Source organism: Megalops cyprinoides, chromosome 10 (genome assembly GCF_013368585.1).
Source record: "Megalops cyprinoides isolate fMegCyp1 chromosome 10, fMegCyp1.pri, whole genome shotgun sequence".
Classification (NCBI taxonomy): Eukaryota; Metazoa; Chordata; class Actinopteri; order Elopiformes; family Megalopidae; genus Megalops; species Megalops cyprinoides.
Window position 1 is genome coordinate 5,787,935 of NC_050592.1, and position 288,358 is coordinate 6,076,292.

At 40.3% G+C, this 288,358-nt stretch overlaps 6 protein-coding genes and 3 long non-coding RNA genes across 9 annotated transcripts; 4 read left to right on the plus strand and 5 right to left on the minus strand.

Moving 5' to 3' along the window:
* The first annotated feature begins 2,176 nt into the window (after positions 1–2,176).
* On the plus strand, positions 2,177–85,462 carry ptpn3 (protein tyrosine phosphatase non-receptor type 3). The gene is made up of 26 exons (XM_036539072.1): positions 2,177–2,377; positions 20,039–20,193; positions 26,971–27,078; positions 28,892–28,934; positions 29,793–29,871; positions 30,594–30,638; positions 32,709–32,761; positions 33,110–33,230; positions 34,998–35,085; positions 35,902–35,990; positions 37,126–37,189; positions 38,815–38,987; positions 40,844–40,978; positions 41,940–42,116; positions 47,306–47,504; positions 58,992–59,069; positions 60,063–60,119; positions 61,479–61,635; positions 61,894–62,063; positions 62,790–62,880; positions 63,122–63,186; positions 65,319–65,465; positions 70,713–70,841; positions 82,141–82,286; positions 83,632–83,767; positions 84,850–85,462. Exons 2-26 carry the CDS (start codon positions 20,056–20,058, stop codon positions 84,928–84,930), a joined length of 2,769 nt encoding a protein of 922 aa, XP_036394965.1. The 5' UTR covers positions 2,177–2,377; positions 20,039–20,055; the 3' UTR covers positions 84,931–85,462.
* LOC118784693 lies at positions 40,391–51,607 on the minus strand. Its single transcript, XR_005005253.1, has 3 exons — positions 51,529–51,607; positions 51,399–51,450; positions 40,391–40,464 (listed from the first exon to the last, which is right to left on the minus strand). It is a non-coding gene; the product is annotated as an uncharacterized LOC118784693 (long non-coding RNA).
* A 3,262-nt stretch (positions 85,463–88,724) lies between the features above and the next one.
* epb41l4b (erythrocyte membrane protein band 4.1 like 4B) lies at positions 88,725–179,150 on the plus strand. The gene is made up of 23 exons (XM_036538449.1): positions 88,725–89,524; positions 105,993–106,097; positions 109,201–109,243; positions 113,171–113,249; positions 113,582–113,626; positions 114,029–114,081; positions 117,633–117,753; positions 125,989–126,076; positions 126,832–126,920; positions 127,435–127,504; positions 128,662–128,831; positions 129,410–129,519; positions 130,346–130,376; positions 133,087–133,120; positions 134,136–134,239; positions 151,825–151,988; positions 153,824–153,948; positions 155,075–155,188; positions 160,593–160,654; positions 165,439–165,540; positions 166,792–166,915; positions 176,582–176,709; positions 177,873–179,150. Exons 1-23 carry the CDS (start codon positions 89,264–89,266, stop codon positions 177,940–177,942), a joined length of 2,292 nt encoding a protein of 763 aa, XP_036394342.1. The 5' UTR covers positions 88,725–89,263; the 3' UTR covers positions 177,943–179,150.
* A 10,142-nt stretch (positions 179,151–189,292) lies between these two features.
* On the plus strand, positions 189,293–194,117 carry LOC118784358 (B-cell receptor CD22-like). The gene is made up of 6 exons (XM_036538570.1): positions 189,293–189,665; positions 189,767–190,009; positions 190,898–191,167; positions 191,676–191,945; positions 192,367–192,503; positions 194,100–194,117. The coding sequence occupies exons 1-6, from the start codon at positions 189,293–189,295 to the stop codon at positions 194,115–194,117; spliced, it is 1,311 nt and encodes a 436-aa protein (XP_036394463.1).
* Positions 194,118–238,534: 44,417 nt separating this feature from the next.
* On the minus strand, positions 238,535–239,177 carry LOC118783937. Its single transcript, XR_005005211.1, has 3 exons — positions 239,155–239,177; positions 238,932–239,012; positions 238,535–238,604 (listed from the first exon to the last, which is right to left on the minus strand). It is a non-coding gene; the product is annotated as an uncharacterized LOC118783937 (long non-coding RNA).
* A 10,880-nt stretch (positions 239,178–250,057) lies between these two features.
* On the minus strand, positions 250,058–250,692 carry LOC118783938. Its single transcript, XR_005005212.1, has 3 exons — positions 250,670–250,692; positions 250,451–250,531; positions 250,058–250,127 (listed from the first exon to the last, which is right to left on the minus strand). It is a non-coding gene; the product is annotated as an uncharacterized LOC118783938 (long non-coding RNA).
* A 1,016-nt stretch (positions 250,693–251,708) lies between these two features.
* LOC118784359 (B-cell receptor CD22-like) lies at positions 251,709–257,818 on the minus strand. Its single transcript, XM_036538571.1, has 9 exons — positions 257,590–257,818; positions 257,303–257,500; positions 256,749–257,015; positions 255,894–256,163; positions 255,103–255,228; positions 254,489–254,728; positions 252,953–253,222; positions 251,878–252,147; positions 251,709–251,719 (listed from the first exon to the last, which is right to left on the minus strand). The coding sequence occupies exons 1-9, from the start codon at positions 257,816–257,818 to the stop codon at positions 251,709–251,711; spliced, it is 1,881 nt and encodes a 626-aa protein (XP_036394464.1).
* Positions 257,819–262,238: 4,420 nt separating this feature from the next.
* Positions 262,239–270,293, minus strand: LOC118783936 (B-cell receptor CD22-like). Its single transcript, XM_036537870.1, has 8 exons — positions 270,198–270,293; positions 269,789–269,852; positions 269,207–269,560; positions 268,865–269,107; positions 265,361–265,630; positions 264,658–264,927; positions 263,551–263,587; positions 262,239–262,304 (listed from the first exon to the last, which is right to left on the minus strand). Exons 2-7 carry the CDS (start codon positions 269,838–269,840, stop codon positions 263,553–263,555), a joined length of 1,224 nt encoding a protein of 407 aa, XP_036393763.1. The 5' UTR covers positions 269,841–269,852; positions 270,198–270,293; the 3' UTR covers positions 262,239–262,304; positions 263,551–263,552.
* Positions 270,294–282,319: 12,026 nt separating this feature from the next.
* LOC118784360 (B-cell receptor CD22-like) lies at positions 282,320–287,979 on the plus strand. Its single transcript, XM_036538572.1, has 7 exons — positions 282,320–282,416; positions 282,981–283,130; positions 284,888–285,086; positions 285,343–285,503; positions 285,630–285,899; positions 286,423–286,692; positions 287,972–287,979. The coding sequence occupies exons 1-7, from the start codon at positions 282,320–282,322 to the stop codon at positions 287,977–287,979; spliced, it is 1,155 nt and encodes a 384-aa protein (XP_036394465.1).
* Positions 287,980–288,358: the final 379 nt, after the last annotated feature.

The window sequence follows — 288,358 nt, forward strand, 5'->3', positions numbered from 1 at the left end:
CACACAATGGCAGCACCTTCCCCAAACAACGCTATCAATCAACTGGAACACTGCTTCCTGTGTCGTAGTAGGAATCTCTAGAAGTTTTACCCACGTGCTGATTGAGGCAATACAAATAACACACATACACCTATACCGAATGGCGTAGGTGTATGTGTGTTATTTGTATTGCCTCAATCAGCAAGTGGGTAAAACTTTTATTAAACGTGTTCAAAAAAGATGTAAATTAGATGTAAATTAGTAAAAAAAGTTTCTAACACCTGAAACATGTATATGTGGGTATGGGATATGTACCTGTAAAATTATGTTCATACCCTTTGTTGGAAAATTGAAGGTGAGTCATCAATGATAACAGCAAAAGACAGTTTCGACACTGCCTCACTGCCCATTGTCTAAGACAAATGTTTTCCTTGATGTCACTGATGAGAGTTTATCTAAGGACAAGTAAAAACATACTTACCTATAGCTGTAATGCTTTATCATTCAACTTCAGTAAAACACTATTGTGACCATTGAGGTAATGTATTAGTATGCATTACTTTTCCTGAACAATTCCTAATTGTCAGACCTAGACCCGGTAAAATCTTGTGGATGTACCTATGTATTGTCTTGGATCTGTATCAGTTTTTTTTTTTTTTTTTTTTGACCAAACCCATTTTTGTGTACAGATGTTGTGGTGTAGGTGTTGCAGGGTATCGCATAGATTATGCTGTCACATCCTTCTCAGCTCATCATTGACAGTATTTCCTTCTGTGAATGTCAAGCTCCTCAGAGTTTGAGCTATTCAATACCAGCAGCCTCCAGGAACGGAAGATCCAGGTTGAGGCAGACTCCCTGTCCTGCCTTGTGGTTCTCAGCATCAGTCCATTCCACAGATGCAACAGCAACCTGTCCACCTGAAGTACAGCTAACCCAGAGCCTTCCCCCCCCGACCCTAAGACTGAACAATGCACCATCACCATCACTGATGACCCATGACTCATCAATGATTTAACAACTTCTTATTTGAAATATAACGATTTTGATTTTAGCAACAGCTTTTTTTTTTACGCAGACACAAACATTATTACAGTACGAACTACATTTGTCTCAAGTTATACCAATGTATATGTCAGTCATTTTGAATACCAAATTTTCTCACAACCCATATGTGGATCTCTCTCAGCTGAGGAATGCGGGGTGTTCACACAATGGTTTGGGATTTTGTCTTTAGACTGGGAAAATAAAACCAAACGTTTTAAAAAGTAACAAACAGTTAACTGAAACCCATCCTTCAGTATTACAGAAAACAAACAGGTGACTGGAATTGCATTTAAAAATACAGCTTAATCGTGAATTTAACAGATGCAGCATCTGACAATTAAGACACCAGTCCATGAGAGAGAGGAGGCGGCTGTCACAACTGAAGTCAAATTATATTATACATGTTATTATTAGTAGTAAGAATATTAACTAACTGAATGTTAATAAAAGCCCTCGGTAACACTTCTGCATAAGGAAGCTGAGAAGCTCTGAAAGACCAGCAGGTGTCAGGGTAGTTGGAGAAACAATCTCTTGCCACACCTTACTCGTTGTCATCCCACGACGAATTTGGAAGAATTTGACCTTGAAATAACAAAAGGGTGAGATCTATATTCTCCGTCTCTCTGCTGATGATTATGGCAATCAGCAATAATCGTTATTAGGATACTAACCATGAGATGTGCTGTAGCACCCTACTGTTTCTCTGATTCTTTACATGTATATAATATTACCTATACATAACCTATACATAACATACATAATCATTCAGATTTATAATGAATAGCTCGAAAGCTGTATTTCGTTGGTAGCAAGTCAACACAACATTAATAATACAGGAGGTGTGTAAGCGTTATGCTCATCGTTAGATATGAACGCGTCCTTAAAATCTTAGATAGCATATTAAGTCATATAAAGCTAGCTGCAGTATTACTGATACATATAATTCCCTAAAATATACATAGCTATTATCTGCATTTTCGCCAACAATCGCATGCTCACGTTGTCTTCTATGCAACCAACACAAAACTTCCAGAAGCTGGGAAGCAGTCGCCGCCTCTCTTTATTTTTACGCATGGGTTTGCATTTCCGACCGAGGCCGAAGAACGCCGATGAATTCTTGGTGCAAATCGGGAATACGGAGGAAAGGCGGGGGAGTACATCGCAGCTGCCTAAGCAAAGGGCGAACTGGGAGAGAGAACATTTTGCTTCCTGGAAATCTAACTAGCTGTTGACACCTGTTCTCGTTTTCCACGAAACCGTATGGATACATTGCATTCGACAAGGGGAACAGTTACAGTTTAAAAAGGACGAGAAAGAAAAAAAAACACCAAGGGGGAAATTATTGATGCCTCAGGTAATTGCACTCTGTTAAACATTGCCGTTTACTTCAAAACCTGGCAGCTATGTAGCTAATAACACCGGTTTGCTCGCTAGGTAACGAGCAAGTTACAGCGTGTTAGAGCTACTACTCCCCTGTAGTCATTGGCTAGCTAGCGAGCTACAGTAGGCATCTACCTACCTAGCTAAACAGGTTGTAAGTTGACAGCTGTTGATGTTTCCGATAATGTCCTGCGATCGCACTTTATTCATTTTAATTAGGTAAAAGTTGTTTAGGTCGCTGTTGGTACTAACGTTAGTTTGCTGGTTAATAACTCTCTCTGTTTTCAGTGACTTAGCTAGCTGTAATGTTTCAACTGCTGTATAAGTGCATACAATTCACCAACCTTCCGCGCATTAGAAAACAAAAGCAAGGTAACGTTAGCTAGCTCGCAACCAACGAAACCAAGTTAACCAACATTGTCTCAGTTTCCAATCATTTATAAGTCCAGGAAGTATCTTTGGTAACCGGCTAAGTTTTATGACTCTTATGTACGGCTATAATTCTCCTTGGTTCTCTGTGAAACAACGTTGCGTTTGTTGATTGAGTCAGCTTTCAAGCCCTACTACGGAAGAGATAGCTAGCTAAAGTTAGCTTGATCGGCGCACTGTCTGTAGGTAATAATGGGTTTACTTGAGTGGTCTTGAGATAGTTTTATGACTCTTTAGTAAGGCCTTATTGAGGCCATTATTTTATATTAATTTGGTAATAATTTTAGAATTAGTATTTTTAGATGGATTGTCCATTTTATGCGGCACGATTTGACGATGGGCATATTTGAAAGTAGCCTACTAGTTACATGTTTTAGTGAGACAAAGTGGTTTATAGTAGGGACAACTGAATTTAGCAAACTTATTTGAAAATAAAGTTCTTCATTCTATTTTGAATACTTTGACGCAAAATTTTGTATAAATATGTATGTATCTCTCACACTCACACACGCAGTATATATATATGTATATATATATATATATATATATATATATACATATATATATATATATATATATGTATATACACACACACACACAAACACATACGCGTGTGTTTCATAAGGTAGGCAAATTGACAGGCAAAAGGCAAACGTAAACAACACTAAAAACGATGGCTATAGGTTTGGTTGCTGTTATGCATAAAACTTTTCACTGTTTTCACGCAGTTTTGTCTGTTAGCGGTGTCATGTCTCTTACATTTTAATCTTGGCCCAAAGTATCGTTTTATGTATGAGAGTAGGGAGGCATTCAAAGTCGTTCTCGCGTAAGTGAGGTTTAGCCTTCTCTATTTCGAGCCCTTTTAGGTGTAAAGGCAACAGTGTGTTTAATGATTAAGCTCGGTGGAGTTCAAGGTATTTCCACTGTATGTAAATATGGTGTGGCCCAAGTCCAGCAAGGAGAACATTTAAGTGTGTTATTCTCCTCATCCACAGGTCTTTACGTGAGTCCAGACACCAGATAGGTTCAGCAGTACCTTTACAAAGTGGCGAAACAGGGAAAGCTTGTCGCAACAGACACCAAATGAATAATCTGATCATTTGAGTTTGTCAGACATGACAGCATGTGTTTTCTTTCCTGATGTCATTCCAGTAGAAATCAGCCTGCATTTTTCCAGGACCTAATCACAATCTGTAGAAAGTAGGGTCATACATTTCCAAATTAATTTTATTTAATCAACAGAATTATGTTTTTTGGGCTTGCTCGGACCGCTTTTTAGACTGTGTTACGTTTGATCTTCATATGATGCAGACTCCTGTGGTGTCATTACATTACATTGCATTACATTACATTCATTTAGCAGACACTCCGGAGCGACTTCCAGCACAAGAGAACAGAAGTGTATCCATTCAAGTTGAATGAGCAACAGTGTCAGACCAGGCTAACAACACTTCCAGACCAGTGAGTGTGAGCATAACACTATCTGAGCCTCACTACAAGGTAACTTCTACAACTTGACTAGACAAGGGAGGCCAAGTATACTACCATACGTACATACCATACATCAGTCACAAGATCATATTAAACATCTGATGACGATACCTGGAGGGTGCTGAGATGTCACGCCTGGTCAGTCGTAAACACAACATATGTGTTTTGAATAATGAGAAGGGATACCAAGAGGTGACAGGCTATAAGTTGACTTTTGGAGCCATACTTCTAATAATTTCCATTCAGAGCTCTGTGAATTTATCTGGTCACATTAAAGCTGTAAGTACACCGCACTGCATTATTTTTGTGGCCTTAAATGATTTTTTGCATTTACAAATCTTCTTTTTTCATGGTTTTTTTTCCACCTTAATTTTATTCCAAATTCCATTCATGGTGTTCATTAGGTTCTATTGTCTGAGCAATACAATTACCTGCATGCAAAAACTCCCAGCAATGACACAAAATTGTGTTAGGCAGTGGAAAGTGTAAGGAACCATTTTACAGAAAAACCATGTGAGAAAAGAAAAATTGGTATTTTGAAATTATGTTGGTTCTCATGCCAAATTTCCTCATTCTGAGTTCTCTAGAACTGAGACTCATTACAATGGAGAAAGACATTGGGATAATTGGAATTTGAGTCATCCCTTGGGGCATCTTTATCAAAAGTCTGCTAAAATAATCCTAACATGGTAATACCACAATAGGTCATGGATTAAAATAGATAGTATCACTTGGCAGTTCCCAAAGTCAAGTTATGACACAAGCAATGCAATTTAAAATTTTCCTTGCTGTAAGGGGGAGATGGTTGAAGTTCCATTCTATACATTTCAAGGAACTGGAACCACAATGAACAGACTATGTATTCCTCCACCCGAAGCCAGAAGATACATCCTTTACAACGTGCTTTAGCCCAATGGCTTGGTGGTTTGGTGAGAAAAAAGGGTAATGCCACAAAAACAGATTCAGATGAATAAAACATCAGGATTGGCTCAGGTGAATTTAATGGTGTGGAATCTGACTGGGCCGGTCAGCACAGTACACCCATAGCTGTAAGCATAGCCACAACTCTGTGTAGCCCCCTAACTTTGTGGGTGGGTTTTTTTTCCAGTGATCATAAAAATGACACTGAAATGCATGGCATGTCCTCCCTATATTAGAATGAGATAACAGGATTCTGCTGCTAATGAATTCATTGTATACCAATGTTCTGTCCGGTTATACTGACACCTTTCTTCATGAACTGTTTTTTTAAATGCAAGGATAAATGGCAGTGCTTGAGGAATTTCATGAAATTGCATTAGCATTGCATTATAATAATAGTAATAAAGTAATAAAGAAAACAATGACATGAATATTTCATCTGTTTGAGTTAACAGACTGCTGAAAAGTTGTCTGACTCAAGAGTGATGGGGGAAGAAAAGAGAAACTAGCCAAATGAGCAAAGAAGAAATTTTGCCTTTGATGCACAGAAAATACCCAAAATGGAAAATGTGAACATCACATAATTAACAATTTTAGTCTTTTGAAAATACATTTGACTTCGGAAGGTGTTCGTAAATGTTAAGATGACTAGATGACTTGGGAAATTAGTTCTCATATTCTGTAAAAATAGAAAATGCAAACATGGAAATCAAAATAGTTCAAATCATTTTGATTGTTCAGTCATTTAATATTAGAAAGGGTTTCAAAATTTCGTTCATGAAGTTGCATGATTTTATTGTGTGGCTTAACTTTGACTTACGGTTTAATAACACATGCTGTAAAATATCCTAAAAATTGGTGTTAATTAGATTCCAAAGTAAAGTTATTTCCATCCTGCTGCATGAAACTGCCTTGACTTGATCATGCTGGTTGACATACTGATTTGCATAGTGTTATTCTTTTATAGATATCGCATCACACACTTTCCATTGATGTTGACAGTGACCTTCACTTTGGTGTATTTTAAGCACATGCTGTCTGTTTTCCTGTCTTTCTCGTCTTATGCTTATTTGTCAAAGTTGTGATTGGGATACAGGATATTAATTCTACCCAGAGGAAGGCATATCAGTCAGATTCAAGACAGGGCCCTTCACTGTTACCACAAAGCACAGCATGGACAGTCAATTGTGAAATGACAACAGCGATACTGCCAAAAATAAAATAGGAGTTAGGTTTGAAATGAGGTTTTTCATCCAAAATTGATGCAGATTGAAGCAAGGTGGTTATAATAGGTACAGTTAAGTAGCAAACATTCTTATAAGATCCCGTGTCCCCAGTGAGCAAGCTAGAGATGACACTGGATGGCACATGTAAAGGAAGAAGAGCTGTTGGGAAACCAATTCCGTGTAGGCAGAAAATCCAGATCATGTCTGTTGAAGTGATACTGAACAGGAAGGTGTTCTTTATCAATTTCTATGTGAAGATACAGAGAAATAAGAAAAGGTTTAAGGTTGGATTAGCAAACTGATTACTTCTAATATGAATACTATGAAGGAGAACAACGTCTTTAGAGGAGAGAGTACTTCCTATGTCGTTTTAAGAAAATCTTGTCAAAGGTTTGCAATTGCTAATAATTACTTGAGTATTGGGAGAAAATGTCAAGGCATGTTTTCCCATGTAAGCCGGTCCTCCTTGCTGACATTAAATTACCATTCAAAGTTTGAGTGTCATTGACTTTGAAATTGAAACTGAAATGTTGAAATATATTGTAAATATTCACTCTCCATTTCATGTTGAGGTAGTAAAAGAGGATGTCAGCTTAAGTAGGGAAACTTATTTGTTATTTATTTGTTATTTGATAAACTGATGTTTAATATACTGATAAACTGTAGGGATCAACAAGGTGATGAAATTCAGGTTTATCAGTTAACATTGGAGTTGCTGTCATGATTCAAATGTGTCTGATCTCTTTTAGCTTGGGAATGAATACTATTGTTCCTGTCAGTTTTTTTTTTTTCTGAACTGTATTTTTTTGTGAAAAAAAAAAAGAAAAAAAGTCATTTTGCGTAACCCCACTGTTTAGGCATTTTGAACTTTTGAATATTTTTGAATATTGTGGGATGTTGGGCAACTGTAATATTTGCGGTATTGGGTGTTTTGACTGGTAGAATGTAGACAGGGTGCTGCAATCATGAAATGACTGCAGCTGTGCTTGCACCAGCAGAAGGCCACCTACAGCGCAACAGGAAGGACAAACAGTGCCGTAAATCTCAAAGACGACAATCAACGTCTTGCAGATTCACATTGAGGCAAAGGAATTTTGAATGTTGCTGTAGGCCTGTATGTTAGCATCTGATTCTGTCTGAAGAGGAGTTTTAGGGACCTAATGAAAATGATTTTTTTTGTGCATTTTCTGTAAGTTTGCACCTTGAGCTCTGTCTCGTGGTCTTGCCAGGTGAGTGAGTAATGTGCGGGACGAGAATTAAGGCTGATTCGACATTGCCAGTGACAGGGTCACATGACTTTGAGTGCATGTAAGTACATGCTCCGTCATGGATCATTCACAAAATATTCTTTGGTTTTCAAAATCATCAGGGCAAACACTGCTATGGGTTAATAGGTGGAGGTCACCATTATGTGGGTGTGCAGTTAACACCTTAATTATGCTGAGAAGGGCTTTGGGCGTAAGAGCCCGAGTATTAAAGGGATGAAATACTGGACTGCCATGCTGTTGCTGGATGTGTGAATCATATCGCAACAGAGTGTATATGAATGACATTTGGTGTTGCCACTGAAAGAGCCGTTTTTAATTGAGGGTGTCCATAGGGGTATCTTCTCAGTGACGCTCAGATCTTTGAAAGTGCCGTTAACTCTGCAATCGAATGGAGGGCACGCATAACCAAACGTCTTTAATCTGAAAAGAAGTCATTTAAATTATTTACTTTTTAGATTGACCAAAATAAATTAACACCAAAGAGCTTTGGAAGATAAAGACTGGAGAGCCAACAGCCTATTAAAATACTTCATACAGATACCCATTTGTTTCTAGAAGATACATGTAGCAAGACACGTGAAACAAGGTAAGATAACTAATAATTATTAGGTATTAGATAACTAATAAGATTCTGCTAATCTGATTTCGCTGTTTATCCTTAATTAGACAGCTGGGTGGATAGCAAGCTTTGATGATGAATGTTTGTGACTCATCAGATGTATTGTTTGGGTGTATTTGATTTCTTGCTATTTTCGTGGTATTGTACTTTGCTACCTTCCTCTTTGATGGTGGCGGGCGCTTATCCAAGCCATGCCACTGCTGTCAACCTCTTGAGAGGGTGAAAAACATTATTAAGTAGCGTAATAGCAGCGTAAGCTGCATGTGTATACATTTTTGAGCAACGCTATCCAGATAATCCACAGCGACAACTCGGGTAATCAGTAGCTGACAGAGTTATCTATAGGTTTTTTTTCTCTCCAAGTTGCAGTTCGCTAAAGGGCAAGCTGAGATCGCGTTTCCCTTTCAATGTGTGACAGAGTAATCTGGATCAGCAGTGCAAAGCCTAGTGTGGGCTGGTTTGTGTGTAAAGGAGAGAGAGCTGGCATAACACAGTCAACAACCTGCGGTTCGCATCAGAGCAAGATAGGCTCGGGCCTCTCGATGGGCGTGCGTTTGTTTGAAAATATTTGACATGCTTATCATTCTGCTGGGGAATGGAGGCTCGTCGTGGTGCACTGGAAGAAGGAGGAGAAGGAGAGAGAGGGAAAGAGAGGAGAGACAGACAGAAAAACAAAAACCAGGACATGTCCAGACCCAGACCTCTTATTAGAACATTTGCTTCACCAGGGAGAAAGGCGGGGGGGGGGGCGGGAACGATGGGGGGGAGTGTGCGCGTTTTGTTTGGGTTGCTTTCTGTGGGTGGCAGAAGATTACTGTTTCCATGGTGTGTCTACAGGCCCAAGGTGCTAACTGCAGGGAGGCCGATACGGCCCTGAAGGTGCCGACACAGTCCTGCTCATGGAAGATTTTTACACTCCCTCAAAGTGACAGGGTTCTGCCAAACCTACCTTTGTTATCAGTGCTATCATGTTTCTCAGTATTGTTAAGTGTACTGATCACATTGATTGTCACATGCTGTATGTCTCTACCCTAAGATCTGAATTAAAAACAATCATATTGTTGTTTTTTTTTTTTTTTTTTGCAAAAGAATCACATCTCAAAGAAATCCATAGTAATCAGATTGGGTGTTCAGGCCATTGAAATGAGTAATTTGGAAAGGAGTTTATATCCAAAAGAATACACCAGGTCAGTTTTATATCAGATATGAACTTCTGCACAGGCTGCTGTGCCAGCAATCCTGATATTATGTTACAGTTTGATTCTGCAGATAACCAACAATACAGTACTCTCATGGCAGCAAGAGCTCCTTTTACAAACTCATAGAACGAAACAAAACCAGAGCTGTTTTACACATGAAAACATTGGATACACAAACCTCAATAGCTGTTGACTTTGATTGTAGTGTGTGATGATGGAATTGACGGTTTTAATGAAGTACATTTAAAATCAGGCTGATGGTGGACTGTACACCTTTCATTCAGTGAGTAGTTTTAATAATAAAGTAGTCTAGGCTAAGGGACAGTGATGTTCGCTGATTATGTGTCTGTGCTTCCCATTTTTGTCTTGCATGGATTGTTACCATGCCTCCCTGCTTCTATTTACACAGGAAGGAATGTCCTTCTCTTAGTGAATTCCCTGAATTTCCTTTGCTTTGTGTCATCAGTTATGTCTGTTTTTTTTTTTTTTTTGTAAGATATCTCTGTGTGCGGTGATGACATCACAACGGTTTGTTGTGTCGCCGATAATCCCCGTAGAGCTCTTTTGAGACATTCCTGCTAGCTAGATTATCTTACTGCCTAGCCCTCGGCAATGCAAGGATAGCCCAAGGCTGAGCTTACCTCGCATCCGCTACAGAAACCTGCGCTTTTGAATTCCGGCTACAGCACACTACAAAGACGCTGGTGATGAAAGTGTGAAAATGTAAGCGGATTTGGGGACATATAAGCTCATATTTGATAAAATCACACTATTTCTCAGGCTGCCAAAATGCCTTTGCCGATACCATTTTTTTCTCACCGTGCTGGAACTGATGCTTTCCTCACAAAACCTGTCATTGGCAAGTGCTGGAGGGTGCAGAAGGAACTTGCATGGTGCTCTGTCCCACAGTGTGTCATTTTGGACTTAAATCCTGAGTGTTACAGGCAGGTGTTGTGGGAGAGCATTGAGTGTTTACTCACTGTCCACTTTGTGTCAGCGTCACTCGTGGTGGTGAGTGTCGGCGCCGAGCTTCAGAGGAAGCCAAGGAGTCTTTTAAAAGGGAAGTGAGTAGGGCAGCGGGCCCCACTGCAAGCCTATCAAATGACACATTGATTCACATTTTTTGCACTGCTGTTTACATAATCTCTCTGGATTTTTTTTTCTTTTTTTTTTTTCTGAAAAGCGCTGTTTCAGCCTGGCTGGCTCTGTACTGGCTCTATGGCAGAAAATCATAATCCTCTTTTAGATGCAGCTACAGGATTATGTGTTTTGCTAAAGAATGTTTGCTAGAGGGATGAGACTCTACAACATCAACATAATTGAAATGTTTTGGACACTTATGTACGGGAGAGTTAGGTGCAAAAATATTGGGTTAGCAAGCTATGTGTTGGTATAACTTTTAGGTGATAAGAGAGGCCTTTTAATTTATTCATACTCTCAATAAATCACAACAAAAAGATGACATACGTGAAGAAATGCAGATGTATAATCTGTAAATGATTCTGCGGTTTCTGTAACAGGCATGTAAAAGCATGCTCTGAATGTTTTTTCACAGTTTAGTAACTCATTAAGTGTTGATGTCAAATAGCTTTGATATTGTGTGATGTGTTTATTTTGTAAAGTCTGAAATGATGTGTGACATTAACAGAAATATGTGAAAAGCATTGTGGTGGAGTCTTGTTTTCCAGACATCCTCCTACTCCAAAACAGTGTTCTGTTTCTGTGGTCCAGTGCCATTATTATTGACATGCTGGTTTCCTGCCTCATTGCACCGTACACACCTCTGGCCATCTCAACAGTGGCTTGTCAACATATTCACAACAAATTCCAGTGGGCATTGTACACCCCCCTCACCCCCCAGGCCTTCTTTTCTGTTTCTTTGGTCAAAATGTTGGGGCTGAGTTTATTTGAAAGTGATGTGTTCTGGCCAATAAATTGGCACATTATAAACCAAAAAAGGTTTTAGAAATACGTCCGCCTCAAAACATTACCCTGTGAAACTATGACGTCAGAGTACCAAATATTCATAAGTATTCATTACTGAAGATGGGCGAAGGGACGTGTTCTGGTGCCGGTGGTCCTGTTTCCGCGGTTGTCATAGCAACGACTCCAGAGCTGGGAGCGGATGCAAGGGAGTGAGCCGGTGGCAGACAGGCAGACAGGAAACCGCTGAAACTCGAGTGCTGTCCTCACTGTGGGACTCTTTATTATTTTGGCTTGTTTTCTTTTGTGTAGAAAGCCTGTGATGAGGCATTGCTGAAGTTTTCATTTTGTACTGATTTTATCATTAAAGACTTGGCTGAAATACACAGAGGAGTGGCTCAGTGGGCAAGGCACTCTTCTTGAGTACAGGCCGAGGCCTGTGGCCCGGGTTCAAAACCGGATGTGTGATCAGCTGACAATAACCGAAAACCCACAGCGGCAGACCAGAGTAGCTTTTTTTTTTCAGCTGGGGACAGGGCTGGGCAGGTCAGTCAGGGTTTCCTCGTTTCACTGCTTCACTGCTCTCGGGGCATCATGTGGTTCGTCAGACGCCTGTGAGTTGCTCATGATGTCAGCATCACCGTGCTGTGTGACTTACAGTGTGAAAAATAGCTGTTGACTGTTTGTGGGTGTGTGGGAGGATTGCATTAGTCTCTCTTCCGTGCTCCTGAAGGAGCTCAGACTTTGTCTCAGTGAGGTAAGCCCAACGTGCATCGGGTGATTCCGAACAGCACAGCATAAAATGTAAAGCGGGTTTAAGCACTCCAGACAGGTTGGATGTCAAAAAGCATGACAATATAAATAGAGATCTGTCAACCATGATAACCGTTTTGTTTTCCAGTCTTATTGTGCCTGAACTAACAGATGTATGGCATGTGACAATTTTTTAGTTTAATCATTTGATGTTAATCTAATGTTAGTATAGTTACTGTTGCTTGACACAGACAATTCCTTTGTGAGGGGGTGAGGTCAACAAGTCTTTAAGCTTGAATACTTGTGCCAGTCATTGGCCTTCAACATATATAACAGACAAATGAAATGGAAACAAGTGAACTTGGTAAGCTGCAGTGAATCATTGAGTTGCTGTTGTAAATAAAGTCAGACAAAGATTGCTGATAAAGAAGCAGGTGCTGTATGACTGTGAGGGGAAATCTCAGAGTCGCAATATTAGACGTTAATCACATGCAGGGAGCTGCAGCAGAAAAGCTTGAAAAATGCTTGGCTCATTTTCGTACAGCCGAAGTAGGTGACCCTGAAGGGACGGGCTCTTCTCTCTTTCGGAAGAACATTACCACCCACCGATATTGTGAAGGTAGAGACTTTTAGAAAATCTTGTTTGAGCTACCCTTAGAGATTGGTTAGTTTAATTCTATTTTAGTACATTTTCCCAGAATAATGTAATATTATCTAAGTTGATATACCCAAGGTACACAGATAGCCTAGCAAATCAAAACATTCACTGGAGGTTGCTGTAAATATATAATATTTATATTTTATAATGTAAAATAATATAATAATATATAAAATAAATATAAAATATATATTATTATATATATAATAAATAAAATAAAATATTTTATAAAATATTTTAATGTTCACGAAGTGTTTTATTCTCTAAAGTCAGTCAAAAATGATATTTTGCAAGATTTTCTTTTTAAAAGTGTTAGTACGAGTAACTTCATTCAAGCTAATGAGCGTGCCAGCTAATTTTCCAGAGTTTCTTGGCAACACGTAGTTATTCCAGATATTCTGCTAGGAAGAAATGAGTTTGTGCAGAGATATTCAACAATTCTTTTGAATAGCCTAGCCTGTGTGTTGAATATACAATACAAGGCACATAGTAGATGAGAGAGAAGTAGCTGAAAAGCTTTTCCATGATCGAGTAGTTACTGCAGAAAGCCACAGGGCTCATAACTGAATGGTTGCTGATTCAGTTCCTCACTTGGGCACTGCTACTGTACCCTTGGGCAAGGTACCTAACCCAGAATTGCCTCAGTAAAAATCCATCTGTATACATGGATAACGTGAAAACTGTAATGTATGTAAGTCGCTCTGGATAAGAGCTGTCTGCTGAATGACAGTGATGTATTGTAATATAGGGATTGTTTCTGGGTGGGTGTACTGTGGCATTGGAAGTGGGCTATAGAGGAAGCTGTAGTGTTTCCTCAGTTCACACATTGCCGGAAGCTGGGACCTGGCAGGTCGCCGAGGGGCCTCCACACAGAACCGTTGGCTCGCCTCAGGCTCGTCTTTATTTGCTTGATTTGTCTTGACCTGTGGTGAATCGGATTGAACCTCGAAGCTGGCGAGTTTTGAGTCAGGCTTGGCGAATTTGCTTGGTCACATCTCCCCCTGCAAGTTCGAAGCTGGTGTCTCTCCTGCTGGGGCTTGAGTGGGCTGCAAGTGTCTTACCACGTGTGATTTCCCTTTTAGATTACAGTGTTTATCCTAGAATTTAGTCATGGTGTCCACTCTTCTTCAGAAGACAGGCTGTTATTTAGAAAAGGAAAAACTGGTGCTTTTTACACATTTGCACACAGGGTAGCAAGATGTTCAGTTCTAAGTCCAAAAGCAGCAGATTAGACAACTCGAAGGCAGTTGCCGTTTTCGTCACCTTGACTGAGAATTGCCAGGGTGTGAGAGGAATTGCTGAAATTCGTTAATATTTCTTATCACCTTGTCAGTAACAAGTGGAAAATTAACCAATTAAACTGCAATTAAACAGTAGTTAATGAAGCTCTAACGGCCCTCTCCTGGGCAAAGACTTTGCTGGGTTTTAGGAGGTGGAGGTGCCGTAGCTCACGGTTGCGGAGCCAAGTTTTCTCACAGTGTTCACCTGTCGGCCATCCAGCCAATGAAAGTCAAGCGCATTTTTGCTTGCATGTTTTTGTGTTGCAGCATGATAACTGCATTAGCGCTGAGGAGGGTACACAAGCACTAACAGAAGTATCTCATTTCTTTAGTATTACCTGCATGTTTTGGCTAAATGTCAGTTAATATGTACAAACACATTCTTATTTAATTGGTTAAAGCACTTCAACAATGCTCCCTGTTAAACCCATTACGCTAGCTACCATGCAGTAGTTTACTTTGCTGTGGAAACTATTTGATTCCATTTTGAAATACCTGGCTTTGATTTGAATGACCAATGCATGACATTAAGGTGAACATTTTGGTGAATAAAAATCTAGATTCCCCAAGAAGACAATATCTGAATATCCCATTAACTGCAATTTTTTTTGTCATGAACAACCTCAGTAGATGTGTCTCTTGTCTAATTCTGCCATGGACCTTTACCTTGTGGTGCTCAAAACATGCTGGAGATGACCATAGCAACACACACTGTGTCCACTTTCGCTTTCCGTGCACGCTGACAGACATTATGCAAAAACTGTGCTTTGTGACCGCCATATTGTGCGTGGGCACAGACCACGAGTTAGGAAATTCAGTTTGCCTGGATCTGGACGTAGTGTGAGGAACAGGAGAGAAGAAGAAATAAATAACTGGACAAAGAAGTCTTGGCTTGAAAGCCTAAACATTTCATGGGCAGCAAATTGTGTATGTCTACATCAGAAGACAGAAGGGACTCTTACATTTTGGACAGGCAGTTTGGGAATTGGGTCATGGTGCCCCTTTTTAATAGAGGAAGCTGTTCTTCGTTCCGTGACTTGATTTAATTGCAGTGTTTACTGAGCTAACAGGATTGCAATTAAATCAGATAGACATAAGCATACAGGGTGAAAACATCCACATGGGCAAAAACAGCATGTTTTGATTTACAAATGATCACTCTACACAGCCAGGTAGAGCGTTCAGACATAGGAGCCCCAAAAGATTTTGTCCTGACTGTATTATCCAAAGATGTACTGTACAGACAGTTGTCCAACAGATAGATCTAATGAGTTTGGCCCTTTGGAGATTATCATTATAGAATATTGGGACAACCTTCGTTTTGGATTGCCAAGTTTGGTTCAAGGTGCATAGAAATACACAAGCTGTTGTAGAGGTAAGGTAAAACATACAGTTCAGATTATGATGATATAATTTAATAGTTTACCCACAAGAAACCTCATGGGGTAAAACTGATTGGCAGTCTGCAGATGCAGTCTAATTTTGGAAGGGCAGCAATAGCTTAACTAAAAAAACTAACTAAATAACTGAAAAATAGTGCTTCTCATGAAGAAAATGCAGGAAATGATTTTAAAACATAATACAGTAAAGTCTTAAAAACTTTTCTCTGCAGGTCGAAAAAGCAGCGATTTAGCCAGTCTCCAGTGTGTTGTCTTACACATAATTGCTGCAAAAAAAGCTGGAACTTGTATTGTCAGATCTCACCTCCCTCCTCGCAGCACTGTAATGCTTTGTAACCTGCAGTGGCGTTGTCCGTGGAAGTCCTCAAATGAAGAGCTATTGGTCACAAAATCAATAAAACATCCCCAGTGAAATTTGATGATGGACACTGGGAGTTGATAATAAGAAGCAAATCCATTTCAGTGGATGGCTTTGGCCTTGATGAAAACTCTGCTACAGGAAAGTCCTTTGGGAAATGGCCATTTGGCAACACAAACATTTTAGCTATGAAAGATGAGGCATATAGAGTAACACATAGAACTACATTTGTTGGATTGTCCTTTTTTTAGCGCACGGACTGTGATGCCCTTGAAAACTGAGGAAGCCACTGTAACTGTCTTCCTTACTGTAAAGCTGGCCTCGGCCGTCCTCTTGGCTGAGTCCTTGTCATAGATTTAGGATCAGGAAGAAAATGATTTCCCAGAAACATAATTTTTTTTTCCATGTGAGAACTGTAAAAGTATTACTACATTAACTTGATCACATAGGCCTACATATATGTCATGTTGTATATGTAACATGATCAGTTTATCATAAGTTGAAAAACAAAGAAATAAATAGTGTAAACTGTGGAAGTCATTTGTTCCCTATGATGCCCCGTGATACAACTAGTTTCATTCAGTTGGTTTGAATGTGAATTGCTACAGTATGTGGACAAAGTTCTTTTTCAATAATACTTAATAGAACTGTCAGCCTTTGCTTGTGGCTTGTTATGTAGTTGGTGGTGTTAAACTAACTTTAATTTGAGTGTCAACGCAGTCATTAGGAAACATACACCTTTACAACAGGGATGATGACGTTGCAGTGGAGAGCCTTGGGTGGAACTCATGATTGTCCTGGTGGACCTCGTGACTGCAATGAAGTAAAAACAACCTTTATGGGAGGGTGGGTCGACTTTTATGTCTTTGATAAAGCCTTGTTTTTATGGATCCTGAAACAAGCTCAGAGAACATGCAAGAGTTTCTCCCCCCCCCCCCCCCCCACAGAATAAGGCGTGAGGCCAAATGTTTTGAAAGAACAGTCTGACACCACATTGGTTTTACAAATAGAAAGTGCTGCACTTTGGAAAGCCCTGAAATGGCTGGACGCTGGCATGTGCTAAGCTCAGTGAGGTGGCCAAGACCGTTATACTCTGACTGCTGTTTTGGGGGATCGAGTTAGAAATTTGGAAAACAGCGGGGTCATAAAGATTTCAGTATAGTTATCATGTTAAGACACTGAACATAAACACATAGAAGAAAAGAAGAGAGAAACTTAAGATGAAAGAGAAATTAAGTTTTCTCATTGAAGAGTAGGTTTTGTTTTGATGTATTTAGATGTATGTGCATCACTTTCATTCCTGTCTTTTGTCATCACTTGGAAAAAAGAGGAGAAATATTCTACTAATATTAGATTCTTCAAAATAGGCAAAAAATGTATTTAAAAAAATTTTTTTGGAAAGAAATTCATATATAGACATCAACTTCACTGTTTATACCTGTCTAAGAAACAAATTTCAAACATTTAAGCATATGTCTTTAGATAAGAATGTCATTGGATACATGTTTCCCATTGTCTTAATCAGGTGTGTCCAGAATTTTGACTGGTACTGTCAATGGCTAAATGTTAACTTTCTGTCTCCATCCCTGTTGGGTTGTTGGCTCTCCACCCCCATTTGCATTAACCAGTCAGCCTAGGGTTGTTGGGTGTAGGAGGAAACCATGGCATTTGGAGGAACCATGGGGAGTAGCTTTCAACAGCAGATCACATTTCGAAAACAAATATATTTTGGGGATGGCCAAGCAAGTCTTGATAAGGAAACAGCTCCACATTTACATTTTAACTAATGTTGTTTTCCCTTTATTCAAACCTCGTTGGAATTGATGGCCTCACACCGTGCCACTGCAGCCATACACGGGCACTTAGGCAAGAGGAGCACAGTATTTCTGATATTCTTGCACAGAGCCAAAGAGCCGTTTCTCTCACTACAAATCCCAAGATGTGCCACAGTGAAGTGGGTGCCAGTTGGAGGATTGGATTCTCTGAATTTTCCAGTGTATTTAACCAAAATGACTTTCAGCCATGTGGAGCAGTCATGATGAAGCTGATCATTTTTATTAGTCTTCATTTAAGTAAACATGTTAAAAATGTGTATTATTTATGCATCAGTATTTATTTTTTATTATTGCTGATTATTAGCGTGGAAAACTTTTCTGTAAGTCTCATATTACACATTGTCTATTTTTGTCATGAGTCAAAGGGGTTAACCATCCGTGAAGGATGAGCAGCTGCTGTTGCCAGTGTAAAAAGCAGAAATGATAAACTTTCCTCCTATTGTGTTTATAATTATGCCCACGATTCCTTACCTCCAGGGCTAGTGCTCTCGATTTTCAGCCAAAGCCATGACAAGACTGTTTTTTCTTTTTTTTTTGTGATATTCAATTTCAATCGCGTTTGCTAATTGCAGTTCCTGTGTGAATTTATATCAGCACGATTATTTGTGAAATGGAAGAAGTTTTTTTGCCAGAATGTGATGCAATTTTACAGTTTTGTATCAATTTGAATCGGTGTGATTATTTTTGAAATGGAAGATTTTTACAGATTGAAGCACAGCTTTATAGATCCATGCACACGGCAGGATCGATATAAGGTAGCAGTTCTTGAGAGGAAACGATAAGTGGAAAAGGACTGGATTGGGGGGGTAGTAGCTGTGTGCTGCACATCACACTGTCCTGTGGGGCACCCTGTTGCCAAACCGCGTGTCAGCTCTCCGCGCCGTGTGACTCCGCTGCTCCCAGGAAGGGATTGCCTTACTCACATAATACTTCTGCTTCCGTTTTCACACACACGGCTGGGGATCAGAATGCTCCAGCCCGATTATATTGATGCGTGTTTATGTAAAAGAGGAACAAAGGCAACCTCCCAGGCTCGCTGAAAGGAGAGCCGTCTCGGGCTGGAAGCAGGCCTGCGCCTGAAAGCAGGGCGGACGGGTCCAGTTCGCATTCCCTTTTCACGGGTCATTTAACGCCTTTGTCCTGCCTGTTTCTCTCCCCTGTTTGTTTTTTAACCTGGTTTGGTTTTAAATGGCTTGAATTTTAATTGCGATTACGTCTTGTGACCGCATTTTCAGCACAGTGCATGTTGCCTTGACGCAGTAAAACTTGCAGCACTTGCAGTATTTCGTGTTTGACTTGTTTTGGGTAAAGAGATGGGCTAAATGAACAGGCATGTGGTACACGTTTCTCAGAGAAGTCAGAAAAGCATTGGTTATCAACAAATGCCACAAAACGAATCTGATTGGATACCAGCGCCCTGCACCAGTGTCTCCACATTACATGGGATTTAGTTTGCAGATGTATCCATAGTTGTTTGTGAGTTGTGGTTAAGTTAGACAGAGGTTCCACTTTTTCCCTGCCTGAAAGGTATTGTTCCAGATGTTCAGACAGCTAAATACAACATAATCTGATTGAAACTGATAATTCAGTCCGGGTTCCAGTTCTTCCTAAGGCTGATGAGCAGGGTGGATGCAGTAACAGAGGTGATACGAAGCAACAGTACTGTTGGCCGTCTACCCTGCATCACAGATTCAGATGCCTACAGAGGCAAAAAATCTTTTAATAGCACCGGGGTGAGAGAGATATACATGCTATGCATTAATGGCCGTTCACCTTTTGTTGCATAGCTTCCCTTCTCCGGTCACTACAGTGGATGGCAAGAATGTCTCTAAGCATGTGGGCTGAAGAGGCAGAACTACAGACACTACACATAGCATATGTTTTCACTCTTTGTCTTTGTAGCCATGTGTTTCTATCTACCACATGGAAGCAGCATAGTGCTGTTGCTGTGATATCAACATTGAATAGATACGACTTGAGTGACGTTTTTTCCCCTGGAAGCATTTCACATGGCCTCGGAAAACTGGAGGTGATCACCTAGTTTTGGCATGCAAAACAACCAGTTTGCTTGAAATGCTAGATGTAAACCTTAGAAAAGCTATGAAATAAAAGTTTATGTGGAAGACAATTCTTGCTTAGCTCTCTGTTTATATACATATTAGTCATACTATAACCGTAATAATTCAGATTGCATTCAACTTGCTGGGCTGTAGAACGCCCTCTATTTTTGTGAATAATGAGTTGAATGTTTGTCTTCCTGCTTTGTCCTCTCCAGCCTCTTCCTCCGGCGTGATGAACTCCAGGTTTTGTGTTCTGGGAGGGAGGATCGGGAACATTGGGATGTCGGAGCTCCCCAAAGACAAGACGAGGCCTGAAATGGTGTGCCATGTTCGATTCCTTGATGGCACCTCCCAGAGCTTCAATATTAGCGTGAGTGAGCTCCCATTCCCTTTCTGTTCAGGGAGAGATTTTCACTGCCGGTCCTAAGCTCAATCACCAGTCTCACTTTCTCATTCACCTCCACCTGACCTTCTGACTATTTTATTATTTTCATGTTTTTCAGTGTTGAAACGGGTAAAATGTACATGTGTTTTTCATCGTATGTTGTTGACTTTAATGGGTGTGTTCTTTTGTTGACAAGACCATACAACCAAGTTCTGAGGAATAGCTGTGAATTGAAAACAGAGACAATGGAGAACAAATAAAAATATCATATCCATGAACCAACACGACAGGACGTTGTTAAGCAAAACATGAATATTCACTTGAAGAAACAGACTGCCAAGTACCCGACAGTAATATTATGTTTATAGAAGCACACAATTATTTGAAATATAAATGTCTTATAACAGTACTCTTATTTGCTTTGAAGCCTGTGTCAATGCCTTTGCTGGGGCACAGAACATTGAGTTGTCCCATAGTTTATCACAGCTACAGGGATCTGTGTTGACTGTATAACAGGGTGCCACGGACAGGAGGCAGTGTTGTTAGCTTGCTTTGGTAGCAATTGCAGCTAACGTTGTTATCACTGCTTACTAATCAATCTGTTGACAACATTAACATTGTTTTTGACCACAGCTTGTACAGATCTGTTCTTCTTTATGCCTGCCGCTTTTTCACTTCTGTAATTCAAGTGAATATTGTTTTGCTGAGTTTGCTAGTTGAGCGTGGTTATGTTTAACCTGATTTGTACTGAATAAAAATTGAGGTTCATCATTCAGACATCACTTTGCCAACCACTCTGACTTCCCATAGACTTAAACCCCGACCTTATGGGGGTTCATCCACCATGGACTCATTCAGTACTTCAGCAGATTGCAGAATGTGGACATGCTTCTTCTCCTGAGTGGGAATGCTGATCCCTAAACTTGCATTTGACATTAATAGTAACACATGCAAACGTAATAATACTATCTAGTCTTTCTATCTAATTTATTTGTGCCATCTATTTTTATGTTATTTAGTTTATATTCTAATGTTTATATCGCACCTCAGCTCTGACTTTTTTTGGACTTTTCTGACAGCAAAATGAAGCTTGCTATCTGGGTTATTTCATTGTAGAAAAATATTTTGGAGTTTGCAAACCTTATTGGACACAATTTGACAGTCATGCTTAGAAAATCAGTCAGGCTTGTCTCATGTTCCTGTACGGTTCGACAGTAAGCAGTTATTTAGTGAAGAAGTTAAACTGAATATTTTCTGAATAAACTGAATATGTCACTTAACAAAACAGGCAATGTTAAATGTTTGGTCGGTAAAAATATCAATATTTTGTAAATAACCATGGATGATACATATCAATAACACTAAGAGGGCTGCTTTTCCTAGCTTTACTGTCTTAGCTAACATTAATTCAATGCAGGTCTCAGTGCTCATTCATTCAACAGCAGTGGAACGAGTTGGTGTATTGTCACAGCGAGTATTAACACAGTGTGCATGGGTAGGTTACAGCAACAGGAAAATCTGAGTGAATATTATTTGTGAATAACAAATCCCATTTCAACACCCATGGTTTCAGAATGTTTATGCAATTTTGTTAAGACCTACTACAGGCGGTAATACCATGAAGAGTCTTAGACAGTCTTGAGATATAGCAGACACGTGAAGCTTTCACCGAAGGTAGGGGAAGGTAAATCAAGGATAGTGTTTGGATAAAGGCAGCAGTTCTGGCCACCAGACCAGATGGTTTTGACAGACCAGAAGACATACAGAAAGCACGAAGTAATGAACGCTATATATAAAGTAAAATGATTTAAACGAATATTGTGCTGATGTTCTGAACAGTGGTAGAACTCTGTACTTTGCATTTGGGGGTTGGGGGGGGATTAAGGGTTGGAGCATAACCTGTATTCACCTTTGTGATGCAGGGCAGCTGCTTTGTACCAGAATTGTCTTTGCACATCAGCTTAGATGCAATGGCAGGGATTTATTTTTAACTTAATTAAATTTGGAAGTGATCTAATGTGCAGATTTAGGGAGCCAAATTTGGGGATTTGGCCGGGCCATTGGGCAAACCCCTGGGGGTGGGGGTGGTCTTTAATGACCTCAGTGAGTCAGGACCTAACAACACATTCGACACATTCCTATCACTGTATAGTGGCATCGGTGTTCTCCTTGGTTCTGGCAATGGCATCTCCAGCAGCACTCTGGTTTTATCTGGAGGTCTCCCATCCAAGTGCTAGCCAAGCACAGCCTCAGTCTGCTTCAGTGTCAGGCAGGAGAAGCCTCCTGTATATAGTGGTAGGATGGCTGGTAATGCATGTTCATTTGTTTGCACCAAAAACATTAAACTACAAGATCAGCGAGGGAATGTCATGGGGACTGGAGTGTTCTGGAACATTTGTAGGGCATTTATTCTGAAAAGATTCAGTCACTACATTTCATTACTTTACATTATATTATTGTCATTTGGCAGGTGCTCTTATCCAGAGTGACTCTTAAACAGTGCGTCTAATAAAGTGGTATGAAAGGTTGCACAAACAGGACACCGCTAACCACACGTGAGCAAGCGTCAGTTGATAAGGTTCGGTTCATCTGTTGGGTGCACAGATGAAGCTACACTTGGGTGGCAGAATAGCATAGTGGTAGGGAGCAGAACTCATGAAAAAAGGTTGCTGTTTCGATTCCCTGCTGGGGCACTGCTGTTGTACCCTTTGGGCAAGGTACTTAACCCAGAATTGGCACAGTAAATATCCAACTGTGTCAATGGGTAACATAAAAAATTGTAACCTATGTAAGTTGCTGTGGATAAGAACCTCTGCTGAATGCCAGTAACATAATTAATGTAATGCAACACCTTATTTGTAGGCTGAAATAAGAGGGCAATCCAGGGATTTAAAAAAATCACAGACAGTGAAGACATCGGCCGTTAATGCAAGGGACTCTGTAGCCAGTGAGCTGTGGGGGGGGTGATTAGCTGACGAATTTTACCAGGACACCAGGGTTATCGCCCCTGCTCTTTTGATAAATGGCATAGGATGTTCAATGACACAGTGTTATTAGGCAGCTTATGTGTATAAGTAGGTGAGTGAGTCTGTGGGGGAGGAAAACTATGTCAGGACTGTAAGTAGATGGCCTCACAGTAATGATTGCCTTTATGTGCCTCTAGTTAAATTGCTCCTCGTAAGACGAAGCAAATGTTATGCAAGTTTGGCATTTTGGAAACAGAAGATCCTGTTTTTTGGCCACAAATTTTAAAATAAACAGTCTATTTATGTAATCCATGTGTTTGACATGGAAATTATTATTATGAAGTGTTGAGTTTACTTAACGTTTCCCATGTGCCTTTGATGGAATCACATCGGGCGGGAACCAGTGGTGATAAGGAAACGGGTAGGAGAGGATTCTCAATTGGTCCTGAGGGACGTGACATTTGAAGACATCACGCATACTCATGGGTAGAGTAGTAGTTACCGAGGAAATGGAGACATGGAGAGTGTTCAGCTACCATAAAAACAAAGGTGTAGAAACCAAAATGTTCTGTGATAAAAAGTGGTCATTCTTTTGGGTCTAGTATCGGAATGAAAGTGTTGTAATGTCCTGACCTGAAAATACAGTACCAGTCAGAAGTTTGGACACACCTGGAACATGCATTTAAAGACATTTTGATCTAAAGACTTGCTTAAATGCTTAAATGCTTAAAATGTGTTTCCTATACAAATATAAATGGTGAAGTTGATGCCTATGTGTGGATTTCTTTCTTAAAGATTTATTTTAAAAACTATTTTTTAGCCACTTTGAAGTATTGAAGTATTGAAGTATCTAAAATATGAGAGTTTTGATTTAACACTTTTTAACACTTTTTTTGGACACTACATAATTCCATTTGAGTTACTTCATAGTTCTGATGTCTTTACTATTATTCTAAAATAAAGAAAATTTACTTTGAAGCCTTTGAAGAATTACCCTTCTATGAGTAGGTGTGTCCAAACTGGTACTGTATCTTGGTCTGCATTTTAATTCCATGCTTCTGTTTTACCAGTCATGGTAGCGGTCATATTGACAGGAGCAGCCATGGTTAAAAATGAGCCTCGTTGAGGTCCAGAGTCTTCTGTTGCTCTCAGGTTTCCCCATTGATTTCAGCTTATGGGAGGTACGCGTGTGTCGTAACCTTGGCCCGAAGGACATCCTAACCATACGAAATTGTCAGCAGCGCTGTCAGAATGACAAGATCTAAAAGGAAACTGCATTTAGTGAATGAGTGAGCGAGTGCGGGGATGCTTTAAAGTTGGTCATTCAGTCTAACTACATTAATATAAAGGTTATGGCCTGAGCAGTATTTTTAGTCCTCAAATTATGGCTGTGTGCAAATTCAGTCCAGTGAGGGTTCTTGCCTGTAATGGGGCTGTTGCTATGACAGTGACGGCTTATGATTGGCGGTGGATGGGCGTGGCGGGCTGTGATGGGGCGTGGCCAGGTGTGGCAGGGCATCCTTAGGCCTTGCTCATACATGCTGTAATCTGACATGCGTGACTGTGAGCCTGTACCGCTTAGGGGGCCGGTGTACTTTCTCCATGACTCACCTGAAAATGCAGGAGCTGCTCCACAAGTATGCCTTAAAATAGGATAGTCTGTACCACAGTGGAATTTCTGAACTGTATCTTTCTTTTTGGAAAAAAAATTGTTGATATGCTCTAACCTACAGAATCCCCCTCCCCCCTCCCCATCCCAAAAAGGGCAGACCTAGCCTGTTCTCCTTCAAAATTATTTGGAAAGGCTTTTTTCTGTATGTATAAGAGTACTGTGTTTTTATGAGAACGGTGTCTTGTTCGTATAAAGACTGTACTGTACATTTTTCCACCTGGAATACAGTAGCTTGAATGGTGGGTGTGTCCTGAAAAATTGTCCACAGTTCACTCAGTGTGGTGGGGGAGGAGGCAGGATGGGGGAGGGGGGCTCCCATTTATTGAACGCATTGATTGAAGGAAATTGTCGAAGATTGAAGTTATGTGACCAAGGGGGGAAAACGTACCTCGCTTTACTGGCAGCCATAGTCAGACACTTGTGAGGCTTATGCCTCTACCTGCCTGGCCTTTGGGGTGAAATTATATGCTCTCTCTCTCTTAGTCATGAAATTGAGCAATTTCTCTTTGATATCCTACATATGACATAGATATGACTGGACGAAATCTTAATGTATTTGGCATTGTAAGGAATGTCTTGAACATCCCCACCCAGACACACTTTGCATTGCAATCATGGCCAAGAAGCAATGGCAGAATGGTCTGTTTTTAAGTATACAGGCTCTTTATTACTTTAGTTACTATTTTTAATTGCTTTTAACCTGGGAAAAAAATGTTGATGAGAAGTTCTTTTTGAAACCATATACTGAAGTGCAGTACAGGAATTCTCCGTAGTGTCCATGAATGGTTGATACAGCTAACTTTTCTGTTAAACTCCAAAAACCACACAAATTTTCATGGTATTTAACAGAATGATTCTGAATATGTTGTACCAATTTTACTTTCAGATGAAATCTTGAATTGTAGTATAATTCTTTTTATGAAGTAACAGTGAAAATATATGTAGATATATTAAGGAAATACAGTCTGCTTTGTGGGGGGTGAAGTGTGTGTCTTTAGATACTCTGTTGGTACCTTATTTTCAAAAGCCTATAGCGAGGTAGCCCCTGACATTTGGTAAGTTGATTTATGACATCTTACTGTTGTTGCCATATATTGTTGCTAATGTACCGGTAACTAGCGCAATTCATTGGATGAACATTTGTGAAACAAACTGCTGTATTTTAGCATAATTTGGTGGCATAATTTGTGTCTTTCCTCTTTGGACATTATTCAAATTTTGTCCATTTGAATGCCTTGTGAGCATTGGACTGACACCTTACCCCTAGTTTCAATGTGTGTTCTTAAACTTATTGTCATCTCTGCATAAATCTCATATTTTGTAAGAATATTGTCCATACCTAACCTGACTGTTTTTTATATTAGGTGATCTTTAGGTATGCTCTTCGCATTCCCATATCTATAGTAACCTTCTTATGAAATGCAGTCCCACTCAGGACCCTGTACAAAAGCAAAAACTGTTCCAGGTCAGCGCTATTAGGCTATCAATTCAGTGGTTTTCACAACAAAGTGCCCCAGAGGGGCTCAGAGATTTTTCTGAATAGCACAAGCACCGTTCATTTTGTGTGAATGAGATTAAATGTTGAAACAATACAGGCAAATGAGAACAGGGTAAGATCCAGATTTTTGGGGGCACTTTGGTGTGTGGTGGTGGGTAATACTTTATCAAACGGCAACATACTGCTCTTACTTTTTGTAGGTATGTCTTTGTCTATGCATCTGTCTGTCTGTCTAATCTGTTTTTTTTTCCTAATAAATGCGATGCCATGGGAGTTGTTTCCACATGCTTGTCTGCTTTTAGGAATTGCTACCCCATTCAACGATCAACTTACCCCGCCCTAATCCTTACGCCAGCTCATATTGGTAGAAGCTGATCTAGGTTCAGTGCCTGGAGACAGATTCTAAATGCATCTGTTTGCACAGTCTTGTTTTTAGCCCATTCTGGGCCCAGACAGGCATCTTAGCCCAATAGGGAACCAAATCTTTTGTGTCATTTAGTGACATAATGTGTCTATGAACATCTTCAGTAGATTCTCCAAGATCTTGGTTTTCTGTTGGTGTCAAAACAAAAAGAAAACAAAGCCAAACATGTTCTAAATGAGAGTTTCTGCTTATTTTCCAACAGAAGCAAGACACGGGTCAGTCTCTGCTGGACTTGGTGTATAACCACTTGGGCCTGCTGGAGAGGGAGTTTTTCAGCCTCCAGCACTGTGAGGAGGCCTCCGACTCTCCTGTAAGTGTTTCCTTGCACAGTGACTCTGGCTCAGAGAGGGTACAGTTTTTTCTCGTGTTATAGAGGAGGCCAAAGGTGCGTATTTAGAAGCGCGCCCAGCTTTTCGCTTGTATGTTCATGTTTCCAAAGGTGTTAGAAATTCCAGCAATGACAATTTATTTTTAAATTGTATGATTTTTATTTTCATACCATCGCATAATATTAAGAGTATAAATATATGTGTATATAATAACAAGAATATAAATATATAATAAAATTAATAAATAAATAAAATATTTGAATTATTGTGCAATCGTGTGAGACATTTGAATGGAGTTTAAAAATCTAGTAACCTCTAGGTAATGCTGCTTACGAGATGAAGATATGCTGGGATGTTAAAATTCCCCTTCTGTTGTTATATATGGGACACGGCATGCCGAAAAGATACTGCAGTTTGGACACTTGTTGCAGTTCAGTTTCCTTTAAGCTGTGGAATGGTCAGAAAAATCCGGATTTGAACAGCTTTTTCCTCATTTGTAACGCTCGTCATTTTGAATATTTTTTGGTAGTACTCAAACTCAGTTTAAGTTTGTACTTTGTCCTGGAAAAACATAAAAAAGAACCTACAACAACAAAAAAGAAGAGCTAATATCAACCAGCTGTGCAGTAGCCCACAACTTATTTACTCAATTTCTCACTGAACATGAATCGTGTGTAAAATTCATGATATCTTTAAACAAGGCATCTTAACGAGTAATGTTGGAGGGACAATACAGCACATTGTGGGAATAGCAATCTTAGAACAATATCTAAATTTCAATCAGAGACATATCAGTGAATGTAAGTAGGTAAAATAAAGTTATTCTGCTAGAGTATCTCGCCAAGAGTATCTTGGCTAAGGGAAACGCACAGAAAAGATTAATGCCCTAATCATGCTCCAAAAGTTGAAGTAGCAGATATGCAAAATGTTTACATTTTCAAATCCCTTTACACAAAGTGCTGTGTGAAGGCTTGATCACATGTTACAGTGTCATGTGACTCATTGATATTTGTGTAAGATTCATCTGTCAGCAAAGTTTGCCATAGTGGGTGGGGTGGGGGGTCAAAAGCAAACTGAATGTGAAAGAATACTTCAGAATGCTTAGCAAATAGGCAGTTATAATAGCTGACTTCGTGAAATAATTCACCATTGTGAAATAATTCACCATTTGCCAAAATGGATTAGCTAAAGTAGTCAACAGCAGTGAACCCATTGATTTTTTTTTTTGAGCAATGTTTTGAGTCCCATATTGACTCAAAACATTGCTAGTTATGAAAGTTTCATTCCAAAGTTTTTTTTTTTATGTTCTTACTCTTATTTTTAACTTGTTTAAAACTATTGTAGAACGGCAAGTTCATCACTTCTTCTGATTCCTAGTAGCTAATCCTTTATCCAGGTACAGTATTACTGTACAAAACATGTGCTGTTAAATGTCAACAATTTACAATATCTATCAGAAAAGACTGAGGCATTTGCCCTCTGTTTCTATTATTAGTGATTCATTTGCACATTTTTTTTACTGTTGACATAAAAGGCATAGTGCTTCTATTTGTCATTTGTCATTGTTGTCATTTCTGCTTAGTTGTTTGTATGATCACTTTTAAAGATACATAGTACTTAAGTCCTAATAATATGCTTAATATTAATATTTGGATAGTTTTCCCTTGGTTGCTTGTTGAAATTGTTGTTCTGCAGTTCTGACTGTCAAAGAGATCCATGATTGCTTAAAACATCTTCGTGATAAAGACAAGTTGATAAGTTTGTCAGAGAATGATAGTAAATGTTCTGTTTCAGAGGTGGATTGAACCCAACAAACCCATCAAGAAGCAACTAAAGGGTAAGCAAAAAAAAATGAGGACAACAGTTAGAGTTAAAATGTCGAACAGTGTTGCAGATTTGAACCCACCAAGCAAATAATCTGGGAATGATGTCAATAGCTCCAAGCAGTGACTGTTTTGTCCTGGCTAGTGATCCGAACCGGCCTTGCTGCTAGAAGTGATATTCTGCCGTCACCCGAAGTTACTTTGCACTTACACAATGGGTGTGTTCAGTGGCATGACAACTGCACACCGATTTGTACATTATCTGGATGGGCTCCTCTCATTCCCTGCGCCTGCTAACAGCCCGTCCGTATTGTATAAAAGTCAGAGGATCTGCATACCTGATCTGATCCTCATAAATGTATCCTAGAGCCAGTGACTAACTGCAGGTTTTTTTTTCCCGCCGCCTCTTGGCTGCTTAAGCTTTTGGCCCACTTCCCACATGATTCACAACTTCAGAGGAAATGTTTTTGTTACTTGAGCACCTTTTTCAGCTGTCCAACTTCCTGTTTGCCTTCGCAGGCTCAGTTCCCTGCCAGTAGAGACAACAGGACCCTGCTCGTTAAATTCCTCTAATTCTCAATCTCACTCTTCTTAAGATAATGGATACAAAGAGAATGATGGATGGTTTTAAACTGGGACTCAAGCCCTCAAGATCTATGGTCAAGCTTTTTTTTACAGTTGGCTTTTTAACTAGAGTGGCAGCTAAGGACTGAGTAACTCTTAGGTGGCTAACAGAACAACACCAGTGTCAGTGTATCAGTTAACAGTTGACGTATCCAAGTAAGAAACTCTATTAGAAAGGCTGTGGTCATGTATCAGGGTAGAAATGCTCCCTTCAGTGTCCAGGTAGTAACATGCACTGGCCTTTCTAGGTCCCTTTCCTTCTTTTCTGAATTTCCGTGTGAGGTTCTTCATTGCGGACCCCAACTCCCTGCTGCAGGAACAGACCAGGTAAGTGTTTCTTTGAACTGTGAAATTCCAAGCTGTGGAAGTCGGAGGATTTAGTGCATGAAAGGAACTGAGAAGTGTCAATACAATGAGAAATTGTCCTCTCAAGAGCTCTGTGACTGAAATTCTCAGTGTGGGCATGAGTGTGCATGCACTGGTTTTTGTTCAAGTTTAGTGTGTGCATGCACTCGTTTTTGTCAGGTTTAGTGTGTGAATGCACTGGTTTTGTTGAGGTTTAGTGTGTGCGTGTCCTGGTTTTCCTCAGGTTTAGTGTGTGCATGGATTGGTTTTCCTCAGGTTTAGTGTGTGCATCCTTTGGCTTTTCTCAGGTTTAGTGTGTGCATCCTTTGGCTTTTCTCAGGTTCAGTGTGTGCATGCACTGGTTTTTCTCAGGTTTAGTGTGTGCATGCACTGGTTTTTCTCAGGTTCAGTGTGTGCATGCTTTGGTTTTTCTCAGGTTCAGTGTGTGCGTGCACTGGTTTTTCTCAGGTTTAGTGTGTGCACGCACTGGATTTTCTCAGGTTTAGTGTATGCATGCACTGGTTTTTGCTCAGGTTTAGTGTGTGCGTGCACTAGTTTGGGTCATGTGAGGTCTGTGTAGTCCTCTAGATTTGATATGAACGTGACACATTCATAATCAGACTTGGTATCAGTCTTGATGTCAGATTTTGTAATTCCATTAGTTTTTTTAAAAACAAAATAATCAATGTTTTTCTCTTTTACAGGCACTTGTATTTTTTACAGATCAAGAAGGACATTCAGGAGGGAAGGTAGGAACCTGTGGGCTGCTGCCTTCTGAAGGCAGATCTGTCATTGAGCACCTGGAAACTGCTTCTGGGAGACTTGATTTACAGGAGTGACTTTTAAAATATGCTAAAATATAAATTTGGTAGGAGTGGCATGGAACTGTGAAAAACATTCCTTATTTCACTTCAGTTAATTTGTGCACACAAAATTATGAGGGAGAGATTTTTCTGGTAAATAAGCACTTGGTGCGAGATTATGATATATTTAGGATTTAGTAACCTGTTAACAGAAGGAGAAACATTGAGTAAAACAGACTCAGGGGAACTCTTGATCTGTGCAGGTAAAGCCTTGCAGGTAAGCAGTAAGAAGCATGAGCTTCAGTGATTGACTAGAATCTATTGGCGAGCAGCCTTCCCAAAGGAACCGTTTCATTTTAGGGTATGAAACGAGATGTTCCTTAGTAACTTACACCAGCTTTTTAAAAACATGCAGCATTGTACAATCTGAGGACAAAATGGTGGGGGTGGGGTAAAATGAGTTGAAGTGTGTATTGTGTATATGCATATACATAATAATACAGACATATGAATATGCACTTTTAATTTGTTCAACAATAACAACATTAATATGAGAAACAGCAATATCCTCACTGCACCTCTTTTTTTACATGTTACATTGACATTACAGAGCTGTTTACGCAATTAACCATGATTGCAAATAACTGATAAAAATCTCATTTTACATTGCGATTTCAGCAACCATATACATAAAGTTATTTACAAGCTATTGATGTAACGAATAATAAACTATGAATTAAAACGACTACCAAAACATTTCCGATTGGTCTCCTCATTGGTACTTTCCCATATACATAACTGGTTCATTTCCTTAATTGTTAGAACTGAAAGAGGATGTGAACATATCTACAATCACTGTCATAAATGGGAAGAAAATTTAGCAAATTATGAAGTGTCGTCTGCTTCTTTAAAATAAAACTCAAATCTAAAATGCAAGCAGTGAAAGAAGGGACTTTGATATGTCATCCGTGCCCATGACTGAAGATAACTGTCAAATCTATCCACAAAATCTTTTTCTTTTTTGTTGTTAATGCTACTTTGGAGCATGACTTCTGTTTGAACTAGAAACCTGCATCAAATATAGAGGTAAGCTCATTCCTCAGACTGTAAATTAATGCTGAGTGCAGGAAAATATAAGTTAACCATCGACAAATCATCAACAAACCCTGTGAACAACCCAGGCTCATTTTTTTTCTGTAAACATAGGTAAACACTGATTCTGCAAAACTCAGACAGATGGACAAAACTAATATAGCGCAACTTCCATTGCAAAAATGAAACTGCAGTATAGAGACCACTGTAAAATTGTGTGTAAAGAGAAAGAGAGAGAGAGGCCATTTTAAACCAATGCGAACAGGAGAAATGAGGACACCAGCTACATGCATTGACTCTGGGACCTTAAAAATCTGCACTGCCTGCTTCACTACCCACTCACTCTCTAACACTGATGAGTAATAAGCAACTAAAAATGTAGGGTTGAAAAATATATACTTTTAATTTGAACTGACTCCATAATATTCTGAGGCCATCTGGTTGCTTGTGAATGCCTGAAACAAATGTGTGAGTTGGTTTGTTCGATTTACTGTATAAATGACACTCAAGCAGTATCATAATTTAATATTTAATATGTTTTTGAGATATAACAATATAATTTTCTTGCAAATATAGCTCAAATAAGTTGGTGCCACTATATTATGAAAAATGTTGAATTAAAACCTCTAGTTTTTATTTACACAAACATCTTAAGTTCCATTCAGGTAGGACTTACAGCAGGTGAACTGTCACGAGCTGTGAAGTCCATATCCATATTCAGTCACAAGCTTGTTCAAACCGCATTAATTAGTGGCTGAATTTCAATAAAGTCTGTATACACGCTGTACCTACAGGACCATCGAATCTGCTCTACGGAAGCCTCGGAAAAGTATGACTGTTTAAATGACCATGTGAATTGTGTCTGTCTGTCTCTCTGTGTGTGTCTGTCTGTCTCTCTGTGTGTGTGTCTGTCTGTCTCTGCAGGTTAAGTTGTCCCCTCAGTTCTGCTGTTGTCCTTGCATCCTATGCAGTGCAGTGTAAGTGACGCTGTCCTCTTCTGCTACATTTTAGGCCAGAGGCAGGTGCCTTGTCATTGAAAATCTAGGCCATTTAATTAACATTAATTAAATAAAATAATAAGTTGTTAGGTTTAATTTATTGCTGATAATGTTTACAAATGGTAATGTGTGGTATGGAGGTTAGAGCGCTGGAGTCTGGACCAGAGGACCCCAGGAGTCTCTGTCTTCATTGCTCTCTGTCTCCATCGCTCTCAATAGGAGTCATTAGCGTTAGCCGCCCTTAGCGTTAGCTAGCATCACACGGTCAGTAATGAGCATGGTGGCCCCTATGAGAGATGTGACTAACACTCTGGATGTGTGTGGCAGCTGAACTCGGGGACCACTCCCCCTCTGAGCATCCGCCGGGGTACCTCTCTGCCTGCCGCTTCCTCCCCGAGCAGGACGAAGACTTCCTCATCAAAGTGGAGTCGCTGCACCCCCAACATAAGTACTGATCTCCGCTCTTCTGCCTTTGATAGGGGGGACTTCCAACGTTTTTCAGTCTTTGAGTTTGTAGAGTTATGGGAAGGCAATACACAGTGGTGACACTAACTGCAGATACGGAACCACCTTGTAACCAGCGTTCTGTGTATGAATGCACATACAGTATCTAGAGCGTGATGCCACAGAGTTATGTCATAGAAGCAAAGATGTAGGATGTGCATAAAATATTCAGATGAAAGTGGGTAAGAGGTGAAAAAACCCTCGCAATGTGCAAAACTGTAAAGCATTGGACGTTGTAGCAATGTGTTATACTGTGTACACTTATATATCTTTACAGTATCTACTAGATGACTAAGTGTACATGTTAAATATAAATGCAAATTGGTCTCCTTCCAGAACAGTATACTTTGCATACATATACAGTATATGTCATAAAGTTTTAATGCAGTGAAACTTCTTGAGAAAACCCTCTGAAGTGAACACAAAAGGCTGTTACCATAGTTGTGTAAAACAGCTTTCCCTGGCAGGAGTAAGCAGCTTTGTCCCTTTGGTTTGTTCACTTATACCTTGTTAAACAATTACCGTTGTTAAAACAAGAATGATCTTTTCACTAATCCGTGATCACCTGACTCATGCACACTTGACGCTTTGTCCTGGGAAAAAGGATTTCTGTCATTTATTTTCATTTATCCTCTTAGGAGACAGTGCTCTGTGGCGTTTGCAATGCTCTTAATGTGTATCAGTTTGTGTTGGAGTTACTAAAGTGAAGTAGAGTGGATACCTTAGCTACAATTGTGCAGAGCCTAGTACTCTAACCACTTTTCCACTGTGGCGTAAAAGGCGCATCTTAACAGTAAGCTCTAATTGTGTGCTTTAGTGTTGCCTTGCAAGTATCCTCCACACACAACACGCTTGAAGGAGACTATTGGATGTGTGGCAAGCCTTCATGTGACTAACACACATGAGATCACCCTGAAATGCTATGCGTAAGCTGGCAAGTCACTGAACCATTGTGGGAACGCTAACTCCCTTTCTTCCCCAAGCTACCCACACCCCAAGTGATGCAAAACTGTAAACTAGAAATGTTAGTGCACCGCGTCACACAGAGAATATCGTCAGCCATGTGGCGGTGTGTCAGCTGATAAAGGGGCGCAACAACCCCAAACGGCAAGCAGCCAAAAGAAAAGTACAGCATTAACTACTGTCTGCGGTGCCACTTGCTAAGCAAACAGCTGTTGTGGAAATGAAGTTCATCTCTGAAATGACAGCATGCATACCTTCCGTAATTCACATTTGGATGACGACATTTTGATGCGTTAGTCAACAGACAGGGTGGCCTCACCCCATCGTATCTGTCAACGACAAAGGCGCGTCAGTCTGGAAGTAAGCTGAGAGAATTGCAGCTTTTCTTGTAACAAAATGATGGCAGATTTCAGTAACTGTAAACTCCTCTGTAACCCTGTGTGGGGGAAAATAGCAATAAACAGCTAAGTACTGTATCATGAATTCTTAAGAATTCATGAATTGCCGCTTGAGAATCGCGTCAGGGAGAGAATTCTTGATTATTAAAGATTATAGCGCCCTCTGGTGTAGACACTGTTGTAGACACACTCAATAAAGGATCTGTTTTATGGAGGTGCCATGGCGAGACAGGCCTCAGTGTAATTCAGGTGGGCATGCGTTTTGCAGCGCTCGTTAAGATCGGTAGGGGAAGAATCACTGCATGTGAGCTGTAATAAGCTTTGAGTCAACGGTTTGATTTCTCTCCTAGGGGCCTGAAACAGTCGGAAGCAGAACTGTGCTTCTTGAATACAGCACGCACTCTGGAGTTCTACGGAGTGGAGGTGCACAGGGCCCGGGTAAGCTCGCCCAGAGACACATTTGCTCCGACTCATTAAACTTACACTGTTGTCAAAACGTCTCGAATGACTGCTTAATGATACATTTCCTCCGATGCTTTTTATTGGCCTCCTAGGTTTAATTTTTGAGGTGACTGCACTGCTGGAGTAGCCCCAATGTAGTTAATGATAATAACTATACAAAAAGCCCACATGCTTACAGCTCTGAGAGCTCAGGTTTCCGTATAGATTAATATTTCTCATGGCACATTCAGTATCATAGCAAATGGCACGCTAGTGTTACCCCCTGACTAAATGAAATTATATGCAATGTATATACTGTATGAAATTACATAGCTAAATACGACTGTAAATGTGATCAGTTGCTCACCACTTTTTTATTGTAGAGCTGTTAAATGCATTTGACACCATATTTCAGGGTGTAGCGTGCCCTGCACCTATGCTACATTTAAGGGGACATCCCAAGATATAGTACACATTGCTTGTACACTGAATTTAACTCCATATATCAGGATATAGTGAGCATGCCACCTAATAATTGGGTTACCATACAAGATAGTGCAACAGTTTTGAAGCTGCCTATCTTGTGTGAAGGGGCGGATCTGGGACTCTTATCAATTAAAAGGTGTAAATAATCTAAGTTTAATCCTCTGATTGCCAAGTTAGCGACCATCTGATTTGGTTATTATCACAACTCACAGAGATACAATGCTCTTACTTGATGCAACTACGTTGGTTCAGAAACTGATGGAATAGTTTGTGGGTGAAGGGAATTTCAGGTGACACTGGTGTTTTTTTTTCTTCTTCTGGTCTCAGGATCCCAGCAACACAGACCTGCTGGTGGGGATAGCTTCTGGGGGCGTGGCAGTCTTCCGCAATACGATCTGCAGCAACTTCTTTTCCTGGTGGGTTTGAGGTTTACCATGTGATCTTAAAACCTCTGCAGGCAGCGCATAGCAACCTGTGGGAATGCAGGTAGATGCTAGGTAGTGGTCAAGCCAATTCTTAGAGCTCCACAAAACATTGCGCTTTCAGATTCACTTCCACGTTTGGCCTGTAGATGCCAAGACCCCACGTCTGCAACACAGCTTAACAGGAAAGTTCATGGAAAGCGTATCGTACTCGTGCAATTCATTTCTCGGTAAAAAGATGCCAAAATTACGCTGTGAACCGAGGAGCTCTCCTTCGGCATTTCGGTCCTGCTGGGCCAGTTCCCAGCACGTCTGAACGGTCGATCCCAGCGATCGAACAGGGGAAAAACTCCTCCTGTGATGTTACTTCTCTTAGTCATCCAGTGACGGGGTGAAGTGATTGAAAAAACAATGAACTTTCAAAGCTGACTCATTTCTTGCAAATGCAGTTGAATAAGAACATTCCTGTATTCTTATCTTGATTTTTTTTCACTGTGTAATACTTCTGTAATGTACTGCTACTGCTCATACATACACATATATATTTAAGGGCCCTAAATAAGAATGCTTGTTAAATCTAAACTTCTAGGCAAACACTGTGGGTTTCATCTTGAAATCCTAATATTGAGATTTTGCTTAGCACTCAGAAGGAGTTCAAAGCTTGTATTAGAAATGTGTGTTGATGATGATAACAGGTCATTGGTTGATGGTCTTGGAGAGCACGACTCTGTGCATCTTTAAAGTTGAGCGTAGAGTGGCGCTCTGAAGCCCAGAGTGGCTGACTGCTCTCAGGCCTCTGCGGGGGCTTTATGCTGGAAATCAGGCAGGGACAGTGTCTCTGCTTGCTCTCCCCTCCACTCTCTCATAAGCTGGTTGATGACTTAATTACATACAAAAGATAAAAAAAAGAGAAATTGACTGTTGCATAACCATCTGCGCCCCATGGGTAAACAAACAGACTTGCGCCTCATGTGCGGCGTTTGCTGGGAAAAGGAAACTGGCAATTCACGTTCCTGCCTGATTGGTTTGATATTGTGTAACGTTACATGCGCGTACATGAGAATGTACCGTATGTCTGTGTGCCGTGTCGTAAGTTATGTAAAGCTTGACTCATCGTGTGCCCTTATAGGGTCAACATCATCAAGATTTCCTTCAAGAGGAAGCGGTTTTTCATACAGCTGAGGCAGAAGCATGTAAGTGAGTGTGTGGGAATGTGTGTAGCGTGTTTAACGTATGGCTAAGTGCAGGAGTTTATTACTCCTACTTTAACACGTGTCTTGTAGATATGGTGAAAGACAAACTCACTCACGCTGGTGATCGTAGTCCACTCAATAAAACCCTGCCAGCCACAGTTCATTTCAGCTATCTTAAGGCATATTCCCTGTGTTTTAAGAGTCTAGTGTCAAGCAGGGTGTTCACACTAAGTGAAGCAGCCTGAAGCTTTAATTCAGGCTTTGTGAACAATATTATATTATGTTTTTGTCATTTTGCAGACACTCTCTTCCAGCGGGACTTACATAGTTTAGCTGGATATTTACTGAGGCAACTGTGAGTTAGGTACCTTGCCCAAGGGGACGTCAGCAGTGCTCCAGCAGGGAATCGAACCAGCAACCTTTCTGTTATGAGCCCTGCGTCTTACCACTACGCCACACTGCTGCCACAATATCAGCATCTACCCAGACTGTATCTAGAGCATAACGCAGGTCACACTGTGGCAGCAATGTGACACAGGTGTTCATTTTTATGGTGGTATAATGGCAGTATAAAATTACAAGGACTGACAGAGACACACTGTGGAAAGCAGGATGCCTGGCTCCGGAGCAGGGGTGGGCCTCAGGCCTGAACGTCATGTTCTGGTGCAGCGTCTCCGGTTTCTTCCTTAGCACATCACACGTAGGGTACACCTGTTCTTCACATCACAGAGGATTTGGTTGCGGGTTTACTGAGAGTGAAAGAGTCGGGCAACCATTTTTATTTATTTATTTTTTAAAATGCAGCGCCCTGACTGCTATGGTGTGAAATGCAGGCATAAAAAGATCACAGCACTCAGCGCACACAAGCCCACCACCCACCAACCAGCAGTTCACATTTATCTGCTCTTCCCAAATGTTTCATTAGCTCAGGTGGATTCAAATGATTTCCACCATCGTCCTTTTCAATAAAGTCAGTGGAACAGATGCATAATTTACCTTAACTTTATGCAAGCCAATTTATTCAAGGGACATTTATCCCATCTTCCCCAGGGGCATTCATCTGATAGTCTCTTAGCACAGTGTGCTATGCTGAAGAAGCAGATGATGCGTTACTCAGTGATTGAGTTTACTCACTGCAAAGGCAGAATTACGCAGAGCAGGGACCAGCCCTGACTGAAGGACATGTGTTTGTGTTAGCTGAGTTTGTTAGTGGCAGTCTGCCTTTAAGAGGAGCACTTTACCTTTTTGAATATCTCAGAGATTTTTAAGGGGATTTTCTTACTATAAAAATGTAAAAAGGTAACCGGTATTTCTTATAAATACCAATGCTTCCTGTTTGCTTGTTAGCCTTATGCTCAATTTTTGGCACTGGAGCATCACTCAGTGGACAATAAAGGTACTACAACTAATTCCTTTTGAATTGGAAATGGATGAATTGAAGCCTGTGTAATTACATTGAATCATGTTTGAAGAAAATGATGATTTTGCCAGTGCACTGCTTATATTTGAAAGCTGTTATTGACACTAGCAGAATGTGTTACATGTTTGTTGTGTTGCATTACATTGAGATCGGCTTCATTTTACACAGCATTTATAGCAACTCTTACTCTTTGGTACTGTGGCAGGGGGAGACCAGGGACCACACGGTGCCCTTCATCTTGCCCAACTACAGAGCATGCAAGAACCTGTGGAAGTCCTGCGTGGAGCACCACACCTTCTTCCAGACCAAGAGGACCCTGCCTCAGGACAAGAAGCACTTCCCCAACTACTGGAGCCTGGGCTCCAAGAACCCAGCAAAGTGAGCATGAAACAGGAGGCGGAGACGTGACTCCCATCAGCCAATAGGAGCATAGTGAGGATGTATCTGTTGGACGTGATTCCTGTTAGCCAATAGGGCCCAGGGAGAAGGAGTGGCTATCAGGCTAGGAAAGAATGAGGCAAGGTTTGTCCAAGTTTAATCTTCTGTGTGCAGAAGTATTACATGTATTGGTCATCAGCTCCTTTTATATTAGCTCCTCACTTTTTTATATGAAACTGTCAAACAGATGGGGATATAGTTATAATATTTGATTGAGCTTTAAGACAGAAATATGAAATATTATGGAAATAAACTGGTACTCAAACTTGGGTTGTATGGTAAGCTACATGTGGATATGAGCAGTAGTGGGGGCCAGAACAAATAACCACCACCGAGGAGTAAGATCCATGTCAAACAAAGGCAATTTTCTATTTTAGAGTTATGTTTTTTTTTGCCAGAGTACAATCCAAAATGCCCTCCCCCACCCTGGTCTGCAGCTGTTATATCAAAGATATAACAGTGTTCAAAAATCCAATAAAGCCGTGACATGAAGTAGTAAAATGCTGGCTCTGTCATGAGGCCAAATCTACCATACCGCTTTAATTTAGCTTTTTACAGTCAATTTCTTTACATAAAGGGAAAGAAAATTCAACAAGGGACGAATCGAATTACACACAATACCAGAAAAAGTTTGGACACACCTACTCAGAGAAGGGCTTTTCTTCATTTTTACTGTTTTCCACATATTAAAATAATAGTAAAGACATCAAAACTTTGAAATAATACAAATGGGAAAGGGAATTATACAGTGACCAAAAAGTTAAGCAAATGAAAACTTTTAGATTTTAGATCCTTCAAAGTAGCCAAAATAGTTTGTAAAATTATAATTTTTTTGGAAAGAAATTCATACATAGGCATCAACTTCACTATTTGCATTTGTCTAAGAAACAAATTTCAAGCATTTAAGCATAAGTCTGTAGAATCACAATGTTTTTGAATGCATGATTCCCATCATCGTAATCAGGTGTGTCCAAACCTCAGACTGGTACTGTATTTACCTGATTGGGGGGGGGGGGGGGGGGGGGCAAGCGAACAACCCACCGGCCCTTAACATACAAACATACATTGCACTATCATCTACAATCTGGAGCAATCGTACCCAATCCCAGTAGCTCCATAAGAGAGCTCCTCCTTGAAAGCCTTACAGAGACTCAGGACGATCAAACCACCCGCCAAACTGAGGATGAATGCACAACCCCAGATCCCGACACAGCGAGATCGCTCCCCCCCCCCCCCCCCCCCCCCCCCCCCCCCGTCCTTTTAATGGCAGGCTGTTCTGCTGAGGTCATCTCTCCTTCACTCATTAAGTAATCTGCCTCCGTACTCGGCAGTGGCACGCGGAGCTTTCTCTGGATACCACTGTTCTCAGGGACTTCTTCTCCTCCATTCTCTGCGGTGCGTCAGACAGGAAATGCATCTGAAATGAGACGTTCAAGGATGTAGAATATTCAGTTCCTGTACCTAACAGAGACTGCATTAACTTTTATTACAGTGGCAGGCTTCACTTAGCAGTCTCATTTTTACATTTCTCAGTAAGAGCAACAGGTGGTGAATTTACCGTCTGTTAAATATGATTAAAAAAAAACACGGGAAGTGAAAAATTTCTGAAGTAAAAGCCTATGGATTAGCTTATATACAATCATTTTAATTCCTGTAACATGACAGCAGCGTTAAAGTAGATATAACAGAAATGCCAGTATTCCTACTGTGATTTCAGCAATCTGTAGCGAAGCGCCGCCCTCATTCTTTGGGGTATTGTATGTCACCGCTGGTCCTGATCCTATATTTTTCTGCAGGACAATCAACAGCCAGATCTACAGGAAGGTGATGGGTGGTATGGTGTGGAACCCGGTGCTGAGGAAATCCCTCTCTGCTGAGCACCTGGAGACAAAGAGTCTTCCGTCTCGCTCCCCTCCCATCACGCCCAACTGGTGAGAGGACCCCTCTGATTTCTGGGATACGCCCCACCTAAGCGGATTACCTTGGGCTCATTACATTACATTACGTTACGTTCGTTTAGCAGATGCGCTTACCCAGAGAAACTTCCAGCACAAAAGATCAGGAGTGTAAAATCCTCCTCTGGAATCCTCAGGACTGAGTCTAATTCATGATGTGCAGCCACTGAACAGTTCTGGTTTTACACTAACAGCCACTTAGAGTGACTTGTCCTTACCTCTGACTATATAAACAAGGGTAGAATGCTTTTGTTCAGCAGCTTTGTGACTTTTATTTTTCTGCCACATGTTTACAAGAAGTCTGCAATTTCTGCCTGAAGTTAAGCACAGAATGCTTAATGGTTTGATTGAAGTTGAGTCAAACAACAGTTCTCTTGTGCTGCTTGATGTGATAGCTATGTAGTTATTGTTGATACTTTAATGAAAAAAGAAAAAAAAACACTAGCAAAATAGGGTTGATGAAAAATCAACAGTGCATTAGAGTAGTTTTGCTTCATTTAAATTAAATTAAACAGATGAAATTAATTAATGGAAGGTTTACCTTGGAAATAATAATAAGGCCAGGAAGATCAGTGACTCTTAAGTCCCAATGCTTGTCTCACTGAAATGTCAGACTGTTGTTTTACTGTTCTTTGGATGGTGGTGTGATATTCGTAACTGTGTATGATCTCTGTACTTATGAATGGTTCAGGCTTGCCAGAGGCTCATTCATAATCGCATTGTTTTAGATAAACACAGACGGACAGATCCAGCATTTTCCTCCCCAGATTCCTCTCCAGGCGGAAGAAAACGATCACGCAAAGCTCCTCGCGCAGGGAAGCTGCACCGTGCCTGTTGCGATCTCGTTCGCGCTGTAGCGATCCCGTCCGCCACGCGTCTTAAACCGCCCTCGGAGCCGCGTCTCCCCAGTTAAAGCCCCGCCCCGCTGTCATTGCAGGAGAAGCCCCCGCCTGCGGCACGACGTCCGCAAGCCTCGCCACTCTTCCATGGACAACCTGGCCAACGAGATGAGCTACATCACTGAGAGCGAGGACGTCTTCTACACCTACCGGGGCACACTCGGCTGCAAGGAGGGGGATGGCAGGGCCCCCGCGGACCACTGCCACTCCCAAAAGTAAGACCCCATCCCACCCCCACCCCACTCCCCCCGCTCTGCAAAGCCATGTGGGCTCTCTGGACCGACACTGGACCATCTGCCTCTGCTGCCCCTATTACTCTTAGGAGTACAGTTACTGTGTATTTCTGTGTAGTCTTATTCGAGGCACTTCTACAGGAAAAATGATGTGCTTGTGAGAAGGCTTTTGGGGCAAACTGCACCAATATTTGAACATTTGAATTTAGTTCCTTGGCAGACGCTCTTTTCCAGAGCGACTGACGTAGATTACAGTTCCTAGACGTTATCCATTTAGGCAGCTGATGTTTGCTTAGACCATTGTGGGTTAAGTACCTTGCACAAGGGGAATTGAATTGGCAATGAGGTTTATAAGCCCTGTCTCTTACCTTTACGCCACCCTGTTGCCCAGTGTGACAGAGGGACACAGTATAGGGATATCCTACACAGAGGTAATGGTCTCTGTTTCCCATGTGTCCATGAATTGGTAGGCCATGGCAAATCAACATTTTCAGTTTTTGATGGACATTACACAGTGAACTCCTCACGTTTATGCCTGTGGCCTGACCCACCATTGACCTCATTAGAAACGTATGCCACCACTTTCTTGTTCTGCCTGTCTTCTGCATTAACTTCACAGCCTGCATGTGTCAACAGAGAATTTGCTCTCTCTACCATGGGTCTCTGTAACTTCATGTTGAAAACGCAGAAGTGCCCTCTTATATAGGGATGTTTCAGCAAAAAAGCATAGCTGTGAGGCCTAAATTAAGGTGGGGAAAATTCCTAATGAATGACATGACCAAAGGTGTGAGTTCACCTAATCTAATGAATGAGCACCAATATGGTATTCAAGTCTTTTAATATTCTCTCTGAAAATCAGTGTTTAAAATGCCACTGAAGTCTTAACATTTAAAATGGTGCTGTTAATGGTGATTGTGTAATCCACGTGTCCAGCCACAAACTGGAGACTGCTAGTTAGGGAGGATGGGATGACTCTTGAGACTCATCTGGAGTGTAAGATAATGTCAGCACTTGGAATGATGTCTTAGAGTATTTATGGATGCAAGTGAACATTTATCAGCAGCCTTTGCAGTTTCCTTATTAGATGAAAACTGGTGTTGAGGATTCCTTGATATTTACAGGCATGTTATTATATTTCCACTCATCGTTAGTGCAGCATGAAAGAGCCGCCTACAAAAACCTTGTGGCTTTGTCAGAATAATTTTCTTTGATTTTTTTTTTTTCTTGAGAGCTTTTAATACAGTCCAGCCCTGCTTGCTGGCTCCCATATTGAATGACTGCCATGCTCCAATTACCATTAGTTAAATGGATTTTAAATTATTTTAATCACAGTCTGCCTTTTGTGAGCGTGGTGCATCAGTTAACCGCAGATAGTATTCACACATGTACGGGTGTCTGTCAGGGGACGGTTAATCTCTGATTGTCGTACACAGCTCTGACGTTGCCAGGCACGGAACCGTTAACAGACAATTTCAGATCATTCAGTACCTCCAGCTGAATCACAAAGGGGGAGGACTGTGCTGGGGGTGACCCAAGCGAAGTGGACACCCCCGGCACAATGAAGAGGGCTGGTTCTGGGGCCTCGTGGAGTATCAGCTTACGTGACATTATTGTCTTTTTTATTGGCATTTAGCAGACGCTCTTATCCAGAGCGACTCACATATGTTATGTCATTTTTACATATTTCCATATTTATTTCACATTTATACAACTGGATATTTACTGAGGCAATTGTGGGTTAAGTACATTTCCCAAGGGTACAGCAGCAGTGTCCCAGCGGGGATCGACCCAGCAACCTTTCGCTTACAAGCCCTGCTCCTTACCATTATACCACACTATCGCCACGCCATACTGCCGATTACTGAATCATGGTGTGAGAACCGTTTTTCAGGGCTGGAATAAACCACCACCTATGGTTTGTTTTTTTCCAATCAGAGAGTAGCGGCAGGCGTAGTGACCACCACAGTAGTGTGACGGGGGGGCCCAAACAAAGGAGACACAGATTAGGTAAAGGACATAATGGAGAGGGCTGATTCCAGGCCCGGGCAGTGTTGGCTCTCCTGACACCGTGCGCCGTGGCTTTCGAGGAGAGAGAGGGTGCGTGATTACGCGGAACGAGCTGCTCCCACTCCACGCCTCCCTGAAGCGGCGTCAGAGCCCTGTTAGCGTGGGGTTTATTACGCCGAGGTGCGCAGCCCGAAAAGAGCCAGACGCTCTTCACCGCCGGCGGCAATCGGATCTCTCAGCCCTGATGGCTGGTGTAATAGACTGTGTGGGCGTGGGAGTGGGAGTGGGCGCGTGGGTAGCTGTCAGAAGCATGTGAGCGCGGTCCGTATGCACGGAAGTTTATCGTGACGCTAAGCCTGGTGGGATTACTGATTCTGCTGCTTCGCGGTGGGTAAATGTTTTTCACCAGATCTCTCTCTCTCCACCTCTGTACGTGTATATCCCAGACCACAGGTGGGCCGACCTGGTTCCTGTTTTTGTTCCAATTGAGCACTTAATGACAGAAGTATCCTGCTCAATAAATGTGCTGTAGATTCTCAGCATTTCATCATTCAGACTGCTTCACCTTCCTTAATATAGCACAATATAGCTGTTCCAATAATGCAGTTAAGAGCTCAGAGGGAGCAAATGCCAGGGACATCTCCCACCCCCCAGGACAAGGGTTACAGTACCCACCCCCCTCTCTGAGATGTTAACATTTATATTAATTTTCTCTCAGTGGGCAGCGGCCTAAACATGAAAATGATGAAACGCTAATATTACATTACATTACATTACATTACATTACATTCATTTAGCAGATGCTCTCACCCAGAGCAAGTTCAGGCACAAAAGAACAGGCGTTCATCCGTAGAAGTTGAATGAGCAACAGTGTCAGGCTAACAACACATTCAAGCCAGTGAGTGTGAACATAACACCATTCAAGCCCCACCACAAGTTAACTTGTGCAACCTGACTAGACAGCCTAGAAGCCAAGCGAAGCCAAATGCGCACACTACCATACATCGCGACCACTAGATCTTTCTTCATTTCGTTTCATATATTTCACATTTCATCGCTGAACTTTCATCATAGTTTATCGTCATGCAAGAAACTATAAATAATATGCATTGCTGGGAAGAACCTTGTTTTCAGACGAAGTGCTCTCGAAATAACACACCTCCGACCAGCAGCCTACACTTGAGCCAGCACAGCGGCGTATGACATGAAAAATTCATGCTCATAACAGAACTGAATGTGATCTGTGGTGCTATGTTTAAAAAAAAAAAAAAAAAAAAAAAAAAAGAAGGACACTCTGAAGAAATAATGGCACCCTCATTCAACAGGCGTCGCCATGGAAACCGAAAAAAAGATTTCCATCCTGGCGATATATCAGAAAATAATTCCAAACATTTACCAAACAGTGCGGTGCTGTCACAGTGTTTCGCTTTAAGCTGCTGGTTCCATTTCCTTTGCATTTGTAAAGCTGATGGAAAAAAAAAAACAAGCCTCAATGGCGTTCGATAGTGATACAACCTTGGCGGCAGAGAAATCCTTTACGTAAATGTGTTTGGACGGTGAGTATTATTTTCCATTGACTGATAAACCACTAATTCATAATAATGTTGTTATATGGGTGCTATGAACACAGGAGGTAGCCGAAACAGGGGGTTATGGGCCATGTCTGCTTAAGTCTCTGTGGCAAATCAGAAGTGCAGTGCCACAGTAGTATTGTGATGTGCAGTCTCGTAATGACTGAACTAGACCGGTGATTTTTCACCAGCGGAGGCCGCGTGTTCAGCCCAGATTGCTATTGTCCCGTAACGCGGCCATAAATTATGTTTTTCAAATTGCGTTATGTAGCACCAAAAAAAAGTTGCTTTCTCATGAGAGGTTGTTTGTCATGCTCGCCGAGCAATTAATTTCTCCTCCCCTGACCAGCGCTGCAGTGTCAGGCTGACCTTTCTTTCTCTTAGCCCGTTTGACAAATGAGCTGCACGTCTTCGCCGTTTTGGGCCTTTTGCTTAGCGTTGGCCATGGGTTAAGAACTACTGAGCCAGATACACTGCTTCAGTTAAGATTTCCTCCAGTTTGCATTCATGGGAACGGTAGGATCACCCAGAGTAGGGTTACTCCATCGTAAAACTCACATAGGCATTTGACATGTTGCCTGTAACCTCTGAAATCGTTGGTGTAGGTGTTGTCAAAGACAAAAATCACACCTGGTAATCTGGAACTTGAAGGTAGCTCTCAGTTGTTTACCTGACAGCTACTGTTTTATCATGTATTCCTAATTTGAAATTGAAATCAATTTGAAATTGTCTGGAAGTGATCAGTAAGTATTTGAAAGTGAACCCCAGTGAATGTGTTTAATTGGAGGTTTTAATTGGAAACCATAAATCAAGGCTAACTCTTAAGAATGAACTGGTTCAGTGTGTCCAACCACCGAGTTTATCAGTTCTGTTTTCTCAGAACACACTCAAGCTATCTCTCAAAGAGGTTGTACTCACTGTTAGAACAATTGCAGATCTGTTGCGTATTTGGAGAGAACTTTTGACCGAGTATTCTGCAGTGCTCTAAATGGCTCTGTGGAGATTTTTTAGAGCTTCACCCCAAAGAGGTTCAGGATGGGGCCCCATCATTGCTGTCTTGGGGGGGGTGGAAAGTTTTCCAAGAAACTGTGAATTACTTGTCAGTACGAAAGAAAGGTGACACTCGCAATCAGTTTTTGAGATGCTGCGACACCAGTGCATTGGGCTGGGTCATCTCATTATCATCAGAATGACCTGTGATCCTGTGAAGCCTCCAGGCAGGGCGTAGATTCCATTATGATTCAGAGCATGCTCACTTCTAAGGGACTGCACACCACCCTCTACAGTGTGATAGCTTTTCTAATATTGGCTGAGCCTAATACTAAAATAAAGTGTATCTTTTTTTTTTTTTTCTCGCGTGTTCCTATAAAAGCTCGGACCCTTTTGGGCTTTGAAATAAATTACGTGCTCTAGATCTAATTTCCTTATGAACTTGGTTTCCAATTTAGGCTCTGATGTCCCTAGTGGAATGGGTATTTATGTAACTGCTGGGATCTCTTTGCATAATGGGTCAGGGAAAATTCCCATCCGGTAATTTTAGGAAGAGCCTGCGCCGAAGCCTGATGCCACTTCCTGCTGTTTTGTTTTGTTAAGGCAAATCCGCGAGGACAGCGCGGCCGAGGACGCAGCGCCCGAGCTGCAACGCTGCGATGCGCTGTCGCAGCTAAGCAGCGACTCGCCGAGACCCGCCCCGCCCTCCCAGCACGGACCGGAGCCCCACCCCCACGAGAGCTACGAGAACGCCCCGTTGGACGAGACCAACGACTGGGACTCCCCGTATTACGGTGACAAGGTTAGTGAGGGGCAAGCCGTGTGGCACAGCGGTGGAGCTGAGCCTGCAGTGGAGGGGGGGGGGGGGGGGGGGGGGGGGGAGGTTGTGGGTTCAATTCCCAGACTCACACCCCCCCCCTCCTCCCCCTCAGGTTCTTAACCTGAAGTGCGTCAGAAGAACATCTTGCTATTTTAATGGATGACATGGTGTTATAAAAGTAGGCTATGTAAGCTGCCCTGAGGCAGGAAGATGTCAGATAAGCAACTAAATGATTTCTTCCTGCATTGGTTATTGGCCATACCTCCATCCAACAGGAGGCAAGTAAAATGTCAGAGAATGGCCATGTTAAAAAATGGAGTGTTAAAAATGAGGAGGAGTGTTAAAACAGGGAGAGTGTTAAAGATGAGGACAGTGTTAAAAATCACAGGTGTGTTTTCTCAGAAGGAAGCCTGGGCTGCACCTGCACTGTGTGTGGAAGTAACAGCACCTTGGCTTTAGTGTGAAAACTGAGTAGCTTGGCGACCCTTTATGCAACACAGGTATTTAACTCCTGTGTCATGCAGAAAACCTGCTCTACCTGTCGCACGCAGGGAACAGGATCCAGCCCTGCTTAAAATGCATTGTGTGCATATTACAGACTGTCATGTCCACACTGCAGCCATTAAACCATCTTGTTGGTACTACATAGATGAACGGATGGATAGATGGAGAGATGGATAGATGGATGGATAGATATACGGATGAAAGGATAGGTATATGGATGGATAGCAAATAGCTGATAGATAGCTAGATGGAGGGATAGATAGATAGGTAGATGGATGGATGGATAGATAAATTACATTACATTACATTACATTAATTTAGCAGGCACTCTTATTCAGAGCGACTTCCCAGCACAAAAGATAGGTAGGTAGGTAGGGAGGTAGGTTGTTAGGTAGGTAGGTCTATCTAGCTAACTAGTCACAGTGACTAAGTCACTAGCTAATTATTCTGCAGCTGGATTCACTGCACTTCAGCTCTCTGTTTCTGCTCCCTTAGCAGGAAGACCTCTAAAAACGGTCTCTTGCAGAGAGCTGGGGAAATGTGGAAGCCACTCGAAAACCATGCATACTTTGCTGACTCCGGGGCGAGGGGGCGAGAGAGTGCCACCGCGAAATGACACCCGAACCGGGAGATTACAGCGTGTGAATACCGAGATAAACACCGGAGCCGCTGGTGTCGATGTAGAGGTCCTCGTGGAGAGAACGGTCGATGGAGAGGATGATTTCTTTCTGAGAGTTGAAAGGGAGTTCATCGTCTGCTGATGAGAGGCTGAACCCTGCTAGGTTAAGCTTGCACAAAAATAATGAAAGAAAATCATAGAAATAAAAAAAGATGCACGTGATGTTTTTCCCTGTTCTTCCCTCCCACTGTGCAGTGTCTGCTAATTAAAAAAGAGGTGTTTGGAAAGGCCAGGCCATTGTGTCCACACTACACATAAAGCACTTTCTCATGTAGACCCCCATGGGCAGCAGAGTGGCATAGTGGTAAGAAGCAGGGCTTGCAACCCTTGGGCAAGGTACTTAACCCATAGTTGCCTCAGTAAATAACCAGCTGTATAAATGGGTAAAATGTAAAATCTGTAACCTATGTAATTCGCTCTGGATAAGAGCATCTGCTAAATGACAATAATGTAATGTGTTGCATCCCTCTCTGTCACTGTTTAGATCTCTCTTAAGAAACCATACAGGCTTCATGCCCTCCAGAACAGATGGAGGTCAATACACGTCTTACTCACCTTCCACACTGTTCTCGCAGATGGTGCCAGTGCTACCTATGCTCACAGCAAAACCAAGAGACCCATCCACAATGACCTGTGATACTCCGCCTCCCACACCCTGTCCACCAATCGGAACCTCAGCATTCTGGTCCCCCCCTCCATACCCTGTCCACCAATCAGAACCTCAGCATTCTGGTCCCCCCCCCCTCCACACCCTGTCCACCAATCAGAACCTCAGCATTCCCTGTATATGCTGTGGATCAGAGCAGAATCTGTGTAGCACAGCCCAGCACTGATCGCTGTGAACAGGCCCCGGCAGTCGTCATTAGTATTCGTGAGTGGTGTGCCACAGTCCTGGGTGGTGTGCCACACAAGTCCGGCTCAAACAGCTAAATCAATGCAGCTGCTTTCAGATGAGATTGGGCTGTCCAGCTCTGGAATTGGATCTTGATACAGTGGAAGTGAAATGACATTTTTAGGATCCTCATATAATGAAGCACTGTACATGCATCCGCCCACTCCTTTCAAAAGTAATTATAGAATTTAAGGTTCAGACGTGCTGTGGGAGCTTCTTGCAGGCTTGCATTGTATTGCTGTATTAATTTGGGGGGATTTGAAAGCATGTTCCTGACAGCGCTGCTATCAGATATACCCTGAAAGTGATACCCCAGCACAGTGTGTTCCAGTACTTTCTCTGGGAGCACACTGAGCATACTGCTTTTCACCCTAGCTGAGCTGTAAAATCAGTTTCAGAAAGTTTGATTGCAGCTTTTACCAATTCCAAATCTGACATCTCTACGTCTTATTCCCGGCAGTGCAGCATAGTGGTTAAGGAGCGGGACTCCTAACTGAAAGGTTGCTGGGTCGATTCCCCAGGGGGGCACTGCTGCTGTACCCTTGGGCAAGGTACTTAACCCACAGTTGCCTCAGTAAATATCCAGCTGTATAAATGGATAGCATTGTAAAAACCTCTAATTGATGTAAGTTGCTCTGGATAAGAGCGTCTACTGAATGCCAATAACGTATTGTAATGTAAAAAGTTCTTTGTGAAAGAGAGTTGAGGCAGCCGTGACAATTAAACTTAAATTAGTAGCTCCAAATAATTGTTAGGAAACTCATTACATAACTAATTACACTTTACCAAGTACATGGAGTACCTGAGCTCTGATGAATATAAACAACTTGCAGAAGCCCCTTTGGTGTGTCCTCTTGCTGGAACAAGTACTTCCAGCAACCCATGTCTGTACAAAGAATGGTCACAGGGCCTACTTATAGCTGAAAACATTTTAAGATACAGCTTTATGCTCACTTACTACATATGACCTAGGTTGTGAAACATTTAATTTAACTCATGGTAATTGCAGGTTGACGGGAAACTGACAGGTTATTTGATTTATGTGGTTGTTTGTATAAAAGCAAGTGATTGCGCTCTGTGTAAAATTAGTAATATACTGTATCTATAGAAATGGAACACTACAGGAAGTGTTGCGTCAGTGTAGTCAGCGCCAGAGGAGGATTTACTAAATTCTAACTGCAGGGGTGTGAATAAATGTGGCTCTTGTGTTTTCTGGTATAAAACACGTAATGTGTGGACAGTATGACTTTGGCTGTGTGCAAAGTTATCAGGGTAAAAGTACAACATGTTAATTTTTTTAGCAGAAAAAAATACATTTTTCTGTTACATCATTTGTGTACCTGTTTTATCCAGGGATATGCATATGTACAAATAATTATACATAACATTATACATAATGATTTTTATACATAACAAATTATATCTTTTTATATCTCTAACTATTGCATAGGCGTAATTAATGGTAAAATGTGACAGTATCGCAAACCACATCTGAACATACATAAAGTGCAGTTTAAATTTCATACAGTGACTTCCTGAACTATTTCACAATCTTAAATTGGAATGCTTATCACCATTTTATGCTCATTATCTGTTTTCTGACTCCTTTAATTGGAAAAAAGTTATTCCAAAATGAATAGTTTGCAATATATTTATCATTTTTTTTTATAAAAGTGGGGGAAAAAGCATGATTCAAAGAACTTAACAGTGGACACTTGTTACAGTATCAGGTCAGTGAAGTGAAATCCATATCAGTATTCAGTTAACTGCTCAGTCCAGTTGAATTAATGCTCAAACCCACCCACAGAGTGTTCCTCCACAGTCAGCGTTAGGAAGCATGGCTGGAGCCCTTCCTGGGGACGAGAGAAAGGGTTTCAGCTTTACAAAACAAACAAGCAGACTTGCATACAGTGTACCCTGAAAATACCCACCTTTACCAAATGTTAAATGTATTTTCTTTGTTTGAAAGGGCTCCATTTCCAGGCATATCCCAGTCTTTAAACTTTCGTGGTTGAAATGTTTGTGTCGCCTAGCAACCTTTGTACTCACAAAACATCCCACGTCCAGAATGGGAACATGTTTGCCGGTCACAAATCGATCATGCATGTTTTCCTATAACGTACAGAACATCCTGATATTTGTATATCTGTGCACAACATTCTGACATTTATATCTCTGAATATCATCTAGATATAACATTTCCTGAAAATATTCAGCGTCCAGACATCTGAAATGTATGTGGAAAATGCATAATGTCAGGAAAGGAAAGCAATACATAGACCACATGCCTCAGAGCTGTCTATGCTCACCTGGACATTTTATCACATAATATTATAGAATTTGTGGTGTTTTCATGTAAGTGTCTGCAAAGTCCATGGCCCGGTTATTAAAATTTCTGTTTATATATACAGATACTCCACAAAGTCCAGACTGAACTCTGACTCCAAATTCTTATTTGCATAGCCAAAGCTAGTGTGCATTGCTGCAACCAATTCAGTTGTATCAGATTGTAAAGAGTTTAATTGCGAGGATATTAGATTTGATCTCCATTCCTGGGTGAGATTACCATTTGAACTGGTGTGGGACAGCACCAGAATAATAAACCAAGAGAGAAAAGAGGTGTGTGCAGGAAATACACGCCCAGAGCAGTGTCAAAGGAGATGCGAAGAAGTTCAAAGCTTTCCCTTGCAGAGGATCCATTAAAATTTAAACCAGCACTAGAGGTTGATGAACAGTGCAGTTAATGGGGAATAACAGGCTGCTGTTTTTTTACTCCCTTTGACTCACTGTTTTTATGTTCTAGCTCTTCTGCAAACACCCCCCCCCACCCACCCCTGTCAGTCTTCAACCCCAAATTCAGCTGCATTCCCTCTAACCTTTCCTCCTGTTCCACGTGCTTCTGCTTGTCTTTCTTGTCTTTATCTGGGGCCTTCTGGCTTTCATATGCTCAGCGGGTCAGTCTCTAGTGCCGCCATTTTGGTGAATCTACCAGACAAACACCCCTGACTGCCTCTTCACCCCCCCACCCCCCCCCTCCTTTGTTCATCTGGTCAGGATTTGCACTATACAGTTATCATTGTTATGTACATTGTACAACAATAACTGTTTTTCTACTGTACTTTCATACTGTGTAATGGCAATAACCTTACTCTTGTTTATTCTTGTTTCATAATTCATTATATACTATGTATATAATCGTAGCACAAGGATGATAACTTCTCTATCTCACTATTCTCATTTATTTATTATATGACAGCTACAGAAGTACTGCACAGCGCGTAATTGCACAAACATCTTTCTATTTGTTGTATTTTATACCTCCCTATTTATTTTATTCAATTTATTCTTTTGTTGTTTTTGATGTGTGCCGGACGGTGCCTTAATAAAGTATTTCTTATTCTTATTCTTATCAGCTTCTGGCTAGTCCCATGAAGGAATGCAAAATTCTCCTCAGAGAAGAGCCCTCTCACTACTTACCAGAAAACATCCCTCTGTAAACACAGTTCTGAGTTCCCAAGTGGCAGTTAAAGCTGTCCTGCCAAATTTAGCAGCAGTGATAGTTGACCAACAAGTGTCAAATCAGAAGTGTGTAGGTGTGGTCCAGGTTTGTACAATGGCTTTGCAGGGTGGGGCCACAAACAGAAAGGATGTCATTAAAACAAATATGATTAATGGATTCGTCACAGCAATAACAACGATTCTGCCTTTATTTCACAATCGTTTGCTTTCATATATCCATGCTGTACAATGTGAATGACCAGATGCTCTGAGATTATTGGACTGTCTGAGTATGTAAGGAAAGTTCAGTAGTTCACATATTTCCTGCGAAACAGCCATGTAAAAAAAATGAGGATTATTTCCCATAAACACTTTATTCGCATTAGCTATGGCTAACTCTCTTGGGTATGAGTGCATGTTTGACTCCCACCTCCCACAGACTGAGCTAAGAAGCCTATGGAGAGTTAATCTGAGTTAAATGCAGGCATTACAGACCAGAATTATGTTAAAAAATAGGTTGAGAGCACACAGATTGGAGGAGCTTGTTGGTGGTTCGTGCACAGGACAGAATGGTTAGGAAACCCACCCTTGTGTGACAGCCTGCGAGAGATTTTTTTATCCATTTTGTTCTCAAGACCTCCATCATTCCACAAATATTGTGTCAGGTTTGCAAAGCATCTGTTCCAAGCCTCAGAAACATAAAGTTAGGGAACCCAGTGTACTTGCAGGGAAAGAACGGGAGATCAGTTAAAAGCACTGCAAATTTACTGCCAATATTCGCATCTGTAAACGCACGTATCTTGTTATTCGCGCCAGTATTCTGGTAAACCATAGCGTTAGTATTGATGAAAGGGGAAGTTAGTGTGTTACTTTAAACGTATTCAGAACTAATTGATTCTACACTGGAGTGGCAATGAGAATGCTTAGTTCTCAGCCAAGCCCATTCCTCCTCTGAGTTCTGCAAGGCTTCAGTTAGTGTTGCCGTAACGTTCCTAAAGCAGCTTTTGCCATGCAGCTTTCCAGCTCAGGAAGGAAGCACCAGTAAAAGATCCCTCCTGTCTGTTCCACATGAATAAATCTTGGGGTGTGAAAACATAAATCCTGCTAATAGAATATTAATGGCTTTTTTTAATACATCCGACCTGTACTTTCATTACTGAATTGAATTGTATTTTCTGTGGAAAGTGCAGTTCAAACTCATTCCACAAACCGCTACAGCTGGTTTGGTTGATGGGCAGACAGCACGGCAGGCAGTAAGGTGATCTAAGGACACACCTGTCGTTCAGGCTCAGGTGCCTCTCCAGGTGCAGCTGCACATAGACCTGCCTCACCTTTGGCTTTGTGGGTGAAGGATAGGAAGTTTTTTTAAAAACATAGCAGCATAGCAACCATCTGTTTGACTCTTAAGGTGTTGTTTCCAATATTCTGAAATATTTACTGTTCTGAGCCAACCATTACATATGACCATTTCCATCGGTGATGAGCAGATAATGAGCTTGGAATATGCTGCACTATCAAAATGTACTGAATTATTTTTATTAAATTATTACAGTGCAGGGGAGAGCAGTGAAATTCAAAGCAGGCTTCAAGTTAAATTTGTTTTTGTTTATAGTGTGTTTCATTGGAAAGGCTATCTCAGCCTGGAATTTGATCTTTTCTCTTACCATTGCAGTGAGAAGAGAAATCTGTTTGAAACAGGCAATACCAGCACCGTCATAGGTTGTGTGTTGAAGTGTTTCTTAACCCTGGTCCAATGGGTACCTTGCATCTGCTTGTTTTTCTTCCTAAGGTCTTGATTGGTTTGGTATGGATCCAACATCTCATCATCGTTGACCATTACACGCTACTCTTTTAATTCATAGTGAGCGAAAAGTGTCCTTAGAGGTGTTTTTTAATTTCAAGACAGTGTGTTCTTAGCTTCTTATTTTTTGTCACTTACACAAATGTATGTTTATGACTGTATGTATGTTTAGTAATAATAATGAATTGCATTAATGTAATACCTTTCATTCCTTTATAATACCTTTCATTCCTTTTAAAGGAATTCATAGCACTAAAATGGATGACTCTTTTGAACCATCACTAATATGTAGCACCTACCTGGAAGCAGCACGGCAGCCATTTTGCACCGGAACATTCACTGTACACCAGCTGAGGTGGAGAGGGAGTGGCCTATTTAGCCAGTTAAACTTGCAGATGATTCCAGGTAACCAGATTTAACCAGGACACCACAGTACCCGCTACTCTTTACAGTAAGCGCCATGATGTCTTTAATGACCACAGCGAGAACGTGGGTTTAACATGTAAAAGGTGGCACCTCCTGTAGCACTGTGTCCCTGTCACCATAGTGGAGCGTTGCCTTTTCTGCTTGATTCACAGGAAAGAGCGCCCCTAGTGGCAGACAAGCGCCACTTCCAGCACCAACATTCTTTATCCCCCACAAAGATTAATGTTCAACTAACTGATTACAAGTAAGCAGTAGTTGGAGGATACAGCTAATTATGGTAGAGTGTGTGATAATTAATCTCTGATCAGTTATTCAGCCCCTGTAATTTTTCAAATTAATTTGCAACTTGCTGCACAGTGCCCTCATAAAATGAACAGATGTTCCTACTGATGGTGTACGTTCTCCAGGGTACTCTGCTCCTGCCTGATGTCCGTTGCTGGTGACCTTTTGCTAAACTCCTCGTTATTATTGTTATGCTCCCAGTGCCCATTGGATTACTCCTCAGATGACTGAACAAGGGACGGAAATTGTTTTGGCTATATTGTTCATAACCAGCACCCAAATGCTAAAATTACAGATCTAGCCAGGTGGTAGCAAGGGAGTGGTGCTCAAATGTCAAAAATGGCTTAACTGTGAGTATATCGTTTGCATTTACAGTTTCAAACCACCGATGGTAGTTTATTTGTGAGAGGTCTAGATCATAGCATTCTTTATATTTCAGATGTTACAGTGGTTTTTTCCTCACACTTCATATTCCAAAGTCAGCGGACTTTTCTTTGATTACCGACATTGCCCTCATCGCTCTTACAGAAACCACGCTGTCAACAGCCTCTCAGACAAGGCGTGAGGAAATTGTTTTGTTTCGCGGAGGTTAAATGCTCTCTGTTGAAGCAGCCAAATATCTTTTTGCAGCCTGCTCTTCCTACAGAGAGTACAGCCAATTATGTTTCGGATATAATTGCGGCGAGCCACATCTACAGTAATCGGGTGGAACGTTTCGAGTGGACAGCTCGGATTCGAGTCAGGAAGCCACGCTATGCTTTACGATTTACATTTTAGGCCGCCCCATTTCAAGCACTGCAAATTAAATCATGTAGCCTCATTATGCGCATGTAAGTACCCTTGCTTTGTAAGTAGCTCTGGTTAAGGCTGCCTAGCAAATGGATAAATGTAAATGTGTCGATTTTATGTTGGAAAGAAAAAAAAATCAGGGTCCCTCCTCCCTCCGTTTCAAGGATGTCTTTGTTAAGATGTTCTTCACATCTCTGTTGTTAACATCCTTCCCAGGGTTAGTTTCCTCAGTCCTGCAATTGCTCCCTCTTCGTTTCCTCAGTCCGGTGTGTTTCAGTGTGTTTTTGTTTTTTTTGTTTTGTGTTTTTTTACCTTGTGTGAAGTATTTGTATGAAACCGAATTAAAATATACATATAAATGGTTATTTTTTTTTTCCTGTCAAGAGAATTCCACTTACGAATAATGACAAGTTTTGTGGTCTCATTCTTTAAAAGCATCAATTTCTATTGTAACTATATTTGTCCACTAGATGGTGCTGCCTGGAGTTGGTCATTTGAAAGACAGAATAAACATAATTAATGTAATTCTCTTGAAAGGAAAAAAAAATAACCATCACAGTTTTAGGCCCAAACAATCTGTCACGTCTTTAGAATGTAATTTGAGGAGTACAGTTCCAAACTACCAGTCAGACTTGGAAAAATGACCTTATATGCTGTTCAATTAAATCTAAAAATTATGGTGTTTGGAGGCTTTAAAGTTGGCTTTTTGCTTTTTATTTGGCCCTGATTAATAGAACCAAAGCAAGTCCAAATGTGAGTCATAGTTTTGAAAGAATTCATTTTTACAGGAAGCATCAGAAACAAGCATAGTCTTGACTTGGCAAAAATAATTTTACTTTAACTCTGCATGAGTTTAACATAAAAACCAGTTGGGGCAACCCTCTTTCATCATCCTATACCATCTGATGCAGTGGCAGCAAGTTCTGATATGGTCGGCGTTGAAACCTCCTCTTAGATTGTTTGAAAGTATAGTGAGCCTTCATTTTGTGCATTCTGGCACAAAGGTTTGAGTAATCTTACATGTGTTTAAACTGCACTGCTTGTTCAAGGCACATGCTTAACTATTTACGATGCATTTCAACGGCAGTTTCCTTTTCTAAGTAATGTGCTACTCCCAGATTCCCTCTGAAAGCGCTTGATTTGTGTGAGCGCGTGAACCATGGCTCTCATTTCTTATGAGTGCTGACTCTGTCATCTCAGTTTAAGTCATACACGTTAAACGGTGACGGAAATTGACAGTGACTCCCATAAGTCGAATAGACAGCACTGCCAGAGAAGCTGTCAGCACGATAGACAGCAGAGCTTTGCCAGTTGAATATTCAGCACCACCCGTCCCTGTTAATGGCCTGTTCAATTTGCATTTGTCATGCGGCACCAAGTTAATCAGTTAAAATTCAGTGTAATAAAAGTTAAATAAATGCATTACTCCCCTTTCGTCTGTTTTGCTGTTGTAGCTTACTAACTGTATTAGAAAATGCATCTGCTGTATTTGCTGTAATATGGTGCAGGTGTTTGGCTGTGCCAGTTATGAATACAAAACCTAGCCCACGTTGTCCTTAGAGTAGTTTAGATTAGGTAATGGAATAATGGCTTATGTCCTTTTGATTTCTGTACATTTAAATTGAGTGAAGGGAGTGTCAATGGGTGCAGTCTGTTGCGCTGAGTGCGTTTTGGAACCACGTAATGTAAAATCCATGTTTTACCTCTGGTTCCACTGACCTGAGAGTTGCATTGAGCGTAAGGGGCACTGCCAAGGAAAATGTGGGCCATGAGGTTCCATGCAGCTGTAACACCCTCTTTTGCCAGGATTAAAGTTAACACCTGCTCTCCCCCGGCATGAACATAGACTGTCCCCAGCCTTGATGAATTGCATAAGGTGTTGGAGGTATTTCCCATGTATCTGTTAGCATACTACCCAGCTATTATCATCAGTCCTCAGTTCTCACGTGTGTATGCCCTTGTGTTGGTGCACAAAGGTCATGTATACAGCAAGGGGACCTGCTCAAAAATTTAACCCTGTAGCGTGTTGTTTAATGAGCTTATTGTGTGGTACTGATCGTAACCCTCTCATTCTGATCTCATGTTTGCCATGCCTGCAGTGTTCTCTGGCCAGCCTCATAAAATGTACCGTGCTGGAATATGGAACTTTTTTTGCTGACTGGGCATATTTGCAGCCATGCAACGCCCTGAGGCAGAGTGATATGGGAGGAATTGCCATACTGTACAAAGTATTCAGCGCTGCGCCTCAGCTGTATTGAAATGAAAGCCTTGCTTTTAAAAGGTATGCGCTAAACCAAAGCAAAGCAAACGCTGGTATCTCGCGAGCTTTACCACCATGTGTTTTGACTCTGTATTTTAAACCTCTTGCTTCAGAAGGATATTTCTGTATGAAAAAGAAAAGAAGCAACCAATTTCCTGTTTTCAGTAACCTTTCATGCAGTTGTATTTATCAGCTTACGCTCCAAAAAAGAAGAGGTAAAAATGACATTAAAAAATCCCATCCCTTGCACAAACTCCAGGCCACTTAAGACTGTGCCTTTACTGTAGAGGACAGTGCCACTGATAGCTAATTTCAGCATTTCACCTTTTCTTTCACAGAACGAAGTGATTGATGGCGATCTCCTGCTGGTCCGGATAGCCCCGGACCAAGAGGGCAAGTTTGGCTTCAACGTGAAGGTGAGTGTTCCTTAACTTCCGTCTGTGTCTCCTTGCGCCCCTGCGGAGAGCCTTCGCCAATGTCCTCAAGTAACACGCTGCTTCAGTAAGAGAAATCAGTCCTCCACGCAGCGGGGTGTTCCTGCAGTGCTCCAGCTCTGCGTACCCCTCTCAGCCGTCGTCATATTGCTGCAAGCGTCCTCCGGGTGCAGCAGGAGAGTGCGTGGCGGGTTATCAAACTGCAGCTGGCTTGGTTGTGATGGAAGGATATCCGGGCTGCACACCCAGGTTAATTGCACTGAAAGGCCTAGTATTTAAAGTGAGAGCCTTGTCTGTATTGTCATCATTTGCATGCAGGCCATTTGCATGGCTTTTTCTCAAACTTGATGCCAGGGTTTTGCACTGTCACTTAGGCGATGACAAACAGAATTTAGCGTGTCATCAAAAAAAATAATAATAATTTTAAAAGCCAGGCTACATAAGCCTCTTACACAGAGCCTCTTACACATTCGTAATATGTATGTAAAAAACACCATATCAAGTTTAAGTAGTTACAAGACATGGTTACTGTACTTCTCCTAATTACATAGTGCTCAGTTACAACACATTACTACTATACTTCTAATGAAGTGGCACTCACTTATAACACATTACTCCCATTCTTCTCCTATTTTTAAGTTTGTTTGTAAACGGGTGGTTTTTTCCTAGATTACTGATACTGTTCATCCCTGATTGCGCTTTCCCTTGTCCTTAACTTTGCACTGAAAGAACCACACTTGAATTTATTAGTTAGTCAAACACAGTTCCTTTTATTCAATTTGATGATTACTCAAGAGTACTCAAGAGTGAGTAATAAATTAATCAATGAATACAGGGATCACTTTTCTAACAGTGGGTCTAATTTAGAGACCAGTGCTGATTGAAAGCAGGGCTGAGTTGTGTTTTGAGTCTTTATTGTTCCCTCACCAGCCAGCATGGTCCCTGTCTGTCTGACTTCTGGTTTCTCCCTGCCAGGGCGGCGTTGATCAGAAGAGTCCCCTGGTGATATCACACGTGAGCGTGGACTCTCCGGTAAGGGACGTGCACGACATCATGTGACAATGACAAAATAAGACTCCTAGCCATCTGCAAAACGAGTCACATGTCAGATAACGTTGTGGAAGTAAGGTGACAAAAGTTAGCTCCTTTCCAGTGGACACTGCATGACATGGCACTAGCCGATTTTCTACTCGGAGGTTTGCAGAATTTGCCGGTGTACTGTAGTGCCCGCTTTGATGCGCTCATATCTGAGACCTTGAGTTCATTTCTGGAGTGATTCGACACAGAGGAAAAGCCTCCGTGAGCACTTGTTAAGACGCTTGTTAAAGCCTTTATTTCATCTCGGCCCCGAGCTGTGGTCTGAAATAATGCCTCACTTTCATTGGGCAGTCCTGCCTGCAGCAGATTGCCCTTGAAGCTGACGGGGCCCTCTGCAAGAGGAGTAATGAGATTTATCAGAGAAAAAACAGAGGCGCGCTTTACGCAGAGATACAGCAGGAACCGTGTGCAGATCCAAGGCGGGGTGATATGAAGGCATGCTTGACTGAAATATTTCACCGCTTTTTTTGTTCATGCATAATTCTTTTATAGAGAGAAGAGAGTGCGATCTCTTCTCCCCAGCTGTCTGTAAGGCATTAAGTTGATCTGCTTTTGTTAAATAAGACGAGCCACCAGCTGTCTTTGGCACTTGTGTAAGCGGCGTCACATGCATATTCCCAAATTCTGCTTTGTGGTTTGAGTCAGGGAGGACAGGGCCCCAAGCTGTGCGTTTGGTAGAAAAAAACCCTGCTGGTATTTCTTTTTTATTTTGGGTATGAAACTGTTTGAAAACTCAAGTATAGGACCCAGACAACATGGAAAAAAAACAGGATGACTGATTATTGGACATACTGTAGGGCCAGAGAGTTGTGTGTTGGAATGCTGCGAGGTACGTTTGAAGTACAGAAGCTAAAAAATACATTGGTAAAATGAAAAAAGTAAACAGAGTGAAGATTAGTTAAGCAAATCATTTCCTTTACTGTGCTGGTAAACCCAAATCAGTGTTCCTCCTTCCTTGGAAGCTACTTTACCCCCCAGGTAAGCATAGACACCAACAATTTACTTCCTGCTGTACAATATCTTATCATGTATCTACTATCTCCAGGGTGACCTGATTAGCTTGCATTTTTTGCATGTATTATCCATTTGTCTGGGAAAATGTATCACATTCAGCTGAGTATTTACTGTAGTAGGGTGTTATCAGTCAGCAGTGCCCCACCTGGAAACTGAACTTTTGAGTTATAAGGCCTTCACCTTAACCGTAACCACTGCACCGCGGTGCCACACTCTTGCGGTGTCTGGAGTGGGTGTGGTTCCACGCAGAGGCAGATGGAGGTGTGGTTTGCGTTGCAGGCTGGGAAGTGCGTTCCTCAGCTGCTGGAAGGAGACCAGATCGTCCTGATCAATGGGCGGGACATCTCGGAGCACACCCACGACCAGGTGGTCATGTTCATCAAGGCCAGCCGCGAGTCCCACACCAAGGAGCTGGCGCTGCTGGTGCGAAGGAAAGGTAAGTGGGGTAATATTCGAGCCCCGCGGTTTTCTGACCCGTTAAGGATGTCAGTTCACACTCTCACTAAGGGCGCAAGTCCATACTCACACCAAGAGTCTGAGTCTGCACTCTCACTAAGGGCGTGAGTCTATACTCACACTAAGGGTCTGACTGCACACTCGCAGTAAAGGTGTCGGTCCACGCTGGCACTAAGGGGCTGAGTCCACACTGATATGTATGTATATGTATGTAAATGCATGTGTGTCTTGCTTTCAGCTGCAGGGGTCAGCTTGCGTATGGAGCCCCAGCCTGCGTACGAGCTGGGCTGCCCCCTGCTGGCCGAGACCATCCTGCCTCCCATCCAGCAGTACGGAGGCACCCTGGAGGAGTCCATGACCCAGCTGCAGAGAGGCCTTCAGACAGGGACTCTCCTCTTACAGTTTGAGGTCAGACATGGTAGTGTGCAGTTGATCTGTAGACTGAGTGTGCGGTCACGGTTGGTATGGAAACTGAGTGTGTGGGCAGGGTTGGTATGGAGACTGAGTGTGTGGTCAGGGTTGGTATGTAGATTGAGCGTGTGGTCAGGTTTGATATGTAGACTGTGTGTGTGATCAGGGTTGATATGTAGACTGAATGTGTGGTCAGGGTTGATATGTAGACTGCATGTGTGGTCAGGGTTGATATGTAGTCTGTGTGCGGTCAGAGTTGATATGTAGACTGAGTGTGTGGTCAGTGTTGATATGTAGATTGAGTGTGTGGTCAGCGTTGGTATGTAGACTGAGTGTGCGGTCAGGGTTGATGTGTAGACTGCGTGTGTGGTCAGAGTTGATATGTAGTCTGTGTGCGGTCAGAGTTGATATGTAGACTGAGTGTGTGGTCAGCGTTGGTATGTAGACTGAGTGTGTGGTCAGGGTTGATGTGTAGACTGCGTGTGTGGTCAGAGTTGATATGTAGTCTGTGTGTGTGGTCAGGGTTGATATGTAGATTGAATGTGTGGTCAGGGTTGATATGTAGGCTGTGTGTGTGGACAGATTCAGCAGGGTGCTTCTGGAGTGGTGATTGAGTATGCAGCTGAGATATAAATCTGAAGCAGTGTCTCGGGATGGGGTTGTCCTTTTTTGACAGCTGCATTACAGCCGGACAGTGATTTATGTGTATGTTTGTGTCCATAGCAACTGTACAGGAAAAAGCCTGGGATGGCAGTGACATTCGCGAAACTGTCCGAGAACATGGAGAAAAACAGATACAAAGATATCCTGCCCTGTAAGTCATACATCTGCACTGTGTGACAGCAGTGTGCTTATACTCTGTATTTGTCTTTCGTTCATCTGCATTAATTAACATTACAGCCATTAGCCTAAGCAATATAATAGGCACAATTGCTAACGAAAGTGAATATGCAATTAGTTCACAATTTACTCTTCTCCAGCTGTCAAGTAATGATGGCGATAAGGGTTTCACAGTAGATATGACAAGGCATATCCTTTCACCCCTTGTCCTTCAGATGATGACACCAGAGTGGTTCTGGAGCAAGAGGAGGATGATTATATTAACGCCAGTCACGTAAAGGTGGGTGTTCTGCCTGATTCAGTGAATGTGGGCGACACTGAGGTGATGGATGGCGATGATGAACTGCATTAAGACAACCCCCCGTGGGATATATTATAGGAATAGATCAATCGCCAGTGTATGTATATGCTGAAGCTAAAGGGTGGCTCATGGGATAGTGTGGACTGTCAGGTTTGGGTGGGGGGGGTTTGGGGGTCGGGGGGCGTGTTGCCTTTTATTCATAATTCATAATGTGTGTGCATGGTGAATTTTTATTTGTGATCTGTGTGCATGGTGAATTTTTATTTGTAATCTGTGTGCATGTTGACTTTCTGTCCATAAAGTGTGTGCATATTGAATTTTAATTTGTCATCTGCTTGCATATTGACACTCTAGTCATAAAGTTTGCGCATATTGAATTTTTATTTGTAATCTGTTTGCATGTTAACTTTTTACTCACCATGCATTTTGAATTTTTATTTTTAATATGTGATCTGCACTGCAGAACCTACACATCTGAAACTAAATTAAATGCACCATTTGCATGTCATGCTTCAAACCTTGAAGCTTCAGTTGAACTGAACTGATTCTAGTAGTGCTGAACTGACTTGCAAACAGTACTAAACTAACTCTAGTAATGCTGAACTGACCCTAGAGCTGTACTGAACTGACCCTAGAACAGAGTTGAACTGACCCTAGAGCAGTGCTGAACTGACCCTACAGCTGTACTGAACTGACCCTAGAACAGTGCTGAACTGACCCTGCAGCAGTGAGTCTTGCAGTGCTGCTGAACAGAGCGTAAATGAACCAATAATCTCTCTCACTCATTTGTGTGACTCATTCTGAGGTGTACAGTACATAATACCCTGAATGCCTGGAAAATTGTGACAACATCGGTGTCCTCAATCAGACAAACAAGGTCATTCTCAGAAATACAGCCACGATACAGCACGCTCTCCTCATTTTGACATCTGACACGTTTATAATTGGCTATAGTTTTAGATTTCTGGCTTCAGTACTCATGCTGTCATAGCAGGGGGTGCACTTCAATCTTTGTGAATGAGGGAATAAAAAAATCTTTATTCTGTATAATGGAGGTTATTTTCATTCTTCCCTTGACAATTAACCATGTCAGCTGTGAGAAGATTCTAAAACAACACATAACCGTCGGCTGCCATAGACGTTTTTACAGAGGGAAAGGGAAGGTTTTTTTGCAGGCACTTTTCTCTGGCTCAGGCTGAGTTGTTTATATCTTACTGTAGCGTTCCCCGCAGTGCCATGGTAACAGGCAGATGCACTGTGTGGATTTGGAACCGTAGAGGATGCGTGCACATGGTGGGTAATGCAGACAAAGTGCTCGGCCGGGGAGCAGACTGCCCATACAAGCAGTTTCACTCACAGCAAACATGGCATTGGGCCACCTCTACCTATCTCCAAAAAGTAAAAACAAACATTACCAGAAGATATTCGTGTGCAATTTCAGACATGTGACATTTATTAGCTCAGATTAATTGCAGATGTATTAAGATGGTGCAGAGATGGGCATTTTTGATGCCCGTAGAGACAAAAATTCCTTCAAACTAAGTGAGGCTGCTTATTTCTCATAATGCGTACACAGTTTAAAAAAACACATTCAAGTGTAGTTTTTGCCATATGATAATACAATTAAAATGTACTGTTCTAAAACATTTTTAAGTAGGCTTATGTGTTTGGAGAAAAGCAACATCAAAATCAAGATATTCCAACTAACCTTCTGATTTCAAAGAAGAGATGGATCAATATCCAAAAAAAAAAAACTTCAAATAAAGCTGACCTCGAAAATGCAGTCAGTATTGGTGCTTTGAACCTAATTGCAGAATTGCTGTGTTTATTGAGCGCCAATGTCAGATGTGTGTAAAACCAAATAGTGTTTCTTTCAGATGAGACATAAAATGTGACAATGTACAGTATAGGGTTAATTGTGAGAATATGGGTCATATGTCACAATTCTCTAATTAAGTTAAACATGGCATGTTTTCACCTAATGACGAGGGTCTCCTCCTCTCTGGTTTGTGGGCTGTTGATCAGCCTTGGGGTAAACAGTGGAATCTGACCTGGTGAAAACGTTGACTGCAGTGAAGTGAGTACACGTGTTCTGTCATGGTGCTTTGCAGATGGAGATGCCCTCCGCGGGGATGGTGAACAGCTACGTGGCGGGGCAGGGCCCCCTGCCTCACACCTGCAGGCATTTCTGGCAGGCCGTGTGGGAGCAGCGTGCCTGTGTCATCGTTATGCTCACCACCCTGACGGAGAGAGGACGGGTGGGTACAGCGCGCGCACGCACACACATGCACACACATGCACACACACGCATTCTCACACACACGTACATGCGCACACACACACGCGCATTCTCATACACACGCACATGTGCACACACACATTCTCATACACACGTGTACACACACACACGCATTCTCATACACACATACACACATATACACACTCGCACACGTACACACACAGACACATATTCTCTTACACACACACACACACACACACACACACACGCACACACACGCACACACACGCACACACACGCACACACACACACACACACGCACACACACACACAGACTCCTACATTCACATATACATGCACACACACATGCACGCGAACACAGACACACACACACACACACACAAAAGCACACACACACACAGACTCCTACATTCACATATACATGCACACACACATGCACGCGAACACAGACACACACACACACACAAAAGCACACACCTACACATACATACAAAAACACACACACAGACACTCACACACATAGACACATATATACACACATACACATGCACACACAAACACACTTTGAAACACTGTGAACATAAAAACTACATCATTCTGAACAACACTACCTTCCACATACACACTCTGTCTCTGACACACTGTAAACATCAGCAAAAGACACTATATCACACAAACACACCCCTTCTCTTCAGAACATACACATACACACACGCACACACACGCAGTGCTAATGCTGCTCACCTCTGTGTCAAACACACACTCCAGCGTGCGCATTGTTGATCCAGCAAGCTAAAAGCGAGACGCAGGGCTGAAGGTTTACCCAAGGACGTTGCCTCTTCTGGTGACAGCCGCAAAGGCTGGGCTCCAGCTTGGCCGTTGCTAGGTAACAGCAATGTTCTCGTCAAACGATAATCTAACTGAAGTGCTTTCATTTCACAGAGAGCCCTGCACAAAACCCAACTCCACGTTGAACTTTATTCCCGTCTCTACTTCACGGCTAGGGCAACTCTTCATTATGTTCTCATCCGATTCTCTTTGTCTTTGCCCCCCCCCCCCCACCACTTAACAGGGGGCGCGCAGCTTTGAATAGGATTCATTTTTAACGCTCCCTCGCGATCATTAAATCTTTACAGAACGGCTCCGCACCCCTCAGCCGTATGTCTCCCCCCCCCCGCCCTCCTTTACATCGGCTGATCATTTTAAACACCCGAAAATGCCGGGAGGTTTTATATAATGCCCCTCGCGTGTAGAGATGACACTTCATTACCGCCTGCGAAGTCGATAGCGGGGAGAGAAGGTCATATTTGATTAAGGGCGTTGGGGGACTGTTGGTGCAGTGGTGGCAGAAAATGGCACCCAGCTAGGCAGGGGAAGGTGAGGAGGCCACTCCACCGGTGCTATGCTGTGTGTCCTCTCTGCCGTTTGGGTAAAAGTGACAGCATTTTCCCTGAACGAGGCCCTGCACCACACTGCACTCCGTGTACTTTATTACATTACATTACATTGCATTACATTAGTGTCACTCGGGCAGACTCTCTTATCCACAGCGACTCACACAGGTTACAGTTTTATCCATTTATACAGCTGGATATTTACTGTGGTAACTGTGGATTAAGTACCTTGCCCTAGGGTACAACAGCAGTACAACTTTCGGTTATGAGCCCTGCTCCTTACCACTTACACCACACTGCTGCCAGATATTTTGTTTGTGCGTGTGTGTATGTGTATGTATGTATGTATGTGTGTGTGTGTGTATGTATAAATGTCTATTTAGTCAACTTCTCTTGCATTCTTGTTTCCGTCCCCTTTTTCAATCTCTTGTGTTGAAATTCAGTGACGAACATGGCCGAGTTTACGGTATGCGGTTTTACTGGCTGGAACTGTGAGGGTTCGATATTTCTGACGGTACACAAATGTTAAACGGCAGAACAGCTGCCGTAAACGCGATTGTCTTCCGTGGGCTTCAGAAGAATTCCTTCGCAGAGGTGACCTTGAGCTTTGTGTTGCGGTGTGAATGTGCGCGCGGCCGCTACGCACCTCAATGTTTCAGCCACACACATCATTAGCAACTGTTACTCACTCACTCACTCGCTCACTCACTCGCTTCTCTCCTTTTTTTTTGCGTTCCTAACAGGACACAGGAAATAAGGGGCTGGCGCAAACCCATTCAATAAAGGCAATGAATCAGGAGTGGTGGGGGAGAAAGTGGGAAGATTTGCCCTTGAAGGCAGCCCGTTTTCAAAGCTGGTTCTCTGCATCTGCACGTAGTTACATTACGTTACTTTACCTTACAGGCATTTAGCAGACGCTCTTATGTACATCAGTTGCAATTTTTTTTACAATGTTATCCATTTATACAGCTGGATATTTACTGAGGCAATTCTGGGTTAAGAACCTTGCCCAAGGGTACAGCAGCTGTGCCCCAGTGCCGAATTGAACCAGCAACCTTTCGGTCAGGAGTCCTGCTCCTTAACCACTATGCTAACGTGGTTATTGTGCTTTCTCTCCGAAGCCTGCCTGAGATTTTCGGCGCTCGGCGAGCCTCTCTGTATTCCTCCAGAGTAGCGGTCCTGCCATCACTGGAATCCACTGAGTAAATCAAACGGCCGCCCGCTGCCAGGGGACCCGGAGCCTGTTTGCTTACTGTAGAGCACAGTGATTATTGCCTCAGGCAGGAAGCGCCGTCTTGCAGCTGATTGAAAAGCAGATACATCATCGGGTCCAGCAGAATGACTCGCTGAAAACAAATGAGATGTAAAGATAAACAAACATCCGACCGCTGCCGTTCCAGTGTGAATCTGAACAGGAGTTGGTGCAATCAGATACGCTCTTCTCAAAGCGCTGAGGGCTAGATTCTTACATGGATTTTAGGAAGGAGGAATCTTTAAGATTCTTTTTATTCATAGGCTTTAACAGAAGAATAGAGTCAACTTTAAGAAAGTGTAGCCCCGTAATATATATATAAAGATAGGGACCACTCCTGTAAATTACATCCCAAGGATGGTGAAAACAGTTTTCCTTACAGGCATTTTTAGGAATCTTCATAGGGTTATGATCGCTGTACCAAAGTGGTGCCTTTAGCTTTAGCCTGTAGCTGTGAGAAGGCAATATATTACATTACATTATTGGCATTTAGCAGACGCTCTTTTCCAGAGCAACATACACAGGTTACTATTTTTACATGTTGTCCATTTATACAGCTGAATATTTACTGACACAATTCTGGGTTAAGTACCTTGCCCAAGGGCACAGCAGCAGTGCCCCAGTGGGGAATCAAACCAGCAACCTTTCGGTTACAGGTCCTGCTCCTTACCACTATGCTACACTGCCGCCCCATTACAGCATACTGAAAGTCAAATTAGAAATCTAAATGTGAAGTTTATCAAGCCCCTTGTCTTGTTGGGCTCTTGTTGTTGTTCATGTTGTTTTCATCATAGACCTGAGTCTGTTTTCCTTCCTTCATGGATAGTCCTTCAGCCACTCCAGTCCTCCCCCGATTTTCTGTTTCCGAGGTAACCCCGCTAGTGAGGTCTTATCATCAGTAAGAACTTGAGCCTCTTGTTTATTGAGACTCATCGAGCATACCTCGTCCTCCATACCAAGAATGGGGAGTTGTGCTCGCTGTCCGGCAGCGAGCTCTGTATACAGCTTATTAGCGATGCGAAACACAGTGCTAGAAGCACAAGGTGTATCCAAAACAAAAATATTTAGATAGACAAGTTTTTAGATTAAATTAGGTAAGTTTTATATGTCCAGAGCAGAATGTTATGAAGCATGTTCACTCACGTTATTTATAGATACCTAGATAATTAGACTCTAAAATTAGAGATTTATTGTTAGTTAATGTGATTAGTGTTAATTTGTGCAGGCATGCCTTATATCATCTACGTCTTATTTGCTCCTTGTCACCTTATTTTGCAAAATGGTACTTCTGAAGTTCAATTCAATAATTAAACTAACAAACCTCATAAACATTGTGAATATTTTCGAAAGTGCCTTTGTTTGATTGGTCTCCAGCCCCTGGTTTAGACTGTAATGCATACTCTTCTTATTATTGCAGTGCTGTATTACATTGTATGAAATACCATTGCAGGGATGAGAGAATTGATGTTTGTGCAGGACGTAGGACTGGGTATGAAACAGTAGGATAGAATTCTATCCCAAAGAGCAGGAACCAGGAAATGAGAGTAACATGACTGAGAGAAAGCATGAATGAGTGAATGCACTACCTTTAATCCAGATTTAGTCAAACCTTTAATCAAAATTGCTAGCTCTCTCCACTTTGAAATTGAATATATGTGTTACTATATATGCATATATTCTGTGCCATCCACATTTATTCATATCCCCAATTAAATAGAAATACAAACACAAAACAGAAAACAAAATGATTAAATAGTGCATCATTCATATTGTTCCTAAATACTTTTCATTCCAGAAAATGAGGGGTAAATTTATTCCCACCCCTGTGGTTATTATTTTGTGTATCCTCCTCTGGCATGAATTCTCCTTTCTCTTGCTTTAGAGTATTATAAGGTTCTGGAACTTCTTTAACCAGCTATCTTAACAAGGGGTCCTGCTCTCACAGATGCAAAACAACCTGAAAACGTAACAGACCCCTTGCCATATTTTCAAGTCCGAAAAGCTCAATTTTCAACATCATGCTTCGTATTGTCATCGTATTGGCAAGCTGACTCGTTTTGTGGTTTGTCTTCAGAAGATGCTTCTTGCATTCAACCTGGCCATGAACACCGCAGTCACACACGTGACGTTGACATTGTGTTATGCTTTGTGGACCCCGTTATCAAGAGCAAATTGCATCGCTCAAACTTTTTACAGTATCTATTTATATAGCTGGGTGTTTACTGAAGCATTTCAGGTAGGGCGTCTTGCTCAAGGTTAAAACGGCAGTGATTTACCGGTGAATTGAACCAGCAACTTTGGCGTTCTGATTCTTGCTCCTTTTCGCTGTACTACATTACATTACATTGCAATCAGTACACAAAGATTGTAATGTAAAATGATTGTAATGTAATACTGTGCTGCTCACCCTTTGTATGTGTGAACTTTTTGACATTCTGGTTACATTTGCCTTCCAAACCATTCATCTCACAGCTCATGAATGCAAAGTTGTTTCAGAATATTATTATTAGTATTATTATTTTAATTGAACTGCTTGCTATATCTGCATTGATCTGATGACTCTCATGTGTCTTATTGTTTTCTTGGTTTTGTATTTCAGCCAAAGTGTCACCAGTATTGGCCAGACCCGCCAGAAGTGCGCGACTATGGGTGTCTACAGGTCTGCTGCCACTCAGAGGAGTGCAACTTGGCCTACGTTTTTCGGGAGCTGACATTAACCAACACCGAGGTAGGGGGCAGGACTAATTCCGGGTGATCTTACCAACAGGGAAGTATGGGTCCTTGACTGATTCAGGATGTTTTAACCAGCACTGAAAGAGAGGGTTCCAGTGTCAGTCAAGCACTGCTGAAAGCCTTGTACTTTTTTCTTGCTGTGTTTTTGACCTGGTCTGAAGGCGTTAGTCTGAATTCCATTGCAAACGCATAATTATTAAATTAAATTACATTACATTATTGTCATGTAGCAGATGCTCTTATCCAGAGTAACTTACATGCAGTAGGTTACAATTTTATCCATTTATAGAGCTGGATATTTATTGACATGGTTGTGGGTTAAAGATCCTACCCAGCAGCATTGTCCTTGAGGAGAATTGAACCAGCAACCTTTTGGTTGTGAGCCCTGCTTCTTACCACTACGCAATACTGCTGCACCTGTTACATGTGTTACAATAACCCCAATAATTTGGCAGTGGTACTCATATTGATCTTGAAGCTCCAGTATAATGGGGCCCGCATACCCAAATCTGTAGCATCCACCACCTTTACAGAAATTCAGCCAAAATGTATGGTAATTGTGTTGAATTAATACAATGCAGACTTTTTGTGTTTTCAGGCTGCATATGAGCATCCCCAATTTAGCTGTGTATGATTCAAGAGCAGCCATCTGCTTAAGTGACACATTTTTGGTATAAATTTCTGTTAATTGGCCTCACCTCGTAATACTGACATTTGTCTTTTTCTGCAAGTTGTCATATTTTCTTCACTGGAAGCTGTGAAATACTAAAATAATTAAAGTTGTTTGGTGGCCTTATTGCACATGGGTTGAACACATCTCTTTACTTGAATTTTCTCATCTTTGCTTCTCAGGACACATCTAACATTACTTTAATGCAACCTATTAACATGCACTAATATATGGTCTATGCTTATATAATATTTGTCCTTTGCCCAAACAAAGTTTATCCTTTTGTAATTGTGTTTGCATATTTGGTGAGGTTAAGATGTGCACTGTACATCATGGCTTCAGACAAAATTCATTTAAGTCTGGGCTTTTTCTTGGTCAGGGTAGGGAAAAACTGAAATAAAGAAAAACACTGTAATTTATTCTGATAAAATGGAGTAGCTTCACAATCTTGTTGTAAGAATGTGAACGTGTCCCTGACCTTAGTGACAGATATCAATGTTATGATGTCTGTTCATACTTTCTGATGGCAAATGAGGTTTGTCTAGCAGTCTAGCAGAATGTTGTGTAATCTGTGTAGCTGTTATGTGAAACAGCGTAGTTAAAAGTACATATAGCTATTTTTTACATTTCTACCATATCCAGAGATGCAAAAGGAACCAGTTGCATAACCTCAGCTTTGCATGTTGTAAATTGTTTCTCTGGTTACTGCACAGATTTAGCAAAAATGATTAGATTTCCCATTTTTCTGACTAGTAGTGAAATTCTCTCATTCATCCTGTTGTACGTTGGCATAAGCAGTGTTCAGTCCTTGTTCAAGGTTGTGTTGGAATTCATTTCTTTGAGCATAATGCTAGTACCAGCAATACCTTTCACACTTACATCATGCATGACATCGTCACTGTCTGACTAATGCACAAACAGTGATATACAGATTACCGCATTTTATTGAACATACAGTATGTAATCCAGTTTGATTAATGTTAAGCTGTTACAAGTTTGGGGCACTGTGGCTTTGAGGGTCATTTGTTAGTGTCACAATCCCTTCAATAGGGGGAGTCTGTGCAGAAACAAGCTGAATCGTGGGTGCGATGGTCTGCAATCTCTGACTTTTCTTACTGGCCTGTAATGCTTGCTTACATAAAAGGTACCACAGTATAGATCTGTAAAAATCATAACGATCAACATACTTTTGGGAAACTTAGATTTTTAACTCAAACAGTGCAGATACAATACATTGATACTTAAAGATGTCAGAGTTAATTTTAGCTCTATGCTAATAGAGTTACTTGGCACTCCCTAATAATACAAAATTTTGGCATAATGTAAAAATGTGTCACAGTAGGTTTAATGCTGCACAAAGAACATTCAACACTCAACTTTTCAAATTAAATATCATAACATTGTCTACACACAATGCAGACATACGGTAAAACTTAAAAAAAATAATGTGTGGCGCAAGGAAATTCAAGAACATTTTCTTCTTAGGATACTTTAATGACACAATGCAAGTGTTAATATCTGTTGCTTCAAAGCAGGACTTCTGTGAGATGGCGGGCATTTTAGGAGTCAAAGTTCTGCAGATTATATCAGAGGTTGCTGTGGTCACCGCTTCCCAGCTCGATCCAGAGCTTATCGCGACGAACAGCGGAGAACTCAGCCCTGCTCACTGGGCAGACACAACAAAATAATCCTGGGGCTTCATTAGAATGGCCAGTCATCACTCACACAATCTGTTTTGTCTGGCCTGTGGCCTTCAAAGCTCAAGGCTCCCCTTTTTTTCCCCCGCTAAAGGTCTTTTGCTCTCATATGCATGTAAATATATTATCTCCCCAGGGGAGAAGATTACTGTGGCATGGCTTCCAGCTATAAAGGAAGAAAAGCTGAATAATGAATATGAATTCAATTACAGTGAATTACACCAAAGGTTCTAAATAGGCTGGCTGTGGGAAACCTTGCAGTATGGCTGAGGAGTGGGGGCTCTTCTTCCTTATAATGGACGGATATGCGTTTCTGTGACTAAAGCACTGAGCAACGGGAGTGACCGAGGGTCAACACGGCACAGGTGGAGCAGAACTGGAAACACACAGAGCCTGAAAGCGCATGAACACTGTCTCTTCCAGGTTCGTTAAATCACCTTACCGGAGAGCATGATGGGTACGTTAGGTGGGTGTGGAGGTGCTCGTAGCTGCCGTGGTGCTGGTGCCTTACACAAACGACTGCCTCCTTTACAATGCAACAGAAATGTAGCATGCAAGATTCTCCCCCAGCGTATATATCTTACTATGGATAATGATTAGGTTCATTATTCACATTGCGTGTAATTAGTTAAGCACTTATATCCCAAGCCCCTTTATATGAAAGGAATATCTGCCCTGTGCAGTTACGCCCATGGTTTCTATATGGTGAATAATTACCTTGAAGACATATGATTAGAGGAAATTTGTGTAGAAGTCAGTGTAGAAAGCTCTTAAAATCTGAAGCCCAAATATCGTACAGTGAAGATGAAATAAAGCTTCTGTGGTAAGGTAGAGCGCAAGGTATAAAGTTACTGAAGGTATGGTAAACATTACAGGGACGGGAGGCTGTTTCCTTGGTCCGTTTCTATGCTCCTGCAAGGCTTTCTTCAGAGCTGAGTAGGTTATGTGTTGCTGTTGCTATGGTGAGCTCACAGTGTATGCTGAGTCATCAGCTCGTTCCATACTCTTTATGAGTGCGTGATTGAACTGTCAGAAGACTGTTGCCTCTATTGCCTCTGGTGATAGTTGACCCTCTAACCTCCCTATATCCTCCTCAGAAATTAAGCAAGGACTGTCATCTCTGTCCAAGAATAGCACCTCTTCCTAATCGTGCTTCTATTGTTCCAGTGACCTGAAAAGGTTAGCATAATGTAAAATATCTTTCCCCAAAGCATGAGGCTCTCAAAGGCTCAGGAACATGTGGCATTTAATTACTCTTTGGTTGTGTATCAACATAGTGTTTCTTGTGATTCTCAATACTACTATTACAGGCAATAGAAGAGAACAAGAAGACAAGGCTGGCATTCCATATTATATGAACAGCCAAAACAGCATCATTAAACACATCACTGTACATTTTTATTTGTTAAAACATAATCTGTACCCCATGTGCAACATGATTGGTTAAATTAAAAAAGTACATGTGCATCATTTGAATAAGCATATTTTCATTTTAGTTTGGACATTAAGAGGAGCATGTGGACCTATAATTTAATTATGTGTGATGAAGCCTAGAAATATTTCAGCAATTTAGAGATCATTGCTGTTTGCATTTGGAAGCGCTAGGTTAGGATTCTGTGAGCTGACAGCCAACTGTGCTTGCACTGGAAGGCAACCAAATTAGTAAACCAAACTATCAAAACAAATAGAGAAGCAGATCTGATCAAGCAGTTTATTCCAGGAATGATCAATCCTTTTCCCTTTGAGAGCGTCTAGTCTGTGTGCGCGTGAGTGTGTCCATTTCGAAAAATATTATCCATCATTCCCTGAACTTGAATAAATACATTCATTAGTTGCCATTTTGCATTGTGGGTGCCTTACTGACAAAAATACCCTCTGCTACGAAAACGTAAAATAAAACACTTTAACGAATGATACACAAGTCTAGAATAAAGTAAGTAAGCCACATGTCAGCGTAGGAGCATTTTTTTGTTTGTTTTTACGGGCTCCTGGTTCATTTTTATGGTTTAAAGGTAAACATTTGTGTGCGTCAGCACACTGCCTGTGCTGGCTGGTGTTGCTCAAGGTGTGGCTGATCTCTGTCCCCAGTATCCAGTCGAGGTTTCTTTTCTGCAAAGAAAAGGGGAGAAAGAAATGAAAGTCATCCATTTTAGAGCTGGGGGGGGGGGGCAAATCTGTCGCCACCCTACATGGATGCGTGAGGAAGACACCAATGCCAAGACTTCTGTGCTTTTTCCTTCCCAGCATTCTATTTGAAATGTGTCCCCCCGGACCCAGTGCAATTATAGGAAAAATGTTTTCTATCACAAACAACAGCTAGATAGATAAAGACAAACCAGCTGAATCCTCTAATGCTACTTGCAGCAAGGGTAAAGTTTATCCAAAGCTGCACTGAATTCCAAAGCTTAGGTACCCTGCCAAAAAGCTCCTGAGAAATGGCGAGCTGCCGAAAAAGCCTTCCTCTCATTAAATCATCAAGAACAGAGGTACGATAAGCTCAATTAATCAGGGAATTACTGACTACTTGACACAGCTAATCACAAATAATTACATTCAGGAGCATGTCAGGTGTTAAATATTTGTATGGAAAAATTGTAAAATAGTAAAATAGTCACCCTGATGTAATTTAATGGGGATACTGTCAGTCATAGGAATTCATAATAACCTTTTCTTTTATGTAATGTTGTCTTTAAAATAATTGTTATTAAATGAATTATGCCTAGATTTGACATTTTGTAAACCTGGTGACCTTAGCAAGATGAGTATCTTTGAGAAAAGTGTTTTGTAGCTTAGAGTTAAGAGCAGAAATTGGGAAGTGTGGAATTGTGGCGCTAATATTGCGATAGAGTGCTTGAGGTGTGTACAGTACCTGCCTCCATCCCAGGCCCTAAACACACCCTGTATTACGCTCTGTAACCTTACACTATAATGATCTTACATTTACATTTATTCATTTGGCAGACGCTTTTATCCAAAGCGACTTACATAGGTTACAGTTCTTTACAATGTTATCCATTTATACAGCTGGATATTTACTGAGGCGACTGTGGGTTAAGTACCTTGCCCAAGGGTACAGCAGCAGTGTCCTAGCAGGGATTGAACCGGAAACCTTTTGGTTACGAGTCCTGCTCCTTAACCACTATGCTACACTGCCGCCATAATGCTTTCCCTTCCGAGATCTGAACTGTAATTATTGGCCTTCTGAAGAATTCATGAAATGCAGAAATTACACATTCGCCATCACTTTATTTTAATCAGGCCATTAGGCACCATTGTACAAGAATTCACAACTCGAGAATTCACAGCTCAGCCACTCTCTGTCGAAGGTACAGCTGCATACACCGGCAAAGTCAGAGTGAGCAAAAAAAAAAAAAAAAAAAGGCAATACAAAAAACGGATGTGAATTTATTAGGTATAGAAATAATTGAGCGAATACGTTCTGCATGCATGCTTGAATGTCTCTGTGGCTGTAATTACTGTGATTAATAGGAGTTGTTTTTCATTTGGTCAGGGCCAGCAGTAGATTCATCCATGGCAGCAGTATAGCCCAGCCCTTCACTCCTCATAATACACACAGTTGTGCTGAATGTGGATGAATATTTCTTATTTTTTCAAGGCTGGTGTCAAAAATCTAACAGACAGGTACTCTTCCAGAACTATCCCATTGTTCTATATGCTTTCTATTAAATTCCTTTCTGAAAGGAAGGAATTTTTTTTGTTTCTTTAAAACATGGTAAGGTAATTGAGAATATAAACCTAGTGCCCGCTCATCACAAGAAAAGTATTTTTTTTTTTTTTTTTTGTCTACATCAGAAGCTTACCACTGCTTAAGTGCCATAACATTGTACCAGCTGTACTCGATTCAAAGCTGGAGAGGAGGAGTCTTGTCTCATCTCACTACTACATCTATACACACACATATACATGCAACAGCTCACACACACACACACACACACTCGCACACACACACAGAAATCGCTGAAGAGCGTGGGTCCATCTGTTCCGTGCCCTAACCTCTCCGGTGTGCGCTAATCCTCTAGCATGGAAATCTGGTTACCAGAACAGCACAGAAGGGGGAGATGGCCAAGGTTTACAGCGGGGCAGAGATGGCTCGGGCCTCCCGTTCGTTAACCGACGTTTTGCTTCATGAGGACGACTAATGACTTTTTTTTTCCTCTTCCATGGAAACGTAGAAGTGGAGGGCTTCTCGGAAAAGCCTCTGATTAGCAGCGCGCCGTCATTATGATGTTTGTACTTGGATGACTCACAAACATTCCCATAAAGTCAGACCCCCCGTTCCACCACTGAAGCTGGGCACTGTGTGATGGCTTAAAAGAAAAGAGATACAATTATTAAACCGCTTTAATGAGAATACTCTCTTTGAGTGTCAGACAATTAACGTCATACTATAAGGGACTATAAAAGGCATTTCGTATCCGTTCAAAAATATTTTTTTTAGGTGTAGTAAAAATGTTAGATCATCATCATCCCGGTCCTGAAACCGATTTTGGTCACATCAGACGTGCGGTGAATTTGTGGTTGGAACGGAACCTCTTTTGGAGTCCTGTCACTCTCTCTCGCCCTTTCCCAGAGACCACTGTAATCCCACTGCCTCCCTCACATCGCGTTTCCTTTCCAGCTCTCTCTCTCTCTCTCTCTCCACTTCTCAGTTTCCTTCATACTATTCATCACTTTCCCTTCACTTTCATTCTGCCCGGTCACTCCTTGTCCCGGCTCTGGTCATTTCTTACCTGGATAATTCACCTTTTACTGACACTCACGTCTCTCTCAGACGATACAGCCATTTCCTATGCTGTCACTGATTGGCTAGCTAGATTATTAAAGATTCTAATTAAATAATAAAGACTCTGTTTCACCTCAACAGTTTGTTGCTGTTACATGTACCGAGATACTTAAGGCATGCATTTACTTTCAATAGCTGTGTGGAATTGTACATTGTGGACATTTTTGTGTTTCTGTGTTAGTAAGCAAAGTGCTATGCCTTAGATTAAAAATAAATAAAAACATTAAAAAATTACCGTTATCTTTAGCAACTCTACCGAATGTCAAAATAAGCGTAGCTGTCAATTTATGAATGAATGCTCTCAGGCTAAAATAAAGGATTCGGTTACTGGATATTGATTAAACAGGCCTGGAGTCAGGTTGATGAATTGGATGCCCTGCCCATCAGACTAGAGCCCTGCTGAGCTTTTATGGGATGTGCTGGGATGACGTGTGGCATGCAGGGCTTGGAGAGTGGTGAACAGCCAGGAGGAATGGGACAGAGTAGCTCAAGACACTGTCTATGTCAAAGAAAGTACTGGAAATTGGACAGGCTTGCATTGCCTTCAGTGGTGTGTACACAAGCTACTGTACCATCACTCTTACGGTCATGTTTACCAGCCCTCCTGTGCTGATAAGCATAATGATGGTAGTCATGTCATTACATTCTTTGTTAGTTTGCCTACAATAACAGTATTAATTTGGCAGAGGAATGAATGATTAGTTTTTTGTTTTTTTTTTGTTCAGTTCATTTCGTATAAAACTGTATAAGACAGTGTTGTCTGGAGTTTTTCACTTTTCCTTACAAAGTAATTGCACAAACTCCCCGCTGAAAGACTGGTTATATTTTTATTTAAATGCATTGTGGCAGCTGGCAGGGGTGGACGTTTAGCTCTGTCAGAGATGCCCATCAGAGGTAGTCCAGAGCAGCTGTACGTGCAGCACACAGTGGAGACGCATCTTTTCAGTCCAGATGTTGTGAGCAGTTCATAAATTCACCCAATTTAATTAATATTCACTCAACAGAAGAAATCTATTTTGTGTTTCTGTCAACACATAAATAACAGATGGGCACTGAAGGATATCTGAAATGCAGCTTTAACCCAAATGAACAACTACAAATCATTTTAACCGAAAACGACAAAAAAACGGCTCTCTTCTGTTAACTACAAAGGACTCTCTAAGGACTTTTGTAGTTAACAAAGGAAATGTATAGATTGAGAAATTGCAATATTTAAGCCTCAGACAGTGGCAGCATGGATTTCAGTTCCTGGCAGTTCAATTAAAAACAACTTGCCAGGAATACTGTATGTCTTGCTTAGATAGGAATTAGAAAACGTCCAAAAAGAATCTAAAATCTAATAAATAAATGAATAAATCTTCTGCCACCAGGAAAGTTTAAATATATTTTTTGGTTTCAGTAGATTGGACATATCCCTGTGGATTTTGTTTTTATTTTTCATCATGCATTATCAAACCCCAGTTCAGTATAACTGTTTTTGATCCAGAAAACCAGGGACTAAGTGAGGCTGCAGAAGCCCAAGGGAGTGGAGTGAAATGCATTATATGCTCAGTTTGCCATCACAGGTCATTTTCATGTAATTGTATGTTCATTTCTAAAGAGCTGAATGGAAAACAGCAGATAGTAGTTAATTAATACTTCAGGAAAAGGTATGGATTAATAAAATTGTTGCATCTTGGCTTTTACTGTAGTACCTTAGCAGGTAGGTTTTTAACATTTGGCGACTGATTGGATAGTTGAAAGAAAATGGATAGTTTGCATATGAATGAGTACCATATTTTCTACTTACCTCGAAATGAAAATGCCCTTTCAGAGTGACAGAAATGTATATTCACCCTTCTGTGACCCATATAGTGCTGTATTTTACCTGAAAAATTGAGGTTCTGCTTGTCAGCCTGGGCTTCAAATGCATGACCCTCTGGTAAAAAGCCTGTTGCTCTGATCTCTTTACTACACTCTTTAAGAGAGGTTCTGTAGTGCTCAGCCAGAAGGCTTCTGTCTGAAATGACAATAGATGCGGGGGACTCCAGTAAGTGGCACTTTCTTAATTTAAAGTTAACAATGTGACTTCGATTTAAAAACTGTGTTTTTGTTGAAGGAACATCCGATATGGTATAGGATGTGATGGTACAGTTGTGAATGAGTAAACAAGAGGTGACTTGTAGGCAAAAAGAAAAACCATGAAAGAGAAACCATGGGTTCCAAACTTGAAAATGACTTCCTGAAGGAAAGCTAACACCTCATTTAGTGCTGGATGCTGGTGTGGGAATCTCATTTTTCTGATTCTCCAGTGTTCCTTGGCAGAGATTATTGTGCAGGAAATGTTCAAAACGATTATTGCCCCACCCCCCCCCCCCCATCCCCGAAAATGGAGGATGCAGTGTCTGTAATACTCTCTTAAAACAAATGTTTTTCCAGAACAGCCATTCATTTTCTTTACTACGTCTGCAGTTCAGGCCTTTTAAGTCACTTTGCCATGATCAAAGCAGTGATACTGTATCAGAATGAGCACTGAAATCATCATGTATTCAGTCTGGCCATTTATTACGCTTATTTATTATTATTACTCTTTATTATTATTACTCTTTATTACTCTTATTTTACCCCCTGCTCCTTGCAGAAATGCACGAAAGTTTCAAATGAGGGGAACAACCTGGATGTGGGTCCTTATAAAATGCAGATGAGCTGAATTATTTTATATGATGATGAACTGAAATTTGTACTGCACTTTTTAATGATCTCAGAGCACTTTATAGAACAAGGTACAGAGGGATCACAGCCAGACCTGGGCTGCCATCCCCTGCTCTGGGCCATGTGTGTACCAGTCTGTGTGCTCTGCTGGTCTACCCTAAGGAAGGTGCTTAACCCGAATTGCCTTCGGTAAATGTAAAGAAGATATGTTAAGATTGTAAGGTATGCAAGTCCCTCTGGATGAGAACGTCTACCAAGCAGCTGTGATGTGACGTAATGTTCCAACACTTCATGTTTACCATACTTTACCATGCTTCACTAGAAAATGGATGATCTGTTTTGCCTACAAGTATGAGAGTTAGTCACGCTGAAGAGATTTATGGCACATATCACACAGTGTGGTAGCTTGTGCCGTGCAAATGTAATTTTTTTCTTGCCCATTTAGTGGTTAACAGGAGGACGGATGACAGCTCTTCACAATCTGTGCAGATGGCTCTTTTGACAGAATGTGACAGATTGTAAAGTAAATGGCAATGGTTAGGGGCTCCAGACTGATCGCCTTTACTGCAGGAAGGATAGGTCTGTGGTACCAAGTGTTTGGACTTTCAAATGATGGTAAACAACATCATGCAGAAAATGAAACAGACTCCCTCTGTTGCACCATAGTGCTGTGGGCCCTTTCCAGTATCTTTTGGGGAGGTGCTGTGATGAAGTATGTAGCGAACTTGGTTTGCAGCTAGAAGGTTGCACGTTCAGTTGCCCGGGGTGCCACTGCCATTTCACCCTTGATCATGACATTTAGTTGCTTCATTGCCTCAGTAAATGTCCAGCTTCTTCAATGTAATGTTGAATGTTGAATGTATGAAAGGTGGAAAAAAGCTTATTGTTAAAGCTTAGTGTTGTGTTATGGAATGTCCGAGACCTAAAAATGGCTTTCCCCTCTTAAGCAAGGTTAATTTAAATTCGTTTTAATCAGAGGGGCCCCTTTTTTATGAAAAAGCACTGGAGAGTGAAGCTCACAATCACTGCTGATTGCACAGCGAAGAACTTCAGAATTTCATGACCTGAATTTATACATAAATACTGACTTTTTCCCCCACGTTGAGCAGTGTAGCATAGTGGTTAAGGAGCAGGATTCGTAACCGAAAGGTTGCCGGTTTGATTCCCCATGGGGGCACTGCTGCTGTGTCCTTAGGCAAGGTACCTAACCTGCAATTGCCTCAATAAAATATCCAGCTGCATAAATGGATAAAATTGCCAAAATCTGTAATTGATGAAGAGTGTCTGCTAAATGCAAGTAAAGTAATGCATAGTATTTTGAGCTCATTTGCTGCAGAGCACAGGTTAGCATACTTTCACTGCCCAATCCTTTGGCATAAACAGCTCCATGTCTGAGTGGCGATTCCCCTAACGGGCAGCCGTTTCCTCACAGATGGGGGAGAAGCGGTCGGTCACGCACCTGCAGTACGTCGCCTGGCCCGACCACGGAGTCCCGGACGACCCCTCCGACTTCCTGGACTTTGTCAGCTTCGTGCGGCAGAAGAGGAACGGGACGGAGCCGCTGATTGTCCACTGCAGGTGAGAACGCGGGAAGCGGGAACTGTTACACTGTTTGCCCGTTGTGTACACTCTTCATACACACAACACCGGGCCCGTCCTCAGGGTGAGGTCACCGACTCAGTTCAGTCCTTTTTGAGCGGGAAGTCTGATACGTTGCTATGGCTCCGTAACTAAAGACAGGTGTAAGCTAGGTGAAGGTCGCATGAGGCCCGGGGAACAGTTGATTGTTTAACAACTGTGCGTGGCACTTCAACTCCCCAATCAAATGATACTTAAAGTAAAACTAAGATGAATTATTATTATTATTACTTAATTTAGTGCTTTGCAATGTACTTGACCACCAAATTAGACCACATAGTTTTTGTAGAACATTCTGGAACATTAATTCTGCATTTAATCCTATGGAGCATTAAAGCTATGCAATATTTTGTGAGCACTGAAACTGCTTACTGAATGATGTGCAAGCTAGGTAGTGATCGCTCATCATGTTCACTGGTTAGTATGTAAGATTTCTAGAAAATACATGAGTTTGTATGGATACAAAGCGTAAATGTGTAAATGTGTGTGCATGAGTGATGTGGATGTAATATTTTGTTCGAATGCCTCTGTACCCCCTCATGGGGAAATGTTTTCAACTACTCTGGATAAGATGGATAGTGCAATACAAACAAATGCTGCAGTATCAGTAGCTTACTGTTGTTTTGTGCAAAGTACATTAGCAAAGCTGTAAATTTTGCATGCGGTATGTACTTTTTAAAAAAGTAGGATACAAAGTGACCCAACATTAGTGTTAATCATTACACGAAGATGACTGAGCAGAACACAGGACAGTGTAGTTACAGTAGAGAATATTACATCTTCTAGTTCTGAGCTACATAATTGAATCAGCCTTTATTTCTGCTGCTGACTGTAATAGGTATTTACAGCTTCTCTGTAGGTCAATAGAAAGGCATAAGGCATTGTTCTTCCTGTGGTCCTTTTCAGGGCCACAGGAAGCAGCCTCTGTTTTAACATCCTCATAAAAATATATCAGATATCAAATTGTCATACAATCAATGAATATATAATGCGATAATTGAAATGTACATGAAATAACATGTAGGTATTGAGAGTTTGCCACTTTCATATTATGAAGTTGTCTGTATCTATAAATATATAGTCATCACATCACAGTGGTCAGTGCATTTAACAATACATTCATTAAGTATATCACCACATTTCCATCAGTTTAGAGGAATGTGCTGAATCTTCATTGTATGTATTTTTTTGAAGGGCCTCTTGACCCTCCACTCAATATCCTTTGCTGGCCATCTCACATCTGGTATGATTTACTATTATTGTTTTTTTTTTTTTTTTTTTGCAGTGCCGGGATTGGGCGAACCGGTGTACTTATCACCATGGAAACGGCAATGGAGCTAATTGAGAAAGACCAACCCGTGTATCCCCTGGATATCGTTAGGAGATTAAGAGACCAGAGGGCCATGATGGTGCAGACAGGGGTGAAGTACTCTTTGTGCCTGTGGCTTAAATTTGTTCGTAATTTACCAGACTGAACCAGGGGGCTGTTTGTGAAGCAAGGCTATTGCTGCACACATCATTGTAATGCACCGCGAAGATGCTCAGATAATTATGACCTTTCATAATAACCACACGTTAGTGCTGTGCAACTCTGTGCCAGTAAGGTTTGTAGCCAAAATGAAGGGGAAAAAAAATATTAGTTAAAATGCAATATTTAAATGATCACCATTTTAAATTCACTTTTGAAAGCAAAAAAAAAAAAAAAAAACAAATTGGAAACTAAGTAGCCAATAAATATGAAATAAAGCCAAAGGAAAACTAGGAGGCTGGTTCCCTCCGGTCTAAATGTGTGAGATGTGCAAGCTGGGAAAGAGACAATACCAAAATAAGAAAAATACAAACGCACCACTGCAGTCATCCTACTCTGTCTCTCACACAATGCACAGCAACACAGAAGCAAGCAATCACTAACGTTTTGCTGGATCGTAAGGTGTCTCCCATCAATAATCTTGACGGCAGCGGATATTTCTGATTTCTGGCATTGCCCCAGCCCTTTACCGCCATGAATATATCACAACTGTCACGTGCACTTGAATGCAGACTGAGAAGAAGGTCTGCTCTGCACTGTAGCCCCGCAACAGTGTGCAGAAGTCCCATCTTCACTTTAACACCAGCGATCAGAATAAGTCGGTTGGCTGTCAGGGTGCACGCCTCTTTTAAATCGCTTCTAGCACACTGTCCTCACACATTACAAATGTTACATGTTGTCCTTCAATCCAAGTACTTTTCAGCATCGGTAGGAGCTTGTGAATGTTCCATTTTCTGAATGATGCAAAAATGACTGAAATGAGGCCTTCGTATGTCTTTCTGTACCCAGAAAGGCAATCGTAAATCACATGACTAACTGCCCCTCTTATATTTTTATACATGTTTATGAAATACAGGTTAGCATTTGGATTGAAGGTTCACAGGGAGAAATGGTGATAGAATGTGATTTATCAAGTGATATGTCTGACCTAACTGTAGCACTAACTGGTCTCAACTGTTTTGGATGTGTTCACAGAGCCAGTACCGGTTTGTGTGTGAGGCCATCTTGCGGGTGTACCAAGAGAAGAAGCAGACTGCCCAAGAGGCTTACAGCTAGCCCCAGCAGAGCATGGAAATTTCCCCACACATTTATAAGCTCGCTCAGGAGAGAAGAGAGAGATATCCCATGGACACTTGCAGCTGGCTCCAGGAGAGGATGGAGATTTCCCCCGGACAGTTAAAGCTCGCTCCAGGAGAGAGAGAGGAGAGAGATTCTCCCCCCGGGCATCTACTGCTAGCTCCAGGAGGGAGAAGAGTGATTCCCCTTTCCCTGGACATCTGGAGCTAGCTCCAGGAGGGGATGGAGACTTTCCCCCAGACTGCCCACCCCGTCTGCAGGCAGGCGCTTCGACACACTGGGCCAGCAGGAGGGATGGCCGTGCGTGTGTACCGACCCACCCAGAGCACACTGGAACCGCGGCACTTTACAGCGTAAACGGGAGTGTGGACAACACCACAGCCTCTTATTTGTAGAAATAGTCAAACACTATGTAATCCTACCTATATGTGCCAAGTACTGCTTCAACCACCAGACATTCATCTCCATGTAAAAAGGGCACTGTTTTAAATAAATCCTGCTGATCGATTAACACGGGGCGTGCTGCAGTATGTATTTCTGGCGTGGTTATGTTTGCTTGCTCCTGATGTTCTTATTGCTCACTACACATTACCAGTTCAAGATTTCTTAGAAACGTTCTGACTCCATTTTTATTGTTAATATTGCTGTTTCTGAAAACAAATGGCACTTTTGTTTCCATACATAATGGCTTTCATAAAGCATAGATTTTGATTGGCTGAAAGCCGTCTGTTTACCTAGTTCCGTCAGAGAGGCGAACGAAGGGACAAAGAATGACAATAGTCGTCATTTTGTGTAGACACATATGTATATATCACTGGTTTATGCTTCTAGAACATTGTTTCATTATTTTCAAAGAATATTCTTTTAGTAGTTTGTCTTCAGATTCAAAGCATATTAAAAGGCATATTAAAGAGGGCTATGCAACTGTCTGTTTCATAATTGCCTATTTCTTAATAGGTGAATTATAACTGTAATATGTTTAATTTATATTTTCTACAGCCTTATATGCACCTGTCCATTTCATATATGGATGTAGAAAAAAAATAGATTAGAGTCATAATTTATGTCATTAAGAAACAGGCTATAACCCATTACGAATGTCTATTCTATGTGATGTAGCCAAGGTCTGCAAAAAGAGGCCTGAGAGGGAATTCAGTGGTGTCTGTGAAAGGCACGATTTTAGAAGTTTAAAAAGCATTAAAATGCCATTACCACCACTGAATGATAATGTGGTCCTAATGACACCAGCAGGATAATGAAATTCAAGCCATTCTCTCTGTAACTTCCTAGCCAGTTAAACTGACTACAAGTATGTGGATATTCTTCTCTGAGGAAAAGGCAAAAATATTCAAAGGAAAAAAATGTCATTACCACAACACTTCTGTCATAACCATATGACAGAACAACAAACATCGGAATTAGATACTTGTAGCTTATCCTTCAGAAGTTAAAAAAATAATACTACATCCACATTTTGTCAAACACGTTATGGGTAAGTATAACAGTGTAAAAAGCTTTTAAATAATAACCTGAGTACATCCTGAATGTGGCATTACATCATTTTATAAAATCAATTACTCAACAAATGTATTCCCACTGACAAGGTTCAAGTTAAATACATTTTCACAACTTTTATGCTGATTACATTTCCTACCTCAACATCCATAATGGATGGTTTTAACAGTTATGACAATTTTATACAGAAAAATACAGAACAATTACAGAAGGGGGTACACATTTTATTTAATGAATATGTATTTTAAGAAAATTTGTAATGTCAGCTTTACAGGTAGTTGAAACACCTTTAAACTATTCATGCTGTTCTACAATTGACAAAAATAAGTACTCTGATTTTCATCTCTATATGTAGCAATGCAATATCTTTCAATGATTAGAAGTACATACAGCAGGCAATTGATCAATCATTCATTAATACATTCAGAGTTCATAACTCCTCACCTTTTGGCTGGAGCACAGTTCAGGAAGGCCATTCCCTCTTGGTTATATCAACAAAACCTCTTTCGGCTGTATCAACAAAATGTTTAATCAACCCCAGATGCAGTCTGTAAAGCAACATATGCACATTATAATCTGCTATGAAGTATTTGCATTTCCAACATAAATGAGCATTTACGAGTGTAGTGAAAATGAATAGAATATACTTTATTGATCCCCAAAGGGAAAATTCACGATGCACGTCTGAGTAAGCATGTTAAGTAGCCTCTCCACCAATGATGCTCTCATTTTATGCTTAAATTTTCATCTTTTGGAGTTTGCATCTGTTGTAGCCTAGGGGCATACCATTAATGGTGGCCTTAGGAGTAACAAATAAGGAGTTATAAAATCACAACTTTTTAAAAAGTATCACCTTTTGCACCAGAAATGTTCCCCTCTTGGAAGAGAAGACATTTGGACAATTCAATAAATAGATGCTTTATATGTATCTTCAGGGTACAGTCGACGCTGGCAATGGAGCCAGTTAAATATTAATCAGAAAATGAATCTTTAAAAAAATAACGCTGGCAAACTGCTCCATTCAAATTTTCAGCTATAATTACTTGAATGCTGCATACTGTCTTGCATACTCATGACAAGAATGGTGCTCATAATCATCACTGTATTCTTGCACATTGAAATCCATATGCTAACATGTACATGACGTAACATAATGAAAAGCAGGATTAAAATTATAAAATAAAACCTACTGTGGTTAAAATGCAAGGGCTGTTGCCTGCTGTGGCTAAGACTTGAACACACGAGACAGGCTTATCGCAGAGGATATTGAACAGAATTGGCAGACCAGAAGTTACATAATTATTGGATGCAACACAAGAAGGATTTCTTGTTTTCATTTCAAGTATTGCTGTTAACTAGCTAAATATTACATAATACGACCCCCACCACTGCTACCACTTTTATTTTCACTTTCAAACATCTATAAAACAAGCCTAGAAACCGTTCATAACAATAATGTATCAGTATCTGTACAGTATGTGCATTAATAATGATCAATTTCTCTGTCGTTCAATCCGTTGGCTCTTATAGCCATATATAGCGCTAAACCTATTTTATGATATCGTGCAGTTACCCCACTTGTTTGGCAGCTTGCGTACTGTAACCTGCAATCGTAATATTCCCTCATTCAACGACTGAAGATGTAAGTTGGAAGCTTGAATGTAAAATGTACTGGTAAGACTCAATGACGATATGACATGTTCACTCTGAGTGGGATGGTTATCAAAACATAATTTAAGATGCGGACTTGAAATGACTTATCCAGACCGAGACCTTATGAAGTCAGACCCCACCGATGTACCAACGGTCATGTGCCGCTATAATGGTGACAAAATGTTAACCATCTAAACATAGCAATAACAGCTATTGTTTTATTGAGATTTCATCGCCTTACCAGCATCCTGGTGTATGTTATGTCTGGACCAATACCATATACCTGCTGTGGAGTTTTCCAGCAAGTCCTGCATGTAGATTCCACAGCTTTTTTTTCTTTGCAATTATATAATCATCATTGTTTATAATAATAAGATGACACCTACACGCTGGGTACTACTACTACTACTACTGCTGCTGCTGCTGCTACTACTACTAATACTAATACTACTCATAATAATAATAGTAATAATAATAATAAAACATTTGGCTTACCAGCCGATGGCGCTAGTACTCAAACAGCAAAAAAGTTCCTCTGTTTCCAGTGTTTGTTCTTACGCAGGCGCAAAGCATGCTGTTTGTCCAGTTACTCTGGTTGACTTACCTGCGAGGTGCATCAGTTTCGGTTGAGACAAGAGAGGAAAAATATTGTACGAGCTAGTACACGAATGTGTGTGTGAGACTGATTCTGGCCGGCGGCTGAATCGCAGAATCTGCTTTAGGGGTGAAGCGAGGCAGCGGGGAGCAGATCGCTCGAATCGCCGCACGGGAATTATCAATCAGTGCAACACCAGCCAGTGGCAGGTGAGGAGAATTTCAGTCAACTTGCAAAGGAATTCTTGCCACTTATCTACACTTTTGGCGGATGGCTGTTCAATATTAGAAAACCAAACTTTGGTTTCTGGAAACTGGAATCTTGGACCAGTTCGGTAAAGGTTTTGATCTTTTTTTTTTTATTCTTCATTGTGTCTTAGTCAACACGCGACAGTATTGTAGCTATTCGGTGTCACACTGAAGTGTCACCATAACAGCTGTGTTAGCTACTTCCTCCTGAGTGGGAATTCAATTGGTATCGGATCTTGGTTTGCTTTCGTTAAGTGTCGTGGACTTGGGTCTTGTGGAAAAGACAACGTTCAACAGAAAGATGATGGGTTTTCTGCGACGGACATTCAGCAGACGGTCAATGAGACGGTTTCAGACGTCGGACGAGCACGATGGCAGAGGTAGAGGGAGAGGCGGAGGAGGTATCGCCGCACTACAAGCGCACCAACAGCAGGTCATTCACACCCCCGCCGTGGTGACCGGTGGAGCAGTGGTTCATATACCCGCTGCGGGAAACAGCAAGTCGGTAATAACGTGCAGAGTCCTGCTACTGGACGGATCGGATGTTAACGTAGAACTGCCGGTGAGTTTTCCATTTGTTTGTTTTCGCATGTTTGTTAAAGCGCCTTGCCACGCATTGTTAAAACAGTACTGGGTAGTAAAATGAAGCGAAATGCATTTCATGTTTATCTACATGTTTTTGGTACTGTTCAGCTGAAACATCGCAGGACGCAAACTTTGGATGGCTTAAAGTAGCCTATATCGCTAATGATGAATTTCTCAGCTTCCCGTCGAACGGCTGGAAAGAACTTCAGCTTGCTAGCAACGTTAAACATGTCTCCCTGGTTGTGAACGTGAGTCATAGAGGTGGCAACTGAATATTAATTTCCAACTTGTTGATTGATGCTATTTCGTGTGGTTCACGTATTAAATTTGCAAGCGAAAATATTCACGCTAATAGTTATTTACGCGTTAGATTGTGAGGACTGGTTAGGCAGGTAAGTTAACATTGGCACTGTCCTGCCCAGGCTGGTTACAGACTCTCGGGAAAACAGACATACGACATCACTGTAGGAAGTAATTATTTTTCCCCTGTTTCATATGATTTCCCCAGATAAAACACGGATGTTACAAAGTTAGCGATGCTAATACTGTTGTTGTCGTCGTTGTTGTTGTAATGATAGGCTACTAAAGTGTTGGATTGGTGTGGGTTATTTGTACAGTACGTTAACATCCAAATGGACAGCACATATAAAGAAAACCAGCTGTTTCTGGAATTGGAGGAAAAGCTGAAAAAAAGCATTAGATAGGCTACCTAGTTTTTTCCCCCACCAGAACACTTTCATTTTTTATTTTTACGTCTGCTTCTGTCGCTGAAACCTGCCGGTCGCCCTTTGACCCAGTCAGTTCACCCAAGCCCTCAAAACTTTATCACTGACCTTTGACTCCTCCTCATATTGTCGGCTGAGCTGACAGTACACTTGATGACACGACATCAATATAGACGTGTTCTCCACACGCGCAAATAACTGTTTTGAATGGGCCGTCTCAGTACGAGCGCGAATATTTGGTTTAACAGTAAATTATTTGTGTATTTTGAATGTGCGGGTCCGCTGGTGTATGGAGTCTTTAATTAGCTTACATTGACATTGCTTTAATTTCACCATATGTCAGATCAACGCTGTACGAAACATAGAAAGCAACCCAATTACTGGCAATAGTAGCACTATCACAGTAAATTGACGATTTTGCCTTTGAAAAGATACCTAGAGCACTTCCTAGAGCACTTCTCCGTAAAGGAACATATCTAGGCTAATTGGAGCTTAAAAAGAAATGTAATTTTACTCGAAAATACGTACTTACAGTGAATCCCAGGGAAGCTTGGTGTACTGGGTAAAGTTGGATTTGCTGTAGATGCACACACTGAAGTCAATAGGCCTTATGAGGGTACTGGTTTCCATAACTGTTTGGCACAACCATCAAACATTTTCCCTTGCTTTCGTTTTCTTCATAGTACCTCTTGGGTTCCTTCTAATGCACATCTACATCTAAAGTATTTAGTAGCGAGAAGAACAATTTGCTTGAGAGCCTTCAGCTGCTTTATTGAAATTCAGTCCAGTGTTTTAATCACCTTGCAACCAATCAACAGGTTGACTCCTTATGTTTGCTTGTGTTGTACTCTGCCTCACTTGTAAGTCTCTTTGGATAAAAGATTCTGCCAAATGAATAAATGCAAATGTAACAGGTGAACAAGGTTGTATGATTCAAGCCTGTACAGCCGTGTGTTTGAGGGAATGTGGAGGAATCAGGGCGAGACTAGCACCTGTCCTGCCTCTCCCTTGCGCCACAGAAAGGATGCTTCCCTTGTTTGTTGGGCAGGTTCTAGCAGGTTCCCAGAGCCTAAGCAGCGACCGTACGCTGTTGGCAGTCGTTGTGCATCCCCGGCAGCACGTCATTGCCATTATGTAGCGCTAATTAAATGGCATATGCCTGGCCTGCAGAGTCCCCTGACTTTGCAGAAGAGTGGGAAACAGCTGGAGCAGGTGAATTGTGCAGCGTGGCGATTCTCGGTGATCACATGTCTGTATCTGGGAGAGTCATGCTTCTTTTATTTTCCCTTTATTTATCGATCAATCAACCAATGAATCAAGCCGTCAAGCAATAAATAAATAAATAGCTAGACAGACAGATAGTGTTGCCTGTTGAAATGACGCAAACATTTTTTGAAGAGTTTGTGTAGTTGTCTGCTATGTTCCGAACCATTTTTAAATCCAGCGCAGAGAGGTTGGTCTTAGTTACGCTTTTAATTTACTGCCCGGTTCCCCTGTTACTTTCTGCTGTAGATTTCATTTTTGCTGTGACCTTTTAGCTCTGTTTCCTTTCTGTAGTGAACCCCAATCAAACCCATTATTGGAGAAGATTCCATAGAGAGTAATAACTGGATTATATTAGGTCATTAACAGGTCTGTTCTACCATTATTTTTAAGACAGAATTCAGCTGTATTGCAATTTGCAGCCTTGCTTAAATTGCATTTGTGAAATGTTTGTAGTAGCCTGTCTGGTACATGGGTGCATGTTGTAAGGTTAGCTTTGCTTTGTCTGTATGCATCTTTTTTTCCTCTCTGTAATCTCCTTTTCATCTAGTCCTGGCAGCCATTCCCATCTCTCCCATGTTGATATTTTGGCATAACTCTTCAAATTGCGCAGAGCTCTATTCAAGTAATTGTGATCTGACATCTCAGCCAAAGTAATAATGCCATTATTGGTAATAGTAACAGGAAATCAGGGAGGGCCTTTTTACCCCTCCAAACATGCCTCGTAGTCCAAACAGTCAGGAATGATTACACAAGGTGCCACTCTCCCTTTTTCATTTCTGGGCGTTGCATCGCTGGTAACTTTTATTGTTGTTAACAGACTGCAGCACCTGTTTCTAGCCCTTAGGTCTGGATTCCCAGCCCTGACAACCTGAACATTTGAAAACAAGTGGCGCCAAGAGCGATGATATGGAATCTGATTTGCAATTCCAGCATTTTGTCGTCGTGTACAAAAATGTTTGTGAAACTGTATTTTTGTGCGATGAAACTTCCTGTAGGCCTGTGTTTACAGTAAAATAGCATAGCATCTATTTTCTGTTGATTTCCAAACATATGAATGCCCATGTCTTGCACTCCTCTCTATGTAGTTGAACCCAAGACAAAATTTAGGATTTTCCTTCACCTTTAGCTTTATCTGTTCTCCAAAGGCTTATCAACCCAACCTTATTTACACGTTAACTTTTTATATAGTGCTTCAATACTGCAGCACACTCTAAATGTAGATGGATAGATCACTTGTTAGCATGAAAACCCAGCACTTAGTTTTTGCCAGATATGGTTTGTTAAAGGGAGGATTCAGCATGAAAAAACGTGGTTCGCCTTTAGCGACCAGGTGCATATTTTGAATGTTTTAAAAGATGAAAACGCACTAATACTAGCCCGGATGATTTCAAAGTCATGCAGGTTTTACAGCCAACGCATGCTTTGTTGGCAGTTCATGCACTGTGCACAGCATGCTCTGAGTTCCTTCTACTTTCAATTTAGAAATCAGGTGATGGGGAAATGGAGTCACCTAGTGTAACCGCTGCAACCTTTGTTTTGCACAGATTTATGAAATACATGAATTTTTTAATCATTAATATTCCAGCTTTGTATCTGTTAGGGTATAGGTTTCTATTAAGAGCGTTTCTGTAATGACAGCAAGTTGAAACAGAAGCCAGAGAGTGTGCTGTTTAACCGCTGTGTGGGTAGGCCAGATTGAGATGTTTTCTTTTAATAATCTGTATCACCCAGATGCATGTCGTTTTGTTTACTGGTCGGGTCAGAAGAGGTAATGAGGAGGTGAATCGGATGAATGAAAAAATCTTGCACAAGATGTCAAAATCTCTGCATACTGGAAGACTTCTCAGAGATTTATCAGTCAGATTAAGCCTTTTACAAGCATGACGAATCTTCTGTCTGTCGCTGACCACGTCATCCTCTGCTAAGAAGCAGTGCATGTAATCTGTGCTACATTTTTACACTGACCAGCATCCACTGATGAACCATTAGAGAATCTACAAGTAAAATGAAACTGACCCAACTGGGGTGGCAGTGTAGCATAATGGTTAAGGAGCAGGAATGGTAACCAAAAGGTTTGTCGGTTCAGTTCCACACTGGGGCACTGCGTCTGCTAAATGCCAATAATGTAATGTAAAAAAAGCAATGTCTCATGTAATTTTGACTGGCTGTTAAAAGTTTCAGTGTTTTTCACCTTTTCAGCAGTTATCATTGTCATTACAAACATGTTGTCATAGTTTATAGCTGTGTATGAGGCAACAGAATGAAATAAGCATGACAAAATTTAAACATATACTTATGTCACGGCTTGCCTGTTCACACCAGTGGCTTATTGCAGTGCAGTCATTTATCTCCCTTCTTTTGCAACCAAATATTGTTAGCTATACAGTCGCTTCAATGTTCAGCGTTTTTTTTTTCTTCCAAACGAAGAGTCTGCCATCTGCCACCCAACATGTTTGCCCCTGCCTTGATATTTAGCAATGTCTGGTATTCTTTTAGACATGTGAGATCCTGCAGCAGTGCTTCTAAACACTGTGCTTACTAGGGCTGCACGATATGGCCGTCGCGATATATCGAATAGCTATTTTTAGCGCAGTGACGGCTATCCCTGGTATGCGGCGTTAGGTTTCTTCCCATATGTTTTTTCCCTTTAGTCATACCTGATGCGGGAGCACACCTCCAAAGTTCAGTGAAATGCTTCCGGGGCAGAAAAATATAACTTGTATCTATACAGTTGGTTAACTTACCTGTTATCTTTGAAAAACGTGTAGCATATGTTTTCACTCTTTAGCCATGTCTTTCTATGTACCACATGGAAGCAGGAAGAATAATGCTGTTGCTGTGATATCAACATTGAATAGATACAAGTGGCGTTTTTTTCCCCTGGAAGCATTTCACATGGCCTCGGAAAACTGGAGGTGTGTTCCCACATCAGGTATGACTAAAGGGAAAAATATATGGGAAGAAACCTAACGCCACATACTGGGGATAGCTGTTATTGCGCTATAAATAGCTATGCGATTAATCGCGATGGCTGTATCGTGCAGCCCTGTACTGCTTACAGTCTTGGGCTTGAGGTGCAGCTCACTGGGTGAGAGTGGATGTGCTTCGAGAGCCTCATCACTTGATAAGCCCAGAGCCCAAACTGCAGCTCCCTGCTTCTTCACCAGAAACAGCACGGACAGAACCGAGAGAGGCGTCCCCCGGTTCCGGCCATCTGGACTTTTCTAGTTAGTGGCCGAGTGCTGAAGGGTGGAGCTATTCCCATGCATGCACCTTCTGTTCCTACTGTGCATGCCCCCCCCCCCCCCCACTCCTTGTTCATCACCCCCCCAGCCTGGAACCCAGGCGCTGCTGAGGAGAGCATGCTGAACACTGAAAGGGAAGTCTCTCTCTGGCTTGTACTTGTGCGGAATCTAGTAGCTTGTATCAATACCTTCTTATTTGCCAAAAACTCTTACAGATGACTATGATTTGAACAGAAATTCGTTACATTATATTGCTGTCATTTAGCAAATGCTCTTACCCAGAGAGGCATAGGTTACAGTTTTTACATGTTACCCACGTATACAGCTGGATATCTTCTGAGGCAATTGTGGGTTAAGTACCTTGGCCAAGGGTACAGCAGCAGTGCCCCAGTGGAGAATCGAACCAGCAACCTTTGCTTTATGAGCCTTGCTCCTTACCACTATATTATATTGACGGTCAGTATGCCCAGCTATCCCCTGTGTGTGCACCATGTGCTGGTTCTTAGTTTTTAGCTGCAGTAGTATGTGCGAGACTTTCATTATAAAATGAAAATTTCACTTAGATAATATATCATGTATAACCTGAATGTGCCAGCACCGCCAGCACATGTCTGGTTGTGATTAGTGTTCACTGAAATCTTGGTGGCCCTGTTCACCTTTACTTTGATGATCAGAGGTAAGTGGCAGTTCTTGATTCATTTGAATTACTGAACTTGCTGTGATTGACAATCCAAAGCAAAATTCGGAAGGCTAATTAGACTTTGGAGTGCGGCTGTGAAATCTGTGAGCATTTTGTTTGATACTCCAGTTTTTGTTTTCAGTATTGGTCTTACATTTAATAAATTTCATAAACTGGGTCAAAATTGTGTTTGAACATGCATATTTATATATTACAATGTATTATTGAATGAACGCAAATAAACTGAATTGCATTTTGTATTTAATTGTGATTTGGTAAAATCATGACGTGAATGCAGCAAAGTGACATCCTTAGGCACACAAACTAATACAGCCATAACAAAAGAAAACTTCCTGAAACCTAGATCAGATTTGGAATTGAGAAATATGGTCCAGCTAATATTGCAGTTCTGATTCGGCCCTAAGAAACTGGCTACACCTGTGATAGTGTGTAAATCTGCAGATGTTTTATGTTAATGATGGATCACAGTAGCCTTTTCCATCGCGTGATGTCCATTTTTTGCAAGGCCCAGCATGTTTCCAGAGCAGAGTTAATCTTGTGATCATGAAGCAGGTTTCTTCACTTCCAAATTCTTGCTTGCAGATTTCATGGGGCATCAACCCAAATTAAATCTGTCAGGTTTTTCCAGTGCCTGCTCTCACAATCAAAATGAATTTATAACAGTTTATTATTGTGGTAGTTCCCACTCTACAAAGGAAAAAATGCTAGGGATTGTTTACACTGTCTTGACTGCAGCATACCAACTGTCAGAACCAAAATACGCAGGAACAGAAGGTATATTTGTAAAAGCTTATTAAACTGTGTGTAGTATGTCTACATGTCTAAATAAGAACATACAGTGACATTAGCTGAGTTCTAATGGCTGAAAAATGTTGTGACTCAAACCAAACATTAAGCTGGACCTGAATTTTGAAAAAAAATGTTTTTTAAATGATCTGGACAAGGGGAATAATTATAAAACAGTGGCACAGTGACACAGAGTCCGGGAAATGCATGGCTGGCTTTGTCTGCACTTTTGTTTGCTCCTGAAATGTAATGGGCATATCAGGTTGTTTCTTTACCGTGGCTATTGAAATGGCTACACCAGAGCTGGGGATTCTAGCCCAGTTTCTATTCATTGCGCCTGGCATTGTTTTTCTCTCCCCTCCACAGTGTAACCATATCTCTGTTTAACATATTGCCCCTGAAGCATTTCCCTTCCCAGAGTAACTACACATTCTGTCAGAAGTTACACTCGGGAAGCTATATTCGCCAGTGTTCAATTAACTTTCAGTTTCTTCTTAATTTTTTTTTTTTTTTTTTTTGCGAACAGCATTTCACGTGATCTCTACCTCACCTTGACCCTACTCAAAGGGGGTTAAAGTTCAGAGCTTGCTAATGACATGCCTGTCTTGGGCCTGCACCTCCCACTAAGGTGCCAGGTAGTGCACTGGGAGACTGTTTGCAATGACTGATTAGCTTATTTTATAGGATATACATACAGCATGATCACAGATATTGTCACTGTAACAATTTAACCATGGATAAACCATGAATATTTAAAGGCCCAAAAGCTGACATTGAAAGGTGATACAGACGATTCAATCAGTGAATTCAAGTGCCAGTTCATTAGAAATGTGTGGGATTTCTCTGAACGCCACCTCAAAATTGTACTTTTAGTGTGCGTGACTTTTCCTGCTATGATCATATATCAGTGGGCAGTTCTGCACTTCCACAGTTAATTCATGCGTATCCATAGTAACTGTTCTGTTGACACATGCAGACTGTGCTGTATCTGCAGGAGGCAGGAAGAGAAAGTGACATATGTGAGCAGTGAGGTTAAAGGTCATTCAGGCTGGGGGGTGCAGAGTTTGGCTCACTGAATTGGGAAAGTGGGTTTCCGAGATGCTTTTGAAACCAGCCGCAGTGTCTGTTCCTCCAATGCAGTATGCTAGGGAGTTCCACACAGAAGCTGCAGCACTAGCAAAAGCCCTATCTCCCCAGAAGCAAAATTTAGACTTAAAAGATACAAAAAGCCTGGCATCAGCTAACCAGAGTCTGGAGCCAGGCGGGTTTGCAGGAGTGTGTTTCTGTGCAAGATCTGAGAAATACAGTGGAGCCAGACAACTTGCAGCCCTGTAGGTCAGGAACAGATTCTCATAATTCATCCTAAACATGACAAGGGACCAGCGTAGGCTAAAAAGCACAGGGTTATTGTTCTCCCTGAGTCAGGTATGAGTGATAACCTGGGCTGCTTAGGTGTGGACATATTGTAGCTTTTTAAAAACCTTGTCAGTTGTGCTGTACAGTAAATCACTGTAATGGCACAGCCTTGAAGTGCAAGAAGCAGGGGTCAGGTTTTCTGCACTGATGAAAGACAGAAGTGTTATGTATCTCGAAAAATGAGACCTTAGTCACAATTTTAGCATGGACATCTTGAGATGGGGCAGAGTGAAAAGTCACATTGATGATTTGCACACGAGGACGAGGCACACACATTAAAACCATTAATGTCAAAACCCAAATTACCAGCTCTGCAGGACAGCAAATTAGTGTGAATTAGTTATGTCTGATTTATTGCAGTTTGATTTCAGAAACCTATATTGTGTCCATGTTTTGAAGTCTGCTGGGCAAATATAACGGAGAGAAAAGAAGTCAAGCCAGTAACAGCTTTGCTGCTGTGTGTTGTCAGCATGACCATGCAACTTAAAAACTTTGACTGCAGACTACATGTGCAAGGGGAAGCATTTACGTCATGAACAGAAGTTTCTGAAGAAGGGATCCTTGTAGAACACCTTTGGTGACAGGAGCTGTAGCTGATTGTACCTTGTTGAGGGACACATTCTTTCACCTACCTGAAATATGAGGCCAAAACCAGGAAGAAGGGATACCTTTTATACTTGGGCCCTATTCCAGAAAATCGAGACGGATGTTGTGATTTACGGTGTCAGAAGAATCACGTAAATCTAGAGGAACCAGGATATTAAAGGTGCCTTTTTGACATTGACAAGTGCCATTGCACTACTGTGCAGGGCCCAAAACCAGACCGAAATGGTTTTCACAAGCTGTTGGCATCAAAGTAACTCTTCAATTAGAAGGAAACAACATGTTCCAGGATCCAGGCCAGAAAGAGTAGGAGAAGCCGGGGTTACAAAGCCTGTCAGTGGAGAGGAATCGCCCAGCAGTGAGAGGACACAGAGTAAGAAGGGAAACCTTAACAAAAACACAGGGGTCAGGTCAAGATCACGACCGGATTCCCCCTCGAATCAGTGATCGGCTCTGTAAAATTGGCACTGTCGACCACAGAGAATTCATAGAAACTGCGCTCAGGCACAATAACTGTGGACACAGGTTCACACTCAGCGTTAGCTGCAGAGCCAAGCAGCTGGTGTTTAATCCCATTAATCTCACTTTGAAATAAAGATAAAAAAAGAGTTGCATTTCTCCACAGTAGAAGATGAGAGCCCATTATCTATTGGCTGAATTGAGTTTGTTGACGGTGGAAGAAAAAAAAAGAACCTAGGGATTGCCACAGCCATTTAGATAAATAAAAGAATTATGGGGGTGTTTTGCTAAAATACGAACTGACAGGCTTTAGATATTGTGCACTTTCAAAAGCTATATTTAATTACATACTTGGGCAGTCTTCACTTTCTTTAGTATTCCAACCAAGTTGAATCTTAAAGAAGCAGAACACCCATTTTAAACTGGCTTTGAAATTGCTGAGCGGGGTCTAAAAGAGGCCATAATAATGTTTTGATACCATCAAAGGCCCAACCTCCTCTCTTAAGTGTTGGATTTGCAGGACCTTTAAGGGAGCTGCTGTCATGGATTGGCAATGCCTTCTTTTTTATCTTTTATTAAAATTGCTGTGTAGAGGTAAACCCGTAGGCTACGTTTCCTCTGACCTGCCAAAGTTGTATGTGTGCCTTAGCTGTATCTAATGCAAGCTAATACGGTGTTTTTTTGTTTCAGTTCATTGGGTCTTACCTACTGCTCAAGCACATCTGATCATAGAGCTGTACCTCTCTGGCATCGCACCTGTGACAGAGCTTTTGCTTTTCTTCTAGTGGAGAGAATTGGTGGCTATTGATGCTGATTGTATGTGTAACCATTCAAGTGACAGCTCGGGAATTAAAGGTTTCTTTTCCTCTGTGAACTGTTTATGAGTTGTGAAGACCATGTTAACTTGCAAGGAGGAAACGTCACTAAAGAAACGCACACACAAACCTGATATGGATGATTTTGTGCCATTGGCATTTGGGCTAATGGAAATCTACCTGCTATTCAATATCCCCACCACCCTGTGTTGTGGAAGCTGGGTGACATCCTGCCATGTTATTACATTACATTACATTACATTACACTACGTTACATTATTGTCATTTAGCAGTCACTCTTATCCAGAGTGACTTACATAGGGTATAACTTTACATGTTACCCATTTATACAGCTGGATATTTACTGTGGCAGTTTTGGCCAAAGGTACAGCAGCAGGGCCCGAGCGATGAATTGAACTAGCAACCTTTCAGTTATGACCCCTGCTCCTCACCACTTTGGTACACTGCCACTGATTGATACGCTGGTTGATATGCCTAGCTATCCCCTGTGTGTGCAGCATTTGCTGGTTTTTGGTTTTACCTGAGAGACTTTCGTTATAATAAAAAATTTCAGTGAGATAATATATCATGTGTAACCGGAATGTGCCAACACTGCCTGATATGTCTGGTTGTGATTAGTGTTCATTGAATTATTGGTGGCCCTGTTCACCTTTACTTTGATGATCAGAGGTAAGTGGCAGTTCTTAATTCGTTTGAATTACTGCACCTGCCATGACTGACAATCTAAAGCAAAATTCAGAAGGCTAATTAGAATTTGGAGTACAGCTGGATATTTACTGAGACACTTCTGGGTTAAATACCTTGCCCAAGGGTACAGCAGCAGTGCCCTAATGGGGAACTGAACCAGCAACCTTACGGTCACAAGCCCTGCTCCTTGCCACTAAGCCACATCCCTGCCACATTACATTTACAGGTTGCATAGTTATTTCCGGTTTGTCTGTTTGAATTGTTTTTCTTGTGTTTTGCTAATCCTTTTTCTTTTTGTCCATGCAGTAATCCCTTGTGCAGATAGTCTGATATGTTTTCATAAATCCTCAAGTTGTGCAATGCTCACGCCATCCATTTTACCCGATCACTCAGTCCAAAAATTAAATCTGAGTCGTTACCTTGTGCTTCTCTGGAGGAAGAATATCCTTGCCTGCAAGGGCTATACAGGCATTTCAATAATTAAATCAATAAGCAGATTGTAGGCTGGGTCTTGTATACTCTGGTTTGTAAAATGAACTATGCATTGAGCATGGGTAGGTGGAAAAAAAACATTGTGATGATGACATAATATGATAAATATGCCTACTTGACCCACCTGGACACCAGGACAGCCTTGTGTTGTCCAATATCCCGTCAGCCAGGGTTTGTGGGCTGTGGAGTCTCTTGCTTACCTCAGGTGTGGCTGACCTACTGTTTTCTTGACTCTCTACCAGGTTTCATTTCATTAGTGGTTTCATCAGCATTGAGTTATTCTTTTTTGTGTGTGTGCATGTGTCTTCATGTGATATTAAGAGATGCATCATATCCAGCTCTAAAGATCAGCCTGAATGGAAATCTTATCCATTTACGCTTTACATTGTTGTCATTTAGCCTACGCTTTTATCCAGTGAGGCTTTCAAAGGAAGAGTACAAAGTGCATCTACTATAGTCGCATGAAAGGCCGTACACACAGCACATAATTGACCACCCCTGAACATGTGTCAGCCCCACACACACAGAGCTGCGATAACCGCCGATGACTAATGCTAGCACATCCTTCAGTGAATTCACGAGTGCCGTACATAAATGCAGTGTGGCAGTATAACAAACCCTACAATAAGACCACATAAGGGAGGAGAAGGTGAGTCACGCCTGGGCAGGAGACCCAATACGCAGAGGAGGTGAAGCCTTCAGTCCGTGGAGGAAGACGGCCAGCGCTTCCGCTGTCCTGAGTGCTCTGTGCTGAAGCTTATGCCACTGCATCAGGGCCAGAATCCGACTGGCCTGAATGTTTCATTTAATTCATTTGTTTATCCATTTATTTAATGAATGCAAATTTCAAATGTAGAGTTGAAAATTAGAATACAATAAAGAGTATTTACATCACATTATGTTACTTTATGGTATTGGCATTTGGCGCCGGTAGGGAATTGAGCCAGTAGCCTTTTAGTTCTGAGCCCTGCTCCTTACCACTATGCTACTCTGCCGCCCCAGTGAGTATTTAATTCATTAGTCTGATTAACTTTTGTCTCTTTTTCACCTTAAATTTTGTCATTGTTCTCTTATTAACTAATTTGTGATGTGCGTCCTTGTCATGAATATATTTGCACTATAAGAACAATTTCCTGCAAGTGCTGTCATCGTTCATCAAGAGTGAAGGTTGTAAGCTGAAGTAATTAAATAAAAGAAATAGTCATTTGCATGTCCATTTGTCGCATGGACATGATAACTGTTTATTTGCCCATGGATCCTCATGCGCACGTTATTACAGCCTTGTTCATGTCAGGTACTATTTTGTTCGATAAAAAAAATGGCAAGATGGGATTTTGTACCTCGGTTCAAACAGTTGTTGCAGTTGTACAAACCCATCACATCCCGCAGCAGAGTGAGGCTACATATCCACTCCATATCCGTCATCTTTTCAGCAGCTACGTGGATCCTTTTAGCGCTAAGCTCACCCGAAGTGGGCTGCTGGTTTCCTGCTGAAGTCCAAGGATTGTTGTTTGAATTGCATTTCCTTCTCCCTCTCAGAGTGCGGTAGCATTTCCAGTGTGGGGAACGTGGAATTGTGACAGCTACTGCTGCTAACTGTAGTGGGCCCATCCCTGGCTAAGAGGTCTTAAATGTTACACGCCACAACACCAGGTGTTTTAGTAAAGGCCCTGATTGCCGTTGCCTCCCCTCCTCTCCTCTGTGAGGAAATGCTGTTTTGCATGCTGCGCATGTCAGGATTACTTCATCACTGTGATGCATGGCCTCGGTTGCTGTGTAGTTTTCTTCTAGCCCAGTCTCTTCCGTTTATTTTCCAAACATGCATTGTTGCAGATCACAACTGAACTGTGTTCTGTGCATCCCTTAATGACATCAAAACTGAAATCTTGGGTATCCTACTTCTTCATTTCAAACCTTGTTTAAAATGGGTATTGTAGATACAGTCTCCATATCGCTTATTTGTGATTCCTAATCTCTTGCATCAGCGAGCGTGTTGACAGCAATAAAACAGAAAAAAAACCCACAACAAATATTTGTAGGTCACATTCAGTAATACCAGGAAAAAGGCAATGGCAGTTTGGCTGCCGGGCTGTTGTTCAGAGTTTGTATGAGTACGGGAGCTCAAGCTGGGAGATGCAGGTCATACCACTTGATTTACATGGTGATGAAGAAGCACTGAATATTTATGGGACACCAGAACTGTCGTCAGATGCTCTTCAGGCGAGGGTTTACGTGACAAGCACAAGGGCCCACTTACAGCCTGATTGCTCAGTTAAGCTGTATTTTAATCAGCAAGTTAAAGGGGACTCCATCCGCAACTCGTAACCTTATGTCATTTTGCAGGTTTAGGATTCCCACCAGTCTCAATCTCTTGCTCCCTCACCCTCTCCCTCTTTCTCTCCCTCTCTTTCCCTCTCTCTCTGTCTCTTGCCCCCCCTCTCTCCCTCTCCCTCTCCCTCTCCCTCTCCCTCTCCCTCTCCCTCTCCCTCTCTCTCTCTCTCTCTCTCTCTCTCTCTCTCTCTCTCTCTCTCTCTCTCTCTCTCTCTCTCTCAGTGTGTGTTGCTGGTGGTTTTTCGAAAACCGAGAAGCCTTATGGCTCCCTGAGATGTCACATTCGAATGTGCCTTGTGGCGACAGCACAATGGGGTCCGAGATTTCTTCCTCACACAGCTGTGGGAGCACTTCACGCCACGGGAGAAAAGCTAAGGGTTTTCTAAAGAGAGGGAGCAAATGACCCCCTGCTGCCCCCCCCATTCCCCCCCCGCCGGCCCATAACAATGATGCCATACATTTTCATAATGGACCATCAAAGTGCAATCCATCCCGTCACAGCGGCATCCAGCCTGTAGCGTAGTCTCGAAAAACACAAGCAGGCGAGGGACGACTTTATTATCATCCGTGGCGGGAGGCATCAGGAACGCGGGCGACGGGGGAAACCCAGCGGGAGCCAAAAGGTTGCGCCGCATCAGAGCCTCGGTGGCACGTCGCCGCCCTGCAGCAGCTGACCCTGATCGATCAGAGCTGTCGCTGGCCCCGGCCTTGCAGGTGCTCTCCCACGGGCCCCTGGCTGACGGGTCTCCCCACAGGTCTCTTCAAGACCCTGCAGCACACAGAGCGGACCTTTGTGACTTCAATTGCCACGTCTGCTGCGTTATTCTTTGAGGAGAGTCTTTTTTTTTCTTGCTTAAGAGCTCTCTCTAATTTAACCTATAGAACGGACAATTTAGAAATTCTTTTCTCACTCCTTCTGCAATTTACCCCACTCAAAAAATACCTTCTGTGAAATCAACCTTCAGTTGATTGTAAAGTGGTCTGTCTGGCTGTGTGTATCTGTCGATTTATCAATAAGCCAATTAACTGTTTAGAAATTTACCTGAAAAGTGTATTGGAACTCCCACAGGCTTGTAGTGGGTCTCCTTTCATTCCGTACCTTACAGGCACCGTGAAGCTGCCCGTAATATTGCATGTGTGTCGTGGCATAAAAATGCAGCAGGCAGCACCTAGGACAAGAGAAACCAGCAGCAAACCTCCGAGAAAATCTGAAAGGGTCGTGCCTGAAGTTACACTCAAAGCATACGTAATGACCCATGTTGTTCAGCCTTCATGTTATCAGTCTCCGAGCAGGTTGAGGAAATTGAACTGACAAGCTTTACACAAATCCCCCTGGGAGATGCTCTCATACATACAGTGGTGCATGGTGTCAGCTCATGGCCAACATCACAAACAAACATTATCGCTGAACGCATTGTAAGGCATTCAGAAATAACTATTTGGTATCGTGGCAGCCAATTACAAAACCATGAGACCTGAAGGCCACCAGCCTTCTTCCTCTGATTACGGGAGCTTTCTGCCCTAGATACAGCCTCACAGCTACATCTTTTGCTGGTTATTTTTATTGCAACCTATATATTCAAGTAGTGGGACACACACTCAGTCCTTGGGGGGGGGGGGGATACAAGCTAACGGTTCTACATTTTTTTGTGGCTACAGCATTGAAGTATTTTGTCAATTGAGGTTTCTGCAGTAAGTGGATGTCTATGCATTGTAAGTAGAACAAGACGACTTGACTACAAGACCTTGTCTTTAATACATTATTCTACCAATGATTGTGACTTATTAAACCAGATGCCATCAAGCTATCATATATAGAGTTGCTATTCATTTACAGTACATTTACAGTGGCACATTTTTAGAGATGGGCATGTGAACAAAAAAGTGCAAAAGCATAAAAATACTGGCTGGATCATCTGCACTAATTTAAAAGGTCACCGGAGTGATTTTGTTTGAGCTGTTTTGGACAATGATGCTATCTGTCAAAAAGAATGCATATGAACCTTACATTTTTATAAGAAGCAATCATTGAAAATTGGAGGGTTTGGCAACACTCTTGCGTTATGAAACCATAGCAACAGATTCATTCGCTGAACAGCTTGAACATGATATCTTTTTTTTAATCATTGTAAAGAACTGCATAGAAACACATGGAAATGCTATGGAACATCCAAAAACGTAGTAATGACTAAGATTTGAAATGCAAAGCTGGCTCACCACAAAATCACCATCTCAATGCATCACCATATGCAGCTGAAGTATGTAGGCAAACCATTGTGGTCATCAGTAGACAGGGGAAAGCAAATAACTGCTGTATCTCTGCATTCTCTAACATAGCCACTTGCTAATACAACCTTGCTCAGTTAAAGAAAAGCACTGTCAAGACTTGCCTGAAGTTTTTTTTTTTTTTTTTTTGCCAAAATGATTACCAAGGACACGATGTCACTTAGTTTCCTCCATGATTTTCCGGAGTCATTTTCCGGCTTTCTAGCGAAATGCTTCTAATGATGGTAGAGGTGAACATGAGGTGTAGTCCTCTCAGCAGAAGGGTTTTAGCTTGCCCAGAGATTGGATCAGAGATCAGAGAGATCAGATTGACCCCTCTGGTTGATATGTTTCCTTTTTCGCACTGTTATTCCCAGAGGATGCTTATTAGTCGATTTGCTCTGAATCTTACCAAATGTGAAGGCCATCTGTGTTCTTCTAGACATGATAGATGTCCTGTTTGTGCTGGACTATTATCACCAGGGTCCTTTGAGAATTTCCCATTTGAACAAACGTATTTTTTTCTTAATTTTTAGCAGGGGCCCAGATTATATCACATTTATGGTGGAATGGATCACTGGATCTGCTTCTTGTCAGTCATAATCACTCATGAATCATTTGTTTATCTTTGCAGAAAAAAGCTAAAGGCCAAGACCTCTTCGACCAGATTATGTACCACCTGGACCTAGTCGAGGCAGACTATTTTGGACTACAGTTCATGGACCAGGATCAGATGTCTGTAAGTTACAGTCATTACACTTGTATCAGTAATAACAAGCTTGATAATACTTGCTTTATGTCCAACAGGACACCCACAACTAAAACACTGTGTTTGAAGCATTAGATGGTGTCTAGCAAAGGGATTTTCTGGGAGTTGGCAGGGGTGTTCTGTGCTGTGCAGTTTTCAGTGGGCCTTGTGGATTCACTTGGGAAAACTGCAGGATGCGGTGTTTTCCATTACTGCATGTGAGGACGTCTGCCACCTAAAGTTGGGTTGTATTACCTGTACAGAGTCTCTGCTTTTTTTTTTTTTGGAGTGGTTGTCTTGCCTTTGATAAGAGGGTAGAAAATCTGGCAGGTGGGTAACTCAGGGTCTACCGGAGATATCTGTTGTTGCTGACGTCAGGCTAACGCTTGTGAGTGTGAAAACGGATGCTTCACACGGCAGTACGGTACGCAGCGTCAGAGAGAGCGATGTTTCTCCAGCGCTGCTGCTGCCTCATGGGATAGCCTCACACGGCCGTGCTTCCATTCTCCCGTTCCCTCGTATTTCTCTCGCCCAGAGACCCTGCTGTTCTCCTTCCTCTGACCTCCCCCTTCATTCCTGCGGCTGTGCCCTCTGTTAGCGAACACACTGTGCGTTCAGTTATTCTGTCTGACGACTCGATGCCCTAATGCCCGGATTTAAAATGCTTTAAGCATTTAATGCTGAGTGTTTTAATGAGTGTATAACTTAATATATTTTAGGATGGGGCGGTGGAGAGGGCTGGGGGTGGTCAGAAAGGAATTGGGGATGCTGCACACGCGGCAGAACATGGCGTTGTGGAAACAAATTGCGCCCCCGCCCCGAGCCGGCCCACCAGGTGCCATAGGCTTTAACCGGCCTCTCACCACATTGCAGTCAGCGGAGCGGCGGCAGTCCGAGGATCGATAATGTGGAGCGACAGTGAAATTATGCAGCTGCCTTTCAAACTGGCTAGCTGGGAAAATAGAACAGTCCAGCGTCCCTCCCTCCCCCCCCTCCACCACATTCCCAGGTGACCCACACATAAGCTGGAGGGGGCGCGGGGTGGGGGTGGGGGGGTGTGCGTTGCAGCAAGTTGGTACAGCTGTGCTGCCGGAGAGGGGGTTAGGGATGGGGAAAGGGGGTGTATCAGTACAGTGCTGTTATCACAGAGGGGGAAAACACTGACACGATCTACTGTTTTGCAGTCAGGTCGCAGGCGTTCGAAGTTACCAGATGATTTTTTTTTTCTTTTTCTTTTTCTTTTTTTTTTTTCCCCTGCTAGGGCTGTTTTCGCAGCACTGGCTACAGGCTCATGTGCTCTCTGTGCAAACGGGCTGCGTCAGTCACCAGAGACGTGACAATTTGCACAAGGTTGAATGGTTAGTAACAAAGAGCGGAGCCTGACGGGGATAGAATTGCCGGGATTTGTTGCTGAGAGGGTTTCTGTAATTAACCAAAAAAAAAAAGAAAGCTAAGCTGTGGCTCGGAGCTAAAATGGAATATATTCTCATAACCAGAGCTGGGAAATAGCGGCCTTTGGTCTAAGCCACTTCCAGCCCTGTTACGCCTCAGTGACCCGCAGGCCAGACTGCCGCTCCCATAGGAATCACCCAGCTCAACACGGAAACTCAAAGGTGGCATTGAGTATGCTCTGAAAGAGGCTCCCGAGCATGCGGCGGCGTGCTCAGGTTGCTATGGGAGACGAGACCTCCCCGGCGACGGGCGCGTGGAGGGCGGTCCCGGGCCGAGGTGACGGGGTCATGAAGAGAGCAGCGCTAGGCGTTCAAACGCCAGGTGTGATGCGTCTGCTCTGATAGGCGGAGCTTGGACGTCCTGGAATCAGCGAGCGAGGTGTGATGTCAGAAAAGCACGAATCCCCGGGGGGGGGGGGGGGGGGGGTGGGGGGGAGATTTAGCGAACGTGACACATGGAGATTCCACTTACGCTGTGGAACGCAGTGCAGCGGCTTTTCAAAGAGGCCATCAGCAGGAAGCTCTTGTAATCACATGACACCAGCGTGGCTCGGCATCCCCACTTTGCCCAGCACAGTCAGAGACGGCGTTCTCTAGACTAGCAAGAACTCTTACGTAAGCTCACACAAGCACGTCAGTAGCACTGCATTAGCACTTCATGACACATAACACATCTGCATTGGCCGTCTCGGCTGCCTCTTTCATCGCTCCACACAGGGATAGCAGAAGGTCACCTACACTGACCTTCTGCCTTCAAAGGAGTGAGTGCCGTACCTCATCTTTTGTGGTACAGCATAAAATTACATTACATTATTGATTCAGCATTGCATTAAAGATTTAGCAGACATTCTTGTTCAGAGTGTCTTAAAAATTGCATATAATAAAGTGGTTTGAAAACACGCACAGATGGGGCACCTCTATCTACATAGGACAAACACAATGTTTAGATCAGAAGTGCGTGCCTAGATCACCAACAACGCAGTATGTATGACAGAAGAACTACACCATTCAAACTGCAATGCTAATACATACCCTGAAGTACACTGCTTACGCTGCTTTATAATGGCGTTGTTGTACCTTACCAAAATGATACTGTATGCTTTTTCTGCAGTTGCAAACCCACATTCTCTGACCTTTTTTTTTATTTTTAACTTCAAAAAATGATGCACTGAGATTCACTAAATGGCCTATTTCTTGTCAGCTGTTTTCTCTGCAGTTCTTTGTTGTATATTTTCATGAAACCTTTTTGATAAAAGTATGTACATGTTGCTTTTTGATGGTATTTTATATAATTTGGACAGCATAATGTGCCCCTGACCTCATAATTGGATCTACCTTTTATTGCATGGAGAACAGAGAGAGTTATGATTACGTTTGTGCTGTCAGGAAGCAAATTTCACTGTTATTGTGTAAGATTACGACATTATATGTCACCTTTCCTACCTGGCAAATATCCGACTGGCATTTTTCTTTATACAGATCAAAAACACCTCATTGGTTTCAGAGTTGTTTGATCATTAGGAGACTTCAAAGCATTAGAAGTATTACAGTAAATAATCCAAGCATTTTTCAAATGTGATGATTTTCAAGTAATGATGATATTCCTTCCTCCATTACCCCCTTCCCGTCTTTCTCTTTTTCAGCACTGGCTGGATAGCACCAAACCAATTAAGAAGCAAATAAAAAGTAAGACCATTTTTCCTTGTCTATGCTCATACTGTGATGAAGCATACTAGTGCGACAGAAGTGAGTCAATTCTTTTAATGTGTTGTCCGTGGCAACCATACGTGGATTTGAAAGGTTGAACTGACCTGAAATGAGACACCATGTGGAAATTAAATATATTGTAACATACTGAGAAATATGTTGCTTAGTCCTTGAATATATTGCAGATACATTTAAAATATACTAATTTCAAAGCAGAAATATATTGCAATATACCGGAATGGCAAGAATTTACATGTTTTACATACTTTGATTGAACTAAACATATTTTTAAAACTCAATATACTATTTTGTATGGGAGGTCATAATATTGAGTACCCCTAGCAGGGGTACCAAACTGCCTGGGGTTCCAGAAGGGTAGAGGCACTCACTCCTAACACAGGCTGCCTATAGCCCAGGCATTGCTGGAGTCTGGGCTGTGTCATTAGCTGGCTGTAACTGAAATTTTATTTTTACGAGACATGATTGGCTCCCACTGGATCGGGTGTCTCCAGTCACTGCTCAGCTCCGGCCCTCCTGCAGTGCACTGTGGGAGTTGTAGTGTGGAAAGACAACAGCAGTCATTAGGAATGAGTGTATCGGAGGAGTGGGTGCCTCATACTTTGGTGCTGCCGCGGAAGGTGTAACAGTGAGTCAAGCTTAATGCCAAATGAGCAATTCCAAAGGCGGGCGGAAAAGCAAATACACTAAATCTGTCACTTTCAAATAGACAGTGACGACTGAGGCAAACATGGCTGCAAAACCTGTTGCAGTGGAATGAATGGTAGTACAGTCAAAGCTTTAAGCGGCAATTAATCAATCCCCTGGATTTAATATAGCGCTCTTAACAAAGGAAGTGCCTCCGAGTGCTTCACAGGGCATGGGCGGAACAGAAACGTTGACATTATTATGACTAACGAGCGCAGGAATGGAAACCAGTACACAATGATGCAATGACAGTCAGAGAACAAATCACATGGGTGGTACAGGAAAAACAATAGACTACTGGTGTGTGAACATGCACGTGTCCTTTTAAGATTTATATAAATTCTGAGATGTTACAGTGAATTTGCTTTGGTGAGGGTGGTCGGTCTAGTTTGGTTCATTTTAGTGTTGTAGGATGCAGGTAACTTCAGGGAATCAGAACAGGTAAGTTCAGCCCAGTGCAGGAGGGCAAAGTGCCTTCTGAAGATGCATTATATTTGTGAACAATTCAGGGAGTGTAGTAATAAAATGCATTGATTTTGAGTCAGATCTTAAATGTGGGGTGTGAAAAAAGTACCCATCTGTTATTGACTTTGTAATTTCCACAGAACATGTTTGCTCAATTAAATGAGGTATTAATGGGTTTGTAGTGGTATACAAGTGCATAATAATGTCACATTCTCAATCAGTGTGGTGGAACCCAGTCAATGTTTTTTTTTTTTTTGTAAATGTTCTGGTAGTGTACCACACTACTAGATTTTCTGATCCAAATCATCTTGTTAAAAGTATGAGGTAAACTCAGAATCTATGAATGTTGTCCCAGTAAAAAAAAAAAATCAGTGAAAATCATCAATTATTGCAGGACTATACCTTTCTATGTTGCATGACAAAATTAGCATTTTCGCCCAGGAGGGCTCACCAGAGATGATGAGCTTGTGTTTGTAGAAGGGGTTTAGAGAGAAAAGATTGTTTGTGGTGGCTGTGTCAACATTCAAGTCTCATCGTTCGTTGATTTACATGTAACTTGGAAAGATACACTAGTCTTTCTTCAGAACTACCACTATTTTTATAGTGATTTGAATAGATGGTTATGAATAGAGAGCGATTGTATTTATAGATACTAGAAGAAATCAGTGTTTTGCACTGACTTAAGTGCCTGAGAAGCATGACTCCAGAGGAATTATCTGACTTGAACCTGGTTATCAGTGTGAGTACGAGGGGGCAGAGGTCTTTGAGAAAGGTGTGCTGCGGGAATATTTACCTAGAGTGGGTGTGGTTGAAACTCCGCCAAATATGGTGGGGACAGACGTGCCCACTTTGTACGAGCTGGTGAATGGGGGGAAAATGGTGCAGGCTGGTGGTGAAAAAAGGTACTGCAAGACAGGTGGCGGAGGAAAGAGCCTTCATTGGAACCTGTGTTTAAGGGGAGAAGATAGCAAAAATCATCTTGTTGTTTGAATAAATTACACATAAAGGCATGTGGAAAAACAGCGAGTGGGTCCACAGTTAGTCGGGGATTGTGTTACAGTCAGGCCATTCAGTGTGTCTTATAATGGAAACATGATACAAAACATGATAGAATTTATGTAGATACCGCTGGACCCTTGGAGCTCGAGGATGAGCTCCGTTTTGGGACTAAACGGCCAGGCAGATTGCGGCTTTTCCCCTCCTTGCCTGACAGACGGTAAACAGTTGGGTCATTGCTACAGTTGATTACGTGTGTTGCCATGATCAGTGACACCCCGGCGCATTGGGGCACTGAATTTCTGCCCACGTTAACGGGTCAGCGGCACCAACTGTTTCGGATTAGAAGGATAAGAGTGACACACTGTCACTCTCTCCCTCTCCGCTTTGGTTCGATGCCGATGAGGGCTAAGGCTGGGGAGGTGTGACTGCCTTCTCCCCAGGGATGTCCTGGGCTATCCCCAATCCAGGTTGTCCGTGCGCGGGCTGCGTGCTGAAATCAGCGGGCAGGAAGCAGGTCTCTAATGTAGCATGCTGGAGGAGATAGCAAAGCAGATGTGAGATAATGCATAGACAGAAATTTAAAAACAGACACTGGTGAAACAAAACAGTAGCAACCAGAATAGCAAGTAACGTAGCCTTCTTTGTGCTGCCAGTAGTAGTGAATAACAGCTATTGGAGTTCACAGGACACTCGCAGTTTTTTTTTAAGGTCTGGCATGTCAATGGCATTTCAGGTGGTCTAACTGTGACTGATATGAAACATGGTTTATACTCTATGCATGTAAAATATGTTTCCCCAATTATATCCAGGAGTTAATCTTGATTACCCTTTTACAATGTGCCTGGAAATAGTGTGATGGGTTTTTTTTTTTTTAATTTACTTTCTCAGTTCCCCTCTGGGTGGTTTACTGTTCCTGCCCTGCGGCTGTTCGATTGCAAAGAGCACCACTCCAGATGAAAGCTGATTGATTGACAGGAAGCTGGCCGAGTGCGGTGTGGGAACTAGCCGCGGGAACAGGGAACATTTCCAGAGCATTCCCTGACTGGTGGAGCAGGAGTAGGGGGTGATAAGTCCATACAGAGGGAGCACAGGGCAGGCCATCTGTGGAACATGATCTCACTGAATGGGCTGAGAGCACTGAGGCTAGTTACGACCGCCCTGCTTTGAATAAGAGCTCTGGCAGCAGCAAACTGACTGGTCAGGCTTCCTGGTTGCATTTTAGCCCCATCAAGGTTACGTTTCCCTGTTGTACGCTCAGTATTGTTGCCTTGATAAGTAATTTTCTTGCAGCATCAGCATATATATAATATTTTCACATGGTAATTGTATTATATTTACGATCTGCAAACATTTCGGTGGTACGAACGACCTCCTGAGAGGGGAAATATCCATGTAACCAGTGGTTTTAGCAGTCTGTCTCCTGAGCTAATGAAAAATGAGGAGCAGTGCCATGCTCTTATGCTGGCGGGCAGTTTGTTCCTCTGTTGGGGAGCTATTGAGGACATTTCATTTATTATGTTGTTTTAATTTTTGTTTATGTCTTTGGATGTGATTTTTTTTTAAAGAAAGTAAAACAGGCAAAGGCACCCATGAGAATGTGTGCTATAGATGGATGCTCTTTTAACAGTAGTGAATATAATTACAAGGTGTGTCTTTTAGGAACATCCAAATACTGTGTGTTGTAGCTAAACAAGGAGATGAATGGTATTTTACCTGTGGTCTTTTCTGTTTTCTCAGCCAATCCCCCGTACACACTATACTTCAGAGTCAAATTCTACTCCTCTGAGCCAAATAACCTGCATGAGGAGTTCACCAGGTATGCGCAGAACCCTGCTGTCCCCTTTCAGATCATTTATGGACATAAATGTCCAAATGCATTGATTGATTATGTAACAAATATGCATTGCTTTTCTGACAGTAACAGAACTGCTGCTGAGGTCAAATTCGTAGAATGATCACAACAACCACAATCTCCAGTCTTGTTTGAATTCCACTTTTTTGGCTTGAACTGAAATATTCCTACTGATATATTTAACATTATCAATGCATAATGATTAATAAATTGATTATGAGCAGTAATGACATTTCAGGATTATATTCTGATGGTGTATTGGTGACTTATCTGCTGCATGTGCTTTTTTTTATTAGGTATCTGTTCGTACTGCAGCTCAGACAAGACATTCTCTCTGGCAAGTAAGTCCTGAAGTTTGTGCTATTGTCTGCGTTTCACAAGTACAAATAATTTAAAGATGTAAACGGAGTTGCACACTCAGTCATTTTCTCTAGTCTCTTGCTCTGAAATTTAGGCCTTTACAAAGAGAAAACAAATCGGACTGTTTTAAAAAAGGTTTTTAGGTCATTCGTTCCCTAGAGGTAAGATCTGTTCTATAAGAGATTACGAGGAGTAAGAACGTGGCTTCTAATTTTAAAACCCTGGCTCCCTGGCACACTTCGATACAAAGACATTGCAGTTCACATTGTAGCAGTGCGCCTCAGCAAAGACTTTTTTCTGCCCAGGGATGTTACTCAGAACTTTCTTGTCATGTCTGTCTGTTTCTCCAGTTTCCTAACTTCACTTCTACTCTTTTTCACCAGGTTAAAATGCCCATATGATGTTTCTGTAGAACTGGGTGCCTATTGTCTACAAAGTAAGTTTCTGTGTCTTTTATAACTAATACTTATTTTCATTATGATTGACTCACAGCTTTTAAGTACAGTGCTTTGGGTATGCCCTGGATTTTTTTTTAGCCTCATTAATATTCATGGGGCTAAAAGCTGCTCTCACCCTCAAATATTCACTTTAAAGTTGATAACAGACATAAATGTTTTAATGAAAAAAAAACATTTAAGTACATAATTATTCAAAGAAATCACAAACCAGTTTTTAAAAAAATTGCTGGGGGTCTGTGAAAAAAAGTCATGATGCATGATTGAACAGTAGCCATACCGCCCTACAGGTCTCTTCTACCTGGTGGTTGAGCTAAGCAGGGTTAGGCTTGGTTAGTGTTTGGATGGGAGACCTCCTGTTGCTGCAGGAAGTGGTGTTAGTGGGCCAGTAAGTGACAGTCTTCCTTGTGGACCTAACAGAGGCTAATGCCCTAGTGCAGTGTTTCCCAAACCTCTCCTGGAGGACCCCTTGTCCTGCATGTTTTAGATCTCTCCCTGCTCCAACACAGCTGATTTAAATGAGCAGTTTGTTATTCAGCAGCTTCAGGAGTTCAGTTGAATCAGCTGTGTTGGAGCAGGGAGAGATCTAAAACATGCAGGAAAAGGGGTCCTCCAGGAGAGGTTTGGGAAACGCTGCCCTAGTGCAGTCACAGGGACACTGTGCTGGAGGAGACTGTCTTTTGGATGAGATGTTTACATGAGGTCCTGACTCTCTGTAGTCATTGAAGATGCCATGGCGCTTCTCGCAAACACACACACACACACACACACACACACACACACACACACACACACGCCACCTTGACAGGCTGCTATATAAATGAATTCCATTTCATGTCATAAGGGGTTCATGTGCAATGTGTGGCGCAAAAGCATAGTGTCTTTGAGTGTGTTCCACAGATCACATGACCAATTTGGTGTAAGCTCATTTGCTCACACCTGCAATAGTGGGACAAACAGAAAGAAGGTTGCAAATGGGTCCCCTAAGGCTATGGCACCACTCGGGATTGTCCTAATTCAGGGAAATTTTGGAGGTGTCTGCCGTGGTACAGAGGTGGCATAGGAAGGGTCCCAGTCCTCGGCTTTGCTCTGGATTCGCTGTCTTTTTCCATTCAGCCACAGTTCATTGCTCAGGTCTTTCAATTTATTCCTTGCCGTGATGGTTTTCTCCTGCACTCTTGAGAAGGCTGCTTTAAAAGACCTTGCAAATGTGATTGCTTGATAGCCTTTCAGAGATTACTGTTCTGTATCAGAGATTATTATCTCTTGGGTGGCAGCTTGTGTCTTTCACTGAGTTTTCATTCGCATTTGTGCCTGACTGGCTTGGGCCTATTCAGTGTTATATCTTTGTAGTCTTTATTTGTCAGGACAGAAAAGTGCTGTGTGTTGCGTAAGACTGTTTGTCTTTGTTCTATCTGTTGGTTTTGTGAACCTCATTCCAAAATCCCTTTAAATTTCAGCCACTGAATATGAAAATGATAATCATCATTTTTTTTTCTCATAATTGCATTCATTGTTCAGTGTTTTTGTCATTTTTTAGGTTTCTGTCGACATCTGAAGGCATATATTCTTGTGATTAAGTAAAATGCGGATGAAGTCTGCTGCGTAGCCTTCATAAGCACGATGATAAGCTTTTATTCAAAACCTCCCAGAGAGAAGGTTAACTAAAAACGCTACCCTGCCAGTCAATCTGGCTGTTCAAAATCATTCAGTAAAATAAATGCTTGTTATTATATATGCAGTTTGTATTTTACACATATTCTGAATATTTAACCCTCTTGGGTTGATTCTATTTAAAAATGGTATAAGGTTATAGATATAGAGATATGCATGTGCGTATGCATATGCGTATGCACTCTGCATTTTTTTATTGTGGACTTGATTTGATTAGCAGCAAAGCCTGCTTGGGCGTTTTGACATAGTAGATGGTATCCGCACTTTTCCTCAATCACAATCCATTGATTTTTGATTTTACTTCTGCAACTTCTGTTTTCATTTCAGTACTGCTGGTCTCCACATGCTCTCCCCTTTAGCACGCTAACTGCACATTAGCATACTGTCCATTACCTGCAAATTTCTGATTAAAATGTCAGACTAGCTGGCCTGGAAGTCAATTCTTGCATCATCAAAATGGCTAGATATTCAAAACCTTGGGGTGTCTGAATAGAAGCTGATCACAGGAAAATGACTACAGTATTTAGCAAAGAAAAAAAAATGGCAACCTGCATCTATTCATAGCGCTTATACTTGTAGGTCAAATTCTGCAACATTAAACTGTGCTCAGTGCTTTTGTCGTGAACTTGAAATACACAGCACACGCCACTGAAATCATCGATTATCCTGCAGCCTGCCAGAAGCTAACTGATGGGTGTGAAATTTGGGCGGGCGCCAGGAAGCAAGCTTAGGTCCGCATCTCAGTCCCAGGCAGCGAAAGAAAGCATTGGAAGGCAACATAAGAAAACTGCCTGCCATGGGAAAGTGTTACCACAGTGGAGTGAGGAAAATTACATTATATTATTGTCAATTAGCGGATGCCCTTCTCCAGAGCGACTTGCATACATATTACAATTTTTATCCACGTATACAGCGGGATGGTTACTGAGGCAACTGTGAGTTAAGTACCTTGCCCAAGGGTACAACAGTGGTGCCCGTGCAGGGAACCAAACCCGCAACTGTTTGGTTACAAGCCCTACTCCTTACCACTATGCCACACTACTGCCCATTCAATGCAAACGGAAATAAAGCACACCCACTTACATTAGGAAATGTCAATGCCATGTTAAAAGAAAGAATAGGCTACTAGTTTGAAAAAAAAAAAAGGAATGCAGTTTTAGTTTCTTCAGTTACATAGATGAATTTTCTCTTGAATGTTTGGAGGTAAAATATGAGAAGCTGAAACTGTTTCCTTGAGAGTGAATGCAGAATAACTTCATAATACTCAAATTTCCTGCCGTCCAGGAAGAAGTCAGTGTGTGGTTTTAGCCAGCTGCTATATTCATATGCTGACAGCGTCTATCGTATGTTACAATAATGAATTGTACACTACTGAAATTGATATACATCAGTAAATACTGCATTTTGTAACTACTGTTCAGTATATTGAATAAGATCTGTGCTTAGTCCTGCTAAGTTTAAGTATTGCCTTATTTGACAGACAGCTTCTGTGCTTAGATCCACTGAGAAAACTGTGCTAGGACGTTAACAGAGAGCTTTAAGGAGTGGTGTAATTGGACAGAGATGGAGAACCTCTGATACTGCTGTAGCAGAGAGCTACACCAACATGGCACAGTTTTCTTGTCTTTTTTTAGACCGCTGATAGTGCAGTTGTTGTGAAACATTCATCATACTCTGTGGCTCATGAGACGATACCATGCATACCAACCAGGCATTGAGTTGCAGTCTAGTCTCATCTTCCCTAAAATATGTCAAATATCTAAATAGAAAATGAACAATTTTAAAAATGTGAAGGGACTGGATCAACGCTGTGTAGATGCACTGTATAAGTGGTTACTCTCTGTCTGCTATCTGATAGGTGAATTAGGGGACTGTGACCCCTTGGAACACTCCCCAGAGCTGGTGTCGGAGTTCCGCTTCATTCCTAAGCAGACAGAAGCTATGGAAGCCGCCATCTTCCAGAAGTGGGTGGATTGCAGGTAAGGGGTCTGTCTCTCTTCTCCCTCTATCGTTTCTTTGGCAGAAGCTCAGTCAGCCTTGAAATATGCAGGCTAACCGACCTAAATGCATTTTATGTACTGGCTGTACTTATCACGCTGTCTCTAATGCATACTAAGTAGTTCAGCTATGAGTCAATATCCCTGGGTTCAGGTAAGCATTAGGGTAAAATACGACCAAAATCCATCTTCCCTTTCCGACACCCAACACATCACCCAGCCTTCATAACAGCCTTTTCTAGGAATTTTGAGCTTCTGAGGTAGCAGTTTTTTTTTTTATTATTTTTGTTGTTGAGTCTGTTTTTGACATTCTGCCATTTTTCTTTGTCAGTGATGGGAAGAAATTGTTTCAGTACATTTTTGTTTTTAATTCATTGGGTTCCAGATTGTATGGCTGGAAATGATGCAACATTTTACTGGCAATGCAGATTCAGCAGAGCCGCAGCCGGGACTCAGACACCGGCAAAGCGAATGAAAGCCAAATCTCTCGCATTTGATGTGGATTAACAGGCACAGCTTGATGAGTAGTCTGATGTTCCCTGCTTAGGGAACTTTCACACCAGGTGTACTCACAGGCGACTTGCACATTCAAAAGAATTGGCTTTTTTTGGTGTCGGTTTGCATTGTTTCAGACCAGAAAAAAGTAATTTAACTCCGATTAGTTCGCTCACTTATACACGCAAGCAGAATTCGATTTCTTTTTGAATGCCAACTTGTCAGTGGCACTGTGTTAGCTTGCGGTGCCCCTGCGGATGCACTTTTCTGTGGAATGCATCATGGCCTTCAGAGACTCTGTGCGCTTTTCTCTTTGCATTTTGCTGCATGTTATTGAGAGTTTTCATGGCAGTGGCGTTTTCTGGCTGCAGCTGGAAAGGAAACACGCTGAAAGGTGTGTCATGAGCGGGGGGGGTATTGTAGAACTTTTTTTTTTTTTTTTTTTTTTAACACATGGAAACTTTCATTCCCGGGTTACTGACGTGTTCTTGATTGATGTAATTTCTGTCTGGTCTTTTCTGTATGGCACTATGGTTATTATGGCACTCTTATTCACACTGATACTTTTGTTCAGATGTGAAGCTGACATTTGCCTGGGTCTGTGCTGTTGTTCATGTGGCTTTAGATACAAGCACCAATGTACCTTTGCTTTGTAAGTCTCTCTTGATGAGAGTGCGTGAGCAAAATGTATGAATGTAAAGGACAGAGAGTGATCTCTGCAGAAGAGGAGGGAAGTACGTCACATCCCCATTTTGCAGCTCCTTTGAGTGATCCGTTTCCATCTGAACCATGAATGCATTTGTATTCATATTGCAAACTTTCTCTCGGATCAAAATCTCAAGTGAAACCTTGGTGTGTGTGTGTGTGTGTCTGTGTGTGTGTGCGTGCGTGCGTGCGTGCCTGCGTGTGTGTGTGTGTGTGTGTGTGTGTGTGTGTGTGTGTGTGTGTGTGTGTGTGTGTGTGTGAAGCTTATTTTTTTAGATTGTCTGCCATATCTTAAGAGGTCCGTGTGAAAACTCTGAGGTCTCATCTCTCTACTTCCGTAACACTTGAGACTCCTTGTGTCTTTTGATGATACAGAATCCCTGGTTCTTGATTTTATTGCTTCACAGACTTCTGCAGTGATCTGCTCTACTGGCTCAACTGGCAAGGTTTTTAAGAGTCAGCGTGGTTACAGTATAATCAAACCTCACGGTTCTCACGCACATCTGACTCCAGGAGGATGGTGACCCTGTGCTTTTTAAACCACACCAGTCCCCTCTCAGGTTTAGGATGGATTAGGAGGTTCTGCTCCTGACCTCCTGGCTGTGAGTGGTCCGGCACCTCTTGTGTTTGTCAGACCTCATGCAGAAATGCACTCCTGTAAGCCTGCCTGGAAACTCCAGTTAGTTGATGCCGGCTTACTTGTACTTTTAATACTAAATTTCCCTCCTGGGGAGACAGGATTCTGGCTGGTGCTGCACCATGACTTTGGATTGCCCTTCCCAGACATGTGAGAGAATGAAAAAATGTGACCAAAAAATGTGTCTGCCCTGAGAAGCCTTTGTAATGCACTACTGCCCCTTTTTTATGTTTTTATATCAGTCTTTTATTTTACTTGTTTTTTTGGTCCAGTTTTTCCAGATGGTGTTGGTTTTATTTCTTATTTCAATCTGTCGTAAACTATATTGTACATGCTGTATAAGTTTTATATTTCACTGCTTTTATTCATGCACCAGAAAAAAAAAAAACTCAGAAAACACTGTAAAAGAAAATACATGTCTATTGTTAGTAGTAGTAGCCCAGCTGACCGGGCTGAATCTACAGTCAGGTAATATCAAGTTGGTATCTTGCGAGCTGTTATTTAAAAGTAGCTTACATTAGCAACTGAACAGTGGAAAAACAGCAAGCTAATGTACATTTTCACTTTCAACTTTTTGTTAATATTAACCTTCTCAATGATGTCTGCTTGAACTGAATAGAAATTTCAAAAATTTAATGGCTTGCTAACTGAATAATGTCTGAGCATTACCCAAGTAGCTGTGTTATTTTGTTCTTACATAAGATTCCTGATTTACTCTGCTAGTGCATGTTAGTTTTTGTGTCATCCTTTTTCATGTGTTGTGGGATACACGTCTTGAATTCAGTACTAATGAAGAACAAAAATGACAATTAACATAATTAACAACAGTAATATGACAATAGTCTGGACGCCCTAAACTGGTAATGCCAACCTTTGTATATATATTTTTATCTTTGAACATGGTTGTCAACCTCAGAAATATAATGCGGTTGTAAACTATTTGGAGGTATTTTTAAGCTCTGTGGGAAGCTGTTAGTGCTGGCTGTGACATTATCACAGATGAAAAAATAATACTCCATGGTCGCAAAGTCTGGCACTTTTTCTTCTGCATTCCACCATAAGACAAAGAAGCGTGTAGGTGCTAAATGTAGCTCGGGGTCTTAAATGACCAAAGCAAGTCCAGACCTCTCATTCAAAAGACAGCTTTTCCAACAGCACTGTTCCCATTACTACCCTAAGGCATTGGTCCTCTACTTGAAAGGCTGCCCCCTGCTGGCCCACCAACAACACTTCTAGCAACCACCTGTTTTTCCCTCCAGGAGGATTCCCATCCAAATTCTCACCAAACCCAGCCCCACTCACCTGTACATTCTCCTGCCTGATGGCTGAAGCTCACAGAATGGCATGGCTGCTGGCCATGCCACCCTGTAACTGACCTTTCCATATACTGTATAATATAAAATTACATTCCATTATTGTCCATTTATCAGATGCTCTTATCTAGAGAAACTTCCATAGGTTAGTTTTTAGATCTTATCTGTTCATAAAATATTCAGATGGATATTTACTGAGGCAATTCTGACTTAAGTACCTTGGCTGGGGGTACAACAGCAGTACCCGAGTGAGGAATCAAACCAGCAACCTTTCGGTTACAAGCCCTGCTCTTTACCACTGTGCTACACTGCTGCCCATACTGATCACAATTTGCAAATAAAAGAATGGATCAATGCCAAAGGAATATCATCCATGACTGAGTACAAAGGCTGTGATGGGATGTTGCCTCATCTCGCTGCAGCTGTGTAGTAAAATTACAGCTGTATGAATGATCTGCACCATTTGGGAAATTTAAATGAAATGATGTCTTGCAGACTCAGTTTTATCCTTTAAATGTGGTAGGGCTTTTTACCAGTTAGCGTTACACAGCTCCGGCATTTGGTCAGCGTGTTTCCCCTCCTTCCCCTGTAAGCAGCAAGCTGCGGGAAGGGTGATGGAGAGCCCACACAATCTGTTCACCGAGACTCGGGGGCAGGAGGACGGCCAGGTGGCCGCAGACCGCCGTCCGTCGGAACGCAGCCTGCGGTGACCCCGTGGCCCTGGCGTTGCTTTTTCCGCGGACCATACGCGCCGCCTGAAAACGAGCCCGCTTTCCCTTGGCTTTCCGTACATGTCATCACACCACAAGCCATGCTGGACGGCAGATTTTGGAATGATGCATCCGCCTCCAGTACAGTGCGTGAGCGAAGCCGTGATTAAAATCTCTCAAAAACAGTGCTGCTCCCGGGGTGGGCTAGACGCTCTATGAAGAATCAAAGGGAAATAACTGTGACATGACTTGGTTTAACAACTCAGAATTATAGCTGCCAGAAATAAAGCTGTAGCCATGCATTACAGTGGTGTCATATCAATCTGTAACTCATTTTATTGCTGGTGCGAGGGACTGTCTTTGCTAATTACATGACACGCACTTAGCTTGCTGCCATTTTGTAGACTGCTTAGTGTGTCTTTGCTGATTGTGTTGCATTCCGAAGGAGCAGGGCTCATAACCCATAGGTTGCTGGTTTGATTCTCAGGCGTGCCAACACTGTCGTATCCTTGAGCAAGGCACGGAACCTGAAATGCGTCAGTAAATTTTCAGCTGTATAAATGGGGCGTATATGTGTAAAATAGTAAGCTATGTTAGTCTGTCAGTGTGCTAAGCAAATGTGATGTAAGGGACAAGCTGATAATGCAGACATTGTCTAAAGAAAACGGTTGGACATTTAGGTGCAGCAAGCCCTCCAACGAAGGAGTTCCTACATGATTGAGCTATGATATTCTCATTTGGCTGGTTAGGTGGTTAAGCAAAAGGGAGTGCAGCATATTGTTTTCTTTAAAATGCTGTTTTATTAGCTGGCTTGTTATGGATATTTGTACTGCTTATAGTTAAACTGGTTTGCTGCATCATTTCCTACACCCTTTTAAAATTTCACTTTCAGTGAAATGTTTCATCACAGGGGGCTGTAAAACAGCTGAAAAAAGTGGATCTCCAAATCTATACTTTCAGTAGTGGCTGATGCTGTGAAGCAGTGTAACAACCCGATGTGTTCCTTTTTCAAAACTTTATAGAGTATTGCTTACCTGCAGCAAAAGGAAACCTGCATAGTTTCCTATGCAACACAGAGGTTACTGAGGTAATGTTAGTGACAATTTATCATTATGTTACATTATTTATTTGGTAGCAGAGGCCCAGATCTAGATTTGCATAAATTACGTCTGACATATTATCCTTTTACACAGCTGCCTGTTTCTCTACAACAGTAGTTCCCCACATGGGAGTTGAACTTGTAACATTCTGGTAGTAAGTTCAGTTCCCGAAGCATCATCATATTGCTGTCCAGAGCAGGAGAGAGACTTGCCTACCGTCTGCATGTCTGCAAGATGGTCTTTTTTTCCCAAGGTTCGGGCTGCCTGTGCTTTAGGTTTACAGTGGTATCATTAGGTAAAAGGAGAATTTACAGTAACTGACATGTTATTGAAACACAGCGAAGGAGAATACAGGGCTAGCAGTGCATGCATCTTTCTGGTGTTTGCTTTTGCGTGTTGTGAATGGGTAGCCAAAGGCACCACACCCATACACAATATAAACATTCCTTAAATATTTTGAGAACAATCATGCTGAAAATACACAGATCCGAAGACTATACTGGTCAGAGCCAGCTGACCCTCAGACACAAAAGGCAGGATACGCTTGGGCAGTCAGGCTAGGAAATTCAACTGGAGCACCTTTTCGCCCAGGAAGATCCTGCTGCAAGAGGGGATTCTAGCTTGTTCTACAGTATTGGGCAGAGAGACCGGCTCCACAATGATTCCAACCCTGGCCTACTTTGTCATGTGTTGCTTTAATTCCTGATTGAGTCATAGTCTTCTGGGAACTGCAGGCTGCTTCACTCCATCTGAAACTGACATTTCAGGTAAGGTGGGGGGGGGGGGGGGGGGGATCTTCTTCCTTGTGTTTTATTGATGTCTCTGGTCAGGGAGAGTCAGTTTTGAAGCAGAACAATAGTGTGAAGCAGTGGATAGAGGCCTTCGGATCTGAGGGCCACTGTTTCCCTTTAAATCCTGCAAAATGCTTGTTGTTCCCTCATTCTGACTAGTAGGAATGTTTACAGTTGTAATCTGCGGGGTGAATAGCAATAAATCCTGAATTTTTTTTTTTTTATTGTTTTTTTTTTCTTTTACGTTATATTATTGTCATTTAGCAGACACTGTTGTCCAGGGTGACTTGCATAGGTTACAATATTTACATGTTAACGATTTATAACGCTGGATATTTACAGAAGCAATTTTGAGTTAAGTATCTTGCCCAAGGGCAGAGCAGCAGTGCCCCAGCAGGGAATCAAACCAGCAGTGCGTCATTTATGAGCCCTGCTCCTTACCACTATGCTAACTTTTTAATGAGTTATTACTAGTTTCAGCATTTGCTTACTTCTGGCAGCGGTGCAGAAAGTCCCATTTTATGCAGCACCCCAGTTTCGGGCTGCTAAATTGATCTGAGATGAATTTCAAAGCAGAGAAATATCTCTTATAAATGCGGCTGGAGGGATTTTAAAGAATGACAGATCGATGAGGAAGTCTGTATGGTCTGCAGTGCTCAGTCAATCTAGCGAGTGCAAAGGTATTTTCTACTTCCTTTAAGCAGCACGATTGACTGCATACTTGATCTTCAGCAGCATATCCTACTGTGCTTTGATCAATAGCTGTGAAAAGTTACTTGGTGGAAGAACAAAGAAAGATGAAATTGCTTAATAAACCCGACTTAATAGTGTGAAATTTCAGGTTATCAGTGTAGCCAAATGTAATATTAGCACTAAGAGACAGAGTGCTCTAAAATACTGTAGTTAGTCTCCAACTATCTACTGTAAATTGACAGCAAGCTGTCACTTGAGTAATTGAACCTATTAGGGGGCAAATTTCTTGCACGTCCTTAATGTAATTGATGCTTATGCACAGATATTGCTTGTAGCAATAATACATCTTAGAGCTTTTATTGACACTACTTCTGTTTTCACCTTTAATGAAAGTTTATATAAATTTGTTGGATCAAATGTACTCCTCTAGATTTTGTAATCATTCATGAATCCTCAAAAGGTGGTCATGACTATGCATACATGGCACCTTAAGACTACACCAGTACGTGGTATAGTTGACTGATATTGATTCATGCCAGCAAATTTGCCAGCTGGCTAATGTGTTCTTATGCTCAAGGAAAAAAGCCATATGTACATATCAAGTATAGACAAAACACATATATACGTCACAGCAAGTATCTCAGACTAATTTATATAGTTATTCTTTTAGAGTATGCCTTTTGTAATGGTATGCTGTTACTATGCTGGCAATAAAGTAAACTTGTATTTGTTAATGGACACAAAGGTTACTGTTACCTTTTTTGGTCTTCATTAATTGATAGCGAATGTACAGTATGCTACTGTGCGTGTGGATCCATATTATATCTGATGGCAAAAGCACAGAAGAAATTATCGAGTGGGAGTTTGTGGGTGTGGGAGTGCAAGAAAATAAAACCAGTGTGGGTGGTGGGTGTGGGTGGGAGTGAACAGAGTCCTGCGCAGGTCTCTGTGTTGTCGACTATGTTTTCATCACAAAGTTAACCAGTTAAGTTAAGTAACGCTGTTACTTTCCCTTCATTGGGAGTGTCTCTCATAACTGAGGCCTTCAGGTATCTGTGGCAGTCTGCAGCGGGCTGTGTGGTTTAAGAATCCCCTGATTCTCACCAGCTAGGATTAAGCGAAACGCCGACTTACCCTCAGGGATAATCCGGCAAATCCTCACTAGTTGCTTGATTCAATCCTAGAGGATTCCCCCGGATAAAGTGGGACACTGATTTTGTCACTAGCTCATCAGATGAAGCTCTTTGATTGGTCCATACTGCATGTCATTCAACCTTTTTTTCCCTACAGTTACAGGTTGCAGGGTAGCATTCCATAACTATGAAACTGCACTGGGTGTGTTCAGGGAATGTAATTAGCAAGCATCAGTAATGTCACAGTAAATGTCAGACACTATGAATGGCTGCCATTGTTTTGATTAAAAAGATTTTTTTACAGATACAAATGGCTGCTTACATCCAATAAGAGGATACTGCAGAGGTTTGTGATGCAGAGACACACATCTTACACTGCAGTGCTTGGAATATGAATTACACAGAACCCAGTTCTCAGGGCATATTGTCATGAGATAATGGTTCTTGTAAGTCCATGAAAAGTCCTTGAGTTTTCCATTAGAAATGGCAAATGCAGCCGGAAAGCAGGGTTTTTTGTGATTCGTAGGAAAGGTATCGCAGAAAAGGCTTGGTGCTGGAGTGGTGCTCTCCGTGCAGACAGGAAGGGTCACGACTGCCACCAAGAGTCTAATAATAGTTTTATTCCTTTTTTTTTTTACAGGGGAAAAAGTCCTGCTCAAGCAGAAATGTGCTTTTTGAACAAGTGCAAGTGGCTGGAGATGTACGGAGTTGATATGCACTTTGTAAAGGTATGTAACTGTTTCTGTTTCATTATTTTAATTCTACATTCTCTAGCTACTTAGCTTAATTGATTGTTACTTTAACCGTGGATACTATAGATTTACTTGTGTAGTGTGTTAGTGTCTTATCCAAATTCATAAACACTGTCCTACCTGATGATAACACTCCTAAATGTACCAATCAACAGCTCTGACTGTGTAAAGTATAACAGTCATGCACAACAAACATTCTCAAACACCACTTGCCAGTCATTCTCTAGGATTGAATGCAGCTGCTGATCAGCTCTATATGATGTCACAAAAAGAGCCACTCTGATAGGAAATGTGGTTCTGTGATGTCGCTCCCACTCAGACTCTCAAAGAAATTTCTTGTCTGTTTCAAGCCTGCATTCTACCTTTAATCCTGCTGTGTGCTTGGCACATCGCAACTGTCAGCGGTGTTATCCGTGGTCAGCTTTTAACAGATGGATTGATGGGCATTTGAGCTGTCATGTGTCATTTTATATTCTATTCACTGTTTATCTAATCCTGTATGCAAACAAAGTAAATGTGTCCTCACCAGCAGCCAGTACTTTAGATCCTGCCAGACTTACGGCAGCAAGGCCTGATTGCCACTCCCTGGTCTTACAATGTAAACTTATAAAACAATGGACTATGAATATATCATGTAAGTTTTTTGATGTTCTTATGTAAATATCGTGCCTTTCTCTGCTACTCTCACCCTTCTAATCAAACACCTGTATAATTTCTTCCCTCCCGGACAGGGAAGAGATGGCTGTGAGTACGCATTGGGCCTCACCCCAACTGGAATCCTAGTGTTTGAAGGGTCCAGTAAAATCGGCCTGTTTTTCTGGTAATGGCTTTTTTCTTTTTTTCTTTTTTTTTTTTTTTTTTTACTGGAAGCACAGTCATCTTCATCTTAATTACATAAATCAGAGAGGAAGTAACATCGGCATATCGGAGTGTCTCTCGCAGACGAGCACGTTGAAAGAGTAATTTGCATCCATAAACTCTGTTTCCTCGCACGCACACGAGAGCGACTCGCCTTTAGCGTGCATTGTCTCAGTTCTGCGGTCTGACAAATGGATGAACATATATCGTGTCTTTTGATGCACGATTAAGCAAATGGATGGGAAATCCTAAGACCTTTAGCTGTATAGGCCTTTGTTTAATAACATTTCAAAGGATTTGTTCTTCACCAGATGAATGTGAAATGCATTTCCCCTGCATTGTAAAGAAGAGCCAATGGGCTGTAAAGCAAACAAGCTGATGGATTGCAGGCCTCCAGTGAGCACAAGGCAGGAGTATCACTTGCGGTGAATCATGCAATATTAACCATTTAATGGTATGTCGTTCCGTTGTGACAGGCCCAAAATTACAAGGATGGATTTTAAGAAAAGCAGGCTGACTTTGGTTGTTGTGGAGGACGATGATCAGGTGAGCATAAAGCAGCATTGTCCTTTCAGGGCTCCAGACTAACTTTTACACTGGTAGCACTGGTGCTACCAACTTTCTCAGTTGGTCGCACCAGCACATGATTTGGTCGCACCCTTTTTTTTTTTTGGTACAGCATGGTATTAATCAATGACCTTGCATGCTGATGAATAGTTGTCTTAATTTGCATTCCCTAGTTTTGCATTGATGTAAAGATTGACAGTGACTCGAGACTTGATGTTTGGAAAATATTTTTGGAAAATATGTTTCCCTCGTACCGCAACCACGGGTACTGCGTTAGCCATTGTGGGTGAAAGTAGTACTTTTTCTTCTTCACTGGCTCAGTCGGTCTCTCCTTGCCTACACCTGCACTCTCATCATCAGTTGTGTCTGAGTCGGGACCTCTCGTTGGCTCTCCCTCTCCACCAGCCTCCTCCTTTCAACTTCAAGCATTTAAACATAAGTCTTTAGATCAAAATGTCTTTGAATGCATGTTTCCCATAATCTTAATCAGGTGTGTCCAAACTGGTACTGTATATCTATTAATTAATGATTTGCTCTTCCAGCTTCAGGCCGTGGCAGCATACTTCAAGCAGCACCACAATCATGTCAGGAACTATGAGCGTACATCAAGCTTTCCCATGTACTGAAAGGGAAATCTCTTACTTAGTATCGATCATATGTCAGTCTGAGGTACATAAATCCACCACAACCAATTACTCTAACCACTCTGTTTCCTAAGGGTCAGAACTGTGAGTATAAATGAAAGAAGTGGGAAAATTCAGAACCTGAGCGGAAGTGTTTTTTTGCTATTTTGCTGGTAGCAGCCGAAAATGTCAACCCAAGAAGAATACAACTTGCTTGGACAAAGAATTTTCATGGTGTCCTGAATATCAGTGCTTGTCGGCTTCACCTAGCTGGCGCACGTGAAACTCGTAGCAATGAAGCAGGGTTCAAGGGCAGCTGGGTGTGCTATTAGGTTGATGTATTCCTCAGCAGATGGTGGTGTGTTCAAATCGAAGGCATGGAGCCTCTCTGAAAAAGCAAGAAAGTGCAAAAAAAAAAAAATCGGATTACAATGGAAAATTATTAGAACTGGCGGAAGGCAGGAGTTTTTTTTTTTTTTTACCTTTTTTTCTTCCCCTGTTGTGTCTCGGAAGGGCCGGGAACAGGAGCACACTTTCGTGTTCCGCCTGGACAGCGCAAAGACCTGTAAGCACCTGTGGAAGTGTGCGGTGGAGAGCCACGCCTTCTTCCGCCTGCGGCAGCCCTCACACAGCAAGACCCGGCACAATGACTTCGGCCGCCTGGGGTCACGCTTCCGATTCAGGTGAGAACCAGGGGGCCCGCCGGGAGAGCCGTCTTGAGGGGAGTGTCAGCTTGCTGGGCTGTCTGTGGAAGAGCTTAGACGCTCTCTCTTCAGCCGAAGCCTTCTGAACTCTTATCACGCTGCAGAGCACAAAGGGCTTTCAGAATTCGTTTGATGCTGGGCTTTAGAGCTTACACATGCTGGGACCACGGGTGAATTCTGCTTTTGACTTCTGCAGTGCAGACCAGACCATTTCAAACAGTGGTACAAGTATCCCCAAGGGTACTGGATAGGGCCGTAAGGAGTATTCAAGGTAAATAATCATACATAATAAAACTACAGGGGGCAGGGTAGCTGATGATAAAGGAGTACTTTTAAAGCCTTGGAGCAGAAGGTGTACAATTCCAGCACACTTGAACACTTTATTTTGCTTAACGAGGTACTGGAAAACTGGCTTACACTAGTGAGTCAGCAATACCTATGAAGATGACATCAGTATTTTAAAAAGTTGGTTATTATGGAGGGTACCGTCAGTAGCAGTGGGATGCTGCTGGGCTCCACTGGCCGTTTTGTTTTTGTTGATGATGTGTTCTTCACAGCGGGAGAACAGAGTACCAGGCAACACATGTGGGCAGGCTGCGGAGGGCCAGCACCTTCGAGAGGAGGCCGAGCAAGCGGTACCCATCCCGGAGGCAGTCCATGGTGAAATGTAAGCCTGCATCCTCTGTGCGCTGTAACAGGCTGGCTGCGGAGAGTGCTCGGCCGGGGGGCGGTTGGGGGGGGGGGGGGGGAGGGGGGGGCGCGGGGGGGATGTGTGATTGAGGGCTTCCCCACGTGAGAATGCAGGAAAGAGGCAGTTTAAAGCAAAGCGGCAACCAGATGCAGCCTGCAACCTTGAGCGCAGATCACACAGTTAAAAGAGTCTGGTGGAGGGTTAGAGGAGTTACATACCTGTGAAAAGGCAGCCCAGAGATTAAAACGATAAACTGACAAAGTTCATGCATGTTGCACTCGGCTGCACCTGTCCTGTCTGCATTAAGCAGGCATGCAGTTGCTATAAAACACATGTGCAACAGCTTAATATGACGGTAAGCAGAAAAGAATTATAACCTAGAAAAGTGTTATAGAACACAGATCAGTATAATGTAATCATGTTTTACTGCAATCTGTAAAATGCCTTGTCAGCATAGCTACAGACACACTCTACCAGTTGGGAGAGTCCATTAGTAGGACTCGTCAAAACCAGACTGAGTTTGTGTCTGCTCATTCTACACATAAACAATACACATGCTTTGTGGATAAAGGGACATTTTACCTTTAAACTTGCCATGAGGCTTTTTAGTGTATGGTTCATAGGACTAGAGCATATAGCATATTGATAGATATATGTACATATGTTTAGTATATAGTCCAACTGACTGTTACTTAATATAACCTGTCAATTTCATATTCCAGCCTTGTGACCTGATTGTCTGATATTGTTCCGCCTATGTACAGTATGTGACCATCATCTTTCTTATTTTCCTTGCCCGCAGCCTTGAATCCTGCCAAAGCTACACATTTAAGGTAAGGACCTGCATGTCAAGGTCGAGATTGACTGGTAGCTGTTGCATTTACCTGTCCTGAGGCATTTGTATGTACAGTGTATCCTCTGGTAAGATTTCTTGCATGGTCATTTGGGTACAGAGTTTCTTTGATACTCAGCAATCTTTCCATCTTACTCATTTTTAGCAGTCTCCTAAAACCAAGGCCCTGACATCTTCATGTTTTTTTGATGCCATACCTTGTATGCCCTTGATAAGGGTGTTATTTAAAATTCACCGGGGCCTGCGCTCCATGCTGGTGTTTCGAACACGGTTCACATAACAAGGTGTCGACGCGTTTCCCTTCTGAACTTTTGCATTTGAGCCGTACGGTCTACCAGCAGGTTCCGGCTCCCCCATATTTATTGGAATCTCTCACCGCTTCGACTTAAAGCGTTTTAACGAAAGCCACCGAGCCACCCAACCTGATACAGATTGCAGGATTCTTCCTCTTGAAGTGGACCTGCAGCTTGTGATCTGTTCATAATGAGAAGGTGAAAATGGGCTATGTTGTGTCCAGAATATTGGTCCATGCAAATGTATGGGGGCAGAGGAGGCACTGTGTTGCATTTCATAACAAGTCCTTTTTTTTAAATAGCATCATTGTCATCACACTTTGACTTGGGAATTGAGATACGATACCATGTGTTTCCTTCCCCGTGTGGACGGACAGTGCACTGAGAATGGAACAAGGCATTATGAGTGAGCTGGGACCAAACATCCAGTGGCTAGTGGAGGATTGTTACACAAAGTGTCCTAGTTGGCCAGTTTGCTGCAGAAACATTAGTGCTTCTGATTTTGTTCAGGGAAATTGCTACTTTTTTAAATTCATTCGGAATGCCTTCAGAGTTCAATGTCTATGTAATGGATATGTAAACCAGAAAAAATAAACCCCAGTTAATCTTTATCATTTCTTACATGTCTGTCCATTTTTTTTTTTGCTTGTCATAAAATGTAGTGCCTCACTCACTGGAACGGTGACAGGCAAAGACATCTGTTAACCAAGCTTTCAGGCCACATGATCAAGTATCAGCCATAAAATATTTTGTGTTTGCTCATATTTATTTCACGGACTGAAGCAACTTGACATCAACCTCAAAGACCATGAAACTAACTCAAATCACAAAGCATGAAATTTGCAGCCATTGTGACCTAGCAGGCCATGTCATACCCAGGCAGTTTGATCCAGAGCACACCAGTGAGAGAGGACACAAAGGTCTTTCTGAAATCACCACACAGCTCAAATCTGAGTTGCCTGAATAAAGCAGTGGCTGTTAGTGCTAGCTTGATAAGTCCAGTTCTTTCCAGCTTTTGTGTATTTTTGACCTTGTCAGGCCTTACTTCCTCACTGCTTGTAACTAGACAGCTTTATTCAGTAGTATTCAGTCAAATGTTTGCTTTTTAAGCCTCACTGCTACTAATTTATGTCAATAATGTTTATCCGTTCTGCTGAGTCCCTCTCTGGAAACTGAAGGAAACTGAAGACACAGCTCTTCCGCTCTTACCTGAGCACCTGAAACACTACCCCCCTAAAGGAACTTTTCATGACTCAAACTGTTTCCTACTAAACTTAAAAATAAAAAAAAAAATTAAAAAGTAATCTAATGGTTTAACACACTAGTTAGCTTTACCTGCTACTTTGTACCTTGCCTGGACAACCTTTGAAATTTGGTCATGCAGTACTTCTAATATTGTGACTCTGTATGGTTTTTCACTTGTGTTGTATTTTACCTCACTTGTAAGTTGCTTTGGATAAAAGCATCTGCCAAATGAATAAATATAAATGTAAATGCAATATTAAGTAGACGGGACAGAGACAACCTATAGTTTGTGAGCAACATCTGTATTGACTCATAGCATTTATCTGTATCATGACTTAGAATTGCTGAATCAAAGCTCTAAACCTGATAATGTATTCTTTATATATATTTTAGACCTTTTCCCCCTGTACTTTCATATCATATTACATCTTAATTAAATTATTCTGTGTCAATATTGAAGAAGTGAGTTATGGAATTATGCAATAATTCTTAGGCCAGTGTTAAACATTCCACAACATCGTTAATATTGAGTCAAACATCTCTTAGGTAAAATTAATGAGTGATGAATTAGTCACGTATTTTCATCATCTGAAATGTTAATTATCTGGTCTTACTATATTTGAAAAGTTAACCTCACCAATACTTTGATTAGTTCATATATAATTTAAGACCATGTGGACTGAGACTCATGGTGCATGCAGGTCAATCAGTTAACTTTGGTTTGATATTGCATGCATTTACAAGGACCCACATAGCTAGAGAAGAGAAAAAAATTAACATGTTTTGATAAATAATTGCAATTCTGTCTTAGGAGGCAGAACACGTTTTAGATCAGTTCCCAACCAGAAAAGGTCTCTGTTCCCACGATAAGGATTTAAAACGGCCTACACCCACCAGGCCTTCTTCCCAATGAGAATGACCACTTAATGAGAGTTGTAAAAACAGACTCGGAGGAGGCTTTATAGGGGAATTAACTAGCTGGCTAATTGCTATTTTGCTCACCCTAACCCTAACCCTAACCCTAACCCTGACCCACCAGGCCTTCTTCCCAATGAGAATGACCACTGTAAAAGAGTTGTAAAAACAGACTCGGAGGAGGCTTTATAGGGGAATGTGGATAGCTTCTAATGTGTTTTTGTCTTTTCCTGGTAGCGCACAGACAAGCCCCGACCCCAGCCTTTACCCGGTAAGCAAAGCCGAGCCCTGATCACGTTTATGAACACAGTCGATGAAAAGGAAGTGGAGAACCGGAGCACTCCGGCTTGATGATCTCACAATAAAAGCAATCCTTGCGTTCCGATGCAGCTTAACCAATCAGTCTGCTGGGATGGGATACATCCGTTTGCTGCCTCGATGTAATAGAGTAAAAACAAGATCAAGATTTCTTTGGTAAATTATTTAGCTTTGTGTGATTGACTGGCTGTTTCAACTGGATATAAGATTTATGCAATAATATTATAACAACATATTGCTATTTATAGTTATATGTCATAGATATAATATTAGAAAATACAGACATAGCGTAAGAGGTTCTATCACAACTTGTATTTTGTATTTCAATGATTATATTCTTTTCCATTTTGTGTAAGGGGAAAAGTCGTATTTCTGCAGGACAGACCTATTATCTGAACAGGCCTGGCACTCCATCTCTTTATGACTATCTGTTTTTGATGGATGAGGATGAGGCAGCTTTGTTCTTCCTCCGAAAACAACGATTACTACCCCTCTGCCGTATCTCGTTCTGTCAGTGGACCCAAACTTTTGTAGGTTTATATGCCCAAGTAATAACATTTTATATTGCTTTCCATTATTGAATGGAGCTAATTTATAGTCAAGCCCCTGGTTTTGCGGTTATCTGTGGAATATAGATGTTTTTGGATGCTTGGTGAATTCTGAATGCTTTGAACTGTGTAATAGAGCTTTGCGTACAGCTTTCCACTAAGCTGTGTGAATGTAAAAGCATTTAAGAATTCCAGAGCTCTTTATGTTCTTTTTAAAAGCTCATTAAAAAGCACATCCTAACACTCTGTAAAGGACCTGCACTTTTAAAAATGTTTATTTATTTATTATTATTATTTTTTTTTTTACTTGAGATTCTCAATGAAAATGTCACCGTCTTCACATATTGCTAACCAGGATTGCGTTCGTTTTCGCACAATGGATGTTCATGGAGGTGTTCCTCTCATTTTTCCCCCATTTAGTACAAGCAGAATATCCCGATGCCACATGACCAGTGGCACCAGACTCACCCCAACCTGGCACATCCCAAGTACCCACCGCATCCTGGACACACGCCACCTCTCAGGTAATGGGCAAGCATTGAGGAGATGTGTCTTCTGCTCTTAGAAAGGAATAGTAAACACTTAACACAAATTTTTCTGATGAAAGTGATTTTGAAAGGACAAAAGAATGTTTTTGCAATGGTTAGGACTGAATAGAAGCAAGAAGTGTAAAATGTGTATGTACCGATTTTGAAATAAGGAGTTTGAAAAAAGGACAGGAATAAGGAGGCCTGGGAATAAGAACTTGCTTTTCAGATAAGCAAATCAATATACTGTTGCTGTTGTCAATTTTTCCTGATGTTACCATGCTTACAAACTTCCCCCTGCCTCCTCAAGAAAAAAAAAATCAATATTTCAATATATGGATATCAGTCTTTGATTTTATATATTGATGTCAGCCATTTATTTCAGTAGCATGTGTATCAAGGGTTTACAATTCCTTTAACTGAAGCAAACTGCTCTCTCGCTGGGAACTTTTCTCTTTTTTTGTGCTGATAGCCCCTTGGCTTCATTTCGGTGCTGTGAGCATGATGCTGGGAGTGTCCAATCAGTAGCGGGTGGTGGGAACTCCTCTGAAGATTAAACCCCCCCTCCCCCTACACCCCCACCCCCCTTACTCCGTACACACACGCTGGAATTATTCTGCGGCTCTTCCTCAAGCTGTAATTCTGCCACATGCAAGGTCGTCCACGCTAGTGGACTGAAAGTAATTCTGTCTGTCTGCAGAGTGTGAAAGAACATGAGGCAATTAGAGATATGTCATTCTGATAGGGAAAAAATGCACTTCACTGCCATTACATAACTAGTGTCGAACATGGGGATTCATAGGTAAATTGTGGTTATTGTACATGAGATTTATGTGCTAAGTATGTGATTTTACTGACAAGGTCTGTGAGGCTGGGCTGCATATCAGTTTGGATATTTTGTTTTTTTTTTTCTACACCATAATATTAGTAGATAACTTGAGTGAAAGCAAAGATATGCTTAGTGCCATGAGTAATCAGGGTTTCTTTTCCATCTGCAAGTGATCCAAAGGAGGTCAAAGTGCACGTCACACTCAGATCATGTTAGTAGGCCTTTGTATTATTTTTAATTAGTGTGGCTTGCTCAGTATCATTAACCAGCAATTGTGCACGTTTCTCAGTTTCTCAGGTAAATGAGCAATATTGTATTTCAGTATTTCTGTCTCTTCCTTATGGAGCTAACAATATCTAGTTTTGTTAAAGAGTTGTTTTGCCTTGAGGCAATCTGTTCTATGCATAAATAGAACATTGAGTAATATTACTTGTAATATTATCATTCCAGTAACTGAATGTAAACTTTGTGTGGTGGATAGTCCTGTTGTTGCTAAAAAATGTGAATTTTTTTCCCCCTGGTGGTTAGCTTGCAGATGTTAGCTAGCCGAGAAAGTCGGCCAATTCATTTGTTTTTGCATATGTAGCAATCATCACGGCATTTGCAAAGTGGCTAGTTGGTTACCTGAGTCAGACGAGACAAATGGCGACGCTGTCAATGCAGGTGCTGCTGGAATGGTTCGTCTGTCTATAGATAGCTTCACAGCAGGCCGGCTGGCCGGGTTTTCCAGATCGAACAAGGCTGTGCATTTCAGTCGTGTTTCATAATATGTGGCTTCATCATAGATCATGAAAAATTGCACAAAGCTATGTTGCGCAGTTGCTGGTGGAACATTGTTACGCTAATAATCAGGCAAGGAATATACCTGTCAGCATAGTGTAGCTATCCACCCAGCTATCTGCCTGCATCCTCCATTCACCAGTCAGTGAATGTGTGCTCTCTCTAAATGCTTCTGAATGCGGCCTCTGCTGCCATTTGTGCAGGATAATCACGCTTTCCGTCAGTGCACAGTGTAGCTCCTGATTCAAATTTGCGACTCAACGAGGTACAGGCGGGACCGAAATCATGATTTATGACTGACATCATCGCACAGGGCAAGTACGTTACTTACCGCCTTTGCGTTTGGCAGAACATGCTGCATTTAATCTTGACAATCACGATTTTAACTGTTTGATAAAGTAAACCCAATTAGTACTTGCTGCCTTAATTTATTTGAGGTCTCATGCGTGTGTATTTTTTGACATGCTATGTAACTAGTCCAACTACATTCACATTTATGCACAGCAACTAGTTTTATCACAAGGGAAGACAGAGGGAACTAAATCATGCTTTACAGGCGTGATTGGTCCTGAAAGAATGCTCACTGACTGCCTGTTACACGCGCAAATTAATAGATGTAAGTTATTTCAGAACGTTCTTTCTTCACTCTTCTCCAAATTGCAAAATAAGCATTGGGATAAAATGTAGCCTCAGAACACGACAAAGCTGGCCTAATCCATTTTAAGCACGAGGCAGCAGAGCTCCCAACAAACCTAAAATAGCTTTTTAATTTGCAGGCTTTTATACTTTGAGGAGTAAAGACTGCTGGAACATTGGCTAAAATCGTGTCGTCGTTGTCAGTTTTCAGATAGGCTACCGCTAGAACAGAAAATAAGTTTCTCATCAAACAGTTCTGGAAAAGGAAAAAAAAAATGCAGAAAAATACAAAAATGCATTTAGACTCAAGACCTTGGCACCACATTTCAGTAACAGATTTTCGATTGTTTCCACAGACCAGCATCTGAGACAATGGCACATGATCGCTTAGCCATCGCTAAAAATCTGTTGGTGCCTGCAGTCATTAAATTGTCAGCACACTTGAAAAAAAAAGTTTCAGTGATGTACTGTACAGTTGGGATGACCAATGAAGCATCCTTGATGTGCGGACATTAATAATTACTGATGTTTTTGCATTAATTTACTTAGCAGACATACATATGCAAGGAAGCTTAAACAGCTTATGTCTTTATGTGTCCTTTTACCAGTATACAACTTCCTATGCACAGAAGCAATTCAGATTAAGTACCATGTTCAGATGTACCACAGCAGTGTTCCCCCTTGGAACTGAACCCACAGCCTTTTGGATTACAAGCTATCTCTCCAAGTATAACCACACACTGTCATCCTCCTGATGTCTCCCCAGTAACCTCATGCAAAACCAGCACAAAGCACAAAAACACAAGTGATGTCAGATCTGTGGGTCAGTCTTAAAAAAATTTGGAAATGAAGACAGTAAATTGTTAAGTCTGTTTATTCTTTCAAAGCTATTGTACACAAACGGTGACACTTTACATGTGAGTATACCAGTGTAGTTAGATTGTGACAATTACAATGTAGTTACTATGTAATCGTATGTAGTTACACTGTTATTACCAAATGAGTTACAGATCAGGGACACTAGTAAATGCGTAACGTTAAGCATTAAGTGTTACCACACAAAGGCATTTCCTAGCTGTAAAGTACGGTCTTGGTTGCACATCTAAAAATATTATGACCCTACAAATCAAGACTTTTCTCAGCTGGTATGAAAGAAACATTGTAATTTTCTGTGGTAGATTTCTGTGTAGTTGCAATCATAATCACTCCAACTCAGTCTGACTCTGCCTGTTTACCAGTATCATTATCATAAGATGAACACATTTTACAGGGCTTAAGAGAGAGATGATTAGTGTGAGCCAGCAGGCCTGCACATGATACAAGAATTAGCTTGCTTTTTTGTTTTAATTGTCAACAGTTAAGTTGCGCAAAATGAGTTATATATGTGTACATATGAAAAATAACACTTTTACAATTCCATGGGGGCTGTAGTTGGCTAGCTAGCCATCTTGCTATCTTGCTAGCAGTCTTGTTGACTAACCAGCAACCTGCTAGTATATTGCTAACAAGCACTCCAGTTTTCATTGGTCATTACTCTTATACGATTGTACCAGTTATGCATTACTTTGCCAGCTAGTTTGCCCAGGATATCATAATTGATTTTTGGGGGTTTGATTAGTTATTCATTTTCAATGTGTTATTGTTGTGATTGGTCTTAGTAACAGTGAACAGTGATAACTGAGAAGGTAAAAATGTAATTCAGCTTTAAACAGTGTGTTGTTCCCAACTAATTTCTGGTTATGCTCAGACTCAACCTTAGATACCAGTACAACAGGCATGGTTCCAAAAGCTCTGAGTGATCATGACTGGAGTATTTTGTACAATATAAACTATAAAGGTGTATAGCCGGTAGACTGAATGACTGAGGAACACTCTCAGATAGGCAAGCCTCCAAGGAACTGCATGATAGCTGAAGCAACTACTCTGCACTGTTACCCTGAATGTTCAGGTATTTAAGTGGAGATTTTTTTTTTACTAAATTTGGCTTTGCATCACCGACATTGTGACAAATTAATTTGATACAGAGTGTGTCACGGTGCCTTAGAATTCAAATTGTGTTTATGTGTTTGTTGGAGCAGTGTATTTCTTCAGCAGAGTTTCTGGCAAAACTTGATTTGGTGAACTCAGTAGCAAACTAGGAGCAGCAGTCGAAACAGCAATTTCAACTGTCATTCAAATGTGCTATTACTGATGTTTCTGTGAGTAATTTTAGCTGATATGTAAAGAGGCAAAATAAGCATTGTACATTATCGGAAATTCATGCAAGTGTTATTTTTAGGCCAGCCAGTTTTTAAGAAAAAAAAAAATGCCTGCTATTTTCTTTGGCAGATCACTGATCTTTTTTCCCGATTTACACAGACTTTTACATCATACTGTTTTATGTTTATTTTCCCAGCAAAATATGTACAGTTGTCTTGTGGCCCTAGTCACCGAAAAGACTGATTTCATAGTCCAAGGACTTTCTTTCCCATGTAAGATATACCAGTTGAAACACATGTACACATTAGAAAGTTCAAATCATGTTCTTGCCACCTCAGACATCGTGAGCGGCTTTGTATAAACCCAGATACTGCTCCGGTGTTTCTCTGGGAGGAGAGACTAAGGCCAGTGTTTTCAGAGGTTGTACACAGAAATATCAGCTCTTCAGTGTGTTGTTCTGCAATGTACTATATTGTAACATGGCCAATTTCACAATCCAAAGTTTTCACAGCTTGTTTCATTCTGATGAAGTGTACAGGTGTACCTACAGAACTCCTTAATAAGAGACTGTATATAGGAAAATAATGTTTTGCTTACAGTCTATAGTCATATCAGTAACTGTTGTAAACTGTAGCTAGTTTGAGCCTGAAATTATTTGCATTTTGAAAGGCAGATTATTGTCCAGTTGAGTGCATCACACACTGTATTTGAGTCTGTTTGATAAAGTAATATTGTGTGGTCCATGCCAAATGGAGGAGAAAAAAAAACCATTATTCTTGTAGCCCAGTTTTATAAGCAACTGCTGTTTGGTCACATATTTTCTTAATAATTTGTAAGAATCTTCAAGAGTAAGAATCATAAAAACTTACCCACTCTGTTGTGAAGAAAGAAAGAGACCCACAATTAAAATACAGAATAATTAACCAAGCGTATCAGCACATCACATCAGATCACATCACATCAAACAGCTCCACCAGCGCATCCGCCTCTAGGAGAAAATCTTTAATTTTCCTCTTCCAAAATAGTGATTTTAAAGAGGTAGCTCACAACCAAGACACTCCACATGTGTGTGTGCTTTGTGTTTAATGCATACACAGTAGCTATTGTTCATCCGGAAAACCACTCCTTCAAACCTTATCAGAAATCAGCTTTATATAGCCAGGCAGAAGTAGGCCTGTCTTGCAAATTGGTGCAGCATTTATGCTTTGTGTTATATTTAAAGGCATAGACTGCTGGAATCACTTTATGGAATCACTTTCAGCGTTCTTTTAAAGAGGTATGCAGTAGAACGTAGCTGTAACTTTACGATGGTGTGTTGCTTTAGTATAATACTTTGAGAGTAATATTTTGCAGCTTTAATTTGCTTAAGTTTCCCAAGGAGCCTCCAAAGCCCAGAGCAGCCGAAGTGCAGAACATTCCGTCCTCCGTTAGTGATGTTGTGTAAAGATTAGCAGAAATGATGACAAGTGTTTGCTCTAATGGTGGAGAGGTCCCAGCAGCACACCCCGAGATACCAAGGGAAGCGCCGTCACCCAGAGGGGTGGATGGAAATACTTCGCTTGCTTTCACAGGCATGTACAGGGGAACGGAGCGCTGAATTGGAGAGAGGCAGTGATTGGTTGCTTTTGCCAATTTCCTCCTTTGAGAGCCCTCGAGTGTCCTGACAGAGCCCACAGAAAGCACCCTTGTCCAGCCTCAGGCTCCAGTAGAAAAAAAAAAAAAAAAAAAAAAAATGCTCTTTGCCGTAAGAGGAGTTTTTCACTCCCAGACAGGTAGTAAATGACTCAGGTCCTCATTAGTGGGGTGCACTTGTCAGAGGTGCGTATGCCAGTGTCGATGGATTCTACGATGAGTCTGCTGCATGACTAACCATCACCCCCCCATCACCCCCCCCCACCCCCTCCCTCCCTCTTTTCTCTGGTGCTTTGCTTGTGCATACATTCTTTTTTCGTGACTCAACATCTAGTCCTTCTGGGAGTCTCTCGCGCGTACAACATAATTAGCTTTACTTTCTTTCCTCCTGTCTATTTCTGCTTCAATCTGCCGCCGCAGATTACTCTTCGAGTGTCTGATTAACCTCTGTCTGTGCCCGGTTGATTTGGTCTCCCCCCCCACCCCTTTCTCTGCCCCGGCAACAGAGCTCGGTATAATAGCAGCCTGTCTGTGCCCAGATTCCTGGCCATTTTCACCCTCTCAGCCCTGCGAATGACTAATCTTTACCTATACCTCATGGTTCAGGCCGCCTCATGCCGAGGGCATGTCAGAGGCCCCGCCCCTGCCCCCGCCCCCGCCCCCCCATGCAGCCGTGACGGAGCACATCCACAGGTCGGTTTCGGAGAGGAGCAGCAGGAGCACGCTGCCGGGAGCGGTCAGCATTGTTTACCAGGACCGGGTCATGACCGCCCTCTGAGCCAGGGACCGTGAGAGGTGGCGCTCATCTGGGAAGAATAGCGTGACCCTCTCACAAGAGTAGGCCCGCCCACTTTAACACCATTTCTCTGCACGTGCACACCCCCCCCCCCCAACCCACCACACCTACTCCCCGCCCCCTGTCAGGGGAAGAAGGGGGGGCACAAACAGTCATGAGGACATGAGATTGGATGATTTGAGCTGCTTGATTTCCAAACATTTTGTCTAGGCCTTTGTGTTGGTACTTGTCAGTATTTTTTTACTGTGATTTTGAAAATGTTCTATTTTAATATTTCATAGAATTTTATCTTCATTGTTTGTCATCATGACGACTTGCGTGCAGAAAAAAAAGAAAGCCCTCCTGTGGGAGTGCTCTCCCCTTCTGCAGTTTAATTTTGATGGATTGTTGTCTCTTTTGAGTGGTTTTAATGTTGGTTATTTTTCATGCACTGGATGTGTGAAGTCATTAGCATTAGCTACACATCTGTGGATTTAAAGTGAAAGTGAAAACTTTGATCCAAGCGCTACTCACTAATCACACATCAGGTACTGTCATCATTTTATATTCAAAAGAAGGGGATCCATGCCTTTTGTTTTTAAAATGCATGTAACTTTCTGATAAAATGGTATGTGTAAACCTGAAGATTAAAGTAATTTCTCTCTCTCTCTCACATACACACACACACACACACACACACACAATGAGAAGAGGGATGACAGCAGAAAAAGGTGCATAATGTATATATGTACATTTGGCCAGGACCTGGGTTGACAATAGCAATACCAAAAACAGATTTCTGTATCACAGCTATTTTGAGCAGGATCTGGCTGAAATTCAGTTATTTGTTTCAAGATGCATAAGCGTATTTGATTGGTCTGTGGACTATACCTACACAGCTATGTGCTATTTTGATGTACTCTGTGCTAGTTATGTTAAGCCATGTCATCTGTCTTGCCTTGATACACAGCCAAACCAAATTCTGAATGCTGCACAGCTGAGTTAGAGGTCAGAGATATAATAAATACCACGTACAGTCTGATCATGTTATTATTGCTTTATTTGTTGTTTGTTGACAATCATCCCATCTTAACATCTTGTCAAAGATGCATATGTAAACTGTTAAACAGGTTAACTCTCAATAAAAACCAACAAGAAAAATCATATGAACAATTGAGCAGAAGGATTTTTTTAATCACAGAAGAGGGAAGTAATCATAGTTAACATAATGTGTCTTCCTAAAACTATCACTGTAGTGCATAGAACAGATCAATTCATACTCTGGTGTAAATTGACTGTGGGAACATTAGTCATTACTTTGGATTAAACTGAACTGGCGAAACTAAACTTAATCTAAATAGCGTGGTTTTACAGTAAATAAGAAAAAGGAACACAGTTCTTGTGCCAGCATCATCATCATATCCAGCTGTGGTCTGGGTTAGAAGGACCTCCTAGAAGGAACCACTGTATGGGTATTTCACTAACCTGTTTGCACCATCTACACTGCTGTCTAATGCTGACACTGTACATCTATGATGAAACCAATTTTCTTTTCGATACCTTTGATACAATATTCATGTCTACCAGGTTTCATGTACTGTACCTATCCTATACGATGCATGAATATGAAGTCTTTCAGGTTTCATAATAATCCTATTATATTACACTGTATGAATACTTATTTACATATTTAGCATATGTCCCTTTACTTAAGAAATGATGTTGGAAAAAGTATTCAGCATGTCCACAATACTTACTTTTCCACATATTTATACCCCAAGTTCTTGAGTATCATGTGTTATCTCTCTATTCTGAATTTTTGAAAGTTATTAAAGTATTCACAAGACTTCATTTGGCATGTCAGTTTGAAATGAATTAAGGGCCTCCTTAGCTATTTTGAGCCAGTCAAATATCTTTTGATTATAATCAAGGTATGTTTCATTATGTGGTATTCAAATGTAAATTGAAAGAGGGAGCCATAAATATACATGGAATAACTTTTCAAGATTTGTAGTGAAAGCACAGACTCCTGGATCCCTCAAGACCAAACTCATCTCGGTGATAAATGGTTTCAATGATGGCTCCTTCAAAAAACACAACACATTTGCATTCAAGAGCTAGATAACAAATACACAGGAATTCTTTTGGCAGTTCTTATCCAGTGTCACTTCCAAAGCAAGGGCACGTAAGTGCATATAAGGAAGCCACATTAACCACAGTTTGTAGGTAAAACATCAGGCCATATTTGAACAGGTGTCAGTATATCACAAGGAGCTATGGTAACCCGTGCTGAGTACAGACTTGGTGTTAATAATACCCTCATAAGCAGTGCATTGACATTGATAAACATTTCCACCAACCTCCATTGACTGTCATCTTGTATGCTGTTTCACCATACACGTGTGCGTGTGTTTGTGTGTGTGTGTGTGTGTGTGTGTGTGTGTGTGTGTGTGTGTGTGTGTGTGTGGGTGTGCGTGAGTGTTTATGTGTGTGTGTGTGTGTGTGTGTGTGTGTGTGTGTGTGTGTGTGTGTGTGTGTGTGCGCGTGAGTGTTTATATATGTGTGTGTGTGTGTGTTGGTGTGCGTGTGGGTGTGCGTGGGTGTGTGTGTGTGTGTGTGTGTGTGTGTGTGTGCGTGAGTGTTTGTGCGTGAGGGTGTGTGTGCGTGCGTGTGCATGCATGTGCATTTGTCTACCAGAAATATCTCACGATGAGAAGCCTGAGGAATGCAGCTGGAATTTGGCTTGTGTGGCAGACTCTTTCATTACACATAAAATCACATTTTTTTTCTTTCTTTCTTTTGCTCTCTGTCTTTCTGTCACTGGTATGTATGAAGCCCACAAAACTATTTAATTCTTTCGTATTTTCTTTTGCAGTTATGCTTTTAACCTTGGCCTAGACTGGCTAGACTAGATTGCAGTTGTGTATTGGGTGCGTTTATAATTCATGGCTTATAATTCACCCCTGGAATGGTGTAGCCACTACTTTCTGCAAAGGCAGATTTCATACAATGGTAAGTTGGAACACGTTGCCTTGCATATCTGGGAAGGCTGGACTTTTACCCTTTCAACACATGCCGTTTATTATGTTTAGAAAATTTAAAGTTGATATTCTGCCACAGATTTAATTTCATTTCTTAGTTAGTGGAGACAGACAGACAGAATTGTAGGACTGCTCAAGTTGTTTTTGAGTGTGAAAATTTGTACTCCTTACGACAAGATCATTTCATGTGTCCCTCTGCCATACTTTACATTATTGTCATTTAGCAGATACTCTTATCCAGAGCGATTTCCATGGGTTACAATTTCATCCGTTTATACAGCTGGATATTTACCGATGCAATTATGGGCTACGTACCTTAAGTACCTGAGGAAACAGCAGCAGTTCCCCTGCTCCTTAACAAGACACTACACTGCTGCCCGAATGTGTGATTCATGCTACAGACATGGGTTACATTACATTACATTATTGTATTTTAGCAGACACTCTTATCCAGAGCAACGTACATTTTTTTTAGCCTTTTATACAGCTGGATGCTCCGACACCTAAAGCGAACTGCAACAGTGTTCTACCCTGTGCTGGAACATCCCCAGATTAATGTCAGAAAGATCTATAGTCAGTGAAAATACAGTATTGTTCAGCCTCAGATTCTGACTACAGATCGGTTCTTGTCCTCATTAAGATATCCCAGAAGTAGGTGTTTACACAAGGGAATAACCAATTATGTGGAGTCATTGCCTATAGGTATCTTCCTTGGACAAGGGTGTATGACATTAAGGTAAATGTAGGGCAGCTGGGTTAGAGAGAATGCCAGAAATATTCTGGTGGTTATCCATGTTGGTATGGATGATATGATTTTTTATTTATTGGGCAGATGGTCTTAGTGATTTACAAGGATGGTATCTATTATCAGACTGTCGGAGGTCCTTAAAAATCCCTTTGCTTTGGTCTGTTGGTATGATTGTTGTCAAAGAGATGTGTCTAAATACTGGCCCTCTGTGCAATATGCTTCTAACAAAGGAGTTAAGATTATGGGGACATTTACAGTACTTCACAGATCTCACTTTATTTTGTGTCAAAAACTGTGAGAATGCTGATAAAATGTGGTGGTGGTTACAGAGAAAGCCCACTAAGGTTTTGGCATGTTTTTACAAATGTTAATATTGAAAATGATCAGCTGAAAACCCATCCTCCAATCCATCATTTTCATCCAAAAAGCTTCAGATCTGTAGCTTTGCTGTTCTCGTCAGAAGTCCATCAGCCTGATTCTCTTCAAAAGGAATGAGGAGAATGTCTGACAGTTTGAATGTCTAATTACATTCCAAGTGTTGAAAGCAGTGAGATTTGATATTTAAGGTGAGCATCACCTTAGTGGATCCAACTCTGCTACTTCCAGCCTTCTAATACTTCTGGATTCCTCTCTTGGGCTGGCTGAGGAGAGTGCATTCATTGTGCTAATTATGGCTGAACAAATAGCTGTTGCATCCCAACAGACTGGTGCAAGGTGGAAGGGAGGAGTCTGTTGGGATGCAAAGGGTAAAAATGTCAATATTCAGAATCATCAGACATTTTGGCTACGTTCACACTGTCAGTCCAAATCCGATTTATGCGCATATCCGATTGGAATCCGATCATATGTAGCAAGTCTATACAGCCAAAAAATCACATGAAATCTGATTTTTACAAATCCGTTTCAAGCCACATTCATATGTGGTTTGAAATCCGATTCAAATCACTTTTTTGCAAATCCGTTTAGGTCTGAATGCTCTGATTGGATTTCAGGTGTTTTTTTTTTTTTTTTTACGTCTGTGACTTTTGATGCCACCTAAAGTTCACGTGTACTTCGCACGTACAGGAAACATGCTAGTTTGGTGGCAAGGGAGCCATTGGTGACCGGATGTAGGTCGTAGTCAGAGCTGGACCTAACGTGTGGCCTTCTCCGTCTCTGACGCTGTCTCATTATTCTTATAAAACTTGCGCCGCATCGCCACATTGCCATGTTGTAAATAAGCAAGCCCATTTCATTACCCTCCATTTTGATTTGTTTATGTCAACTACTTCTACTTCCGGGTGCTATGTCATTACTATAGCAACAAATGTGGGTAAGACCAAAAATGAGGATTGCCACCCGGACACACAGATCGGATCTGATCACTTGCGATATATAATGCGGACAGTCAATCAGGAAGATCGGCTACTGATCGGATATGCAAAAAATCGGATTTGGACTGACAGTGTGAACATAGCATCTGTACAGTGTATAAGTGATTGAACAATGAACAGTGTCTCATTTGCTGTCATGATACATTTAAAGGGGAGCAACTATATCATCATTACTGCACAACATACATATCATTACATTACTTTACTGGCATTTTAACCAGAGCGACTTGCATACATTGTAAGTTTTTTTTGTTACCCATTTTACCCATTTATACAGCTGGGTATTTACTGAGGTAATTCTGGGTTAAATACCTTTCCCAAGAGTACAGTGCCCCAGTGGGGAATGAAACTGGCAACCTTTCGGTTACGAGCCCTGCTCCTTATCGCTATACGACAATGCCACCCCACATCATCATATCACATTACATATTTCCTTAGATAGCCTCATTCAGGGTGCTGCATATTTCTTACATTCATTTTTTACGTATCCATCCATAGCAGTGGGTATTTACAGAAGTACTTCAGGTTAAGGGTCATGCTCAAAAGCTGGGAGTCGAACCTGCAGTGTTGGGGTTCAGGGTTCAGCTCCTTAATCACTCTCCTACACTTGCAATACAAGGTGTATTGCATCATCATCGCATCACAATCAGAACCACTGATCATCTAATCACTGATCAGCCACAGATTACCACTGTACATCCAGTGGAGGCGTCTCTGCTGCATCCAGTCATTCAGGTGGTACCGTGAGCAAAGTATCTTCTGTACTGTAGTAAAATTATTGCTCCTAGATGAAGGGACCTGAGCCTTGTGTGCACTGTCAAAATGGCTTGGTACTGAAAAAAAAAAAAAAAAACAACGTAGGTCAACATGTCCCGACTCCGCACAGAGACATTTCAACAGAAACGGGCTAAGTGCATCTTCATGTTCACACTATGTTCTGAGAGCAGTCTTGGTTCAGTCTGTCCCAGCACAATAGTAGGCAGAGTGAGTGGCAGACTTGGGTCGGGGTAAAATCCGTGTGGCTTTGCACAGGTAGACTGGTTCAGAAGTGGAGGTGTGATACTCTGGGCCACAATACAGTATAGTTGGAGATCTTGGTCATGGTTTATTAACTGCACCTTGACTGTGGCATTGACACAAGTTGTGTGCTTTTGTTGATATGGATCGCCATGTGTGCAATGGACTGGCTCCCTTAACACAAACCCAACAGAGTGCATCTAGGACTCTGCTTTGCTGTAAACATCATCAGCATCCATGATTGCATATGCTTGATGTGCTGCCTTCAGTGTTTCTTGCTGAGTGGAGCATGACTTCCTGGAAAAATAAACATTTGTAATGTGCCACACAGGATGCTAGTGGCAAGTATGGGACATGAGCTATTGAACCAAGAAATTGGACCCCCTAGGTATGTAATCTCCTTTTATTGGATGATAGTTTTGAAAATTAATGTTGTAATGGCCCATCATTATGTGCAGTCCACTTTTTTATTGTTGTTCAAAGGAAGGAATAATCTCAGTGCAATTACATCTCGGGAGATATGTCAGCAGATACTGCGACTGTTTCAAAGAAAACAAAAAATCCATCAGAAACTAACGTGTCGTAGGTACAAGAAACTGTAGCGCCTGCACATTTTTTCTCTGCAAAACAGGAATCGTACTTCTCTGTCCCCGATGGCCTTGTGGTGAGATATCACAGTCTGTCCTGAATTTGTCCGAGAAATTAATGACCTTGATGGTGTAATACTGGACCCTGATGAGTCTCAGGAGATGCCATATTAAGACATATATTTTCAAGATGTAGAACACGACCAATTACCTCAGCTAACAGTAGACTAAGCTGAGCTGCAGTATGTATGTTTTGGAAGGCATTGATTTTCTTGTATATAATATTTAATGCTGATGCAGAAGCCGCTTTAAAGGAAAACGGTACATGCAGATTTGCCACAGCAATAATGTATATAGTATCTGTAAAACAATTCTTTCAACATTCTGTCTATCAGCAAAGCCTTCATAAAAGCTTATTTGAAATGTCAGTATGATGAAAATCACTAAAATGACCAATATGACATCCTTCCTGATTCAAAAAATTAAGTTAAAAAACAATATTTACAACCCCATAATATCCCACAAAAAATACTGTATGTGAGTAGGTGTAAAATATTGCTTTCAGTATACATCATTGTACTTACAGCGTATTTTGCTGGAATTTGAACGTGTGCCGCATTGGGTCGATACAAGGCCATTGGCATCTGAGAGTCTTCATCTGTGTTCTCCAGGCCCTGTTTCTCTTTCTGGGGGAGCATTACAAAACGGAACCCTTTTTCTGCCGGGGTCCACACAAGGCAAGATGACAGCTACACTCTCTCTCCCCTAATGGCCCAGGCCAGGGGACCAGGTGCCTGCCTTCAGGGGAACAGTTTCCCCTCTTATTCTGGATCTCGCCAAGATCTCTTTCAATAACTGTGTCTTCTCCCAGCTGGAGGGAGTTCCTTTTTTGCTGCTGTCACCAGTGGTTTGCTCACGGGGGGGAGTGGAAGTATTTTCTTTAAATGGAAAAATGTTCTGCTCCGCGCTGATTCTGTTCAATTTTTGACACACGAATTGACCTCCTTCTTTTGTCAATTTTTTTATGGCAGTTGTAAGTTCTCTGTGGCAATATTGCAGAGGCCACCATGTAATGTGAAATAATATTTGATTGAATGTTATAAGATAATCCCCTCCACAATCAGGCCAAAGTGCAGGGATTTTTCCTTTTAATTCCAGTTTTACATTGTGGCTGAATGTGAAAAATGACAAATTTCAGCATGGTCTCAAACCAACTGTTTCTGTGGATTATGCACTGCTAAATTCAGAAAACATAAAAAATCATTACTTATAGACATAAACAAGGAGAGTTTCAAAACATTAAAAGCACCTTTTTAAAATAAAGCCTATTTAAGCTTGTATTTACTGAAGGTGTTTAAATTGTAACTCCTTTGAAGTTTAAAGGTTTCCAACTACAAATATTTCCATTGAATTCAAGTAACTACATCATTTCTCATTCATTTTTGCTCCCTCCCATTTTTAAAACTATTTCATCCCTTTAAATATTATGATAGGACAATAATAGGATAATACAGTGACAGAGCTGGTGTGAAAGCCATGCCAGTTAAATAGTAAACAGATACTACTACGATACTACTACTAATAACAATATAGATTCAAATTTTGGAGAGACTAGTTCCAGTTGACCTACATAAAATTCAGCTATTAAGTTTGATCACTTTATTACCACTGTTCTTTTTCACTGATTGCCAGTGCAATTATACAATCAGAGGATAATGCTCTCTTTCCAGCCCCTGCTGAATTTATTTATTATGTCCTTTTTTCCCGTTTTTGATGAATCCAGAATAAACTTTTATAAGGTCATCCCAAAACACTGTTTAAACTTTGCACAAGTGCAAGATACTTGCCCAGTTCTGACTTGCCTTTAATATCTGCACAGCATCTAGCAGACCCCCCTGTGTCCTCCCTGAAAATATTTACAGAAGTGGTTGTAATATCACACCCTCCTACTGATAACATACAACAATTTTTTAACTTTCTGGGGTAAATTGTGAATAACTCTGTAATTGTTCCCAGCCCGTCAGCCTGATCAGAGATTTGTTGGTGTGGTGAGGTGCACATTGTATCTCTGTTGGTGCCGGTTTCAACTATCCTTTACATTTTAGTAAATTGTATTATTTTGTTGTACAAGACAAATAGGTCAGCATGTCCAGATAAATTCTGTATGTGTCAAGGCTTTTCAATGCAGCAGATAGGAGCAGTGTACTAATGGGCGATACAGAATATCTGCGAGAAAAACTGACAGCTTATCTGACACACCTGGGATGAGAAACTGTCCATGGACTCATTTGTTACCATGGTTTTGCCTTCTAAGGATAGTATCAATGTACCTTTCCTTTTTTGTGGGAAGGAGCAGGCCTTAGGTACATTCTTCCTCGTCTGACATGCTGTAGGAATGCCTAGCCATGCTTCATTACTTGCGTTTAAAAAAGCATTACGTGCTTTTAAAAAATTCCCTCTTTTTAGGATGGACAGGCTTCACTGAGGATGGGTATGCACTGAGGAATACCTCATGCTATAAATCTGAAAATACACCATTCTGGAGATTTTGAGTTTTTCCCCCCATTTCCCTTTGGGTTCTGCTAAAGAACATTTGTTCTCATTGTGTTATGTTTGTAGTCCTGATTTCTGTTTGTTGATGTTTGATGTTTTGCGTTATGGTCCCTTAATGCGATATCTATTTTTAGAGAATAGCTCTAATGAGAACTACTACTGAATATGCGAAGATCATTGTAGGAGAGATAGTCTTTGAAATTATCATGGCAAAAAATGGTTTTGTCCATCAAAATTAAGCAAAGACATTTCTTAACAACTTTGGTTTTACAGTGCAATACACTGGTAAAATGTGAATTAATAGTTATGTGGGTGCTGGGATATGCTTTGACATTCAGTATATGTTCACTGATCTCCTACTGCAATCCTACTGATCATGGTTTTTAAGTGGCCAAACCACAAACACTGCCCAATTGATGTGAAGACTCATAGGCATTGCATTGTGAGACAAATGTAGCACACCGCAAATGGTAATTGGTTCATGGTCCCCTGAGGGCAGACACACACAAGCAGCAGATTGTAAGTAAAAACTGGCAAAGTGTTTGGGAGCTTGAGGACCAAGATTCTTTCACTTTTAAGTAATGGTTGTTAAGCCCAGAGCAACAGAACAGTATTTTAACAGCTACAAAGATAAAGTGCTTTGTGGACCTTACAAAGTTGAGGTGGACCTTAAAAAGGGTAAAGACAATAATGACAAAATATTTGGAACAATGTTTGATCATTTTTGCCCTTGAGGAAATTGTTACATCAAATTGCATAACATTTTAAATAAATTGAGTAATGCACATTACATCACTAATTAAGATATATTTTTTATGATGCAACATGTGTGTGCATGTGTGTGGTGAGTATACACTTTAACCTGGCCTCATTTTTGCTATTATTGCAAATAGTTTGACAAATGGTCATTTCAATGATTTCTTTAAATATAAAGGGATAGGATTGGCTACAAGAAGCATCCAACAGGAAATAATCTCACATACTACTTCTGCACACAGAAGCTTGATAACCTTGAGCGTAGAATAAAATCCACAAATACAGTGTAAAGTACCAGTCAGTTTCAGTGATATGCTTGGAGTCAAGCACATCTTACAAAATGTGACTGTATATCTAAATTCCTGGATCTGTTGTTTTTACTGTTATTATTAGTAGTAATATGTATCTATGCATAACAAATGTGTTATTATATTATGATTATGATGTCATTATGATCATAATTATATCATGATTGTAGCATATAGTAATATTGCTATATTATAGCAATTACATATTATAATATGTAATACTTTTCATGCATAATTTGAAATTTCTGAAATTTTTTTATTGTCCCACCCCTTATCTGATTGTTCACTCTCAGTACAGACAGGGATGGATGTCCAGTGTAACTGAGGCATGTTTCTTACTGTGTTCAGCTACCCTTTAACGGGACCTCAGCCCAACAACGCCGACATGCAGCAGTACAGCCTGGAGGAGAACGAGGGGACGCCGTACTCGGGAAAGAGCGGCAGGCGCTGCCCCCATCACCAGACCGGCTACGGCAGCGCCGAGGGCCTGTGCAGTCTGCAGCCCTCACACAGTGAGTGACCATTCATCTGCTCTGGCTAACATTCGTCCCTTATCGTCCAGGCCATTTACATTATTGTCATCTAGCAAATGCTCTTATCCAGAGTGACTGACATACATGTAGGTTACAATTTTTATCCATTTATGAAACGAATATATTTTACTCAGGCAGCTGTGGGTTAAGTACCTTGACCAAGGGTACAGCAGCAGTGCGGAACTGAGTGAGCGACCTTTCGGTTACCAGTCCTGAACCTCACCGCTACACCACACTTCCGCCCCGTCCAGTCCGTGAAGAGAGGGAATGAAGAAGTTTACACACACCCACTTGTCTGGTTGCTGAGTCACTTTGCCACTCTGCCAGACCTGATGTCTAAAGCTTAATGAAATGAAGTCAAAGAGAACCCTACCACAAAGGAGCTGGTGATGTCATCACTCGACTGCTGTGTGCACAGTAAATGTGGGAGACAGGGCAAGCAGGAAGGACCTTATTTGGCCCCAGGTAACGGTGGTGGAGACGGCAGGGGATGGCTGCTTCTGTGCTTTGGGTGCAGTGACACCCTTTCCTGCTGTTTCCCAAAACCTGGGAGCTCCTTGGGACCTTGGAGAGCGGTGACCTGACCTACAGGTTCCCAGAGCTGAGGCCAGTCGGTAGTAAGCACAGGTGGATGCTCATTGCCCTTGTCAGGCCTGTTTATAGCGACACAGCCTTTGTGCCTCTGGGCAGAGACGTTCATGGACACAGCTGCCATGCGGTCATGTCTTTGCACAGACTCCGCAAATGACGCAAGTTGAAGCCCATTTTCTTAGCCCCTGCGGGAGAATTTCCTTTTTTATTAAGACCGGTAATGTGACATTTCTTTGTTTATGATTCAAATTTTAACGGCTTCTTCCTTGTTTTTATTTGTTTATTTATTTCATGCTGTGAACGGGAACAGAACAAACACAACTATTTTAAAAAGCCCATAGCAGAGTTTGAGTCCAAACACAGCCTAGCAGCGTAGCCACACCCACAGCATGGTACCACCCCTCAGATGTTAGGGTGCACCATCATTCTATTCTCCATTCTCAGTGTGGTTTCAGATTAAGGCAGCCAGGTTGGGCTTTCTCAGAAAAATTGTAACTGAAGGGACTGAAAAATCAACTAACATTTTGACTTTTTCAAAGACACTGTTTCTATTCAACTAAGATATGCATATACATGTTATACTATACTATACTATTCTATACTGTACTGTACTGTACTGTACTATACAATACTATACCTGTTACTGAACACAAATAATGATTTTTGTTTCCTTAGTGACTTTGGATGTGTATTGTCACATAATAGGGTTTTTTGATGTTATTTTGATGAGAATACAAGAATACATTCCACAGGCATTTCTGTTAACATGTTTTATGTTGGAAACGTGCAAACTGATCACAGATATTAGCTGCTAACCTCAGCTTGCCAACTGATGCTCGTTTTGTGGAATGACCTCCAAATACCAGTTTGAATGCCAGTAAACTGAACTTGTCAAACCCGTGGGTTTCCAGTTTCAGATCCATCAGCACCAGCACTACATAAATAACTATGTTGCATGGCTGTTACTGTTAATTTAACTGTGAAACAAATGCATGTTGGAATGTCCATGTTTTACAGCCATATCATATGTGCTGTACATTGGCAGAAACCTTTCACAAACACCGCATTGGTATTTCATGCTGCGTGTTTAACACCAAGCAGTAATTACACAGGAGCAGTGTATCAGAACATTTGAGGCTTGTCGTTAAATATTTTCCTTAAACGTTGCACTGCTGAGCCAGCGCTAAGGAGACCTGGCTTTTTTTTTTTTTTTTTTTTTTAAGAGCTGAGAACAGTGACGACGTGCCAGCCGGATGACTCAGACAGACTGCTGCTGAAACAGAATGAGCTCGAGGCGGGCATGGTGGCAGTGCCCTGGCAGACGTTGCACATCAACATCGACAACAAGGTGAGCCCCCGACTCCCACCCCAAATCCCCCCCCCACCACCACCGCCACCGCCACCGCCACCCCCACCCCCACCGCCACAGAATGCAGGGCACACGGCAGAGCGGCGGAACAGGGATGGAAGGATATTCCACAGCCCAGCAGGCGTTTGGGAAGCAAGCACAATACTGAGATATGTTTACATTTATGATGATGATGGTGATGGTGATGATGATATTATTAGTATTATTACTGCTACTACTACTACTACTACTGTATTATTGTTGTTGTTGTTGTTGTTGTTATTGTAGTAGTAGTAGTATCATTGTCATTGTGATCTTCATCATCATCATCATCATCGTTGTCATCATCATCATTGTAGCACCTTTCATAAAATGCATCTGCAGACTCATAAAATGCGTGTTCTACAGTGGATTTATGAATTCCATCAAAACAGAAAAGTAACAGTATAGGCGATTTGGTGTAACACTGTAAAAGTAATAGAACAAATACAATGAAAGGTAATACAAAAAATAAACAGTGATTAAAAGCATGTTGGAACTCAACAGTGTGAGGATACCAGTGGTTTTAGTAACAGGCAGTTTAAACAGCAGCACAAGACAAAACCAAAGCATCAGAATATAATCAAGCTCTGGAGCCCATCTGTACAGGGAGACAGTGCCTCATTATAACAGTGGTGCTAGGCCTATGACAGCTAAGATCAGCAGGAGTAACTGAAGTCAGGACACAAGTGATGGGTCTTTTCCAGGGGTGTTATTTTCCAGCTGAGGCTTGATATAGGAGAGGGTTTCTCTTACAGTATTGCAGTCTTTTTCCTAATCCAGTGCATTTGCAGACAGGAGTACACAATCATCACTGTCTTAGGCTGTAGGTCAATATTAACTGTTAATTTCATATAGCTTGACATACATTGTGTTTTCAAATACAAAGTCACAGAACACCCAGGAAAAATTAGGGCTCAAGCCTGTGATTAAATTTTGATTCATGATTCAATTCCTGACCAGCGAGCATTCTTTGAGTATAAGCGTCCCGCTAAATGTGGGTGGAGAGGGTGTTGGAGGTGGCAGGGTAGAGCACGAGTAAAATTGGGATGAAGGTGTCAGCACAAACCTCTCTCCCTCTGGGCAGGCGGAGGAGAAGCAGCTGTCTGAGAAGAGCCTCCATTCCCCAGTGTCTCCCGTTGGCCTCCCTGACCACCTCAAGTGTAACATCCTCAAGGCCCAGATGGACGCTGCGTACAGGGTGAGTACGGCCGAGATCAGTGGGTGCTTACGGAGGGTGTGTTAGGGAACCTGGTGCCAACGGGCAGCACTGCTTGGGCAACATCTTTAGACTGTCCTCAGCGGGTGGAATCTGAGAAGCCTGCTATGGTTGAAATGGATTTAAACACAATTCACCTTGTACTGGGAAGTAGGAATATCCTTTCAAAATGCCATGCCTGGAAGAACAGGACAAATACACGTAACAATCTGTATACATTACATTACACTTGTTTACAGTACCAGTTAAAGGTTTGGACACACCTGATTAAGATAATGAGAAACATGCATTCAGAGACATTTCAATCTAAAGACTTATGCTTAAATGCTTGAAATTTGTTTCTTGGGCATCAGCATCACTATTTATATTTATCAATGTATGAACTGAGTGTGAATGAGTAGGTTTGTCTGGTACTGTACATTCATTACGTTGCATTCATGTAATGTAACGTAATGTATACATTTTCCAAAAGACCACCTGAGGACTTGTGGAATGAAGTAACCCTCCTGTGGCAAAGGCAGACCTGAGGTTTGTCTTCTGCTTCTGCTAACCGTCAGAACGATTCCAAGTCATTTTCCACATGAACCATGCCAAATTTGTTGCCTCAAAGTCAATTAGTGAACTGAAGTCTTAAGTGAAGGTGAATCACTCATCAGTCATGGGAACAACGTCACAAGGGAGGTGGGTATATTAATGGCTTATGGCTCTCATTTGGCATGACTTTTGTAACTAAAATAGTGAGTCAAGGTAATTTATAATACCCCTATGATTTTTGTAACTCATTTGGGTGAACGTCACAGGGTTACATAACAGAATATCTCCGAGCAGTGCCTTACCTCACAGTTTATAGGGAACACAATGTAAAAAGCAAGGATCTTCTTTGGCTTCCATTAATTTTTGATGTTCTGACATCAAGACATTCCCTCACTGCAAGGCACGAATGATGACACCTGATTTCTGAACCTCCAGCTGATGTCTTATTATTCCCACTCTCTATATGAGCCTACAAAGCACGTACAGGTGGCTGTCCAGAGATTTTTTAAGCCAATTGCTTTTCAATTAAATATTGACATTTCTTAAAATCTTCATCAAAACTGTGTGTGATCATTCTGACCTTTTTCCTCATTGCCTACACCCCCTAGAATTTTTCACAAAGCTTGTTGCATCACATCCGTGTTACCAGCCTAGCCCACTAACACAACGGATATGAACTCAAATTTAACACTGTTATACACACGTCACTGTACAAAACAAAGAGACTGTATATATCGGTATACAACTTAAATGAGCATTTAGAGTCTGTCTTTCTGCATTTAAGCAATCAGAAACAGTTGAGTAACAGTTTGAGTGCAGTTTGCAGAGATAGGGATGGAGAAATGAATTGTGGGGTTTGTAGGGGAGATAGATAGAGAGCCCAAAGCAGGCTAGGGAACAACATAAAGATTCAAATTAGCTCAGGTTCTTAATCATTACAACAAATGAAGAGCTTGTCAGTATAGATATTACACTATTACACTCGGTGTCAGTATTGACTTTATCAGCCTATAAAGTTGTGGAGGAAGGTACATTTACGATTTACGATTTGCAGTGAAGTTGCCCTTTAACTTCACTTTATTTTGAACTACTGAGTCTAATATCCTTCCATAACCTCTGTGCCCCAGCGTGGAATTTAGATGGTGGATGGTGGCAAATGGGTAATTTTCACTATTTTCCACCACAGATGCTCGTAATGCCATCAAGAAATTACACTACATGATTCTTTTCATGTTCTCTCTCTGTCTGAGAATGACTCACCAGCTTTAGTGCTTTGCCACCATTTGACCTCCTATGCTCCTATGCTATGCGCTTTTGAGTGTCTAACTTACTTTGATCTGGAGGAGGGCTTATTTGGGTGGGCTTAATGTAGAGAGGGCTTTTACTCAAAAGTGCTTCTCCATATTTTTTTCGTCGCACTAATCTCAAAGTTGCCGGGAGTGCAGAGTATCGTCAGGGCCCAGATTATTGAGAGCCATAAGAGCAGCCAGCCTATCCGAAGCCGCCCTTGTCCTGCTGAAGTCTGTGTTTGTGCCACGAGGTTTTAAGAGTGGTTTCATCAAGAGTGCGTCTTTTAGGTGTTATTGTGGACCAGCTATTTTCTTCAATGAGTTCCATCAAGGACATTTCTGGTTGTTGCCTAAGTGCCAGGTTGGAGGGCCAGGGTAAAACAGACAGTAGACTGTCCAAGACTCAGCTGTCCTCTCACGGGTTATGCATTTTCCATTTCTTCCATCAGACAAATGGATTTGGGAGTGCAGTCTGTTGTGTGCCAGTAAGCAGGGAGGGCATCACTGCTGAGTAATTCAGTAGAGCACTGATTCATTCTGATGAATAAAAATCTGTGTGCTGTGAGATGCAGATTCTGTGATGTGTAATTGTAATGTGCTGCCTGTAATGTAATGTACACCTGTTCCACCCTATGCACATCCATTGTCACTAGACTTGGGGAGTGGTAAGAACAATGACCATTTATAATGCATCCGAATTAGTGTGCAATACATGTTGAAATGTAAAATAAATAAATCGAAAATTAATGGCATGAAAAATGGCTCACATACCACAAAACAAAGCTAATATGCAGTGTCAGTAATATGTTGTTAGAGAATCTTGTATTAAAAATGCGTAGCATAAATGAAGGGTATTTAGAGAGCAGGAGGTAATGTTTAGAGGTATGTCAGGTAGAAGATGAAAGGTTTAAAAGGCTTTGCTGTCCTAAAGTTGGCAGGGACCACCAGGGAGCAAGAGGAAAGTGAATGAGAAATAGAAAAGTGTCCTGAAGCAACTCTGAAACAATGGACAGCCTGAAGTACCATCATTCACCTGTACTAGGACCCAGTTCAAAATCCCATAGAGATGTGCTGCCATGACCTTCAAACTGCATTTGTTAACTCACCTGACACATCAGCCAGTGTAGACCTCCGTGCATAAAATAACACAGGAAATTTAATGCTTTTTTTTGATTTTGAACCAAAATCTTGCCATTCGAATGTAAAATATTAGTTCTAATAGCTCTGGTAACAGAAAGCACTCCAGGAGATTCACATTATGAAAATACAGTGGAAGGGCAGGCAAAACTTTAAAAAGGGAGGGAATTGGTTCCAAGTAGAAAAAAGTTAATTTTAATTAGCCTCTAATTAAAGGGGTGAATGTAGGCATTAAACCATAAGATTTTTCTGTCCTTTAGCTGTGTCCCTGATCTGTGCATGCGTCTTCTACTTTTCTGCACTCCTCATTACTCAGTGCTAAGTACTAATAGTCAACAACTGAACTTGCACACGTGATCATGTAACGACATTGTTGTCATTTAGCACACACTCTTATCCAGAGCAACTTACATAGATTACATAGGTTTTATGCATTCATACAGCTTGATATGAGGTAATTGTGGGTTAAGTACCTTGCCTAAGGGTGCAACAGCAGTGCCTTTCCGTTACAAACCCTGCTCCTTACCACAACACCACACTGCCATTTCATCTATGAAAAACAAGATAATGTAACATATGCCAAAGCGTTAAAGCACCCAGTGATGCCAGCTCCTGCTCCTCTTTAGCTGTGATGTCCCAATGCCCAGGAGGCTCTCAGAGCATCGGACGGCAGGGGCACCTGAATGGCTGAAGCCGGTCGCTTATCAGCCCAGGTGTTGCTTGCGGCCTTCATCAGGCCTGCTGTAAAAGACTAACAGATTAACGGCTCTTTGAGAGGAAGACCCGTTTTGATGTAGCCCTCCTGTGTTCTTGCTCTCGCACAAGCCCTCCTGTGTGTTTGTGCTGGAGATGGAGCCTGTGATCATTACTGATTGTTGAAGACGGCACAGTTTTCAAATTAGTAATGAATGGGACATGGCTGAGTTTCAAACATGGGCCACCATTTTCATAAACCATCATTGAAAAGTTGAAATATGACTCATGCCAGAGCACCTTGCCAACTGAGCAACTCGCTGTCCTATCATTTTTTTATTTTTTTGTGTAAACATCCACAGTTCTCAGAAACATCCTAGATTCTTGGTTTTAAACCACAAAGGCAACTAGGTGAACTCCAGCTTGATCTGCCACAGCAGAATGGACAGCCATTACGGCTTCCGAGAGCTGGCAAAATTATGCCAATTCATCTCTAATTTGATGTCCTGCCAGGGAGACTCTTGGTAGAATGATTTTTAAACTGTCACTTTTCTTTCATTGAAATTGCTTGATTGAAACAGTATGTCCAGATGCATTGCCATGTCCTCTGGCTAAGTTCATTATACAATAATAAAATAATATTTTCAATTAACTGGTACAGTACAAATACTGTCTGTGTCTCCTCCATTGCCATTATTATGTAGTGAGAACTTTAGCATTATGAACTCCCACCAATGTTCATTTTTAATTATTTATGAGTCATCTTCATAAAACAAAGTTTCCCCAGATATTCTCCTTTCATGACTCTCTTTGTACGCAGCCAATATCAATTATTTTATTGAAAGATAGACACATATCTCTTGACAAAAACTACATTTTTCCCTTTAAGCCATTTCGAATAGCAAAGCACTTCCACATCAGCGAGGTTTAAATTCTTTCTTTTTATGTGAACTTTAATTGCCCTCACAGATCATCCTTCTATCATCAAGGCTATGAAACAGGAAATGAAGGGTGTGAAATAGGGGTTGGTAAGATATGAACCTGGTTCAATCAGCTTTCAGCCAGGTGTATGGTTGCTGATCAGGCTTATGGACTGAATTTCTGGTTAGAGTTGGCGATCAAAGCAATGGAACAGTTTTCTCATTGGAACCAGTGATCAGGGATTTGAACCAGGCATCTGGTCAGAGTTGGAGGTGTAGGGTCTGGGCCAGTTGTTTGGGTGGTGATATTGATCAGCACTATGGACCACGCTGGAGGGCGTGATCAGGGCCATGAATTAGGTGCTTTGCCAAGGTTTTTTTTTATTACTGAAGATGTTACTTTAAGGCCTTTTTACTCTGGTTGCGTTATTTGCTCTGCGGAATTAGTGGATTCATCTTTGGATTAGTTATATCCACTGCGATTTCATCTAAATGCATCTAATTATACTCATTTTCACAATAACTGGATAAATCGAATCCTCTGATCGGATTAAATATGTAACTGCATAATTGCATTTCCTGTGGAGACCTCTGAGCTAATTACGCTACAAATGACCTGATACCAAATGAAATAATGCTGTAGTTCAGTGCTCCTGTGAGTCTTGTATCACATTGCTTGATCTTTTTTTAATCTTATCCTACAAAGAACAGGATATTTACTAGGTCTCCTATTGGAGTAGAAACCCTGTATCATCTCCTGTAAACCCTTGATCACTCCCCCTTCCCCCTTCCCTCTCTCTCTACTCCCCACAGGTGATGAAAGAAGGGGGTCTGGACTGTAGAAACTCTTCCTCCAGCCAGGAACACAATGGAAGGTCAGTATACCACACACACATCATTTTGTAGGGGTCGATCTGTATGAACTCAGCACATGTTCACAATGTTATTGGCTAATATGCAGTGTATGCACATCTATCTTGGTAACCATTCAGGCAGTGTCCACACCTGAAGTGATGTTTGGACTGACGGCCTAAGCGGGCCTTTGATGAGCACATGATATGAACAATCAGGCAGCGTTAGCCTTTATGGTTCCTTGGGGAAGTATCAGTGTTAATATTTCTACAACACATCAAACACTTTGATCAGTCTTGGTGATCACGCATTGAAATGGATTTTAATTATTCAGTTAGCACAGGTTGCTTTGGTTCACTCTTTATCTCCCTTTAATTAAATCAAATCTACTGTGAAATTGCATGGAGCAAAAATATTTCCGTAAACTGTTTCCTTGTGGTTTACAATGTGACAACATGTAAAAGTTTCTACAATTAACTGTGTACCTGTGTATGTATGTATATCAATCTATTGTCCTTTTTTGTTCTTTATATTTAATGTCATACTGTACTCTTCTCAGCTAACATGTGCAAGGTTTGTTAGATGATTTATGTAAATATTTCCTGAAATCTTTAAAGCAATACAAATAGATTACCACTGACTGTTACAAAGTAACAGCAGGTGATTGGTTTCAAGTGGAGCTTGGAGCAGCACAATCTGTAAAAAAGTATAATCAGACATTATAAATGATTGATGTTACACTCACTGTCAAAAGCATGTCTCTGTCTTTGAAATTATTTTTTTCAAACATGATATCATGGGAAACCACTGAGGTCAAGACAAAGATATTAGCAGGCCAGATAATTAATTATCAGGCCAGATAATTAAACCTAACCCAGAATGACCTTTCCTGAAATAGGAAAGTATCTATAGATACTCTATCTGAATAAACCTGACATACCAATTCGGTTCAAGTTTGGGGTCCTTGGATCTAGATGGACCTCTCCTGCTCACCCCACTTCTTGCATCTTGTATCCCATTTTGGAGTAGACAGAGATTACCTTCTCAGGGTACATGCACTCCGTTTGAAAGGAAATTGAGTACATAACCCCCCCCCCCCCCCCCCCCCCCCAATCAATGCACAGACAGTTGGCATAAATTCACTTTCTTTTGTAAAACAAATCATTACATCTTTAAAAAGATTGGAATCCAGCAACTCACTTGGCAAGGTATGTAAAGATTAAACAAAGGGGGGGCTGTTGATGTGGCTAATGGCCAAAGGGTGGGGAAATTAACTGAGCTATGGTCTTCCAAGTCTACAGACCAGACCCATAGGACAGTCAGACTGGCGCAATTTTCAAAAGCAATATCCAAAAATTCCCAGTGGGAAAAAAAAAACAATCGAATGAGATTTACACTGCACTCAGCACTGTAGGACTCAGTAATATTAACACAACTGCAGCCCATGCTGGTCTGCCGCAATAAAGAACAAGGTTTTGAAATGATTATAGTTTGGTTAGCACTAATAAAGTTTAAAAGGCACCTTGGGCAGTTCGGGGTGGGGGTGGGGGGTGGTGAGAGGGGGGGGGGCAAGGGGAAATCTGTGGTATGATGTGCTAAGCATTTACAAATCGTTCTAGAGCCACTGACTCGGTGCGTGTGTGGTACATCCAGCTTAACAGTTTCCTTGGGGTTCATTTGCAAATGCTTATTAGCTAGCAAGCGATTGAACCAGAAACACATCAGCATACCCAGGCAGCGTGTGTATTCAGGCATCCCTGAAAACAGTGGTTGCAACTGTTATGTCAGCCACACTATGAAGAATCTGCAAGGATGTCCTGCTGAACAGCAGCCAAAGAAATTTTATAACAGTTTTTTTATTAACAAAATGTGTTTTGTCATGGAGGGGTGCTTCTATCATATTGCATTTATTGCGTTTTCTCAAGCAATGCGTCCCCATTCCTCGTTATGTACTTTATTGCTAATTGCAGCTTTATGTAGCTTACCTCTCACTAGTTGTTTTTGCAGTTAATGCATTGGCCACAGTAAAAGAGGGGAATAAGAAATTATTTATTTCTCTAGGTAAACATATTAAAAAGGAAAAGGTTTGTCTAAGCTAATTTAATTTAAACAAAATTAAACTATTAAACTGATTTACTCTCAAATAGCAGCAGACATTTTAACAGTCAAAATGACCAATCTAAATTTTTCTTAATGCATAAATACATTCATCAAAACATATGCTGTGTGATGTACACCTAATTCATCAAATGCATATGTGTCACTCACAGCTAGGTGCAGACAGAGTTTCTAATGAATATACTGCAGGGTTGCAGGCTACTGCACATCTCTGGCTTTTAAACTATTTAGGCTTACGATCAAGGGTGGAGGAAACCTATTGTTCTAGCTGTTTTTCCTCTCCTCTTCCAAATCAATATTGCTGACATCACCGATCTGAATTTTGAAACTTCAGCATTCTGCACTGGCTCAGTCACATTGTTAATTGAGAATTTGCGCTTTAAATGCGCCCTTAAATACATTTGTCTCTTAAATACATTTGTCGTAAATTGTTGTTGCGTAAGCCTCAAATTCTCTTCCTGACACGCTGTCTTGTATTCTGTATTACCTGTAAATCTTGTATATTAGGGCCAAAACTCATCAAAGCAATCACTGATTCTGACTAGCAGGCCCTCATATCTGATACACTGAAAGAGCCGTATGAAGTTTCCTTTTGACAAGACAGAGGTCTCATAATTCTTAGGGTCCATCTGTTTGGTCCTCGTGCTTTTCCTTGTGAACTGCTCCTCGTAAATGAAAGGAAACCCAAAATGGGCCACCTGCAGATTGCAGTGTGAGAAAACGCACCAAATTGTGATCAGAAAGCTGATTTTCCGTCACAAATGAGTTTTTCAGCTCAGAAGCATGAAAGCTGTCATGGTGTTCTGCCGCCACCCTGTTATGTCAGTTCAGGTGCTGAGCAAGATCTGCCCAGAGTGCAGCATCTTGGAGCTGCTTGTCATCCAGCAACTGAGGCCTTTGTTTCCCTTTTGGTGCATGAATTCTGCTTATATTTACCACCGCGATTAGCCTCACAGCGTGTCTGTGTATTGTATTGTTTTGGATTAGACAATTTGTGTGCACAGATCAGGCACCTAGCTAGGTTTCGCGTGCACATCCCTGAAAAAAAAAAGTGTTCCACTTGCCTTAAAAACGCACAGCATTCTTCATTGGCTTTCCCTCAATAGCTTCATCATTTGCCACCTGTTTTGAAGTTTTTATTTATTATTTAATTTTATAAATAATACAATCTGTACTGACTTAAACAGAACATCCCCATTCCCAGATCTGCTGCAGCAACTGAAGAGGGACACCTAGAGGACAAAAAATAAAATTGCATGGATAGAGCCATATTGAATAGAAATAGGAATAGGAAATGTTGATTGTGCTTAAGCTCTGTTGTAGGTATTGTAACCTGTAACCTCGCATTGTGTGAAAGGAGAATTCTCAGGTCATCTGATATCTTTTCCAGTAATGAAATTAAAACATTAATTACGCCATGATTTTACACTGTACAAGTCTCCACGCTGTACTGGACATTGAAGCTGACAGCTCTGTCCTAAAGGCTGGGTGAGAAAAAAAAATCTTGGGAACCCTGCCCTGTAATGTCTGCCAACCCTTTGAACATTTGTCCGTTTTTCTTCTATTTCTGTCACACTGACACAAACATCTCAAGACCACACTGACAGATTTAGCTGAGGTTTGTCACTATTATTAGTCATAGTCTGTAGATGTGCATAGAATGCATTGTGGCATACCAGTTCACAGACCATGGTCAATCTGGCTGCCCGCACATCTGAGGCAATGTGCATACTACATGGTGGAACACTGATATCATTGATGTAGGCTATACAAGCAGAACATAAGCAAAGCTGCTATGACATTTGGTTTGGAGGCTATGCCCCAGAATGTCTGTTGAATCTCAGTGCTTGGGTGTCCTATTTTCTGGGCATGAGCAACCCTTGACAGCATTGGTCAACGCTGATAAATTTGGCACATTTTTTTAACCACAGACATCACGGTCTGTTTGGCAGTCTTTCTTTTGATCAATATATAAGCTACCAGTTACCTAACCTTCACGTTCCTTGTAACACTGGCATTATCATCAGACCTTGCATACAGTGTTATCATGTGACACAGAATTCTTTCTTTTTACTCCCAAACATTTTGAATATGCATTACACACATTTTCACTTGGGAGGCCACTAGAATATTAGCAACATTCATCAAAGTTCGCCATTTATTGCAAAAGAAAGGGAGAGATTTAGCACTGATTCAAAGGATTTAATGAACTCATATTCAGTTACTATACACACAAAGCATCACTATGTGATTGTATTATGAGACTGACTTTTGAAGGCAAAATTCCTTTCCTGTCACCCTGTCCGCTGCAATTACCAGAGGCAAAAATGCTCTCATTTACATTTACATTTACATTTATTCATTTGGCAGCCGCTTTTATCCAAAGCGTCTTAGAAGTGAGGCAGAGTGCAACTCAAGCAAAAAGCCCTATAAGGAGTCAACCATATTAGAAGCGCTGCATGACCAAGTTTCAATAGTTGTCCAGACAAGGTAAAAGCTAGCAAGCAGAAACAAGCAGAAAAGTGTGTGAAACCATAGATTTGAATCTTTTAAGGAAAACAAAGATTAAGATGTAGTTCTCAACAGCCCATTCATTAAGAGGTGTGGAAACAGAACCTCTTCATGTGCTCAGGCATTAGTAACTTTACAGCAAGTGGTGAATGTGCCTGTTTTTCACATGTTTTCCCAGGTTTCCAACATCGTCCCAGGATTCAGTTTCGTCCAGTATGACTACAGAGAGGCCATCTGTCAGACCAGACCGCAAAAAGAGGCTCGTCAGACAGTTCAGTTTGTGAGTTGTTTTTTTTCCCCCCTTTCTCTTTGATTTTGAAATTGCATTCAGTTATAGTTAACAAGCTGTGAATTTTATTTATTTAGAGTTTGTGTACTGACAACCAAATGCCCAGAAGAGCTACAGTAGAAGAGCCTTCTGTTCCATTTTTTCCACAACTTTGCAGCATTACCTTGTCCAAATATGTCATATACTTACAGATCTCAGCCAGAGGTTAACAATATGTTATGTTATGTTAATTAAAACACTATGTTAATTAAAGCAATGTCACATTCATTGTTGGATTAATGAAAATAAATAATAAAAGCTACAAGTGACAACAAGGAAAGCAGGTGGAATTAGAAAAGCAGGGAATATACATAACACAATAAAGCAACAATAAATAATAAATACCTGTATGACAGGTAGAGAGAAAATGAAGATATAAAATATTCATAACTCCTGAGGGCTGTAATTGATTGGTCCATGCCAATATGTGATTGTATTAATTATGTACTGTATATGTACTACATTTCAATTCAGTGAACAGCCTAGGTCTTCTCTTAACACTTTAAATGTATTGCGGATTGAATATGGAAACCAACTAATGTGACTGGTAGGTCACATTATGGCATAACATATCTTTTACACAAGCTGCCAAAAACTTGCTTTTAGCCCCTATATGCAACCTTATTTTTGGGAATTGGCAGTTGTATACTCAGCCTGTGCATTCATACAGGGAGTCTTTAGATGAGACAAATGCATTCTGATCCTCTGATATGATCACATGGATCCAGTGGCTATTTTTTGCAGTTACAGTCATACGGTGTACGACAGCGGACACTCATTGGAGTAACTAGCAGAAACCTGACAAGTCACGGGGTACCTTAGAATAGTGAGACAAGCACACCCTGCCTAGCTAATCGACCTAACAGCCGTTCTCCCCAGCCGGATAAAGCCAGTTTGTTTCATCGCTGTGGACCGCTGGTCGCAAAAGCAGCTACTTGACGGGTTCCTGAAGGCTGAGGTGTTTACCAAGCAAACTTTTTATTCGCAATAAACCAAAGCAACGCAATTCATCCTTACGGCCTTCCTCAGGCAGTCGGTAAACACCATTTCAACCCTGCAGCCTTCCTGAGGCAGCTGCTCTTCTGTGAAACCTAAAACAATTCAAAGAACATGTAAAAGTACAGGAACCCTCATATAGAGTGCAGTCTAGTTATTCTACCTCCAGGCTTGCCTCACTGTGTTTTTTTTTTTTTTTGTTTGCAGTAACCATAGTGACGAAGATGACCTCCCAGCAGCCCTAGCAGCTATATCCTCCCAGAGCAGCACAGGAAAGACAGCCTCGGAGAGCTCCTTGGACAACCAGATACAGCCACCCATCTATCCAAAGGTAATCCCTTTATCCGGCCTGTTTCTAAACCCGACGTAATACTGTCTGCTTAACCCTCTAGATAAGGCACTTCGTGCCAAGTAAAGTTAAACAGTATGGAGTAAATATAGCTGGTGATCAGTGTTCTTGTTGGCCTCCCCTCCCTTATCCTATATTTACCTGCTTCTACATATCCCTGTGTAGTCAACATGAGACCCAAAACATCACTCAGCAGATGATATCTATCTAGAACTGTGTATCTATACCTATATATCTATATGTATATGTGTACATATCTACCTATCATCTATGCTATATATATAGAGTATATATATATAACATAGATATGTAGTATGTATATGTATGTACAGTACATGTACATATACATATACAAATACATATACATACGTATATACACATACATATGTATGTATATACATACACAACAGCTGACAACCTACACCCCCAAAACAACAAGCACACAAGGAATTAGTAATTAAATAAATATACAATTCACTTCTTGTCAGTCTCCAAATTCCTGGGAAGAAATCTGTTTCTTCCTCCTGGGACAGCAATAAGACGTGCTTGTGTAGAAAACGGCGTATTAATGAACTGTTGTCGTTGTTTCTGCATGGCTAACTGTAAGGAAGCATGAGGACGTAGGTGAGTTTCAGATAAAGACCAATGGGTAACATAACTGCTTTTAGCTACCCATTGGAATATACATAGCAATACATACTTGAATGTAAAGCATTCAGTGAATAGTGCTCTTGCCATAAGAGTATGGACTGTTTCTGCATCAACAGTATGGACTGTTTCTGCATTGACTTGCTAATATCATGAAAGTGCTCCTTTTTCACCCTGTAACACAAAATATGTCCTTGCTTAGCCGCCCTAAAGGCAAAGTAACCCATGACAAGGCAGGTAGAGACATATCTTTATCATCGGTAGTCAATGAATGTCATGAATTTTTTTTTTTAATCTTTAACAGTAAATACACTTATCCACTCACTACTTTCAGCTAATCGAATACAGTTACATGTGTTTGCAGTCCAGCTTTAAACAGTCCATCAAACAACTGCTATGTACTGACATTAAGCAATCAGAAGCAGAGCATGGCATATTGCATATATTCGTGTAACATTGGAATTTCTTGTGAGTCCAGTTTATTCATACCATCATATTGTTAGCAAATATATGCACACATAAACGAGTCATCTTACTTGACTTGCAGTGTTAAATCAGCCACCACAAAACTGCATTACTACAGGGAGTACCATTCTTAAAACTATTTATTTTTTTTTTTTTGGTATTAACTTGCCTGAAATACTTCTTGTGGGGATGAAGCTGGGTGGACTGCTTTTGCTGGGGTTTGATTGTGTTTGCTCTCATTTTCGTAGCCATGCTGCTTAGGGTGGTGTTTTTTCCCAGTGCTGGCCTTTGGTGCAGAGTATGCCTGCTGGTTTAGGATTCAGGATTAACTGTGCTGTGAATTGAATGCTGAGGTTTGGCATCACTTGGTGGGTATGTGCTCTTAGTCCGTTCTAAAAATGTATTGTGTTTTTGGTGTGGTTGTGGTTGGGGCAGCAGTGTGGCGTTGTGGTAAGGAGCAGGACGCCCCGCTAGGACACTGTTGTTTTACCCTTGGGCAGGGTACTTAACCCGCAATTGCCTCAGTGAATATTCAAGTAACTGATTTATGGTCATTTTGCCCCTTAAACAAATGAATAATCATAATTAACATACAACTTAATTGATGAACATGAATTTGGTTAACTATCTGTTTTGGGGTCAATAATTGAATGACCAATTAATTTGAGACAACTTGACATTAACTTGACTACTGACATTAAGATCCAGATATGCGCAAAAATTATGCTAAAGAAACAATATAATCAAAATGTTTTTTTGTCCTTATATTTACACCCAATACCTTCACAGAGGCCTGCCAACTGAAAAACCTAAGGGGTATCCAGATCGGTACAGAGTCAACAGCTCAGTCAAATCTAATTAATTAGTAGCGTTGGAACAAAGACCAGCAAACACTGTCTGCCCCCAGGACTGGATTTGTCTCACACCAGCTTAGGTTGCGCTATCATACGGAGCTGAGACTGATGGAAGCTCGATGCGGATTAGTTTGGCAATGGTGTGGAGTATTTTCTCCAAACAGTTTTGTCCTGCTGGGTAGCATTTCTGCACCACACGGTTATGGTGAATGTAAGCATGCTCTAAACGACTGCTCCGCAGAAATCTACCGCAGGAAGGAACCGTGTCAGCTGGCATTTTGTTGACTATAGACGTCTCACTTAGCTGTGTTTGTAATGCCTGTACCAAGAAACAGAGAAGTTGTTTTTCCTATTTGTGTTCTAGCTATTCACGCGTAGCAGTTTTACAATGCTTCTGAAGTCAATCAATGTTTCTGGTGTTTTGTTTTGTTTTTTTTTTTTTTTTATCCTCGAGTTCCAGGTTGTCGCTTACGTACAATGTCGCTATGCTTTCAGCTTTGTCTAGATAACCCTTTTGGCTGGCATTTGAAAATGAGTGTAACTACTGCAGTTATGTTGTCTGCAAATTTAAGTAGACTCAAGCAAAACAATCATTTGTAACCAAAGAGCGTCCTGGTGGCGAAAGGACACATCTCTGGGGTACCCTGTGAGCTCAGTCAGCATGCTGTTCATTTTAACAGCTTGAGTTCTGCTCAGCAGAGCCTGCAGAATTCGAAGATGCATTAAGTTGTTTATGTCAGACCATTTCTGCCTGACATATGGCTTCTGGGTTATGATCATGTTGAAGGCTGAGCTGCAGTCTGCAAAAAGGAAATCAAATTTAAGAGCTGGGGAAGTATAGATGCTACAATATGAAACTGATACCCAGAGCCACACAGTATTATGATTTCTGTGATAAGCACGTTGAAGGGAACCCAGCTTACATCTAGTGACAGATTTAAGATATTTCAGTACTAGGTGATCAAGCACATTCATAGTAATGGATGCCTGTGCTACAAGATAGAAGTAATACAGACTTAGATATGCTCAGTTAACTACAGTTGCACAGACCTAAATAGATATATCTGTTGTGCCATGGTGATTTCAGGAGCATAACAGCTACTTAACTGAAAAAAATGTGACTATAATGTGTTGCAAACGCGCATGCAAACTTGTTGCATTTTGTGTGCTGTGTAAGTGCTGCGTAAGAAACATTCCAGTTTCTGATTTGCATGTGATCAGGTGTTCCATATAAGGACATTGCTGTGGTGTTACTGTTAATATGTAACAAGCAGCCGTCTCCAGTCGTGATCAGGTGGAGAGTGTTATCTGGCACATATAAGCATGCCTCGTGTGATTATTGAATTATTTTTATGCATTGCTCATTGTTGAAGCAATTGAGAGTAACAATTTTGACGGATTATGCCTCAGATTGCTCCAAAATATAAATATGCAAAATAATTCAACAAATAAAGAACATGGTCTTCCAAATGTGCAGAATTTGGCCTGGCAGAGGTGCACATGCTGCAGTGATCAATATCATAAGAAGCACTAAATGGAAAGGACAAGGTCAAATAGCCATGCTAACGAAGTGATAGATGGCCAGTAAATAACTAACTCATAAAGAAATAACTCTTAAAATGTGACTGACAGAATATCTGACACTGTAGAATATCTCAGTGCTGAATTGCTCTCATTTCATGGATTCTGCTGTTTGCATTTGTTTTGTGTTTGATCCTGCCATCTGCCTTTCTTTTCCATTCTCCATTCCTTAGAAACAATTCCCTAATGTTTAACCTCGTATTCAGACTTGTCTGTGTGTATGTGTGTGTGTGTGTGTGTGTGTGTTTGTGTTATTGTGTGTGTGTGTTTGTGTGTGTGTGTATGTGTGTGTGTGTTTGTATCAGTGTGTGTGTTTACACACCAGCAAGGTATATGGCTGTATGTTATATTTTGTTTCAAGTCATCATTTTGAAAATGATGTTTGCATGTTTGTGTTTTTACTTTTTTTTTGTTTGGAAACGTGACTGACTTGGTGTTGGAAGTGGAAAGTGTTCCCATTGACCGGACAGAGTGTGGGAGAACTTTGGAAGGGTGAATTAACACATTAAATCAGCATTGTGGTATGCAAAGATTCTTGGGAAATGGAGTTTTCCAATAAGGAGGTACGACTTCTACAAGACACTTTCAGTCAATTGCCAGCTCATCATCTGCAAAGCAATCAAGGATATGTTCTGTTCAGTTGGAGTGACTGTAGGACACCCAGGGGAAAGAGATCAATACTCTCAGTCTCATTGAAAAGCTCACCTCAGGGGATTGGAGCAGCCTAGTTATCCAAACTCCCCAAAAGGAATATCAAGACAAGGCCTTGCAAAGGTCTTCCCAAATTCTCCTTGGGAACTGACAGCCTACAGATCACCCCTTTGGACTCCTAGTCTGTAAAGAAGAGCTTTATTCTGGGGCTATACCTTTGGGAAAGGTGAGCTTGACCCACAGGTGGACGCTGTGGACTCTAATCCTGGCAAGTGCCGGCAACTGGGAAGGATGGAAAAATCTCTCCTTGGACGGGTGGTATTTTTGTTTTGTGCCACACTCACTGGCACAGTCCCTTCACTGTGTTGACTTAAATCTGGGGCTGATGGACAGCTGGAAAGGAGCTCTCTAACCCCTCCTTGCCCAGAAGGATGCCTCACATGGTCATGGGAGCAGCTGTGGCCACAAGGAGAGCTCATTATCCTCCTCAACTTCCTTTGAGAGAGATCAGGTTCACTAGTGATGAAATACCTGGCTGTGAAAAAGACTGTGAAGAGCCTCAGGTGATTGCCTTATGAAGGGCGAGAGCAGCCGCAAATTACTGAAAAGTCCTTTAGAAAAAGTAATTATTTCCTACCCCTTCTAGCCCATACCTTACTCCTTACTTTCAGTGTGTCATACATACATCTGTACAAGGAATTTCCATTGAAATGGTTCAAACTGAACTGTTATGAACTTGTCTGCATTGCCTGCTTAATCTTGGACAGAAGAATTATATAATTCCCTATAATATTTTTATAGAATAATTTCATTCCCCCAGAAATGGATACACATATCCATGTGGCAAACAAAAGACTGGCAAAGAAGCATAAATGTACACAATGTAGTATGAGTATATGGTCATCAGTCTTCTTTTTGTAACTGTCTTGCATTGTGTTTCTGTACATTCTTTTACGTTGTCAATATGTTAATTCTATTTTTATGGTGTCTTGTTCTGTCTTACATGTTTTTTGTCTGTGCTTTTTATGATGTGGCTGTTTTACGGAGACAAGCAGGAAGTGAGGTCAGTTAGTCACCTTTACCTCTCTGTTTCATTAGGGGTTTGGGGAATTTTATCCTAAAGAGCAGTGTGTGGAATGCCTACACTGTCGATACTACTTAGCCTCTGCCCAGTTCAGTTTCCTGCACCTCCATCAGAAAAACACTGTTTTCATTTTACGCTGTTTTATATTTTTCTTTTTGTCACCACCGTTTGTTTGAGTTTCTTACCGTGCTTCTTGTTTTTGATCTTATTTTTAGATGGTAACACATTTTTTATTTATTATTAAAAACTTTGACATGTCACTTTGCTGGCTCACAGCTCATTGTGATGACATTTTTATGATTTCTCCCTGTTTGTTTTTGTCAGCTTAGCTAATACTGTTTCTGATTGATATATATTCCCATATATATAATGAGGATTTGAATTTCAGAAAGGGCATAGGATTCTGTTGCATTCTTTCTTTCTTTCCTAATACAAAATGTGTAGCAGTTGGAATAGATTAAATTCTCAACTAATATTTAAACTATTGTAGTCAAACAAAATCCATGTGATATATTGTAGTAGAGTTTTATGTTTAGACCATTAGCTGAAAGCTTAAAAGCTTAAACCTTATCAGAGGTTTATCAGAAAATATCCATTTGGGTATATTGACCATAATACAACATAATATTGGTCACTAAATTAACACAGGGACACAGGGTTGTTTCATATTTCAGCGTCTGGTACATGGTATGCACAGTAATTTTTGTATCTGCACTTAAAATGAGTTACTGATGCCAGATCTCCAAGTGGCCATGCCCGTTACCATTTTAAAGGAAAATGTCACTGAATACACTAAGGGGTTGGTTCATCAAAGGGCCCCTTCTCAGTAATGACCTTAAATAGGGATATATAAAATACTGTATGTAGGCAGTTAGGTGGGACTCTCTAACTAGCAGTAATGTGTCAGATCAACAGTCATGCACTATTGATGGGAATAGAGAGAGCATGTGGCCTTGCATTGATGTTGTTGACATGCACATGCATTTTTGGGCTGAACAATTTAAATTCAATAATAATATAGTGTCTAATTCACTGATACCAGCACTTAACACAACACTGATACCCGCAACTTTACCCATAAACTTTCGTGAATTTGGAGGTTGGCTGAAGGAAGATTTTCTGAAGATACAGTGGCCTACTTAAAACTACCTAAGGCAGAAAAAAGTGTTGGTGACTGCCAGCGGGAGACATTGAACAAATTGAACAAATGAGATGAGTTTTCACTTAAGAATCATTCCCTGGGCAAGGGACATATAATACGATAATACAGACACTATTCTATTCAATAATCACTTTTCTGATGAAGTTAAAGCAGACCATGAGCTGGGCACCTACAGGGTCTCACTCATTCCCCACCTGCGATGGAGAAAATGCAACAGCAGCACCTCTGTCTTGCCTTTTCTCAGCCTTCTCTCGGCAATGAGATTTCCACCGTGCGACTGTGACAGACAAGTCAGGTTTAATTTCCCACCAGAAAGACAGGAGGTTGAAAAGGGGAAGCCGGAGGCTTTGTTTTTTCTTCTTGACGTCCCTCATGTTCTCAGTTGACTGCTCAGATATTTTGATTGGTTTCCCCCTTTGAGCAGCGTGCACAGAGACGGAAAACTGTCTCTAGCTCCGAATGCTAGTGGGTGTGGGTGATACACAACAGATGATCACAGCGCTGTGGCCAAATACACAGAATCAGTTCAGGACAGCTTGGTCTTCTGAAACGGCTCAACAGGATGAGTAGCAGCATGGATTATGGAGAATCCTGGCTCCCAGGTAAAACGGCTGTGATCAGTTCATCAGACTGTTAAGTATATTTATTATGTCAGATTTTCTTTAATGTTCCATTTACTATTTAATAGCAGCCTGAGTTATTGTAACTGTCTCTTTCACCCACCCAAGTATGCCATTCACTTCCAGAACTGCTTTAATTTTGTAAACATAGGAACCCACAGGGAGCAAAATATAAGAAAAATGAATTACTAAATTAAACAAACCAAAATATTGTATTGATGTTGCAATATTGCAAGACACATGGTGGCTTCTTTTTTCTTCTTTCTTTCTTTTCTCCCCTTTTCATGTTTTTTTTGGGCTGATTGTAACTGTTGGTAATTCTGGTAATTCTTCCAGTTGACTGGGTTATAGTGTGCTTTGCATAATATGATATGGCGAATGGATCTGTGAATCACTGGCTGCCTCTGAGTCTCATTTTCCCCATCCTGTAGTTGGTATATAATTTGAATTTATTCTTGAGTATTAACAGTTTTTTTCTATAACTTTCTGATTGCATATTCCAACTGCATTCATATCCATGCTAAGTATTAAGCATGTACAACTGTACAGCAAACACTACTACTGTAAGCAAACATATTTAACCTCTCCAAGACTGTAATGCACCTTTACAAGTTTTGTTTTTTCCACCTCTGCTATGATGCCAAATGCATAACATTACATATATTAAAAGGCTTGAACCAAGACTGTAGCGATTTCCTGCAATGTGAACTGTATCACTTAAATATGACTTGGATGGGAGGGTTCCACTTTTAGCACAAGCCATCACCATTTCCTGGCTTCATTTCCATTTGACAAAAAGGTAAGTTGTCTATTTCTGTAATCATACTACACTTTCCTCTCAGGTCTAATACAAGTCATTTTACTGTCAAAATACATTCTCACAACAGAAATGTATTTCTTTGCATATTTTGGATGACAGGTATGCCATCCTCCAAAATGAACATGCCCATATCTATACTGCACTAAAACTCCCTGTATGGGGTTTCCTACAGTAATAACCATGAAAACCCTGAGGCTGGACGTATTACACACATGAATGTCTGTGCCCTTCAACCTCATCTGAATATACAATCTCATATGGCCATACAATAATCACCCGAACTTTGACTTTTTCACTTTATCTTCTTATTTTTCCTCTCCATCTTACATCAGTACTAATGCTCTGAGACCTGAGCGACTCTCATTATCGGTCTCTTCCCCTATTTAGCTACATAACAGCCATATAATGACCATATAATAGCTACGTTAGTTCACTGTAGTTGAGTAGCCACCATGACTGTGCTTTGTATGCTGAAAGTGTTTTTGAGGAGATGTACATATACAGCACAGTGCTTGCCCTACATTTACACCTGGTGGGCTAACAGCGCAAATAAAACCTGCTATGCCTGCACCCTGATATTTACTTAGAACAGTTTCTTTGCAGTACATTTTATCACAGAATTGGCACAAAGACTATGCGAACCAACCCGGGGAAGGCCTGATCAAGGACTGTTTCTACTTCCTCCTCCTGTCCTTAATTTAGCAGAATGCTTGTAATACAAGAGAAAGGCAGCAGTGTTGGCTGGTTCATCGAAAAAAAAAACGGTGTGTGATACTGAAGGACTCTCACACAGGTACACGGGTATCTTGGTGGCGGTGAAAAGCGTGTGGCATTGGCAGCAGCGTCCAAGGCTGATCGCGTGTGGGTGGCCCTGAGATTGGATCCTTCCAACATTTCAACTCGCGATTGCAAAAAAGAAAATCCTGATAACGGCAGCGCCATGACAACTGATGTCAATTACAGATATAGCTGCAAGCAGTAACATACAAGGAGCAGGCAGAATAAACTCATGAATAAACTCAAGGCACAAATAATCATGAAATCTGAAAACACAGCAGGGTTTCCACAGGTAATGTACTAAGAGGTAAAACATTGGGATATCTAATATCTCTCACTTATATATATATATATATGCATGTGCATATATATGTGCATACTGTTTATACAACATATGCAATATCTGATGTTTCAGATATTGTGACATTGTGACAGAGGTGGTGCCTGTTTACATCTACATTATTAGACAAAGGGCAAATGCTGCCTCTATCTGTTATCACTGCAATAAATGCTTCTGTCATCTGCAAACTGGTAAATCCTGTGTGGCTGGCGGACATGTTTAGGAAAATGCCACTGATAGGAAGTCACATGATGGTAAGAAAAAACTGTATTTGTAGAAGACCGAAACAATGGAACTGTGCTGGTCTCCAGACTAATTAACTCAATCCATCTGGTGAAACTGGATTCGGGTTGTACACCTTATATTCAGACCTGTCTCTTGGCAGTTACAAGTCCTGTAGCGCACAAATATGATGCAATGTTTTACATTTTACCACTGGCTTGGTTGCATTTTAGATTTGAATGTTGCAAACAACAGCAGTGTGAGGCAAAACGAGAGGTAAAAATGAGAACCATTACATCGCGACCTGTGTGATTTTTATTAGTTGTTGTGCCTCCGTTAATATCCAGTAACGGCCACTTAGAAGTTCAGACCCCTTCCGGATGACGGTGGTGACTGTGCCGCCCGCTGTGCTGTGTATTTGCAGGCCGATCTTCCGCTGCTGGAGCTGGAGGTGCAGTGCTGTGAACGTGCCCTGTCTCCATCCAAGCCCTCTCCTTTCTGTCCGGCACCTGTACCCCAGCTGCTGCCCTGTGAAACAACCCATCAAGACAGGTAAACGCCGCGCCGTCGGCTGTCTTCACACCGTTTGGCTCTGTAGGTTTAAAGTGTAATTTCCGTTCATTTATCATCCTGGGGATTTAAGTTTTATTCTCTTTTTTTTTTTTTTTTTGAGATTTCAGAGTCAAGTGTACCGGCGGTCAGTTGTCTGTTTGTTATTCATATCTTTTCAATTCTAATACTTTCCACGTGTAAATGTACAATCTCCTCTGCCCTTCACTTTCCCTAAGCTTCATAATCCGCTGATAGGTTTCTCCTTCTTTTTCCGATACAGAATGGCAGCTCCAGAACAGAATGTCTCTCACTTCAGCTGCATGTTCGTCTCACTCACACTTGCTTCTTATTCTGCCTTAGTTTCGTATGTCTCTTTCAGCTCTATACTTCAGGCCTATTAACCCACCACCTGTACCTCTGGGACCCTTTACTTACTATGGTCTGCTCTCAGCCTGTGCCTTTTATTTAAACTCTTACTGGTATATGCCTTTTATATCCTAGTCTTCCTTTCCTTTTACTTTAAACTGACACCTCCCATTACATTATGTACATTATGTGTATTACTCATGACACCACCTCGCAAAGGCCTGCACTTGAGCCTGATACCTTTAAATGGTCTTCTATGGATGACAGAACCTTAAATTGCCACCTGCCACCTGCCCTTTACTTAGCCACTTCTCGTATTCGCCTGGTGTGCTCTTGGCCTGTGCCTTTTATTTAGACTCTTGCCTGTATATTCCGTTTATATCCTTGTTTTCTCTTTCTTTTAAATGTATATTTGCATGTGTATTATGAATCACAGCACATACCAAAAGCCTAAATTTGATACCTTTAAAGCATCTCCTATGCTTTAAAGATGACAGACGACACAGGGACGACAGAACCTTTTGAAAGTACATAAACTAATGAAATCATGACATAAATCACAGAAACTCAAAATAATACATTAATCATAAAGTAGATAATTAAAAGCTCCCTCATTATTAGGTACACTTTTTCAGAATTCCCTCTTTTTATTTTATATGGGCTTATTAAATGTATGTAGCCGCTGTTTGTAGACTTCATGTGGTTCTGTAAGTAAAGGCCGTTGCACAGCAGCACTGTAAGTCTGAGGTTGTGGCAGTGTCGCTGACGCCCGTGCCCCTCCCTCCCTGCCCTTACAGTGCAGAGGCCCTGAGGCTGGAGCTGGACCGGGAGAAGCTGATGAGGAGACTGTTAATGACGGAACTGTGAGCCGCGTCCCACGCCAAGGAGGGGAGCCGCCCCTTTCTGTGCCTTTCATAATCTGCTGCCTGTGTTTCCAGGAATGCTGTTTACACCTTTCTCACGCCCGCAGCTGTAGGGGACCGGCCCTGGGGGGTCACGGCAGCTTGGCCGACCTCGGCGTCCCTGTGAACTGGTGCCCACCGGAAGAAAAAAGAAGGACACTTTTCAGTAGCCGCTAACGTTGGCAAGACGATCGCGCCTTCGGCTTTTAACTTTCTTCTCTAACGCTGCACTGAACCTGCATCACGAACACATTTTGAGACATTTCTATGTATATTTGCGGGAGGCTTTTAACGTGAATCAGAAATTATTGTCAGCGCTCTATGTTTGTAGATGTTGATAAATGTGAATTCATTTTAACCTGCTAATAACACCTTTTGGTCATCTCTGCCAAACATGTGCTTAAGGTGTTGGGGTGCGTTTTCAGTGGTGACCAAGGGCTGTGAAGTTGCGTGTATCTGTGTCGGGTAAATTAGACCTGAAGCCAGTGTCAAAGATGCATGCCCACTGTGCTTCAAGTGTCACAGCATCAACGACCAGTGTCAGCTTTTTAAAACGCTATATTGTAAATGTTTAAGTGCTTCCGTAACAGTTTCAATCAGATATCCAATATTAAAACCAACCCATAATTTCTGTAGCTTTGTTCAAAAATCTGATTTCATTTACACTGAATTGAATTCTACCCCATAAACATAAATATTAGACAATTCAGATAAAAACACACAAGTATGGGGGGGAGTTTGTCTGGGGAAAATCTGTGTAACCCTCCTCACATCATACAGAAATGCATTATTTTTAGATAAAACACATTTTGATAATAACTGACCCCCTTCCCCCAAAATACAGTTTTTTACTAATATGTTTTCTAATGTGCATAAAACTTTAAATCATAGCCTGTAGAAAAACCCAGGATTACATGGAGGAAATGATTGCTGTTGTAAGTATTAATATTGAATATGTGTTTGAGCCAGTTACATAAGCACGTCATCCACTTCAGCACTTTGAGGGAAGGTCATATGTCAAGCGAAGCCCCATTCTTCTGTGCGGATGAATGAGTGTGTGTGTCACGCTGTTGTGTGTACTGTAATTAACAGGAGGTTTCCCCTCTCTAGTCTTGCTCACGCGAGTCAATTTGCCACACTTCAAAGAAAAATTCAGAACATTTAAGTTTTTAATTGTACAGCTACATAAAAGGAACTATTACAAATATACTGTAGATTGCCAAATAATGATGGCAATGTCAGGAAAATGATATTACAGTATCCATAAATAGAAAAAATGTTGATTCGGACAGTTTTTTTTATCCTTTTTAATGTTAATTATTACTGCAAGAGATACTAGAGGTTATTTTTAGCTACAGAGCTTTTTCATTTATAATATTTGTTTTGTTTTGTAAGTCTTCTATGTGAAAATACTGAGCACTGATTAAGAGATTAATTAATTAAGATCTTACACACAGACCGTGATATCTAATGCCATTCAAATGGTTCCAGTGGAAACATCACAATAGGACCACATACATTCTGGTATCATTGTATCAATGTGTGCTAAACTATTTCTGATTACTGGTTTATATACTGTCAAATCAAATACTGTAAGTCCAAAATAAACATATAGATCATCCCTATGTAATGAATTTCACTGTTTAAATTTTCCTACACTTGTACTAAAGCATACTTATGATTATGGAAGTAAATACTAAGATTACAGTAACGATTACATCCTGTTAACTAACAAAAAGTATAGAATCACTGAGATAAATATGTAATCTCTGCATGAATCTGACGTCTGGCACACTATAACAGGAAAATCAGAGGCTAGGACATATGACAAACCCACAAATGTGCCCTCTAGGTTTTGGAGATATAAAGCTAGTGCCCTAGTAACTTGCCTGTACTCAAATAAATATGTCAGAATTTAGTTTATTTTTTTACGAAAAGGAGCGAAAGATGATATGAATAACATATTTAATGGCTTTGGCCTACTGTGTATCTTTACAACAAACAATTTTGGAATTTCTGTTTGCAGAATTCTAAGCATGGTAAACCTAACTTCTCTCTGACACACTGTGCAGCTTGATTTCATCTAAGACACAATGCAGACGGCTTGCCAATGATTCAGTTGGTTTTAGTACAGTACTTTGTAACAGGATTGTAATGTATACTTGTACATATAACTGAAACATCAGTGCCAGAGTTAATTTATTTTGCTATGCAAATGAAAAATTTATTACTGATATTGGAGTGATAGTACAGTTTGGAGCTTTTGAAGGCATAAATAATTAGAGTCATGAGAAATATGAAAATATTAGTTGTAGGGTTCATTTCAAGAAGCAGTTGTAACGAGATGACAGAAACAGAGAGACCGAAGAGACTGAACTCTGCTTATAGTATTTTGCCGAACAGTTAATTTCATTATCGAGCAGGCAAAGGACACTGACATGCAGAGATCAGGGCATTCAAGAGGGGGCATCTATGAGAAGGAGGGAGAAAGAGTGCTGCCAAAAATGACAGATTGAGTCATTATAGGCAGGAATGAGAGGTTGGGAGTGAGTGAAGAAAGGAAGTAACAGAGTGAAATGAGAGAAGTGAAGAAGGGCAGAGCGGTATATTCCAAGCATGACTGTATGCAGTATATGTTGGATATACAGTGGAAGAACAGAGGCCAGAAAAAGTATACAGTATAATCAAGGTGAGGAAAAACCAAAGAACAAATCCCCTTTGTGCTTTAAAATGCCAAGGGTACATCTTTTCAGTGAGCAGTGGCTGGAGATGGATTAGCAAATTTAAGATAAGGAAATTTTGGGTGTCCAAGGGCAGGAGTCCATGGACTACTGTTCATATTGTGTGCAAAAATTCCTTTAATGGATGATGTATTATAGTTTCAGTTGGTGAATTAGCTTGATAACTGATTTTGCACAAATTTAATGGAGCCAGTGTTTTAAACGTAGGTGTGTAAACGCTGTCTGAAAAAGAAGGCTTGTTTGCTGATGCTAAGTGAAGGTCCTCAGTCTGCAAGGTAGCCTAGTTAGCTAGGTAGTTGGCTATCTTGGCTTGTGATTAAACTGCAGTAGTAATGTTGGGTGAAATAACTGTTGAGCTGAGTTGCTGTTGAGTTGTGGACACCATTTTTATTTCAGCTCAGTAAGGGAAGGCATTGCATGCTATTAAGTTATGTTGCTTCCCCATGTTTGCAAGCAAACACCACCAGTGACAGCTAAGAATAACCATTTCACCCGCACAAGCTTGAAAATGAATGTTGGACAGAGAACACACTCTACCATTGGTCATTTTGACTTGTGTGCTCTTTTATACACAGTACTTTATCTAAAACTTATTTCTCTACTTTATCTACATATGGAATACCATATAAATTGAAATGAAATACTTTAGCCAGCAATGTGAACTATTTTGTGTTTCTGGATAGATGTGTGTACATGACTAAGTTCATTAGTCATATTAAGAAATACTTTAAAATGTAATAAACTTTTGCTGCAGAGAGATGTACTGTATCAACAATGCAGAGAAGGTATGACTTTCACATGTATTATGATGACCCACTCACTTAACATACAGCCCTTCAATATTTAATTAAAGCTACTTTATTTCCAGTAATTGCCTAAGAATGTTTAATATATGTGTATAAGAATCGCATAATGTATATGCGATTCTTACTATAATACTCTGACTTTTATTAATCGTGTTTTTTTTTTTTTAGTTCATGAGTTGTTTCAGTGTATATTGTTGGAATAACAGATGAGAATGCAGTCACACTTTCAATTAAAATGTAACATCGTGGTGTAAGACCCAGAGTCAGACTGCAGCCTCTGTACTGTCTGTTTACAGTATCCTCTGGTGACCAAGCAGGTGTAGAAGGAAGTGACATTACGGTTTCCTTAAGCTCCAGCTCATTCATATGCTCTTAAATCCAGGAGGGGGTGCCAAAAGCTACTGACCCTCCTTGCACTGCACTGAGGCTGTCCACAGGTCCATCTGTTGTTATTAGCTGGTGCTGAAATACTGTGCCTGGTGTCCCCCCCTCTCCTTGTTCCCACTAACCACAGGGTTTATGTATCTTCTAGTATGACAGTACCAAAAGCAGGCTTTGGGATTATGGTGCCTCTTCGGAGTCAGAGACACAGTTGTTGTTTTTTAGCTGCCAGGAGCATCCCCAAGCATTGTGCTCTGAGAGGCCAGACCAAATCGCCTTTTTTTTCTGGGTGGCAATGGAGCCCATGCCTCTGCAGGTCCTCCATGATGTCATATCCCTGATGTCATATCCATGCTGGCATCACCCTGACTTGGTAACTCATATCGGATAGTCCAGGTACATTTGGAGGACATTTATGGAAGCAGGGGGGCCCAATTCTGCATCCATGCACGTGGTGAAAGGGTGAGGAATAAGTGGCAGACCGAAAAGGTTGGACAACAAACATCCCTCCAGGGCCCAATTTGCTATATCTGCCTGCTGGCTTCAGCCGTGGGTCTTAAAATCTGTCCTTTCAGGCATCCTGGACAGCGTTGGATGATTGTGTAGCTCCCTAATCGGGCAGCGGTGTGTGAGGTCAGTGGCTGTTCTTAGCTATGATGACATCCTGACCTAGGAGTAGCTGTCAGGAGAAATCGTGTCAAATCAAAAATCAAGTTCATTGGCCTCTTCTGGGAAAAAAAAAAAACATCCCCAGAAAAAACAAATACTGGCTAGATCTCACACATTTATACCTGGACAACTCTCATGCATTAGCTGAATGCTCTCATGAGGTAATTGGATCTCACACATAAACTTGATGAGTCTTGCTACTGTATGTCCCGTGCTACTTGAATGACTCCAGCTAGGTAGCATCAGCTGAGTGGCTCTCACACACAAACTTGATTGTTCTTGTGTGCTGCTCTTGTGTAGGAAGGGAAAGATTTTGCTCTGTCCTGTGTGCAATACCACCACAGTTAAAAAAAAAACACTTTTCTTGTTCTAACCTATAAAGTTACTTTGCATAACAGACTCAGCTAACAACTGAGTTTAATTGTTTTACTTGGAAATCCATTTTACCAACATGTCAGCATGCAATGCCAAAATGGCAACAAGGTTAAAATCCTAATGAATGTTGTTCTGGCATTATTATTTGACAGTTTTTGCAAATATGGTAGGGTTTTCACACATAGAAAAGATACATACATTCATACATACAGTACCAGGCAAAATTTTGGACACACCTGATTAAGATAATGGGAAACATGCATTCAAAGACATTTTGATCTGAAGAGTTATACTTAAACACTTGAATTTTCATTCTTGGGAAAATATAAACAGTGAAGTTGATGCCTATGTATGAATTTCTTTACAAAAAAATTAATAAAATAATTTTGGCTACTTTGAAGAATCTAAAATATACTTTTGACTGGTATTGTGTATGTATGTATGTATGTATTCACACATTTTAATATAGATATACACACATATACATACACACAAAAATCATATATATGTATGATGTTTTTTGTAAAAACCCTACCTACCTGCAAAAACTGCAATTTTCAAAAAACAGTTGTGATTATTTATATATTTAAGAAGCGTTTCTGCATTCACAGTTGGATGTAAACATTGAGATTTTCATTCAGACAGGACTAGAACCCCTTTTTATCTGAATCCATTCAGCTCAGCTGAGTTCAGGTTGGGGGGGGGGGGTTGCTTTCTAACCTTTGAGAGCTGTTTTACAGTAGTACTCTTTGGTAGTGTAGGCGAGTCATTTGCTACGGGACTACAGCTGCTGGGTTATATATCTGTCCATCATAGACACAAATTTGCAAATTCCTCTGAATTTTGTGCTCTAATGTCAGTAAGAGTAAGGGTGACCATTCGCCATTTATCCTCTCCATTAATGTAAGTTAATGGCTACAAAGCTGTGCTGTAGACTCTTGAAATTGTAAGTGACTTATGACCTGAGAGCAAACTGCTTATCTGAAAACATGTTTCCCATGTTCAGGACATCATTTTTACCAAGCCTAAACTGAGCATAGATAGGGGATCTGGTGTTAGTGCTCTGAAAGAGGTAATTGGCAAAAAGTTTTACTGCACATTTCTCATGCACATCATTTCCATTTTGCTTTCATACCTCGAAAAAGATGTAGCTGAACTGTAGTTGCGGGTTTTGACCTGAGAGTGGCTTTTTTCCTGTAGGTAAGAAGCATCATGATTGGTTTTACAGGACATATCTAAAACCTTTAAAACCTAGCTGAAGTGGCTTAAGTTATTGGCTCTTATTTGTTTAAATGCGTCTATATATATTTTTTTTTTGCAATAAAACTTGAAATACAGTTTTTGGTGAGTATTAACGATATGATATATGGTATTCACTTGCATTAAAAAAGTTAATGTTTTAAAGTTTTAAGAGGTAAATGGAAGTACCCCAGCCTACTCCACTGCTCTAGCATACTGGTGAAATGTTTTCATTTGTAAATTTTGTTTATACTATAATGTGCTAAAAGTACTGTGCTATACTTGACTGTTTGGGGGAGGGGGGGGGAGGGATAATCATGAATTTATGTACTGTTATTTTTTCCAATCCAGCTAACTTGATTTTAATTTCATTATGATTCTGTCCAGGTACGCATGTTCTCCTAGTCATTAAGTATTAAATATAGTCATTAAATATTATACATATTCATCAATATATCTGTAGGGATCATTCAGCCAGGTATATGTATGACATTTAAGCGTCAAGTTCAACCTCTCTGTTCATCTCCACTAGGCATACATGCTTCACTCTTTGACCCAAAGACCCATTTTTGCTGACTGAGGCTTAAGTCAAGATACTGTTACCATGTTTCCATTTATAAATAAAAAAGGACTTGCAGCAAATAGTTTTTGTTGAGCTTTTTTTCTTAGGTTTTTGTCCCATAATCACTCTACTCTTGACAGTTTTCCATCAAGATTATATACAATGCCTTTGTCAGGCCCCATTTAGATCACTGGCACCACACTATAAGGACACAGGAGCTCTTGACAAAGCATGGAGAAGGACAACATGACTGTTTCCACGTATCAAACACATAATTTATGAAAAGAGACTCAAAACAATTAATCCTTTAGTCTTGACTAAAGGAGAGTCAGGGGAGATTTAAAGCAATTTTATGAGTAGTTCTATGTCCAGATGGCCTGAATGGTCAGTTCTTTTAAATCAATTAAATCTTATCTCCTTTTTATAATAAAAATTCTTCAACCATTACATTATTGGCATTTAGCAGCCACTCTTATCCAGAGCAACTTATATAGGTTATAATTTTCCTTTTTTTTCTATTTGTAACAAGTTATACAGATGGATATTTATTGAGGCAGTTGTGGGTTAAGTACCTTGCCCAGGGGTACAACAGCAGTGCCCTAGCGGGGATTCGCATTAGTAACTTTCAGTTACTGGTCCTGCTCATTACCACTATGCTACACCGCCACAAGTTCTTCAAAAATATGTGTTATGGAAAGGAGACTGCAGGAGTGCAAAGTTTCATATTTATAGAAATGTTGTCCTGTGGGCCCATTATGAGTTCCTGATGGGTATTCATTTCTCATACAGAGAATTCTGCCTCTCACAGCAATCAGAAGAGCTTGTTGGGTGCTAAGTTTGTATGGAAAACCTGGCTGCGAATATTACAGCACATTTCAGTCTGATCTCTTGTAGTATTTTCCTGACATTCGATGGACAGTTATCCAGTATTAGCAAACAAGGTTGAATTCAAATTCTGCAGTAAATGCCAGTACTTTAAATTTGTCACTAGAGGGCAGTGTTTCATCTATACCACAGGTATGCTGAGTGTGCTAAGTAACAAAAAAATATTGAGACAATGTAACTGACTTTATCTAAATGAAGTTGTCTAATCCAAACGCAAATTGAACCGACCAATCAAAATGTTTGCCCGATTATAAAAATAAAAAAAGACCAAAATAAAAAACAATCTACAGAGCTTGCGATTCCAATAGTCTTTGCCATAGTATTTACAGCACTGATACCTTATGATCATCTTACATGTTATCTTGAGTCATTAAGTCATTGAGCCAAACTCACCTCCTTGGGTGTAATTCATTCCCTCTCCTCAATGAATTACATTACATTACAACTTACATACTATAGCATTCCAAATATAATGGAAAAAAGGACAAAGAGGGACATGAGATCATGTACATAACAGGGGCAAAAGATCATGCTTGGGTAGTGAGGTTGTGGTCTAGCCTGAAGAGGCGGTTCTTCAGCCTGCAATGAAAGATGGCCAGTGTGTATTCTGACTGAAGCAGGAAGCTTGTTCTACCACAGAGGGACAAAGGCAGACAATGGACGTGACGGGAATATGAGGTCGTGAGAGAGGGGAACAGCCAAGCGTCCTGATGAAGCTGAGCGCAGTGGTCTGGCCAGTGTGCAGGGTCGGGTGATCCACTGAAGGTAAGAGGGAGCCATCTTCCTCACCCCTAACACCAGCGTGTTGAAGCAGATGCGAGTCGTCACCGGTAGCTGGCGAAGGGGGACGCGGGAGAATTTGGGGACATTGTGGACCAATGAAGCAGCAGCATTCTGCATGCTGCAGGGGTTTGATCACACATGTAGGGAAGGCAGGAAGGAGGGAGTCACAGTAATCTAGGAGGGAGAGAACCAGAGCTGGTACCAGCAGTTGCGTTGAGTAGAGGGTGAAAGTGAGGAGGGAGCAAATTCTTCCGCTGAATTAAAATGATGTGTAACTGAAAATGTAATTTCCCCATATTTTGTTTTATTTTTATTGAGTTTGTAACTCTGTACAGGGAGTTTATGGAGAAATTTGGTCTGAATGGAACTCTATGCTGTGTTTTTTTATCGTACTGTATTGTGAAATCTCAGAGTATAGAATACATACAAGAGCATGTCTCAGTCTTTATGAATTAATGGATTGTTGATTATATTTCATTGATAATCTATTGTGTGTCAATGGCATTAGTAAAATATGTTGTACTGCTTCATGATTTTTTCATATCTTTCAATCTGTTTGTGTCACATTTAATTTAATAAAGGTTAAATTAAAATAAATGCAAAGGTGGGCTAGTCTATATATAACTCTCTAAACTTTGCGGCTGTACTAGTCAGTTTGAGTTAGTTATTAAAATACAGACCTGCTTCTTGTGACTCTCTGATTTACCTAAATGAATGTATTTCACCAAGAGTCAATTTAACCTCCTTTAACTACTCCAAGAGGTGCTTGGTCGTCTCCAAATGTAACTTGAAGCGATCAACATCATTGTAAATATACATATAATAAAATAAAGGTCAATATTAACATTTCTTTTAATAACATTCTGACATATTTGAATATCCTCTTTTTTTCCATATTTTGTATTTAAAAGAGCATAAATAATATAATTTCTTTAAGTTTGTTGCACTGGTGGCGCTGTTTATGTGCATGAGTTTGTCACGCGCAAATGGGGGGAAATGTGGTGAGGAGAAGAGGAAGTGATGTCATGATGATGTAAATGCACTCTTGAGTGAGAGGAAATATATCTTCATCAGCTCACATTAATGGCAAATTTATGACCCCAGTTCAGTCAGTTGTTAGACATCATGTGTGAGGATGTCAGTCAGACATCATGTGTGAGGATGATGGGCCTTGTTTTGAATCTAAAAGGTGTTAACATACATACAAATTAATACAAATTAATAATCACGATGATATCTTGGCTACAATATCGTTAGAAGTGTGAATTAGCAAAAGACTGCAACAGTCAAGATACAGGATGTGAACAGAACTGAGAATCTTGAAAGAAATAACCTGAATCCCATGTTTATTGAAAGGTAATAGTAGCTGGTTTGAAACGTGAATGCTATGTGAGAATTATTCTGTCCCACTCCACTGACTCCTGTTGCTGCTGCTGTGACCCGCTCATCACTGCTGCTACTGATATTACAAGAAATAAACACAACTTATTTTGAAGACTTTCAGGTCTGGGGTCAAGTTAATCCAGGGTGCAAGACATCAATCCCTTATGAATGTTGAAATGGTACATGCACTCACTTGATGCAATGACAGTTTTATGAGACATGATAAAATACATAAGACTTGAAGCTGATATCCTCTGGAACTCTTTTTAAATAGTTTTAGATATTTCTGAAAGCATGCTGGTGTCAGTCTCTTGGGAAAAAAACAAGGGAGGGTAGTTTAGTGGTTGTGCTCTGAGATAAAGCTCAACAAATTTAAAAGTATGATTGCACAATGAACCCAGTCTCTATAAATCAATAGAAACATATTTCACAAGGCAAGGCACAAGACGTATATCTGCCATTAAAATTATTACTATCAGAATTAAGCTGAATTTCAGGTAAACTAAAGAGTTTGGGCCATTTTATTTCAATCAACCTGAACAAGTACTGTTCTAAATCAATCCTCTCTATGCCTCCTAATTTATTTTGCATAAGTTGTGCCTGCGTTCCTTTATCCTGCCATCTAAAGAGGGCATTTGTGGGTTAAATCTTGAGTGTACATAATATATATTAATTATTAATATATATTATATTCATAGTTTTGAAAACAAAAATAGGGGATTAATTGTTTATGTCTGGCAAAGGATTGATCTGCCTCAGTTAAAGTATTCAACATGCACAGAGCATAACAGAAAAGGGAAGGAAGACAGATAGACATCAGCTAATGTTGCTGTGCTGTTTTTATATTAGGTTGAAACCACATGCTGCACAGAGTGACACTGTTGTGCTGGCAGTATCAGACTACTGAAAGCAGAAATCTTATCTACTTGGGTAAGACAATCGCATTCTTTTAAATTTTTCTCTTGCACATGGTTGATACGTTTTGTCAAAAGCCAAATTTGAAAGAATTTCAATTGTTCTGTTGGACAAATTGCTTGGTCAATTAATATTGCTGAATTGGAAATACTTACACTTCTAATTAAAAGACATTTCCATTGTATTTTTACCCCTGTTGGTCACCGTGATAGCAGTGACATAGAAAGTTTTTGTCTGAAACCAACTAGATCTACAGCACTTATTGTAGAAAGGACTCTGTGTGACTAGATCATTCTTACAGTTATTTTCTCATGAAGTAATTTAACAATGTGCTTTTCTGACTGTCTTACAGATTGATGCAATAATGCTCTTAAAAACAGTATGCACCATATTTGTGGTCTTCCCTTTCTTAATGCAAGGTAAAATGATTTGTCTTTGTGTAGGTTTTCTTGTCAGTTTAATTTTTGTTTGCTTATTTTGGGGCCTTGATTAATATACCCTGTGATCTGGATGTGTATCCAAAGTGAGCATTGACTATAATATTCTGAAAATTAAATTATTTCATTGTAGAGAAGGATGATGGTGTGTGAATGTTTTTCAGGTGCTCTGGGTCAGGCGTACTGGGGTGTGATTTACACCAGTGAGAACATCTGTGCCTTAAAGGGGACCTCAGTGAACATGACCTGCACTTACACATATCCTAGTGGTCACACAATAACAAAAACATTCTGGTTTAAAAATGGGAAACATGGAGGGGAGCCTCCAGACCTGGCCAGTACCCCTGAGTATAAAGGCCGTGTAGAGTACCTGGGCGATAAGAAACATCAGTCCACCCTCATGCTGAAAGCTCTGAAAAAGAGTGATTCAGGAAGATATTACTTCAGGTTTATAACAAATAAAGAAACAGGAAAATGGATAGGTGCAGAAGGATCTCAGTTATCAGTCACAGGTAATTCTATACTCCCATACTACACATGCACACTTTCACTCCTCCATGAACACATCTGCCAGATGAAAGATACAACTATGAGTTTTGTATCGTCTTTGAAGCTTTACAGGCACGTGTGAATCCTGGCACAGTGAGAGAGGGACGGAGGGTGACACTGACCTGCAGCACCAGCTGCACTCTGAGTGGCAGCCCAGCCTTCATCTGGTACAGGAACGGACATCCTCTACCCAACAGCACCCAGAACGTCCAGTTCTCAGCCAGCAGTGACCTTTCAGGCAGCTACTCCTGTGCTGTAAGAGTCCATGAGAGTCTGCCTTCCTCTGCTGTGACTCTCAAAGTGACATGTGAGTTTACATGGTGAAATTCCGCATTTTGTTGTTTAATGTTGTTTCTTTGAGTGTTTTTTTTTTTTTTTTTTTTGCATTATTCCTGTATTTTGTTGTTACTTATATATCCATTGACTAAGAAAGGTAATAACTTCTGGAGAAAATGAAATATGAAATAGAATTCTGGCTTGTTTCCTTAACAAATAGAAAAAAGGATTGAAAAAAACATTGAAAAATAAGCATTTATGACCTTATGAGAATTTCCACAATGGAGGATGTCATATGGCTTAGATAATTGTTAGTACAACAATGAATGGACACATGAAGAGGTATGGTTGGGCATTATCAGGGCCCTGTCTGAGTCTTGGTGGCTGAGGTCACTCTATCGAAGAGCACACTAGAGCATTTTACAACTGCGCTGCAATGCTCAGGGAACCACTTCGTATTCAGGTCACTCCCAGTTATTTAAACAGATTCAGGATTAATTTATTTTCAGATATGTTCACAAAATGAATTCTGAAGATCAATGGAATGCTATGAACGTATCAGTGACACAGACTACGTTTGCAGAACTCATCACTCCGTGTGACTTCCCAGAATGATCACCACAGCCCTGCACATATTAGTAATTTCCTCATACTATTCATGTCAGAACTCGGGCTTTAACAGACAATTATATTATGCAAAATATCTACTCATATTGTGAAACAAGCATATATATCTTTGTATTTCTTAGTATACCCAACAACTATTATATCTATGAAATGTGTATTATGGCCCTAGAGTTGAACCTATTCATTATACAAGGTTTTAATATATTTAATGCACTATTTTAAAATGGAACACCACAATATCTAGCAAGCCTGACTTTATTTTTTTTTGAGTACCTGTGATTTTCTCTTCCAGACTCTCCCAAGAACACTTCGGTGTCAGTCAGTCCCTCTGGGGAAATAGTGGAGGGCAGTTCAGTGACTCTGACCTGCAGCAGCAATGCCAACCCACCAGTGCAGAGATACACCTGGTTCAAGAATGACACAGCTGTAACCTCAGAGAGAGGATCAGGGCGGAGTTACTCCATCACTAACATCAGCTCTGAGGACAGTGGACAGTACTACTGTGAGGCAAAGAACAAGCATGGAGCTCAGAACTCACCTGCTGTATCCATAGATGTTCAGTGTGAGTGCATCCATTTTTCATGACTTTGTGAACATTTTTTTCTTTTTATCTAACTTATAATAGTTGCCAAATATGCATTAACTTTGTCACCATTGGACAACTTAATTACAGATAGTTTTAAACTTGAGCTGTAGGGCCCAGCCTGCTTGAAACATGTCCATTTGCATCTGAGTCACCTGTGAGCCCCATGAGATATTTTCTTGACAGATGTCATTATCCAGAGGACATAACAGCATGTACAGCTTACCATGATACACATTCTGTGAAACATTTATTTTTTATTTATTTATTTGTCTTGAAGCATTTGGCAGAAGAAAGAAATAGTATAATACATTAAATAAACCTGTCTTTGTGCATTTGGTGTCCACAGCACACAGGAAATCCTTTAAGAAGAACAAACTGTGGGCAGTTTAAAATTGTGTCTTTCTGGGAGTTGCATTTGAGACCAAAAATATTGTATAAGTACTTAGGTGGAATTCTACCTAACCCATGCTAATATTGTTTATAGATGCTCCCCAGAGCACCTCAGTGTCAGTCAGTCCCCCTGGTGAAATAGTGGAGGGCAGTTCAATAACTCTGACCTGCAGCAGCAATGCCAACCCACCAGTGCAGAGATACACCTGGTTTAAGAAGAATGACACTGGAGTCTGGCAGACAGGATCAGGAAAGAGTTTGAATTTTGCTAACATTACATCCTCGGACAGTGGACAGTACTACTGTGAAGCAAAGAACAAGGTTGGAAACCATAAGTCTACTGGTATGACTATTGATGTTCTGTGTGAGTACATGGTTTTATTCGACATTTTTTTTTAATCAAATACTATTATCCAGAGGAATGTGCAGTACTTACAACCTAACATACCACTCATTCTGTGAGACATTCTACAGAAAACAGGTAGGGTTTAGGGAGAAAGATAAAAAAAAAATCATTAAACCAGTAGTTTCACAATGGATTCAAATCCCTAACTTTAAATATGAGTCTGATGTTACAACTCTTTGATTTAAATAGAATAATACATTAAATAAACCTTTTGTCATTTGATTTGGTGAAATAATAGTTTCCACAGCAAACAGGAAATCATTTAAGTAGAAAAAACTAGGTGTGATTTCCTTTAAAATTTATGTCTTTGTGATGATTACATTTGATTGCATAAGTATTTGGGTAGAATTCACTCAACCCATGCTTCTGTTGATTTTAGATGCGCCTCGAAACACCTCAGCGTCAGTCAGTCCCTCTGGTGAAATAGTGGAGGGCAGTTCAGTGACTCTGACCTGCAGCAGCAATGCCAACCCACCAGTGCAGAACTACACCTGGTTTAAGAAGAATGACACTGGAGTCTGGCAGACAAGATCAGGACAGAGTTTGAGCATTACTAGCTTTACATCCTGGGACAGTGGACAGTACTATTGCGAGGCAAAGAACAAAATTGGGGCTCATAACTCTACTGCTCACTTGGTTATAATACAAGGTATTGGCATACTTTTAAATACTTAATTTAAATGTTGCTGGTTTCCATTTTTGTTTTATTTTGGTAGCAATTATACAGTAATACAAAGATTTGTCGAGAACAGAGGTATGTTTATCTTAACACTTTTCTCATAGACATCGGTGAGGTGCATTTTTAATGAAATTGTTCATAACTGATACAGGTGCATTTTTGTGATCTTTGCTCAGGAAATCACAAATTGATCAAAGCTGCAGTTGTTGGAATCGCAGTCTTATTTGCTCTTCTGCTTTCACCTTTCATTGTTTGTATGAGGTAAGGAACTGGAAATACAGTATATCCTGTAGCAGGTATTGGTTTGAATAATGTGGGGTACTTCACAACCCAAAATTAAGAATAATATGACTCAAACTGAAAAAAAAAACCATACATGACTAGATCAAAATGGTTTTGAACCCTCTAGGTTTCATATATACAGAAATGATAAAATGTCTGGTTACTATTGTCTCTATCTCTGAAAAAGAATGTACATGAAGTGACAATGCTTCGGGCAGCACAGGGACGAGAAAGTTAATCTGAAGATAGTTCTCAGCTTAGCAAGATTTAATATTAGTGGAGGTAGTACTACAGTAGACAGCCACGTATTGAATATTATACCATAAATGTACTGTTTTTTCCCTGCAGGTCACAAGAGAAAAGAGCAGAGGATGACTCTGTCCTCTACAGCACAGTTAAAAATTGCAAACCCTGACTGCAAGGTAGAGCTTACCTCCAATGCTGCTGTAATAGGCAGCAAACAAAGGTTTTGTACAACAGGACCCATCTCAACCTGCCTCTCCAACATGACAGCATGCACCTCTCACCCCGCTATGTCGTATGTGTGGTGTGAACGATCTATTGTGTAATGCAGCTACTTTGAAGTGTTTAAACCCCGTACATTCAGTTTTTTTCAATTTATTTAAAGAAAACGAGAAGCATGCTGTTTGATCTCATTTTTCTTTTTTTTTTTTGTTTTTGTTGTGAGTATCCATGTTCCAATTGCTGCTGCTGTTACCTGTGTTAGTTATGTGAAATACAGCACAAAGAATTTGACATCATAACCCTAACCCTAACCCTTACCATAGCTACAACCCTAATCCTATTATAACCAAAAGTAAACTAAACACTGAAATTCTGTGACAGAGGCAAACTGCTTGTCTTTACCATGGTCTTAGACAAAGTCAAGAGATTCATTGATTCGGGCTGAGGTTTAACATTCCTTTTTTTTCCATTTTGTAGCCTCATTTCCTCTAGTCCTCTGTTAGTAAAAAAATTGTATTAAAAAATTAAAGTTTTTATTCAAAGTTTTTTATTTATTGGTTTTATTTATTTGCTCAAACTCCTCCAATCACTTAGATACTCATATGTCTTCAGACAACAACTGAGCAACACTTTGGTTGTCAGTCGGAGAAACAGTTGCTTCCAATGACTTTATCTCTGTGTTTCAGGAGGAAGATCATGGGTAATGTCTGAATGTCCAAAAATATAAAATAGTAAAATAGTGAAAAAATAGTAAAATTTCATCATGTACAAATTCACAGAAGTGATATCTTTAGCCAGTGTAGTATCAGTCTAAAGTCAGATCAATCTGATAATTCTTGGACAGTAATTAGAATGTGGTTTTCATGTACTGAAGATCATTAAAGTCATCATATGTAAATACATTTCACCCAGCCTCAAAAGGTTGCTATTACATCAGTTATACATGCACTCATACGTAAATGTATTTGGAAAAGGGGAAGCAGGAAAGTCTACGTCAGTCAGTGAAGCCTATGCTGGTTTTAGTTTGTGTAGGAACAGGTTTGTTCTTAAAATATGTATACTTACGAACAGGTTTGTTCTTAAAATAAGTGCTTTGTCAGGTGCCGGGTTCAATCTTATGCATTCACAAAACAGTTGTGCAATACATTTTTTATATTATTGTTATCATTAGCTATCATTAGCCATACCTACAATGTGCATTGATGATGATAAAAACAGAAATTTGGATTTCCAGTAGCGATGCCAACCCAATAATGCAGTTGCACCTGATACAAAAAGAATACAAAAGGTCATTTTTGAGCAGGGGAGAAGTTCATATTTAATCAGATCTGCTACATCAACATTGGACAGTACAACTGTGATGATGGGCAGGATTATGCAGCATAGTTTACCTGCTGTTTCTAACATGAAAGGGGATACTTCAGCAAACGCGCTTACACTGTGAATGAAGACACTCTACGCATGGAGCTCTTAGGCTACTCAGCTCAGGTTCATATCCATCACTATCCCAGACCGTTTGTGTGTCACTTAGCGACATCAGGCAGCACTTTTAGGCAGCGTGTGCAGCTGCTGGAATCTTTATTGCTGTTGTCCACGTCGTTGTGCATGCTGACATTGTGTTGATGAGGTAAGAGCTTTAATATACAAACCCCACTGAAACTCACCTTGCTGTAACATGCAGTATGTAATTACGAATTTAACATTTAATGTCAGGGAAATGTGAAGGAAAAGTACAGGTAAATGATATTTAACACCTCTGATGTTGATAGCCTGAAGGTCTTTGTTTCTCTCTCTCTCTCTCTATCTATTCAGGAAGGAGAGAAGAACATTGAGAAAGAGAGTCATAGGAACAGACACACAGGTAGGACACAAGTTATGGGATTTTTAAAAAATCCTTACAAAAATGTATATATAATTTTGATAAGGTCTATATCTTTTCTTGCTACATCATCAGACTGTGGCGCTTAGCAAAATATAGCATGTTATGTAATGAATTCTGCTACTGGATTGTGACACTTATGATTATGTATTGTCTCTCCACGTAGCCTGACATTCTTGTATGCTCTATTGTAAATCACTCTGAGTACAAGCATCTGTAACTGGAAATGTAAAGTCCTTGTTCAGGCACCACTGATAATTGTCACTTTAATGCTCTACTTGCAAATTCTGCAATTTGCAAACATTAGGTTCTCAATAAAATGCTACCATTGTGCATTTGGAGTTAAGGTCAGTATGAAGATACACATGCAGTTTGGAGGAATTATTCAGTCACTGAACCCTGTTTCTGCTGCTGTAAAATGGTGATAAGGCTTCCATTTGAATGAATGAGCACTGCTGATTTTGAAGGCCCTGGCCTGGTCATTGTCTCCGATCAATGCTAAAAGAAAACATGCAGTCACATGATTTAACATGGTGATGTGATGATGTAACAGGACTGCTTCCCCTGGGAGGCCTACAACCTGTGGGGGAGTGAGTGAGTGAGTGAGTGAGTGAGTGTGAGTGAGTGAGTGAGTGAGTGAGTGAGTGAGTGAGTGAGTGAGTGAGTGTGAGTGAGTGAGTGAGTGAGTGAGTGAGTGAGTGAGTGAGTGAGTGAGTGAGTGAGTGAGTGTGAGTGAGTGTGAGTGAGTGAGTGAGTGTGAGTGAGTGAGTGAATGAGTGAAAACCCTGTGGATGGCAGAGAGACTGCGATCCCCTGGCATGGGACAGACCGCCACTCACTGGAAGTGGAGGAATAGAAAAAGAACAGATGGAGTTTAGGATGAAAGGGGTGTTTTTTATGGCTGTAAGTTTATGAAGCTAATAACATCAGTGGCACTCTCAGGATTCCAGCCCACAACGTCTCGACCTTTTGTGAATGGAGCATCGGTTATGAGACTTCACCCTACAATGGCTCAGACAGTAGAAGCATTTGCATGTGTTTGAAACTGGACGTGTCATTTGCTGACAATGACCAGGAGCCCAAATCAGCAGAACACTTTGGCTTATCGGGACGGGTACTAAGTGCGCCAGTGTGTGCTCATCTGACCGCTTTCAGGCAGCCTGACACTCCTCATGTAATTAACCGGAGGTAACATGACATTTCTTTTGAGCACATTTTCTGTAATTTTTTGTAGATGCCCACATTTACTATGTATCTGCATCTATAAAAAGCTGAGTGCCTTTGCTTAGGAGAGCTTGTGTTGACTGAAATGGGGTGAATGTCCAAAGTTGAGAGACTTGGGGATTACACGGCATTTTAGAAACTGACGAATAGTACGAAGTCCCATGCAAAGAAAATGCAAATGAATTTCTTGCTTAGCACTTGTACAGAAAATGATGTGCAGAAAATGGCCATGAAAAAGAGGAAGGAAGAAAGTACCAGCAAGTTCAGCCCATACTGTTTTTAGTTTAAGTTTTCATTACATTTTTCACAGTCACATTAAGTGGCACTGTGCTGACAAGGAGGATATTTTCTACAGATAGGGAACTATTGAGTTCAGACCACTTGATAGATTGGGTAAGTATATCAAATTGCTTTTTATGTCAGTGTAGAAAAATTGTGATCCCACATAATGCTGTTTAATCATTTATATTGCAAACTGAATTGCATTGACTAAAGGCAAGATGTCTATGGCATCTGCCACATTCAATGAACACAGTAGTATTTTGTGATTTAAATGTATATAAAACTATGAAATCGTAAAACATACTTTCTCCATCTATAAATTATCGCTGATAATGTGCTGCTAAACAATATCCAGTCCACTTTACTCCTGAGAGGAGTTGATTGGCAGACCTGTTTGATTGCATCAATAATTCTATAGCATTTACAGACTTAGAATTTTGATAATACAAATAGTGTTTTGAAGATAAAAAAAAACATAATGTTAAACTCAGTTTACTGCATCTTCACTTTATTTTATAGATGCTGCATAATGTTCATTTTGTGTAACATTAACTTGTGGTGTCAATGTAATATAACAGCTCTCTGCATTTTCATGTACGTACAGAGACTGATGCTGCCATGATCTCAGAAACATTAACAGCACTCATAGCAATCCTTCTCTGTCTGCCAGGTAAAAAATAAGAAGATTATTTGTGTCAATGTTGTCTGCCTAAGCCAATATAGATGGGGGACAATATCCTTCACTCAGAGATTATTGATCTTTTGATTTCTTTGGTATGTATGGTAAAAGTCTTTAGAACAATATAGAGTAAACATAGGTGAAAGAAATATCCATTTTCAATAGGAATCTGCATAATTTCTGTAAGATCATGTGCTACTGTACTTTGCTTCCTGAGATTAGCTTTGAGCATCAGAAAAGAGACTTAAGTTCCTTTTCACACTCTGTTAAACCGATATGAACGGAAAAACAGAAATATTTTTGCCTTTGCAAAATCAGCAAAGCTGTTCAGAAGCTTAAATTCTTGATATCTGTAAATTGATCAATTGATTGATTGATAAATTAATGACAGTTCAGTCATAGTTAATATTTGTTTTGCAAATTTATATGTGCAACCTAAACTGTACCAAAAGATAGGCAAAATGCCTATAAATACAAGAATGTCTGAGCAAGTTGATCATGTGTGACTGTTTTTCAGGTGCTTTAAGTCAGTATGGCTGGCAAGTCACTTACCCCAGACCGAACATCTGTGTCATAAAGGAGACTTCAGTGGACATACCCTGCACTTACACATATCCCAGTGGATATACAGTACGAGAAACAATCTGGTTTATTCACAATCATAATGATAAAGGAGAACCTAAAGACCTGTCCCTAAACCCACAGTACAGTCAGCGAGTGCAGTACCTCAGGAATAAGGAACATGATTGCACTTTTAGAATAAACAATCTGACAGAGAGTGATTCAGCAACATATCGCTTCAGGTTCCTGACAGACAGAGCTGAAGCGAAATATACTGGTGCACCTGGTGTCACACTGACAGTCACAGGTAATTCTAAATTATATGGAAAAACTTACAGCATTTTCATCCCACTGTAAAGACAGCAGAAAAATATCAGTTTAACTGTTTTGTTTTTTCTATGAAGCTTTACAGGTAAGTGTGTATCCTGACACAGTTAGAGAGGGAGAGACGGTGATACTGACCTGTAGCAGCTCCACCTGCATTCTGCATGGCAGCCCAGCCTTCATCTGGTATAAGAATGGAAATCCTCTATCCAGCAACAACCAGATCCTCCAGTTCTCAGCCAGCAGTGAAGATGCAGGCAGCTACTCCTGTGCTGTAAGAGGCTATGAGCATCTCCCTTCCTCTGCAGTGATTCTCAATGTCAGATGTGAGTATGTGATCAAACTCACAAATTTTACTTTCTTATAAGCAAACATAGACCAAGTATGTGCAATATCAGTGGATTTTACTGTAATGTGTCTTCAAACACTTTGTGAATACAGCTGAAACACAATCTTTACACAATAGGGAAGAATCATGAAAGTGATGGATATGGATTTGTTCATATTAAGGAAAAAAACTATTTCCTGTTCAGCACCTGTAGCAGTTGGGCAAGACATGTAACCCAAAAGGTGTAGTTAAGTACTCAAGTGTAAAGATGAGCATAATAGAGGTATAACCTCGGTGAGAAGATCAGGGCAGAATTACTCCATCACTAACATCAGATCTGAGGACAGTGGACAGTACTACTGTGAGGCAAATATAAAAAGATTGCAAAGATAAATACAAGAATGTCTGAGCAAGGTGATCATGTGAGACTGTTTTTCAGGTGCTTTGAGTCAGCCTGGCTGGAATATCACTTACACCAGAAAGAAAATCTGTGCCTTAAAGGGAACTTCAGTGGACTTTCCTTGCACTTACAAATATCCCAGAAGTTATAAATTAGAAAAAACATTCTGGTTTATTCAAAAGGATAAAAATACAGGGGAGCCGGAAGACCTGTCCCTAAACCCACAGTACATTCAACGTGTGCAGTATCTTGGGAATAAGGAACACAATTGCACTTTTAGAATAAACAATCTGACAGAGAGTGATTCAGCAACATATCGCTTCAGGTTCCTGACAGACAGAGCTAAAGGGAGATATACTGGTGAACCTGGTGTCACACTGACAGTCACAGGTAATTCTAAAATTATATCCAAAAAACTTTCAGCATTTTCATCCCACTGTAAAGACAACAGAAAAATCAGTGAGTGAGCCATATCAATTTAACTGTTTTGCTTTTTCTATGAAGCTTTACAGGCGAGTGTGAATTCTGTTAGAGAGGGAAAGAGGGTGAAACTGACCTGTAACACCACCTGCACTCTGAGTGGCAGCCCAGCCTTCATCTGGTACAGGAACGGACATCCTCTATCCTACAGCACCCAGAACGTCCAGTTCTCAGCCAGCAGTGAAGATGCAGGCAGTTACTCCTGTGCTGTAAGAGGCTATGAGCATCTCCCTTCCTCTGCAGTGACTCTCAATGTCAGATGTGAGTATGTGATAAAACTGAATTTTACTTTCGTTTTAACCACACAAATACCAGAAAAGAGCATTTGATTCAATGTTGCCTCAATTCATCCTCAAAAACATTATGAATAAGCTCTGTGAAAGCCTGGAGACAACAGGGAATATTTGAGATAGTGATCAAGAAAAGGGGAGAGAAACATTTTCTTCTATTTCACAACAGACCTCATTAGTGCAAGTGTTGTTATGCATAGATTTTTTCATCATAAACATAACAATTATTGTGACAATGAACCCACATTGACAGACTCTGGAACACTGAAGATTATGTATATGTTAACATTCTTGTCTTGCTTACAATGAGCCTGGGGTCAATGATTAAATTGACTTTAAAAGTCACAGGTATGTAATATGTAATAACATACAAAGTTCTTTCTACTATAACACAAACCTTCATGCTGTTTGAACATCCATTATATTTGTGTGCTTTGGATCAAATTGTTCATGTCTGTGAGTACACAAAACAAACAAAAGCATTTTTATCAGGATTAAAATTATTTGATTTATTGAGTGTTAAGTGCACTCTAGTATTATACAGCAGTACGTTCATTAGAAAGAATGTATATGGAGAAATGTTCTGATCATGATGCTAAAATTTCAACCCACTGATGTTTTCTGATTGAGTTGTGTACAGTAAGTGTAACATTTTTTATTTGTCGTTTCCTCTTTCAGATGCTCCTAAGAACACCTCAGTGTCAGTCAGTCCCTCTGGTAAAATAGTGGAGGGCAGTTCAGTGACTCTGACCTGCAGCAGCAATGCCAACCCACCTGTTCACAGCTACACCTGGTTTAAGAAGAATGACACTGATGTCTGGCAGACAGGATCAGGACAGAGTTTGAACATTACTAACTTTACATCCTGGGACAGTGGATGGTACTACTGCGAGGCAAAGAACAGGGTTGGAAGCCATACCTCCTCTGTCCTGCTGGTTACAGTACATGGTATGGTCAGAGTTCATTATAAACCATTGTTCAGATGTTACTGATGATTTAAGGATGATAAGGATGTTAAGGATGATGTCATTTTTAGTAGCAGTCATAAAAAATTTAAACTGTTTATAAGGTCAGCAGGCAGACTATGGCATAGATTTCATTTATAGGGCCTCACAACCAGCCTGCCCAGAACCAGGCATTCCTCCAAGAAGAAACAGGTTACTGCTTTTGCTTGACCAGCAGGGGGCAATCTCATGTGTCATGATTCAGCATCAACTCAATGCCCCCTGCAGATCATACTCAGATGATGCCATAAACTAAGATCCTTACCCACTGTGTATATTTAAGATCCCATGGACCTTAGAGCAAAGTGTGGGACTGTGTACCAGCATTGCTTTCTCTCCAGATAACAAATTCCAGTTACAGGGAGGGGTACTGGGGTAGGTTTATCCCTACAGACTCAACTCACAGGTATCAGCAAGAGGTATTGTACTATGAAAGTGAACATTCATAACTGATATAGGTGCATTTTTGTGTTTCTTTGCATAGGAGATTACACAAGGATTGTAAGTGCAGTTGTTGGAATCCCAGTCGTAGCTCTTGTGCTTCTACCTGCTATTGTGTGGATGAGGTAAGTGACTGAAAATACATCCTTCTTATATTCATTCTGTAAAAAATGCTTTCATCTGATTTGATTATACACTTACGCCAACTGTACTGCAGCTGCATTCTTTTGATTAACAACAGTTGTTTCAAAATTAGTTTTAATTTTGACTGCATGTTGTTGGTATCTCCAAATATTATTTTTATTTTTTATCATTACGAACTACTCTATACTGATATGTAAAACTACAGTAAACGTAAAAATGACCATATCGCTCCACACTGCAACTTCAGGTTGCCTAGCCTTTTCACCCCTCTGTGGTCACACATTACAGTCATCCTCTTTATCTGTTATCAAAATAACATGGGCTTCCTGTAGCACTAATGACAGCAGAGTCACTGCTGATCTTGCATCACAGACTGAAGACCCACCTCTTCAGGCTGCACCTTGGCCCCCCTATCCAATTATAATTCATCTTTCCCTGTTTTATGTGGTCTTTATAATTATGGGCAGGTAGTATTATCAAGGGCAGGAAGTAGCCATAATGCAAGCATGCCTATCACACGCAGTGATCCTTTGACTCAAGAAGTGTTGGTTTGAAGAAAGTGGAGAGACATTCCTACTTGCAAAAGTGATTACAGTGCAAAACTCAAAATTCATTTGACTTTTTGAATGACTCAGGCAAAAACTTTTTGCCTGAGTCATTCAAAATGACGCAAAAAGGGCAGTATTCAAAGTTCTGTGTGGAGTTAATATACATACAAAATGACACAATGAATGGTGGCTGTTGTCTTTTTCTTTGCTGTATGATTTGTTCTCATAAATGGAAAACAGTTGTAGTGGCACAGGGACCTGGAGGTTAATTTGAAGATAAATTTGTTCACGTGTTGCTTCTGAAACAGGAAGAGAAACTCAACAAAAGAGACAGAGCGCACAAAGGTGGATACAGAGGTGAGTCAATCAAAATGTGACAACAGAAGACAGGCATAAGATTACAGGACATTAATCACTCCAGCCAGTAAAAGTGAACAGTTCTCAGCTTCTCTGGATCATTGTGCCCTGACGTTTGTCATAAAAAGGAAAAACATGTCATTTATACTGGTCTCAAACAGTAATAATTTGGTAATATAGGGTTTCCTTCAAAAGTAATGATGGAATAAGTCAAACTGTGCGGCATTGTGACCGTATTATTTATGATTATTTATTTTTTTTATCAATATCACCCCTTGTAATGGGTAATATTGCTACAGCATACCTGCTACCTGGTACCTGCTACCTGAGTCCTATAGTGGAGCAGCTTGAACCTCTTTGCTTGGTAGGGCACGCAGTGTGGCTGTGAAGGTTGCTAGTTTATGGACTGATGAAGATAACACTGAACCTCTCTGCTATTCTGAGGAATATTTCCCTCTTTCATTGGTCTGTTTCCTTTTTACGTCTCCAGGAAAACGAAAGTCCTGTTTATGGAAATGTGTCAGGAATGGCAGGAGTGTGGTGATATATAATACTCAATGCCTTGTTGTGTTTTCACCTCCTCTGATTACAAGATCACTCTGTCTCATATGTGACATCTACTCTAGGTTGCTTTATTTCAAACATCCATAACTGAGGCCTTGTTGTCTATCGCACCATCTCTCGGCACAGAGTTCCCATCCTGATCCCCACAGTGACACCTACACAGCTCTCAACCTGAAGGCTGTATCACCTGATTACGACACACTGAAGGTCAGTCTCTCAATTCTATAAGTCAGATAGTATTTTTCGAGATCTGCTGAGGGACACAGCTTTCTATGTACGCTTAATCCGCTCAGTGGGTGTGTCCTTGAGATGTGTGAGTGTCCTCCTGCGTGAAATGGAGATTTCCGAATCACTGTGATCATTTTCAACAAACTTTCGCTATACATCTGTCACCATCATCCTAAAGATGAAGTTTTAAGAGATTTAATTTATTTAAGTGGGAAAATATTCAATATTGTTACATCATGTTTTTATTTTCAATGAAGCACGAGTACGAATAAAAAGAGAATGCTGATTATATTATTCATTAGGTTGTATTCTCTTTCACAGCTGGTCTCTTTACAGAATGCCCATCCTGACCCTCACAATGACACCTACACAGCTCTCAACCTGAAGGCTGTATCACCTGATTACGACACACTGAAGGTCAGTCTCTCAATTCCATTAGACAAACAGTGTTGTTAAGGAACTGCTAAGGGACCTGGCTTTCTATATATTTTGAACCGGCTCAGTGGGTGTGTTGTTGTGTTGTGTGAGTGTCTTTTTGTGTGAAATGGAGATTCCTACTCACTGTGACCATTTGCAACAAAGTTCTGCAATTGTGATCCTAAAGATTAAAGTTTAATAGCTGTAATTGATTTCAGAGGGGAAAAAATGTATATTTTTGTCATATCATGTATTTCCAATGAATCAGAAGTATGAATGAATATAGAGGGCACTGATTATGTTATTCAGTAGAGTGTTTTCATCTCTGATCACAATCACTTAAGATTGATTCTCTTTCACATTTTCTCTTTCTCTTTCTTTCTCTTTTCTCTCTACAGAGTGCTCATCCTGACCCTCACAATGACACCTACACAGCTCTCAACCTGAAGGCTGTATCACCTGATTACGACACACTGAAGGTCAGTCTTTCAATTCTATACTGTCAGTGCTGCTACAGTACTGCTGATGAACGTAGCTTTTTATGTGTGTCATAGGGGTGTGTTTTTATGACGTGTGACTGAGTTTCTTCCTGTGATTTGCCTCTTTCAGAGTCTGACAAACGCAACTTGTGACACAAACTCTGCTCTGTAGAGAACAACAGAACATGGAGAAATTCTGCAGAGTTAGAGGACTGATGGGGTTTTTGATGGAAGAGCAACTCTTTTTGGTCCAAAAACAACTTGACCAAACAATGTACTATGTTTTTTTTCTTCAGCTTGATGCTCCTTTGTGTCATGAACTCTTGATGGCAGCTTTCTCCTGAAGCACTGTTGCCCCGATTTCCTCGTTATTGTGTTTGGTCAGGAAAATGACTTTTTTTCAACCTACTAACTCAACCACAGATCAAGTGAAAGCAATATGTGAATGAAAACTTGTTTTTCCTTGCTTTTCAACTCTGCAGAAAAATAGAAATTTGAATTGAACTAAACAACATGTTAGAGGAAAATAAGAATAATATATACAGAGTAAAAGGTTCTCATCTTTAAATATTGCATTTGAAGCTGTTTTTTTTTTTTTTTTTAAATCCTTACTAGTGGCATTCTTTGCATCAAAAATTTATATATTCTTTTTCATCAACTCTAATCCTTATTTACTGTAACCTCAACCTTTCTCTTACTCCTACTGTGGCACTTAACAAAATATGACATGTTATGTAGTGAATTCAACTATTGGATCGTGACACATGATATAATATTGTCTCTGTGCTTAGCGCAACATACTTGCATCCACTTTTGTAAGTCACTGTGAGTGAAAGTATTGTGATGTAAATGTGATGTTCTTGTTCAGGTGCCACTGATAATTAGTGTCACTCAAAACAAAAAAGCTGTGAGAAAACAACAAATATTTAAAATATAAAATACCTTTCTTTATTCGCTTGTCTCAAATTAATATTCCATTTTTTTAATCCGAATTGTCCTTTTCACTGATATGATATGCATAGGTAGTTTACACTTAAATCACAACATCTGAAATTTTAAAAAAATTAGGTTCTCAATAAAATGCTTCCATTGTGCATTTGGAGTTAAGGTCAGTATGGAGACACACAGGGAGTGAAGAGGAATGATTCAGTTACTGAATCCTGTTTCTGCTGCTGTAAAATAGTGATCACTATTACAGCTGACATTTGAATGAATGAGCACTGCTGATTTTGAAGGCCCTGGCCTCTGATCCATTCTTCACAGTATAAGTGCACTTGGTAAGGAGAGAATTTGAAACAGACATTTTGGGGACACGCAAAGTCATTGTCTCTGATCAATGCTGAAATGAAATAGTCACATGATGTAACATGGTGATGTGATGATGTAACAGGACTGCTTCCCCTGGGAGGCCTACAACCTGTGGGGGAGTGAGTGAGTGAGTGAGTGAGTGAGTGAGTGAGTGAGTGAGTGTGAGTGAGTGAGTGAGTGAGTGAGTGAGTGAGTGAGTGAGTGAAAACCCTGTGGATGGCAGAGAGACTGCGATCCCCTGGCATGGGACAGACCGCCACTCACTGGAAGTGGAGGAATATAAAAAGAACAGATGGAGTTTAGGATGAAAGGGGTATTTTTTATGGCTGTAAGTTTATGAAGCTAATAACATCAGTGGCACTCTCAGGATTCCAACCCACAACGTTTCGACCTTTTGTGAATGGAGCATCGGTTATGAGACTTCACCCTACAATGGCTCAGACAGTAGAAGCGTTTGCATGTGTTTGAAACTGGACGTGTCATTTGCTGACAATGACCAGGAGCCCAAATCAGCAGAACACTTTGGCTTATCGGGACGGGTACTAAGTGCGCCAGTGTGTGCTCGTCTGACCGTTTTCAGGCAGCCTGACACTCCTCACGTGCCCACGAATCTCTTGGGTGGCGTCAGCAGGGTAGCGCTTACTCTCCAATGAGCACCCACTCGGCTGTGCTGCACTGCTTTTGGTGTGAAAAACACACCCCTGGTTGGCCGTAGTCGTCTTGCCTCATCTGGTAATTCAAGTACAGTGTTTCAGAAAGAGGAAAAAAAACATCAAAACAAAGAAACAAATAAATGACTCTGCATTTATATCATGGCTTGTCATGTGGAGACCTCATTCTGAATCAAATCTCAGATCCAAGTTTAACAAGGAAAGAGTCATATCCACACAATCTTTCATTAAGGATTATAGGACAGCTGGCTCTTTCTGCATATTCTGAAAACAATTTTCATAAATAATTATATGTGTTCATTATTTTTATAAGTAATTCTGAATGTAATTAACCATGGTAAGGTGAAATCTCTTTTGAACACATTTTCTGTAATTTTTTGTAGATGCCCATATTTACTATTTATCTGCATCTATGAAAAGCTGAGTGCCTGTGTTTACGAGAGCTTGTGTTGACTGGCGTGGGGTGAATGTCTAATGTTGTGAGAGTGGGGAATTACACAGCATTTTAGAAACTGACGAATATTAAGTCCCATGCAAAGAAAATGCAAATGAATTTCTTGCTTAGCACTTGAACTACTACAGAAACTACAGCACTACAGAAATTTATATGCAGAAAATGGCCATGAAAAAGAGGAAGGAAGAAAGTAACAGCAAGTTCAGCCCATACTGTTTTTAGTTTAAGTTTTCATTACATTTTTCACAGTCACATTAAGTGGCACTGTGCTGACAAGGAGGATATTTTCTACAGATAGGGAACTATTGAGTTCAGACCACTTGATATATCGGGTAAGTATATCAAATTGCTTTTTATGTCAGTGTAGAAAAATTGTGATCCTACATAATGTTATTTATTCATTTATATTGCATAACTGAATTGCATTGACTAAAGGCAAGATGTCTATGGCATCTGCCACATTCAGTAAAAACAGTAGTATTTCACGATTTAAATGTATATAAAACTATGAAATCATAAAACATACTTTCTCCATCTATAAATTATCGCTGATAATGTGTTGCTAAACAATATCCAGTCCACTTTACTCCTGAGAGGAGCTGATTGGCAGACCTGTTTGATTGCATCAATAATTCTATAGCATTTACAGACTTAGAATTTTGATAATACAAATAGTGTTTTGAAGATAAAAAAACATAATGTTAAACTCAGTTTACTGTATCTTCACTTTATTTTATAGATGCTGCATAATATTCATTTTGTGTAACATTAACTTGTGGTGTCAATGTAATATAACAGCTCTCTGCATTTTCATGTAGGTACAGAGACTGATGCTGCCATGATCTCAGAAACATTAACAGCACTCATAGCAATCCTTCTCTGTCTGCCAGGTAAAAAATAAGAAGATTATTTGTGTCAATATTGTCTGCCTAAGCCAATATAGATGGGGGACAATATCCTTCACTCAGAGATTATTGATCTTTTGATTTCTTTGGTATGTATGGTAAAAGTCTTTAGTACAATACAGAGTAAACATAGGTGAAAGAAATATCCATTTTCAATAGGAATCTGCATAATTTCTGTAAGATCATGTGCTACTGTACTTTGCTTCCTGAGATTAGTTTTGAGCAACAGAGGACAGACTTAAGTTCCTTTTCACACTCTGTTAAACCAATATGAACGGAAAAACAGAAATATTTTTGCCTTTGCAAAATCAGCAAAGCTGTTCAGCGGCTGAAATTCTTGATATCTGTAAAGTGATCAATTGATTGATTGATAAATTAATGACAGTTCAGTCATAGTTAATATTTGTTTTGCAAATTTATATGTGCAACCTAAACTGTACCAAAAGATAAATACAAGAATGTCTGAGCAAGGTGATCATGTGAGACTGTTTTTCAGGTGCTTTGAGTCAGCCTGGCTGGAATGTCACTTACACCAGAAAGAAAATCTGTGCCTTAAAGGGAACTTCAGTGGACTTTCCTTGCACTTACACATATCCCAGTAGTTATACAGTACAAAAAACACTCTGGTTTATTCAAAATGATAAAAATACAGGGGAGCCGGAAGACCTGTCCCTAAACCCACAGTACATTCAACGTGTGCAGTACCTCGGGAATAAGGAACACAATTGCACTTTTAGAATAAACAATCTGACAGAGAGTGATTCAGCAACATATCGCTTCAGGTTCCTGACAGACAGAGCTAAAGGGACATATACTGGTGAACCTGGTGTCACACTGACAGTCACAGGTAATTCTAAAATTATATCCAAAAAACTTTCAGCATTTTCATCCCACTGTAAAGACAACAGAAAAATCAGTGAGTGAGCAATATCAACTTAACTGTTTTGTTTTTTCTATGAAGCTTTACAGGTGAGTGTGAATCATGACACAGTTAAAGAGGGACGGAGGGTGAAACTGACCTGCAGCTCCACCTGCACTCTGAGTGGCAGTCCAGCCTTCATCTGGTACAGGAATGGACATCCGCTATCCTACACCAACCAGAGCCTGCAGTTCTCAGCCAGCAGTGACAATGCAGGCAGTTACTCCTGTGCTCTAATATACCATCAGAATCTCCCTTCCTCTGCAGTGACTCTCAATGTCAGATGTGAGTATGTGATAAAACTGAATTTTACTTTCGTTTTAACCACACAAATACCAGGAAAGAGCATTTGATTCAATGTTGCCTCAATTCATCCTCAAAAACATTATGAATAAGCTCTGTGAAAGCCTGGAGACAACAGGGAATATTTGAGATAGTGATCAAGAAAAGGGGAGAGAAACATTTTCTTCTATTTCACAACAGACCTCATTAGTACAAGTGTTGTTATGCATAGATTTTTTCATAATAAACATAACAATTATTGTGACAATGAACCCACATTGACAGACTCTGGAACACTGAAGATTATGTATATGTTAACATTCTTGTCTTGCTTACAATGAGTCTGGGGTCAATGATTAAATTGACTTTAAAAGTCACAGGTATGTAATATGTAATAACATACAAAGTTCTTTCTACTATAACAGAAACCTTCATGCTGTTTGAACATCCATTATATTTATGTGCTTTGGATCAAATTGTTCATGTCTGTGAGTACACAAAACAAACAAAAGCATTTTTATCAGGATTAAAATTATTTGATTTATTGAGTGTTAAGTGCACTCTTGTATTATACAACAGTACGTTCATTAGTAAGAATGTATATGGAGAAATGTTCTGATCATGATGCTAAAATTTCAACCCACTGATGTTTTCTGATTGAGTTGTGTACAGTAAGTGTAACATTTTGTATTTGTTGTTTCCTCTTTCAGATGCTCCCAAGAACACCTCAGTATCAGCCAATCCCTCTGGTGAAATAGTGGAGGGCAGTTCAGTGACTCTGACCTGCAGCAGCAATGCCAACCCACCAGTGCAGAACTACACCTGGTTTAAGAAGAATGACACTGGAGTCTGGCAGACAGGATCAGGACAGAGTTTGAGCATTACTAACTTTACATCCTGGAACAGTGGATGGTACTACTGCAAGGCAAAGAACAAGGTTGGAAACCATAACTCTTCTGTCCTGCTGATTACAGTACCAGGTATAATCAGAATTCATTATAAACAATTGTTCAAAAGTTACTGCTGATTTAAGGACGATATCATTTTTTAGTAGCAGTCATAAAAAATGACAACAGTTTATAAGGTCAGCAGGCAGACCATGTCATAGACTTCATTTATAAGGCCTCACAACCAGCCTGCCAACCAAAAGAAATGGGTTTCACTTTTAAATTGTTTTTGCTTGACCAGCAGGGGGCACTCTCCTCCTGAGTCAGTATCAACTCAATGCCCCCTGCAGATCATATTCACATGATGCCATAAACTAAGATCCTTACCCACTGTGTATATTTAAGATCCCATGAACCTTAAAGTGTGGGACTGTGTACCAGCATTGTTTTCTCTCCAGATAACAAATTCCATTTACAGGGAGGGGTACTGGGGTAGGTTTATCCCTACAGACTCAACTCACAGGTATCAGCAAGAGGTATTGTACTATGAAAGTGCACATTCATAACTGATATAGGTGCATTTTTGTGTTTCTTTGCATAGGAGATCACACAAGGATTGTAAGTGCAGTTGTTGGAATCCCAGTCGTAGCTCTTGTGCTTCTACCTGCTATTGTGTGGGTGAGGTAAGTGACTGATAATAATATAAATAAAATAAATCCTTCCCATATTCATCCTGTAAAAAATCATTTTATTTCATTTGATTATACACGTACAGTTTTGCTGCAGTTGCTGTTATTTGATTAACAACAGATATTTCAAAGGTTTTATTTCGATAGCAGCTTGTTGCTATCTGCTAACCAGCATTTCCTCAAGCTGACGCCTTAATGACTCCTACATTAGTTGCTGTTTGCTGTTATTGAAAGCCTTTCTGCGAATATATATATATATATATATATATTTATGTATGTATATATATATACTACTCTACTCTGATATGTAGAAACAACAATAGCATACCTATAAAACGGCAGCATCGTTTCGCTCTGCACCTTCAGGGCATCTGGCCTTTCCTCCAGGCTCATATTAGAGAGTGAAAGATGAATCATTTTTCATCTTTCACTGTCTTATATGGTCTTTATTATTATGGGCAGGTAGTATTATCATGGGCAGGAAGTAGCCATAATGAAAGCATGCCTCTCACATGCAGTGATCCTTTGACTCAAGAAAGTGTTGGTTTGAAGAAAGTGGAGAGACATTCCTACTTGAAAAAGTGATTACTGTACAAATCTCAAAATTCATTTCACTTTTAAAGTCAAATGACTCTCCTGAGTCGATCAAAATGACCCAAAAGGGGCAGTATTCAAGGTTCTGTGTGTAGTTAATATACATATAAAATGACACAATGAATGGTGGCTGTTGTCTTTTTCTTTGCTGTATGATTTGTGTTCGTAAATGGAAAACAGTTGTAGTGGTATAGGGCCCCGAAGGTTAATTTGAAGATAATTTTGTTCACGTGTTGCTTCTGAAACAGGAAGAGAAACTCAACAAAAGAGACAGAGCGCACAAAGGTGGATACAGAGGTGAGTCAATCAAAATGTGACAACAGAAGACAGGCATAAGATTACAGGACATTAATCACTCCAGCCAGTAAAAGTGAACAGTTCTCAGCTTCTCTGGATCATTGTGCCCTGACGTTGGTCATAAAAAGGAAAAACATGTCATTTATACTGGTCTCAAACAGTAATAATTTGGTAATATAGGGTTTCCTTCAAAATAAATGATGGAATAATTCAAACTGTGCGGCTTTGTGACCGTATTATTTATGATGTTTTTTTTTATCAATATCACCCCTTGTAATGGGTAATATTGCTACAGCATACCTGCTACCTGGTACCTGCTACCTGAGTCCTATAGTGGAGCAGCTTGAACCTCTTTGCTTGGTAGGGCACGCAGTGTGGCTGTGAAGGTTGCTAGTTTATGGACTGATGAAGATAACACTGAACCTCTCTGCTGCTCTGATGAATATTTCCCTCTTTCATTGGTCTGTTTCCTTTTTACGTCTCCAGGAAAACGAAAGTCCCGTTTATGGAAATGTGTCAGGAATGGCAGGAGTGTGGTGATACATAATACTCAATGCCTTGTTGTGTTTTCACCTCCTCTGATTACAAGATCACTCTGTCTCATATGTGACATCTACTCTAGGTTGCTTTATTTCAAACATCCATAACTGAGGCCTTGTTGTCTATCGCACCATCTCTCGGCACAGAGTTCCCATCCCGATCCCCACAGTGACACCTACACAGCTCTCAACCTGAAGGCTGTATCACCTGAATACGACACACTGAAGGTCAGTCTCTCGATTCTATAAGTCAGATAGTATTTTTCGAGATCTGCTAAGGGACACAGCTTTCTATGTACGCTTAATCTGCTCAGTGGGTGTGTCCTTGAGATGTGTGAGTGTCTTCCTGCGTGAAATGGAGATTTCCGAATCACTGTGATCATTTTCAACAAACTTTCGCTATACATCTGTCACCATCATCCTAAAGATGAAGTTTTAAGAGATTTAATTTATTTAAGTGGGAAAATATTCAATATTGTTACATCATGTTTTTATTTTCAATGAAGCAGGAGTACGAATAAAAAGAGAATGCTGATTATATTATTCATTAGGTTGTATTCTCTTTCACAGCTGGTCTCTTTACAGAATGCCCATCCTGACCCTCACAATGACACCTACACAGCTCTCAACCTGAAGGGTGTATCACCTGATTACGACACATTGAAGGTCAGTCTCTCAATTCCATTAGACAACCAGTGTTGTTAAGGAACTGCTAAGGGAACTGGCTTTCTATATATTTTGAACTGGGTCAGTGGGTGTGTTGTTGTGTTGTGTGAGTGTCTTTTTGTGTGAAATGGAGATTCCGACTCACTGTGACCATTTGCAACAAAGTTCTGCAATTGTGATCCTAAAGATTAAAGTTTAATAGCTGTAATTGATTTCAGAGGGGAAAAAATGTATATTTTTGTCATATCATGTATTTCCAATGAATCGGAAGTATGAACGAATATAGAGGGCACTGATTATGTTATTCAGTAGAGTGTTTTCATCTCTGATCACAATCACTTAAGATTGATTCTCTTTCACATTTTCTCTTACTCTTACTCACTCTTTCTTTCTCTTTTTCTCTCTACAGAGCGCTTATCCTGACCCTCACAATGACACCTACACAGCTCTCAACCTGAAGGCTGTATCACCTGAATACGACACACTGAAGGTCAGTCTCTCAATTCTATGAGTTAGTGCTGCTACAGTACTGCTGATGAACATAGCTTTCTATGTGTGTCATAGGGGTGTGTTTTTATGACGTGTGACTGAGTTTCTTCCTGTAATTTGCCTCTTTCAGAGTCTGACAAACGCAACTTGTGACACAAACTCTGCTCTGTAGAGAGCAACAGAACATGGAGAAATTCTGCAGAGTTAGAGGACTGATGGGGTTTTTGATGGAAGAGCAACTCTTTTTGGTCCAAAAACAACTTGACCAAACAATGTACTGTGTTTTTTTTCTTCAGCTTGACGCTCCGTTGTGTCATGAACTCTTGATGGCATCTTTCTCCTGAAGCACTGTTGCACCGATTTCCGTGTTATTGTGTTTGGTCAGGAAAATGACTTTTTTTCAACCTACTAACTCAACCACAGATCAAGTGAAAGCAATATGTGAATGAAAACTTGTTTTTCCTTGCTTTTCAACTCTGCAGAAAAATAGAAATTTGAATTGAACTAAACAACATGTTAGAGGAAAATAAGAATAATATATACAGAGTAAAAGGTTCTCATCTTTAAATATTGCATTTGAAGCTGTTTTTTTTTTAAATCCTTACTAGTGGCATTCTTTGCATCAAAAATTTATATATTCTTTTTCATCAACTCTAATCCTTATTTACTGTAACCTCAACCTTTCTCTTACTCCTACTGTGGCACTTAACAAAATATGACATGTTATGTAGTGAATTCAACTATTGGATCGTGACACATATGATATAATATTGTCTCTGTGCTTAGCGCAACATACTTGCATCCACTTTTGTAAGTCACTGTGAGTGAAAGTATTTGTAACTGTACATGTAAATGTGATGTTCTTGTTCAGGTGCCACTGATAATCAGTGTCACTCAAAACAAAAAAGCTGTAAGAAAACAACAAATATTTCAAATATAAAATACCTTTCTTTATTCGCTCGTCTCAAATTAATATTCCATGTTTTTAATCCGAATTGTCCTTTTCACTGATATGATATGCACAGGTAGTTTACACTTTAATCACAACATCTGAAATTTACAAAAATTACGTTCTCAATAAAATGCTTCCATTGTGCATTTGGAGTTAAGGTCAGTATGGAGACACACAGGGAGTGAAGAGGAATGATTCAGTTACTGAATCCTGTTTCTGCTGCTGTAAAATAGTGATCACTATTACAGCTGACATTTGAATGAATGAGCACTGCTGATTTTGAAGGCCCTGGCCTCTGATCCATTCTTCACAGTATAAGTGCACTTGGTAAGGAGAGACTTTGAAACAGACATTTTGGGGACATGCAAAGTCATTGTCTCTGATCAATGCTGAAATGAAACAGTCACATGATGTAACATGGTGATGTGATAATGTAACAGGACTGCTGCCCCTGGGAGGCCTACAACCTGTGGGGGAGTGAGTGAGTGAGTGAGTGAATGAGTGAGTGAGTGAGTGTGAGTGAGTGAGTGAGTGAATGAGTGAATGAGTGAATGAGTGAGTGAGTGAGTGAGTGAGTGAGTGAAAACCCTGTGGATAGCAGAGAGACTGCGATCCCCTGGCATGGGACAGACTGCCACTCACTGGAAGTAGAGGAAGAGAAAAAGAACAGATGGAGTTTAGGATGAAAGGGGTGTTTTTTATGGCTGTAAGTTTATGAAGCTAATAACATCAGTGGCACTCTCAGGATTCCAACCTACAATGTTTCGACCTTTTGTGAATGGAGCATCGGTTATGAGACTTCACCCTACAATGGCTCAGACAGTAGAACCGTTTGCATGTGTTTGAAACTGGACGTGTCATTTGCTGACAATGACCAGGAGCCCAAATCAGCAGAAGACGTTAGCTTATCGGGACGGGTACTAAGTGCGCCAGTGTGTGCTCGTCTGACCGCTTTCAGGCAGCCTGACACTCCTCATGTAATTAACCGGAGGTAACATGACATTTCTTTTGAGCACATTTTCTGTAATTTTTTGTAGATGCCCACATTTGTTTATCTGCATCTATAAAAAGCTGAGTGCCTTTGCTTAAGAGAGCTTGTGTTGACTGAAATGGGGTGAATGTCCAAAGTTGAGAGACTTGGGGATTACACGGCATTTTAGAAACTGACGAATAGTACCCATGCAAATATAAATCCCATGCAAAGAAAATGCAAATGAATTTCTTGCTTAGCACTTGTACAGAAATTGATGTGCAGAAAATGGCCATGAAAAAGAGGAAGGAAGAAAGTAACAGCAAGTTCAGCCCATACTGTTTTTAGTTTAAGTTTTCATTACATTTTTCACAGTCACATTCAGTGGCACTGTGCTGACAAGGAGGATATTTTCTACAGATAGGGAACTATTGAGTTCAGATCACTTGATAGATTGGGTAAGTATATCAAATTGCTTTTTATGTCAGTGTAGAAAAATTGTGATCCCATATAATGCTGTTTAATCATTTATATTGCAAACTGAATTGCATTGACTAAAGGCAAGATGTCTATGGCATCTGCCACATTCAATGAAACCAGTAGTATTTCGTGATTTAAATGTGTATAAAACTATGAAATCGTAAAACATACTTTCTCCATCTATAAATTATCGCTGATAATGTGTTGCTAAACAATATCCAGTCCACTTTACTCCTGAGAGGACATGATTGGCAGACCTGTTTGATTGCATCAATAATTCTATAGCATTTACAGACTTAGAATTTTGATAATACAAACACGGTGTTTTGAAGATAAAAAAGGTAATGTTAAACTCAGTTTACTGTATCTTCACTTTATTTTATAGATGCTGCATAATGTTCATTTTGTGTAACATTGGCTTGTGGTGTAAGTGTAATATAATAGCTCTCTGCATTTTCATGTAGGTACAGAGACTGATGCTGCCATGATCTCAGAAACATTAACAGTGCTCATGGCAATCCTTCTCTGTCTGCCAGGTAAAAAATAAGAAGATTATTTGTGTCAATGTTGTCTGCCTAAGCCAATATAGATGTGGGAAAATATCCTTCACTCAGAGATTATTGATTATTGATCTGATTTCTTTGGTATGTACAGTTAAAGTCTTAAGTACAATATAGAGTAAACATAGGTGAAAGAAATATCCATTTTCAATAGGAATCTGCGCAATTTCTGTAAGATCATGTGCTACTGTACTTTGCTTTCTGAGATTAGCTTTGAGCATCAGAAGAGAGACTTAAGTTCCTTTTCACACTCTGTTAAACCGATATGAGCAGAAAAACAGAAATATTTTTGCCTTTGCAAAATCAGCAAAGCTGTTCAGAGGCTGAAATTCTTGATATCTGTAAATTGATCAATTGATTGATTGATAAATTAATGACATTTCAGTCATAGTTAATATTTGTTTTGCAAATTTATATGTGCAACCTAAACTATACCAAAATATAGGCAAAATGCCTATAAATACAAGAATGTCTGAGCAAGGTGATCATGTGAGACTGTTTTTCAGGTGCTTTGAGTCAGTATGGCTGGCAAGTCACTTACCCCAGACCGAACATCTGTGTCATAAAGGAGACTTCAGTGGACATACCCTGCACTTACACATATCCCAGTGGTTATACAGTACAAAAAACACTCTGGTACATTTACAATGATCATGGTAAAGGGGAGCCTAAAGACCTGTCCCTAAACTCACAGTACAGTCAGCGAGTGCAGTACCTTGGGAATAAGGAACACAATTGCACTTTTAGAATAAACAATCTGACAGAGAGTGATTCAGCAACATATAGCTTCAGGTTCCTGACAGACAGAGCTGACGGGAGATATACTGGTGCACCTGGTGTCACACTGACAGTCACAGGTAATTCTAAATTATATGGAAAAACTTACAGCATTTTCATCCCACTGTAAAGACAGCAGAAAAATATCAGTTTAACTGTTTTGTTTTTTCTATGAAGCTTTACAGGTAAGTGTGTATCCTGACACAGTGAGAGAGGGAGAGACGGTGATACTGACCTGTAGCAGCTCCACCTGCACTCTGCATGGCAGCCCAGCCTTCATCTGGTATAAGAATGGAAATCCTCTATCCAGCAACAACCAGATCCTCCAGTTCTCAGCCAGCAGTGAAGATGCAGGCAGCTACTCCTGTGCTGTAACATACCATGAGAATCTCCCTTCCTCTGCAGTGACTCTCAATGTCAGATGTGAGTATGTGATCAAAGTCACAAATTTTACTTTCTTATAAGCAAACATAGACCAAGTATGTGCAATATCAGTGGATTTTACTGTAATGTGTCTTCAAACACTTTGTGAATACAGCTGAAACACAATCTTTACACAATAGGGAAGAATCATGAAAGTGATGGATATGGATTTGTTCATATTAAGGAAAAAAACTATTTCCTGTTCAGCACCTGTAGCAGTTGGGCAAGACATGTAACCCAAAAGGTGTAGTTAAGTACTCAAGTGTAAAGATGAGCATAATAGAGGTATAACCTCGGTGAGAAGATCAGGGCAGAATTACTCCATCACTAACATCAGATCTGAGGACAGTGGACAGTACTACTGTGAGGCAAAAAACAACCTTGGATCTGTGAACTCCCCCATTGTATGTATAGATGTTCAGTGTGAGTACCCATTTAATGATTTATTTACTTTAACAGACATCATTATTCTTATTCAGGGGAATCTACAAAATGGATAACCACTCTTGTTACATTTTCTATGACAGTTTCACATTCCCGGAATTGAGGAAAATAGTATAGAAAGAGATTTGATTGAGTTAAGCCATCTTTATAAAACTCATAACAGCAGTGTTGCGGTGGATTCAGTTCGAACTTATACATGTCTCAACTGTTAAATTTTAACTCTCTCATTAGAGTAACTGATGCTGAGAATGCAGTGTCATAATACATTTAAATCCACTATTATAACTTCAGCTGCCCTATTACACTATTTTCCATGTTGTATTTTTCTAGAAAGTACAAGATGTGATCATTTTAATGGCAGCTAAGTAATACTTCATAACTGGATTGTGAAGGAATGTGGCAATACATTACATGAATTGCATTAATAGTGTGATGTTTGATGTGTGACTGTTTTTCAGGTGTTCATTGTGAGGGATGGGCTGTGACTTACCCCACTCAGAGCATCTGTGCCTTAAAGGGAACTTCAGTGGACTTTCCTTGCACTTACACATATCCCAGTGGTTATACAGTACGAGAAACACTCTGGTTTATTCACCATGGTAAAAAAGGAGAACCTAAAGACCTGTACCTAAACCCACAGTACAGACAGCGAGTGCAGTACCTTGGGAATAAGGAACATGATTGCACTTTTAGAATAAACAATCTGACAGAGAGTGATTCAGCAACATATCGCTTCAGGTTCCTGACAAATAAACAGTCTGGGAAATATAGTGGCGGACCTGGTGTCACAGTGAAAGTTACAGGTAATTCTATAGTTTTTTTTAACCCTAGTGTAAACACACCGGACTAATCAACGAATAAGCAGTATCAGTTTAATTGTTTTGTACCTTCTATGGAGGCTTACAGGCGAGTGTGAATTCTGACACAGTTAAAGAGGGAAAGAGGGTGAAACTGACCTGCAGCACCACCTGCACTCTGAGTGGCAGCCCAGCCTTCATCTGGTACAGGAACGGACATCCTGTATCCAGCACCAACCAGAGCCTGCAGTTCTTAGCCGGCAGTGAAGATGCAGGCAGTTACTCCTGTGCTGTAAGAGACTATGAGAATCTCCCTTCCTCTGCAGTGACTCTCAATGTAACATGTGAGTATGTGATAAAACTGAATTTTACTTTCCTTTTAACCACACAAATACCAGGAAAGAGCATTTGATTCAATGTTGCCTCAATTCATCCTCAAAAACATTATGAATAAGCTCTGTGAAAGCCTGGAGACAACAGGAAATATTTGAGATAGTGATCAAGAAAAGGGGAGAGAAACATTTTCCTCTATTTCACAACAGACCTCATTAGTACAAGTGTTGTTATGCATAGATGCTTTCATCATAAACATAACAATTATTGTGACAATGAACCCACATTGACAGACTCTGGAACACTGAAGATTATGTATATGTTAACATTCTTGTCTTGCTTGCAATGAGTCTGGTTTCAATGATTAAATGGACTTTAAAAGTCACAGGTATGTAATATGTAATAACATACAAAGTGCTTTCTACTGTAACAGAAACCTTCATGCTGTTTGAAAGTCCATTATATTTGTGTGCTTTGGATCAAATTGTTTATGTCTGTGAGTACACAAAACAAACAAAAGCATTTTATCAGGATTAAAATTATTTGATTTATTGAGTGTTAAATGCACTCTAGTATTATACAGCAGTACATTGATTAGTAAGAATGTATATAGAGAAATGTTTTGATTATGATGCTAAAATTTCAACCCACTGATGTTTTCTGATTGAGTTGTGCACAGTAAGTGTAACATTTTTTATTTGTCGTTTCCTCTTTCAGATGCTCCTAAGAACACCTCAGTATCAGTCAATCCCTCTGGTGATATAGTGGAGGGCAGTTCAGTGACACTGACCTGCAGCAGCAATGCCAACCCACCAGTGCAGAGATACACCTGGTTTAAGAAGAATGACACTGGAGTCTGGCAGACAGGATCAGGACAGAGTTTGAGCATTACTAACATTACATCCTGGAACAGTGGACAGTACTATTGCAACGCAAAGAACAGGGTTGGAAACCATACCTCTTCTGTCCTGCTGGTTACAGTACAAGGTACGGTCAGAGTTCATTATAAACAATTGTTCAGATGTTACTGATGATTTAAGGATGATGTAATTTTTTGTAGCAGTCGTAAAAAAAAATTAAACTGTTTATAAGGTCAGCAGGCAGACTATGTCATAGATTTCATTTATAGGGCCTCACAACCAGCCTGCCCAGAACCAGGTATTCCTCCAAGAAGAAACAGGTTACTGCTTTTGCTTGACCAGCAGGGGGCAATCTCATGTGTCATGAGTCAGCATCAAATTACGCCCCCTGCAGATCATACTCAGATGATGCCATAAACTAAGATCCTTACCCACTGTGTATATTTAAGATCCCATGGACCTTAAAGTGTGGGACCGTGTACCAGCATTGCTCTTTCTCCAAATTCTATTTAATAACTGATATAGGTGCATATGTGTGTTTCTTTGCATAGGAGATCACACAAGGATTGTAAGTGCAGTTGGTGGAATCTCAGTCGTAGCTCTTGTGCTTCTACCTGCTATTGTGTGGGTGAGGTAAGTGACTGAAAATAAATCCTTCCCATATTCATCCTGTATAAAATCATTTCATTTCATTTTATTATACACGTACAGTTTTGCTGCAGTTGCTGTTATTTGATTAACAACAGATATTTCAAAGGGTTTATTTCGATAGCAGCTTGTTGCTATTTGCTAACCAGCATTTCCTCATGCTGACACCTTAATGACTCCTACATTTCTTGCTGTTATTGAAAGCCTTTCTGTGAATATATATATATAATATATAATATGTATGTATGTATGTAGGTATGTATATATACTACTCTACTCTGATATGTAGAAACAACAATAGCATACCTATAAAACTGCAGCATCGTTTTGCTCTGCACCTTCAGGGCATCTGGCCTTTCCTCCAGGCTCATATTAGAGAGTGAAAGATGAATCATATTTCATCTTTCACTGTCTTATATGGTCTTTATGATTATGGGCAGGTAGTATTATCATGGGCAGGAAGTAGCCATAATGCAAGCATACCTATCACACGCAGTGATCCTTTGACTCAAGAAAGTGTTGGTTTGAAGAAAGTGGATAGACATTCCTACTTGAATAAGTGATTACTGTACAAATCTCAAAATTCATTTGACTTTTAAAGTCAAACGACTCTCCTGAGTTGTTCAAAATGACCCAAAAAGGTCAGTATTAAGGTTCTGCGTTTAGTTAATATACATAGACAACAGCCACCATTATTTATATCATTTTATTTTTCTTTGCTGTATGATTTGTGCTCATAAATGGAAAACAGTTGTAGTGGCACAGGGACCTGAAGGTTAATTTGAAGATAAATTTGTTCACGTGTTGCTTCTGAAACAGGAAGAGAAACTCAACAAAAGAGACAGAGCGCACAAAGGTGGATACAGAGGTGAGTCAATCAAAATGTGACAACAGAAGACAGGCATAAAATTACAGGACATTAATCACACCAGCCAGTAAAAGTGAACAGTTCTCAGCTTCTCTAGATCATTGTGCCCTGACGTTAGTCATAAAAAGGAAAAACATGTCATTTATTCTGGTCTCAAACAGTAATAATTTGGTAATATAGGGTTTCCTTCAAAATACATGATGGAATAAGTCAAACTGTGCGGCTTTGTGACCGTATTATTTATGAATATTTTTTTTTTTTTTATCAATGTCACCCCTTGTAATGGGTAATATTGTTACAGCATACCTGCTACCTGCTACCTGCTACCTGAGTCCTATAGTGGAGCAGCTTGAACCTCTTTGCTTGGTAGGGCACGCAGTGTGGCTGTGAAGGTTGCTAGTTTATGGACTGATGAAGATAACACTGAACCTCTCTGCTGTTCTGATGAATATTTCCCTCTTTCATTGGTCTGTTTTCTTTTTATGTCTCCAGGAAAATGAAAGTCCTGTTTATGGAAACGTGTCAGGAATGGCTTTGACCCATAATGCAACACAGAACACAGACAGAGACAATGAAGAAATTGCACTGTACTCTACAGTCACAGCTCCTCACTTTAGAAACCAGGAAAAGGTTTTATACTCCACTGTTCAACCTGCTCACTCTGAGAATGAGGATGACTTTCAGTACGCCACAGTTCAATTGCCTCTCTCCAGTGCTGCCACCAGGTGGGAAAATCTGTTCGTTACACCTGTGCTGACTGTATCTGTGTCAGGGCTTCTACTATTTCCCTCCAGTAGCTTTTATCACAGACTGCGCTCTCTGACTCGAACCAGGAGAAGCCTCTACTGAGGCAGGTTGAAAGTAAAATTCACTCACAAGATCAGTGTTTCTCAGAAGGAAACTCTAACATGGGTGTGTTACAATTTGTTTCAGAGTATATCCCAAACTAGATGTTAAACAGGCGTTAAAAATATGCTACTTCAGTAACATCTGTTGCTGTGCCCAGCATCTACAAAGCTGCAGTAAGCCGGTCCCAACATTGTAAATTTTCCTGAAGCAGAACTTGCTTCCTTCTGTAGTTGCTGTTGCTACAGCTTGTGATACCTATCACACATTGTACCTGAAACTAATAAGTGCTCTGGGATAGCTTTACCAAAAACATGTTGCGAACTACCACAAGAAAAGCACATTCTAACTGAGCTACCTTTCCCCTGCAGATCCCCAGCGCAAACAGTGGAAGATGCCTCTGTTCTCTACAGCACAGTTACCTAATGCAAGACCTGAACACAAAGCATGCAGATGTGAAACGTACATACTGCACTACTGTGCTGTGTGCTAAGTGCAACAGGACCCATCTCATCCACAATGTTATAATTTCAATATTCATCATCATCATCATCATCATCATCAAAGCTTTATTAAGGACACAATAAAACAAACAAAAAACAAAAAAATACAAAGAGGAAAAAAAACCCAAACATAATCCAAAATATCATATATTTGCACATAGACTAAAAATGCCAATGATGATATTGTATGATTATAAGTCAGTATTATAATATCACAATCATGCCTTTCCCCCAAAAAAGGCTCATTGTTCATATACTGCAGTTGTATGAGCTGGGATTTTAAGATTTTACATTGTTTTTACTTTGCTTCTCTGTTACATCACACTGTCCATTTCTACTCACTTTGTTACTGACTCGATGGGAGAATTGTTAAAACCTTGGAGCAAAGAACTTATATCTATTCCTCATCTGATGCCTCCAAGCAAAAATTGTAATTCCAGCAAAATTCTGATGAAGATCACTGCAGGTGGTCTACAATGTTCTTTTGTTTAGGAGCAGTGTGGATAAAAAATTTTTTTTTTTTTTCTTTTTGTCTACACATACATTATGAAGGTCATGTGGGGAAATCTTTCAATGTTTATGTTAATTTTACAATGTCTTGCCAGAAATAAAAAGTGAACAATACCTTCTATCTGAAAAACTTTTTTAAGATACAAATAGGGCCTAAGCCATGTGTGAATTTTGTTCATGTGACACAGTTGGTGTTTCTCATATGTCTAGTAATTAGAGGTGATTACACTAATAAATTAAGTTGTTAAGTTAAATTAAGTTGAACCAGGACTGGAACAGGTGATACATGAGCACAGTGCTCCTTTCCTCACACTGAATATGAGGGAGAACTCTGGTTCTAATAGTTTATATTACCTTGGAATGACTTAATACTTGGATACTTAATTAGCTTGCATATGCAGGTGTGATCCCCTTACGGGAGTGGCATTTTTTAAACTTGGGGAGGGTGATGCACCCGCAGACACCACGCAGTCCTTGGCAGAAGGGGGCCAGAGTCCAATGGCATGGAAACCAAGACGAATATGCATATGTAGAGAAGACAACTCAATATTACGCACTAACGTTAAATAGCAGAAAGCGCAAAGCCAGTGAACAGAGTAGGCTACGCAGCCAGCCATTGTTGTGTGTGTGTAAAACTTTTCTAGGACAAATGTGTTAACAATTTATCTGGAAAATCCTCCTTTTTGTTCATACATGGTGTCTTGTTACATTAGATGGAGGTAGTAAACGTATGTGACTCCATACATGCATTTTCCCAATACATGAAAAATCCACCTATTACGTGCCATTTCGGCGGTTCTACAATTTACATCCACATGGTGACGCTATTCACCATAATATCTGTACTGCTGAAAGAGGTAGTGACCATTCTGAGAAGAGTGAGAAGATTTTACTTGACTTCGTCTGTGAAAGAAGTCGTATGGGCAAATGTTAAACTTGTCGTAGACTACTGTAATATTTCTAAGAATATTTCAGTATTGTAACATTTATAGTGACATTTGGTATGCAAAAGCAAACTTTAATAAATATCAAAGGATTATTCATCACCAATACATGGATTTTACATTTATTACAAATTCATCTTCATATATTTTGACATCCGCTTCAGTTTTTTTTTAATATTTCACATGAGAGCATTATGGAATCTAACTGATTTTTCATAAGATAATTAATTTACAACAGTGTCCTACAGTATTTGCGTTTCCAATCCTTACAGTACATTCTTTTACATTTGAGGGCAGATTCAGTATACATCAACGGGTTAACTCAGCATTGATAAAAACAAGATTACTATGGGAGAAATGGATAGATGGTAGCGCCCTGCACCCTCCAAAGACCTGGTCCTCTCTATGCGACTTCCCTCCCCATTCTATACTGCAATGGCGATTTCTTTAATGCAGAACTTGCTGCCGGGGCAATTTTGAAAAGCCTGAATAAAATCCTACGGTAGAAATTTAGATTTTACAGAATTACTGCGGTGACGAGCAGAAAGACCACCGTCGCAGTTTACCGAACTTTGCTTCCAGTTGATAGAGGTACTGCGGTGACGAGCTAGCGCGGTGAAGGCGCAGCAGGGCAGCTGTACCGATTCGCGCTGGCGGCGTGCGACTGAAACGAGTTCTGTGGCGTGGCAGCGGCAAAAAGAAGTTGCAGCTCATTTGATAGAGAAAGAAAAAATAAATAGCATTAAAAAAAATTGCAGAGTGGGGAGAGAGGTCACAAGCGGGAAGGGAGGAGTTGCGGGTGCAAACTTTCCTTTAGTTTTCTCACACAAACAACAAGCAAATGACTTGAGTGCCAGTATTTGAAATGTATTATCAGTGTTTCAATTCAGCCAGTTACGCTGTATTAGTACGCATTTACTGCCATGACTGCGTATAGTCGTTTTATGTGTTCTTACAATGACTGCCGCGGGTTGAATGTTCTATTGTAAATGCAAAATAACGTGGGGAAAAAAATATCTTAAATGTGCCTTTTGGGGATAGCAGCACGCTTCAAATATAAGTTTATTAATTTCTGGAACCGGAAACGACCACCTAAGACAGCAGACACATTTCACCCCCACACTCCTCCCGTTTGCGTTTAATCGTTTTCTGAATGTTGCATTCAACATGCAATAGAGCCAGTTAAGAAGTAAATGTATTCATTTTATTGTAGTACATTCATTTTTATGTTGCTATATGTTTCGGGTAATTCTGTCACTGCCTAAACATTTGTACAATGTAGATGTTTTACCACTTTTGAAATCAGTCTCTTATATCTGACATGTAGCTAGATAAAACAAACATGTGGTTTAGTTTCTAAGTGGCAAATGACTATGTTGATTTCTCTGCATATTTGGCTGTGCCAACGATGAAGAGATGCCACTGCAAAGCTGGCAACTCTGTTCAAAATAACATCCGAAGAGCCGGCTGGAGTCCCACTCGAGAACTTGTTCCTGTAATCAAGTAATACACAATCAATGTAATAATTTGCAAAACATCATCACTTATATTAATGTTCCCCAAAAACATGAGCTGAAGGGGGTTAATTTCCAGAAACGACAACCGAAACATCCTGATTGTTTGTGATCGACCCTGTATTTTTAAGCAGTTTAGGATTTAAACAAATCATCAAGTTACTACAACAAATTTCAACTGACTTGTAATTACAACCAGTGTTGAAGTTACATACGACTGGTACTGTGGTGCACATGTTAGGCGCGTGGTTGTGTGTGGTCAGGATAATCGCATCTTGGTATGAAACCGTGCAACCTCATTGCTGGTAAACTCTGCACCTAAACGCGAATGACCCGTTAGCAATTAACGTTGCTGTTGTTTGAAACATGTAAACGTACGTCCTTTGGGGCTGATGAGAGGTAAAGAAAAGCAACATGCTGGTCTCTCTGTCTCTGTCTCGGTCCTTGGCCTCTTAGCTTGCTGGCTAATTAACAAATCTGAACTCCTAATAAAATTGTTACTGTACATAAGACAAATAACACCAGTGGCAAGTGGCAAACTAAGCATACCATTTGGCAGAGGAAAATGCTGTTACATTATTATTCCATTTTATACCATAACTTCCATAACTCAGATTTTTACTAGGAATGTCAACATTAGCTAGTTAGCAAACGAATTCAGCTGTGTTTGAGAGTTCATGTTGTCACCATCTCATTGGAAATTCACTCTTGGTGTTGGATAGATGAATGAACTGGCCTGTGGCATTTATTTGTAAAGCAGATTGATGTACTTTATGACACAGCACAGACTCATGTTATTGTTAGCAACCAAACTCATTATGCTGGTGTCAGACCTCTTAACGCAGTGTGACTGAAGAGCGCTACATTGTGTTGAGAAGGGGGTTTCCCCACAGGAATGACGACCTTAATCGCGAAAATGGAACCCAAACCTGTTAATGGCAGTATGACAATTTGACTAATTTTCATAAAAATGCCATCTTTCCATAGAAGTTGATGTTTAGTATGGCAGTGTCTGTGATACCCTGAGCAGTTGTGACCCTGTTGATGGGCACAGTGGGCACAGTGGTTTATTTCCTCATATGTATGAGGTTTTCCCTGCCTTTCTTCTTCCAATAAAAATAATTAAAGATTAAAAAGATTTCTCAAATCCCTACCTGGGCCACCCTCCCCTGGAGAAGCGATTCTTTAGGTTTTCCCTTTGGAAACAGTGCTGTAAATAACAGAGTCATCCTCCTTTCTTTGCTCTGGTGATCTGCAGGGAAAATTAAATTTGGTTAGCATTTTTTTCAGTACTTCTCAACTTATTTTTGAAAAAAATAATTCCTAAAAGGCATAGCTTTCCGACATGTCATGTTGTATGTCACAACAAGGTAAAAACAGTTACAATCTTATGAAGCCGGGCTGGGGTTCTCCTTTAGGAACATTACGTTACATTACATTATTGACATTTAGCAGACACTCCTATCCAGAGTGACTTACAAAGCTTACAATTTTTACATTTATACATCTGGATATTTTACTGAAAAAATTCTGGGTTAAATCTCTTGCCTAGGGGTACAGCAGCAGCACCCCAGCAGGGAGTCGAACCAGCAACCTTTTGGTTAACAGTTCTGCTCCTTCTCACTATGCTACACTACCACCCCATGCATCATTTCAAATATTTATTAGTAGTTCTTACCGTGTAGCATGTTTTGTATAAAAATAAAATATTTTGTGTTTTTTTTTCCCCCTAAAGCGCCTTGTGGTACATGCACAAGGTACATTCCCTGCTGAGAAACACTGATCTTTTCCTGATGCCCAGGTAGAGGCTTCTCCTGGGTCCAGTTAGAGAGAGCAGTCTATGATTAAAAAATCTACTGGAGGGACATAGCAGATAACCTTACACAGATGCAGTCAACACAGGAGTAATGGAGGGATATTCTCACCTGGTGGCAGCAGTGGAGAGGGGAAATTGAATGCTGGCGTACTGAACATCATCCTCATTCTCAGAGTGAGCAGATTGAACAGTGGAGTATAAAACCTCTTCCTGGTTGCTAGAGTGAGGAGCTGTGACTGTAGAGTACAGTACAATTTCTTCATTGTCTCTGTCTGTGTTCTGTGTTGCATTATGGGTCAAAGCCATTCCTGACATATTGCTATATACAGGACTTTCATTTTCCTGGAGACATAAAAAGAAAACAGACCAATGAAGGAGGGGGATGTTCTTCACAGCAGTAGAGAGGTTCAGAGTTCAGACTTCATCAGTCCATACACTGGCAACCTTCACAGTCAAATGACATACACTACCAGTAAACGAGGTTCAAGTTGCTTCAGGGTTCATCATAAGTCTCAGGTACAGATATGCTGTAACAATTTAAGCAACATATATGAAATAATTTATCATGAATAATACTGTCATAATGCTATTCAGTCTAAGTTGTTCTACGATCTGAGGATTTTAAGGCCTGTTGTTCATTTTGATAGCAATATGAACTGTCACTGTATTTGTGATTGGTATAATTAACTGAGAGCCTGACAACCTGATGTTATTTATCATGCTTATGAACCACCATCAGAGCCCAATAATCCAGAAAAGCTGAGAATTGTTCACTTTTACTCGCTGGAGTGATTAATATATTGTAATCTTATGTCTGTCATCACAGTTTGATTGACTCACCTCTTTGTCCACTTCTGTCTGCTTTGTCTCTTCTGTTGAATTTCTCCTCCTGTTTTCAGAGCACGTCAGCAGAGAGAAAAACAGGAAAAGGATGACAAAAATCAGGCCTTTTAACTGTATTACAGTAAAATTTCAGTCAGCCTTCTGCCCCAAACATGGGTTGTCATGTGCATTAATGGTGAAGCAGAATCAAAGGTGAGAGGAACCGTGTAGTTTATCTTTTTTTTATCTGTATGATAACAAAACGAAGAGGACTTTGTATTATCATGAGTGATGTAATCCTCTATTCTTAAGTTTTACTCAACTTTATTCAAACCAGCACCTACTTGAGCCAAAGGACCAATCAGACTGATGAACATGCCATCATTACAGCTAGTACCTGCCTATATAGTCAATAGGAATGAGCAACATTATGAGGATCATGTCATACATCATTTACCTGAGTTTGCACGCTGAAAGCTGCATATGAAATCAACCATGAATACTGTATTTTGTACATTGAGTGGTAATATAGCATGGAGATTAGATGGTGACAGATTTGCACGTTAATAATCCATGCTGAAAAAATCACAGAACAAGGCCTTGACACCAGATGTAATCACTGTGACATCAGTTAGATCAAATTTAGTTTCTGCACAGAAATGGCATGTTATACAACTATACTTGTTTAAATCTGATGTTGGTCATCAGAGAAATGCAAATAGCAGTAGCCTGAAAATGAGAAGAGTGTGTTTTCACTTACCTCATCCACACAATAACAGGTAGAAGCACAGCAGCTACAAGTACTGGGATTCCAACAACACTTATGAGTGCTGTGTGATTTCCTAAGCAAAGAAATCCAAAAATGTACTGGTATCAATGACGAATGTGCACTTTCATTGGACAATGCCTCTAACTGATGCCTGTGAGTTGAGAAGGGATAAATCTATCCCAATATCCCTATCTGTTATTAGAATGTGTTAGACTAAGCACCACTGGTACACAGCCCCACACAAGTTTCAGATAATTCTATACATAATTTAAAATTTCAACCATACCTTGTACTGTGATCAACTGAGCAGTAGAGTTATGAGCTCTGATTTTGTTCTTTGCTTCACAGTAGTACTGTCCACTGTTCCAGGATCTGATGTTAGAAAAGTTCAAACTCTGTCCTGATCCTGTCTGCCAGACTCCAGTGTCATTCTTCTTAAACCAGGTGTAGTTGTGCACTGGTGGGTTGGCATTGCTGCTGCAGGTCAGAATCACTGAACTGCCCTCCATTATTTCACCAGGGGGACTGACTGATACAGAAGTGTTCTTGGGGCCGTCTAAAAAATAAAGTAAAATAAAAAAAAAAACACACACACACATGAAAGGGGAATATAAATTCATATTCAATATTTTGTCTTGAATGTATGGTTACAGTCACATCAGCTGTGAGGCAAACCATATGTAATTTGCGACTAAAAAAAAAACTCCAGCAGGCAATGATGTAAGCTATCTCACATGTCAGATTGGTTCAGGGAAAGGCAGGAGTACTTATTATCACTTACAGCTGTTGTGGTGTGAATACTAATATACTTTCATGTGGATACTAATATCCAGAGTGTGCATTCATATGATCTGGAATAAAAGAGTTAACATTTAATAGTGGAGTCATGTATAAGTTCGAACTTAATCCATGGCAACACTGCTGTTGTAAGTTTTATAAAGATGGTTTAACTCAATTAAATCTCTCTCTGCTGTTTGTCCCAATTCCAGGAAAATGAATTTGTTATATAAACTGTACCAAGAGTGGTTATCCATGTTGTAGATTCCCCTGAATAAGAATAATGATGTCTGTTAAAGTAAATAAATCATCAATTGGGTACTTACACTGAACATCTATAGATACAGTGGGAGAGTTCACAGATCCAAGGTTGTTCTTTGCCTCACAGTAGTACTGTCCACTCTCCTCAGAGCTGATGTTAGTGATGGAGTAACTCTGTCCTGATCCTGTCTCTGAGCTCACAGCTGTATCATTCTTAAACCAGGTGTAGCTCTGCACAGGTGGGTTGGCATTGCTGCTGCAGGTCAGAGTCACTGAACTGCCCTCCATTATTTTACCAGAGGGACTGACTGACACTGAGGTTCTCTTGGGAGCATCTGCAAGAGGAATTGAAAGGTATATATGGAACGGGTTGTGTATATGACATACTCTCACAGTGCAGTGAAAATAATGACTTTAACTGTTGATGCTTTATTTGATAAGAACATAAGAACATATTATGACGAGAACAGGCCATTCGACCCAACTAAGCTCGCCATTTCTTCATTAAAGAGTATCCAAAACTGCATCAAGTCTAGACTTGAATACAGTAAGGGTCTCTGCGTCAACTACATGACCTGGCAATGTATTGATAACTCTTTGTGTAAAATAATATTTCCTTATATCAGTGCGGAACTTACTCTTAACTAGTTTCCATTTATGTCCTCTTGTTTTACAGACTGAACTCACCCTAAAAAATCTATTATAGCTAACCTTATTGAGTCCTTTTATGAATTTAAAAACCTCAATTAAATCACCCCTAAGCCTCCTCTTGCTTAGTCTAAATAGGTTAAGCAACTTGCGTCTTTCCTCGTAGCTTTTATATTTAATGCCAGGAACTAATTTAGTTGCCCTTCTTTGAACCTTTTCAAGAACATTGATATCTTTTTTATAGTGCAGTGCCCAGAACTGCACACAGTATTCCAAGTGAGGTCTGACTAAGGCATTGTATAATTTCAATATAACCTCTTTAGATTTATACTCAATACTTTTGGCTATATATCCCAGTATTCTATTGGCCTTTTTTACAGCTAAGAGCAAAGACAGGGAAAAGGGTATTATTACTATACATAATTATTTTTATTTAATTATTTGCCATAATATTGCAATTAAGAGTCCTTTATAAGTATTATAATTGATACCACTACAGTATTTACACCACAGCATATTTGCTTATCAGATGCTCATATTCAAAGTGTCTTACACAGATTAATACATTTTTACATCTGAGTACTTAATTACACCATTTGGGTTACATCTTGCCCAACTGCCAGAGGTGCTGAACAGGAAATAGTTTTTTCCTTAATATGAACAATAATTCTTCCCTATTGTGTAGAGATTGTGTTTCAGCTGTATTCACAAAGTTTTTGAAGATGCATTACAATAAAATCCACTGATATTACACAGACTTTGTCTATGTTTGCTTATAAGAAAGTAAAATTTGTGACTTTGATCACATACTCACATCTGACATTGAGAGTCACTGCAGAAGAACTGAGATCCTTATAGCCTCTTACAGCACAGGAGTAGCTGCCTGCATCTTCACTGCTGGCTGAGAGACGGAGGATCTGGTTGGTGCTGGAGAGAGGATTTCCATTCTTATACCAGGTGAAGGCTGGGCTGCCACTCAGAGTGCAGGTGGTGCTGCAGGTCAGTGTCACCCTCTGTCCTTCTCTTACAGTGTTGGAATTTATTTTCAAGTTTACACCTAAGGAAGAACAGAAATATAACAAAACGTCAAACCTGGTTTTTCAAAACACTTTGAGAGTCCAATAAATGTATGAAATTACGATACAAATTTTGGTCAAAAGTGCAATAATTTACGTTACTGATATTTAAATTCCAACAATGCATAAAGGTTTTGCCTATTTCATCAGTGGTACTAATTATAAATGTATTTGGTACATGACATGATGTGGTACAATGTAAATTCCTTGAAACAATTACAGCAAAAGCTTTATTTCCTCTATGTACCATACTGGACTATGCACTGTGCCTTTTGAAAACACAATGAAAATGAGGACATCATTGAAAGAAATGTGCAGATTTAAATGTAAAGAGGACTTAAAGAGAAAATGAATGATGAAAACATTGTTAGCTCACTCTCTGTTGAAGCCTTTTCTGTTTCTTCTATTTAAATTCAACATTCAGAAGCACAAACAGATGTATTCACTGCAGTGGCTTTGTGTGCATGTCATTTTAAATGCCATACTGTACTCACACTGAACTTTGAGCTGTAGATGAGGAGATCGGCCTGTATCAATCTTGTTCTTTGCCTCACAGTAGTACTCTCCAATGTGCTGGTAGCCGGCATTTTTTATTGTGTATGTTCCTTTTGATCTCTCTGAAGCTACAGCCTTTTTATTCTGAAACCAGGTGTATCTGTGCACAGGTGGGTTGGCATTGCTGCTGCAGGTCAGAGTCACTGAGCTCCCACCCACTATTTCAGCAGAGGGACTGACTGACAGTAAGGTGTTCTTAGGAGCATCTGCAAGAGAAAATGACATGTACTGTGATTTTAATTTTAAAATGCACATTCCACATTTAGTGAAAAGATCATGTTTTTGTGTTAATATTATGGCATCATCACGTTTGTTATTTCTCACTGCTTTTTTAGTTGACAGAAATGAAAAGATAAATGCATCATTCAGTTTAGGAGAGATAAACGGTGTTGTGGCCTGAGGCTCCCAAATTGTTTAATTGTCATTTACTTGTCATTTTATTTGTTTTCACCTTAAGTGATATGGATTGATACAGATTAGCTTCAGACTTTTTGCAAACAATGGATATTGGATTACTGGGCTTCAGTTACAGCATGCTATGGAAAAGTGATATCATGCATAAGCTTCTGTTAAAGTTATCAGTTGTAAACATGGTGTAGATGAATGGCACCATTAAGGCATCAATACATTTAACTAAAGCACAGGAAAATGTGTTTGCCTCTAAATATGAAGACGTCTCCATGTCTTCATCACGGTCACAGGTCTCCCCTGTGGTCTACACACTGCTTCAGCTCTGTTCAACGGGCTGTTGAACATGTATGACCGTAAATAAGCTTGGTATGTGAAGAAAAGTAAAACTGATGACTTTGATCCCATACTCACATGTCACTTCGAGATTCACTGCAGAGGAAGGAAGATGCTCATAGCCTCTTATAGCACAGGAGTAGCTGCCTGAAAGGTCACTGCTGGCTGAGAACTGGAGGCCCTGGTTGGTGCTGGCTAGAGGATGTCCGTTCCTGTACCAGATGAAGGCTGGGCTGCGACTCAGAGTGCAGGTGGTGCTGCAGTTCAGTGTCACCGTCTGTCCCTCTCCCACTGTGTGAGGATCCACACTCGCCTGTAAAGCTTCATAGACAAAATAAAACAGTTAAACTGATATTGCTCATTTACTGATTTGTCTGTTGTCTTTACAGTGGGATGGAAATCCTGCAGTTTTTACATGTAATTTAGAATTACCTGTGACTGTCAGTGTGACACCAGGTGCACCACTATATTTCCCGTCAGTTTTGTCTGTCTCAAACCTAAAGAGATACTTTCTTGAATCACTCTCTGCCAGATGGTTAATTTTAAAAGTGCAGTCTTGTTTCTTATTCCCAAGGTACTCAACACGCTGACTGTACTGTGGGTTTCCTTTAAGGTCTTCAGTCTTCCATTGATCCTCATCATTGTGAATATACCAGAATGTTTTAATTACTGTGTAACCGCTGGGATATGTGTAAGTGCATGGCATGTCCACTGAAGTCCCCTTTAAGGCACAGATGTTCTCTCTTGTGTAATTGACTTGCCAGCCACGCTGACTCAGAGCACCTGAAAAACAATCACATACCAATCATCACACCTTTCATTAATGCAATTTATGTAATGTATAGCCACATTCATTCACAAACCACTTTGACAGAATTGTCATTAAAATGATGGTATCTTGCGTTATCTTGAAAAATACAACATGTTGATGATTGCAGAGTGTGGACAGCTCTGCTTAGTTTGCAATGTCAACGATATTTCCATTTTGACTATTCATGTCTCTGTAGCAGAGCTGAGTGTGAAGAGGAACTTTCAAATAAGAATTTTCTTTCTCTCTCTTCAAACGTGTGATATAAACTCGGTGAAACAGAGACTGTGCTGCTCAGAGCTAATGTCAGGACACATAGTAGCAAATGATCATGTGGAAATAATAAAAACGTGCAAACAGATTTTTCTCTAACTTTATTACATATTGGAGTTCATTTATGACTACAATGAATGAAGTTGATAGGGTCAATACCCAAGGATTTGTATGGTAAGGATATTCTAACATATCCATGCTGGCTAACTGGCTAACTCAGCTCAGAAATACTGAAGTTGTTTACCTGGCACAAACTGAAGGATTGCCATAAACACTCTGGTTGCTTTCGACACCCATGGCTGCATCACTCTGAATACATTTATCCGAATACAGAGCTCATATTATTATATTCAAACAAATAAAACAAAGATATTGAAAGGAAGACACAAAGATAAAATATTTTAACAAATACTATGGAAGCAACAGTTTTCAGTTCAGAATTACATGCTGCTACTTTGATTACTTTAAAATTGTAAGTGTTATATATAATATTCTATATGTTTTTGAATACCTTTTAAAATGTATGTTGTTAATTATGATATATGCTATCTTTAAATATCTCAGTCCAAATGAGGTATTGCTTAAGATTTTTTTTACAACAGTAAATGAGAAGGGATCATAATTTATTCATGTTAAGACGTGAATCAATTACATGATATGATCCACTTACCCCATCAGCAAAGATCTCTGGTCTCTGTAGCCTCTGAGTAGAAAACAGCCTCACTATCTGAGATGGGCCACTGAGTGTAACTGAGAGAAAAGAGTCAGAATTTACACTACATGCAAAATGAGCTTCACTTGCTGATGTAGAACTTCCTTCCCCTTTTCAAGCCCTTCATGCATATTACTTTCTGTACAATGGCTCAAAGAAAGAAATGCATTTATTTGCTTCTTACTTGTCTGAGAATAAATAATGGTGAGTTTGAAACTAGCATTACCTCATTATCTATTTGTGTGTATGCATGTGTATACATGTGTGTATTTGTGTGTGTATGCGTGTGTATGTATATGTATATATGTGTGTATTTTGTGTGTGTGTGTCTGCATATGTACGTGTGTGACTGTGTACATGCATGCGTTTGTGTTTGTGATAGTATGCATGTGTATTTGCGTGTTCGCATCTGCACATATTTGCATGCATGTGAGTGTGTGTGTTTTTGAGGGTGTGTGTGTTTATGATTGTGTATAAATGTATTTGTTTGCCAGTATGTGTGTCCAGTAAACCAGGGATCCAAAAAAATAATAATACAGGAAAATCACAGTATCATTTTTGAAAATATTACTCTTAGGTATGAACATCATATCAATTTTAAGTACAAATCCCGGAGTATAAATGAGTTGCAGAATGTGTTTCTCAGGCAGAGTAAACAAAGGAAGAAACTCTGCCACACATCATAAGAACACACCCAGTTGCCCATTTCAGCATATTTCACACTGTATTAATGAGAGAAAGCACTAACCGTAACAGCACTTGCTGTAACTTGTTTGTTTTACTGTACTTCAATATGTCACCAGAGGTTCTCAGTCCATACCTGAGAAAAATAAAATCGACCAGAACACTTTCTGCTCGCACAGCAAATGAATGAATGAATGATTTTTTGTCATTATTTTTTAAAACCCTCTCATAGATGCAAAGGAAGGGCTAGTGTTGTCATCATTATTATTATTATTATTATTATTATTATTATTATTATTGGATTAAGATAGCAAATAGTCAAAGCTGAGCTCATAGACCCTGTGCACAGGAATTGGTCAGTACACAGGATCATCAGACAACTGCCAGTATTTTGACCCTACATTTACACTTTAAGATTCCCTTTTTAATATAACGTTTAACATGTTAACCTGTCAGTTTGCTTGATGGCATTTTTTACAGGACATACTGTCATCTTTAGGATGTGTCTGCCCTCTAGTGGAAACTCTGATGTACTGATGTACTGCTGTCATCTGTCCCATGGGGCCCAGTATCAGTGATGATGGCACACTCTTACTAACTTTTGTGAAAGTGGTTTTTTCCCTCATTTCCACGTGTTTAATTGATTGTAGGTGAATCTAGCTTACTATATATGACTCCTGTGGTCTAAGGTAGGCCGTAAAGGGGTTCAGGTCAGGTTAATGGGGAACATCAGGTCTGGCTGGTTGTGGTGCTTGGAGGATGGAAGCTGCCAGGCCTCGGATCTCCTCCAGAAATCCTTCCTCCCTCCATTGCTGCGCAGTGAGGAAGTCCCTCAGCAGCACCACCATGTCTGCCTCAGGGGCTGCTCCTTGACTGGGAGGCCCTTGCTGTGGAGTGCTGGTGTTCGGGCGTGCTCCCTGCTGCTCAGATTCCTCTTCCTCCACTGTATCCCAAGCCTCATCAAGTTGGGCAGCTTCGCCTTCTGGGACTGAAGGCCCGTCCTCCTCCTCCCCAGATGAGGAATCATCTTTTGTTTTTAAATGATAGGTCACCAATTTGCTGGTGCGTAAAACTGTGAGTTCAGACTCAAATAGAGGCCTATGTTTATGGGGCTGTACATCTCACAGCAGTAACAGAATGGCACAAGAGTTGAAGTGCACACAGGGATTTATTTTTCCAAAAGAGCAATAAAAATAAGGCCAGCAGAACTATTTACAAACAAGCAAACAAAAACCCCCCACTTTGGAACAAACAAATAAAACAACTAATAAAGCAAAATAACTAATTTGCAGCTTTTCAATTATAGTGCAGCACGACTCATTTTCCACAGTTCACACACCAAATGGAAGATTGAAACTGGCTTATCTAGGATCCCCCATGACATTCTAATTAAGGGAAAGTAATTATAGTCATTAATTATATTATCCATAATATTTACATAAATTATATCAGTAACAACAATATTGCACTCATTGTTTTGAATATAAAACCAACAATCACACTGTAACACTTTACAGGTAGACGTAATTTCATCATAATCCTCCCTCACATTAGTTTTAGAATTTTGTTAGATTCCCCTAGATCAATAAAGTTTTGCGAAAACGACGTCACGTCTTTTTTGTCATCGGGCGCGACGAGTCCCGCACCAAACTAGCCAAAAAAGGGGTGAGTTATATCATACTTACTTTGCATTTACAAAGTCCGTTTCCCATAGTCATATTAATTGTGATTATGCGCACAATTAGCACACCATTCGGAACATAGACCGTGGCACCCTCACTATGAACCTGCATGCTAAAGTTACTGCTCCTTTTGCCGGCGTTCCCTCCTGTCTGGCTCCCAGTATGGCAGGACTACACTGCAAGAAAGTTACCTGGAAGCGGTTCGATAACACTTCATCAGTTCAATTAAAGTGATGTTATAAATAAAACCTGTTTTCTCCAACTACACGTCGTCGCGTGTTTAAACAACAACGTACGCGTTGTCACAGTTTATCGTTATTAAGGAACGGCGGCAGCGTAGCATATAGTGGTTAAGGAGCAACAGAGTTGCCGTTTCTCTTCCCCATTGGGGCACTGCTTCTGTACCCTTGAGGAAGGTACTTAACCCACTGTTGCCTCACTAAATAACCAGCTGTATAAATGGATAGCATTGTAAAGAACTGTAACCTATGTAAGTCGCTCTGGGTAAGAGCGTCTGCTAAACAATGTAATGAGTACTCCCGCCATTACAGTACATCTGTCTTCAATTAAGTGAATAATGACATAGATAGGAAGGCAAAAATTCACGTGAAGTTTGAGTGGTGCTTCACAGAAATGTAAACCTATGCAGTGCCACAGCTGACTATTATAAGCACAGTAAAATGAAGTCACGTTCTAATATAGTCAGTATTTAAATAACACTGGCTGACCGAAGGACATTCATATAAATACTTGATGTCAGCAAATAAATACATTACTAAATCTGTAGTTTGTAAAGAATTGTTTTTGTTTTTAATTAAAATGAAAAATGAAAGCAATGTTTTACAGACAATATTTCATGAAGAATAGCTATTACTCTTTATGCACTAGTCCTGTGGCTGTTGAATTTTTTTAGGACAAACACTAGAATGAAGCAGTGGCTACCACCTTCTTCCTCTCTCTCAAACCTTCACAGCAAAAGTTGGCACAGTCAAATGTGTCCCTGTGCCTGGAGACCTGTCCAAAGTGACTTAATCTAACAAGACATCCACAGATACTCAGAACTAATGCCACAGCAGGAGAGCAATCACATATGAAAGTTAACAGACATTCACTTCACTACTACATCCTGTCCTTGACTACACGAGTAATACATCAGGGAAAAGCCACCATCAACATCTTACTGTGAGCAGGAAAATCTGGGTGAAATAGGACACATGTTGGAAAAAGTGGGTCTTTGATTAAATGTTTTTGAGCCAAAAAGAGCTTCTCTTCCATCGCAAATTCCATCAGTCTTCTAACTGCAGATTCTTGCCATGTTCTTTTGCTCTTGATAGAGCAGTGTTTGTGTCGTTGGCTACATTTCTTGCGCTCTGAAAGAGGGAAAACACAGGAAGACACTGTCACACATCACAAGAACACACCCACCGACCCTTTTGAACTCACACAGAAAGTTGTGCTCATCAGCAGTACTGTAACAGCACTGACATGCAGTATAGCAGCGTTTCCCAACCCTGCTCCTGAAGGCACACCATCCTGCATATCTTCTATCTATCCCTGCTCTACCTACCTGACTGAACTCATCAGTGGCACTTTTGATTAGCTGAGCACACCTGATTTAGTCAAGCAGGAAGGATACATAGAAGATATGCAGGACAGTGTGCCTCCAGGAGCAGGGTTGGTAACACGGCAGTATAGAACTGAGAGACTGACCTTCAGTGTGTCGTAATCAGGTGATACAGCCTTCAGGTTGAGAGCTGTGTAGGTGTCATTGTGAGGGTCAGGATGGGCATTCTGTAAAGAGACCAGCTGTGAAAGAGAAAACAATATAATGAATAATATAATCAGCAGCCTCCTGCTGCATTGAAAATAAAAACATGATGTAACAATATTGAATATTTTCCCACTTAAATAAATTAAATCTCTTACAACTTCATCTTTAGGATGATGGTGACAGATGTATAGTGAAAGTTTGTTGAAAATGATCACAGTGATTCGGAAATCTCCATTTCACGCAGGAAGACACTCACACATCTCAAGGACACACCCACTGAGCGGATTAAGCGTACATAGAAAGCTGTGTCCCTTAGCAGATCTGGATAAACACTATCTGGCTCATAGAATCGAGAGACTGACCTTCAGTGTGTCGTATTCAGGTGATACAGCCTTCAGGTTGAGAGATGTGTAGGTGTCATTGTGGGGGTCAGGATGAGCGCTCTGTACAGAGGAAAGTTGGTGAAAGAGAATGAACCTTTAGTGACTGATGTCTGAAAGAGTATGAATACGTATGGTTATTGTTTAAGTATGATAATATTATGATAATATCATATGAGTATGAGTTCCACATCTTATGTCTTACCTGTGTGTCTGCTCCTCTGTCTCTCTCTTCTGGTGCTCCTCTCTTCTTCCTGAATAGAGAGAGACAGGTGGGTGACAAAGGCCTTCAGGCTCTGAACGTCATCTGTAACATTTCCTCCACATTGCTCTGATTATAAATGCTGAACTTGGAAAATATTTAAATATTTGTGTTTTATTCAGTTTTATACCATAAACTATGTACAACATCAACACGAACAGTTCAAAGCAAACGAGCCTTAATATCTGTTGTTCCAACAAGTGTCCATATGAGAGATGTGTTAACAGACAAAAATGAGGTGATCAGATCTTGAACATCAAACCCCTCTTATTTTGAATGACAATTATGGAGGAAATGTAAATGACAAGCCCATATGAGGTTCATGTCTTCTCAAAAAGTGCAGTGTTGGAAACTGTTGCCTCCTACTGGCCAACAGGTAATACATATACAGATGTAAGATGGGAACTGGTATGGCAGGTGGGCCATGCTATTACATATATGCTGTTTGTGTGTGTGTGTGTGTGTGTGTGTGTGTGTGTGTGTGTGTGTGTGTGTGAGAGAGAGAGAGAGAGAGAGAGAGAGAGAGAGAGAGAGAGAGAGATTGATTGATTGATTAGAGAGAGTTTAGATAGACATTACTGAACATTAGCTCTATAATGATAGTTACAGCAGTAGAGTTCTTAGCTCCCTGCTTGTTCTTTACTATTAAATGTGTCGGCACTTCAATAAGCCATACTGAAAAACATCCCCAAACAAAGCCTTGACACCAGATATAATTACTGTGACATCAGTTAAATCAGATTTAGCTTGTGGATACAAATAGCTTGCTATTCAATTGTACTTGTTAAGCTTGATGTTGGCCATCAGAGAAATGGAAGTAGCAGTAGCCTGAAAATGAGAAGAGTGTATTTTCACTTACCTCATCCACACAATAACAGATAGTAGCACAACAGCTACAAGTACTGGGATTCCAGCAACATATAGGAGTGCAGTTTGATTTCCTAAGCAAAGAAACCCAAAAATGGACCAGTATCAATGATGAATGTGCACTTTCATTGGACAATACCTCTAACTGATGCCTGTGAGTTGAAAAGGGATAAATCTATTCCAATATCCCTATCTGTTATTAGAATGTGTTAGACTAAGCACCAGTGGTACACAGCCCCACACAGGTTTCTGTGTCCACTGAAGTCCCAGATATTCTATACAATTTAAAATTTCAACCATACCTTGTACTGTGATCAGCTGAGCAGTAGAGTTATGAGCTCTGATTTTGTTCTTTGCTTCGCAGTAGTACTGTCCACTGTTCCAGGATCTGATGTTAGAAAAGTTCAAACTCTGTCCTGAGCCTGTCTGCCAGACTCCAGTGTCATTCTTCTTAAACCAGGTGTAGTTGTGCACTGGTGGGTTGGCATTGCTGCTGCAGGTCAGAGTCACTGAACTGCCCTCCATTATTTCACCAGGGGGACTGACTGATACAGAAGTGTCCTTGGGGCCGTCTAAAACATAAAGTAAAATAAAAAAAAAACACACACACACATGAAAGGGGAATATAAATTCATATTCAATATTTTGTCTTGAATGTATGGTTACAGTCACATCAGCTGTGAGGCAAACCATATGTAATTTGCGGCTAAAAAAAAAACTCCAGCAGGCAATGATGTAAGCTATCTCACATGTCAGATTGGTTCAGGGAAAGGCAGGAGTACTTATTATCACTTACAGCTGTTGTGGTGTGAATACTAATATACTTTCATGTGGATACTAATATCCAGAGTGTGCATTCATATGATCTGGAATAAAAGAGTTAACATTTAATAGTGGAGTCATGTATAAGTTCGAACTTAATCCATGGCAACACTGCTGTTGTAAGTTTTATAAAGATGGTTTAACTCAATTAAATCTCTCTCTGCTGTTTGTCCCAATTCCAGGAAAATGAATTTGTTATATAAACTGTACCAAGAGTGGTTATCCATGTTGTAGATTCCCCTGAATAAGAATAATGATGTCTGTTAAAGTAAATAAATCATCAATTGGGTACTTACACTGAACATCTATAGATACAGTGGGAGAGTTCACAGATCCAAGGTTGTTCTTTGCCTCACAGTAGTACTGTCCACTCTCCTCAGAGCTGATGTTAGTGATGGAGTAACTCTGTCCTGATCCTGTCTCTGAGCTCACAGCTGTATCATTCTTAAACCAGGTGTAGTTCTGCACTGGTGGGTTGGCATTGCTGCTGCAGGTCAGAGTCACTGAACTGCCCTCCATTATTTTACCAGAGGGACTGACTGACACTGAGGTTCTCTTGGGAGCATCTGCAAGAGGAATTGAAAGGTATGTATGGAACGGGTTGTGTATATGACATACTCTCACAGTGCAGTGAAAATAATGACTTTAACTGTTGATGCTTTATTTGATAAGAACATAAGAACATATTATGACGAGAACAGGCCATTCGGCCCAACTAAGCTCGCCATTTCTTCATTAAAGAGTATCCAAAACTGCATCAAGTCTAGACTTGAATACAGCAAGGGTCTCTGCGTCAACTACATGACCTGGCAATGTATTGATAACTCTTTGTGTAAAATAATATTTCCTTATATCAGTGCGGAACTTACTCTTAACTAGTTTCCATTTATGTCCTCTTGTTTTACAGACTGAACTCACCCTAAAAAATCTATTATAGCTAACCTTATTGAGTCCTTTTATGAATTTAAAAACCTCAATTAAATCACCCCTAAGCCTCCTCTCACTTAGTCTAAATAGGTTAAGTAACTTGCGTCTTTCCTCGTAGCTTTTATATTTAATGCCAGGAACTAATTTAGTTGCCCTTCTTTGAACCTTTTCAAGAACATTGATATCTTTTTTATAGTGCAGTGCCCAGAACTGCACACAGTATTCCAAGTGAGGTCTGACTAAGGCATTGTATAATTTCAATATAACCTCTTTAGATTTATACTCAATACTTTTGGCTATATATCCCAGTATTCTATTGGCCTTTTTTACAGCTAAGAGCAAAGACAGGGAAAAGGGTATTATTACTATACATAATTATTTTTATTTAATTATTTGCCATAATATTGCAATAAAGAGTCCTTTATAAGTATTATAATTGATACCACTACAGTATTTACACCACAGCATATTTGCTTATCAGATGCTCATATTCAAAGTGTCTTACACAGATTAATACATTTTTACATCTGAGTACTTAATTACACCATTTGGGTTACATCTTGCCCAACTGCCAGAGGTGCTGAACAGGAAATAGTTTTTTCCTTAATATGAACAATAATTCTTCCCTATTGTGTAGAGATTGTGTTTCAGCTGTATTCACAAAGTTTTTGAAGATGCATTACAATAAAATCCACTGATATTACACAGACTTTGTCTATGTTTGCTTATAAGAAAGTAAAATTTGTGACTTTGATCACATACTCACATCTGACATTGAGAGTCACTGCAGAAGAACTGAGATCCTTATAGCCTCTTACAGCACAGGAGTAGCTGCCTGCATCTTCACTGCTGGCTGAGAGACGGAGGATCTGGTTGGTGCTGGAGAGAGGATTTCCATTCTTATACCAGGTGAAGGCTGGGCTGCCACTCAGAGTGCAGGTGGTGCTGCAGGTCAGTGTCACCCTCTGTCCTTCTCTTACAGTGTTGGAATTTATTTTCAAGTTTACACCTAAGGAAGAACAGAAATATAACAAAACGTCAAACCTGGTTTTTCAAAACACTTTGAGAGTCCAATAAATGTATGAAATTACGATACAAATTTTGGTCAAAAGTGCAATAATTTACGTTACTGATATTTAAATTCCAACAATGCATAAAGGTTTTGCCTATTTCATCAGTGGTACTAATTATAAATGTATTTGAAACATGATGTGGTACAATGTAAATTCCTTGAAACAATTACAGCAAAAGCTTTATTTCCTCTATGTACCATACTGGACTATGCACTGTGCCTTTTGAAAACACAATGAAAATGAGGACATCATTGAAAGAAATGTGCAGATTTAAATGTAAAGAGGACTTAAAGAGAAAATGAATGATGAAAACATTGTTAGCTCACTCTCTGTTGAAGCCTTTTCTGTTTCTTCTATTTAAATTCAACATTCAGAAGCACAAACAGATGTATTCACTGCAGTGGCTTTGTGTGCATGTCATTTTAAATGCCATACTGTACTCACACTGAACTTTGAGCTGTAGATGAGGAGATCGGCCTGTATCAATCTTGTTCTTTGCCTCACAGTAGTACTCTCCAATGTGCTGGTAGCCGGCATTTTTTATTGTGTATGTTCCTTTTGATCTCTCTGAAGCTACAGCCTTTTTATTCTGAAACCAGGTGTATCTGTGCACAGGTGGGTTGGCATTGCTGCTGCAGGTCAGAGTCACTGAGCTCCCACCCACTATTTCAGCAGAGGGACTGACTGACAGTAAGGTGTTCTTAGGAGCATCTGCAAGAGAAAATGACATGTACTGTGATTTTAATTTTAAAATGCACATTCCACATTTAGTGAAAAGATCATGTTTTTGTGTTAATATTATGGCATCATCACGTTTGTTATTTCTCACTGCTTTTTTAGTTGACAGAAATGAAAAGATAAATGCATCATTCAGTTTAGGAGAGATAAACGGTGTTGTGGCCTGAGGCTCCCAAATTGTTTAATTGTCATTTACTTGTCATTTTATTTGTTTTCACCTTAAGTGATATGGATTGATACAGATTAGCTTCAGACTTTTTGCAAACAATGGATATTGGATTACTGGGCTTCAGTTACAGCATGCTATGGAAAAGTGATATCATGCATAAGCTTCTGTTAAAGTTATCAGTTGTAAACATGGTGTAGATGAATGGCACCATTAAGGCATCAATACATTTAACTAAAGCACAGGAAAATGTGTTTGCCTCTAAATATGAAGACGCCTCCATGTCTTCATCACGGTCACAGGTCTCCCCTGTGGTCTACACACTGCTTCAGCTCTGTTCAACGGGCTGTTGAACATGTATGACCGTAAATAAGCTTGGTATGTGAAGAAAAGTAAAACTGATGACTTTGATCCCATACTCACATGTCACTTCGAGATTCACTGCAGAGGAAGGAAGATGCTCATAGCCTCTTATAGCACAGGAGTAGCTGCCTGAAAGGTCACTGCTGGCTGAGAACTGGAGGCCCTGGTTGGTGCTGGCTAGAGGATGTCCGTTCCTGTACCAGATGAAGGCTGGGCTGCGACTCAGAGTGCAGGTGGTGCTGCAGTTCAGTGTCACCGTCTGTCCCTCTCCCACTGTGTGAGGATCCACACTCGCCTGTAAAGCTTCATAGACAAAATAAAACAGTTAAACTGATATTGCTCATTTACTGATTTGTCTGTTGTCTTTACAGTGGGATGGAAATCCTGCAGTTTTTACATATAATTTTAGAATTACCTGTGACTGTCAGTGTGACACCAGGTGCACCACTATATTTCCCGTCAGTTTTGTCTGTCTCAAACCTAAAGCAATACTTTCTTGAATCACTCTCTGCCAGATGGTTAATTTTAAAAGTGCAGTCTTGTTTCTTATTCCCAAGGTACTCAACACGCTGACTGTACTGTGGGTTTCCTTTAAGGTCTTCAGTCTTCCATTGATCCTCATCATTGTAAATAAACCAGAATGTTTTAATTACTGTGTAACCGCTGGGATATGTGTAAGTGCATGGCATGTCCACTGAAGTCCCCTTTAAGGCACAGATGTTCTCTCTTGTGTAATTGACTTGCCAGCCACGCTGACTCAGAGCACCTGAAAAACAATCACATTCCAATCATCACACCTTTCATTGATGCAATTTATGTAATGTATAGCCACATTCATTCACAAACCACTTTGACAGAATTGTCATTAAAATGATGGTATCTTGCATTATCTTGAAAAATACAACATGTTGATGATTGCAGAGTGTGGACAGCTCTGCTTAGTTTGCAATGTCAACGATATTTCCATTTTGACTATTCATGTCTTTGTAGCAGAGCTGAGTGTGAAGAGGAACTTTAAAATAAGAATTTTCTTTCTCTCTCTTCAAACGTGTGATATAAACTCGGTGAAACAGAGACTGTGCTGCTCAGAGATAATGTCAGGACACAGTAGCAAATGATCATGTGGAAATATTACAAACATGCAAAGAGATGTTTAACTTATTACATTACTTACTTACTTACATATTGGAGTTCATTTATGACTACAATGAATGAAGTTGATAGGGTCAATACCCAAGGATTTGTATGGTAAGGATATTGTAACATATCCATGCTGGCTAACTGGCTAACTCAGCTCAGAAATACTGAAGTTGTTTACCTGGCACAAACTGAAGGATTGCCATAAACACTCTGGTTGCTTTCGACACCCATGGCTGCATCACTCTGAATACATTTATCCGAATACAGAGCTCATATTATTATATTCAAACAAATAAAACAAAGATATTGAAAGGAAGACACAAAGATAAAATATTTTAACAAATACTATGGAAGCAACAGTTTTCAGTTCAGAATTACATGCTGCTACTTTGATTACTTTAAAATTGTAAGTGTTATATATAATATTCTATATGTTTTTGAATACCTTTTAAAATGTATGTTGTTAATTATGATATATGCTATCTTTAAATATCTCAGTCCAAATGAGGTATTGCTTAAGATTTTTTTTACAACAGTAAATGAGAAGGGATCATAATTTATTCATGTTAAGACGTGAATCAATTACATGATATGATCCACTTACCCCATCAGCAAAGATCTCTGGTCTCTGTAGCCTCTGAGTAGAAAACAGCCTCACTATCTGAGATGGGCCACTGAGTGTAACTGAGAGAAAAGAGTCACAACTTAAACTAAATGCAAAATGAGCTTCACTTGCTGATGTAGAACTTCCTTCCCCTTTTCAAGCCCTTCATGCATATTACTTTCTGTACAATGGCTCAAAGAAAGAAATGCATTTATTTGCTTCTTACTTGTCTGAGAATAAATAATGGTGAGTTTGAAACTAAGATTACCTCATTATCTATTTGTGTGTATGCATGTGTATACATGTGTGTATTTGTGTGTGTATGCGTGTGTATGTATATGTATATATGTGTGTATTTTGTGTGTGTGTGTATGCATATGTACGTGTGTGACTGTGTACATGCATGCGTTTGTGTTTGTGATAGTATGCATGTGTATTTGCGTGTTCGCATCTGCACATATTTGCATGCATGTGAGTGTGTGTGTTTTTGAGGGTGTGTGTGTTTATGATTGTGTATAAATGTATTTGTTTGCCAGTATGTGTGTCCAGTAAACCAGGGATCCAAAAAAATAATAATACAGGAAAATCACAGTATCATTTTTGAAAATATTACTCTTAGGTATGAACATCATATCAATTTTAAGTACAAATCCAGGAGTATAAATGAGTTGCAGAATGTCTTTCTCAGGCAGAGTAAACAAAGGAAGAAACTCTGCCACACATCATAAGAACACACCCAGTTGCCCACTTCAGCATATTTAACACTGTATTAATGAGAGAAAGCACTAACCGTAACAGCACTTGCTGTAACTTGTTTGTTTTACTGTACTTCAATATGTCTCCAGAGGTTCTCAGTCCATACCTGTGAAAAATAAAATCGACCAGAACACTTTCTGCTCGCACAGCAAATGAATGAATGAATGATTTTTTGTAATTATTTTTTAAAACCCCCTCATAGATGCAAAGGAAGGGCTAGTGTTGTCATCATTATTATTATTATTATTATTATTGTTATTGGATTAAGATAGCAAATAGTCAAAGCTGAGCTCATAGACCCTGTGCACAGGAATTGGTCAGTACACAGGATCATCAGACAACTGCCAGTATTTTGACCCTACATTTACACTTTAAGATTCCCTTTTTAATATAACGTTAACATGTTAACCTGTCAGTTTGCTTGATGGGATTTTTTTACAGGACATACTGTCATCTTTAGGATGTGTCTGCCCTCTAGTGGCAACTCTGATGTACTGATGTACTGCTGTCATCTGTCTCATGGGGCCCAGTATCAGTGATGATGGCACACTCTTACTATCTTTTGTGAAAGTGGTAAACACATTTCCATGTGTTTAATTGATTGTAGGTGAATCTAGCTTACTGTATATGACTCCTGTGGTCTAAGGTAGGCCGTAAAGGGGTTCAGGTCAGGTTGATGGGGAACATCAGGTCTGGCTGGTTGTGGTGCTTGGAGGATGGAAACTGCCAGGCCTCGGATTTCCTCCAGAAATCCTCCCTCCCTCCATTGCTGCGCAGTGAGGAAGTCCCTCAGCAGCACTACCATGTCTGCCTCAGGGGCTGCTCCTTGACTGGGAGGCCCTTGCTGTGGAGTGCTGTTGTTCGGGCGTGCTCCCTGCTGCTCGGACTCCTCTTCCTCCACTGTATCCCAAGCCTCATCAAGTTGGGCAGCTTCGCCTTCTGGGACCGAAGGCCCGTCCTCCTCCTCACAGGATGCACTGTCTTGTGGCTGGCCATCCCACTACTAACACCAAAATGTGGTCTGAGATAAGCTGTAAAGGGGTTCAGGTTGCCCCAAAAACACAAAAACGGGCCCCGCCGCAAATAGCACTTTAGTGCAAGATGTGTTATTTACAGTGCAAAAATCCACAGTCCAACCAATGAGCAAAAATGATGAAAAAGTGCTGTCAAATTGTAATACATATATATATATATATATATATATATATATATATATATATATATACACAACAACCAAACAAAAAAAAAGAACTCTCTTCCTCCCACACAACAACTGAACCCCCTTTTCAACAATAAGCCCCTCCCCCTGGAACATACCAGCTGCTCTCTGGAAATCTAAAACATTACTAAGGTTCACAAGCCCTCTGTCACAACTCCAAACTGAGAGAAATACAGCCACAATTATGAGGAATCATCTTTTGTTTTTAAATGATAGGTCACCAATTTGCTGGTGCGTAAAACTGTGAGTTCAGACTTAACCTCAAATATTTTCCACAGTTCACACACCAAATGGAAGATTGAAACTGGCTTATCTAGGATCCCCCATGACATTCTAATTAAGGGAAAGTAATTATAGTCATTAATTATATTATCCATAATATTTACATAAATTATATCAGTAACAACAATATTGCACTCATTGTTTTGAATATAAAACCAACAATCACACTGTAACACTTTACAGGTAGACGTAATTTCATCATAATCCTCCCTCATATTAGTTTTAGAATTTTGTTAGATTCCCTAGATCAATAAAGTTTTGCGAAAACGACGTCACGTCTTTTTTGTCATCGGGCGCGATGAATCCCGCACCAAACTAGCCAAAAAAGGGGTGAGTTATATCATACTTACTTTGCATTTACAAAGTCCATTTCCCATAGTCATATTATTTGTGATTATGCGCACAATTAGCACACCATTCGGAACATAGACCGTGGCACCCTCACTATGAACCTGCATGCTAAAGTTACTGCTCCTTTTGCCGGCGTTCCCCCCTGTCTGGCTCCCAATATGGCAGGACTACACTGCAAGAAAGTTACCTGGAAGCGGTTCGATAACACTTCATCAGTTCAATTAAAGTGATGTTATAAATAAAACCTGTTTTCTCCAACTACACGTCGTCGCGTGTTTAAACAACAACAACGTACGCGTTGTCACAGTTTATCGTTATTAAGGAACGGCGTCAGCGTAGCATATAGTGGTTAAGGAGCAACAGAGTTGCCGTTTCTATTCCCCACTGGGGCACTGCTTCTGTACCCTTGAGGAAGGTACTTAACCCACTGTTGCCTCACTAAATAACCAGCTGTATAAATGGATAGCATTGTAAAGAACTGTAACCTATGTAAGTCGCTCTGGGTAAGAGCGTCTGCTAAACAATGTAATGAGTACTCCCGCCATTACAGTACATCTGTCTTCAATTAAGTGAATAATGACATAGATAGGAAGGCAAAAATTCACGTGAAGTTTGAGTGGTGCTTCACAGAAATGTAAACCTATGCAGTGCCACAGCTGACTATTATAAGCACAGTAAAATGAAGTCACGTTCTAATATAATCAGTATTTAAATAACACTGGCTGACCTAAGGACATTCATATAAATACTTGATGTCAGCAAATAAATACATTACTAAATCTGTAGTTTGTAAAGAATTGTTTTTGTTTTTAATAAAAATGAAAAATGAAAGCAATGTTTTACAGACAATATTTCATGAAGATAATAGCTATTACTCTTTATGCACTAGTCCTGTGGCTGTTGAATTTTTTTAGGATAAACACTAGAATGAAGCAGTGGCTACCACCTTCTTCCTCTCTCTCAAACCTTCACAGCAAAAGTTGGCACAGTCAAATGTGTCCCTGTGCCTGGAGACCTGTCCAAAGTGACTTAATCTAACAAGACATCCACAGATACTCAGAACTAATGCCACAGCAGGAGAGCAATCACATATGAAAGTTAACAGACATTCACTTCACTGCTACATCCTGTCCTTGACTACATGAGTAATACATCAGGGAAAAGCCACCATCAACATCTTACTATGAGCAGGAAAATCTTGGTGAAATAGGACACATGTTGGAAAAAGTGGGTCTTTGATTAAATGTTTTTGAGCCAAAAAGAGTTTCTCTTCCATCCCAAACTCCATCAGACTTCTAACTGTAGATTCTCGCCATGTTCTTTTGCTCTTGATAGAGCAGTGTTTGTGTCGTTGGCTACATTTCTTGCACTCTGAAAGAGGGAAAACACAGGAAGACACTGTCACACATCACAAGAACACACCCACCGACCCTTTTGAACTCACACAGAAAGTTGTGCTCATCAGCAGTACTGTAACAGCACTGACATGCAGTATAGAACTGAGAGACTGACCTTCAGTGTGTCGTAATCAGGTGATACAGCCTTCAGGTTGAGAGCTGTGTAGGTGTCATTGTGAGGGTCAGGATGGGCATTCTGTAAAGAGACCAGCTGTGAAAGAGAAAACAATATAATGAATAATATAATCAGCAGCCTCCCGCTGCATTGAAAATAAAAACATGATATAACAATATTGAATATTTTCACACTTAAATAAATTAAATCTCTTACAACTTCATCTTTAGGATGATGGTGACAGATGTATAGTGAAAGTTGAAAATGATCATAGTGATTCGGAAATCTCCATTTCACGCAGGAAGACACTCACACATCTCAAGGACACACCCACTGAGCGGATTAAGTGTACATAGAAAGCTGTGTCCCTTAGCAGATCTCGATAAACACTATCTGGCTTATAGAATCGAGAGACTGACCTTCAGTGTGTCGTATTCAGGTGATACAGCCTTCAGGTTGAGAGATGTGTAGGTGTCATTGTGGGGGTCAGGATGAGCGCTCTGTACAGAGGAAAGTTGGTGAAAGATAATGAACCTTTAGTGACTGATGTCTGAAAGAGTATGAATACGTATGGTTATTGTTAAAGTATGTATTATGATAATATCATATGAGTATGAGTTCCACATCTTATGTCTTACCTGTGTGTCTGCTCCTCTGTCTCTCTCTTCTGGTGCTCCTCTCTTCTTCCTGAATAGAGAGAGACAGAGTGGGTGACAATTCACAAAGACCTTCAGGCTCTGCACGTCATCTGTAAAATTTCCTCCACATTGCACTGATTATAAATGCTGAACTTGGAAAATATTTAAATATTTGTGTTTTATTCAGTTTTATACCATAAACTACGTACAACATCAACACAAGAACAGTTCAAAGCAAACGAGCCTTAATATCTGTTGTTCCAACAAGTGTCCATATGAGAGATGTGTTAACAGACAAAAATGAGGTGATCAGATCTTGAACATCAACCCTCTCATTTTAAATGACAATTATGGAGGAAATGTAAACGACAAGCCCATATGAAGTTCACGTCTTCTCAAAAAGTGCAGTGTTGGAAACTGTTGTCTCCTACTGGCCAACAGGTAATACATATACAGATGTAAGATGGGAACTGGTATGGCAGGTGGGCCATGCTATTACATATATGCTGTTTGTGTGTGTGTGTGTGTGTGTGTGTGTGTGTGTGTGTGAGAGAGAGAGAGAGAGAGAGATTGATTGATTGATTAGAGAGAGTTTAGATAGACATTACTGAACATTAGCTCTATAATGATAGTTACAGCAGTAGAGTTCTTAGCTTCCTGCTTGTTCTTTACTATTAAATGTGTTGGCACTTCAATAAGCCATACTGAAAAACATCCCCAAACAAAGCCTTGACACCAGATATAATTACTGTGACATCAGTTAAATCAAATTTAGTTTGTGGATAGAAATAGCTTGCTATTCAATTTTACTTGTTTTAAGTTTGATGTTGGCCATCAGAGAAATGCAAATAGCAGTAGCCTGAAAATGAGAAGAGTATATTTTCACTTACCTCATCCACACAATAACAGGTAGTAGCACAACAGCTACAAGTACTGGGATTCCAACAACACTTATGAGTGCAGTTTGATTTCCTAAGCAAAGAAACCCAAAAATGGACCAGTATCAATGATGAATGTGCACTTTCATTGGACAAAACCTCTAACTGATGCCTGTGGGTTGAGAAAGGATAAATCTATCCCAATATCCCTATCTGTTGTTAGAATGTGTTAGACTAAGTACCAGTGGTACACAGCCCCACACAAGTTTCTGTGTCCACTGATGTTCAAGATAATTCTATAGATAATTTAAAATTTCAACCGTAGCCTACCTTGTACTGTGATCAGCTGAGCAGTAGAGTTATGAGCTCTGATCTTGTTCTTTGCCTCGCAGTAGTACTGTCCACTGTTCCAGGATCTGATGTTAGAAAAGTTCAAACTCTGTCCTGATCCAGTCTGCCAGACTCCAGTTTCATTCTTCTGAAACCAGGTGTAGTTGTGCACTGGTGGGTTGGCATTGCTGCTGCAGGTCAGAGTCACTGAACTGCCCTCTACTATCTCACCAGAGGGACTGACTAACACTGAGGTGCTCTGGGGGGCATCTGAAAACAACAAGAATGGAATCATGGGTAAAGGAGGATTCCACATCAATTCTTTATCAGTGTTTTATGCCTTGAACAAACTGGCTGCAGGGACATTAATTTTAAAAGCCATTTTTAGTTTATGTTGATGTTGGAGCTGTTGGAGTTAATGTTATGTTGGAGCTGTCCTCCACTATTTCAGCAGAGGGACTGACTGACACTGAGGTGTACTTGGGAGCATCTGCAAGAGAAAATGAATTGTATGCTGATGACACTTGAACGATCATAGTTAAACTGCTGTCAAACCTTTACATCGAAACGAGCATCGGGCATCTTTACTCACACACTGACAAGGTCAGTAAGACCATATTAATTGCCCAAACATCCTTCCAAATCACACTACAATGCCTGATGAGAAGTCTGGAATTTCAGAATGTTCTGTCATCATTTATGCATTATAGAAAAATTCTTCAACAAGATTTCTGAGGGCCCCTGTCTCAGCTACTCAACAGAAAGCTAGAAGTATGATCAAAATAAACAGTGGTGAAGAGGCAGGTGGCTGTTGCAGCACAATCTGTATGGACCCAGGAAAATAAGGAGAAACTAAGAGAGTCGAGGCAGGAGCACAACTGTCTATTTTATATTTCCTGCAACAGCTACAGTATTGTGAGAGGGGTGTTTGTTTCCGGGTGTAGAAGCCTTTTCTGTCTCTTGCATTTTAGCATAACAAAATGAATAAAACTCTGTAACATTCAGAAACAAAAACATCTGTATTCAATGTAAAGGGTTCCTATCCATAATATTTTAAATGACATACAATACTCACACTGCACATTGAGATGTAGGTGAGGAGACTGGCCTTTCCCAACATCATTTTGGGCTTCGCAGTAGTACTCTCCGGCATGGGTTTTGCTGACACGTGCTATGGTGTATGTCTGCTCTTTTCCTGTCCGCAAGGCTTCATATTGATTTTTCTTAAACCAGCCATAACTCTGCACTGGTGGGTTGGCATTGCTGCTGCAAGTCAGAGTCACTGAAATGCCCTCCACTATTTCAGCAGAGGGACTGACTGTCAGTAAGGTGTTCATGGGAGCATCTGCAAGAGAAAATGAATTGTATGCTGATTTTAATTTTAAAATGCATATTCCAAATTCAGTGTTAAGAGTATATATGTGTGTAAATATCATGGCAGCACAACTTTTGTTATTTCTTGCTCCTTTGTTAGTTGAAAGAGCAGAAATGAAAAGATAAAAGCATCATTCACTTTAGGAGAGGTAAATGTTGTTATCTCCTGAGACTCCCAAATGATGTAAAAATGTTTATTCAATTGTCATTTTCTCTCTTTTGTTTACACCTTAAGTGATGTAGAGAGATACAGATCAGCTTCAGACTTTCTGTGAACAATGGAGATTACATTGCAAGCATTCAGTTACAACGTCCTGTAGCTAAAGTGATACCATGTATGAGCTTCTGTTAACAGGTTGGTCAGATTGAGGTTTAAGAGAGTAACATCAGCAGTTAAACAGTTAGCTAAGGTGGACGAAATACACAGGGGAACATAGTATGCCAGTAGTAAATCAATATTTAATATTGCTCAGTATATTCTAATATAGACAAATGACAAGAATCCATGGAAACAAAACAAGCCTACTCATGGATTTTTCCACTCTCAGCAAGTGGAAGGTTTTTTTTTTTTTCAAAATGGCAAGCAGAGTGAACCATGAAACACACCTACCTGAGCAGAGGCACAAAAAGAGAAGAAATCATGAAAGATTCTGTCATAGAGAGCAGATTACTTTTTAAGACTCAAAAATATTACTACTGAAAACAAAGAATCCACTGCCAGTCTTTTCCCCGAGATGATTCCCGAGAAGAGGAAACGCTGCTGGTGGCTTTCACACAGTTCACACAGACAATACTTGGAAAAGTGATCACAAGCTTTAGTTTGAGGGGTGTGAACCATAGTAATGGAGCCACATAATATCTCATAGCTGCTGGTGGCAGCCAGAGTGCTTATGGTGAATAATTGTGGAATTTAATACGCCTCAGTGTCTCCATATAGTCACAGTGGTCACAAAAAAACTACACCCACATTTGTTTTGTAGAAAAAGAGGATTTTCAACTGTAAACATGATTTAGATGAGTTGTGCCATTAAAGTATCAACATTTAACTAAATTACCGGAAAAATGAGTTTCTCTCAAAATATGAACAAATGTCCATCTCTTAATCACTGTCACAGCTCTTCCTTATGATCTAGAGAGTGGCTCAGCTCTGTTCACAAGGCTGTTGAAGGTGCATTACTGTAAACAGGCGTGGGTCTTTCAAGGAAAGTAACTTTCATGACTTTGATCGCATACTCACATCTCACAATGAGAGTCACTGCGGTGGAAGGGAGACTCTCATAGCCGCTTACAGCACAGGAGTAGCTGCCTGCATCGTCACTGCTGGCTGAGAACTGGAGGATCTGGTTGGTGTTGGATAGAGGATTTCTATTCTTATACCAGATGAAGGTTGGACTGTGCAGAGAGCAGGTGGTGCTGCAGGTCAGTTTCACATTGTCTCCCTCTCTCACTGTACCAGGATCTATTTTCAGATTCAAACCTGATTGAAAAAATGAAACACAGCAGCACATTTCATCCAGTTATTTAGCACACTTTCAGAATCCAGTTTGTTTGTAACATAGCTACTGTAGCTGTATAGAAGCCTTTTCTGCTTCTTATATTTGAGTGATACAAAATTAAGAAAATGCAGCAACACTCAGAAGCACTAACAGATGTGTTCACTATAGAGGCTTCCTGTCCATATTGTTTTAAATGACATACTGTACTCACACTGAACTTTGAGATTTAGATAGGGAGATCGGCCTGTATCAATGTTATTCTTGGCTTGACAACAATACTCTCCAGCGTCCCAGTATTTGATGTCTTTTATAGTGTATGTCTGCCCAGATCCTTTCCATATGTGTTGATGTCCACTCTTCTTTAACCAGGTGTATCTCTGCACTGGTGGGTTGGCATTGCTGCTGCAGGTCAGAGTCACTGAACTGCCCCCCTCTATTTCACCAGAGGGACTGACTGACACTGAGGTGTTCTTGGGAGAGTCTGAATGAGAAATTAAGAGGTGCAGTCAACATATGTTAAATTACACTTAATTCATTCTAAAGCAAACATGTCATGTCATGACATTGTATTCCTTGCTGCTTTCGTAGTGAAAAAGCTGAAAAAGCGGAAATGGAAAGCTAGAGGCATCATTCATTTTAGGAAATATAAATAGTGTCATTTTGTGGATTTCACAGGAATACTAGCGAGTTCTATTTCATGTTTCGTGTGGTATATACCCAATTATTTACATTTCTTGTTTTTTTGCTTCCAAAATGTTCTTTTTATTTCAATCCATTTTATGTGTTCACTCATTGAGTGGTTGAGGTAGCCACAGGTACAATCTAAACCTGTAGTTTACAGAGGAGATGAAATCAGTGGGATTTAGTTAGAGGCAGGTGGCTGTTGCAGCACACTCCGTATGAACCCAGGAAAATGAGGAGAAACTAACAGAGTCGAGGCAGGAGCACAACTGTCTATTTTATATTTCCTGCAACAGCTACAGTATTGTGAGAGGGGTGTTTGTTTCCGGGTGTAGAAGCCTTTTCTTTCTCTTGTATTTTAGCATAACAAAATGAATAAAACTCTGTAACATTCAGAAACAAAAACAGCTGTATTCAATGAAAGGGTTCCTATCCATAATATTTTAAATGACATACAATACTCACACTGCACATTGAGATGTAGGTGAGGAGACTGGCCTTTCCCAACATCATTTTGGGCTTCGCAGTAGTACTCTCCGGCATGGGTTTTGCTGACACCTGCTATGGTGTATGTCTGCTCTTTTCCTGTCTGCAAAGCTTCATGTTGATTTTGCACAAACCAGGTGTAGCTCTGCACTGGTGGGTTGGCATTGCTGCTGCAGGTCAGAGTCACTGAACTGCCCTCCACTATTTCAGCAGAGGGATTGACTGTCACTAAGGTGGTCTTGGGAGCATCTGCAAGAGAAAATGATTTGTTCGGTGATTTAAGTTTAAAATACCCATTTCCAATTCAGTGTGAAGACCATATTTTTTGTGGTACTGTTATGACATCATGATGATGTTGTGGCCAGAGGCTCCCAAATGATGAAAATGTGTCTTCATGTGATGAAAATGTTCACAATTAACTACACTCATATTTTCTTTGAAAAAAAAAAAAGAATTATGAATTATAAACATGGTTTAGACTAATTGTGCCATTAAGGCATCAAGGCATTTAACTAAACTATAGGAAAATGTGTTTGCTTCTAAATATGAACAAATCTACATCTTTTAATCGATGTCACATCTTTTTCCTAAGGTTTTCAGAATGCTACAGCCCTTCTCAAATCTAACATTGAGAGTCACTGCAGAGGGAGGGAGATGCTCGTTGCCTCCAGGTGTGTATAAAATAGCTACTGTAGCTGTATGTAGAAGGCTTTTCTGTCTTTTCTTTTTGAGTGATATGAAATAAAGAAAACAGCAACATTCAGAAGCACAAACAGCTGTAGTCACTGCAGAGGCTTCCTGTCCATATAATTTTAAATGACATACAGTACTCACATTGCACTTTGAGATATAGATGAGGAGATTTTACTGTCCCAATGTCATTCTTGGCCTCACAGTAGTATTCTCCAGCATCCAAGTATGTGACATCTTCAAAAGTGTATGCTGGTTCTGATCCTGTCCTTAACAGTCTATATCTATTCTTATACCAGGTGTAACTGTACACTGGTGGGTTGGCATTGCTGCTGCAGGTCAGAGTCACTGAACTGCCCTCCACTATTTCACCAGAGGGACGGACTGACACTGAAGCACTTTTGGGGCCATCTAAAAAATAAAGTCAAATAAAAAAAGACACACATGAAAGGGGAATATAAATTCATATTCAATATTTGAGATATGAGATACAGCTATACCACATGTCAGATTGGTTCAGGGAAAGGCAGGAGTACTTGTTATGACTTGCTGTTGTTGTGTACATAGTATTTTCAAAGAAAAACAAGGTATGTTTTGTAAGAGGAACAGAAAGGAAAGGAATGTAAAATTCATGAGTTTGATCACGCACTTACATTTCACATTAAGAGTCATTACAGGAGAAGGGAATTTTTCATTGCCTTTTACAGCACAGGAGTAGCTGCCTGCATCTTCACTGCTGGCTGAGAACTGGAGGTTCTGGTTGATGTTGGGTAGAGGATTTCCATTCTTATACCAGATGAAGGCTAGACTGTAATTCACAGTGCAGGTGGTGTTACAGGTCAGTGTGACCCTCTCTCCCTCACTCACTGTGTCAGGGTTCACACTCACCTGTAAAGCTTTGTAGAGAAAAATAAATCTGTTAAATTGATTCTGTTCACGCACTGTTGTCTTTACAGCAAGATTTTACTTATAATTTTAGAATTACCTCTGACTGTCAGTGTGACACCAGGTATACCACTAAATTTCCCAGAATATGTATTTGTCAGGAACCTGAAACAATATGTTGCTGAATCTCTCTCTGTCAGATTGTTTATTCTAAAAGTGCAATTGTGTTCCTTATTCCCAAGGTACTGCACTCGCTGACTGTACTGTGAGTTTAGAGTCAAGTCTTTAGGCTCCCCTTTACCATGATCATTGTCAATATGCCAGAGCATTTTTTGTACTTTATTACTGCTGGGATATGTGTAAGTGCAGGGAAAGTCCACTGAAGTCCCCTTTAAGGCACAGATGTTCCGTGTGGTGTAAGTCACACCCCATGTCTCAGAAAGAACACCTGAAACACAGTCACATGTCAATCATCACACCATTCATAAATGCAATTTATGCCATGTATTGCCACATTCCTTCACAAACCACTTATGAACTATTACTTAGCTGCCATTAAAATGATCACATCGTGCATTTTCTAGAAAAATACAACATGTCAATGATTGTAGATTGTGACCAGCTCTGGTTAGACTGCAATGTCAAAGATATTTCTTTTTTTGTCTGTTCATATCTCTGTAGCAGAGCTGACTGTGAGGAGGAACTTCACACATAAACTGTTTTTTCTCTCTTCAAATGTGTGATATAAACTTAGTGAAACAGAGGCACTGCACTACTCAAAGCTAACGTCAGGAAACAAAGTATAATAGTACATGATCATGTGGAAATGATACAGAACGCTATTGCAAACAAATGTTTCTCTATTTTCAGTGAATATTGAAGTTAATTTATGACTACAATATATGAGGTTTATATGGTCAATACCCAAGGATTTGTATGGGAAGGATATTGTAACATATCCATACTGGCTAACTGTTCAGAAATAATGAAGTTGTTTACCTGGCACAAACAGAAGTATTGCCATAAACACTCTTGTTGCTTTTGACACCATGACTGCATCCCTCTGAATACATTTACCCAAATACAGAGCTTATATTATTATTTTACTCAAAGGAAACAACGATTTTGAAAGAAAGACACAAAGATCTACTTTTAACAAATACTATGGAAGCAACATTTTACAGTTCAAAGTTACATGCTGCTGTTTTAATCACTTTAAAATTGTAAATGTTCCACAGAAACTTGTGATAGCACTGGGTTGGATTGGCTACTCTTGGACAGCAGAAAACCAAAGGCATTACATGGAGTAAACAATAATAATAAACAATAATTTGCAGATAATTAATGACATGTTTTTGAATGCCTTTTATGAATGAATGTTTTTTGTTAATTATAATATATGCCATCTTTAAATTCCGCAAACCAAATGATATATTACTAAAGATTTTTTACCACAGTAAATAAGTACGGATCTGAATTTATCCATGTCAAACAGTGTATCAATTATATAATATGATGCCCTTACCCCATCAGAAAAGCGCTCTGATCTCTGTAGCCTCTGTACAGAAATGAGCCTCACTATCTGAGACATGCCACTGAGTGTAACTGAGAATAAGAGGCGTGAAAACTTACACTAAATGCAAAATGAGCTTCACTTGGTGATGTAGAACTTCCTTCCCCCTTTTCAGGCCCTTCATGCATATTACTTTCTGTACAATGGCTCAAAGAAACAAATGCATTTATTAACTGGCAGTATTATCTGTGTGTATGCGTGTGTATGCATATGTATATATTTGTGTATTTGTTTTTGTATACATATGTATATGTGTGCCTGTGTGCATGCATGTGTGTGTGTTCATGTGAGTATGCATGTGTATTTGTTTGTTAGCATGTGCACATATTTTTTTGCATGTGTGAGTGTGTGTGTATTTGAGGGTGTGTGTGCGCGTGCATGTGTGCATGCATATGTGTTTGTGTGTATGGCTGTGTTTAAATGTATTTGTTGTTCTTTGCCTATATGTGTGTCCTTTTTTTGAACATATTACTCTTATGTATGAACATCATGTCCAAAAAGAAATTAACATGTGCACATTTTCCCAGATTATGCAGGAATAGATGTGATTTAATGTTCGGTGGAAGATGTCTCTGTCCTTCTTGTAAATGGATTTGAACGTTGTTTCGGAATCAGGTCCCTGCATGACAAGGCAGTTATTGGAGAGACATTGCCATTGAATGAAGCCACATTGTTATTGAAAGAAAAACCTTTTTATCTGACAACAAGCCATAAACTGTCTCCATGGGGTCTTATTTCAAGAAAGAGGATATATTTTTCCATTGGACACAATGTGCTGTATCTGTAGTGTGCTCTTTGTGCAACAATTTTCAATACAAATCCAGGAGTATAAATGAGTTGCAGAATGTCTTTCTCAGGCAGAGTAAATAAAGGAAGAAACTCTGCCACACATCATAAGAACACACCCAGTTACCCACTTCAGCATATTTCACACTGTATTAATGAGAGAAAGCACTAACCGTAACAGCACTTGCTGTAACTTGTTTGTTTTACTGTACTTCAATATGTCACCAGAGGTTCTCAGTCCATACCTGTGAAAAATAAAATCGGCCAGAACACTTTCTGCTCGCACAGCAAATGAATGAATGAATGATTTTTTGTAATTATTTTTTAAAACCCCCTCATAGATGCAAAGGAAGGGCTAGTGTTGTCATTACTATTATTATTATTATTATTATTATTATTATTATTATTGGATTAAGATAGCAAATAGTCAAAGCTGAGCTCATAGACCCTGTGCACAGGAATTGGTCAGTACACAGGATCCTCAGACAATTGCCAGTATTTTACCTCTACACTTACACTTCAAGATCCCCTTTCTAATATAAAATTTATGTTAACCTGGCAATTTGCTTGATGGCATTTTTTACAGGACATACTGTCTCCTGTAGGCTGTGTCTGCCCTCTAGTGGCAACTCTGAAGTACTGCTGTCATGTGTGCAATGTGGCCAAGCATATTGACAGTGATGACAGCACACTCTTACTTTCATTTGCGAAAGGGATTTTTTCCCACCTTATTTCTTCATGTTTAATTGATTACAGGTGAATTTACTAAATATGACTCCACACTGAGAAACACAAATCTAACAATATGCCACATATGCCTCTAGACTGAGAGAAAGAGCAACAGTAATAAGCAAATAAATCTGTTGTTTTGTAAATGAGAGATCAAAATGTGGTGGTAGCTAAGACTACAACAATAACATACTTCAGCTGTAACATTTCTCCACATTGCTGTCATATTTAATGCTGAATTTAATTTAATTTAATGCTGAATTTAATTTAATTTAACAACAACATTTAATGCTGAATTTGCAATCACATATTTAAGTTTCATTTGATTTTATTCCGCAAAGTATGTACAACATCAGTATAAAATCATCTTAAAGCACATGAGCCATAATGTCTGTTATTCCAACAAGTGTCCATATAAGAGATTGATAAACAGACCAAAAAAATCTGATTTAAACCCAACTCAAACATTTAACCCCTCCTTATTTTAAAATGACAATTACAGATGTGTGTGTAATCTATACAGCGTGCTGCAGAATGCTTCCTATTTTTGCTTGTGATCAGGCTCAGTTCTGCTCTTGTATTCCACATTTCTGCGTTGGGATACTTTTTTCTGATTACCCTCGGAAGGTATTTGTTTTTTGCATGTATCCTCACGTGTTGGACCGGGCGGTGTGCTGCGTGTTTCATTGTCTTATGTGATGAGTGTGCTGCTTGCAGTGCACATTAAGGTGTTTCTTTAGAGTGCCCGCATAATTTTACAGAATTTTACATTTACATTTATTCATTTGGCAGACACTTTTTATCCAAAGCGACTTACATAGGTTACAGTTCTTTACAATGTTATCCATTTATACAGCTGGATATTTATAGAGGCAATTGTGGGTTAAGTACCTTGCCCAAGGGTACAGCAGCAGTGTCCCAGTGGGGATCGAACCAGCAACCTTTTGGTTACGAGTCCTGCTCCTTAACCACTATGCTACACTGCCGCCCTATTTCTCTTTACAAAACTGCTCTTCAGACAAAAGTAGGTTCACCCGTAGCTGTTAAAGGAGGGGTTTCTGGTTCATTCGAACTGGGTAGGATGTGAGCAGAAAGAGCACAGGGAGGAGTTAATGATGAGGATTATCAGGGTGTTACACAGCAAGGGGGTGAGGGTGGGGTTAACATTTCACCAGAGGAGTAAAAGAGAGGGTCATTCATGCACAGTATAGTGTGTGAATTTATCAATTTGATTATATTTATGTGATCCAATGGAATTTCCTGGTTATTTTCCTCCACATTTTTAAGATGTGCTATGTATCATAACATATGTATCAAAACATATCATGTTTTTTTGGTAAAATGAGTTCATGATACAATCCCTTCAAATGTGGGTCATGATCATGTGGATACAAGCTTTTTTCAAAGAAGAGAGTTTGTGTCAGTGACAGATGCAGTATTTATCAAACAAAACGAGAATGTACCTTCAGCAATCAATGGGCTAATGTTTAATTTCTCACTATAAATATCAGTAATCTGGTGGAGTTATGTCTGTAATCCAATAATTAATTAAACATATAAAAAATGGAATTTTGTAAAAAAAAAACAAAAAAAAAACCCCAGTAAATTTCACTTTGGAGCATCAAATATGGACATACTGAGATTGCAGCATGTGATATTGTGGGCCCACTGCATAACGGTAACTGTACTGTAAAGAAGAGTCAGGCCCCAGTCTTTGCGCTGGTGACCTGCAGGAAGAAAGCACCTCAGTTAGTATGTATTACTCTGATACAAGTCAGCATAGATGTAATGGAGGTATATCGCCACCTGGTGGCAGCATTGGAGAGAGGAATTAACTGCTAGTATGCTGCACATGGTCCTGATTGTCAGTATGAGCCGGTTGTACTGTGGAGTATAGATTCTCCTTCTGGTTGCTGGACTGAACTGGTTGAACTGTGGAGTATAGATTCTCCTTCTGGTTGCTGGTCTGAACAGGTTGAACTGTGGAGTATAGATTCTCCTTCTGGTTGCTGGTCTGAACAGGTTGAACTGTGGAGTATAGATTCTCCTTCTGGTTGCTGGACTGAACTGGTTGAACTGTGGAGTATAGATTCTCCTTCTGGTTGCTGGTCTGAACAGGTTGAACGGAGGAGTACGGTGTGGCTTCATCATTGTTTGTGCTCTGTGTTGCATTATGGGTCATCACCAGTCCTAAGACATTGTCATATGTGGGACTTTTGTTTTTCTGGAGAGGAGAAGAAAACAGGAAGGGAAATGTTCCTCAGAATGGCAGAGAGGTTTACTCTCACCCTCATTAGTCCACAAACTGGTAACCCTCTCAGCCACACAGCATGCAGTACCAAGCAGAGACATTTAAGCTGCTTCACCATAAGTTGCCAGTTGTGCTGTAACAACTTTATCAGATAAAATTAATGATAATTAATAGCCTAATAATGTTGCAATGCTCTATGGCTTGAGTTTCTCCATGATGAAGAGGCTATAAGGCATTTTGTTAATTTGTTTATTTTTATATTCTTTACATGGCATTCTGATTATCATTGTGATTATAATTTTAATTCTGTTTTATGAATTTTAATACAATAAGAGGCGTTGCTGTCAACGTCCAAGTCAACTTTGGGCAGAGGTCACTGGACACCCCCCACTGGACATCATACTGTACATAGGAATCAAAATAAGGAGGAGTTGGGCGGGGGAGGGATGCTGCGGAAACTGAAGTGGTGAGTTGTGGGCATAACTAAAGATGAGACGGGTTTGTTTACTGTGTAGGGATTGTCTAAAAATTCTCCTCCCAAATTTTCATTTGGAGTTTCAATTTACTAGACCCATTTTTCCTGCTTAACAGCTGCCATCAGGGCACGATCATCCAGATAAGCTGAGAATCACTTATACTGTAGTGGCCGGTGTGAGTGATTTACCGTAAGCTTCCGTCTATCATCTGTCATCACATATTGCTTGAGTTGTCTCTTTACTCACCTCTATGGGCTCTGTTTCATTTGTTGATTTTCTCCAACTGTAAGCAGACATGCAAAAAAGAGATGAGGTTTACCTTCAAATTATCATTACAGGCATTAGGTAAATAGAAGATATAGCAGGCATGTATTTAGTCATTTTTATCTTTGAACAAACTACATAAAGAAAAAGTCAACTTTAAAGTCATCTTGAGCAACAGAAGACTGGGTTTTGAGGAATATAATATACTTGAGCCATATCAACAAACTACGCAATGGGCATAATATGAGAATATTAGAGGTACTACCTGCCCAGTGCCCACATTAATGTAGAAGTTTGTGATGATTGCATAATTTAGCTTTGAATTCTCTATTCAGGCTGGCAAGCTGTATGCATGGACCACCTTATTATAAATCACAATGCAATAATTCATAACGATACTGCAACAAAAGACTTTAAAGAGCAATTAGTTAACTACAGCACCAGTTTGATAGAATGTAGTTGGTGTTTATCAACAGAGCTATATTGAAATAAAAATTATTTTAAACTTTGGGTTTACAGTGAACTAAAAGCACGAGGCAGATCTGAAAAGGATGTATTTTAAGCCACTTACCTCCTCCACACAATAAAAGGCAGAAACACAAGAGCCACAATGACTATGATTCCAGCAACAATAGCAAATATGATTGCTGTGTGATTTCCTAAGCAAAGAAACACAAATATGCACCTGTATCTCTTATGAACATGCACTTTCATAGGATAATACCTCTCACTGATGCCTGTGGGTTGAGTGTATAGAAATAAATCTATCCCAGTACCCCTCTCTGTTATTAGAATATAACATAGAATATACACTTCCATGGGAACTTAAATGACAGATTTGTTTAGGGTATCGTTAACAAAATGATACAGTCAGTACAGACCGTAAGCTTATTTAGCCAGAAAGTAAGAGTGCTTCCAACAAGACCAATTGAAAAATCAAACTGATTCTTGTTAGGTCTCTGAGGCCTTGTAAATGAAGCTTACAGTAGGGCTGAAAAAATGTCTCAAGTATTGTATGACTCAAACTTAAAAAAATAACCATTTTAGGGATGGCTAAAATTGAAATCATTATGAAAAATTCAATCACACCTTGTGCTGCTATTAATACTGCAGTAGAGTTATGAGTTCCGATCGTGTTCTTTGCCTGACAGTAGTACTGTCCAATGTTCCAGGATCTAAAGTTAGAAAAGTTTAAACTCTGTCCTGATCCTGTCTGCCAGACTCCAGTCTCATTCTTCTGAAACCAGGTGTAGTTCTGCACTGGTGGGTTGGCATTGCTGCTGCAGGTCAGAGTCACTGAACTGCCCTCCACTATTTCACCAGAGGGACTGACTGACACTGAGGTGCTCTGGGGGGCATCTGAAAAAAAAAAAAACAGTAAAAAACAGAAATTCTGTTATTCGTCTCAAATGTAATGATTGAAAGAGATGAATTGTAAAGGAAAACATTTGTAATTTGTGTGTTGATAAACTTTTTTTCTGACAAGCTACAGTTATTCTCGGTGTAGTTCTGTTTCATTGAAAGACACAGAATAGCTTGTTGTTACTGTAACAGTAATAGCGCTGTGGACAATAATATACTGCATCAACAGTGTGCAATGAGACAGGATGGACACTAGACTGGAGTAGGGGAATTGAAGTTGAAGTCACATAATATTTTGTGGGTTTAAATTCATCGCAACAATGTTGCTATCTTCTTACAGTTTTCCTCAAATTCCCAAATTAATTATGTGTTCAAGCTTGCTTAGAGTTTAAAATGAGCACATAAATCTTGAATAAAATGTTACACTCACACTGAACATCTATTGACGCAGCAGTTGAGTTTTGAACTCCATGCTTGTTCTTTGCCTCACAGTAGTACTGTCCACTGTCCTCAGATCTGATGTTAATGATAGAGTAACTCTGCCCTGATCCTCTCACTGAGGTTACAGCTGTATTATGCTTAAACCAGGTGTATCTCTCCACTGGTGGGTTGGCATTGCTGCTGCAGGTCAGAGTCACTGAACTGCCCTCCACTATTTTAACAGAGGGAGTGACTGATACTGAGGTGTTCTTGGGAGAATCTGCAAGAGAAAATCTATGACACGTACATCGATGGTGCACTTACAAAAATAATGAAGCAGAAACATACATAATTTGAGAAAAGATTATTTCAACAATTGAGTTCCAAATAGATTGCTGTATCTCAATTTGACACTGAGGTGTTCTTGGGACAGTCTGCAAGAGAAAATGCCAGACACAGCAGCTGGGCATAAACAATACACACGCACCAGAAACAATGGTGAAACAAACAAATTTCCTTCTAGAATAGATTATTTTCTTTGTATAGCTGAGTTTAAAATAGAGCACAGTGTCTGGATTTAACACAGAACAGAAATGCTGTACCCCTCCAAAGGCCCACATTATATATTCAGCATGACACCAATGTCTATTGTTAGCATGATAACATCTTAGTGAATGATTACCGTACCACTGATGCTGCTGCACATGCAGGCATGCATTTCTGTTGTAGGTCAGAATTGCTTGTCTCTCCTCCACTATTTTTTTCCATCTCCTATTTAGTTTTTACAGTTCAGAGTTTAAACATGCAGATAATATATATTAACAGTATTCTCTCTGTATGCAAATTACAAAGTTGCAAAGACATGTTACATGTCACAGTGTTTTTGTTTTTTTTTTTTTAGCACATTATTTTAATGACATCTTCATGTGGCTTTCCCTGGCTGACCAGTCTCATTGGGTTCCCTAAGTCTTGATGATGTGATCCTGCCCGTAGAGATGAAGGTGACACTGACTCCTTTTTGGTCACTGACTCTGAGGCTGAGATGCAGTCATACTCACATTGTACATCCAGACGTATTTGATCAGATATTCCTGCCCCAATCCCATTCTCTGCTTTACAGTAGTAATTTACAGCATCACTGTGTTTGGAGTTTTGAATGAAATATGTTTGCCCTGATACTCCTTCTGAGGTTGCATTATTCTTAAACCAGGTGTAGCTCTGCACAGGTGGGTTGGCATTGCTGCTGCAGGTCAGAGTCACTGAACTGCCCTCCACTATTTCAGCAGAGGGACTGACTGACACTGAGGTGTTCTTGGGAGCATCTGCAAGAGAAAATCTATGACAGGTACATAGACAGCGCACTTACACAAACAATAATGAAGCAGAAACATACATAATTTGAGAAAAGATTATTTCAAAAATTGAGTTCCAAATAGATTGCTGTATCTCAATTTGTAATTCATCCATATTGTGATATTGAATTATTAGTATATAATGAGTAAGATATTGTAATATACTATCAGTAAATTAATGATCTGAAGTTAGTGGGGTGGTCAGGATGAAGTTTCATGTAGAGTCATAAGTAACAAAATGAACATCATACAACATCAGATCATGTCACATTATCAATTGTTCATATTCAATTCAATTCAATTCATGTTTATTTGTATAGCGCTTTTTACAACACAAGTTGTCACAAAGCAGCTTTACATTGTTCCCAGGCCTGAGACCCCCTGAGAGCAAGCCTAAGACAACAGTGGCAAGGAAAAACTCCCTATCATAAATATTTAATATTTATCAGTGCTCATGTAAAAATGGCAATGAAAAACTAACAGTCCCAGCCCTCTTGATGGATTATGCGTCTTGTACCAGCTGAGAAGTCAGAATCACATGCATAGTGTGACAGGCAACCCTTCTCAGCTACTACTAAGGGGTAGCACAGCGGTAAGGAGGAGGACTTGTAACCAAAATGTTCCCCGCTGGAGCACTGCTGCTGCACCCTTGGGTAAGGTACTTCACCCAGAATTGCCTCAGTAAATGTCCAGCTGTATAAATGGGCAACATGTAAAAAACTGTAACCTGTATAAGAGTGTCTGCTAAAATGTCAATAATGTAATGTAATCCAATGCACAGCAAGTCATGAGACACAGCTACCTGAGAATTCAAAAGGGGAATTCGGTAGGTGGAAAAAAAAAAAGCATGAGTTGACCTGCTCTGTATTACCTGCTTCTGCCATTTTTGCTTGTTTGATTTGTTGTTCGGAGGTGTCTGTTTGTGTGTGTGGTGATAGGTGTAGTAGTTGGGGGTCCAGCTGGGCCACGTGTATTTGACGCCTTCCTGTTTTCTGTCTGGGGTGTCTCTCTCAATCACCAGAGGAACCATAAGACCTGCATGTGTATTTTTCTTGAGGATTTACTTCAGTCGTTGGTCATATTGTTATCTTGAGAAACTTTTGTGTTTGTTATTGGTCTCTAAATGTATGTTTTTGGGAACACTTCATTTTAGGGGTCCATAATAAAACATTAATGAAATGCTAATAAGCCAGGAACTAATCATCAACTTGGAAGTTACTGGAGGAATACATACAACATCATTAGAGACCTATGAGGACTCTTTATATAACCTTGTCTTGTGTGTTTGTTCAATTATTAGCAAATAAATTGTTACTGATCATTGAAAATATATAGTATAATCAATTACGAGTTGATAACGTGTTATGTTTTTTGCATTTCTTTGTCGGGCAGGGCAGGGGGAAGTCCTCCCTCTTAATAGTTAGGATTGACATAGTATAGAGGCTTTGCCACCAGTACGTCTTTGGTTACCTGTCAGGTGAGAACATCATACTGGAAGAAGTCTTTATAAATATGCATATGGAAAGTGTAGCTCGATGTACTTTCTGTGTACCTGACCTGACCCTGCATGTCCTGTGTGTTATTTTGTTTTGATTAGTTCTTCCAATATTACTTTCCACCATTGATTTGTGGCGTGGCATTTCCATGTTTTGGCCATTGGATACATCTCTGGTTAAAATAAGGTGTATGTGGGGTATTGGCTGTAACACATTGTTAGTAAACCACACTTTAATCACAAGTCTCAAAAATGTAATCGCTGCCAGTATGTCAGTCTCCACTGACACAGCAGAAGGAAAAACTATAGACCCAGTCTCTGCCCCAGAGCTGCTTAGGAGGACATGCTTCCAGACAATGAATCCAGAGCTCAGACAGCACCCAGAAAACTGATCATAAACTTTCTCTTTAGGGGGTTTGGATGGGTGGCAATGGAGCCCCATAATTGCCCTTTGCATGGGGGCCTAGAATGGTTGCAGCCATATTGCTCATGCTAAATACTGTTGAAGTTAACAGGCCTTAGTGTCTCTGTGTGACCGATATCACAATGTTAAAATATAAAGAAGGCACATTTGTCTGCAACACCCAATGCGATTCAGCTACATATCTGTTTTTAAAGAAATTGATGAAAATGAAAGTAAAATGCATGCGTTCAATCAAATACTCACATGTTACGTTGAGAGTCACTGCAGAGGAAGGGAGATTCTCATAGCCTCTTACAGCACAGGAGTAGCTGCCTGCATCTTCACTGCTGGCTGAGAACTGGAGATTCTGGGTGGTGTTGGATAGAGGATGTTTGTTCTTATACCAGATGAAGGTTGGGGTGAAACTCAGAGTGCAGCTGGTGCTGCAGGCCAGTTTCACATTGTCTCCCTCTCTCACTGTGTCAGGAGTCACCCTCACCTGTAAAACTTTACCGAAGAAACAAAACTTTTGTTTGTGTCTTTCATCTGGCTGAAGTGTTTATGGTGAGGTGAACATGCATGTATTGCATGGGAGCATAGAATTACCTGTGACTGATATTTGGGATCCGCCTGCACCCAGCCATTTACCACCCTGTGTTTTTGTTATAAACCTGAAGTAATATCCTCCTGAATCACCCGCTGTTAGATTTTTCAGTCTGAGGGTGGAGTGAAGTTTCATATCTCCCAGGTACTCTACACGGTCTTTGTACTCAGGAGTGCTGGCCAGGTCTACAGGATTCTCTCCTATCCACTGTGTACAATCTTTGCACCAGAATGTTGTTTGTATTGTATAACCGCTGGGATATGTGTAAGTGCAGGCCATGTCCACTGAACTCCCCTTCAAGGCACAGATGTTCTTACTGGTGTAAATCACACCCCAGTCTGCCTGACCTGGAGCACCTGAAAAAAACATTCACACATTATCGCTCTACTTTGTAATGTAGAGATGATTTCACTTTCAGAATATTGTAATCATGGCTCACATTTAAATTAATATATACTAAAGCAAAACTGTATCTCCTCTGTCAATCCATATCACGTAGTATAGAAATCAACATCTACAAATGTTGACAAAATTGATATTAAAACAAAAAAATGACACTGAGACAGATATTACATTTTTGATACCTTGCAGTGAGACAATGACCACAGCTACGGTGCATATTGATTTTAGGAGCATTACTGCATCAAGCTGTAAAACAGTCAGAAAAACATATTGTGAAATTACTTTATGAGAAAATAACTCTAAGACTGATCCAGTCACACAGACTCAACTCAGATACAATGAGCACTACAGGTCTGGTTTGTTTTAGGAAGACAGGAGTAACACACACAGTCTGTGAAATGCATGAAATGCTCAGTCTTTCATTTTTAAGTTTATATAAATATGGTATTTTCAGTCCAGGAATACTTCTTGTCCAATCGTCTAGGTAACAATTTCTGTAATGATACAACTGAAATCCTTTCAGATCTGACATTTTGAGAATAATGACAACCATGTACAACAGCAGAGTATAAGAGAATTGTATCGTCTTACCCAAGTAGAGAAGAAGTCTGCTCTCAGTAGTCTGATAATTGTAGAAAACAACCTGACCAGAAGATCAGTGTCAGTCTTTACAGTGTGTGGATAAAACTTCAACTAAAACAGGCTGGGAATGATTCGCTGACATCGATCTGTCTTCCTTCCCTTTTCTGATGTGTTCTATGCATGTCCCATGCTGTTAAACAAAGAACTGAAGGACATCCATCCTTTGTTGTAAGACACAAATTATCAAATTAAAAATGATCCTTTTAAAAAAAAAAAATCAATATGATCAATGTGATTTAATTTTAATGTAATGTGCTCAGTTTCTTCTACATATGGTGAAGTATTCCTTTAATGTGAGTGGTCCTTTACTGCATGGTCTCGTCTAAGTTTGGGCTTCAAATGCTGGCGATATGAAGGTACAACCAGCTTATATGCAAGCACTGACATATAATGCCTAGAGCGCACTTTTTTCAAAAGCTGTTTACTACAACAATGCATAGAACATTTTCCATCCTCTTTTGCAGTACTTCTCAGCTTTTGACACATAAATATTCTCATCACATGCCAGGAGAAAAGGACAAAGGAACAATTTACACAAAAGAAATTAGGAAGTAAGGGAGAAGGCTGATACAGAGCAGGACTTTTTCAGCTTGTTTCAGGTGAAGTGGCCCAGTCTGTTTAGTAAAACATAGCTTCATTTCAATGTCAGTTTTAATAGCAGAAAAACATTTTGCGAGATTTCTCCTTATTTATGGAATTTAGATAATGTGTAAGAGTTTAATTTAAATTTTGTTGAGCTTAATCTGAGAGCAGTCACTTAACCACCGTCCTCTTGTTATCCAGAAAAACTGACACCAACATGATTAAGGGAACATCTAAAAACTATTTCAAAGGTGTTAGAGAGGATTTCTGCTTCAAGTCTTATTCATTTTATCATGTCTTACAACACTGACATTACATAATCTGACTGCATATGTCATTTCAACATTTCAAATATTTTAGGGTGCCTACAAATATTTGTTTCTTTTTCTGCTGGTGCCCTGGATCAACATGACCCCAGAACTTAAGTTTGTTATTTGTTGTAATGGCAGACGCAGCAGTGATGAGTGGGTTACAGCAGCAGCAATAGGATTCATTGGAGTGTGACAGAATAGTTCCTCTAAACTCCCTGTGTGTCTTTATACTTATCGTGACTCTTTGATCTGTGTGTTCAGACAGCACTAACTTTTCAAAGCAGCTGCTATTACCTTTCAGTAAACACGTGAGTCAATTTATTGCTTTCCTGCGTCTCAATCCTGTTCACATCCTGCATCTTGACTGTTGGCGTCTTTTGCTAATTCACACTTCTAACAGTATTTTAGCAAACATATAATTATGATCATTTGCATCTTAATTACCATACCATTACTATCACCCCACCATAACACCTTACCCTTTAGAATGAATGTTATTATTCAAGGCAAAGTCAGTCAATTACACACACACTACTGAGAAGCTAAATATGATGATGTAAAGTAGATAATCTTTGCAAATAGCAGATGTAATTAAATAATGAACTATTTGCACGTGCCTGATTACGGGAAGGGGAACTTCACTGTAAACACTTCTGTTTTGTATAGTGCAAATTATCAGTTGTATCTGAACTGGGCGTGCTTTGAACTGAATTCCAAGTAATGAGCATGAAATTTGTATGGCTGTGTACTGTACTGTAGACCTTTTACTGAATTATTTATTTGTGGGTAGTGTTATAATAAGCATGTATTCTTACAGCTTAAAAAACACACACACACACGCACACGCACACGCACACACACACACACATCCTCACATCCTCACAACAAATTTATTCATACGTGAATTGGAATCATAAATGTTAAGTGTAGACGATATATTTACTCTCACTCAGAGAGCGCATTTGTATCATCATGACTTCACTTCCTCTTCACCCCACCACATTATCTCCATCTGCGCGTGACAAGTTCATGCACATACACAGCGCCACCAGTGCAACAAATTTTGCCATAGCTGTGAGCTACCCTTAAAGGCCAGATTATTTATGTTGTTTTAAATGTAAATTATGAATACACAGGGTGTTAAAATACTGTATGTCAGTGTTATTGAAAGGATTGTTAATGTTGATACGGACATGTTATATGTGTATTTAGAAAGACTGTGATGACTTCAAATAACCTTTGGAGATGACCAAGCCTTTCTTGGACTACTTAAAGGAAGTTCAGTTGACCCTTAATGAAATATAACCATTTAGGTAAATCAGCGAGGTATTCTTGAACAAACGTCAGTAAGTGTTGAAAGAAGCTGCCTTTTAATATTTAGATTTTAATGCATTTTAATACATAATTGAAGTTTGCTACTTTTGATGCTACTTCAGCATCAAAGTTTCAGGAGTTATGTGTCGACTTTAGATTCATCTTTATTAAAACTGAGGGTGCATTCTAACACATAGAATTCGAACCTGTCGTTGTTTTCTGCATTTTGTTAACAGAGCATGTTCAGCTGCTGGCTCTGTCTTTTTGTCTTTCATGAGCTGTTTTTTTTTTTTTAACTCTTCCTCATCCTCTCCCTCTGATGAGGTGTCTGGATCAGACAGCGTTTGATGGAGAGGTAAGATGGTAGGAGAATGAATCTTCTCCTTCATGATACAATCAAGGTGAAGCCTACTGAAATGAAAAGCATCAGTTTTCAAATGAAATGTGCTCACAGTGTAGTGCAAGAAACAATGTTTTTTTTTTTTTTTTTGTACAGGCCCTTTGGCATACATCCATAAAAATGCCACAACCCTATTCCAGCCTATTCTGTCATCCCTTTCTGACACTTTTTTGACCAGAATTTTACATTTACATTACATGTATTCATTTGGCAGAAGCTGATTGACTCACACATGAGGTACAGTACACCACAAGAGAAAAACATACATACATTTTTACAACCATTTTGCTGCTCCCACTTTCTTCAACTGCTGTTTTTAGAGTAAAAATGGCACCCGTTGCGTCTATATTATTCTGTTGCTAGATTTGGCACCCATATCCCTCCAGTGTTGTTGAAATACTGCCCCCTGTGACAGGTATAAGGTACTGGCATTTCCTGCACCATTTCCTAGGGGGCATTTCAGAAAGGTGGTTTAAGATTTTCATTACTGAAAATCAAGGGAAGGGGGCAGGGTGGTGTAGAGAACGGGGGGCTGAGCTTGTAACCAGAAGTTTGTAGGTTCAGTTCCACATATGACAGTGCTGCACCCCTAATAACTACACTCAACCTGAATATCACTGTTAATAGAAATGTAAAAAGGTATATTATTATGTAAGATAGGCAAAGACACACGCTGATAGTAATGGGATTTACTACAGAGACAGCCAGAGAAGTGTAACCTGTTATTATTACCATCATTTGTATGTAATGTGATATTGTGGCCATGTGGATTATTCTAGATTGACCTACCCTGGAATTGTCATTAATAACACATTTACTTATGTAATGTAGGACAAAATATCAACAGTCTTAAATCATATATAATGCTGGATATTCTTTATTAAATATGACATTACTCCAGACTCCAGACTGAGGCTTTCTTTTTCCTCTCTTGCTTCAAACATTAAAAGCAAAATCTATCATAGTCACATGTGTCCCTGAGTCTAGATTGCTGTCTAAAGTAATTTTAATCTCTCACTAACACATTCAAAGAAACTCAGAGCAAATATCATCAGAAGAGGATCAAACATTAGTCGATGATTACATTTTAACCATGATATCTACTTCTAACACCTGCATTCTACTCAATATGTAGCACAGTGAAAATACTTCAGGAAAACAACCCGTTATAAGAAGGAGATCATAACAGAAAGAGACACAGAAAGAGATAGAGTGAAGATTTTGAAAGACAAACATGGTCTTGTTTTCATATTAAACTCCATTAGTTCTCCCTTCCTGCAGATTCTCATATTCTGAGAACACAATACTTGTTTCACTGGCTGTGGCACTCACACTCTGAAAGAGGCAAAACACAAGGAGAAACTCATCACACATCACAATTACACACCCACTAACCCTGTGCAGCACACATAGAAAGCTATGGTGATCAGCATGTAACAATCTGTAACAACGCTAACTGAGACTTCAGGAAGAAAGAGACTGACCTTCAGAACATCGTAATCTGGTGATACAGCCTTCAGGTTAAGACCAGTGTGTGTGTGTCATTCTGGGGGTCAGGAGGAGCAGTCTGTAGAGTAAAATGGTGTGATAGAGGTTTTTGTGATTGATTTTTTAAAGTAGAAGAACATAAAGTGTGATACTGTCTCAGGATTATGTCATAGAATTATCTTGTGGCCAGAACAGAAATAAACACATCAATCTAAATGAGCATGAGACATGCATCCCACACCTTGTGTCTTACCTGTGTGTCTGTTCCTCTGTCTCTCTCTTCTGGTGTTTCACTCTTCTTCCTGAATAGAGGGAGAAAATGAGCAACAACAACCTTCAAAGACTTTCAACACAGAACTACAGCTGTAAAATTCCTGCACACTGCTCTGATATTTAGTGCTGAATGTGTAATTGCATACTGCAAATGAAAGTAAAAGTGTGTTATCATCAGTCTCAAGATGCTTGGCCCTATGCGACAGATGAAAACAGTACATAAGACGTGCCACTAGAGGGCAGAGGTACCCTGAAGATGACAGCCTGTAAAAAGTGTCCTGTAAAAAATTCCATCAAACAAACTGACAAGTTAACATGTTAAACGTTATATTAAAAAGGAAATCTTGAAGTGTAAGTGTAGGGTCAACATACTAACAATTGTCTGTTGATCCTGTGTACTGAAAAAAATCCTGTGTACTTAGTCTATGAGCTCAGCTTTGACTATTTTTATGACTATACTTAATCCATGTGGATTTTGTCTCTTCAAATGCAGATCATTTATGACACTTTTCACAGAGATTCCAATTAAATCAGTGAATGAATGAAAAGATGCTGATACAAATGCAGTCATTGATAGTGATATTATATGATCTGTTGAAAATTATAATAAATTGATGCCTGTTGTGTTGCCTTTAACAGCACAGACATACTGAAGTGGTGAAATTTATCCACCCTGAGGCAGACATGCTGTTTAAGGGCAGTAGCTTCTTGTGGATAAGTGGTGGCCAACAGAAGAGGAAGTGAAGTCTGTGATGAAAAAAAAAATCACATAAAATTTTCAAATTTTCTTGTTGTCTAATAGACAAAAACTTTGCATCTATGTAAATAAGGCTTTCTGGTTTATTCACAATGATAATGATAAAGGAGAACCTGAAGACCTGTCCCTAAACCCACAGTACAGTCAGCGTGTGCAGTACCTTGGGAATAAGGAACATTAACTCACAGTCATGATCTCTCCCTTAAAAATAACATTTTCTTAATTGCTTATTACGGTTGCTGTTTCTCTCAGTCCAGAGGCAAATTTAGCATGTTTTGCAAATGAAAGTAAAAGTGTGTTATCATCAGTCTCAAGATGCTTGGCCCTATGCGACAGATGAAAGCAGTACATAAGACGTGCCACTAGAGGGCAGAGGTACTCTGAAGATGACAGCCTGTAAAAAGTGTCCTGTAAAAAATTCCATCAAACAAACTGACAAGTTAACATGTTGAACTTTATATTAAAAAGGAAATCTTGAAATGTAAGCGTAGGATCAGCATACTAGCAATTGTCTGTTGATCCTGTGTACTGAAAAAATTCCCGTGTACTGTGTACAAATGCATTCATTGGTGGTGATATTATATGATCTGTCAAAAATTATAGTTAATAGTTAGTAATAGTTATAGTAAATTGATGCCTGTTGTGTTGCCTTTAACAGCACAGACATACTGAAGTGGTGAAATTTATCCACCCTGAGGCAGACATGCTGTCCACTCAGATGGAAAAATAAATCTGGTTCTTCTTCCTGAAATAAGACTTAATGGAGACAGTCTATGGCTCGTTATCAGATAAAAAGGTTTTTCACTCAGTAACATATAGTGGCTTCATTCAATGACAATGGCTCTCCAGTATCTACTTACCAGAAAGTGTAATATTTTCAAAATATATAGACAGGGCATGTTCAACAACTGGATTTTCTTATATTATTGTTTTTAGATGCCCAGTGTACTGTACATGCACAGGCAAACAAACATACTTAAACACATAAACAAAAACACACATACTCAAATACACAAATACACACACCGTCAAATACACAAACACACACATACATGCATGCAAATATGTACAAACGCTAACACACATATACACATGCATACACACACACACATACTTGTGCACAAGTGCACACATTCACACACATGTACACACATGCACACAAATAGTGAGATATTGTAGAATATGCTGCCAATTTTAAAATCAACATCATTTATTCACAGACAAGTAAGAAGCAAACTAAGGCATGTCTTTATTTGAGCCCCTGGACATAAAGCAATATGCATGAAGGGCCTGAAAAAGGGGAAGGAAGTTCTACATCAGCAAGTGAAGCTCATTTTGCATTTAATGTAAGTTTTTACTCCTTTTGTCTGAGTCACACTCAGTGGCACGTCTCAGATAGTCAGGCTGATTTCTATACAGAGGCTACAGAGGTTAGAACTATTTTTTGACGGGGTAAGTTGATCATATCATATAAGTAATTCACATTTTAATATGGATAAATTCTGAATTCTAAATTCCTATTTACTGGTGTAAAACATCTTTACTGATGAATCGTTTGCTCTGAGGAATGTCAAGATGACATATGTCATGACTAATAAAATGAAAAAATAATAAATATGTCTTTATTAGAAAATACATAATGAAATATCTTATTATTGTTGTTTTATCCATGCAATGTCTTTGGTTTACAACAAGCTGTCAAGGAGTAGCCAGTCCAGCTTTGTGCTAATACAGGTTTGTGTGGAACATTTGTTTTACAGCGATTAGTGTGGCACCATGTGATTCTCAATTGAATGTTGTTTCCATAGTATTTGTTGAAAGTTGTTCTTTGTTTCTTTCTTTAAGTATTTCTTCTTATTTTGTTTGTTTACATAGAAATTTAATATGGGCTCTATATTTGGATAAATGTATTCAGGGTGATGCAGCCATGGTGTCAAAAACATCAGGAGTAATGATAGCAATCCTTCTGTTTGTGCCAGGTAAACAGCTTAATTATTTCTGAGCAGTTTGTGTGAGCCAGTTTGGATATGTTACAATATCCTTCCCATACACATCCTTGAGTATTGACCCTATAAACTTTATTTATTGTAGCCATAAATTAACTTCAATATGTGTTAAAGTTAGAGAAATATTTGTTTTCAGTAGCATTCTATTTCCGACATGATTATGTGCTACTATACTTTGCTTCCTGACATTAACTTTGAACAGTGCAGCCTCTGTTTCATTGAGTTGATATCACACATTTGAAGAGAGAGAGCGAGCACAGTTTATTTTCTGAAGTTGCTCTTCACGCCTAGCTCTGCCACAGAGATATGAATAGACAAAATAAAAATATATTTGACACTGCAAATTAACCAGAGCTGTCCACAATCTACAATCATCGACATGTTGTATTTTTCTAGAAAATGCAAGATTCAAGATTCATTTTAAGGACAAAGTCATAGTTTATGTAAATACATTACATAAATTGCATTAAGGAATGATGTATGTTTGATGTGTGACTGTTTTTCAGGTGTTCTTTCTGAAGAATGGGATGTGATTTACACAAGACTGTACATCTGTGCCTTAAAGGGGTCTTCAGTGGACTTTCCTTGCACTTACAAATATCCCAGTTATAAATTAGAAAAAACATTCTGGTTTATTCAAAATGATAAAAATACAGGGGAGCCGGAAGACCTGTCCCTAAACCCACAGTACAGTCAGCGAGTGCAGTACCTCGGGAATGAGGAACATGATTGCACTTTTAGAATAAACAATCTGACAGAGAGTGATTCAGCAACATATTGCTTCAGGTTCCTGACAAATGTATATTATGGGAAATTTAGTGGTGAACCTGGTGTCACACTTGAAGTTGCAGGTAATTCTAAAATTATATCCAAAAAACTTTCAGCATTTTCATCCCGCTTTAAAGACAACAGAAAAATCCGTGATTGAGAAATATCAACTTAACAGCTTCATTTTTTTTCATTAAGCTTTACAGGCACATGTGAATCGTGACACAGTGACAGAGGGTCAGTGGGTGAAACTGACCTGCAGCACCTCCTGCATTCTAAGTGGCAGCCCAGCCTTCATCTGGTATAAGAACGGACATCCTGTACTCAAGATCAGGCAGGATGACTGGTTCTCAGCCAGCAGTGAAGATGCAGGCAGCTACTCCTGTGCTGTAAGAGGCTATGAGCATCTCCCTTCCTCTGCACTGACTCTCAGTGTGGAATGTAAGTGTGTGATCAAACTCATGAATTTTACATTCCTTTCCTTTTCTTTCTGTTCCTCTTGAAAACATACCTTGTTTTCCTTTAAAATATTGTGTTGCTTTAAATAGAAAATGTTTTGATCATACTTTTACATTTCTGTTGAGTAGTTGAGACAGGGGCCCCTCTGAAATCTTGTCATAGAACGATTTGCACTGCATAAATAATAAAAAAAAAAATCTAAAATGCCAGACTTTTCGTCAGGCATCATAGTTTGATCTGGGAGAATGTATGGACAATTAATCTCACCACACTCACCTTGTCAATATGTGAGTACAGATGCCCAATACTTCGAAGATCTCCTCTGATGAAACTGGGCCTGTTTCAAAAATGCGTTTTTTTTTTTCCAAATAAAGGAAGAATTGTAATTAATTGGGGAAAAGCTGCATGAAACGTGAAAGAGAACTCTAGTGTTTCTGTGAAATCTACAAAACAACACCATTTATATTTCCTAAAACAATGCCTGTAGCTTTCCATTTCTGCTCTTTCAACTCTTTCACTAAGAAAAGCAGCAAGGAATAACATGTCATGACATGATAGTATCACACAAAATGTTTTGTGTTTAAATGGCGCCACGCTAGTGGCAGCCTGTTACGGTAGCTCCAGTCAACGTCTCATGTTTTTTGTATTTTATTGTGTTCATATCGTGCTTTTTTGGTCAAAATACGGTATACGGTGGGATTTTTTCATGCTAATATGGATACTGTGCGGCTAAACGGATTTCTGCTGATACTCCTGAGTCCTGGCACCTTTAACTTTTGTTAAAGAAGACATCCTGCCTTGTTCCGGTACCTAAGAAGTCTTCTCCAGTTGCTCTGAATGACTATAGACCTGTTGCCCTTACGTCTCACATCATGAAAGCCCTGGAGAGACTGATATTGGACAATCTCAGACCTCAGGTGAGCACCTCTCTGGACCCACTGCAGTTTGCCTACCACCCTGAGGTTGGAGTTGAAGACGTCATCATCTACCTGCTTCAGCGAGTCCACTCTCACCTGGACAGAGCAGGCAGCACTGTGAGGATCATGTTCTTTGATTGCTCCAGTGCCTTTAACACAATCCAACCTACACTGCTGTGTGAGAAGCTCCAAAAGACGTGGGTAGACGCCTCCATGACCTCCTGGATTATTGACTACCTGACGGACAGACCACAGTTTTTGCGGCTGAGGAGATGCGTGTCTGAGCGGGTGGTTAGCAGCACAGGAGCACCGCAGGGAACTGTACTCTCACCTTTCCTCTTCACCCTGTACACCTCAAACTTCCAATACAACTCGGAGTCCCGTCATCTGCAGAAATTTTCAGATGACTCTGCAGTTGTGGGATGTGTCAGTGGTGGACAGGAGACTGAGTACAGGGAACTGGTGGACCGCTTTGTGGCGTGGTGTGGGAACAACCACCTCCTCTTAAATGTGACCAAGACAAAGGAGATGGTTGTGGATTTTAGGAGGACCAGGACTACGCTGAACACTGTTTCCATCCTGGGAGAAGAGGTGTAGGTGGTGGAGGGCTACAGATACCTGGGTGTTCACCTGGACAACAGACTGGACTGGAAATGTAACACTGAGGCTGTCTACAGGAAGGGACAGAGCAGACTCTACTTCTTGAGGAAGCTTAGATCCTTTAATGTGTTGGATTTTGTCCTAATTTTAAAAGTAAACGAACCGGACCAAAAGCGCGCTTGGAGAAAAAGCTTTATTCGGCGATGGAATCCGGCAGCATCTCTGCCTGCGAAGCTTTAACTCAGGGAACTGTTACCGTGATCGGCCTTTTATACCATGAAACAAATGGCAACAAACAATAGGTTTTACACTGTTGCAGCATCAACCTATGTTCCCAATGCAAAGCGGGATCCTTTGATGCTGACCGCGTCTTTGTGTGGTGATGGTTGCCAATTGCCCACTCCCGGTTGTATGCTAGACTTGGCTGCTTAATCAATTGCTCGCGTGGCACCAAGGTGTGGAGATTCCTTTGTAACTATGATAATAAGGCCATCAGGTTAACAGTTCTCTGATTCTGAACCACGTCTGGTCAGAAGTTAGAAGCACTATAATCTTACAAATGTGTGCAGCAAGATGTTGCATATCTTCTACCAGTCTGTTGTCGCAAGTGCAATCTTCTTTGCAGCCATCTGTTGGGGTAGCAGCATCAGAGCCGGTGAATCTATCTATCTATCTATCTATCTATCTATCTATCTATCTTTTCTTTAATCTGAATTAATTAAGGGTAATTTCAATATATATTGACTGCACCTCTCAATGTCTCACTCAGATTCCCCCAAAAACACTTCAGTGTCAGTCAGTCCCTCTGGTAAAATAGTGGAGGGCAGTTCAGTGAGTCTGACCTGCAGCAGCAATGCCAACCCACCAGTGCAGAGATACACCTGGTACAAGAACACTGGATCAGGACGCTCATGGAAAGGATCAGGGCAGACATACACTATTAAAGACATCCAATACTGGCATGCTGGAGAGTACTACTGTGAGGCTGAGAATACCATTGATACAGGCCGATCTCCTTATCTAAATCTCAAAGTGCAATGTGAGTAATGTATGTCATTTAAAACTTAGAAAACAAATTTATAAAAAAACACATTTTTCCTGTACTTTAATTAAATGTCTTAATGCCTTAATGATACAATTCATCTAAATCATGTTTGTAATTGAAAATGCTTTTCTTTCTTTTTTTCTTTTTACAAACCACATGTGAGTGTAGTTTCTTGTGAACATTTTGGTATGTATGGAGACACTGAGGTCTATAAAATTCAACAGTTATTCACCATAAGCACTCTGGCTGCCACCATCAGCTGTATGAGATATTATGTGACTCCATGACTATGGTTCACACCCCTCAAACTAAAGCTTATGATCACTTTTCCAAGCATTGTCTGTGTGAACTGTAGATACAGCGACCAGCAGTGTTTCCTCCTCAGCATCTCTGGGGGAAAAGACTGGCAGTGGATTCTTTGTTTTTAATGGTAATACCTTTGAGTCTGTCTTGAAAAGAGCAATCTGATCATAATGACAGAATTTATTGTGGGTTCTCCTCTTTTTTTATTCTTGTGTTCAGGTAGCTGTGTTTCACAGCTTGCTATGCTTGTCATTTTGGCAAAAAGCCTCCCAGCTGGTGAAAGTGGAAAAGCCCATAAATCCAGAAGTTACTGAGCAATATTAAATATTTAATTATCACTGAGTTAACTGCTGATGTCACTCTCTTAGACCTCAACCTGACCAACCTGGTAACAGATGCTTATACATGGTATCACTTTAGCTACAGGATGTTGTAACTGAATCCCTGTAATTTAATCTCCATTGTTCACAAAAAGTATGACGTTGATCTGTATCTATCGATAGCACTGTAAAAAATAAATGAAAATGACGATTTAATAAACATTTTCACATCATTTGGGAGCCTCTGGCCACAACACCATCATGATGTCATAATGTTAACACAAAAAATATGGTCTGCACTCAGAATTGAGAATGCGTATTTCAAAATCACTTACTCATTCTCTCTTTCAGATTCTCCCAAGAGAACCTCAGTGTCAGCCAGTCCCTCTGCTGAAATAGTGGGTGGCAGTTCAGTGATTCTGACCTGCAGCAGCAATGCCAACCCACCTGTGCAGAGCTACACCTGGTTTAAGGAGAATCAGCATGAATTCTTAAAGACAGGAGAAGAACAGACATACACCATAACACATGTCAGCGAAAGCCATGCTGGAGAGTATTCCTGTGAAGCCCAAAATGATGTTGGGAAAGGCCAATCTCCTCGTCTGCAGCTCAAAGTGCAGTGTGAGTACTGTATGTTATATCAAATAATATTTGTGTTTCTGAATGTTCTTGAGGCTTATCCATTTTGTAGCACTCAAATATGAGAGACAGAAAAGGCTTCTACACTCTACTGGCTCCTAACGTTGTTCATCACTCTCTGCTGCTTCAGGTTGCCTTCACATTTAAGTTTCCTCATTTTCTTTGTGTCTTTAACAGGCACAGTACACGGTACAGCATGTTAGCTGAAGAAAATAAATCTTTTGCTTTATATGTCCCAGAATTTGTGAATTGACTGTATCATAGTTGATTACATTTATATTGTGTATTACTTCAGAGGTAAACAAAACCTGTGCAGTCTTCAGTCTTAAATATCAATAATAAAACTTACATTGCACTTTTTAACAAAACATGTCCCTAATTTTATAGATTTATCATAATCTGAGAGTATTTTAATAACTGGAGATAATGTATTGTTATGTTTCATTTATTCACTCAGGTGCAAAGTTGAATATAAATCCTAACACAGTGACCGAGGGACAGAATGTGACATTGACCTGTAGCGCCACCTGCACTCTGAGTTACGGTCTAGCCTACATCTGGTACAAGAACGGACATCCTCTGTCTAACACAAGCCAGAACCTCCAGTTCTCAGCCAACAGTGAAGATGCAGGCAGCTACTCCTGTGCTGCAACAAGCCACAAGGATCTCCCTTCCTCTGCAATAACTCTTGACGTCAGATGTGAGTATGTGGTCCAAGTCATGAATTTTACTTTCCTTTTAAAGAAACAAGCCTTGCTACTAAAAATCAGTGGAACAATTTTTACTATGGTGCATCTTCAAATTCTTGTAAATACAGTTATACGACAGGCTGTAGACTATAGAAACAATTTGCAACAGTGATCAATAGTTACAAACAAACACACCTTTACATTTTCTTAGTTAAATGTTGTGATACCCAAATGGTGTAATCCTTCAATATCTTGTTCATAATTTGAACTTCTTTTTTTTACGACCAAATCTGAGCATTCTTTCTTTATATTAATTTTGGTGTCAGTCATATGGAGACACAGGATTATTAAATTCAGCAGTTATTCACTAACTGCATTCTGGCTGCCACCAGCACTTCTCTGAGCAACTGTAGACCCCTATGCAAAGGATCATTATGGGCTCCACGACTACCTGTCTGCCAACTTCAAACTGAAGCTCATGATAACATTGCTTAGTTTTTTTGTGGTAACTCTGGACAAAGTGACTGGCAGTGTTTCCTTCCCAGCAGCTCTGGGGACAGAGACTAGCGGGGGATTTTCTGTCTGAAGTGGTTTGACTGAGGAGTCTTGAGAAGTATATTTTGGTTTCACAACTTGACTTCTTCGTCTTGATTTGTTTTTAGTTCTGCTCAAGTAGCTGTATCTCATGGTTTGCTATGCTTGCCATCTTGACTCCCTGGAGGAGCAAGTGGAAAAGTTCTTAAAGAGGTCTTGTTTGGTGTTCATCCATTGTTGTCCTTGCTCTATATAAGAAATTACTGACTAGAAAGCTGATAAATGCTGATGTAAGTCTCTTAAACCTCAGCCTGACCAACCACTAAAGTTTATTCATGGTATCACACTAGCTACAGTACACTCTAAATAAATCCCAATAATTTAATCCCCGCTGTTTGCTAAAGGTCTGAAGTGTATCTGTAGCTGTGTAACTCACTCAAGGTGAAACCATTTTGGTGGAAAACTTCGTAGCTGATGCAAGTATAACAGTTCGTAAAGAAGGCTTGTTTTGTGTTGATTGACTGTTGGCATTTTTTCTCTGTTACAAATTACTGAGCAAAATGTATTGGCCTTCAATTGTGTTATATTTGGTGATGTTCCCTTGTGTGTTTATTCCATCATATCTGACTATCTAGCTACTTATGTTACTCCCTCAAACTTTAACCTGACCAACCAATCAGCTACATCTATTCACTGTATCACTCAAGGTACACTATAACAAACTCTCTGTGAATTACTTTGCACTGCTAACTAAAAGACTGCAGAGATATGTGTCTGTATCTGCTTAAATCACTCAAGGTGTAACCAGATAAAAATAGATGCAAATAGAATAAACATTTTTGCATCATTGGCAAGCCCCATTTATTATTCCTAAAATGACTGATGTCTGTAATTTCCCATTTCTGCTCTTTAAACTAAAGAAATAAGTGTTATCATACAGATGTTTTATGAACTGAATTATGTATGTGTAAATTATCATAACATCATTGTACCAGTCATTTTCTCTTTCACACTGAGTTTTGACTCATCTCTCCTAATTAGTTAGTTATCATCTCATAAAGAATTATAACTAGTGTCATATTGATATATGTTCATATTCATATATATATTCATATGGAGAGGTATTCTGATCGTAATGCCACGATATCAGTCCATTCAAATTTTTTGACTGAGTTGTACACGGTATAACTTTTCCTGTATGCACAATTGCTGTGTCTCTCATTTTATCTTGCAGATGCTCCCAAGAACACTTCTGTATCAGTCAGTCCCTCTGCTGAAATAGTGAAGGATAATTCAGTGACTCTGACCTGCAGCAGCAATGCCAACCCACCAGTGCACAGCTACACCTGGTTTAAGGATAATATAGCCCTACCCTCAGAGAGATCACAGCAGACATACACTATAAGATATGCCATGTCCTGGCACACTGGAGAGTATTACTGTGAGGCCCAGAATAGCATTGGGACAGACCAATCTCCCCATCTACATCTCAAAGTGCAGTGTGAGTAATAAGTGCCATTTAAAATAATGTGGACACTAGATACTAGATACTGGAGGTAACGTATTGCTATATTTTATTCATTTACTTTTATTTATTCACTCAGGTGCAAAGTTGAATATAGATCCTGACACAGTGACCGAGGGACAGAGGGTGACACTGACTTGTAGTGTCACCTGTAAAATTTACAGTTACAGTCCAGACTTCATCTGGTACAAGAACGGACATCCTGTATCCAACACCAAGCAGATCCTCCAGTTCTCAGCCAGCAGTGCAGATGCAGGCAGCTACTCCTGTGCTGTAACATACCATGAGGATCTCCCTTCCTCTGCAGTGACTCTCAATGTCAAATGTGAGTATGTCATTTTGTATGTGATCAAACTTACAAATTTTTGTAATTTGTAATTTTTACAAAGTTTTCTTTCTTTTGAGCAACATAGACTAGTCTGTGATATATCAGTGTATTTCCCTCTTTCAGATTCTCCCAAGAACACCTCAGTGTCTGTCAGTCCCTCTGGTGAAATAGTGGAAGGCAGTTCAGTGACTCTGACCTGCAGCAGCAATGCCAACCCACTAGTGCAGAACTACACCTGGTTTAAGGATAATACAGGTGTAACCTCAGTGAGAAGATCAGGGCAGAATTACTCCATCACTAACATCAGCTCTGAGGACAGTGGACAGTACCACTGTGAGGCAAAGAACAACCTTGGATCTGTGAACTCTACTGCTGTATCTATAGATGTTCAGTGTGAGTACCCAATTAATGATTTATCTATTCATCAACATCATTATTAAGGACAATCTACAAAATGTATAACCAGTCTTTCAACATTTTCTATGACGCACTCATGTTCCTGGAAATGGGATAAATAACACAGAAAAAGAGTTAATATCTTTCACGATTAAAGAGAAACTTCTATTGTTTTAAACCTTTAAAAACGTATATATGACTCCGCTGTTAAATGTCAAATCTCTTATTCCGGATTGTAAGAACGCATACAGTGGAAATTAGTATCCACATGGAAGTATGTTAGTATCCAAACCAAAACAGCAGCCAGTCATACCAAGTACTCCTTATCTTTCCCTGAACCACTCCTACATGTGGGATAGCTGTACCTTATTGCCAGCTGAAGTTTTTTTACACACAAATTACACATGGTTTCCTTCACAACAGATGTGACTGCAGCCATACATTTGAAACAAAATATTGCATACAAATTCATAATTCCCTTTAATCCATGTGTGTATTTTTATTTTATTTTATTTTTTAGATAGCCCCAAAAGCGCTTCAGTGTCAGTCAGTCCCTCTGGTGAAATAGTGGAGGGCAGTTCAGTGACTCTGAACTGCAGCAGCAATGCCAACCCACCAGTGCAGAGCTACACCTGGTTTAAGAAGAATGACACTGGAGTCTGGCAGACAGGATCAGGACAGAGTTTAACCTTTGCTAACATTAGATCCTGGAACAGTGGACAGTACTACTGTGAGGCAAAGAACAAGATTGGTGCTCATAACTCTACTACTCAGATGATCAGAGTGCAAGGTACGGTTGAAATCTTAAATTATGGTTAGAATTATCTGGAACTTCATTGGATGTTCAAGAGAAATCAGCAAGCTGGAGTTTATTGCAGCTTATGTGGGGCTAACACATTCTAATAACAGAGAGGGATAATGAGATAGATTTATCTCTTCTCGGCTCACAGGTATCAGTGAGAGGTATTGTCCAAAGAAAGTGCATATTCATCATTGATACTGGTGCATTTTTCTGTTTCTTTGCTTAGGAAATAACGCAGCGATTATATGTGCTATTGGAATCCCAGTCCTGCTAGCTGCTGTGCTTCTACCTGTTATTGTGTGGATGAGGTAAAACACACTCTTCTCATATTAAACCTGCTGCTACTTGCATGATGGCAAATTTAAAGTTTAAACAAGCACGATTGTATGACATGCTTTTTCAGCACGGATTATTCAACTGCACACCTGTCACCATCTAATTTATGCAGTTTTTTTTACTTCTAATTTATGCAGTCTTATCACTCAATGTACAAAATAAAGTCTTAATCGTTGATTTCATATGCAGCTTTCCAGTTTGTAAACTCAGGTAAAAGATGTATGATGTGATCCTCATAATGTTCCTCATTCATATTAACAATGTTTGGGGTGGCAGGGTGATTAAAATTTTATTTTATTATATTAGAAATTCCTATTTTTCATCCTTTTTCTGTTTTCTCCCTCTACTCATGTGCTTCTTCTGAAACAGGAGGAGAAAGTCAACAAAAGAGACAGAGCAGACAGAAGCAGATAAAGTGGTGAGTCAATCAATATGTGATGATAGAAGACAAACATAAGATTACAGGACAGTCTTCACTTCAGCCAGTAAAAGTGAACAAATCTCAGCTTCTCTGGATGATTGGGCTCTGATGGTGGCTCATAAGCATGATAAACACCATAAGGTTTCCAGGCTCTCAATAAATTATACCAATTACATATACAGTGAAAGTTCATGTTGCTATCAAAATAAACAACAGGCCTTAAAATCCCCATATCATGGAATAACTCAGACCGAGGAGCATTATGATATTATTATTCATGATAAAATCCTTTTATCAGTTATCACCCCTAGTGTTGCTTAAATGGTTACGGCGTATCTGCACCATCGTATCTGAACCCTGAAGCAGCATGAAACTCCCTTACTGGTAGTGCATTTTGTGTGAGTGTGAAGGATGCCAGTTCATGGACTGATGAAAATATGACTGAACCTCTCTACTGCTGTGAAGAACATCCCCCTCCCTCATTGGTCTGTTTTCTTTTTATGTCTCCAGGAAAATGAAAGTCCTGTGTATAGCAATATGTCAGGAATGGCTTTGACCCATAATGCAACACAGAACACAGACAGAGACAATGAAGAAATTGCACTGTACTCTACAGTCACAGCTCCTCACTCTAGCAACCAGGAAGAGGTTTTATACTCCACTGTTCAATCTGCTCACTCTGAGAATGAGAATGATGTTCAGTACGCCAGCATTCGATTCCCCCTCTCCACTGCTGCCACCAGGTGAGAATATCCCTCCATTACCCCTGTGTTGACTGCATCTGTGTCAGGTCGGCTGTTATCCCCCTTCAGTAGTTTTTTTTTTTTTAAATCATATACTGCTCTTTCTGAGTCCACCCAGGAGAAGCCTCTACTTGGGGCATCAGGAAAAGAAAAC

Coding starts and splice junctions, on each gene's coding strand:
- ptpn3 (XM_036539072.1), top strand. CDS start 20,056: ATGAACTCCAGGTTTTGTGTTCTGGGAGGGAGGATCGGGAACATTGGG. Junction 35,086..35,901: donor TGGAGGTGCACAGGGCCCGG/GTAAGCTCGCCC, acceptor TTCTGGTCTCAG/GATCCCAGCAACACAGACCT. Junction 35,991..37,125: donor TGCAGCAACTTCTTTTCCTG/GTGGGTTTGAGG, acceptor GTGCCCTTATAG/GGTCAACATCATCAAGATTT.
- epb41l4b (XM_036538449.1), top strand. CDS start 89,264: ATGATGGGTTTTCTGCGACGGACATTCAGCAGACGGTCAATGAGACGG. Junction 128,832..129,409: donor GGGTCACGCTTCCGATTCAG/GTGAGAACCAGG, acceptor TGTTCTTCACAG/CGGGAGAACAGAGTACCAGG. Junction 155,189..160,592: donor AGATGGACGCTGCGTACAGG/GTGAGTACGGCC, acceptor TACTCCCCACAG/GTGATGAAAGAAGGGGGTCT.
- LOC118784358 (XM_036538570.1), top strand. CDS start 189,293: ATGATGGTGTGTGAATGTTTTTCAGGTGCTCTGGGTCAGGCGTACTGG. Junction 191,168..191,675: donor TGTATCCATAGATGTTCAGT/GTGAGTGCATCC, acceptor TATTGTTTATAG/ATGCTCCCCAGAGCACCTCA. Junction 191,946..192,366: donor TATGACTATTGATGTTCTGT/GTGAGTACATGG, acceptor TGTTGATTTTAG/ATGCGCCTCGAAACACCTCA.
- LOC118784359 (XM_036538571.1), bottom strand. CDS start 257,818: ATGCTCTGGCATATTGACAATGATCATGGTAAAGGGGAGCCTAAAGAC. Junction 257,501..257,589: donor TGTCACACTGACAGTCAGAG/GTAATTCTAAAA, acceptor TTCTCTACAAAG/CTTTACAGGTGAGTGTGAAC. Junction 256,164..256,748: donor TCTATATCTCAAAGTGCAAT/GTGAGTACTGTA, acceptor TTTCTCTTGCAG/ATGCTCCCAAGACCACCTTA.
- LOC118783936 (XM_036537870.1), bottom strand. CDS start 269,840: ATGCTCCTAAAATCAATATGCACCGTAGCTGTGGTCATTGTCTCACTG. Junction 269,561..269,788: donor GGTCATTGTCTCACTGCAAG/GTATCAAAAATG, acceptor TGTTTTTTTCAG/GTGCTCCAGGTCAGGCAGAC. Junction 269,108..269,206: donor ATCCCAAATATCAGTCACAG/GTAATTCTATGC, acceptor TCTTCGGTAAAG/TTTTACAGGTGAGGGTGACT.
- LOC118784360 (XM_036538572.1), top strand. CDS start 282,320: ATGTCAGCGAAAGCCATGCTGGAGAGTATTCCTGTGAAGCCCAAAATG. Junction 285,087..285,342: donor ATGTCCTGGCACACTGGAGA/GTATTACTGTGA, acceptor TAAAATTTACAG/TTACAGTCCAGACTTCATCT. Junction 285,900..286,422: donor TGTATCTATAGATGTTCAGT/GTGAGTACCCAA, acceptor TTTATTTTTTAG/ATAGCCCCAAAAGCGCTTCA.